The 240,594-nt window shown below is 44.6% G+C and overlaps 8 protein-coding genes across 39 annotated transcripts; 6 read left to right on the top strand and 2 right to left on the bottom strand.

Annotated features, from left to right (window-relative positions):
- The first annotated feature begins 8,710 nt into the window (after window positions 1-8,710).
- On the top strand, window positions 8,711-31,160 carry LOC124044097 (serine/threonine-protein kinase LATS2-like). Of its 5 annotated transcripts, none has more exons than XM_046363542.1 (10): window positions 8,711-8,931; window positions 13,298-13,422; window positions 13,541-13,948; window positions 24,276-24,408; window positions 25,030-26,552; window positions 26,902-27,144; window positions 27,282-27,621; window positions 27,734-27,916; window positions 28,022-28,128; window positions 28,253-31,160. In XM_046363542.1, the coding sequence occupies exons 3-10, from the start codon at window positions 13,592-13,594 to the stop codon at window positions 28,775-28,777; spliced, it is 3,411 nt and encodes a 1,136-aa protein (XP_046219498.1). In that variant the 5' UTR covers window positions 8,711-8,931; window positions 13,298-13,422; window positions 13,541-13,591; the 3' UTR covers window positions 28,778-31,160. The 5 variants fall into 5 exon arrangements, with proteins under 5 accessions (XP_046219498.1, XP_046219499.1, XP_046219497.1 ...); XM_046363543.1 differs by having other exon boundaries at window positions 13,298-13,456; window positions 13,575-13,948; XM_046363541.1 differs by having other exon boundaries at window positions 13,298-13,456.
- Window positions 31,161-36,541: 5,381 nt separating this feature from the next.
- Window positions 36,542-77,994, top strand: xpo4 (exportin 4). 2 transcript variants are annotated; one of them, XM_046363539.1, is made up of 22 exons: window positions 36,542-36,650; window positions 38,246-38,351; window positions 38,900-39,041; window positions 39,262-39,400; window positions 53,156-53,272; window positions 53,421-53,574; window positions 56,538-56,650; window positions 59,778-59,935; window positions 60,718-60,892; window positions 61,015-61,191; window positions 61,939-62,081; window positions 62,163-62,308; window positions 62,950-63,127; window positions 70,801-70,960; window positions 71,501-71,670; window positions 73,971-74,145; window positions 74,775-75,068; window positions 75,469-75,649; window positions 75,766-75,887; window positions 76,010-76,258; window positions 76,372-76,464; window positions 76,570-77,994. In XM_046363539.1, exons 1-22 carry the CDS (start codon window positions 36,585-36,587, stop codon window positions 76,765-76,767), a joined length of 3,456 nt encoding a protein of 1,151 aa, XP_046219495.1. In that variant the 5' UTR covers window positions 36,542-36,584; the 3' UTR covers window positions 76,768-77,994. The 2 variants fall into 2 exon arrangements, with proteins under 2 accessions (XP_046219495.1, XP_046219493.1); XM_046363537.1 differs by having other exon boundaries at window positions 75,754-75,887.
- A 2,000-nt stretch (window positions 77,995-79,994) lies between these two features.
- eef1akmt1 (EEF1A lysine methyltransferase 1) lies at window positions 79,995-81,859 on the top strand. 2 transcript variants are annotated; one of them, XM_046361127.1, is made up of 5 exons: window positions 79,995-80,317; window positions 80,482-80,659; window positions 80,786-80,868; window positions 80,974-81,263; window positions 81,416-81,859. In XM_046361127.1, the coding sequence occupies exons 2-5, from the start codon at window positions 80,513-80,515 to the stop codon at window positions 81,544-81,546; spliced, it is 651 nt and encodes a 216-aa protein (XP_046217083.1). In that variant the 5' UTR covers window positions 79,995-80,317; window positions 80,482-80,512; the 3' UTR covers window positions 81,547-81,859. The 2 variants fall into 2 exon arrangements, with proteins under 2 accessions (XP_046217083.1, XP_046217081.1); XM_046361125.1 differs by having other exon boundaries at window positions 79,996-80,317; window positions 80,466-80,659.
- Window positions 81,860-84,838: 2,979 nt separating this feature from the next.
- Window positions 84,839-106,526, bottom strand: ift88 (intraflagellar transport 88 homolog). Of its 15 annotated transcripts, none has more exons than XM_046363512.1 (31): window positions 106,370-106,526; window positions 105,990-106,083; window positions 105,806-105,868; window positions 105,650-105,709; window positions 105,372-105,410; window positions 105,129-105,182; window positions 104,928-104,991; window positions 101,246-101,315; window positions 101,052-101,142; window positions 100,836-100,940; window positions 100,610-100,712; window positions 100,187-100,533; window positions 99,948-100,018; window positions 99,763-99,849; window positions 99,561-99,660; window positions 99,330-99,335; window positions 99,121-99,207; window positions 98,798-98,984; window positions 98,563-98,671; window positions 98,326-98,476; window positions 94,826-94,941; window positions 94,582-94,634; window positions 92,784-92,849; window positions 92,564-92,670; window positions 92,076-92,139; window positions 91,895-91,936; window positions 91,683-91,727; window positions 90,457-90,474; window positions 90,195-90,242; window positions 89,006-89,119; window positions 84,839-85,370 (listed from the first exon to the last, which is right to left on the bottom strand). In XM_046363512.1, the coding sequence occupies exons 2-31, from the start codon at window positions 106,068-106,070 to the stop codon at window positions 85,249-85,251; spliced, it is 2,670 nt and encodes an 889-aa protein (XP_046219468.1). In that variant the 5' UTR covers window positions 106,071-106,083; window positions 106,370-106,526; the 3' UTR covers window positions 84,839-85,248. The 15 variants fall into 15 exon arrangements, with proteins under 15 accessions (XP_046219468.1, XP_046219466.1, XP_046219467.1 ...); XM_046363510.1 differs by having other exon boundaries at window positions 106,377-106,513; XM_046363511.1 differs by lacking the exon at window positions 99,330-99,335 and having other exon boundaries at window positions 99,555-99,660; window positions 106,377-106,513.
- Window positions 106,527-106,807: 281 nt separating this feature from the next.
- On the top strand, window positions 106,808-144,975 carry cryl1 (crystallin, lambda 1). The gene is made up of 8 exons (XM_046363534.1): window positions 106,808-106,965; window positions 108,214-108,321; window positions 111,977-112,103; window positions 118,855-119,016; window positions 119,946-120,140; window positions 124,239-124,347; window positions 141,693-141,799; window positions 144,482-144,975. Exons 1-8 carry the CDS (start codon window positions 106,925-106,927, stop codon window positions 144,578-144,580), a joined length of 948 nt encoding a protein of 315 aa, XP_046219490.1. The 5' UTR covers window positions 106,808-106,924; the 3' UTR covers window positions 144,581-144,975.
- A 127-nt stretch (window positions 144,976-145,102) lies between these two features.
- Window positions 145,103-149,632, top strand: LOC124044095 (gap junction beta-2 protein-like). 2 transcript variants are annotated; one of them, XM_046363536.1, is made up of 3 exons: window positions 145,103-146,204; window positions 146,562-146,649; window positions 147,172-149,632. In XM_046363536.1, exon 3 carries the CDS (start codon window positions 147,199-147,201, stop codon window positions 148,015-148,017), a length of 819 nt encoding a protein of 272 aa, XP_046219492.1. In that variant the 5' UTR covers window positions 145,103-146,204; window positions 146,562-146,649; window positions 147,172-147,198; the 3' UTR covers window positions 148,018-149,632. The 2 variants fall into 2 exon arrangements, with proteins under 2 accessions (XP_046219492.1, XP_046219491.1); XM_046363535.1 differs by lacking the exon at window positions 146,562-146,649.
- A 45-nt stretch (window positions 149,633-149,677) lies between these two features.
- Window positions 149,678-154,880, top strand: LOC124044092 (gap junction alpha-3 protein-like). 7 transcript variants are annotated; one of them, XM_046363529.1, is made up of 3 exons: window positions 149,678-149,753; window positions 151,563-151,624; window positions 153,000-154,880. In XM_046363529.1, exon 3 carries the CDS (start codon window positions 153,035-153,037, stop codon window positions 154,355-154,357), a length of 1,323 nt encoding a protein of 440 aa, XP_046219485.1. In that variant the 5' UTR covers window positions 149,678-149,753; window positions 151,563-151,624; window positions 153,000-153,034; the 3' UTR covers window positions 154,358-154,880. The 7 variants fall into 7 exon arrangements, with proteins under 7 accessions (XP_046219485.1, XP_046219484.1, XP_046219483.1 ...); XM_046363528.1 differs by lacking the exon at window positions 149,678-149,753 and adding an exon at window positions 150,076-150,417 and having other exon boundaries at window positions 153,018-154,880; XM_046363527.1 differs by lacking the exon at window positions 149,678-149,753 and adding an exon at window positions 150,076-150,417.
- A 9,323-nt stretch (window positions 154,881-164,203) lies between these two features.
- On the bottom strand, window positions 164,204-209,866 carry LOC124044090 (zinc finger MYM-type protein 2-like). 5 transcript variants are annotated; one of them, XM_046363505.1, is made up of 23 exons: window positions 209,606-209,866; window positions 191,036-191,911; window positions 190,603-190,891; window positions 190,355-190,517; window positions 187,188-187,400; window positions 184,303-184,459; window positions 183,647-183,762; window positions 182,876-183,001; window positions 182,474-182,624; window positions 177,168-177,340; window positions 176,902-177,067; window positions 176,784-176,818; window positions 176,522-176,654; window positions 176,282-176,403; window positions 175,862-176,018; window positions 175,300-175,437; window positions 173,137-173,237; window positions 172,606-172,768; window positions 172,339-172,493; window positions 167,533-167,647; window positions 166,946-167,191; window positions 166,658-166,796; window positions 164,204-166,181 (listed from the first exon to the last, which is right to left on the bottom strand). In XM_046363505.1, exons 2-23 carry the CDS (start codon window positions 191,883-191,885, stop codon window positions 165,977-165,979), a joined length of 4,113 nt encoding a protein of 1,370 aa, XP_046219461.1. In that variant the 5' UTR covers window positions 191,886-191,911; window positions 209,606-209,866; the 3' UTR covers window positions 164,204-165,976. The 5 variants fall into 5 exon arrangements, with proteins under 5 accessions (XP_046219461.1, XP_046219464.1, XP_046219462.1 ...); XM_046363508.1 differs by having other exon boundaries at window positions 175,886-176,018; window positions 209,606-209,865; XM_046363506.1 differs by lacking the exon at window positions 209,606-209,866 and adding an exon at window positions 192,922-193,782.
- Window positions 209,867-240,594: the final 30,728 nt, after the last annotated feature.

Here is a 240,594-nt window from a genome sequence, read left to right as displayed (position 1 = left end):
TCCATCTGTAGCTCTGTGTTGTTTGTGTCACACTGCTTTGCTTTATCTTGGCCAGGTCGCAGTTGTAAAGGAGAACTTGACCTCAACTAGCCTACCTGGTTAAATAAAGGTGCAAAAAAATGTAAATTAAAAAAGGGCCTTGGTCAGGAGGTGTCCAAGAACCCGATGGTCACTCTGACAGAACTTCAGAGTTCCTCTGTGGAGATGGGAGAACCTTCCAGAAGGACAACCATCTCTGCAGCACTCCACCAGTCAGGGCTTTATGGTGGAGTGGCGAGACGGAAGCCACTCCTCAGTAAAAGGCACATGATTGTTTGGAGTTTGCCAAAAGGCACCTAAAGGACTCTCAGACCATGAGAAACATGATTCTCTGGTCTGATGAAACCAAGATTGAACTATTTGGCCTGAATGCCAAGCATCACGTCTGGAAGAAACTTAGCACCATCCCCACGGTGAAGAACGGTGGTGGCAGCCTCATGCTTTTTTTCAGCGGCATGGACTGGGAGAGGATAGAGGGAAAAATAATGGAACAAAGTACAGAGAGATCCTTGATAAAAACCTGTTCCTATCAGGTATGAAGTTAAGACCCAGATGCAGACAACGTCTGCCTGGGCGCATACCTGGTTGACCGGGGTGCCTGTGGTGGAAGTTGGCGATGAGGGCTGGGTCGAGGATGTCTCTAGCGGGGACCCAGCGCATCCCCACCAGGCCATAACCCTCCCAGCCAACCAGGTACTAGAAACCCCTCGTGATCCAACACTCAGGAGGCGTTTCACCGTGCATGCTGGATGGCCATCGATGACACGTGGAGGAGGGGTGGGCCTGCAAACAGAAAACTAAGGGCTGTGAGACACAGGGAAAGTAGGGTGAATACGGAGGGTATAGGTTAACAAAAGATGAACAGCAGTGGGGCTAATGACTCTAGAGATGGGGAATGGGCTGATGAAACAGTGGGAAAGTTTACGGGACTCCACCCAGAGGGGCAAGTCCCGGGTGGCGAGCCATACCCTCTGCCCGAACCGATAGCATGGAGCAGGGTGTCCGGTGGCGATCCGCTTGTCGCTTATACCTGGAAGTGGTCGTCAACAGAGAGACCTGGGCTCTCTGCCAGGTACGGCGACAGCGGGGGATGAAAATCTGGGCAGAGGGATCGCTGACTTCCTCCTCTTGCTTGAGGAAGAGCGGAGGCTGATATCCCAAGGAACATTCAATGGGCGAGAGACCTGTGGCAGAACAAGGAAGGTTGTTGCGAGCGTACTCAACCCATACCAGTTGCTGACTCCAGGTGGTAAGGTAGCGAAGAGTCATCTCTAAGTCCTGGTTGGCTCGCTCCGGTTGGGTTGTTGGACTGGGGGTGGAATCCAGGGGGACAGGCTAGCCGACGACCCAATGAGTGTGCAGGACGCCTTCCAGAACCGGGACGAGAACTGTGGACCCCGGTTGGAGACCATATCCACTGGGAGTCTGTGGATCTGGAAGATGTGCTACACCATAAGCTGGACCGTCTCCTTGGCCGAGGGTAGTTTGGGGAGAGGAATGAAGTGGGCGGCTTTGGAAAATCAGTCGACCACAGTCAGGATGGCAGTGTTGCCCGCAGACGGGGGAAGACCCGTGACGTGATATGAGGACGGTGAGGGACAGGCAGTGGTTGGAGAAGACCAGCCCGAGACTGCAGATTCTTGTTCTGTGCGGAGACCGTGCAGGTGGTGACAAACACGGCAACATCCGGAAGCATAGTAGGACACCAAAACAGTTGTCTCACGAAGGCCAGGGTCTGACGAGAGCCCGGGTGACAGGCAAGCCTGGAGGAATGAGCCCACTCCAGGACCGCAGAGCGGACAGTGTAAGGCACAAACATCCAGTTATCTGGGTTCGGCTGGGACCTCTGCGTCTCCCGGACCAATTTCCCTTTCCCCCAGCAGAGTGCTGTTGCCAGGCACGAGGTGGGAAGGATGGTCTCGGAAGGATGGTCTCACATCCGAAGCATCGGCCTCCACCACAAACTGACGGGAAGGGGTGCGAGTAAGGGAAGCAGAAAAGTTCTCTATATGGCCCACCAGAGTACTTGCTCCTACCGGTGAGCCTGGTCTTTTACCGGGAAAGAGGACACAAAATGACCAAAAGCCCCCAATACAGACAGCTCCTTGTGTTGATCCTGTGTTACCGTTCCGCTGGCGACAGGCCAACTCTGCCTAGTTGTATAGGCTCGGGAAACAGTGCCTCTGCCGTCTTCGGTGACTCTCGAGGAAGGTCGGGAAAACTTGGGTGCTCTTGGCAACAGGACCATTTGGGACTTCTGAGATGACTCAGAGGCGAGGTGGAATCCCTGGATGTGCCAGCGAAATTTAAATTCCTCTCCATCCGTCATTCCCACAATCGCCCATTGATGCAGATGGTCAAAGCGATGAGGGAGTCAATATCCGTGGGTAACTCCTGAGCTGCAAGTTCGTCCTTAACCTTCTCCGAGACGCCGTGCAGGAAGATGTCGAACAGTGCTTCCTGGTTCCACGCACTCTCCGCTGCCAACGTGTGGTAAACCACAGCATAGTCGGCCACTCTGCGGGCATCCTGCCGGAGCTGGATTAGCTTCCTGGCAGCTTCTCTCCTGGAGAACGGGGCATCAAAAACCTTCCTCAACTCTCCCACAAACCCCTCCAAACTCACTCGCATGGCTTGTAACGCTCAATGAGTGAATGGGTGTGGAGTCAGGCGCAGAGAGCAAAGGATGCGGGAAAAAGCACGCTTTAATGTCCAGAAAAATCACAGAAACAAAATAGTATACCCAATACAGGTGTAACTAAAAAAACAAAATAGTACCCTATTGTGAAATACTAGGACAGCGAGAAAACCCAAAAACACTAACCACTCTCACAAATACAGATGAACAAGCCCGCACAAACAGAAGCGGGCTAAACAAACTTAAATAACCCCAACCTAACAACAAAACAAGGAACAGGTGAAATCAATTAGACAAACCAAACGAACACAGAACAAAGGATCGGTGGCAGCTAGTAGACCGGCGTCGACGACCGCCGAGCGCCACCCGAACAAGAAGGGGAGCCACCTTCGGTAATATTCGTGACAGTACACCCCTCCTGACGCGCAGCTCCCGCAGCGCGCCGACGCCGGCCTCAGGGACGACCCAGAGGCCGAGGCGCAGGGCGATCCGGATGGAGGCGATGGAACTCTCTCAACATAGATGGATCCAGAATATCCCCCACCAGGACCCAGCACCTCTCCTCTGGACCGTACCCCTCCCAGTCAACGAGGTACTGCAGGCCCCTCACCCGGCATCTTGAGTCCAGAATAGCTCGTATCGTGTACGCCGGGGACCCCTCGATGTCCAGAGGGGGTGGAGGGACCTCCGGAACTTCACCTTCCTGCATGGGACCAGCTACCATTGGCCTGAGGAGAGACACATGAAACGAGGGGTTAATGCGATAATACGAAGGAAGTAATAATCGATAACAAATCTCGTTTATTCTCCTCAGGACTTTAAATGGCCCTTTTATTTTATTTTATTTTACCTTTATTTAATCGCCTGGCGTAATGACTCCTGGACGGCCCTCCAGGTCTCCTTAGAGTGCTGCACCCACTCCTCCACCGCAGGAGCCTCAGTCTGGCTCTGATGCCATGGTGCCTGGACCGGCTGGTACCCCAACACACACTCATGGCCTTCACGTACAGGTCATGCTCCAGCAGTCGCCCAAGAACCTTGCGCACCAGAGACACATGCGCAGTGCGTGTAGCGGAGTAGATCAAAATATCGTCAATATACACCACTACACCCTGTCCGTGCAGGTCTCTGAGAATCTCATCAACGAAGGATTGAAAGATAGCTGGAGCATTCTTTAACCCGTACGGCATAACAAGGTACTCATAATGGCCAGATGTGGTACTAAACGCGGTTTTCCACTCATCTCCCTTCCGTATACGCACTCCTGAGATCAGTTTCGTGAGGAACTGCGCTCCGTGAAATGATTCCACTGCCGTAGAGATGAGAGGTCATGGGTAACTAAAACCCACCGTGATGGAATTGAGACCTCGATAATCAATACACGGACGCAAACCACCATCCTTTTTCTTCACAAAAAAAGAAACTAGAGGAGATGGGTAACATGGAGGGCCGAATGTACCCCTGTCCCAGAGCTTCCGTGACATATGTCTCCATAGCCAACGTCTCCTCCTGGGATAAAGGATACACATGACTCCTGGGAAGTGCAGCATTTACCTGGAGGTTTATCACGTAATCCCCCTGTCGATGGTGTGGTAATTGGGTCGCTTTCTTTTTACTGAAAGCGATAGCCAAATCGGCATACTCAGCGGGAATGCGCTCGGTGGAAACCTGGTCTGGACTCTCCACCGTTGTCGCACCGATGGAAACTCCTACACACCTGCCTGAACACTCATTAGACCACCCCTGGAGAGGTCCCTATTTCCACAAAATCGTCAGATTGTGAATAGCCAGCCAGGGAATCCCCAGCACCACCAGAAACGCAGGTGAATCGATAAGGAACAGACTAATCCGCTCCTTATGATTCCCCTGCGTAATCATCTCCAAAGGAATTGTGGCCTCCCTGACCAGCTCTGACCCTAATGGTCGACTATCTAAAGAGTGCATGGGAAAAGGGGGGGTCTACCTTAACTAACGGAATCCTCAACCTCTGAGCGAGTCCGCGATCTATAAAGTTCCCAGCTGCGCCTGAATCGACTAGCACCTTATGCTGGAGAGAGGGAAATAATTTAAGGAAACAAATTAATAAAAACATGTGACCAACAGGAAACTCTGTGAGAGTGTGGTGCTGACTCACCTGGGGTAACCGAGGAGTGTTCTGCCTGCCCTCTCGACTCCCAGATGAACTCCTCCAGCTCCGACCTGAAGTGTGCCCTCTCCGGCCACAACTGGTACAGGAGGAGCCTCCTCCTCCGATCTCCCTAGATGCAGCCCCTCCTAGCTCCATCGGGATAGGAGCGGGAGGGTCAGTAGGTGGAACTAACAGAACGTCCGCGAGCAGCTAGCAGATGGTCTAACCGGATCGACAGGTCTATCAGTTCATCCAGGCTGAGCGTAGTGTCCCGACAAGCCAGCACGCCCAATTTTTCAGTTTTTGATTTGTTAAAAAAGTTTGAAATATCCAATAAATGTCGTTCCACTTCATGATTGTGTCCCACTTGTTGTTGATTCTTCACAAAAAAATACAGTTTTATATCTTTATGTTTGAAGCCAAAAAATGTGGCAAAATGTCGCAAAGTTCAAGGGGGCCGAATACTTTCGCAAGGCACTGTATATATACAGTGTATATATACAGTGGGGAGAACAAGTATTTGATACACTGCCGATTTTGCAGGTGTTCCTACTTACAAAGCATGTAGAGGTCTGTACTTTTTTATCATAGGTACACTTCAACTGTGAGAGACGGAATCTAAAACAAAAATCCAGAAAATCACATTGTATGATTTTTAAGTAATTAATTTGCATTTTACTGCGTGAATAAGTATTTGATACATCAGAGAAGCAGAACTTAATATTTGGTACAGATACCTTTGTTTGCAATTACAGAGATCATACGTTTCCTGTAGTTCTTTACCAGGTTTGCACACACTGCAGCAGGGATTTTGGCCCACTCCTCCATACAGACCTTCTCCAGATCCTTCAGGTTTCGGGGCTGTTGCTGGGCAAAACGGACTTTCAGCTCCCTCCAAAGATTTTCTATTGGGTTCAGGTCTGGAGACTGGCTAGGCCACTCCAGGACCTTGAGATCCTTCTTACGGAGCCAATCCTTAGTTGCCCTGGCTGTGTGTTTCGAGTCGATGTCATGCTGGAAGACCCAGCCACGACCCATCTCCAATGCTCTTACTGAGGGAATGATCAGTATCTCACGATACTTGGCCCCATCCATCCTCCCCTTAATACGGTGCAGTCGTCCTGTCCCCTTTGCAGAAAAGCATTCCCAAAGAATTATGTTTCCACTTCCATGATTCACGGTTGGGATGGTGTTCTTGGGGTTGCACTCATCCTTCTTCTTCCTCCAAACACGGCGATTGGAGTTCAGACCAAAAAGCTCTATTTTTGTCTCATCAGACCACATTCTACCATTCCTTCTCTGGATCATCCAGATGGACACGGATGACGGATCACCACCTCAAGCTGAACCTCGGCAAGACGGAGCTGCTCTTCCTCCCGGGGAAGGACTGCCCGTTCCATGATCTCGCCATCACGGTTGACAACTCCATTGTGTCCTCCTCCCAAAGCGCTAAGAACCTTGGCGTGATCCTGGACAACACCCTGTCGTTCTCAACCAACATCAAGGCGGTGGCCCGTTCTGTAGGTTCATGCTCTACAACATCCGCAGAGTACGACCCTGCCTCACACAGGAAGCGGCACAGGTCCTAATCCAGGCACTTGTCATCTCCCGTCTGGATTACTGCAACTCGCTGTTGGCTGGGCTCCCTGCCTGTGCCATTAAACCCCTTCAACTCATCCAGAACGCCGCAGCCCGTCTGGTGTTCAACCTTCCCAAGTTCTCTCACGTCACCCCGCTCCTCCGTTCTCTCCACTGGCTTCCAGTTGAAGCTCGCATCCGCTACAAGACCATGGTGCTTGCCTACGGAGCTGTGAGGGGAACGGCACCTCAGTACCTCCAGGCTCTGATCAGGCCCTACACCCAAACAAGGGCACTGCGTTCATCCACCTCTGGCCTGCTCGCCTCCCTACCACTGAGGAAGTACAGCTCCGGCTCAGCCCAGTCAAAACTGTTCGCTGCTCTGGCCCCCCAATGGTGGAACAAACTCCCTCACGACGCCAGGACAGCGGAGTCAATCACCACCTTCCGGAGACACCTGAAACCCCACCTCTTTAAGGAATACCTAGGATAGGATAAGTAATCCCTCTCACCCCCCCCCTTTAAGATTTAGATGCACTATTGTAAAGTGACTGTTCCACTGGATGTCATAAGGTGAATGCACCAATTTGTAAGTCGCTCTGGATAAGAGCATCTGCTAAATGACTTAAATGTAAATGTAAAATGTCATTGGCAACCTTCAGATGGGCCTGGACATGCGCTGGCTTGAGCAGGGGGAAATTGCGTGCGCTGCAGGATTTTATTCCATGATGGCGTAGTATGTTACTAATGGTTTTCTTTGGTACTGTGGTCCCAGCTCTCTTCAGGTCATTGACCAGGTCCTGCCGTGTAGTTCTGGGCTGATCCCTCACCTTCCTCATGATCATTGATGCCCCACAAGGTGAGATCTTGCACGGAGCCCCAGACCGAGGGTGATTGACCGTCATCTTGAACTTCTTCCATTTTCTAATATTTGCGCCAACAGTTGTTGCCTTCTCACCAAGCTGCTTGCCTATTGTCCTGTAGCCCATCCCAGCCTTGTGCAGGTCTACAATTTTACCCCTGATGTCCTAACACAGCTCTCTTCTCTTGGCCATTGTGGAGAGGTTGGAGTCTGTTTGATTGAGTGTGTGGACAGGTGTCTTTTATACAGGTAACGAGTTCAAACGGGTGCAGTTAATACAGGTAATGAGTGGAGAACAGGATGGCTTCTTAAAGAAAAACTAACAGGTCTGTGAGAGCCGGAATTCTTACTGGTTGGTAGGTGATCAAATACTTATGTCATGCAATAAAATGCAAATTAATTACTTAAAAATCATACAATGTGATTTTCTGGATTTTTGTTTTAGAGTCCGTCTCTCACAGTTGAAGTGTACCTATGATAAAAACGACAGACCTCTACATGCTTTGTAAGTCGGAAAACCTGCAAAATCGGCAGTGTATCAAATACTTGTTCTCCCCACTGTATATATATATATATATATATATATATACACACATTTTTGTTGTTCGACATAAGACTATAAAATTACCAGGAGCTTAGTGATTTTAATTGAGGAAATCTGTTCCCAAGTATCTGTTCCCAAGAGGAATATGTGAACGTATCCCAATTTAATAAAGGTTTTTTCAACTACTATATCTGTTTTTTGGGGCTTCTTGCAGTCAATTTGCAGTGTAGGCCTACAAATGATTTATAATTATGTTCCGGCCTGACCATCCTCTCAAGAAACAATTGGGAACACTTGCCCTAGAGGCACAAATTCCTCCAATTTGAAAGTGCATTGAACATTCCACACATAACGTGCAAAAAAAAAAAAAAAGCAGATCTACCCAACTCCGATTGAAGGGATCTCGAGAGTTAGCCATTTCTGAGACCAGGTACCAGATCTGGTACATCTAAATTGAAACTCTGAAACAGCCTGGTCGACCTTGGGGGCAATAGCATACACAATGTTTTGTAGATAGACCAACATTGTTTATATAGACAGTAAAATGTACAGGACCTAAAAGCGACCCCTGTGGGACACCTTTCACCTCGTCCATACCGATTGCAGACAATCTTTGAATCAATAAAAAGTGATTAACAGTATTGACAGGCAAACTGTCAGCATCCTGGCCTATGATGTCAAGGGTTATTGGTTGTGTTTATTTGCATATGAAAATAAAATATATATATTGAATAGTTTTGAGTGTTCGGATTCTGCTTAAAAATGTACACATTTTGTTTTACAGTGGTTTTGCCATAGACATTAAAACCAGGGTTTTTTCTGGATGCAAGAATCAATGCCAAGTTTTATTAGGAAGCCCCGCCTAGAATATGTGCGGTGCTGACGTGCATTGGTCCCTCACGTGACTCCAGGAATGTTAACAATGCAGTAAGTGTCCAACTTTGTACTGCATTCTAATTCTGCCTGTAGTTGGGAGAAAATGGAGTCTCTTCTCAGGATATTTACCCGGGCCTACCGTTGAGAAAGTTCGATACATTATCGTATGGATTGTGCAACAAAGGATTGGATATACAGTTTTCCCGAAAAGCGTATTTGGTTGGATTCTTTCTCGGATTAAAGCCGAATGATACTTTTATCACATGGTAAGTTCAAGTCTTCATCATATTTTGTGAAAGCCTAACTATTTTGATGAAAACACAAAGATACATGTTCTTTTCAGTACTGACATTTATGTAAATTGAAGATAAAGCCTCGGATTTCTTCTAACGCGACTAGCTTTCGGCCAGAGGAAGAGACTGCTGGGACTGAAATTCTCCCTACATTGGAATGTCGGGCTGCTCCAGGCTGCAGAGTTGCTCTCTGATCGGCCGATAGATCATAAAACTTCCAGCGCAAAATTGAGAAGGCCCTACAATATTTTTCAGTCTCGAAATGTTCTAATTAATCACAACCTCGACAAGAAAACCCATGACGTGATCAATATGTTTAGGATATTGAAACAAATTTCATTTTACAATGGTTTTGTTTTCACTAAAGCCTAGGATGGGAGGGGGTCTTAAGCGTGGCAAAAATTATATTTAAATGACGTGTTAAAAGTGTTATAATGTACCTTTGAAACACGAATGTGTCTTTAAAATGTTTCTTTGAGATGAATATGGATTCTTAGGATGTTTCTGGTTGCATTAAATGTTTGGTGAATTATTTAATTCCATAATGGTCTCTCATTCTGTAAACGGGCTGCAAATAGTCAACTGTCTTTTTGTGGGATGTGCACCATTGTTCTTAAAGTCCAGATTTTTTTATGATGCTGTTTGATAAACTTTTGAATAACAGAAACTTCTCACTGATTGTTTATTAAGTTTGGACATTTTATTTCTGTAACTTAAAATAACTGCCACAATTGAACTGTTTAAGAGTAGTTTGCGAAGTGTATGCCAAATTATCAGTCTAGTACAGCAGGCTAATAGATTGGCACTGATGCAACCATGCGTTTCATTCAGGTGTGCAATAACACACGAGGTTCAAGGTATGAACCTTGTTCTAGCTCTACCTTTAAACAACATAACAGGCACACAATGTTACAAAAATGTTAATATAGGCTAGATAATAATAAATTATTATTATGCAGGTATTACAATGAATAGCCCATTTGTTTAATTGTGACTGTAGCATACATTTTAAAAGTCATATTCTAACCGGATCAGATGTTCTCTATTGATATAAGCCTGTGAGTATTGATTGTATTGATAAGACTGGCTTATTGCATTACAGTATGTGTCACTGTCTGGGAATCTGACTTCAATAGAATTCATGTGTAACATTCATTGCAAACCTACATCTCGCATTAGGAGATCAGATATTAGCCGACTGTATTTGTTTACATGATTGACTTCTTGATTTAAAATAACTTGAATCAAAGTAATCTCATCAAAATAAATATACTTTCATTCCAACCTAAATCTAGGTTGGATCTACAGCAACAGCTTCAATGTGATGAATGGTAGCATTCAAGTGAACTTGTTTATATTTTACATGTTTGAAAGGATCTCTGTACTTTTCTGTTACCGTTGTGTGACTTGTGTCTCCACATGTAATCAAATATTGGATCCCAACCACAACCACTCAGACATCATTATCAGGCATTGCAGACTGAGGACCTCATTGGTAAAGACAGGCCAGGGCATTTCCATCTAAAAGGACCTGTGAGCACCATGTTCATAGGAGCATGTCCAATTGGGTGTCAAATGTATATTTTTGATTAATTAAATTATATTTACATTTTTCCACCATGTTCCATCCCAAACATTAGGAAAAGAAAAAGGCTTTGATTTCTGGTAAAACAGATGTAAAGGGGGTCTTCGACAACATCTACCAGAAATAGTCTTAAAAGGTATCATACATACATCAACACACAATAATGTTGAAGTAAAGACCCCTGTCAACGAATATCAACTCTTATATCTAGTTTTGGAGAAATGATTTGCCTTCTGTAAGTTTAAGAAACATTGCTTTGTGCATTGTAATTTTGTCACAAACACCCGCATCTTTAAGATAGTTTCTAATTTCTCTCCCACATGAGGAGGTAGGATAATGACATTTTACAGAAGTAACAATTAAAGGTAGGCCTACCAATTTGTTAGTGTTTTATTTACAGTACCAGTAAAAAGTTTGTACACACCCTACTCATTCAAGGGTTTTTCTTAATTTTTTTACTATTTTCTACATTGTAGGAAAATAGTGAAGACATCAAAACTATGAAATAACACATATGGAATCATGTAGTAACCAATTTTAAAAAATCAAAATATATTTTATATTTGAGATTCTTCAAAGTAGCCACCCTTTGCCTTGATGACCGCTTTGCACGCTCTTGGCATTCTCTCAACCAGCTTCATGAGGAATGCTTTTGCAACAGTCTTGAAGGAGTTTCCACATATGCTGAGCACATGTTGGCTGCTTTTTGGGTTGAGGTCCGGTGATTGTGGGGGCCAGGTCATCTGATTGATGCAGCACTCCATCACTCTCCTTGGTCAAATAGCCCTTACACAGCCTGGAGGTGTGTTGGGTCATTGTCCTGTTTAAAAACAAATGATAGTCCCACTCAGCGCAAACCAGATGGGATGGCTTATCGCTACAGAATGCTGTGGTAGCCATGCTGGTTAAGTGTGCCTTGAATTCTAAATAAATCACTGACAGTGTCACCAACAAAGCACCATCACACACCTCCTTGTCCATGTTTCACGGTGGGAACTACACATACAGAGATCATCCGTTCATCTACTCTGCATCTCACAAAGACATGGCGGTTGGAACCAAGAATATCAAATTTGGACTCATTAGACCAAAGGAGAGATTTCCACTGGTCTATTGTCCATTGCTCGTGTTTCTTGGGCCAATCAAGTCTCTTATTCTTATTGGTGTCCTTTTAGTAGTGGTTTCTTTCCAGAAATTTGACCATAAAGGCCTGATTCACACCGTCTCCTCTGAACAGTTGAAGTTGAGATGTGTCTTTTTCTACAAATGGACTATCCGGACTATCCAAATAAAGTGTTACTGAGTACTGTATAATGTACTGTACTGATCATATCTACTTTCTGCAAATATATTTGAATCCTAGTCAGTGGTCAGAGTCAGTCTCTGTCCAGACGGTTCTGAAACAGAACCCAAACCTTGAGAAATTGGTGGTCCTAAAAACGTATTTTCCAAGTTAATGGTGTTAATAATTTCTGCTAGCCATCTACTGAAGCAAGGGGAGGTGGGTGACTTCCATTCTGTGAGGATCATGCTTTTTGCAGCCACCATTCCAAACATCAGAGCCAGTTGTTTCTCATAGGAGATCCTGTGTGATTAACAGTACAGGTGTCTCTAATCAGTCAGATAAAATAAAAAATTCATTTTATTATCCTTGCAAGCAAATTTAGTTTGTGGCACTGTGCATACATAAAAACACATCATCAAGCATAGAGGATGACATATGCAGGTAGAGAAGTGCAGTTCATGAGTGATCAATGATTCATCTGTACACTATATTCACTGTACACATCAGTACTATGTCAACTACCATTCCAACTGCTGGCCAGAAGTTGCTCCTACTAGTGTTTTTTTAAACATTCAGGAGACAGTGTCTCTACCCTCCTCTGTCTGTTGTTCTTTAGGGGAAATCCATGTTTCTGTTGTTTATTTTGGTCCTCTCTGCCCCGTGATGGAATGATATGAGCTTTCTTGTCGTTACTTGTGGAATGGAATGCTCATCACAAGAATGGGAACTGAGGCTAAAGATTCTGGAGATTGGGCAACTTGTTGTGGAGCTTGGCACTACCGTCCCAAATATGTGTTTGTTTTTCAGATAACTAGACTCACAGTGAGTGCTGTGATTGTATCAGAAAACGCCTCAAACATCCAAACCCCAAAAATGCCTTTTTCAACCCATGATGAGAGAGTGTGTGTGTGTGTGTGTGTGTGTGTGTGTGTGTGTGTGTGTGTGTGTGTGTGTGTGTGTGTGTGTGTGTGAGAGAGAGTAGTGTCCTGATTTTAGATGGATCAAGAGGATGCCACTGTTCAATGCTATCCCAGGCCTCAAGGCCTACCAAGCATACTGGTCTGGTGGCCTCTCAGTCCAAGCTAAACAACTGTGTTTTAGTCATTGTCATAATTGAAAATGTGTAATACGGTGTTTTGCACCACAAAAGCTGTTACACGATTACACAGTGATAATACATTGTTGTTGCCGCTTATTCTACATGAGTGTGCACAGAGACATACTTCATTCATACCTCCTATATTCTGCCACGGAGATTAGCACTGCCACGATAGAATGTTGACAATGTTTTGAAGATAAAACCGTAAAGGGGTGTTAATACTGGATCACACAGGAGCATTTCACACACAGTGGATGAGACATGTGTAACTAATATGACCCTATGCCACCATGACCACAACCCGACCACACACACCGTACCCTTACAGTGACCGTTCAGTAACATTTTCTGTTCTGATCTTGCTCCACAGGCGCAGATGGGAGCCAGAACGGTTTGGGGCAGGGGTACCCTTGTCACCCCTTACATGACTTGGAATAAGGAGGAGTGTGACCCCTAAAACACAAACACCATGGCACGCCAGTGGGATTTCTATCAGTAGGAGCCAGCCACACAGAGACAAACAAAAACAGTAATACAGAGCGAGAAAGACAAATCTCAATCTCACATATTTTTGCAGAGCTTAGGAGTGTGTGTGTGTGTGTGTGTGTGTCAGTTTTTGGGTGAGAATTTGAGTGTGTGTTCCTTAGACTTAAACGGGAGTGTCATGAGGCCCAAGACGTTCCCCGCTGCTCCGTACATGGGCAACACGCGCCAGCGCCTCCAGGAGATCAAGGAGGGGCTAAAGCAGCCGGCCAAGCTGATGAGCCAGGCCCTCCACGGGGGCAGCTCCCGGGGCGAGGGGGGCCGCGGGGCCGAAAGCAAGAGCAAAGACCCCGGCAGTCGCCAGCAGCAGCACCGGCCCCCTCAGAAGTTCAACAATTACCAGAATGCTCTGAGGGAGATTCGCAAGTCCCTCAGGCCGTTTGAATACAAGTCTGGACCCTCTTCTGGCTCTGCCCACCCCGCTGGAGACGTCAACCGACAGATGCTGCAGGAGCTGGTCAATACTGGCTGTGACCAGGTGAGTACTGGGGAGTGTGTGTGTGTGCGCTTGCTCTCAAGTGGAAGAAACTGCTCTGGTCTGTATTAATGTCTCTGCTTGAATGCTGGTTCTATAGTCACGTATGTTAGTGGTTAACATACTAATGTGGCGGTAGAAAGCCCCATTCACTGTCATAATAATTCAATGATACACGACAACCTTTCTCTTCCAAGAGTACAGTACAATGGTTACATAATAGAGGTCTACCGATTAATCGGAATGGCCGATTAATTAGGGCCGATTTCGAGTTTTCATAACAATCGGTAATCTGCATTTTTTGGACACCGATCATTGCACTCCACGAGGAGACTGTGTGGCAGGCTGACTACCTGTTATGCGAGTGCAGCAAGGAGCCAAGGTAAGGTGCTAGCTAGCATTAAACGTATCTTATAAAAAATAATCAATCTTAACATAATCACTAGTTAACTACACATGGTTGATGATATTACTAGTTTATCTAGCTTGTCCTGCGTTGCATATAATCGATGTGGTGCCCATTAATTTATCATTGAATCATAGCCTACTTCGCCAAATGGGTGATTTAGCAAGCGCATTTGCAAAAAAAGCACTCATTGCACCAATGTGTACCTAACCATAAACATCAATTCCTTCCTTAAAATCAATACACAAGTGTATATTTTTAAACCTGCATATTTAGTTAAAAGAAATTCATGCATACAGAGTCAGGGTATATGCAACAGTTTGGGCCACCTGACTTGTTGAAAACTAATTTCCCAGAATTTTATGTAATTATGACACAACATTGAAGGTTGTGCAATGTAACAGGAATATTTTGACTTATGGATGCCACCCGTTAGATAAAATACGGAACGGTTCCATATTTCACTGAAAGAATAAACGTTTTATTTTCGAAATGATAGTTTCCGGATTTGACCACATTAAGGACCTAAGGCTCGTATTTCTGTAATAATTAAGTCTATGATTTTTTATTTGATAGAGCAGTTTGACTGAGTGGTGGTAGGCAGCAGCAGGCTCGTAAGCATTCATTGAAACAGAACTTTAGTGCGTTTGCCAGCAGCTCTTCATTGTGCTTCAAGCATTGCGCCGTTTATGACTTCAAGGCTATCAACTCCTGAGATTAGGCTGGTGTAACCGATGTGAAATTGTTAGCGGGGTGCGCGCTAATAGCGTTTCAAACGTCACTCGCTCTGAGACTTGGAGTAGTTGTTCCGTAGTTGTTCCCCTTGCTCCGCAAGGGCCACGTCTTTTGTGGCGCGATGGGGAACGATGCTTCGAGGGTGGCTGTTGTGTGTTCCTGGTTTGAGCCCAGGTAGGGGCGAGGAGAGGGACGGAAGCTATACTGTTACACTGGCAATACTAAAGTGCCTATAAGAACATCCAATAGTCAAAGGTATATGAAATACAAATGGTATAGAGAGAAATATTCCTATAATTCTTATAATGACCTCAACCTAAAACTTCTTACCTGGGAATATTGAAGACCCATGTTAAAAGGAACCACCAGCTTTCATATGTTCTCATGTTCTGAGCAAGGAGCTTAAACCATAGCTTTTTACTTTCTTCTCCAACACTTTGTTTTTGCATTATTTAAACCAAATTGAACATGTTTAATTATTTATTTGAGGCTAAATTTACATTTACATTTACATTTAAGTCATTTAGCAGACGCTCTTATCCAGAGCGACTTACATTTATTTGATTGATGTATTATATTAAGTTAAAATAAAATTGTTCATTTAGTATTGTTGTAATTGTCATTATTACTAATAAATCCTGCAATAATCGGTATCAGCGTAGAAAAAAATCATAGTCGGTCGACCTCTATTACATAATTCGGAGAGCAGATATACAGTGGGGCAAAAAAAGTATTTAGTCAGCCACCAATTGTGCAAGTTCTCCCACTTAAAAAGATGAGAGAGGCCTGTAATTTTCATCATAGGTACACCTCAACTATGACAGACAAAATGTGAAAAAGAATCCAGTAAATCACATTGTAGGATTTTTAATGAATTTATTTGCAGATTATTGTGGAAAATAAGTATTTGGTCAATAACAAAAGTTTATCTCAATACTTTGTTATATACAAATCAAATGTATTTATATAGCCCTTCGTACATCAGCTGATATCTCAAAGTGCTGTACAGAAACCCAGCCTAAATCCCCAAACAGCAAGCAATGCAGGTGTAGAAGCACGGTGGCTAAGAAAAACTCCCTAGAAAGGCCAGGTGGACTGGGGACAGCAAGGAGTCATCATGTCAGGTAGTCATGAGGCATGGTCCTAGGGCTCAGGTCCTCCGAGAGAGAGAGAGAGAGAGAGAGAGAGAAAGAGAGAATTAGAGAGGGCATACTAAAATTCACACAGGACACCAGATAGGACAGGAGGAGTACTCCAGACATAACAAACTGACCCTAGCCCCCGACACATAAACTACTGCAGCATAAATACTGGAGGCTGAGACAGGAGGGGTCAGGAGACACTGTGGCCCCATCCGATGACACCCCCGGACAGTGCCAAACAGGAAGAATATAACCCCTTGTTGGCAATGACAGAGGTCAAAAGTTGCTGGTATTTTGGCCCATTCCTCCATGCAGATCTCCTCTAGAGCAGTGATGTTTGGGGGCTGTTGCTGGGCAACACGGACTTTCAACTCCCTTCAAAGATGTTCCATGGGGTTGAGATCTGGAGACTGGCTAGGCCACTCCAGGACCTTGAAATGCTTCTTACGAAGCCACTCCTTCGTTGCCCGGGCGGTGTGTTTGGGATCATTGTCATGCTGAAAGACCCAGCCACGTTTCATCTTCAATGCCCTTGCTGATGGAAGGAGGTTTTCACTCAAAATCTCACGATACATGGACCCATTCATTCTTTCCTTTACACGGATCAGTCGTCCTGGTCCCTTTGCAGAAAAACAGCCCCAAAGCATGATGTTTCCACCCCCATGCTTCACAATAGGTATGGTGTTCTTTGGGTGCAACTCAGCATTCTTTGTCCTCCAAACACGACAAGTTGAGTTTTTACCAAAATAGTTCTATTTTGGTTTCATCTGACCATATGACATTCTCCCAATCTTCTTCTGGATCATCCAAATGCTCTCTAGCAAACTTCAGACGGGCCTGGACATGTACTGGCTTAAGCAGGGGGACACGTCTGGCACTGCAGGATTTGAGTCCCTGGCGGCGTAGTGTGTTACTGATGGTAGGCATTGTTACTTTGGTCCCAGCTCTCTGCAGGTCATTCGCTAGGTCCCCCCGTGTGGTTCTGGGATTTTTGCTCACCGTTCTTGTGATCATTTTGACCCCACGGGGAGAGATCTTGCGTGGAGCCCCAGATTGCGGGAGATTATCAGTGGTCTTGTATGTCTTCCATTCCCTAATAATTGCTCCCACAGTTGATTTCTTCAAACCAAGCTGCTTACTTATTGCAGATTCAGTCTTCCCAGCCTGGTGCAGGTCTACAATTTTGTTTCTGGTGTCCTTTGACAGCTCTTTGGTCTTGGCCATAGTGGAGTTTGGAGTGTGACTGTTTGAGGTTGTGGACAGGTGTCTTTTATACTGATAACAAGTTCAAACAGGTGCCATTAATACAGGTAACGAGTGGAGGACAGAGGAGCCTCTTAAGGAAGAAGTTATAGGTCTGTGAGAGCCAGAAATCTTGCTTGTTTGTAGGTGACCAAATACTTATTTTCCACCATAATTTGCAAATAAATTCATTAAAAATCCTACAATGTGATTTTCTGGATTTTTTTTCTCTAATTTTGTCTGTCATAGTTGAAGTGTACCTATGATGAAAAGTATAGGCCTCTCATCTTTTTAAGTGGGAGAACTTGCACAATTGGTGGCTGACTAATTACTTTTTTGCCCCACTGTATCAGGTCGAATTCAACAATCTGCTTGGCGCTGGTTTCTTTATCCTCTTTCGGAACGAGCGTGTGAACATCTTCACACCTGAGAGAGAATAGGAGAGGAAAAAAAGAGAGCGGGAGAGGTTAGGAAATGGAAGAAGAGGACAGGTAGTGTTTCCGCAGGAAATTGTCAGCTCATACATGCTCACTTTTCACCTAAAGAAATAAAGCCTTTACTATACTACTATAGTTCAGATATGGGAAGCCTTATTACAGGAAAATAAGCATATTCTATCATTGATCAGAGTATTTCTGAATAATACGGATCAGACTGTGCAACATAGTTAATTTGCTCTTTAAACACTCATAACTGGCCTAAGATGAGGTCATTTTTAAATGGCTCAGCTTTGACTCTGTGTTTTAAAGCTCTTGGATTGGCCAGAGACAGGTCACTACAACCAGATTCAGTACTATGCCTTTGTGGTTGAAGGCTTTAGGACAGGCCTGAGTACAGGCCCTGGGATTGCAGCACTCGGCATCTAAAGAATGCTTATCTCAAGCGCGTGCACCAAACTACTGAGAAACCCTCCTCAGACACCAGCACAGTGGAATTATGAGCTGTTACTTCAGAGAAAGAGGGAGAGCGAGAGAGATGCAAGCCACATCAATACACATATTGATTTGAGTTATCAGAAAGCTGTTGTGTGCTTGCAGGTGTTCTTTGCTACGGCTTGATCTTGTTCTTGTTATTACACACACAGATTTTTACTGCTCCTGTAGGACTAGGAATGTGTAGTTAGTTTGTGTATAGTTAGTGTGTAGTTAGCATCTTGTAATAGCGTAGTTAGTGTGTAGTTACAGTGTAGTAAGTGTGGTTTGGCCTCTAGTTCCTCTGAATGGCTCAGACCGGAGAGAGAGTGGGAGCACTATCAATACAAACAGGAAGTGGCGATTCAATGGTAGCAGGGTGGAACAGTTCCATCTGCTCCCATCGTGTCGCCACAGACAATCTGGCCACGTTCTCTCGCTATCTCTCTGTCGGTGTGTCTCTGTCTTTCACTTTTTCTTTCGCTACCCCTCTTATCTCTCTGTCTATTTCTCTTTCTGTATTCTATATTCCGTTTATTCACCTCTCATTAGCTTTACATATTTATTTGTGTTTATAGACACAAGCAGAAGGATAAACTGACAATGAAAATAATTGTACACATTTATATTTTACAGGCAAAACATTTCTCTCTTTTCCTGCCTATTGATTTTGAAACAGATGGATTATATGTAATGGTGTCTCAATGAGCGATGTGGCAGTCACCTGTCACTGTGAGAATGTGTTTGTCCTAGGGATGTGTCCACTGAGCGTGGGCCCTTGTTTTCCCAACATTCCACAGCCGTAATGGCCGCCGTAGTGAGTGGCCCATTTGGTCTCAACCCACCTCCACCCCCACGAGCCCTCTGGCCTGATTCTTTCCAGACGTGCCACCTCCTCTCCTCCTCCAGCATGTTTAGGTGGGGAAGCGAGGGGGGACTGCCGGAGTGTGGAGGAGCTCTTTCCTTTCCTCTGCCACCTTCCTTCCTTCATGTGTCCGCAGCTCCAGTATTACTGTAGTATGGGCCGGCTGGGCCGGAGCGTAATGGAATGGAGACGGAATCTTATGCACGCTAAACGTATTAAACCGCCGACATATAAAACGACGTGGCCGCCGCGTTTATTTAACGATGAGGTTAACAGGACGTGTGTGTGTGTGTGTGTGTGTGTGTGTGTGTGTGTGTGTGTGTGTGTGTGTGTGTGTGTGTGTGTGTGTGTGTGTGTGTGTGTGTGTGTGTGTGTGTGTGTGTGTGTGTGTGCGTGTGCGCGCGTGTGTGTGTGTGTGCGTGCGCGTGCGTGTGTGTGTGTGTGTGTGTGAGAAATTAATAGAAGGAGAAGATGGCGGAGCGCAATCTGTTGTTCCACAGGCCTATTGATGTCACTCTCTCTCGGCCTGTCCATCCAGACTCCGCTCTCTAAAGGTCTCCCATATGGGTTTCATTTCCCATAGTGGAATGTGTTGCAGAATTAGGTCAAAGTGAAAACGAATATAAAAAACAGCCTTCCTCTCAGAGTAAGAGTTGAGTGTGTGTGCATACTGTCAGTATCGTCTGAGATGTTTGGGCATGTGATTGTGTTTGGGATAACTCCTTGGCTTGTGGCTGTAACCATTATGACAAGGGTGCAAATGTGGCGGAGGATATTGTAAGCTGGAAGCCACATAAGAGTCAAGAATAGCCTCTTCTGATGCTTAGAATTCCATTTGGTCTAAATGGCACCAAAAAATGTATCCCTTTTTATTTTACCACTACAATCTGTAATAACACCGTGTAGAAAGTAAACATCCGCACCTCAATGGTGCCAAGTGTGCTTATGTCTGCATAACGAGGAAGTATGGACAAAAATTCTGGTCTAGTGATCAATGACAATGGAGTACGCTGCCGAGCCTTACATAATTAGAAAGAGGAGATTCTCACGATTAAAATGGTGTCCAATTTAAAAAAAATCTAAATATACACATTGCGAAATATAAAGTGGGGCAAAAAAGTATTTAGTCAGCCACCAATTGTGCAAGTTCTCCCACTTAAAAATATGAGAAGCTTGTAATTTTCATCATAGGTACACTTCAAATATGATATCCAGAAAATCACATTGTAGGATTTTTAATGACTTTATTTGCAAATTATGGTGAAAAATAAGTATTTGGTCACCTACAAACAAGCAAGATTTCTGCGTCTCACAGACCTGTAACTTCTTCTTTAAGAGGCTCCTCTCTCCTCCACTCGTTACCTGTATTAATGGCACCTGTTTGAACTTGTTATCAGTATAAAAGACACCTTTCCACAACCTCAAACAGTCACACTCCAAACTCCATTATGGCCAAGACCAAAGAGCGGTCAAAGGACACCAGAAACAAAATTGTAGACCTGCATCAGGCTGGGAAGACTGAATCTGCAATAGGTAAGCAGCTTGGTTTGAAGAAATCAACTGTGGGAGCAATTATTAGGAAATGGAAGACATACAAGACCACTGATAATCTCCCTCGATCTGGGGCTCCACGCAAGATCTCACCCCGTGGGGTCAAAATGATCACAAGAACGGTGAGCAAAAATCCCAGAACCACACGGGGGGGGACCTAGCGAATGACCTGCAGAGAGCTGGGACCAAAGTAACAAAGCCTACCATCAGTAACACACTACGCCGCCAGGGACTCAAATCCTGCAGTGCCAGACGTGTCCCCCTGCTTAAGCCAGTACATGTCCAGGCCCGTCTGAAGTTTGCTAGAGAGCATTTGGATGATCCAGAAGAAGATTGGGAGAATGTCATATGGTCAGATGAAACCAAAATAGAACTATTTTGGTAAAAACTCAACTTGTCGTGTTTGGAGGACAAAGAATGCTGAGTTGCACCCAAAGAACACCATACCTATTGTGAAGCATGGGGGTGAAAACATCATGCTTTGGGGCTGTTTTTCTGCAAAGGGACCAGGATGACTGATCCGTGTAAAGGAAAGAATGAATGGGGCCATGTATCGTGAGATTTTGAGTGAAAACCTCCTTCCATCAGCAAGGGCATTGAAGATGAAAAGTGGCTGGGTTTTTCAGCATGACAATGATCCCAAACACACCGCCCGGGCAACGAAGGAGTGGCTTCGTAAGAAGCATTTCAAGGTCCTGGAGTGGCCTAGCCAGTCTCCAGATCTCAACCCCATAGAAAATCTTTGGAGGGGGTTGAAAGTCCGTGTTGTCCAGCAACAGACCCAAAACATCACTGCTCTAGAGGAGATCTGCATGGAGGAATGAGCCAAAATACCAGCAACAGTGTGTGAAAACCTTGTGAAGACTTACAGAAAACATTTGACCTCTGTCATTGCCAACAAAGGGTATATAACAAAGTATTGAGATAAACTTTTGTTATTGACCAAATACTTATTTTCCACCATAATTTGCAAATAAATTCATAAAAAATCCTACAATGTGATTTTCTTTGTCATCGTTGAAGTGGACTATGCTGAAAATTACAGGCCTCTCTCATCTTTTTAACTTGCACAATTGTTGGCTGACTCAATACTTTTTTGCCCGACTGTACCTATATTTCCCTATAGGAAACAATGGGAAGATCTCAGAGTTCCAGGAGTCATTTTTTGTTGTTGTTTACATTTTAACTACCAGCAACTTGGGCAGGTCTCATTGCCAACAATAACAAGCAGGCATTGCGACGTAGAACAATAAGCTGGGAATAGAACGTTCGGAAGGTGAGTTGGTGCCACGGTGCTCAATAGAACTAATAGTAGCTGGCAGGGTGAAAAATGCCCTAAAATGAGGCGTGTTTTTCATGATTACTTCAAAACTACGGCTAGCAGCTGGGACATATGGTAATATTATATTACACATTTTTATCAGAAAAAAGCATTGTTGAAAATGTAATGTGTCCAGCCTAGAAATGGAAAGTCAGACACCGAAAAGTACAGATTTCCAAATATCTGGAATTCTTTGCTTCCTGGCTTGTGGAATGTTGGGAACATCTGTCACCATGACATTGGAGGTCAGAGTTGGAACGCAACGGACCACCAGGCTGTCCACAGCAGCCAGCCTCCACCCAGTTTCAGTCTCGGCACAGAGCAGAGAGGGAGGGGAGGGGGGAGAAAAGCAATAGACAGAGAGGAAGGGCGAGAGAGTGAGCAAGAGAGAAATTAACTTAGGAACGGATAAGGGGGAGCGAAAAGAGTGATTGAGGTTTCTGAGGGACTGAAGTCTCCACATTAGCATGGAAACCAGGCAGCTAGTCAGCACTCTCCTTTAGCTATGGTGGAATCCAACACACAGGCCCAGGCCAGTCACCATAGAGTGACCATAAACATACATGAATGTTTATATTTGGTTTAGTTTGTGTGTGTGTGTGCGTGTGCGCAGTGCTAATAGGGGTGTGCAAATGTGTGTCTTATGAGTGAGGGAGAGGGAGGGAGGGAAAGAGTGTATTTTGGTTCAGTCGTATGGCAGGTCCACTCTCAGATGCACACACACACACACACACACACACACACACACACACACACACACACACACACACACACACACACACACACACACACACACACACACACACACACACACACACACACACACACACACACACACACACACACACACACACACACACACACACACACACACACAGAATGTGTAGAATATCTGTGGCTCCGGCGTTTCCTGGCTCTGAGAGCTGAATGTGCCCACTGTTGCTATGCAGCCCTGTTTTTAAACACATTTATGTTTGACTAAGTTTCCTCCCTGCAAATGAAAGCACCCGGTCGGTCACAAAATCTGTGGACACGGAATGGCTGCATTACACCGTTTAAACTAGTATAAAGTCCACTTCAGTCCACTTTTGAAAATGGCCTTCGCCTTAGTTTATTTCCTTGATTAATGTATATGTTTTAAACAACAACCATAAGGAGCCATTTCAGATGAGCTGAAGTATTTGGTTGGAGTTCTCTAACTGACCAGTGGAGGCGGTGTGGGCTGAATGCCTGTCTTGACTGAGGGTCATTTCGAGTGACGTCTTATGCTATTCAGGGATATTTCCTCATGTAGGTGTCTGTCGCCTAGTTAAAGAACGGTCACAGCTTGTGTCATGTTTATTTTCACATCTCACTCACTGATGTTGAATGGCTGTTGTTGTTTGTACTCTGCCTATCAGTCAGTGTGAAAATATCAGGATAACCTGCTTGACCGTTATACAAAAACTAAAATAAGTACTGGAGTATGGTGCTGAACTATCACTGTAGAGGTCGTTGTCATAAAAATAGCCTACTATTGGAATGTTGAAAGAATGTTATAGGTTGTATGTTCTCAGCTCTCTGTGTTCTTTGTTGTTGTGTGTGTGTGTGAGGCAGGCTCAGGAAGTGGCTGGTGCATGACCCCAGGAGAAGAGGATGCAGGTGCAAGGCCTGCTGGGGGGCTGTTTTTATCGTCACCTGATGTGTGCGTGGGTTACAGTAGAAGAGACAATGACAATAGAAGACACTATACACTGTTTAGCTCTAAAATAATAGAGACAATGCAATCTGTTCCCCAAAATGAGATGGACGAGCTTCATCAGTCACATTGATTTACTTAATTAAGCAATAAGGCCCGAGGGGGTGTGGTATATGGCCAATATACCACAACTAAGGGCTGTATCTGAAGAACAGCCCTTAGCCATGGTATATTGGCCAAAGGACTGTTCTTCAGATACAGCCCTTAGTTGTGGTATATTGGCCATATACCACAAATCCCTGAGGTGCCTTATTGCTATTATAAACTGGTTACCAACGTAATTAGTAAAAATACATATTTTGTCATAACCGTGGTATACCCGTGATATACCACGTCTGTCAGCCAATCAGCATTCAGGGCTCGAACCACGTAGTTTATAATGTCTGTTAGACACCATTTATTTGTTGTTTTACCACCAGGAAATGGCGGTGCGGGCTCTGAAGCAGACGGGCAGCAGAAACATCGAGGCTGCTCTGGAGTACATCAGTAAGATGGGATACCTGGACCCACGCAATGAACTCATCGTCCGGATTATCAAGCAGACCTCGCCAGGTAACACAACCCATGCACATATATTCTAAATATATGCACAGAGAGTTTAAATTGCAATAAGTATATGAACTCAAATCAAATTGTATTGGTCACATACACATGGTTAGCAGATATTATTGTGAGTGTAGCGAAATGCTTCTGCTTCTAGATCCGACAGTGCAGCAGTATCTAACAGGTAATATCTAACAATTCCACAACAAAACCTAATACACACAATCTAGTAAAGGAATGGGACGAGAATATATAAGTATAAAATATATGGATGAGCAGTGACAGAGTGGCTAAGATGCAATAGATAGTAAAGAATAGATAGTTCCATTTATTAAAGTGGCCAACGATTTCAAGCCTGTAGGTAGGCAGCTGTTTAACAATCTGATGGCCGCATTGGGAAAGTGGTATTCCTGGTCGTAGTGCTGGTTAGTTGACGTCTCTCTGATATCCAATAGTTCTTCCCGGCTGTATGTAATAACAAGGAGTACCCACCAAGGTTTATCTGGGCTAACAATGTAAGAAATAATACATTTTAAAAAACAGTTTCATAAGGACTTCAAGCGAAGCTGCCATCTCTATCGGCGCCATCTTGCCAGACAACCCCCTCACCACTATAATTTCTGTCCACAGGCAAAGGGGGCATGCCAAACTCAATTGACCACAGACCACCATTGGAGGGAACAAGTGAGGGTGCCATGCCTCCCTACCACCAGATGGGGGCATCGATGTATGAGGGTGCTGGCTATGGGCCAGAGGGGCCCTACATGGGTGCCCCTCCTGTCATGAACTACATGATCCCCCCCTCGGGCACAGCACAGGGCCCTGCCATGGTTAACCCCATGGGACGCCCGCCCAGTATTGGAGCCTACCCTCCATCCATGGTCGCCCAGAACAATCCAGGGAACCCCATGTACCCCCCAGGTGCCCCGCAAAAGGCCTACCCAGGCAGCATGGAGCAGGCCATGATTGGCTACAGCGTCCCTGGCCAGCCCCTGCAGCCCCAGGCACCAGGAGGCCCCATCCCCGTACCCCACTACGACTACGGCCACGGCCGGCCTCACATGATGGAGCCCTCGGGCTACGGCATCAAGAGGAGCGCATCCTTCCAGAACAAGATGCCACCGCTGGCGCCCGACAACTACGTCAACATGCAGGTTAAAGGGGCCATGGGCCAGAATGGGGGAGGGTACCCCCCTAACCTGTACCTACCGCCCCACTCACACCCCCGGCAGTCCAGCCCCACCTCACACCAGGTCCACATGATGTCCCGCTCGCCCGGTGGAGCTGCCGCCGCCATGGGGCCAGATTTCTCTGACCTCCCCCAGGGCCTGCTCACGCCCTCCAGAGCCAGTCTCAACCTGGACCTGTATGAGCAGCACCAACACCACTGGGCCGGGCCCCAGGGGCCTGAGGGGGCCCCACCAGCCAGGCAACCCCAGCCTCAGGGGCCCTTCCGGGGAGAGGTGCGAGTCCCCAGCAGGACCAACTCCTTTAACAACCGATCAGCGCCCCCCAACAACGTCCGGCCCACTTTGGTACCTCCAGCTCCCGGCAAGCAGGACCCGTCCCTGGGTCCACCCAACACCATCACGGCGGTGACGTCGCCCCCCATCCAGCAGCCGGTGAAGAGCATCCGGGTGATGAGGCCCGAGCCGAAGACCGCTGTGGGGCCATGTCACCCTGGCTGGTTGGCTGCTCAGGAAGCATCTGAGCCCCTCACCTACATGCCTGAAGAGGCCTACACTCTGGAGCCTGCCCAGGAGCCCCGTTGTCCACCACCTCCCTACCCCAAAACCCTGCTCATATCTGGGGCTTCTTCAGAGGCAGGGCCCCTGGAGGCCTCAGACCTCAACACACCTGCTAGGCCACACGGTAGCAGTGGAGGAGGAGGGGGAAAGGCAGAAGAGAGCCAGGTGAGAGAGAAGACCAAGTCTGGAAAAGGAGAGAAGGCAGTGAAGGACAAGAAGCAGATCCAGACATCGCCGGTGCCGGTGAGGAAGAACGGGCGTGATCAGGAGAAGAGGGAATCGCGCATTAAAAGCTACTCACCCTTCGCCTTCAAGTTCTACATGGAGCAGCATGTGGAGAATGTGATGAAGACCCACCAGGAAAAACTGAACCGCAGGCTCCAGCTGGAGCAGGAGATGTCCAAGGTGAGACAGGGAGAGACCTAAAGATAATGAATATAAAGGATTATCCCTGAGGACCTGTGTTGTAGACAACAGCTAGTTTGCCCTAAATACCTAGAACAGCTTGTCCAAAACATTTAGAAAAACATTTACTCAGGGTTTAGTCCTTTTGACCCCCTTTTGAGACTGTTATTTTATTAGTGAGGTAATATATTAGTTACATGTTATCTTATATTAACAGTTGATGGAGACATTCATAACATAAAACACTTCAAGATATATAAAATATAATATCACTGTAATAAGGCACATATACAGGATATAACCAGGGCGACGTGTCCTCTTTATTTCTACATTCTTCCCCTTCCTCCAGGCTGGCCTATCAGAGGCCGAGCAGGAGCAGATGAGGAAGATGCTGAACCAGAAGGAGTCCAACTACAACCGTCTGCGCCGTGCCAAAATGGACAAGGCCATGTTTGTCAAGATCAAGACACTGGGCATCGGGGCCTTCGGCGAGGTGTGCCTGACACGCAAGGTGGACACGGGAGCCCTGTACGCCATGAAGACGCTGCGCAAGAAGGACGTGCTCAACCGCAACCAGGTGGCCCATGTCAAGGTAAAGATGAATCCAAATGATGATGCTGAGGAGATGCTACTGATGATGTTTCCATGTTATTTCAATGTTATTGTTACACCAAAGGCACATGTCTACATGTTGTGTGGACTGGACAGTAAAGTGTTTCTACCCCTAAGGCTGAGCGTGACATCCTGGCGGAGGCAGACAACGAGTGGGTGGTGCGTCTGTACTACTCGTTCCAGGACCGTGACAGCCTCTACTTCGTCATGGACTACATCCCCGGAGGAGACATGATGAGCCTGCTGATCCGCATGGGCGTCTTCCCCGAGCCGCTGGCATGCTTCTACGTGGCTGAGCTGACACTGGCCATCGAGAGTGTCCACAAGATGGGCTTCATCCACCGCGACATCAAGCCGGACAACATCCTCATCGACCTGGACGGACACATCAAGTTGACCGACTTTGGCCTCTGCACTGGCTTCCGCTGGACGCACAACTCCAAGTACTATCAGAAAGGTGAGCGGGGGAAAGACAAAGGACATGTTTTTGCACTTTGTATATGCTGTTTTATAGACTGCTTTTACTTGATATGATACGATCGATATGTAATGTCCTCTCCTTTCTCCAGGGAGCCACATCAGGCAGGACAGCATGGAGCCCAGTGACTTCTGGGACGACGTGTCCAACTGTCGTTGTGGCGACCGGCTGCAGACCCTGGAGCAGCGGGCAACACGGCAACACCAGCGCTGCCTGGCACACTCCCTGGTGGGCACTCCCAACTACATCGCCCCTGAGGTGCTGCTGCGCAAAGGTGAGGGCAATACTGGACATGAAGGAATGGAGTGGTCATATATTTGATAAATAAAGAAGCACATTGTGGTCTTATTGGTGAGTGGCTGTGGTCTTGTCCCTGCAGGGTACACCCAGCTGTGTGACTGGTGGAGTGTGGGAGTGATCCTCTTTGAGATGCTGGTGGGACATCCACCCTTCCTGGCCCCGACACCCACCGAGACACAGATAAAGGTTAGTAATCTGTCGACTCACGGCTCAGCTAAACTACAGAGTGTGGAAATGCGATATAACTAATCAATTGTAGCTCTGAAACATACTGTTTCCTCACAGTCTCCCCCTTCCCTTTCTTCTTCAGGTGATAAACTGGGAGAGCACACTACAGGTGCCCCCGCAGGTTAAGCTCAGCCCAGAGGCTGTCGACATCATCGGCCGTCTCTGCTGCTCCCCTGAGGAGCGTCTTGGGAGCAATGGCGCCTGCGAGATCAAGACTCACCCCTTCTTCGACCAGATGGACTTCTCCAGCAACCTGCGCACCCAGCCCGCCCCCTACCGGCCCAAGATAGCCCACCCCATGGACACATCCAACTTCGACCCGGTGGAGGAGGAGGGGGGTCCCGGGGCGTGGAGTGACAGCGGGGACAGCACACGGGCCTGGGAGACTCTCTGCACACCACACGGGAAACACCCGGAGCACGCTTTCTACGAGTTCACCTTTCGCAGGTTTTTTGACGACAACGGCTGCCCCTTCCGCTACCCCAAGCCCCCTGAGATCAGCCACAGCCAGGGGCCTCCCAGCAGTAGCAGAGCCAGCAGCATGGGCCCTGAGGAGGAAGAGGAAGAGGAGGAGGAGGAAGAGCAGGGGGAGCCTGTGTATGTGTAGAAGAGCTCAGACTGTTGGCTTTCTAAACTATGACCCCCCCCCCCCCTTCTCTCTCTCTCCAACAATCAACACTTAGCACCTGGGGCCCTGGCTGCCAACTTTCTATCTACCGCTGTTCTTCTCAGAGGGTGTGTGCGTGTGCGTGTGCGTGTGCGTGCGTGCGTCTTTATTTGTGTGTGTTTGAGAGACTGAACAGGATGACCTGACATCTGTTTAACAATTCAGACACTACTGTGTGGAATCTCCAGCGTGAGCAAAGACTACAATAAGAATCCCTGATCTGGGACCAAGAACAACTAACTGTACAAGGGCTAGGGATAGGATAATGAAGCCAGAGGACTGTTCTGAAAGCAAATGAATCAGAACAGGAACAGATCTTCTATGGAAATGAAAGTATCCGCTGCGCTGTGGAAGTTTACAAAAGTGTTCAGATAAGAGTTTGACACTAGGACCGTTACTATGGGTGGTCCTTGTGCTCTATCCCATTCCTTCGCCTTGGGTCTTAGAGATCTCTTCTTCCAGGTTAGCCTTACCCCAGGAAGTTAACACAAACACTTCCTGGACGTCAGGTTGGTCTGGACTGAATTAGCTGGTGGTAGTGGGGAAGAATGCAACACTTCTTACACAGCTGTGACAAAATAAGTTACCAAAATACAAATTCACATGCGCACATGAACACTTTAAAGGATGGTTGAACTACACAATTTAGCAGGAAGCAATGGGGTTGTCCTCTGCAGCTAACCCACCTAAAGCCTTGAGCATACCGATTGTGTAAAACTGTATGCGTTCCGACAGAAGTCCATTAATTTCAGTGGAAGGCAATTCTCACCTCTGGGACTCATCTGCCAGACTCGGTTGCGATGCTTGTCGCTGCGTGTAGTGTGTTGCATGCATGTGTTGGATTTTTCCAACTTGTGCTGTTGCTTTGTCATGCGGTATCAGGAACAGAAGTAGATAATCAACCGAAGAAGTTGCTAATATGTAGCTAATGTGTAGCATGATTATTTTTATTATGATGCGGTGCATGGATTGCGAAGACTACGTCAAATTTACCGTACGGCAATGTAATAATGCAACCTGTGTGCACACGGCGTAAGTCGCGGCATTTTTCAAAGTTAGAGTCTGACATGTAAGTCTAGGCATTCCCCAGCTGTGACTTCTACCTTTAGCTTCACACTAACTTTTTTTCCAAATAGGAGATGTGGGATAAAGCCCACTTGTGTTGTTCCCACTCACCTCTAAATATCTTCAGGATTCTGTTTTGAGTATCAGACCTAGGGGAATGGTTGTGACGGGTAAGTACTCGTAGCAGCAACAACAAATTCCTTTGTTTTATTGAGCTCATTTTGCAGAGTTCTGAGGAAGGTGGACTGCAAGCGTGTAATCATTGCTTTGTTACAGATCTGGATCTCATGATTACATACATATTTGCTAAGCAGTCACGGCTATCCATATCTCCACACAACACATACATTACACCTGCTCTAAGACTGTCATGAACAGTAACATTACTGGCGCCAAGAGCAGTGCATTTTAGCCTCCTTGACAAAAGCCCTACCTGCTAATCCACCACTTACAAACACACGCTCAGTATTATACAGTTAACACATTGGAATGTCCACACAGTCTCCTCAGTCCATATGGAGACAGATGTGAAAACTCAATGTCAGAAACACATGTAATAGTATGACTATGTGCAATACAGAAAATACGATATATAGTTTTCTAAACACTTACAAATACCATTTTGACCTTGTAATACTGAAACACGCTATGTACAAATATACATTATATTGGTTTATATATTTTCCTTATAGTTACATGACCCAATGCTGCTTATTATTGTGATTTAATATTATTATTATTTACATTATTTCATTTATACGTACTTCTTTCCTTTTATGCAAGTGTGGGTTTGATTGCCAGTGTGTTTGGTTTGGAAAGTGACGAACTGTGTGCCTTCTAGAGGAATGTTGGTACATATCTATCCACCGCAAGATGATGATGATGATGATGAGGATGGTGATGATCAGTGTTTGTGCAGAATAACGACAGCAGCTTTCCTACTCTGCTACCAGGCTGGCCCTGTGTGTAGGAGAGTAGGGCGGAAGAGACAGACATAGTGATAGAGAAAGAAAGATGCGTTTCAGAGACAAAACAAAAGCAAGGCAGGATTGGCTATAAAATGAAAAATATATGAATGAATAGCTTTCTCTATGTTACAAGAACAGGTGGCAAATGACCAAAACGTACACTATCAGTCAAAAGTTTGGACACACCTACTCATTCAAGGGTTTTTCTTTATTTGACTATTTTCTATATTGTAGAATAATAGTGAATATATCAAAACTATTAAATAACTACTTTGAAGAACCATCTAGTAACCAAAAAAGTCCAAATATATTTCAGATTTTCAAAGTAGCCACCTTTTGCCTTGATGACAGCTTTGCACATGCTTGGCATTCTCTCAACCAGCTTTACCTGGAATGCTTTTCCAACAGTCATGAATGAGTGCCCTCATATGCTGAGCCCTTGTTGGCTGCTTATCCTTCACTCTGCGGTCCAACTCATCTCAAACCATCTCAATTGGGTTGAGGTCAGGGGATTGTGGAGGCCAGGTCATGTGATGCAGCACTCCATCACTCTCCTTATTGGTCAAATAGCTCTTACACAGCCTGGAGGTGTGTCCCACTAAGCGCAAACCAGATGGGATGGCGTATCACTGCAGAATGTTTAAGTGAATTCTAAACACATCACTGACAGTGTCAACAGCAAGCACCATCACACCTCCTCCTCCATGCTTCAGGGTGGGAACCACATATTCGGAGATCATCCGTTCACCTACTCTGCATCTCACAAAGACATGGCGGTTGGAACCAAAAATCTCAAATTTGGACTCATCAGACCAAAGGACCGATTTCCACCGGTCTAATGTCCATTGCTGGTGTTTCTTGGCCTAAGCAAGTCTCTTCTTATTATTTGTGCCCTTTAGTAGTGGTTTATTTGCAGTAATTCGACCATGCCTAGTTAAATAAAGGTTAAGTTAAATGAATGAAGGCCTGATTCACAAAGTCTCCGCTGAACAGTTGATGTGTCTGTTACTTGAACTCGGTGAATAATTTATTTGGGCTGCAATTCCTGAGGATGTTAACTTCAATTAACTCATCCTCTGCAGCAGAGATAACTGGGTCTTCCTTTCCTGTTGCGGTCCTCTTGAGAGCCAGTTTCATCATAGCGCTTGATGGTTTTTGCGACTGCACTTGAAGAAACTTTCAAAGTTCTTGAAATGTTCCGTATTGACTGACCTTCGTGTCTTAAAGTAATAATGAACTGTCATTTCACTTTGCTTGTTTGAGCTGTTCTTGCCGTAATATGGACTTGGTCTTTTACCAAATAGGGCTATCTTCTGTATACCACCCCTACCATGTCACAACCTAACTGATTGGCTCAAATGAATTAAGAAGGAAAGAAATTCCACAAATGAACTTTTAACAAGGCACACCTGTTATTTGAAATGCATTCCAGGTGACTACCTCATGAAGCTGGTTGAGAGAATGCCAAGAGTGTGCAAAGCTGTCATCAAGGCAAGGGTGGCTACTTTGAAGAATCTCAAATATAAAATATATTTACATTTGTTTAACACTTTTTTTGGTTACTACATGATTCCATATGTGTCATTTCATAGTTTTGATGTCTGCACTATCATTATAAATGTAGAAAATAGTACAAATAAAGAAAAACCCTTGATTGAAAGGTGTGTCCAAACTTTTGACTGGTACTGTATGTATTATTGGTACATTTTAATGCCTCCTAATGACCACGTGTTCATTTGACCATTTGATATTATGCTTGTGTTACTTAATTGTGTTGTGTTATGCAGTGGAGCACTGCGCAATGCAGGAAATGCTTTATTTTCTCCAATATCTCTAAACTATATGCTTTTTGACAATCAGCTATTGATGCAGTTTTGTGTGTCCAACTGAATAACTGTACAACAGTATTCCATATTTGATTGTTGTACTGACTAGGAAGGATTAGGAAGTTGCAAGTTCTGCCTTATGTCAATTCCTATACACGGAGTGCACTCATATCTCAGATCAAATTTGTGACAAAATGTAAGTGAGGGGAATATTTTAAACAATTACAATTGTTGTTTAAATGTTTCAATAGTTTTTTTGCTCACCTGCATGACAAAATTAATTGAAATTGACATTTTTAGAACGTGCCTCATGTCTTTAGGATTGGGCTGCAAATTCCCTTCATTTGATCATCGTTGTCAGCGCAAGTAGGATTGCCAATCCACGTTCACCGGGATGGACTACTCAGTGAAATAGCTTTATAGAGACTGTGCTCACCAAGTCAGTTTTCTAGTGTTTGTGAGTGTTTGTGTGTGAGGTGTGCCCTGGATGACGTGTGTTTTCCCTGTATCTAAGTTTTGAAAGTGATGACTGACAATCTTTGACTGATTTGAGATCTAATGTGGTGACTCATGATGTAACTTACTTGTACCTTTTTGTATTTTTACCCTTGGGAGTTTCTCATGTCTTCGATCCTCCTTAATGTATAATACAAATCTGTTACTCTTGAATATATATATTTATACAGATATACATACTTTAAAAAATCTTTATTCTTTTGAATTTCCTCTGAGCTAATGTTCAAACATCCTTGTCTGCAGTATTATAGACAGTATAATTTGGACAACATATATATCTCCTTTTTTACATATGTATGAATTGAGAATTTGTAAAAATGCTTTCACTGTCCTCACGTGTAAAATATATGTATAAATTAAATTAACCAGTTTCTACTTGTGTTGTAATTTCTAAGCCACCCAACAATGTTATGTCTAAATGAATAATACGATTGATTCTTGTTGGCTTTGCATATTAGGCTTAAACCATTTTTTCAGAAAATGTAGATGTGGTTATTACACTGTGTACAGAACATCAGGAACACCTGCTCTTTTCATGACATAGACTGACCAGGTGAATCCAGGTGAAAGCAATGATTTCTTATTGATGTCACCTGTTAAATCCACTTCAATCAGTGTATATGAATGGGAGGAGACAGGTTAAAGGTTAAAGACAGGTTATTTTTAAGCCTTGAGACAATTGAGACATGGATTGTGTATGTGTGCACTCAAAAGGGTGAATGGGCAAGAAAAAAGGACATCCAGCCAACTTGACAAACTGTGGGACGCATTGGAGTCAAAATGGTCCAGCATCCATGTGGAATGCTTTTGACACCTTTTAGAGTCCATGCCCTGACAAATTGAAGCTCTTCTGAGGATGTTTCTAATGTTTTGTACGCTCAGTGTATGTCTGTGTTGATTTTAGAAAAGTGAAACACTGATCAGTTCATTTTTTTTTTACTTTTACAGGAATTTGTCTTTTATTCAGGAGCACTGAGACTAAACAACATCTATATACACAAACAAGCTGTGGGTTTACAGTAGTTAAAGCACATACAGTACATGATAAATACTGTGCAAAGTCACAATGTCCACATGACTCTTCTTTCAGTCCCAGGCTACTTTAAAGTGCCGATTGCATGTTATGCAGTTTACTGCTCCTATGGATAAAAGGGCTCAGAGTCGTTTGTCCTAGCCATGGGGAAACGGACACTAGGACTAGTTCTTCATTGGCTCTGCAGTTCTGCATTGGGGTCTACGTGAGCGGGGAGTGTGTGTGGAGTGTGACAGGGTAGAGTTCAGAAAATAGAACAATATTCAGGGTAGAGTTTAGTGTTGTTTTGGGTAGTTTGGGGTTCTTTTGGGTTTTGTAGAAGCTTGGTTGCTTGAAAAAGCACAGCCCCCTTCATTATCGACCCTTTGTGCCTACAACATCAAGGAGCCTTTCCAGACTCTGAAGTCAGGAAACTGAGTTTGGTGTCAGCCAGACTAGTCTTGTAGGGTTGTTTGATGTAGCTGTTTTGGGTAGTTGTGCATTTTGGGGTATTTGGGTGGTAATTATGTGTTGTTTTGGGTAGTTATTGTTGTTTTGGAAGGTAATATTGTTTTTTGGAGGAGCATTGTGGGTAGTTGTGGGTTGTTTTGGTAGTTTGTGTTGTTTTGGATCATTAGAATGACCCCTGAGCGTTTGAATTGGGACAGGAACATGTATACAGGGAGCTATACAAATACTGTATTAATATTCTCTCTGTCCAATATTATTTATTATTATTTTTCATATGTTGAATGAATTGGAATTGGTGCCAAACATTAATATCCACAGAGAACAATGAGTTGATAGGGTGTATTTTTCAACTCTACTGATCATACTGTTCATTTCCAGCAGATAGAGACATAGACTGTGACATGCATTTTTTTCTCACCATAATATTTATTTAGAAAATACAAATGATACATTGACGAGGGGGTTCAAATATAGACCTGAGCATTATTTTATTCAGTATCAAATTATAATGAAATGCAACAAGATATGTTCACACAGAGAACACTGTGAAAATGGTTTGATATCAGTTGTAATTTTGTAATTCCAATTCCGGCTACCTCTCTGAAGGTGTTATAAAGGTTGGGCAATATTTTTTGATGAAACATGGTTTCCATTTAATCAACGATAAGATGAGCATTACAGTCGAATATTCAAATGGGTGTTAATTACAACTTAAATCTATGCAGGTTATTCATCTTGGTTGAAAAAGGTTTATGTCAGTTGGATAAAAATTCAGATAAATGTAATTGCAACTTTTTACCAGCAGAGGAAGTCCAGCACACAGCCTGTTCTACGCCACACAGGCATTATATTCAGGGAGAACTAGTTATCACCAACAATAATTATGTAAGAATTTATGACAATGTCAAAAATAAATATATTTAGCCTACTATGAGGTATCAAATACTTATTTTACAGAAGGAAACAATGAGATAGAACAATCAGAAGTCATACAACAGATAACAGGCTGAAATCAAATGACAACAGATGATGTTGTGTGCTCAGATTAGGACATGCACACTCCATTTTGGACATGGGTTTATAACTGTCACACAGTTTAATAAATATGTTTTATTTGGACATAAGCCTATTGCTGTCACATGGTTGTAAAAAACGTGGCCACATATTTTCTAATAACTTACATATCTCATTGAAATAATTTACATCATAATTTGAAGCTATAAAATCACATGTAACACAATAGATTTTCTATGATAGGCTAGTGGGGCAAGGAATGACATTTCCATAAGGGCAACATTACTTGTTTTCCATGAGCATATCGTTTGTGTCCTATGCTATGACAAACATAACATAAACAACAGATCAGGTCCTCTGGGTTTATGATCAAACATCCAATAATTGATCATAGACCCAGAGGACCAATAATTTATGATAAGGTAAATGTATTAACATAGATCTCTGGTAAGTAATTTATACATTCTTAATAAATATACCTAATTATATATAGTTTAGTAGTTAAAGTTACCACCTTTATCAATATTGTACAAATAATTTTCAAGTCAAAAGTTGACTAAAAAGCTTTCAATCAGACATTTTGAGATGAGGGTTCAGATGATTTGTGTTACGTTTTTTGGTGAAATCTATGGTGGTAGGAATAGTCACTAAAAATGTAGGTATTACATCATATCACGTTTGCAAGCGTCTTTGGCTTGTAAAAACGAAGACCCTTACGCTCAATTTTTATGGCTATCTATTTCGATTACATAACCTCCAAATAGGCACGCACCATCCTAAAACACCCTGACAAGAGAGTCTGTCCATGAACTCATTGGCTCCGAGTACCGCTTAATCCCACAATGCAGCGCATGGCGCGTCATTGAAGAGGGACCATGATGGCGGCGGTCGGTTCACCAGAAGTGATTTCACAGCTGGAAAGCGCTGCCAAAGTTTTAATGGTGAGAAATATAATCTCATTTTTGTGTGTTTTTTTTGGTATATGCTTTGTTCGGGGTTTTACTGAGAGTTATGAGACGGCGAGAGATTTAGCGGGCACAGTTATTTCTCTGAGAAAGGATCGCGATGCGTGGCGCAGTGATGTCTCCATCCCGCAAAAAATATAGGATAGCCATCATCCCCCAAAAGCCACAAGCGATGTGTGACATTGTCTTGTGACGATTTTTTTCTTAAAAACGTAACTAGTAGAACACACATGTTTACAGGGACCCACCCACTTGTTTAGTTAGTTTGATACAATATGTAGTTGTATTTCTTCCACAATTGACAGTTCGGTGAGCATTCCCATTGCACGGCGTCGTTAGACACTGTTGATTCACCATGTTCCATAGCCAGTAGTTACTGACTTTACCCTCGATTTGTGGCCAACGTGATGCATCAGTCAATTAGGGCGCTGTTTCAACTCCCTGAATAAATAATAAAGCCCAGTTTTAGTAAAATATAAGTAATATATATTGGAAACAATTAGCTAACCATGTGTTTGGCTAAAAGTTATTGGATCACACACTTGGTCAAGTACCATGCTTGGGGGTGGGTATAATTTGTGGAACGTTCCAACAGAAATCTGTTCTAAAAACGTAAATAACAAGGGTGCCAACAAACAACGCATACAACTTTGTATAGCGGCCGAATAAGATACTGGATAGGGAGTGGGCTTTTTCATTAAGTTTTCACTTCACCGCGTTTATTCGGAAAAAAATCTCTGGTAGCCTATGGACAAATATTAAGAATAAGCAACGTGGTGAGTTGAAGCCTATTCGGCAGCTAGTTAGCTAACGTTAGGTGAATTGATCGTGCTACTTTGTATGCGTTGTTTGTTGGCAACATTGTACTTTACGAAGTTTTTGGAACATATTCCTGATGGAACGTTCCACAAATAATACCCAAGCTTGGTGACTGAAGTGCTCTGGGGAGCTCGTGCCGGTTACTTTGATTCCCTCTCATTGGAAGAAATCATAACTATTTGGCCAAGTTAATTATATTCGATACGTATTTATTTATTACTACTATTATAATCAGGTCTCACTAATAATGTTTTGTTATGTTTCTGCTCTCTGGAAATAGGCTGATGTTTATTAGACATGAGTTAATGACAAAGTACATTGAAACTCCAGTCTTTTACCCTTATGCACCTTTAAGGTGAGCTCAACTATTCCCTTATTACACCTTCCAGGTTATAATGGATTAAAATTGAGTTTCTAAACAAATGTCAGCGCTAGTGTGTGTGTGGTAGGGGGAAGGGTTGGGCATGGGAAGGAGGGTTGGGGGAAGGAAGGCCCTGTCGTGCTTGTGGTCAGGACAGATGAAGGGTCTTTTTCTCCTGCTGGCTGCCGAGTCAGAGCTGCTTTTATTGCAATTAGGCTTTACCTGGAATGTGAATTTCCTGCAGAGCTGAATTTTAGCCACACTCATTGGCTGACTGCTTGTGTATGCTTAGCAGTCCATCTGTGGAAATAATTGAATGTGGTGTGTGTGAGACTTACTGTACGTGGTGTAATAATTGACTGTACACTAATGGTGTGTGTGTGTGTTTTAGGCACCGCCGTCCATGGTCAATGCAGAACAGAGGCAGCATGCAGAGCACATATTCCTCTCCTTCAGGAAGTCTAAATCACCCTTCGCTGTCTGCAAGCACATCTTAGGTAAGAATCACTATACAAATGCTTCAAAACACTCAATGTTTGTTTGTGTGTTACTTAATGTTTGTTATCTGCTGTATCTCCCGAGATTCAGTTTTTTGTTTTGTAAACTCATTAACTTATGTTTGAGTGTGCTGTGTTTTCCCACAGATACATGTGATACTGTGTGTGTGCTATGTGCATGTGTGTCCAGAGACCTGTAATTCTGTCTCTGTGATTCATTTCTCTCCCTCCACAGAGACCTGTAATTCTGTCTCTGTGATTCATTTCTCTCCCTCCACAGAGACCTGTCATTCTGTCTCTGTGATTCATTTCTCTCCCTCCACAAAGACCTGTAATTCTGTCTCTGATTAATTTCTCTCCCTCCACAGAGACCTGTAATTCTGTCTCTGATTCATTTCTCTCCCTCCGCAGAGACCTGTAATTCTGTCTCTGATTCATTTCTCTCCCTCTGCAGAGACCTGTAATTCTGTATCTCTCTGTGATTAATCTTTCCCTTCACAGAGACCAGTCATTCTGTCTGTCTCTGATTCATTTCTCTCCCTCCACAGAGACCAGTAAGGTAGACTATGTGCTGTTCCAGGCGGCCACAGCCGTCATGGAGGCGGTGGTACGGGAGTGGATCCTGCTGGAGAAGGCCAGCATCGAGTCGCTCCGAACATTCCTCCTCACCTACGTCTTACAGAGACCCAAGTAGGCCTGTGTGTGTGTGTGTGTGTGTGTGTGTGTGTGTGTGTGTGTGTGTGTGTGTGTGTGTGTGGGGGTGTGTGTGTGTGTGTGTGTGTGTGTGTGTGTGTGTGTGTGTGTGTGTGTGTAAGGGGGGTGTATGAGTCAGTGTAACGGCAGCATTAATTCGATTCTCAAGTATGACGCAATCTCACCTCATGCAGTCTCTCCTCTCTCCATCCCCCAGTCTGCAGAAGTATGTCCGGGAGCAGATCCTGCTGGCTGTAGCCGTCATAGTAAAGAGAGGTTCTCTGGACAAGTCGATCAACTGTAAAGGCATCTTCCACGAAGTCAGCCAACTCATCAGCAGCGGCAACCCCACAGTGGTAAGAAACACAGGCCTGATTCGTAAACTCATTCCGACACAAGCGAGACATGTATTCTTGACTCCACTATGATTATCAAAGTCCTATCACGTAATATGTCAAACATAGAAAATATAATTTCCGGTATGGTGATGTTAAGTTAGTCAGTTGAAGGTGATCTGTTTGGCATTCCATTTCTTTAATAAAATATGCCTCTTAAATAGGAAAGAACTCAACTCTTAAGAAAATATCTGATGTGAAAAAAATCGAAACTGTTATGACTGGACTGGGCAAACACGGAGGAGACAGGATTTGTATTTATTTATTTATTTCATTTGCAGTGGATGAATGTGCAAAGTAGAGATAGAAATAATGGGGTGCAATAATGGGGTGCAAATGAGCTAAATAAATAAATATATATCAGTTTAACCCTGGAGAAAATCGCACAAGAAAACCTCCAGAAAACCATGGATGAACAAAAATACATCATTACGAGGCTTACTGAAAGATTAAACGGGATGGAGGACTTCAGTCGCCGTTCAAACCTTAGTTTTGTAAATTTCCCAGAAAGCTGTGGAACAACCGGAATGGAAAAATTCCTGGAAAAGGTAAAACCACAACTACTGGGCCAGGAGAACTTCACATTGGCTCCCACAATCAAACAAGCACATCGAACAGGCGGGCCGAGAGGGGACATGAGCAGTAAACAAAGGGCCGTCAGTTCCTTAAATATAGGAACAAAGAAAGTTCTACGACTGCCCTTCCATGCCAAAACGTCAGGAGTCGGACCTTTGATGTATGAGGGCTATCGGATCAACGTCGACATGAGCGGAGACCTCTACATGAAATGCAGAGAATTCAACCTTTTAAAGAAAAGCCATGAGAAAAAGTAATCACTTTCTTTCTGGTGTACCCCACACATCTATGGGTCAAATGGAAGAAAAGAAACATCACACGGAAATTAGCAAAAGAAGCTACCCGATTCCTGGACAAGGAGAACGGTGGAAATGTCAATGAATTAACTCAAATCAAATTGTATTTTTCACATGCGCCGAGTACAACCTTACCATGAAATGCTTACTCACAAGCCCTGAACCAACACTGCAGTTCAAGAAATAGTAAAAAAAACAACTCAAGTAAATAATTCAAAAAGTAACAAGAAAATGACAACAAAAACGTGACTATATACAGGGGATACCGAGTCAATGTGCGAGGGTACAGGTTAGTCGAGGGAATGTATAAAGTGACTGCATAGATAATAAACAGCGAATGCGATGTAAATAGTCCGGATGGTCATTTGATTAGTTGTTCAGCAGTCCTATGGCTTGGGGGTAGAAGCTGTTAAGGAGCCTTTTTGTCCTAAACTTGGTGCTCTGGTACCGCTTTTCGTGTAGTAGCAGAGAGAACAGTCTATGACTAGGGTGACTGGAGTCTTTGGCAATCTTCCTCTGCCACCGCCTATTATATAGGTCCTGGATGTCAGGAAGTTTGGCCCCAGTGATTTGCTGGGCCGTACACATTACCCTCTGTAGCGCCTTGCAGTCAGATGCGGAGCAGTTGCCATACCTGGCGGTGATGCAACCGGTCAGGATGCTCTCAATGGTGCAGCTGTAGAACTTTCTGGGGACCCACGCCAAATCTTAAAATCAAATTTTATTGGTCACATACACATGGTTAACAGATGTTAATGCGAGTGTAGCGAAATGCTTGTGAGTGTAGAGAAATCTTTTCAGTCTCCTGAGGGGGAAAGGGTGATGTCGTGCCCTCTTTACAACTGTCTTGGTGTGTTTGGACCATGGTAGTTCGTTAGTGATGTGGTGACCAAGGAACTTGAAACTCTCGACCCGCTCTACTTCAACCCCGTTGTTGTTAATGGGGGCCTGTTCGGCCCGCCTTTGCCTGTAGTCCACGATCTGCTCCTTTGTCTTTCCAACATTGAGAGAGAGGTTGTTGTCCTGGCACCACACTGCCAGTCTCTGACCTGCTCCCTATATGCTGTCTCATCGTTGTCTGTGGTCAGGCCTAAGATCAGTTGTCGTCAGCAAACATAATGATAGTGCTGGAGTCGTGCTTGGCCACAGCAGTCGTGGGCGAACAGGGAGTTACGGAGGGGACTAAGCACGCAACCCTGAGAGGCCCCAGTGTTGAGGATCAGTGTGGCAGATGTGTTGTTGCCTACCCTTACCACTGTATAGACTACAGGACAGCTTCCCAACAGACAATGCATGACAGATAGGGCACTGGACTATTGCCTAATGCCTTCACTCACACACCTATTGAAAAGACAATCGCAACACTAGTCAAGCGATCTGTCTAAATGAATAACACTTTAATGACTGTTGGCTATTGAGTCTAAATGACAACCCATTAATTGGTAGGCTATAGCCACAATCTATTTGTTTAAGTAATGAACTAACAAGTGAACAAGACTACATAATGATTTCTATGATCTGGACAATTCTTTTTTTAATTGCTCCCCAGCTAATAGGCTACAAAGACCTGAGTGGGTGGGAAGAATTTAAATGGCCCACATGTTAAAATAGGCGCTGAAATTGTAAACACACAAATAAAAGTACTTTGTTGCTCTCTCTCCCTTTTTTAAAATGGATTTGACTTTTGCCCTAATTAACGCATTATAACGCATGTATATATTAATTGAAAAATGTGTTATTAATGTGGGCAACATGATATCTTGTTGATTATATTTTTATTCTCCCATAGAAAGTACAATGAATAATGGTAATGAATTAGTTCAAGTGAACTGACAGCGTTTTTAACTACTTTGCAGATATGAAACAGACAATCATAATATCAGTAAAAAATATAAAAAAATACCACTTTATGCTACAAAAACAACTTTATAAGAGGTTTTAAAAATAGGTTCAATGTGACTCAACATTCCATGACGTACACTAAGGCATTGTTGGCAGAATAGATGGATGCAGTTCAATGCATGACTAATACAATTCACCATTACATTTCTTAGCAGTCCAAAATAATATTGATTTCAGGTTGTAAACCACACCTGGTCGTTTACATTGTTAACTGCCTCCACCCATTCGAGATGCAATGTTTCAGTTACAATGACTGAATATTTTGAACAAAAACGGACGACTGTAACTAAGGCTGGGAATGTAAATACAATCAAACTAGCAAGGGCAATGATCACAAGTCAGTCATAACGAGGCTAATGTGCGCTATCCTATGTGTCAAGGCCCGTTGGCCCGAATAGGACACACAAGCGAGTATAAATGAGTCAACAGTTGAGTCATCTACTTTATGAAATTACAGCCTGTGCTCGCATCGGTGAATTCAACTTCAATTGCGTTACTTTTGTGTGTCCTGTTTACAGCGAGCAGCGGAGGGAACGTGTACAGACACATTCCACATTCCTAGCTAGGCTACTAAAATGTTGCAGTCTAGCTTCGGTTTACAAAGCTTGACAATTACTAACAGCATATTATGCACATATGCAAGCATAGCAGCAAAGACTGGACAAGGATTATTTCTGTTTTAATGTTAAAATGTTATACAGCATTTACTAGTGGACATTTATAAAGGGACATATTTTTTCTAATAAAACAATGGCCAGTTTGGGTCCCAGTTATGCTTTTTTTAAATGTATAAACAAATAGGCTATATCTGGCCCGCACATTTGTTGTGTTTTTTCAATATGGCCCATGCGCTGATTGTTTGACACCTCTGGGCTAGCGTATCTATCTATATATGTAGCTAGCTATTTATTTAGCAAGCTAAAAACACGGAGCCTAACTTTAGCTAGCTAGCAGCCGGGAGGATGTCATGTCATTGGAGTGGGTGAGTGGCCAGCCTGGTCTCATAGACTTGATGTAAATGTATATCCGGGACACTCAAATTAGTATAATATGTTACGTTTGGTAAGGTTACATATGACAGATGGTTACCTAACGCGAACGTTTAGCAACCAAAGGTTGCGAGTTTGAATCTCATCACAGACTTGAACACTTTAGCTAATTATCAACTTTTAATTGACTACTTTTTTAGCTAGTTTGCAACTACTTAGCATGTTAGCTAACTCTTCCCTTAACCCAAACCGCTAACCCATGCTAAGGTTAGCAAATTCGTGACATATTGAACGCTTTGCAAATTCCAAACCTATAACATTTACATTACATTTAAGTCATTTAGCAGACTCTCTTATCCAGAGCGACTTACGAATTGTAATTCGTAACATCATACGAAATGGGTGATGGACATCCACAAATGAATACATTTAACATAATGTAACGACCCTGGGTTTATTGTTTCATTACAATAACATATCATACTAAATGTAGTGTCCTGGATTTATGTACAGTGCCTTGCGAAAGTATTCGGCCCCCTTGAACTTTGCGACCTTTTGCCACATTTCAGGCTTCAAACATAAAGATATAAAACTGTATTTTTTGTGAAGAATCAACAACAAGTGGGACACAATCATGAAGTGGAACGACATTTATTGGATATTTCAAACTTTTTTAACCTTATTGCAAACAGGATGTTGTGGAACATTTTTATTCTATACATACTTCCTTTTTTTCACTCTGTCATTTAGGTTAGTATTGTGGAGTAAGTACAATGTTGATCCATCCTCAGTTTTCTCCTATCACAGTCATTAAACTCTGTAACTGTTTAAAAGTCACAATTGGCCTTGTGAAATCCCTGAGTGGTTTCCTTCCTCTCCGGCAACTGAGTTAAGGAAGATGCCTTTTTTTGTAGTGATTGTGTTTATTGATACACCAGCCAAAGTGTAATTAATAACTTGCTCAAAGGAATATTCAATGCCTCCTTTTTGTATTTTTACCCATCTACCAATAGCTGTCCTTTGCGGTTGAATCTGTGTTTGGAATTCACTGCTCGATTGAGGGACCTTACAATTATATGTATGTGAAGGGTACAGAGATGAGGTAGTCATTCAAAAATCATGTTAAACACTATTACTGCACACTGAGTGAGTCCATGCAACTTATTATGTGACTTGTTAAGCACATTTTTACTCCTGAACTTAATTAGATTTCCCATAACAATAGGTTTGAATACTTACTGACTCAATACATTTCAGCTTTTCATTTTTAATTGATATGTTAACTTTTTGAAAAACATAATTCTACTTTGACATTATGGGATCTGTATGTGTGGGGTACAGAGAAGAGGTAGTCATAAAAAACACTTATTGCACACAGTGAGTCCATGCAACTTATTTGGACTTGTTAAGCACATTTTTACACCTGAATGTACTTATTCTTGCCATAACAAAGGGGTTGACTCAAGACAGTTCAGCTTTACATTTTTTATTAATTTGTAAAATTTTGAAATACATCATTCTACTTTGACGTGTGTGTGTGTGTGTGTGTGTGTGTGTGTGTGTGTGTGTGTGTGTGTGTGTGTGTGTGTGTGTGTGTGTGTGTGTGTGTGTGTGTGTGTGTGTGTGTGTGTGTGTGTGTGTGTGTGTGTGTGTGTGTGTGTGTGTGTGTGTGTGTGTGTGTGTGTGCGTGTATTGCATAGGGACATTAGCCAATGACCAGTAACCTGCATGAAAGGGAATGACCACTACAGAGGCACCGATAAGGTCATTCTCTCACTTGTGCACATCAAAGGGGAGGTGAAAGAGGTACATGAGAGATTTATTGTTTTGTTTTAGTTTTTTATGTCTTGTTAATACATGCCCACTAAGAGGCATGAGGTTTGGCCAATACTATTTTTATTGTAGCCGTTTATGTATAGTGCCCTCCACTAATATTGGCACCCTTGGTAAATATGAGCAAAACGGGCTGTGAAAAAATGTCTTTGCTGTTTATACTCTAGGTCTTTCATTCAAAATATCAACAAAAATCTAACCTTTATTTGAAGTGAAATTATTGAAAAAAATACATGTGAAATAAATATTTTTCTCCGAAACATGTGCCACAATTATTGGCACCCCTATAAATTCTTATGAGTAAAATCTAACTGAAATATATTCCCAATATGAGCAAAACAGGCAGTGATTTAAAAAAATATATTTATCCTCTTGGTCTTTTCATTCAAAATATTCACAAAAATCCAACCTTTTAATTCAAGTAAAATAGTTGAAAGAAAAAATACATTCTCATCATAAAACAAACATTTTTTTCATGTGTGCCACAATTATTGGCACCCCTTCATTCAATACTTTGTGCAACCTCCCTTTGCCAAGATAACAGCTATGAGTCTTCTCTTATAATGCATAATGAGGTTGGCGAACACATGGCAAGGGATCTGAGACCATTCCTCCATACAAAATCTCTCTAGATCCTTCTGAGGTCCACACTTGTGGATTCTTATTTTCAGCTCATCCTACATTTTTTCTATGGGGTTTAGGTCAGGTGACTGACGGCCATTGCAAAACAATGATTCTGTAGTCAGTGAACCATTTTTGTGTTGATTTTGAGGTGTGCTTTAGAGCATTGTCCTGCTGGAAGATCCAACCATGGTCCAGTTTAAGCTTCCTAGCAGAGGCAGTCAGGTTTTGATTTAATATCTGCTGGTAGTTGATGGAGCCCATGATGCCACATGTCCTAACAGCCCCACAACATCAAAGATCCACCACCATACTTCACAGTGGGGGATGAGGTACGTTTCTTTATGGCTATATTTCGGTCTATGCCAAACCCACCTCTGGTGTTTTTTTCTCTCCAAAAAGCTCTATTTTGGTCTCATCTGACCATAGAACCCGGTCCTATTGAAAGTTCCAGTAACGTTTGGCAAACTGTAGGCGCTTGAGTTTGTCTTTTGATGACAGCAAAGGCTTTTTTATGGCAACCCTCCCACACAACTTGGGGTTATGTAGGTGGCATCTGATCAGAGTTTTGGAGACTTTCTGACCCCAAGACCCAACAAACGTCAACAATTCTCCAGCTGTGATCCTTGGAGATTTTTTTGCCACTCTAGCCATCTTCCTCACGGTGCGTGGGGTCAATATAGACAGACGTCCTCTTTGTCGCACATCACCACTGTGTTCTTGGGTCTTTCCCATAGTCATCCATGACATCCTGTGTGTCACCTCATATTTATACCCCAGTGAAACAGGAAGTCATGGCTTAACACTCAAGTGTTCCTAATCACTCAGGTGACCTTAACTTAAAATATGAATGGGAATATACTTCAGTTAGATTTTACTCAATAATTTTATATGGGTGCCAATAAATGTGGCACATGTTTCGGAGAAATATATTTATTTCAGTAATTTTACTTCAAATAAAGGTTTGATTTTCAGTTAATATTTTGAATGAAAGACCTAGAGAATAAACAGCAAAGACATTTTATCCACAGCCTGTTTTGCTCATGTTTACCAAAGGTGCCAATATTAGAGGAGGGCACTAAACAATTTATTTTAAAGATCCATCTCAATTTTACGTGTTGTGTGTAATACTTAAGAAATGAATACATTAAATGGATACTTAGGGATTTTGGCAATGCTAGCAGATGCCCATAGATTTTCAGTCATTGCGTTAACGCTAGTTAGCATTGGCTCTCTAAAATTCATATGTGACACAGAGACATAAAAGTGGTATCCGCGAGTTCGTCTGACTCTGGGGAAGTAGATAAAGGGCCACATTGGCATCCAAATAAAAAATAATACTCCTATTACTCATGTCCACAACTCATTTTCAAGAATGTACTTTTGTATTGTAACATTTTATTTTAATTGACCGTGTTTCTGCATGTAAATGCCTATCTAGAATAATTACGGACGACAGCCTATTGTACATTTAAGCTTTAAGCTCAAACTTCCTTTGACAATAACAAAGACATGGCGATTCAACACAATGTTACTTGGGACACTGGAACTGTAAGCGAAGAACACTGACTGAACACCTCCCTCTGCAGCTGAGTCCAGGAGACTTCCTGACTGGCTGCCCCCAAGTGGTGAGAGTAGGCAACAAGAAATCCACATCGCTGACCCTAAACACGGGGGCCCCTCGGGGGTGCGTGCTTAGTCCCCTCCTGTACTCCCTGTTCACCCACGACTGTGTGGTAGCACACAACTCCATCACAATTTTTTATATTTTTTATAAACCTTTATTTAACTAGGCAAGTCAGTTAAGAACAAATTCTTATTTTCAATGACGGCCTAGGAACAGTGGGTTTAACTGCCTGTTCAGGGGCAAAATGACAGATTTGTACCTTGTACCTTGTCAGCTCGGGGATTTGAACTTGCAACCTTCCAACGCTCTAACCACTAGGCTACCCTGCCGTCCCATTAAGTTTTTCAAAGACATAACGGTGGTAGGCCTGATCACAGACGAAGATGAGACCGTCTATAGGGAGCAGGTTAGAGACCTGGCAGTGTGGTGCCAGGACAACAACCTCTCCCTAAACATCAGCCAGACAAAGTTGCTGAACGTGGACTACAGGAAATGGCGGGCCGAGCATGCCCTCATTCACATCAACGGGGCAGGAGATGAGAGGGTTGAGAGCTTCAAGTTCCTCTGTGTCCACATCACCGAGGACCTATCATGTTCCAAACATATCAGCACAGTCGTGAAGGGGGCACAACAATGCCTCATCCCCCTCAGGAGGCTGAAAAGATTTGGTATGGGCCCACAGATCCTCAAAAAGTGATACAGCTACATCATTGAGAGCATCTTGACTGGCTGCATCACCGCATGCTATGGTAACTGCTTGGAATCCGACCGGAAGGCATTACAGAAGATAAGGCATACAGGTCGGGCTCCCTACCGTCCAGGACCTCTATACCAGGCAACATCAGCGGAAGGCCCTAAAGATTGTCAAAGACTCCAGCCATCAAAATCTCAGGCTGAACAGCTTCCACACCCAAGCCATAAGACTGCTGAACAGTTAATCAATTGGCAGCCCTGACTATTTGTATTGACACGCTGTTTATTTGCAATGGCTCTATGCACACTCACCGGACTCTACCTACAGTTGAAGTTGGAAGTTTACATACACCTTAGCCAAATACATTTTAAACTCAGTTTTCACTATTCCTGACATTTAATCCTAGTAAAAATTCCTTGTTTTGGGTCAGTTATGATCACCACTTTATTTTAAGAATGTGAAATGTCAGAATAATGGTGGGGAGTGATTTATTTCAACTTTTATTTTTTTTCATCAAATTCCCAGTGGGTAAGAAGTTTACATATACACTCAATGAGTATTTGGTAGCTTTGCCTTTAAATTGTTTAACTAGGGTCAAATGTTTCTGGTAGCCTTCCACAAGCTTCCCACAATAAGTTGGGTGAATGTTGGCCCATTCCTCCTGACAGAGCTGGTGTAACTGAGTCAGGTTTGTAGGCCTCCTTGCTCGCACACACTTTTTCAGTTCTGCCCACAATTCGTTTTTATAGGATTGAGGTCAGGGCTTTTTGATGGCCACTCCAATAGCTTGACTTTGTTGTCCTTAAGCCATTTTGCCACAACTTTTGGGGTCATTGTCCATTTGGAAGACCCATTTGGTCCAAGCTTTCACTTCTTGACTGATGTCTTGATGTTGCTTCAATATATCCATATAATTTTACTCCTCATGATGCCATCTATTTTGTGAAGTGCACCAGTCCCTCCTGCAGCAAAGCACCCCCACCACATGATGCTGCCACCCCATGCTTCACGGTTGGGATGGTGTTCTTCGGCTTGCAAGCATCCCCCTTTTCCTCCAAACATAACAATGGTCATTATGGCCAAAGAGTTCTATGTTTGTTTCATCAGACCAAAGGACATTTCTCCAAAAGGTACGATCTTTGTCCCCATGTGCAGTTGCAAACCATAGTCTGGCTTTTTTTATGGCGATTTTGGAGCAGTGGCTTCTTCCTTGCTGAGCGGCCTTTCAGGTTTTGTCGATATAGGACTCGATTTACTGTGGATATAGATACTTTTGTACCGGTTTCCTCCAGCATCTTCACAAGGTCCTTCACTGTTGTTCTGGGATTGATTTGCACTTTTCACAACAAAGAACGCATTTCATTCCTGAGCGTTATGACGGCTACCTGGTCCCATGATGTTTATATTTGCGTACTATTGTTTGCACAGATGAACGTGGTCGATTTTTGTTTTTCTCCCATGATGTCAAGCAAAGAGGCACTGAGTTTGAAGGTAGGCCTTGAAATACATCCACAGAAATACATCCACAGGTACACCTCCAATTGACTCAAATGATGTCAATTAGCCTATCAGAAGCTTCTAAAGCAATGACATCATTTTCTGGAATTTCCCAAGCTGCTTAAAGGCAGTCAATTTAGTGTATGTTAACTTCTGACCCACTGGAATTGATACAGTGAATTATAAGTGAAATAATCTGTCTGTAAAATATTACTTACACAAAGTATATGTCCTAACCGACTTGCCAAAACAATATGTTTGTTCACAAGACATTTGTGGAGTGGTTTAATGACTCCCATCTAAGTGTATGTAAACTTCTGACTTCAAATGTACATACTCGCACACTACACTGACACTCTAATGCACAGACGACATTCACACACACACACACATAGACACACTCTTTCAAACTCTTCACATCCGCTGCTACTACGCTGTTTATTTTCTATCCTGATTGCCTAGTCACTTTTACTTCTACCTACATGTACCTCAACTACATTGTCACCCTGCACATTGACTCAGTACCGGTACTCCTTGCAAATAGTCTCGTTATTGTTTTTTTGGTTGATCTTTTTCTTAATTTTGTAACTCTGCATTGCAAAAGGGCTCACAAGTAAGCATTTCAGTGAATTCTATACCTGTTTTATTCGGCGCATGTGCCAACATTTGATTTGAGATGAGGAGTTTACCTCATATCTCAATACACAGAGACATGTTTTGGAAATACATACAATACAAGATAATCAAGATAATAAAGTATGCACAACTGTTGTCTGGGAAGCTCTTAAAGCATATTTGAAAGGATGTATTATGTCTTACTCTTCATATAAGATAAAGAACCAATAAAAAATGTGAAATACAAGAACAGAAAATCAACGCCGTAGATAGAAAACACAGCGTAGACATGTTGACACCTATCAACAGTTGAACACTTGAAGCTTGAATATAATTTAATCAACACCTGCTCTGCAGACTGCTGCCCTGAAATCCAAACAATATGTTGATAAGGTGAAAGTGCAGGGAAAAAGCATGGAACATTTTCATATTTGATCCTACGACCTTAGAAATAAATGATTGCAACTGAAGGTAATCCATAGTATTTACTACATTCCTGACAGAATGCATGTAATGCACCCAGCAATGTCATATCTCTGTTGGAGATTTTTTTAAACCAAAAGGAACCCTATTACATATGCTGTGGACCTGTGACAAACTGACGCCATTTAGGGTCATCTGTGCTATCACATCATTGTGTTTAGGAATGTATATCCATCCATCTCCACGACTATGTCTGTTGGGAAAGGTAAATATTGGTGACCAATAACAAATAAAGTTTTGTAACCTCGGTCTAATTGCTGCCCCCAAAAATTATAGCTACAGTGCATTCAGAAAGTATTCAGACCCCCTTCCCCTTTTCCACATTTTGTTTCATTACAGCCTTATTCTAAAATGTATGAAGTGTTTAATTGAATCCATATGCACAATACCACATAATGACAAAGCAAAAACAGGTTTGGACGTTTTTGCAAATGTACAAAAAAACCTGATGGCTTATTTACTTAAGTATTCAGACCCTTTTGCTATGAGATTCGAATTGAGCTCCGGTGCATCCTGTTTCCATCGATCATCCTTCAGATGTTTCTACAACTTGATTAGAGTCCACCTGTGGTAAATTCAATTGATTTGACACACCTGTCTCAATAAGGTCCCATAGTTGACAGTGCATGTCAGAGCAAAAACCAAGCCAAGAGGTCAAAGTAATTATCCGTAGAGCTCCGAGACAGGATTGTGTCGAAGGCACAGATCTGAGGAAGGGTACCAAAAAATGTCTGCAGCATTGAAAGTCCCCAAGAACACAGTGGACCCCAAGATCTTTCCTAGAGCTGGCCGCACGGCCGAACTGAGCAATCGGGGGAGAAGCGCCTTGGTCAGAGAGGTGACCAAGAACCCGATGGTCACTCTGACACAGCTCCAGAGTTCCTCTGTGGAGATGGGAAAACCATTCCAGATGGACAATCATCTCTGCAGCATTCCACCAATCAGGCCTTTATGGTAGAGTGGCGAGACGGAAGCCACTCCTCAGTAAAAGGCACATGACAGCCTGCTTGGGGTTTGCCAAAAGGAACATAAAGGACTCTCAGACGATGAGAAGCTAGATTCTTTGGTCCTATGAAACCAAGATTGAACTCTTTGGCCTGAATGCCAAGCATCACGTCTTGAGGAAACCTGGCATCATCCCTTCGGGGTAAGCATGGTGGTGGCAATCATGCTTTGTGGATGTTTTTCAGCGGCAGGGACTGGGAGACTAGTAAGGATCGAGGGAAAGCTGAATGGAGCAAAGTGCAGAGATCCTTAATGAAAACCTGCTTTAGAGCACTCAGGACCTCAGACTGGGGCAAATGTTCACCTTCCAACAGGACAATGACCCTAAGCACACAGTCAAGACAATGCAGGAGTGGCTTTGGGAGAAGTCTCTGAATGACCTTGAGTGGCCCAGCCAGAGCCCGGACTTGAGCCCGATGGAACATCTCTGGAGAGACCTGAAAATAGCCAACCTGACAGAACTTGAGAGGATCTGCAGAGCAGAATGGGAGAAACTCTCCAAATACAGGTGTCCCAAGCTTGTAACAATATGTTAAAGTCAAGGGGTCTGAATACTTTCTGTGTGTGTGTGGTGGTGAACAAGTCCACTCCCTCAAATCCAATAGTAATAGTAGATTTTCACTGTGCTTCTGGCTTTAAAGAGCAACTGCCCCTAAAATCCATAGACCATTTTCTAAATGAGAATATGAGTCAAACATTTATTCTGTCAAAATTGACTTCAAAGTGTAAATAGGATCATTTTGATCATAAAGTCAGTCTTGTCCAAAACAAAGTTTTGTGAGACTGCATCAAAATGTAAATGAAGGTTGGGTTAGTTTCAATCCTGTCCACATGCTGGTAGCACTTAAGTAATCATGAATTTGGAGTGCAGCTAGTGCAACCCAATCGTAATACCCATGGTCAATTCGGATGGGCTTTGGATATCCCTATGGGGCAAGGTTGGGGACCATCAGTAAAATTACATAATGTACATGACAATATGTTAAAATTCTAATAGCTCCAAATTTCAATGAGTTAAAATCCTCAAACCAACTATAAATTTAAGAAATTCATATACAAATATTGAAAGCATTTAATGAGAACTAAAAGGTGTGCAACAAGGAAAGTGTCATTTTACATTTTTATTTATTGACAGTCCCTAACCAGCCCCGGAGATATGCTATCCAAAGTAAAAATCAACTTTGCCACGATTGCAGAAGCTTATTGGCAAAATAATTTGACAAACTTTCCCCATCTGTGTGCACACAAGACAGCCACATAAAAAACGAGGCCAAATCAGGAAGTGCGGTTGCCCTTTAAAGATCCATGCTGTTTCCCACTTTTCCTTTGTGATTTCTGGTCTCACCAACCTGATATGAACTCTCCCAGTAGTAGAGCTCTCCTGTCTCCACTAGATGGCAGTCTGTGTCTTCAGGAGGCCAGGTAGGGTTTCAGGAGGCCAGGGAGGGGTTCAAAGCCTGGCTCTCTTTTAGATCAGGCCTCTGTAGTAAGCTGGCTGCTATTCTGTCAGCTACCCTCATTGTGAAATATGATCAGACGGTGTGTGTGACCTGTGTGTGTATGTTTGTGCACCTGCAGCAGACGCTGGCCTGCTCCATCCTGACGGCCCTCATTAGTGAGTTCTCCAGCTCCAGTAAGACCAGTAACATCGGCCTCAACATGGAGTTCCATGGCAGCTGCAAACGCATTTTTCAGGTCAGGCCTCTTCTCTTCCTCCTGCTCCTTCTCCTCTATCCTCTGTTCCTTTCTAAGTGAACACTATGTTATCTCTGACTTGGTAGGAGTGTGTTTGTTTGCTTGCAATGACAGTTTTGTGTATTTTTGTCCTAATGTGTGTGTTCAGGAGGATGACCTTCATCAGATCTTCATGTTGACCATGGAGGTGCTGCAGGAGTTCAGTCGCAGAGAGAACCTCAACGCTCAGATGTCCTCAGTGTTCCAGAGATACCTGGCCCTGGCCAATCAGGTCCTCAGCTGGAACTTCTTGCCGCCCAATCATATCCTTTATCTAGTCTGCAGTGTTTCCCATTGGTGGGTTAGGACCTGTGTTAACCCAGAACGGAAGTCTTACATAATTGGTCAGCTACTCAATTCAGTTCTGGGTCCATATGAGTTAAGAGAGAACAAGGAACGAAACCGGCACTAGGAGCGGAATCGTCTCTTTGCAAGTTATGCCGAATGTCCCACCGGAGGGTAGTAGTTTGGACAGAAATGCTGGTTTTGTTTGTTTTTGTCATAGGACCATTCGGGGGTCTTGGGTTCAGTGCAAAAGGTTTGGGGTGTGATATATGGTCATACCATTGTTTTCATTTGTTGCTCTCATATTTGGCTGTGTTTGTGTTGGTGTGTTCTAAGTCTTGTGTGTGCATGTGGGCGCATATGTGTGTCATTGGCGTGTTAATCCTACTCAGACTGGCAGCCTCTCTCTCTCCTGCCTCTCTCAGTATTTAAATGGATCTGAGGTGGTGACGCTGCCAACCAGGGTTATGTATCACTTTCAAAGAGGCCTTGTGTGTCTGTGTCTGCCCGTACCAGATAGCAGCCCAATAACCAGGCCTCTTTAAGGGGGGGCTGGCAAGGGGGTCAAGGGCCGCCAGCCTCTTTAAACCCCACTGCTTGTTGAGTGTCCGTCTGGAATACCAGACACCCTCGTGTGTCTCTTTGTGTGTGTTTCAAGTGGCAGTTAGTCAGTGTGGATGCTGTCTGAATGATTGTTGGAACAGAGAACAGATTTATGAAGACTCCTGGGAAGGTAAAGTGGTGTGGCTTTCTGTCCATGTGAATCAGACATGTCTCTGTGTTTTGAATGTGAGTGTGCGTGTGTGTCAAGGGGCTGCTCCTTAATTGCATGCTTGACAGCCGTAGCCTGGCTCAATCCTTCACAAACCAACCCGCGGCATGTGTGGCATCTGTCCGCGCCGCACTCCCCCTCTGGGCCATGGCGTGTGTCACCTCAGAGCCGCGCTCCCTGTGCATTAGTACGACAGCGCGTCTCCACACTGACATTAACCCTGAGGTCAGGTTGGGGTCTTGCTCAGGCTTCAGGCCTGCCCCTCGCCTTGACCCACTGGAAACCTTGACACACACACACCCAAAAACAGTGAGTTATGCTGTCTTGGGGGCGACTGTCCTAACTCGGGCAGGAGAGGGGGAATTATGGAGAGCAGAGTGGAGGGAGGGGGTGGGGCATTCCTCCAGTGTTATTTCACATGACAGGGCTGCAGGCGAGACTTAGTGGAGGATGTATCACTTAAACCCCCCCCAACTCCTTAACATAGCTTTGTACTCTTAACACGTCCACTGCCAATGTACTGTATCTACAATGGTCAAAAAGTAATCTGGACAGAAAATACCTAGATGAGTTAAATATAGACTTAGAGGAGTATTTCTGTAGGGCCCATGCTCAGTCATGTGAAATCCATAAATTAGGGCCTTATGAATTTTTAAATGTACTGATTTCCTTATGAACTAACTCTCAGCAAAATCTTTGAAATTGTTGCATGTTTTATTTATATTTTTGTTCGGTATAGAATTATATAACAAAGTCAAACATTTAGCTGTTAGCGACTCAAGTTACTGTATTTTCTTTAGGTTAAAAACTAAGTCGTTTTATGGTTGGAATTGAGATATGCATTTAGTTTGAGAAATTTGACATAAGCTAGGAACTTGACAGATTGGTTTCGTCTGGACAAACTGTTGCTAGTAACCAAATGAATACCAATGTGTTCTGTGGAGGACAAAAAGTGAGAGTTCCAGTATTTGCATGACCTTTTTTTATTTTTTAAATTTTTACCCCCTTTTTTCTCCCCAATTTCGTGGTATCCAATTGTTTTTTAGTAGCTACTATCTTGTCTCATCGCTACAATTCCCGTACGGGCTTGGGAGAGACAAAGGTTGAAAGTCCATTTGCATAACCTTTTGATTTGATTATAGCTTGAAGGGTTATTGAATCTGGATCAAAAACCCCTTGATCAAAAACCTCTTCTACTCAAGCTGATTAATGAATGTTCATATTTGAAGATTGATGGCCAGGCTGTTTAGAGTGACATGGAGTGGTAAGAAGTTGCATGATAGCTAAACATACTGGTACCCAGACTAAAATCTGCTTCAGTATATACCCCAAAATCTTTGTTTTGTTTTTGGTACATGCATGGTTGTCAGTAAGGTAAATCTCTCACACATATGAACTCCAGTGGTTGGTCCCCGGAGTTAATACCCTGTCTCCAACACTTCCCAAGAGGCTTTTCACACTCTTTTTCTCTCCCTCTACCTCTCTCTTCAGGTTCACTCAGAGTTCTGGTGGACCAGGGCTTTTTATAGAAGGTCATAAAGCCAAGGCTGCTGGAGGGAGTGCGGAGAGTGACACACACTCAAGCACAAAGCTGGCACCTGTCGTGTGTGTGTGTGTGTGTGTGTGTGTGTGTGTGTGTGTGTGTGTGTGTGTGTGTGTGTGTGTGTGTGTGTGTGTGTGTGTGTGTGTGTGTGTGTGTGTGTGTGTGTGTGTGTGTGTGTGTGTGTGTGTGTGTGTGTGGGGCTGTGGGGCTGTGGGGCTGTGGGGCTGTGGGGCTGTGGGTCCGGCCCAGTGGAATGCTTGGCCTGTGATGGGGACTGGCTTTGATCTGGCATTCCTGTGGGAGTTTCTTCACTGGGCCTCAGCATAGAGCGAGGGAGAGAAAAAGACACAGTGAAGGAAAGAGAGAGCCTTGAGTGTGAGAGAGAGGGCAACCGAGTCAGGGAGGAGAATGGCAGACTTGATGAGAGAGAGCTAGTGGGTGAGTAACCACAAGTTTCCACGCCACTCAGACCGCAGAGAGGGAGAGCATGGCAGGCAGAGAGAGAGGGAGGGAGACAGACCAGATTCCATTGTGACTGACAGACAGGGCTCTAGTGACAGGGGCTTTTGTGTGTGTGTGAGCCAGAGAGTCAGCATTCCCCATGTTGGCCTTAACTTGGGGGTCACTGGGGCGCCACTACATTGCCATGTTTGAGTCCACCCAGAACGTGATGCTGAAGCCCACAGAGACCTGGAGAGAAGCCCTGCTCGACACCTGTGTCATGGACCTCTTCTTCACCGTGAGTATTCCTCTCATCTCTCTATGTAGCTAGAACATCCTTCTGTCCTGCTGACTGATCCTTGACCATTGTCTACCCTTGTGGTTCTTACTACGGAGAGGGAGGGTTTGAACCGTATTTTATAATGAGGCATGGGAAACGTGACATTTTATGGTGAAGCATTTATTACAAATAATCATGATATTGCAATGTAGTATTTTTCTTAGGTGACGTTTAGATATGGCAGTGAAACGTGTGTGTGTGTGTGTGTGTGAGAAGCTGCCGTTCTGGCTTAGTATTGTGAGTGAGATTAAGTGTGGAAGAAATCCGTCAGTTCTCCCTCAACATCCAGGCTCTCTGTGTGCCTCTGCCGAATACTGCTCCACTCTACTCTCACCTGTGTGTTTTCAAGTCCCAGTCTTCTGCCATATACTGCTCCCTTCTCCAGGTCACATCACATCACTGGAGACTTCTCTCTATTCTGCATCGCTCAGTTTCTACAACTGGCATGAGATATCATTTTGGATGAGTAAGGTTGAGAAGCCCATAGATGTTTTGAGCTGTTTGGAACCTTAATATATATTTTGTATTGTAGAATTTTTCATTTTGGATGTGTGTAAACCCCTCTCCTTGCATTGAGTGGTTTGGGACCAGAAAATCTCTCTTGTATTGTGTCTGACCACTGAGCAGCCTAACAAGAGTTGTGGTGTTTCTTACCTCAACAATGTGGTATTTATGGTGAGTGAGATGTTTGTTAATGTAAGAGTGTGGTCTGTCTGTGTGTGCAACAGTTAGTTTTGTCCGTCCGTCTGTGTGTGTGTCTGTGTGTGCAACAGTTTGTTTTGTCTGTCTGTGTGTGTGTGCTGTTTTGGGGTGCTCAGCTGCTGCTTCTCAATCCTCAGCTGTGAGGGTGACGGCCCAGGGAGGGGGATGTCCAGGCACGCGCTGTCAGGGTCAGAGTTCAAAGAGAGCGATGGCAGGATTACACCCTAACCCTGGGATTAGGGGGCCCCGTTAACAGTACCCCCCCCCCACACACACACACACACCCTCTTAAGGACCCTAAGGGGGTCCATCTCCCTCCTTTGTGGGTGTCAGTCTTCCTTTAAACAACTTCACTCTGGAGGCTAAGTGGTCTAAGGAATGTTGAAGGTCAGAAGTCTCCCTCCAAGTACATACATCCACTCCTTTACATTATGAAGTTGAAGCTTCCAGTTAAGTGACTGAAGGAAACAGAAACAGATCTGAAAGAAATCAATGTTGGAGGTAGACTGTGAGAGCGTTCTCAGTTACACTCTGAGACAGTGGTCTAGGCCAGGGAGGATAACTTGGCTATGTGCAGAAGATCAGGGAAATATGCCACTCTGTTCTTTTGACACCTAGTGAAATGAGTGATAAGATAACATTTTCCCTACCAGCTGTAATTTTGCCTTCTGCTGTTTTTGTTTGTGGTTTGCTTTGGTTTTGGCTTGTATTGTGTTTGGACTGATGAGAGGGTGGCTTTAATTTGTGATTCTGTTAGTGTGTCTGTGTGCACTGCTTCTCTTGCCCAGGGTTGCGTCTGCTTTAAGTCAGAACGTCTCAGCGTGTAGTACACTAGAGCTCTGTTTGCCCAGTAAACACAATCAGGGCTGCGTCTGGAGCGCTGGACCTATGATGTTTTGACGATGGCTGATTCCACCCTGGGCGGCAGTAACTGGATCTGAATGAACGAGAGAGCGAGAAGGAGAGAGACAATCCGACGGAAGCGCTCAGTTGATGGAAAAAAAAACAGAAAGGCCTCCAATCCCCTGAGGAAACAGACACCAGGCTTTGTCTCCTGCTATAAATAGGAGACTCATTCTCTCTCCCTCATTCTCTCTGCGCAGAGGAGTGCCCAGTCTTGTTTTGATTTACCCTCTACCCCCTGCCTGTCTCTAACTATAGTCTGACTCAAGGCGATTGGCATAGCTAGCGTTGTGCGGATGTTCGTTGGTGCAGCTGTTTTTAGAGCGCGTGCGGCACACAATCTTTGGCCTTGCACTCGCTTTCTCTCCTTCTCCTCCCTCACTCTCTCCTCCCCTTCACTTCTCTCCTCCAGAGAATGACTTCACACTTTGGAGAGGGAAGCAGCAGCACTACCCAGCAGCAGTGAGGTGTTTCGGCTGCGCTTCGCTACGTTAGCATCAGAGCCCTCGGATCACCGTGGCTGACGACCAGCCACTACAGCTGGAGAAGAGAGGGAGAGCGAGAACAAAAGGGAGGTTGAGAGAGGGTCTCTCAGAGGAAGAAGGGAGAGTGGTGGGGAGAGTTCTGGAGCTGTTGGGTGGCATGCAAACGGCTGTGTTGGACTTGTGGGGCTAGCAGGGACAATAACAGTAAAAGAAACCAAGAAAAAGCAGACTGAGAGAATAGCCAGTTCTGAGCGTTCAGAGCCAAGCGTCCACATTGCGCTGCTTGTCAGTGAAAACACATGTTGCTCCACAGTAGAGCTGAAGCCTGCTCACCGCTCGGTGTCTACGCAGCCAATTCACCATGCAACCTCTGTGACAGAGAATAACAAGTCTACTCTGACTACCAATCCGTTTCTGAGAAGATCCACTCTGGGTTTGGTTGAGACTGCCTCGGAGAGATTCAGACGGGCTCTGTTATCGATTGGGATTGTTTGTGGTGACATCCAGGGTTACTGTGTCTGGGTTCGGGGACCAGCGCTTTGAGCATTGATTCTCTGTTCTTATCGCTTCAAAAGACTGTGAGTCTGTCACTTCAATTGGTCTTAAAATTCTGTCTATTGTTCTGGTCATCAGTGGCAGTCCTCAGACCCCGTGTGATTTGACTCCCAAGTAGCTGGGAAAAGTGTCAGGGTTAACGTGAACTGAATGGAAACCGAGAGCTGTGACTGTCCTTTGTGTTCTGGTCAGGTGTTATGGGGCATGATTGGCACTGGTCAGGTTTGTGTGTTGCTTTGTCGGAGATGCACAATACATTATTTCAATATTTCAACCCAGTTTCTGCTCATTTTACCTTCATGGTCTCACAACCACCATCATTATTGTCATCATCATTAGGAAAAACTCTTCTGAGGAGATAGCTGTATGTCATCACTTGCTTAAAAACAACTATTTAACACAACCCTCTCCTCTTCTCCCCTCTCTACTTGTCTCCTCAGGTGCACAGAAAGATCCGTGAGGACTCGGACATGGCCCAGGACTCCCTGCAGTGCCTGGCTCAGCTGGCCTCCATGCATGGCCCCATCTTCCCTGATGAGACCGCTCAGGTCTCCTACCTGGCCCACCTGGTGGAGGGGCTTCTCAGCATGATCAATGGGTGAGTCTGTCAGGACCTTAGACTAATTGGTTGGTTTCAATAGACCCAATCCAGGGCTAGAAACACTGCTGCCCTCTGTGTGTTCAAGATGCTCTAAAATAGTTTTGAACTTGGGCAGTTGTTTTAAGATGACATGTAGATTCATCTGTACTGCATGTTGATCATTATGGGCTGTGTTTGATTGTAAGTGATTATTTGGACTGGAGGCTGGTAGAGTAATGAGTAATGTGATTTTGTGTGTAATCGACTCGTCTGTCCGTTAAAGTATTTCTTATCTGAATCAAGAGGACTCGGCTCTAATGTATAAATAAAACACACATACACACTTGTGTGCTCGGAACTCGTGACTCGCTAGGCGGAGTGAGTAAGGGTCTCTCTCTCACTCTCTCCTTTCTCCGTAATCACCTATTCCTGGAGCTTTTTTCCAGTTGCATCATCGGAAAACCATGTGGGCAGGATGGCCAATCTGCAGTGATTGAACAGCTCTGCTTGCAATTTAAATCCATCTGATGGGGGTTAGCGAGCCGCACGGTGCTAGGCAATAGGCTAGCTACAGCAGGCAGGCCTCCAGACAGTGCTCTAACTGGGGCTGTGGAAACATGGCCCTAATCCCAAGGCAACAGGTACTGCTCAGTGCTCACACACTGGGCAGCAGAGCACAGTGTCTGGTTTAGTACCATACCTGGTTCAAAAACATTTGTGAAATACTTTCGCAAACTATGTCTCATTTGGAATCAAATTGGCCAACATTCCTCTAAGGTTGTGTTTTGTTTGTGTCCCAGGATAGAGATCGAGGACTCTGAGGCAGTAGGTATCTCTAACATAATCTCCAACCTGATCAGCACGTTCCCCCGTGTCATCCTGACCGCCCTGCCCAGCGAGCTCTTCACCTCCTTCATCAACTGTCTCACCCTCCTCACCTGCTCCTTCGGACGCAGCGCCGCCCTGGAGGAAGTGGTCAGCATTACACCTTGAACATTACTGCAAGGAACATAGTTGATCCATGGAGAAAATGTTTCACGTATTGTTGCATTGGAAAGGCCTATGCAATGAGTCTCTGTCTCTCTCCCCCTGCCCAGCTGGATAAGGATGACATGGTATACATGGAGGCGTATGACAAGCTGTTAGAGTCATGGCTGACCCTGGTTCAGGATGATGAACATTTCCCCCGCGGTTGCTTCGTCCAACCCGCCGTTCAGGTCTTCAACTCCTACATCCAGTGTCACCTGGCCGCCCCCGACGGCACCCGCAATCTGGTGAGAGACACACACACCTGTCAACCTACCCTACATTACTCATCTCATATATACTGTACTCTATACCATCTACTGCATCTTGACTATGCTCCACGGCCATCACTCATCCATATATTTATATGTACATATTCTTATTCACTCCTTTACACTTGTGTGTGTATAAGGTAGTTGTTGTGAAATTGTTTGATTACTTGTTAGATATTACTGCATGGTCGGAACTAGAAGCACAAACATTTCCCTACACTCGCATTAACATCTGCTAACCATGTGTATGTGACAAATAAAATTTGATTTGACCTAGACTCGTATATAATCAGTCAGTCAATTGTTATGGTTAATTGATATGTTAATGTTTGTAAACAGTCGATCCACTATGATCCATGTTCTCAAATCAAATGTATTTATATAGCCCTTTGTACATCAGCTGATATCTCAAAGTGCTGTACAGAAACCCAGCCTAAAACCCCAAACAGCAAGCAATGCAGGTGTAGAAGCACGGTGGCTAGGAAAAACTCCCTAGAAAGGCCAAAACCTAGGAAGAAACCTAGAGAGGAACCAGGCTATGTGGGGTGGCCAGTCCTCTTCTAGCTGTGCCGGGTAGAGATTATAACAGAACATGGCCAAGATGTTCAAATGTTCATAAATGATGAGCATGGTCCAATAATAATAAGACGTTCTCTCACTCCTTTGTCGCATATTCCTTCACGCTCTCTTTTTCTGCTTTTCTTTTTCTCCTGTCCTCTCTAGACAGCAAACGGTGTGGCATCTCATGAGGAGGATGAGATTAACGAGTTACAGGAGGACGACAGAGAGCTGTTCTCAGACCAGCTGGCCAGCATTGGCATGTTAGGACGCATCGCAGCCAACCACTGTATCCCCCTTCTGACCAGGTACATACACACACCTCTTGCTTTTAGATGATCCCCTAGCTCTGTAAGTGACTTTCATGATTCTGACGTGTGTGTGGTCAGTCTGTTGGAGGAGCGGGTGACGCGGCTCCACGGCCAGCTCCAGAGGACCCAGCAGCACCTCATGAACTCCTCTAACCCCGGATCAGTGGACCGCAAGGTCCTGGATGACCTCTACGAAGACATCCACTGGCTCATACTGGTCTCAGGTCAGTGGATAACTATAAGGGATGATTGGCAATCGCCCCATGTTGGATACACGGCTCAATTCCATCAGTGGTCCCTTGTTATTGTAGGTATGGTTTTATTATGTAACAATTATTTTAGCATTCAGTCAATTATATTCTGTTAGCATAAAATGAAACCTCTAACTGCACTCTGGGGGGCGTAGACTTTGTCCTTAGATCTCCTTAGTTGTTTTTAGGGACTAAATTTAGGCTGGGAGGCAGGCTGCGCTGGTGTATTGGTGCATGGCAGGAATGTTGTTTCGGGAAGGGCCAGGCCACCAGTTGTACAACTGCTGCTGTTTAGTACATTTTAGCATTCTCAGTGGCCACAGAATTCCCCTTTGGTGCCTATCTTCATTTGGAGTCATACACCCTTAGATGGTTCTCTCCGTGTGCTTTGAGTTTTTCTATGGGATCCTAGCAGTGCTTTGCGTAACACTGGTGAAGAATGACATTGGCTGTAATGTATCAGTGGAAAGCTCCACTGTAGGAGTTTTGCTGTGATGGAAAATGTTGTCTTCCAAAAGTACCTCCTTAATGGATTGTTTCTGGCTAGTCCCAGTCCTAGTTGTCAGAGTGTAGTTGTGAATGCTAAATATTGAATGTGTGTGGGGTGGTTCCAGGCTACGTCCTGACAGATGACCCTCAGGGTGAGACTCCTCTGATCCCAGCAGAGGTGATGGAGTATTCTATCAACCACTCTACTGAGGTGGACATCAACACCACCCTGCAGATACTGGGCTCCCCCGGGGAGAAGGCCTCCTCTATCCCAGGGTGCAACAGGACAGACTCTGTCATCAGGTAAGGGAGGGACTATGATTGGTCAAAAGTCTGTGTACAGTACAGGCTGAATGTCTGCTGATTTGCTGTTTGGCACTTAATTGCAAACACCTGGATCCCCACATCTAAATGAGATGTATGGTTTGAAATAAATAACTCAAACCAACCGATACTCTGGCTTCTGTCAGTGGACCAGAGTTGTCCGTCGCTGCTATAAATCCCTCAACAAATGGGTCTGAAATTAGTGCTGCGCGATTAGTGCTTTTTGAGGTCGGTTCGATTATTAAAAATAATCATGGTTTCGGTTTTATTTAAAAAAGGAAATGCCCTCGCTATGCATTGTGGGATGAATGCTGTAAAAACGCAAAATAAAACAATGAATAAAAGTCCCATGATGGTAGTCTGATTATCCCGTATTAAACACATACTTTTTACATTACTTTAATAAAATATTTCAGTTTGTTTTATTTGATGACTTTATTATTTCATTCCAAGTCATGTCTATAGAGCTGCTGCCTATGCTGTCTGACATAATCACTATTTTAGTAGTTCTTCAACATAAACAAGGCATATTTTTATGACTGCTGAATTCCAACTATCAATCACTTAGATCATGTATTTTCAGGTAGAGATAGCTTGCGATGCAACTGCTCTCTATCCCTCTCGATCACACATTCTTCTCTCTTACGTAGCAGGCGTAAAAGAAACACCGACCGGACAAGCAGGCGCGCAATGAATTATGATCATTGTATTTAATCACCACGTTTTCTGCGCTAACCTATGTAGACTATTGGCCTGTTGGAAACTACAACTCCCTACGACATAAATCAGATCAAGCCCGAACTGTGCTATATCTAGAGAAGCTGAACATTGTGCGCATTGAGCCCACAGAAGAAGGAAAAAACTAAAACAATTGAACCAACGTCGGTCAATTAGTTGTTTCAAAACCAAAAAATAACAGACATTTCGATCAATCTCTTAGCACTATCTGAAATGCACTCTCAGTCACTGATCTAATGGACAGTCTACCCTCACTGTCTGCCTCTGATCTAATGGACAGTCTACCCTCACTGTCTGCCTCTGATCTAATGGACAGTCTACCCTCACTGTCTGCCTCTGATCTAATGGACAGCTTGGACAGTCTCTCCACACTGTCTACAGCAGCTGAGCTTTAAGCTGTGGACTTGTTCACTAAGCCCTGGTTGTAGAGCTCTGTCACGTTCACACCAGTGCTCTGTCTGTCTGGAGTGTGTCTCATAAAACCCTCTGCCCCGTGGCATGGCATGGCGGCAGCCTTTCCCTTGGATTATTTTCCAGGCAGGGCACAACGGCCCACATAACACTACACAGGCCATCTGGCATGGAAACTGTCCATAGAAACCAATTGAAGCCAAACTTTTTTTAGATCTAGGTAGGGGGTCCTCCCCCCTACATTACAGTACAATGTTAGGGGAAATATTACGTACAGTGCGAGGCCAAAGATCCACCCGTGTGTGTTTGATCACTCTGGTCCCCAGCGATGCGGGTGTGGCTCCCTGGGGGTGTGGTGCCAGTGCCGCAGAGGGGGAATGCCCTGGCACAGACCCAGCCATGCCAGCTGCTAACACACACAGGCCGTGGGAGACACACACACACACAAACACAGAGGCCGTGGGAGACATGATGGCGTAGTGACCTAGCCAGCCTTAGAGCAGACCCCGGCGCCAGCCCTCCCATCCCCGGACCAGACCACCACTCCCTAACATGTTATTCAATTAGGGCAGGGCCAGGTGCTGCTAAGACTAGGAGGGGGCTGGGGTCATATGTGTGGGGTTGGGGGGTACATGCAATCATATAGGCAATTTTGGAGGTGGTTGGGGTTGTGGAAAGGGCCTCTGGATTATTCTCTGTGGGGGTGAGGAGGCACAGGGACAGAGGATTGTTCTGCGAGGGGGCACGGGGACAGAGGATTGTTCTGCGAGGGGGCACGGGGACAGAGGATTGTTCTGCGAGGGGGCACGGGGACAGAGGATTGTTCTGCGAGGGGGCACGGGGACAGAGGATTGTTCTGCGAGGGGGCACGGGGACAGAGGATTGTTCTGCGAGGGGGCACGGGGACAGAGGATTGTTCTGTGAGGGGGCACGGGGACAGAGGATTGTTCTGTGAGGGGGCACGGGGACAGAGGATTGTTCTGCGAGGGGGCACGGGGACAGAGGATTGTTCTGCGAGGGGGCACGGGGACAGAGGATTGTTCTGCGAGGGGGCACGGGGACAGAGGATTGTTTTGCGAGGGGGCACGGGGACAGAGGATTGTTTTCTGTGGGGGTGAAGGAGAATGGACAGAGGATTGGAAAAACAAGAGGCAGCATCAGGTTTCCTAATAACACTGTGCGACCCCGACGCTGTTAATGTCAATGGGCTTTTGTTTTTGCAAACAATGTGAAACAGTGCACTGTGGTGCTGCGTGGGCATGTACTGAGGCCCATCTCACATACAGAACACTAAGATGCACTAAGCCGTATGTCTCTCTGGCCTTTAGCAGAGGTGCGTGTGTCAACGTGGTCATTTGTTCTCTGAGTGACTGATTTAAACAGACACTGAATTCCCACCTTTCTTTTGTTCTTCCCCTCATCCTGGCCATGACTTCTTATCACTTCCCTTGTTATCGCTCTCTCTTCTTCCTCTTTTTATTCTCGATCTCCCTCTGTCCATCTTCCTCTTTCCATTTTTTTTCTTTTACCTTTCACTTCTCTCTCCCTCCTTCCCTCCCAACCTCCTTCCCACCCACCCTCTCTCCCCCTCCCACCCTCTCTCTCTCTCTCTCCCACCCTCTCTCTCTCTCCCACCCTCTCTCTCTCTCCCACCCTCTCTCTCTCTCCCACCCTCTCTCTCTCTCCCACCCTCTCTCTCCCTCCCACCCTCTCTCTCTCTCCCACCCTCTCTCTCCCACCCTCTCTCTCCCTCCCACCCCTCTCCCTCCCACCCTCTCCCTCCCACCCTCTCTCTCTCTCCCACCCTCTCTCTCCCACCCTCTCTCTCTCCCACCCTCTCTCTCTCCCCACCCTCTCCCTCCCACCCTCTCTCTCCCTCCCACCCTCTCTCTCTCTCCCCTCCCACCCTCTCTCTCTCTCGCTCCCACCCTCTCTCTCTCTCCCCACCCTCTCTCTCTCTCCCTCCCACCCTCTCTCTCTCTCGCTCCCCACCCTCTCTCTCTCTCTCGCTCCCACCCTCTCTCTCTCTCGCTCCCAACCTCTCTCTCTCTCGCTCCCAACCTCTCTCTCTCTCGCTCCCAACCTCTCTCTCTCTCGCTCCCAACCTCTCTCTCTCTCGCTCCCAACCTCTCTCTCTCTCGCTCCCAACCTCTCTCTCTCTCCTCCCACCCTCTCTCTCTCTCTCCCAACCTCTCTCTCTCTCGCTCCCACCCTCTCTCTCTCTCGCTCCCACCCTCTCTCTCTCTCCCACCCTCTCTCTCTCTCTCTCTCCCTCTCTCTCTCTCTCTCTCTCTCTCTCTCCTCTCTCTCTCTCTCTCTCTCTCTCTCTCTCTCTCTCTCTCTCTCTCTCTCTCTCTCTCTCTCTCTCTCTCTCTCTCTCTCCCTCTCTCTCTCTCTCTCCCTCCCACCTTCTCTCTCTCCCCCACCCACCTTCTCTCTCTCTCCTCCCACCTTCTCTCTCTCTCCCTCCCACCTTCTCTCTCTCTCCCTCCCACCCTCTCTCTCCCTCCCTCCCTCTCACCCTCTCTCTCCCTCCCACCCTCTCTCTCTCTCCCTCCCACCCTCTCTCGCTCTCTCCCTCCCACCCTCTCTCTCTCTCTCCCTCCCACCCTCTCTCTCTCCCACCCTCTCTCTCTCTCTCTCTCTCTCTCTCTCTCTCTCTCCCTCCCACCCTCTCTCTCTCCCTCCCACCTTTTCTCTCTCCTCCCACCTTCTCTCTCTCTCCCTCCCACCTTCTCTCTCCCACCCTCTCTCTCTCTCTCTCTCCCTCCCACCCTCTCTCTCGCTCCAACCCTCTCTCTCTCTCGCTCCAACCCTCTCTCTCTCTCGCTCCCACCCTCTCTCTCTCTCTCTCTCGCTCCCACCCTCTCTCTCTCTCTCTCTCGCTCCCACCCTCTCTCTCTCTCTCTCGCTCCCACCCTCTCTCTCTCTCTCTCTCGCTCCCACCCTCTCTCTCTCTCTCTCTCTCTCTCGCTCCCACCCTCTCTCTCTCTCTCTCGCTCCCACCCTCTCTCTCTCTCTCGCTCCCACCCTCTCTCTCTCTCTCTCTCTCCCACCCTCTCTCTCTCTCTCTCTCTCGCTCCCACCCTCTCTCTCTCTCTCTCTCTCTCGCTCCCACCCTCTCTCTCTCTCTCTCTCTCTCTCCCACCCTCTCTCTCTCTCTCTCTCGCTCCCACCCTCTCTCTCTCTCTCTCTCTCTCGCTCCCACCCTCTCTCTCTCTCTCTCTCTCGCTCCCACCCTCTCTCTCTCTCTCTCTCGCTCCCACCCTCTCTCTCTCTCTCTCTCTCGCTCCCACCCTCTCTCTCTCTCTCTCTCGCTCCCACCCTCTCTCTCTCTCTCTCTCTCGCCTCCCACCCTCTCTCTCTCTCTCTCTCCTCCCACCCTCTCTCTCTCTCTCTCTCCCACCCTCTCTCTCTCTCTCTCTCGCTCCCACCCTCTCTCTCTCTCTCTCTCTCCCACCCTCTCTCTCTCTCTCCTCCCACCCTCTCTCTCTCTCTCCTCCCACCCTCTCTCTCTCTCTCGCTCCCACCCTCTCTCTCTCTCTCGCTCCCACCCTCTCTCTCTCTCGCTCCCACCCTCTCTCTCTCTCTCTCCCACCCTCTCTCTCTCTCTCCTCCCACCCTCTCTCTCTCTCTCTCGCTCCCACCCTCTCTCTCTCTCTCCCTCCCACCCTCTCTCTCTCTCTCGCTCCCACCCTCTCTCTCTCTCTCGCTCCCACCCTCTCTCTCTCTCTCGCTCCCACCCTCTCTCTCTCTCTCTCTCTCCTCCCACCCTCTCTCTCTCTCTCTCTCTCGCTCCCACCCTCTCTCTCTCTCTCTCTCTCCCCACCCTCTCTCTCTCTCTCTCTCTCCCACCCCCACCCTCTCGCTCTCTCACTCCCACCCTCTCTCTCTCTCCTCCCACCCCCCTCTCTCTCTCGCTCCCACCCCCCCCTCTCTCGCTCCCACCCCCCCCCTCTCTCTCTCTCTCTCTCTCTTTCCCACCCTCTCTCTCTCTCGCTCCCACCCTCTCTCTCTCTCCTCCCACCCTCTCTCTCTCTCGCTCCCACCCTCTCTCTCTCTCGCTCCCACCCTCTCTCTCTCTCGCTCCCACCCTCTCTCTCTCTCGCTCCCACCCTCTCTCTCTCTCGCTCCCACCCTCTCTCTCTCTCGCTCCCACCCTCTCTCTCTCTCGCTCCCACCCTCTCTCTCTCTCTCGCTCCCACCCTCTCTCTCTCTCTCCTCCCACCCTCTCTCTCTCTCGCTCCCACCCTCTCTCTCTCTCTCGCTCCCACCCTCTCTCTCTCTCGCTCCCACCCCTCTCTCTCTCGCTCCCACCCCCTCTCTCTCGCTCCCACCCCCTCTCTCTCTCTCTCTCTCTCTTTCCCACCCTCTCTCTCTCTCGCTCCCACCCTCTCTCTCTCTCCTCCCACCCTCTCTCTCTCTCGCTCCCACCCTCTCTCTCTCTCGCTCCCACCCTCTCTCTCGCTCCCACCCTCTCTCTCTCTCGCTCCCACCCTCTCTCTCTCTCGCTCCCACCCTCTCTCTCTCTCTCGCTCCCACCCTCTCTCTCTCTCGCTCCCACCTCTCTCTCTCTCGCTCCCCCCTCTCTCTCTCTCGCTCCCACCCTCTCTCTCTCTCTCCTCCCACCCTCTCTCTCTCTCGCTCCCACCCTCTCTCTCTCTCCTCCCACCCTCTCTCTCTCTCGCTCCCACCCTCTCTCTCTCTCGCTCCCACCCTCTCTCTCTCTCGCTCCCACCCTCTCTCTCTCGCTCCCACCCTCTCTCTCTCTCGCTCCCACCCTCTCTCTCTCTCCTCCCACCCTCTCTCTCTCTCGCTCCCACCCTCTCTCTCTCTCTCTCTCTCTCTCTCTCTCTCTCTCTCTCCTCCCACCCCCTCTCTCTCTCTCCCTCCCACCCCCCTCTCTCTCTCTCCCTCCCACCCCCCTCTCTCTCTCCCTCCCACCCCCCTCTCTCTATCCCTCCCACCTTCTCTCTATCCCTCCCACCCTCTCTCTCTCCCCTCCCACCTTCTCTCTCTCCCTCCCACCTTCTCTCTCTCCCTCCCACCTTCTCTCTCTCTCCCCTCCCACCCTCTCTCTCTCTCCCTCCCACCCCTCTCTCTCTCTCTCCCTCCCACCCTCTCTCTCTCTCTCTCCCTCCCACCCCCTCTCTCTCTCTCCTCCCACCCCCTCTCTCTCTCTCCCTCCCACCTTCTCTCTCTCTCCCTCCCACCCTCTCTCTCTCTCCCCTCCCACCCTCTCTCTCTCTCTCCCACCCTCTCTCTCTCTCCCTCCCACCTCCTCTCTCTCTCCCTCCCACCTCCTCTCTCTCTCCCTCCCACCTCCTCTCTCTCCCTCCCACCTCCTCTCTCTCTCCCACCTCTCTCCCTCCCACTCTCCCTCCCACCCTCTCTCTCTCTCCTCCCACCCTCTCTCTCTCTCCCTCCCACCTCCTCTCTCTCCCTCCCACCTTCTCTCTCTCCCTCCCACCCTCCTCTCTCTCTCTCCCTCCCTCCCCCTCTCTCTCTCTCTCCCTCCCACCCTCTCTCTCTCTCTCCCCTCCCACCCTCTCTCTCTCTCTCTCCCTCCCACCCTCTCTCTCTCTCTCCCTCCCACCCTCTCTCTCTCTCCCTCCCACCCTCTCTCTCTCTCTCCCTCCCACCCTCTCTCTCTCTCTCCCTCCCACCCCCTCTCTCCCTCCCACCCTCTCTCTCTCCCTCCCACCCTCTCTCTCTCTCCCCTCCCACCCTCTCTCTCCCTCCCACCCTCTCTCTCTCTCCCTCCCACCTCCTCTCTCTCTCCCTCCCACCTCCTCTCTCTCTCCCTCCCACCTTCTCTCTCTCTCCCTCCCACCTTCTCTCTCTCTCCCTCCCACCTTCTCTCTCCCCTCCCACCCTCTCTCTCTCTCTCTCTCCCTCCCACCCTCTCTCTCTCTCTCTCCCTCCCACCCTCTCTCTCTCCCACTCTCTCCCTCCCACCCTCTCTCTCCCTCCCTCCCTCCCACCCTCTCTCTCCCTCCCACACTCTCTCTCTCTATCTCCCTCCCACCCTCTCTCTCTCCCTCCCACCCTCTCTCTCTCTCTCCCACCCTCTCTCTCTCCCTCCCACCCTCTCTCTCTCTCCCCCTCCCACCCTCTCTCTCTCCCTCCCTCCCACCCTCTCTCTCTCCCTCCCACCCTCTCTCTCTCTCTCCCTCCCACCCCTCTCTCTCTCTCCCCCCCTCCCACCCTCTCTCTCTCTCTCTCCTCCCACCCTCTCTCTCTCTCTCCCTCCCACCCTCTCTCTCTCTCTCTCTCCCACCCACCTCTCTCTCTCTCGCTCCCACCCTCTCTCTCTCGCTCCCACCCTCTCTCTCTCCCTCCCACCCTCTCTCTCTCCCTCCCACCCTCCCTCCCACCCTCTCTCTCTCTCCCCTCCCTCCCTCCCCCACCCTCTCTCTCTCTCCCTCCTTCCCTCTCTCTCTTCTCTCTCCCTCCCCCTCTCTCTCCCTCCCTCCTTCCCTCCCTCCCACCCTCTCTGTCAGGTTGTTGTCAGCGGTGTTGAGGACATCAGAGGTGGAGTCCAGGGCTACGAGGGCCAGTCTGACAGAACTGCTCAGCCCTCAGATGGGGAAGGACATTGTGTGGTTCCTCAAACGCTGGGCCAAGACTTACCTACTGGTGGACGAGAAACTCTACGAACAGGTACAACTAACACCAGACACCACTGTCTGATTTGTCTTAAAATGGCCGTCCATAATACAAAACTTCTCACTACAACCCCCTCTAAGTTCCTAAGGCCCACAGAACACTGGCATGGTAATGTCTCGGGCATGGATTTGACAGATGACTTCATAAATAGTCTTTGTGATAGTCACTGAACCCTACTGTACACTGTACGAGGTGGCGGCTACTGTACACTTGAGGTGACGAAGAGGTGGCTACTGGACACTTGAGGTGGTGAAAATGCTAGGGATGGTCTTCCAACACTTTCATGTTTACACCACCAGTTCGGTCATGTTTACACCACCCGTGCTCTGTCACCTTGACAACAGTGTACTCTCTGGAAGTGTGTTGTAGAAGCTGGTTCCCTGTGGATTATGGCATTGTGAGGAGGAGTGCAGTATATCACTGGACTGGACAATGGCTATTTATGACATCTGATCTTTTAAAGTGTTGCAGTGTTTTTCATCTATCCCTCCACCATTTCACACCACTTTCTCACTATTTTCATCCCTCCTTTAGATCAGTATCCCCCTGAGCATGGCATTCGGGGCGGACACAGAGGGGGCCCAGTGGATTGTGGGATACCTGCTAGAGAAGGTGATCAACAACCTGTCTGTGTGGAGCTCTGAACCTGAACTGGCCAACGACACGGTGGAGCTACTGGTCTGTCTGGTGGAGAAGAGGGAGAGGTGAGACACTGACTGACTGGCTGAGCGACTGGTCAGGTGGAGCTACTGGTCTGTCTGGTGGAGAAGAGGGAGAGGTGAGAGACTGACTGACTGGCTGAGCGACTGGTCAGGTGGAGCTACTGGTCTGTCTGGTGGAGAAGAGGGAGAGGTGAGACACTGACTGACTGGCTGAGCGACTGGTCAGGTGGAGCTACTGGTCTGTCTGGTGGAGAAGAGGGAGAGGTGAGACACTGACTGACTGGCTGAGCGACTGGTCAGGTGGAGCTACTGGTCTGTCTGGTGGAGAAGAGGGAGAGGTGAGAGACTGACTGACTGGCTGAGCGACTGGTCAGGTGGAGCTACTGGTCTGTCTGGTGGAGAAGAGGGAGAGGTGAGACACTGACTGACTGGCTGAGCGACTGGTCAGGTGGAGCTACTGGTCTGTCTGGTGGAGAAGAGGGAGAGGTGAGAGACTGACTGACTGGTCAGGTGGAACTACTAGTCTGTATGGTGGAGAAGAGGGAGAGGTGAGACACTGACTGACTGGCTGAGCGACTGGTCAGGTGGAGATACTAGTCTGTATGGTGGAGAAGAGGGAGAGGTGAGACACTGACTGACTGGCTGAGCGACTGGTCAGGTGGAGCTACTGGTCTGTCTGGTGGAGAAGAGGGAGAGGTGAGAGACTGAGTGACTGGTCAGGTGGCGATACTAGTCTGTATGGTGGAGAAGAGGGAGAGGTGAGACACTGACTGACTGGCTGAGCGACTGGTCAGGTGGAGCTACTGGTCTGTCTGGTGGAGAAGAGGGAGAGGTGAGAGACTGACTGACTGGCTGAGTGACTGGTCAGGTGGAGCTACTGGTCTGTCTGGTGGAGAAGAGGGAGAGGTGAGACACTGACTGAGTGGCTGAGCGACTGGTCAGGTGGAGCTACTGGTCTGTCTGGTGGAGAAGAGGGAGAGGTGAGAGACTGACTGACTGGTCAGGTGGAGCTACTAGTCTGTATGGTGGAGAAGAGGGAGAGGTGAGACACTGACTGACTGGCTGAGTGACTGGTCAGGTGGAGATACTAGTCTGTATGGTGGAGAAGAGGGAGAGGTGAGACACTGACTGACTGGCTGAGCGACTGGTCAGGTGGAGATAATAGTCTGTATGGTGGAGAAGAGGGAGAGGTGAGACACTGACTGACTGGCTGAGCGACTGGTCAGGTGGAGCTACTGGTCTGTCTGGTGGAGAAGAGGGAGAGGTGAGAGACTGACTGACTGGCTGAGCGACTGGTCAGGTGGAGCTACTGGTCTGTCTGGTGGAGAAGAGGGAGAGGTGAGACACTGACTGACTGGCTGAGTGACTGGTCAGGTGGAGCTACTGGTCTGTCTGGTGGAGAAGAGGGAGAGGTGAGAGACTGACTGACTGGTCAGGTGGAGCTACTAGTCTGTATGGTGGAGAAGAGGGAGAGGTGAGACACTGACTGACTGGCTGAGTGACTGGTCAGGTGGAGATACTAGTCTGTATGGTGGAGAAGAGGGAGAGGTGAGACACTGACTGACTGGCTGAGCGACTGGTCAGGTGGAGATAATAGTCTGTATGGTGGAGAAGAGGGAGAGGTGAGACACTGACTGACTGGCTGAGCGACTGGTCAGGTGGAGCTACTGGTCTGTCAGGTGGAGAAGAGGGAGAGGTGAGACACTGGATGACTGACTGACTTGCTGACTGATCAGGTGGAGCTACTGGTCTATCTGGTGGAGAAGAGGGAGAGGTGAGACACTGACTGACTGGCTGAGCGACTGGTCAGGTGGAGCTACTGGTCTGTCAGGTGGAGAAGAGGGAGAGGTGAGACACTGACTGACTGGCTGAGCGACTGGTCAGGTGGAGCTACTGGTCTGTCAGGTGGAGAAGAGGGAGAGGTGAGACACTGGATGACTGACTGACTTGCTGACTGATCAGGTGGAGCTACTGGTCTATCTGGTGGAGAAGAGGGAGAGGTGAGACACTGACTGACTGGCTGAGCGACTGGTCAGGTGGAGCTACTGGTCTGTCAGGTGGAGAAGAGGGAGAGGTGAGACACTGGATGACTGACTGACTTGCTGACTGATCAGGTGGAGCTACTGGTCTGTCTGGTGGAGAAGAGGGAGAGGTGAGACACTGACTCAATTCTGTATCCTGACTTGAAATATGCACACACAAAAATATAGATAGGATATGAGCCTAAGCGTTGGTGCTTGAAACAACGCCCCCTTGTGGTGGAATGATGGTTTTTTAGTTTTTCATTATCTCGCCAATGATATCAAATGCCAACAAACATTTCTCCATCCCTCCTTTCTCAGGGCCAACATTGTGGTACAGTGTGAGAACTGGTGGAACTTAGCAAAGCAGTTTGCCAGCCGCAGCCCTCCCCTAGACCTGCTGTCCAGCTCAGTACAGAGGTCCCTGATGAAGGCCCTGGTTCTGGGGGGCTTTGCACACATGGACTCAGACACCAAACAGCAGTACTGGACAGAGGTGGGGAACCCTATAGAAGCCAGAGACAACACACACACTGAATCCCCCACTGAATCCCTGAATGGAACTAACTCACACACGTCCCTCAAAGGACAATACCTGACTGCTCTCAAGTGTCATCTCCCTTCAGATTTCCTTTATATAGGCTCTCATTCCAAATGGACTTCAGCTGGTAGCACATTGAGATCTCAATAGTTTTTTTCCCTGTAACTTCCCTACTGTGGTGATTCTGTTTAACCACTATCCACATAGACTTCAGTAGTAACAAACGGTGAAGCCAAATTATTTAACCAAAACCATTAGATTTCCCGAGTCTATCGTGTGATAATGATCCTCATAATGATCTTGAAGGCCTTTGTATAGTAATGCAAGATGACTCCAAAGCCATTGGGAGAGATTTAAGAATGAGATGGCAGCTGGCTTGACTTCCAGTTGCTCTGACTGTAGAGTGGGTACAGTACAGTAGACCATTGGAGAAGAGTTGGGAATGAAAATAGCCCGATCTTTCTCTCTTCATCCCTTCTCTCCTTTGGGGGTTGGAGCCACGTTACTGTGAAGTACTTTGTGACAAATGTTGTTGATTGATTGGATATGATTGATTGATCACCTCTCTGATCCTCTCCCTCCAGGTGCTGCACCCCCTCCAGCAGCGCTTCCTCAACCTGATCAACCAGGAGAACTTTCCTCAGATCTGTCAGGAGGAGAGTGTGAAGCGGGAGATCGTTGCCACCCTGGAGGCCCTGTGTGGCATCGCCGAGGCAACACAGATCGACAACGTGGCGTCTCTCTTCAGCTTCCTCATGGACTTCCTGTCCAGCTGCATCGGCCTGATGGAGGTGTACCGCAACACACCAGAGACGGTGAATCTCATCATCGAGGTGTTCGTGGAGGTCGCCCACAAACAGATCTGCTACCTGGGAGAGGTGAGGATCACTTTAATAAGAATCACACACTTGATTACAAATCCTTCTACTTGTATTCTGCGTAAAGCAATTTAATCGGATAGGTTTCAAGTTTTATTAGTCGTATGTACAGGATACACATGGTGTATTCTAGACAATAAGGAATAATAAAAGATAAGAATATGAATAAAGTAAGTAGCTCAGTAGAATATAATAAACATTTTATCATAAGTATAATATAGGAAGGCACAGTTTATAGTCCAATATTTACACTTGAATAAGAGAAAGGGGGAATTGGGGGACAAGTGTTTAAATTGTGCAGTATTCGCCATTGTAAATAAGAGTCTGGTAGCTGTGTGTGTGGGAGATTTCACTGGGAAGACGAGTCAACAGCTACCTCTTCTCCCTCTCCGCCCCCCAGTCGAAGTCTATGAAGCTGTACGAGGTGTGCCTGACTCTGCTGCAGGTCTACTCTAAGAACAACCTGGGTAGGAAGAGGGCTGATGTGGCAGCTGAGGAGGACCAGTACCAGGACCTGCTGCTCATCATGGAGCTGCTCACCAACCTGCTCTCTAAGGAGTTCATTGACTTCTCAGACACAGGTGTGTGTCTTCATCTCCAAAATCAGCCAATGTTTATGTATAATATTTTAGGTTCCTAGTTAATTGTCGATACTTACCAAGTCCTCTCTTGTGTTTGCGTGTTGATGTTGGAATAGATGATGTGTTCCGGGGGCAGGAGCAGGGTTCGGGAGCGGCAGGTCGGTCGGTGTCGGCTGCAGACGTAGTTCTGTTTGGGGTCAACATCATTCTGCCTCTCATGTCTCAGGACCTGCTCAAGGTAAGACCCAGGGCCAATTCATGTACAATGCTCCCTTCCTTGAAGTAGTTTTGAAGTAGTGATCTACATAGTCACTGTACTACAAACGGTTGTATAACTGGTTTGTCGCTGTGTGCTTCCAGTTCCCGTCTCTGTGTAACCAGTACTACAAGCTCATCACGTTCATCTGTGAGATTTTTCCTGAGAAGATCCCCCAGCTACCAGAGGAGCTGTTCAAGAGTCTCATGTACTCCCTAGAGCTGGGCATGACATCCATGAGTTCAGAGGTCAGCCAGCTGTGTCTGGAGGCTCTGTCCCCCCTGGCTGAGCAGTGTGCCAAGACCCAGGAGAAAGACACGCCCCTCTTCATCGCTACACGCCACTTCCTCAAGGTGAGGCACCCCCCTCCGGGGATTTTCTCCTAACTGCAGGGTCTGCCTCATTTAATTGTGCTCAAAAAGAGGAAATGTTTTGTAATGGAAAATCTTTCTCTCTCCCTCTCTAGTTGGTGTTTGACATGCTGGTACTGCAGAAACACAACACAGAGATCACAGTGGCAGCGGGAGAAGCTCTCTATACACTAGTGTGTCTGCATCAAGTGAGTATACTTCCCACGCACATGAGTCTTGATTGGCTAGGGTGATCCAAGATAATGTGGACGTTGTGCCTCATATGATGACGTAATTCCCTATCCTCTCTCCAGGCGGAGTACAAGGAGCTGGTGGAGTCTCTGCTCGCCACCCAGCGAGACGCCGTCATCTACCAGCGACTGGCTGACGCCTTTAACAAGCTGACAGCCAGCAGCACGCCCCCGAGCATGGACCGCAAGCAGAAGGTAGACTTCCTCAAGAGCCTAGAGGAGTTTGTGTCCAACGTAGGTGGGCTGCTCTGTGTCAAATAACCACTAGCCCCCAAACTCCCCTCCTCCCTAGCACCTATTTCTATGTCCAACCCGCTCACCGACGATCTACCCATCTACCTTGACCAGGCCAAACCATGAAACAGAGACCGACAGAGCTGAGGAGCTGCACTGTTAGACTGTGACATAAAGGGGGAAGGTTGAGACACTGAAGGGAGCAGGGGTGTGGACTGGACTATAGTGTCGTTTGGGCAGGTTTCCACGCCTGCTCCTCCCCCATCCTCTCCTTTTTCATCAGAGGCCCCCACGCACACATACAGTGGGGGAGGGGGGGATCAGAGAGGGATGGACTTGTCCCCTCACCCAATAATTTTTTGAGTTTGCCAGTGGGAGGGTTGGGATGAACACAACAGGAGTAGGTGCCAATCTGTTCTGAGAACGCTATGCCTCTCCCTCTCTCCCTGCCTCTACACCCTCACCCCCCCCCCCAGAGTGCCTTTGATTTCTTGTTTGTGTCGTGTGTCGACTCCTGTGTGTCCATGTGGCCAAGCTGAGACGTGTCTTACGTACAGCAACGACTGTGCCTGTCACATACCAAGAACACGGTGGAAGCACACACACACAGATCTCCATGACAACGAGAGGCTCGATCCCGCCACCTTCGGGCTGCTGAATCTGTTAAATGGGAGGGCCGATGACAAAAAAAAAAACAAATCACTTCATGTTCATCAAGGGTGTATATATGTTTTTTTTTTAAAGTGGAAAAAATATATGTTTAAAACAATGACTGAAAAGTTTTATAAGATAGATGGCAGAGAAGCTGAATTTGTATGGTTATGATGAGTTCACTTTAAGAAAGAGGGCGAATTTGAAAACGTTTTATTAGATTTCTTTATCATTCTGGATTGTAGTTCTATTCTCTGCCACCCTCTGTCTCCCTAGAACCATTTCAGTCCTGACTGCCCACAGCCAAGACACAGACAATTATTGGAAGCCTTAGGCCCGTAGGAAGGTTGGGCCCCTGAAGTTTAGCAGACTCTCTCTAGTTATATTTTTCTATGTCACAGCCACTCTTTCCACTTCAAAACACACTGGATGGAAGTTAAAGTCCCTATAACTGAAGCAATAATGAACCAAAAAAGGAACATACAGTGCCTTCAGAAAGTTTTCAGACCCCTTGACTTTTTCCACGTTTTGTTACGTTACAGCCTTATTTTAAAATGGATAAAATAAAACAATTTCCTCAGCAATCGACACACAATACCTCATAATGACAAAGCGAAAACAGAAAAAAAGTTTGCTAATTTATTAAAATCTGTAAACAGAAATACCTTGTTTACATAGGTATTCAGACACTTTGCTATGAGACTCGAAATGGAGCTCAGGTGCATCCTGTTTCCATTGATCATCCTTGATGTTTACAACTTGATTAGAGTCCACCTGTGGTGAATTCAATTGATTGGAAATGATTTGGAAAGGAAACACACCTGTCTGTATAAGGTCCCACAGTTGACAGTGCATGTCAGAGCAGGCCGAGCAATCGGGGATGAAGGGCATTGGTCAGGGAGGTGAACAAGAACCCAATGGTCACTGACAGAGCTCTAGAGTTCCTCTGTGGAGATGGGAGAACCTTCCACTTGGAGTTTGCCAAAAGGCACCTAAAGACTCTGACCATGAGAAACCAGATTCTCTGGTCTGATGAAACCAAGATTGAACTATTTGGCCTGAATGCCAAGCGTACATCTGGAGGAAACCTGGCACCTTCCCAAGGTTGAAGCATAGTGGTGGCAGCATCATGCTGTGGGGATGTTTTTCAGCGGCGGAGACTGTTCATGCTCGAGGCAAAGATGAACAGAAAAAATTGAGTGATCCTTGATGAAAACCTTCTCCAGAGTGCTCAGGACCTCAGACTGGGGCGATGGTCGACCCTAAGCACACAGCCAAGACAACCCCGGAGTGTCTTCGGGACAAGTCTCTGAATGTCATTGAGTGGCCCAGCCAGAGCCTGGACTTGAACCCGATCAAACATCTCTTGAGAGACCTGAAAATAGCTGTGCAGCAATGCTCCCTATCCAACCTGACAGAGCTTGAGAAGATCTGCAGAGAAGAATGGGAGATACTCCCCAAATGCAGGTGTGCCAAGCTTGTAGCGTCATACCGAAGAAGACTTGAAGCTGTAATCGCTGCCAAAGATGCTTCAACAAAGTACTTTATTAAGGGTCTGAAACTAATGTAAATGTGATATTAACTTTTTTTTGTAAATGAGAGAAAAAAATCTATTAACCAAGTTTTTGCTTTGTCATTATGGGGTATTGTGTGTCAATTTACGGGGGGGGGGGGACAATTTAATCCATTTTAGAATAAGGCTGTAATTTAACAAAATGTGGAAAAAGTCAAGGGGTCTGAATACTTTCCGAATACACTGTAACCACTTGTTTTAACCATGCATTTGAGACTGACTCACTGCCCTTCCTCTGTTTAGAGCACAACCCTGGTTATTTGGAATGCCTGAATGAATTGTATTGAAATGTAAAAGTGTACATAAACTTATTATGTAAAATACTTCGTTTTTCCTTTTCTGTTTACATTGTTTTCATTTTTGTCCGTCTCAATTTCCTGTTATACAGAATATGGAAAAAGTTCCATGTCCCGTTTTGATCGTGGTTGTTGAAAACAAAATCCCAAATAAAAATGGTTGAAGTTAATGTAGAAATGATTTTAATGTATTTAATTAAACAAATAATTTTGACTGTCATTCATGCACAGTAGTGATGGGAAGTGAGGCTTTTTTTAATGAATCTTTCATTTCGTTAATCGGCGAACGATGAACTGAACTCGAAAGAGCCATGATTCTATGGGAGCTTTCATTTTTCACAGACGTGTAAACGTGTGCTTTAAACTATGTAACGTTACATTTGTTGATTGCTAGGCATACACGTATTATTTGATACATTTCAAACGAGGTCTAGTGGCTGCAACCAGACCAGATTGAACGACTCTTAACGGAATACATTGCTTGACTCCCATGAGGGTGAAGATCAGTCGTTCGTGAAGTACAGCCCACAAACGATTCGTTCTAGGTGTGGAGTTTGTTGAGCTGTGTCCATCTCATAACATTCAATAATCAATTACTTGCAGTCATTCTTGTAGCATGCGATCAATTATCAGTTATAAACATGTATTTTTATTCTCTATGCTCATTATCTATTTTTCTATGAGCATAGTCGGAGCACGTCTCTGGAGCAGCTGATCCGGAGGAACGTGTATTAATCCTACTGTAGTATTGATTATATTATATTTCGGTGTGTATGACACATTACAGCTAGCACTATCAGGTCAAACGAACGATTACAATGAACGAGTTACTCAGAAAATTGAATCACGAATCTCGAGTCAGTAAAAAGAACGAATCGGTCGCTAACAGCATGTCAATAGTGCGCAGCCTGACAAAATCGCTAATGTAGAATACCATATGTCCTTCCTCGGACACCGTAACTGCAGTGTGTGTTATTATTTCTTGACACGTGTTGTAAGCGATTAATCAGCGACAGTTAATATTTATTTTCAGAAACCAGCAACACACCACGCAAAGGTATTACACTATTTTACAGTAGGCAAATATTTATGTCTTGCACGTTCTGGCTAACTGGCTAGCATTGCTGTTTTCAGTAGTAACTTGTTAGCGCGTAAAACTCTGACGCTAACTAGCCACGGTAGCAGTTCACTAGCTAGCTTTCCAGTTTGTGTTACGTGTAGGTGGTTGTCATCTTCCAGCAAGTTTGAAGCCATGAGTGACAGCGACGACGATATCCCTCAGCTGTCCGCGGCCACCCTTGCTGCCCTGCAGGAGTTTTACAGAGAGGAGAGAGACGGGCTTGTGCAGAGCACAGCGCCGGTGGACAAGTACTCGGTGGGGGCGGTGGAAGAGGACTGGGTATGTTGACCGTGATGCTAGATAATGCTGCTAAACTTATCAGCTGGTCTACTGGCTATTCTCGCTCCACTTCCCTCTATTGCTACATTATGGCTGTATTTACATTGCTTGATATCTGTCCACCAGCGTATGAGCCAATTCTGGTACAGCGATGAGACAGCAACACGGCTAGTTGAAGAGGTTATTCAGGAAGCTGGGAAAGGTGGCAGGTGAGAGGGATATGTACTATGCATCTACACAGTCGGGTGTCTGCCATGGCTGGGGTGTAATTCACTACAGACTGCCCTTCTAAAGCTTGTGATGTTACGTTCCAGGATAGCCTGTCTGAGCGCACCCAGTGTGTACCAGAAGCTGAAGCAGGGGGTGGTGGAGGGCTCTGACGGTGTGTCGGCTGTGGTTCTAGAGTATGACCGCCGTTTCGCCACCTACGGCCAAGAGTTCATTTTCTATGACTACAACGAGCCTCTTGCTCTCCCAGAGGATGTGGCCCCACAGAGTTTCGACGTTGTCCTAGCTGACCCCCCCTACCTGTCTGAGGAGTGCCTCAATAAGGTTGCCCAGACTGTGAAGTACCTGGCCAAGGGCAAGGTGCTGCTCTGCACAGGTGAGCCTCACATTGCTGTCTGTCCTCGGGCTTGTGTCCTTCTCCATACCGCACACAACACTGAATACGGGCATTCTTACACATACCAGAATAACATGCCCACTCTTTGTAGCTTTTTCAAATCTAATAACATTTATCTACCACTCCATCAGGAGCCATCATGGAGGAGCATGCAGAGAAGTTGATGGGTCTGAAGATATGCAGCTTCCTGCCCAAACACAACAAAAACCTGGCCAACGAGTTCCGCTGTTTCACTAACTACCCCTCAAACCTCATGTCCTGAGGCAATCCAACCCTTCATGTATGGCTTTATTGACTTTTGATCTCCGACGTCCATCAATGCCTCAGTTCTGACTTGACCGATGTCTGTGATAGTCGCAAGGAAGGCTCATCTTGTTGGGCAATTTCCATTGCCTGTCCTTTTAGACAAGGTATCATTTTGGGGACTAATGGTATCAGACTCTGGAGATTGTTTTTAAAATGATTTCTTATCCCATAACATAATTATGAAGTGAATAATGGTATTCATATGACTTCAGTGTAAATAATATTTCATATACACAGCAAATAAATATGTCTATACTGTTGTAAAAATCTGTCAAGATTTCATTTGTAGGGCTTGGGAACATGCTTAGAGTATCATGCAATACCAGCAGTCGGCTGTGTCAATTATGTATATTACTGTGTTGAAATCCTCCTGGGTTCAAAACTACTGCTGCTTACACAGCCAACCATGCATTTTCATACATATCACACAGCCCTTTTCTATTGCCTTGCTGCCCGTGGATCGTTTGTTCTTGTCATTGGAGCGGAGACTGCTTTCTTCAAACTCAAGGATGCGCAGAGCAGCAACCAGTCTTTCTCCAGCAGAGGAACATGGGTGGACCCCATGGCTACAGATGCATAGCTCTATGCATGAGTAGTATGTTTATGACAAGAATTCATCCACCTGCGCTCAGGCAAACCCCTCTTCTGTTTCAAGTGAAGATCTGTGTTATAATGCATCTAAAGGAATTCACGCTGCTTGCTTAGCAAGCACCACTTCTCGATTTGAACCATATCTGGTGCAAACTCGGGACCTCTGCCTTGCTAGCACACCTGACCACCCTCCTGAAGCAGCTTAACTGTTGGTGCCACACAAATCTAGCTATTTGCTGGCGGAAGTGGGGACAACTCAGGCTGATAAGTAAGTTTCACATCCCCATGTGCTACATTGATCCCTCAAACTCACTCAACAGCAACCCCAGCGTGAGCTGAGTGCGACTGTAGATCCGAGTCATGACACCACTGTAAAGGACCTCAAGCTGCTTTGTTGAGGACAGAGCGTCCCACTGACAGGCAGGTGAGATTCTGCCACTCCTAGGGTGCATGCTGCAGAGTGATGCTTGCTAAGCAGTACCACTTCCCATAGCCACGGGAAGTAGTTTGGGGGTGCAGCGATTCTTTATTTTTGTTGCCCAATTTGTTTTCTTGATGGTACTGAAGACAATACTGTATACTGAACAAAAATGTAAAGTGTTGGTCCCATGTTTCATGAGCTGAAATAAGATCCCAGACATGTTCCACATGCACATTAGGCTTATTTTAAATGTGCACTCATTTGTTTACATGTCTGTTAGTGAGTATTTCTCCTTTGCCAAGATAATCCATCCACCTGACAGGTGTGGTATATTAAAGAGCATGATCATTACACTAATGCACCTTGTGCTGGGGACAAGAAAAGACCACTCTAAAATGTGGTTGTCACAACACAGTGCCACAGATGTCTCAAGTTGAGGGAGTGTGCAATTGGCAAGCTGACAGCAGGAATGTCCACCATAGCTGTTGCCAGTAAATTGGATGTTAATTTCTCTACCATAAGCCTCCGACCTCAACCAAATTGAGATGGTTCGGGTTAAGTCGGGCCGCAGAGTGAAGGGAAAGCCACCAACAAGTGCTCATCATATGTGGGGACTCTTAAGACTGTTGGAAAAGCATTCCAGGTCCTCGGAGTGTGGTGTCAGTGTGGTGTCAGGAAAATAACCTCTCACTCAACGTCAAAAAAACTAAGGAGATGATTGTGTACTTCAGGAAACAGCAGAGGGAACACCCCCCTATCCACATCGATGGAACAGTAGTGGAGAGGGTAGTAAGTTATGTTCCTCGGTGTACACATCAAACTGAATTGGTCCACCCACACAGACAGCATCGTGAAGAAGGCGCAGCAGCGCCTCTTCAACCTCAGGAGGCTGAAGAAATTCAGCTGGTCACCAAAAGCACTCACAAACTTCTACAGATGCACAATCGAGAGCATCCTGTCGGGCTGTATCACCGCCTGGTACGGCACCTGCTCCGCCCACAACCGTAAGGCTCTCCAGAGGGTAGTGAGGTCTGCACAACGCATCACCGGGGGCAAACTACCTGCCCTCCAGGACACCTACACCACCCGATGTCACAGGAAGGCCATAAAGATCATCAAGGACAACAACCACCCGAGCCACTGCCTGTTCACCCCGCTATCATCCAGAAGGCGAGGTCAGTACAGGTGCATCAAAGCTGGGACCGAGAGACTGAAAAACAGCTTCTATCTCAAGGCCATCAGACTGTTAAACAGCCACCACTAACATTGAGTGGCTGCTGCCAACACACTGACTCAACTCCAGCCACTTTAATAATGGGAATTGATGGGAAATTATGTAAAATATATCACTAGCCACTTTAAACAATGCTACCTAATATAATGTTACATACCCTACATTATTCATCTCATATGTATATACTGTACTCTATCATCTACTGCATCTTTATGTAATACATGTATCACTAGCCACTTTAACTATGCCACTTTGTTTACATACTCATCTCATATGTATATACAGCACTCAATACCATCTACTGTATCTTGCCCATGCCGCTCTGTACCATCACTCATTCATATATCTTTATGTACATATTCTTTATCCCCTTACACTGGTGTCTATAAGGTAGTAGTTTTGGAATTGTTAGCTAGATTACTTGTTGGTTATTACTGCATAGTCAGAACTAGAAGCACAAGCATTTCGCTACACTTGCATTAACATCTGCTAACCATGTGTATGTGACAAATTAAATTTGATTTGAGGTAAAGCTGGTTGAGAGAATGCCAAGTGTGCAAAGCCTTCACCCAAGGCAAAAGGTGGCTATTTGAAGAATCTAAAATATATTTTGATTTAACACTTTTGGTTACTACATGATTCCATGTGTTATTTCATAGTTTGTCTTCACTATTATTATACAATGTAGAAAATAGTACAAATAAAGAAAAACCCTTGAAAGAATAAGTTTAATTTTTTCAGGGGGTGTTGAAGCAACCTTACTTCCCGTAGCTATGCCACTTCCTCATTATTGGGCCCATACCTGGTGTGAACTTGGGATCTCTGCCTTGCTAGCACACGTGACCACACTCCTGAAGTGTCTTGCCAAGTGGGGACACCAGGCTGAGGAGTAAGTTTCACACATTCCTATGTGCTACACAGCCACAATTAACAAGGGTAAAATGTATGGTGAAAAAACATTTTCTAATTTTCAAGTAATTTGAAAATAGTTCACAAGACAAATCAGAGAGATACATGTGCTTTTTACCTCAATCAGAACACATAATTTGCCTGTAGCAAATTACAATAAATATTACATTGCAAAAAAATAAACATCTGTAGCCTTTAAAGTATTAATTTAAATGAAGAGCCTCTAAATTGTGTTAAAACTGTGTTACTATCCTGAAGGTAGCATAGAGTTAATGACAATGGAATTTCCACAAAGTTTCAAGTTGATAAACGCATCCAGACACGCATATGGGAAAATAATCTTAGTTTGAGCCATAGGTTTGTCTGAATGTATAAGGGAGGCTCAAGTCACACTCAAATAGTTTCCATTTGTAAATATATATATATATATTTTTTGTTAGGAATACCCGACTCATTTAATCTTCAAGGAAGAGGGGAGGAGAAAAGCAGGGATCTGCAGCTGGCTACTCCGGTAGTAGGTCATCTCCCAGCTCTTCATCAGCAAACTCGTCCTCTTCATTGCGCTTCTTAGCTGCAGTCTTTGGTCTCTCCATCGGAGCCCCCAGTGGATCCACGTAGGAGGCATCTACACACAGGGACATATGTGGTTACTATTCATTATTATATTGCACACATGGGACGAAGGTGTACTACACTCCCTGCAAACTCCCCACATTGACTCCCACACTAGAACACCACAGTAAGTGAAAAGTACATGCTGTCATAGCAGCACACTCAAAATATTGAAAGGGGAACACAACACTAATCCCCTGATGAGTAACGTTAGGAAAGAGGGTGAGTGACTTCATGACAAGTGTAGGTCCAAAAGGCTCCAGCTTCTAACCCCAAGCCTTAAGACAGCTGAACAGTTCATCAAATGGCTACCCTGATTATGCATTAACAATGCTGCTACTCGCTGTTTATTATCTATGCATAGTCACTTCACTCTTACCTACATGTACAAATTACCTTGACTAACCTGTACTCCAGCACATTGACTCGGTACCGGTACCCCCTGTATATAACCTTGTTATTGTTACTTTAGTTTATTTAGTAAATAATTGATTTGCTTATTTTCGTAAAACTGAATTGTTGGTTAAGGGCATGTAAGTAAGCATTTCACGCTAAGGTCTACACCTATTTTATTCGGCACATTTGATTTGAGCTGTGTTAGTGCTGATGAAGAGGTAGAGATGGTGGTCTATGGTCCACTGCCTATAGACAGTGGATGGTATACTGCTTCTCTCTATGGTCTGTTTAGTCCGGGCCTCTGTCATGCATCATTCCACTAGAGGGAGTCCTTTAGACACCTCAGAACAGATTGGAGAGAATGATGCACTGACTGAATCACATACTTAATTTTCATTTCAACCACTTGATTTACTAAGTGCTTCGCTAAAGAGGATTTAAAAAAAACATCAATAAGTGTTGATTCACTTGATCCCTTTTTACTGCAGCGCTCTGCCCCACTTATTGCAGAACCATTGACCTACATTTATTTTTACTTTACAATTGTTTCTGCAGTTATCCCTAAGATCTTGAAAGGAGATCTTTCCGACAGATATTTACCATCCAATTTCCAAATTATTTTGCCTTTCCAAAGTTTTAGAATCCCTGGCCAACTCTCAGCTTTTAAAAACTTTTCACTCTATTCTTAATTGCTAGTAAAGCCCCACCTTATCTCAGCTTACTGGTCACCATAGCAGCACCCACCCGTAGCACAGGCTCCAGCAGGTATATTTCACTGGTCACCCCCAAAGCCACCTTTCCTTCCAGTTCTCTGCTGCCAATGACTGGAATGAATTGCAAAAATCACTGAAGCTGGAGACTCATATCTCCATCACTGACTTTAAGCACCAGCTGTTAGAGCAGCTCACAGATCACTGCACCAGTACATAGCCCATCTGTAATTAGCCCATCCAACTACCCCATCCCCGTACTGTTATTTTTTGCTCTTTTAAACCCCAGTATCTCTACTTGCACATTCATCTTCTGCACATCTATCACTCCAGTGTTTGATTGCTAAATTGTAATTATTTCACCACTGTGGCCAATAACCTCCCTTATCTTAGCTCATTTGTACACACAGTTATTGACTGTATGTTTGTTTATTCCATGTGTAACTTTGTTGTTGTTTGTCTCGCACTGCTTTGCTTTATCTTGGCCAGGTCATAGTTGTAAATTAGAACTTGTTCTCAACTGGCCTACCTGGTTAAATAAAGGTGAAAGAAATCAAATCTAAAACAGTCTGGTTTTAGACCTGCAAACAGCACAGTTTTATATGTGTTAAAATTGTTTTGATCATGAAAATGATATGTTAAAATGTGTAATATTCATCTGTATGCAGACGATACTGTTATGTATGACATTGGCCCAATTGTATACCAGGCATTGTTAGAGATGCAATCTGACTTTGCTGCCTTACAGAAAGCCCCGGTTGGTTAAAAACTTGTACTTAATGTGGGCAAGACTAAATATATGTTGTTCTCTCATATTCGCAAAACATTTTCAGATGGAATACATATATATTTGTTGAATGGTCCTCCCATCGATCGGGTTCCCGCCTACAAATATCTAGGCATTTGGATTGACAAGGATGTAACATTTAAAAAGCATACTGATGAGCTAGTTAAAAAGCATACTGATGAGCTAGTTAAAAAGCATACTGATGAGCTAGTTAAAAAGCATACTGATGAGCTAGTTAAAAAGCATACTGATGAGCTAGTTAAAAAGCATACTGATGAGCTAGTTAAAAAGCATACTGATGAGCTAGTTAAAAAGCATACTGATGAGCTAGTTAAAAAGCATACTGATGAGCTAGTTAAAAAACATACTGATGAGCTAGTTAAAAAACAAAGACTTATTAAAATAAAATAAAAAAGATCTTGCCTCTCCCTAAACAGCAAGAAGCAGATTGTACAGTCAACTTCCCTGACAATTGTTGACTATGGTGATACCATTTACCAGATTGCAGCAGCAACTACTCTTAAAGAACGACAGAATACACCGATTGTCATGTGTGTTTTTCTGTTGCTCATTAAAAAAAAAAGAGATTTCAGTCTTTGAGGTGTTTCCTGGCCGATTCCGCATTTAGTTAATGATGTTTGCACCCAATGAGACACTGTAGACACAGAAGCCTATTTCACTTCCTCAAAATAGCCAGAATGAATCTTAGAACTCAAGAAATCTATAATTTTTACGTTTTTGCCATGGATGTTTTAGTTGCACAATATTACATTTAACTAAAAAAGGGGTTTGGTGCAGTATTTCGTAAGTTAAAAACATGTGCAACATGCTGTCGTCTTATGTAAACAAAGTCGGGGCTGCTGGGCCGGTCTGTCTCATTGTCTATACTATTGGATAGAGCGCAATCACCGCAGCTGTTCATCCCATATCAGTGGGTAAATTGACAATGTCAAATCAAAACTCAACCTTCATTTAACCATTGTGATGCATAGATGTTCCAAACTCAGTTTTAAACGAGACGGACTTCATGACCAAATTGATGCTATTCAACGTTATAGTACATTTTCACACTACAATAACTGTTTGACTCCTATTGATACCACATAGGCCATTTTCAAAGGGATGAATTGCTTTTTAAAGTCAGTTGCTCTTTAAACCTTTGTATGCCATCTACCATCGTGCTATAGCACAGTTGACAGTTTTAATACGCTTCACTGCATCCTGTATCAAAAGGTTGGCTGGTCCTCATTAAAGTCCCGTAGATCACTTCACTATTTCCTGTTTTGTTTACAAAGCTCAACAACACAAGCTTCCGACTTACCTAACTTCACTGTTGAAGTATGAAAACATGAGTTACTAAACTCGTTCACAGGGTTGGTTAACTCGAGGTTCCTCGGGTCTCCACCAAATTAGGTAAATCTGCCTTCAGTTTTAATGGCCCAGTTTTAACTCCCTGCGTCTTGATTCCCTGGTGCCGCTATGGTAATTTAGGAGTTCAATGTTGAATTTGTTACATTTTTTTTTATGGGATGTTCGTGTAGATTTTTCTTCCTAAGGGCACCATTGAAAATGAGACCCTGGTGTCAATGGGCTCCCCTGATGAAATAAAAGTGTAATAAAACAGGATTTTCTCCACAAGGTGTTAAGATGGATCAGGGGCCTGAGATAGAGTTGTACAATTGAAGACAAAAAACCTACACTGAAAGTCTAAGCTGTTGAAAGTGGAGGGAGGGAGTATGTGTGTGTGTGTCTCACCTATGTCTCGCTGGCTGCTTGCCTCGTACGGTTCGTTGGAGCCAGGCAGTGCCCTCATCTTGGCGCTCAGCCTCTCCCCCTTGGCGCTGGTGCCATGGCTGCTGTGTCCACTGTCTGAGAACAGACACAGGATTAACCTGCTTGTTTACTGTTGGGACCAGCCCCTTCATTGCCCTGTATGTGCATGGTTCACATTTAGCAGTGATTGTTTATCCCTCTCTAACAGAGGGTAACAACGAGAGGCTGGTTAATACCAAACACACTCTTCTGTGTGTGTTTGAGAGAAAGAAGGAGAGAGATAGGCAGAATGTGTGTGTGACAGCTCTAGGCTCAGATGTCAGGTCCGCATAGCAGTCCAGAAAAGTGGGGAACAGGCAAGAAACAACCACACTCCACACACAACCACACTCCACCATGAACCACACTCCACCATGAACCAACCATGAAAACAGGAAGAGGCCCAATTCTGTTGTTCCTCAAATCCCAGCCTTCCCCAGGGCCAACTCCCTCAAAAATGCAGTGAGATTTCCAGTGGAAAAGCAATCCCTTTTTTTGCCTCAAAACCGAAGAATAAAATGTATTGCACATACCATGAGTGTCTAGCTATACGTTTCCCTGTCAAAGAGTCAGCTCTCGCCTTTTGGGCCGATCTGACCTCCCTGTACAAGAAGAGGGCAGCTTACACTCTAGATCAAAGAGTGTAAGCATGGATTTGGAAGTATCTGTGAAATGCTTTTCAACCATACTGGATCCTCAGTGAGAGTAGTCATAAGTAGATGATGACTTTGCTGAAGTAACAACAACTCCAGTTTTTAAATAACAACCACTATGTAAACATTTTTCTGTAGTCAACAGGGTCAAAAGAGGGACAACTCATATGTGTATTCAAGAAGGGAGGTTTTCACTCTTTGCATTGTGTTTAGTGCAACCATTCTCTGGAGGGGGTGAATTGCAGGAAGGAGTCATTCCTGGCCATACACTGCTAACAGAAGATTTCTGGGACACAGTGATTTATAAAGCTAGACTGTAGAGACTTTAGTCATTTGACAATAGTATATTTAAATGGTGGCGTTTCTTTTTTCTAACAATGTAAAACCTCTCAAACAAACGTAATGTCACCCTTCAATGACAAATTACTGTGACAAATATGATTGATAGACAGCGTTCAATTCTGTAGTACCGTACATACCTCTCCCCTGGGCCAGCAGAGGACTGTGTTTAGGCTCAGGGTGAGAGACTGATCCAGAAGAAAGACGTGGAAAGAGAAAAAGGAAAGCATGCAATAAAAGAGAGTGACCAGAGAGGACAGCGATAGTTGAGGATCAAGTTAGAACAGCATAGTTAAAGAAAAAGACATGTAAAATGGCAAGAGGAGAGTAAAGAGTTGTCTGTGTTAAAAGCACACGTCTGTGTGATCTGCCTCAAACACAATGTAACACTGTCCTGCTCACCTGCTTTGATATCCACCTCTGAAGTGCCATAAGAGAATAAAGAGTAAATTCATTGTAAGACAAAGTGTGTGCAGACATTTGTACAGAAAATCAGTGGTTCCTAGGAACTCTCAGGAGTGTCGTGAAACGTTTCCTAATCTTCATAATTTTCAGAGCACTCGCTTATAAACGTGATCTGTGGAATGTTGTTACATTTGTATAATTTGAGGGGCCACATCACTGGATGCTGTTATTAAAGGGCTACATACAAATTAACCACCATGAGTAAGGATCTATGAAAACTATTAAAATATTTCAAAGAAACCCTATTTAAATCTATAAAAAACATTTGTCACCGAAAATAGATGATTTACAGTATGCTTCCCACAGTTGTGTCAAGTTGGCTGGATGTCATTTGGGTGGTGGACCATTCTTGATACACATAGGAAACTGGTGAGGTTGAAAACCCAGCAGCATTGCAGTTCTTTACACAAACTGGTGTGCCTGACACCTACTACCATAACCCATTCAAAGGCACTTCAATCTTTTGTCTTACCCATTCACCATCTGAATGGCACACAAACACAATCCATGTCTCAATTGTCTTGAGGCTTAAAAATCCTTTAACCTTTCTCCTCCCCTTCATCTACACTGATTGAAGTGGATTTAACAACTTACATTAATAAGGGATCACCTGATCAGTCTTTGTCATGGAAAGAGCAGGTGTTCATAATGTTTTGTACACTCAGTGTATGTGTGCATCAGAATTGTATAACCCATCAAGGTATGCCACGGTTCAAAAAAGGTTGGGAAACACTACACTACCAAATGCTGATGGATGATTGCTGTGGCTATAGGTGGAGTTGTTTGAAGCAGCTGTACTATGGTACATAATTATTTAACCAAAAATGTCAGCATGTATACTGGTCTGGATACTGTATAACTACGCCATTACTGTTATAACATTAGCTGACAGAGCATATCAAGTCTAAGAAACTACATAATAGCCTGGGCATGGACTTCAGATATTCTTTGGGAGGAATAGTTTGCAGTCCTCTCTTACCACATAATCCAAATAATTGTACTTGAAGGCAAACACCTAACTCTTAATGTGCTGATGACTACAACGGATATGATGCAATAATAGTTTTCCAATGGCCAAGGCATAATCTTGTAGCAATGGAACAACTACTGGAATAAAAGTATTGGAATGGGACCCAGCTCTATTCTACAGAGAAGGCTCGTACCGCTGTCCTTCTTTGGCAGGTGGCGAACAGAGTCTGGAGTGCAGACTGTCGAGACACACATGGATAGCAGGGGAGGACAGAGAGATTATATAGGTTAACTGAATTTCAAAAGTTAGAAAGGGTTAGTATGAGAATAAAGGAACTCGGGGTCAGAGATCTAATGGTGATGTACAGAGCTAGGAGGTTGCTATCTAGCTTCTACAGGCTCGTACCGATGGCCTTAGGCGGGGTGCGGACAAGGTTTGGGGTGCCCACTGTCGAGACACACCCATGGACAGCCGTTAGGAGTAAAGATATGATAATGGTGAACTTTATTTCTATTACCATCTAAATAGAAGAGGTCAGAGACAGAGTGTGTTTAGGTGTATAGAGGTGTTCAGGGTCATCACTCACCACTGCTGGCGCTGCCCTCTCTCCGGGTGCCTCGAGCGCTGCCCTCCCTGGCCGACTTCACCCTCTAGAGAGAGAGAGAAATGATGTCGGTTAAAATCCAATATCCACAAAAACAACAATACAGAGTACCGCACAGACAAAGTGATTTATCTAACTAGGTTGGTTTCTATGGTGTAAACTAAGACACTTGCAGGGAGCAAAACCAGCCAGAGACACTGGAGTTGATCTGTAATGATGATGTCAGCAAAGCCTGGGCCAGTTAACAACAGAGTAGGAATTAGAGTCACTCCTTAGAAAGATGGTTCTGATCCAAGAACATCTCAGCACTGATTTAGGAGCAGATGTTTCTGATTCACAGAGAAGTCAGAGAATACAGTCTGTTTTCCATAGGAAAGACACAATGAAGCCAACGCCTCCAGTGGCCTCGGATCGGTGCTGTTGTCACTGTCAGTAGCCTTAAACAAGAGAGTAGTGAGTAAATAGAGTACCTGTTCTCTGATCTCTTTCATCTTCTCCACCTTCTTCAGTTTGGTGGCGTAGTCCTGGACCTCTTTCATCCCCATGTCTGTGCACAGCCTCACCAGGAAACGCAGGCCTGGGAGAAAAAAAATACCACCCAAAGAGTCAGTATCAGTATATATATTTTTAAATAAACCATTACATGAGAGCAGTAATGCTGAGAGGACAAGAAGGGATCGGGTGGATTACATTCAACGTTTTCCGGGAATTTCCGATGGATGTCTTTGTAAGTCTCTAGGGCTTTCTGGTAGTTTCCTGAGGATGAAGGAACAAAGAGCAGTAATGTTCAGGTCATTGCACATGGAATAATTCATATCTCTTGTCATGACTCTCCTGTGAGGATCCAAAGAACAGGTTTACAATGGAACTGCTTTCCACCAGACCCCTCTCACCTACAGAGGGAAGGAGGGATTGGTGTGGGGGGTTTGATGACACCTCACACCAATAGTAAATTGTATGCAGCAGACTCTTTTTGGTCCTCAGTAGTGGTGATTGGAATCGATCTTTGCTCCAGAGACATTTTGCTGCGCAAAAATTCTAACGTCCAAAAGTGAACACGGACAATATTTCTAACATTCAGATGTGGGGAATGATGAGAGATGGAATATGGGAAATGAATGTCTATTTTGTGATGTCACAATTTTTTTTTTTTAAAGTGATAATGAAAATATTGTGACTTGAAGAGCTTTCACACTGTATGTCTGGTTTACATCCTTGACATTGTGTAGGAAATATCACGGATGAAAGAGAATATTTTTGGTAAGATAGGAATGTGATTTTATTTTTCTAACGAGATCATAGTTTTTGATAATACTTTGCCAGGTAAGTAGCCATGCCCGAGGGAGCTCAGAGAGTGTGTCCCTTTGTGCGAGAGTGTAAATGATGAGTTAAGAATTAACATACCAGAAGGACTCAAGATGCAGCTTAGGTTTCGACCCTGAAAATCAACACGTGGTGAAGACGACAAAGTAGCCTCTCTCACAATCAATGTTACGGCTGAATAGCTATTCTAAGTACTGTATCTAAGAAAGTTAATTTAAGTAGAACCATCCTGTTACTCTCTTCAAAACATCAGAGTACACTGCTCCCGTCACCCTACTGGGGATCATTGACATGGCAGATTAGCGGTCTTCAGAGGACCACTCTTCCAGGACGGGAGAAGGATCCTGTTAGTTCTGCCTAAGACTATAGGACAAGGCATTGAAGCCAGGGACAACTAAGAAGAAGGACCTCTTGTGGATAATTAGAGCCTTAAACTTGAGCTCGGGAGAAGGCCCAACGGAACCCTTTTCACAAAGGCCTGGGTTCAACAGAGATACACGATGAAGGAAGACATTAAACACGTAAATACATTCATTATTGCTTACCCAAACGGGCAGTGGTTCGGGGCAAAGTATTAGGATTACTATGAGCATAGTTACAAGTGTATAAGTGTTGTCTCCCTTTCTTCTCTTTCCTCTTTTGATAAACAAGCAGTCATGTTGTCATTAGTCCACTAGGGACCTGTTTTCATCGCATTAAGTTTCTAATCAATAACCTATACTGTGTGTGTGTGTCCTGTGTTATCATTTAGTTAGTTAGTAAATAAACAATTAAATCAATTTGTGCGGTATTGAATTATCAGTAAAGCTGGTTTGTGCAGATGCAAGGAGTATGCAACGTTCAGAATTATGAGACTGATATGAGGTAATGATTAAGAAATGACTGTTATCAATAGATATCTTATATATCATCTAGAGTTTAATTTTGGGAGATGGTATCTCATTAAACAACTTCTTCCGTGGTGCCCCAAAATATTAATGAGTAAATTGTTACATGATTAATTGAATCGAGTAACAATTAAACATAGTTAGTTGAATCGATGCATAACAGTCATTAGATTAATATAAATCATGTCACGACACTATAAAAGGTGAGGACCAAATCATTTGGACAATAAAATCAATCAGTCATCATTAGTCAAAATTGAGGTGGATGATAAACTCACCACTTCTTCTGTAGCAGCTGGCCACCATAAGCTGCCATTTCACCTGAGTTGGCCTGAAACCACATGACAAGTTATCAATACTGCAGGGGCATGATACAACATAACCGTGTCCCTAGGCTATTGGGTGGAAGTGACGGAATAGAGGCTCAAAGAACAAAGGATATTACTTGTTACACACATTATGATGTAAAACTCAAGACTCATACATATTGATATTAATGTGAGATGAGGACTAGAGACTTACTGGATTAGTGTGGCTCTCTCAAAGTACTGGATGGCCTTCTCACAGAACTGAGTGTCAATGTAGTAGGCCCCCAGCCACTCAATAACGTCAATGTTGGAGGGGAAATATCTGAAGGACTGAACAAGGGACCACATTGAGAATGTTCAGATTTAGCACAAAGTCAACTTCTTTTTGGGACACAATGGCGCTGGCATGTATAGCGTCCATTTGACAAGCCCCTGCCCAATTATGCTTTTCGTATGTTCTTGCGCTCAAAACGTTTTTGGTACATAATGATTCAGCCATAGTTTCCAAAGACCAAAAAGAGCTTCTGGACATCAGAACAGCGATCACTAACCTCGACTTGGATTAAGCGTTTTACTTCAATGACTCGACCGCATAGGACATACTACTCACCCGGGACCAGGCCCTAATCCCGATCCTCGGAAGAGGAAAAGACTACGATATAGAGTTACGTCAGGGCACCCTGATGAAACTATGGTGGTGAGTGAATAAACCGCCTCTTCTCTCTGTTCTGTTGGCGAATGTACAACCACTGGAGAATAAACTAGACAAGCTCCATTCGAGACTATCCTATCAACGGGACCTGAAGAACTGAATCATAAAACACGGGATGAGATGTTAAAAACTGTCCATTGTGTCAACAGATGGAATGCACTCACATGAGATTTGCCGTGATGTTGACAGAGTGGCATGGGAGGTTTATTTCTTAGACTGGGGTATGATGTCAATTTTGGGACCCATCCTCAGTAGTGTGCCTTCGAATCAGTGGGTGTTTGGGCCTTTAATCACTAAACACCCTCAAAGGTGGCCAGCTAAAGGGTAATCAAGCCTTAGCTTGTGTCCCATGCCCAATTAAGATGTCCCACGGGACTATGCAAGGCAGGGGCGTCCTCTTCCCTGAGCCAGCCATACAGCTGACCGCATAACTCATATGTAATATCATGTTTCACTGAGTCGTGGCTTAACGAGGACATGGTTAATATAAATGTAGCTGTTTTTCTATGAATCGGCAGGACAGAACCACAGTGTCTCGTAAAATCAGGGGCAGGGGTGTGTGTCTCTTTGTTAACAACATGTGGTGCCGGTCTCTAATGTTAAGGAAGTCTCGAGGTTCTGCTCGCCTGAGTTAGAATACCTCATAATAAACTGTAGACCATATTCTGTAACAAAATAGTTTTCATCTGGATTTTTCACAGCTGTCTACTTACCACAACAAACCGATGCTGGCACTAAAACTGCATGCAACGAGCTATATAGGGCGATAAGCCATCAAGAACATGCTAATCCAGAGGCAGCGCTAGCGGCCTGTGATTTTCACGCAGATTAAAGTGAAATCCGTTTTGCCTCATTTCTACCAGCATGTCACCTGTGCAACTAGAGGACGGGGACAGACAAATAAGAATAAACACTCTAGATCACCTTTATTCCACACACAGAGATGCATACAATGCTCTCCCTCACCCTCCATTTGGCTAATCTGACCATAACTCTGTCCTCCTGATTTCTGTTTACAAGCAAAACCTCAAATAGGAAGTACCAGTTACACGCTCATTTCGGAAGTGGTCCGATGAAGCGGATGCTAAACTACAGGACTGTTTTGCAAGCACAGACTGGAATATGTTCTGGGACTCCAATGGCATTGAGGAGTCCCCACAGTGACATATGTATATATCCCAACCAGAAGCCATGGATTACAGGCAACATCCACAAGGAGCGGGACACTAATCCGGAGGCTTACAAGAAATCCCGCTACACCCCCCCGAAGAACCATCAAGCAGGCAAAGCGTCAATACCAGGGACCGGTTCAGCGAACAGACCTGTAAAATAAATGCATTTTTTTTTTCAAGGAACAGAAGCAAAATCTGGAACAAAAGTGATCCATATGGTTCCGAAACAGATCTTATTTTAAAAGCATGGAAACCGGTTAATAAAGCGTTACATTCCAGGCATTTTTTCTAGTCCCACAAAAAAAAAAACGCCTATGCAAAGCTCGCACTCTGTCACTCAAACATATTCCAGTGCCTGCCTGCAAGATGAAAATCTTTGCCAGTGTGTGTGTGCGTTTAGGCTACCTGTCCCTCCCCAATCCAGAGCATAGGCTACTGTACTGACGTTACAATCGTGATTCAGAAAATGGGAAGAGAGATTTTTTTATTAGGTAGAGAAGAATGAATTAACTTTTTCAATGCTAGTTAAGGATACTAGATTATATGTCTAGTTATCACGTTTCAAGTTTAATTTATTAACACCCTTGAGTCGACTGAAGCACCAGTGCGTCAACCTAAGTAACATAAGAAAATCCATCAAAATCTGTCAGTTTAAGCTAGAGGTATGTTTTTTGTTGTTGCATTGGACACGTCTCAATCTACCGCATCCGCCAATATTGCACTTCCGCATCTGCGGTGAAAGATGGCAGAGCTAGAGCGGTGTTTGTCAGACCATGAGACATCCCATCTGCGGTGAAAGGTGGCAGAGCTAGAGCGGTGTTTGTCAGAGCCCGAACGGTTTGACCAACAAACTATTATGTTTGGCCCCAGTTTGGCCTGCCATCCAAGATGTCTATACGGCCACGCAGTCGTGGGTGAACAGGGAGTACAGGAGAGGGCTCAGAACGCACCCTTGTGGGGCCCCAATGTTGAGGATCAGTGGGGTGGAGATGTTGTTACCTACCCTCACCACCTGGGGGCGGTGTCTGTGTTCTTTTGCCCATCTTAATCTTTTATTTTTATTCGCCAGTCTGAGATGTGGCTTTTTCTCTGCAACTCTGCCTAGAAGGCCAGCATTCCAGAGTCACCTCTTCACTGTTGACATTGAGACTGGTGTTTTGCGGGTACTATTTAATGAAGCTGCCAGTTGAGGACTTGTGAGGCGTCTATTTCTCAAAGTAGACACTCTTGCGCTGTTCTGTGAAGGGAGTAGTACATAGCGTTGCTGATAATGGGCCTATGTAGATATTCCATTTAAATAAAACAAAATCAGCCATTTCCAGCTACAATAGTCATTTGTTTTCTATCTATTTTTGATCAATTTGATGTTATTTTAAAATGGACAAAGGTGTGCATTTCATTCAAAAACAAGAACATTTCTAAGTGATCCCAAACTTTTGAACGGTAGTTTATATGTACAGTACATAGCTACCTCAATTACCTTGTACTCCTGCACATTGACTCGGTACTGGCACTCCCTGTATATAGCCATGTAATTTTTACACTGTGTATTTATTCCCTGTGTCACTATTTATGCATCTTATTTTTAACTGCATTGTTGGAAATGGACCCATAAGTAAGCATTTCACTAATAGTCTACATCTGTTGCATATCAAGCACATAACAAATAAGACTTGATTTGCACTCTAACTTTGATTCAATACCATCTACTACTCACATCTATAAGTGTTTGAATCCATACAGTTAGATACATTAACACAACTGACAGAAACATAATGACACTAGGATTCTCTTGATAGATAGATTGGTGGTGTGTTGGGAAGGACTGACCTCTTGGTAGTACTGGAATGCCTGAGACTTGTCTCCCTCACTGTCGTAGAGCTCTCCCAGTTTGGCCAACACCTGGGGGTCTGTGGGCGTCACAGTGATCAGTTGCATCAACCACTCTATGGCCTGGTGAGGATCCTCCAACATCTCAAAGCTGAGCTTCAGTCAAGGAACACACTTTCTAAGTTGTAGACAAAGTTTTTAGGCAAAGATTAATGACCCAGTATTCTGTGAGGATACAGGTTGGCTAGCTGCCACATGACCTGGGCGCTGTTCCTCAGGATGGCGTGGAGCTTCAGGAAACAGTCCAGAGACTCCTCCAGACGCCCCAGACGCTTATAGGTAAGACCTAAGGAAAAAGGACATACTGTGAGAATAGGAAGACTACTGTACATGATTAATAACAGCAGAGTAGACAGATCCCTGAACTCCCAACAATGATCTTCCTGAATTAAGCTCTGACGGTTAAGTTTACCTAAGTTATATAGGGCCTCAGTGCAGGACGAGTCGTTCCGGAGAGCCTCCTTGTAGAACTCTGCAGCCTTCTCATAGTCCTTCTTCACAAACACTGTGTTTCCTTTGTTGATGAGCGCCGCTGGGTTGTAGCGGTCGGCTGTCATGGCCAGGTCGGCATAGCGGTCAGCCTGGTCATAGTCTTTCTCCTGATGGCGTCACAGGTCATCGCACCAAGAGAGATACGCCATACAGTTCAAGGAAGTATGCTAATGTGATTGAACAAAGGAAGATCTCCCTAATATGACTATATAATATTGTTAAATCAGAAAGAGAGAGTCTTACCAGGAAGTAGAGGAAGGAGAGGTTAGTGGCTGCAGCACTCTTCACTCTGCTGTCTTTCTTCTCAAACGTCTTTAGAGTCTCAACAGCCTGTTGAAGGAACCCCATCACTTAGCATCATTATAACATGACACGCTCAAATAGTACACACACACACACACACACACCTGACAAGGACATTACACATACAAACGAAAGAGCAGACCACATACCTCGAGCTTAAGAGCCATGCAGATGGAGAAAAGGAAAACAAACAAAATGGAGGGAGTGAAGAAGAGAAAAGCTGTGGTGAAAGTAAACCGCTGAATGGAGAATCTGATACATAGGCAGACAATATAGCAGAGATGTACACACATAATGGAGTGAAAAGGAAAAAAATACATACTTTCCCTCATGTGGTACAGGTGAAGACTGTTTAGACTCGGTGACACACTCACACCAACCTGGTTGAAGTCCCTCTGTCTCAGGTAGGTGATGGCTTTGTTGATTTCTAGGTCGTTGGCCAGTTCTACGTACTGGGAACTCTTCACCATGTCCACACACCTACAGAAACAACCACACAGTATTACCATTACTTGCCTTGGGGGACTCCAGCCCACATTTACCCTGTATCGCCCTCTGGTGTTCAAGTTTGGAAAAACACACCAGTCAAATCCGGCGGCGAACGTCACCTCGATGGCTGGGGCGATGAGTTTGGCTGATGTCATGATGAATTTCTCAGCCAGGGCTTTACTGCAGTCAAGAGAACAGGTTCCAGCGGGCACAAACATGTACAGATGTGAAAATGCTGAACAGTGATGTTTTATATAATGTACAGATAAGACAGTTACCGTTCTCTCTCCATCTGGTGAAGTTTGTCGTTCTTGATGGCTTCAATAACCAGGTTGGCATGGGTGTCATCCTGAAAACAAAACTAATGTGGGTGACTTGTGAAGCATAACATGCAGTAAGTGCTACTACAATAAAGCCTACAACTTTCCATGTTCTGAAGAGTGCACACTGTAGTGCTCTGCTAAGGACTTCACTGTGCTGACTATGTTAAGTTTGAGAACAGAATAGAGGTGCTCACGTTGGGTGGGATGTACTTGTCCTCCTCGTCGATCCCCAGAGGAACACAGATGAGCTTCTGAAAGGCCTTCTTCATCCTCTCTCGGTCTCCGATGGCGTAGTAACACAGGATCAGGTTAAAGCCTGTCTTAATATTGGGGCACTCGCTCATGATGTGTTCAAAGGAGGTGATTGCGTCAGAGTACTGGCCCATGCGGATGAAGACCACACCGATGTTCTGCATGATCTTGATCCTCATCTCCTTGTGGGAGTTGGAAATCTGGTCCAGGGCCATGCGGTACAACTTGATGGCCTTGGGGTAGTTTTTCTGCTTGAAGTGGATGTTGGCCATGTTCACTTTTAACCTTCCTGGAAAGAAAGTAAAACATCGTTTTACTGTCATTTCAGTGGCTAATCTAAAATATGACATCCTTCTCCCACCCACCTGCATTACTGAACATCTTGTTCTTTACGATGACCTGGTAAGTGTTCAGAGCCTCCGCGTACATGTCATTGTTGGCGTACTGAGTTGCCAAGTTAAACAAGACCTGGAAAAGAAAAACATAAACTGACCAACATTGACCTCAAAAGATAATGTCTGTCACAAGTAGGTGAGGTCCAAGTGATGTGGACAGAAGAGTATTTCTATTGACAGTTGTTATTGTTCTCACAGAGTATGTGAGGTCCAGGTTGATGTGGTCTGCATTGCCCGACTGCTCCCTCTGTCTCACCAGCGCTCTCTCCTTCCGCCCTGCCTCTTTGGCTCTATCAAGGGACTGTAATAACAATGGTAGAAAACACACAGTCAGAGGTAAAGCATCACACATCCCTAAGTGTGCGATGTCTGTAAGTTATTCAGTACAGATAAGAGGCAGGGAGAGACTGACCAACTGTAGGTCTCCAAGGCCATGTGCCAGGCAGCTCTCTTCTATCAGGTCGTTCACCTTCTTCTCCAGGATCTTCACCTTCTCATCCGGCCTGAAAACAAATCGTCCTAACCTTCATTATCCTACAGAATCATAGGAGAAAACCTGAGAATTGCATATTGAAATGAGGATAAGCAGCAGAAACAAACTCTTACGTATCTTCACTTTTGCCCTCCAATGGAGGAGCCGGTCCTTTGGACTGACCCAGTGGGTCAAATGTAGACCCTGGGAATATCAGAAACATTTTTTGTAGCAACCTGCGAATGAAAAGTTCTGTACTTGCTGTCTCATTTTAACAAGCAGCTTTTTTTCTGGATCAAAAAAGGGGCTTAGGTTGTGGGCATAGGAATGAGCACGGCTGGCAGTCAACGAGGCTACATTTTAGAGGCCCTCATCTTGGCGCTGTGGAGACATTTTAGTATTTTCAAGACAATTTCTTACGGTTCTACAAATTTCTCCATTGAGCTGAGCATTTTTTGGGGAGTTTTAAAGCTTATTTCCTGCGATTCTACATATTCTGCTATGCAGCAGAGAGAAAATGTTGCAGTTTAAAAGCTAGTTTTCTGCAAATCTATGCAGGAAATCTATGCATTTTGCCATGGATAATGCTGTGTTATTTTACTTAAACATAACAAAATTAATACTGCTAAATTAATTGTTTTTGTAACTTTACATTCTCCCCAACTGTCTAGCTTTTATTTTGTCGATTCTTAGTTCTCAAAGATGTCAAGGCAAACGTGGCTACTTTGAAGAATCTAAAATATATTTAGATTTGTTTAACACTTTTTTTGGTTACTACATGATTCCATGTGTCATTTCACAGTTTTGATATCTTCACTATTATTCTACAATGTAGAAAATAGTACAAATAAAGAAAAACCTTTGAAAGAGTAGGTGTGTTCAAACTTGACTGGTACTGTATATACAGTTGAAGTCGGAAGTTTACATAAACTGAGTTTAAATGTATTTGGCTAAGGTGTATCACAATTCCTGACATTTTATCCTCGTAAAAAGCTAGGATCACCACTTTATTTTAAGAATGTGAAATATCAGAATAATAGAGAGTGGTTTATTTCAGCTTTTATTTCTTTCATCACATTCCCAGTGAGTCAGAAGTTTACATACACTCAAATAGTATTTGGTAGCACTGCCTTTATATTGTTTAACTTGGGTCAAATGTTTAGGGTAGTCTTCCACAAGCTTCCCACAATAAGTTGGGGGAATTTTGGCCCATTCCTCCTAACAGAGCTGATGTAAGTGAGTCAGGTTTGTAGGCCTTCTTGCTCGCACACACCTTTTCAGTTCTGCCCACAAATCTTCTCTAGGATTGAGGTCAGGGCTTTGTGATGGCCACTCCAATACCTTTACTTTCTTGTCCTTAAGCCATTTTGCCACAACATTGAAAGTATGCTTGTGGTCATTGTCCATTTGGAAGACCCAATCGCAATCAAGCATTAACTTCCTGATTGATGTTTTGATATGTTGCTTCAATATATCCACATAATTTCCCTCCTCATGATGCCATCTATTTTAGGAGGTGCACCAGTCCCTCCTGCAGCAAAGCACCCCCACAACATGAGGCTGCCACCCCCGTGCTTCATAACAATGGTCATTATGGCCAAACAGTTCTATTTTTGTTTCATCAGACCAGAGGACATTTCTCCAAAAAAGTATGACCTTTGTCCCCATGTGCAGATGCAAAACCGTAGGCTGGCTTTTTTATGGCGGTTTTGGAGCAGTGGCTTCCTCCTTCCTGAGCGGCCTTTCAGATTATGTCGATATAGGACGTGTTTTACTGTGAATATACAGTAGGGCAAAAAATTATTTAGTCAGCCACCAATTTTGCAAGTTCTCCCACTTAAAAAGATGAGAGAGGCCTGTAATTTGCATCATAGGTACACTTCAACTATGACAGACAAAATGAGAAAAAAAATCCAGAAAATCACATTGTAGGATTTTTTATGAATTTATTTGCAAATTATGGTAGAAAATAGGTATTTGATCAATAAACAAAAGTTTATCTCAATACTTTGTTATATACCCTTTGTTGGCAATGACAGAGGTCAAACGTTTTCTGTAAGTCTTCACAAGGTTTTCACACACTGTTGCTGGTATTTTGGCCCATTCCTCCATGCAGATCTCCTCTAGAGCAGTGATGTTTTGGGGCTGTTGCTGGGCAACACGGACTTTGAACTCCCTTCAAAGATGTTCTATGGGGTTGAGATCTGGAGACTGGCTAGGCCACTCCAGGACATTGAACTGCTTCTTACGAAGCCACTCCTTTCATTGCCCGGGCGGTGTGTTTGGGATCATTGTCCTGCTGAAAGACCCAGCCACGTTTCATCTTCAATGCCCTTGCTGATGGTAGGCTTTGTTACTTTTGTCCCAGCTCTCTGCAGGTCATTCACTAGGTCCCCCTAGATCTTGCGTGGAGCCCCAGATCGAGGGAGATTATCAGTGGTCTTGTATGTCTTCCATTTCCTAATAATTGCTCCCATAGTTGATTTCTTCAAACCAAGCTGCTTACCTATTGCAGATTCAGTCTTCCCAGCCTGGTGCAGGTCTACAATTTTGTTTCTGGTGTCCTTTGACAGCTCTTTGGTCTTGGCCATAGTGGAGTTTGGAGTGTGACTGTTTGAGGTTGTGGACAGGTGTCTTTTATACTGATAACAAGTTCAAACAGGTGCCATTAATACAGGAAACGAGTGGAGAACAGAGGAGCCTCTTAATGAAGAAGTTACAGGTCTGTGAGCGCCAGAAATCTTGCTTGTTTGTAGGTGACCAAATACTTATTTTCCACCATAATTTGCAAATAAATTCATTAAAAAAAATCCTACAATGTGATTTTCTGGATTTCTTTTCTCTCATTTTGTCTGTCATAGTTGAAGTGTACCTATGATGAAAATTACAGGCCTCTCACCTTTTTAAGTGGGAGAACTTGCACAATTGGTGGCTTACCTAAATACTTTTTTGCCCTACTGTAGATACTTGTGTACCAGTTTCCTCCAGCATCTTCACAAGGTCCTTTGCTGCTGTTCTGGGATTGATTTGCACTTTTCGCACCAAAGTACGTTCATCTCTAGGAGACAGAACACGTCTCCTTCCTGAGCGTTCTGACAGCTGCGTGGTCCCATGGTGTTTATACTTGCGTACTATTGTTTGTACAGATGAACATGGTACCTTCAGGCATGTGGAAATTGCTCCTAAGGATGAACCAGACTTGTGAAGGTCTACAATTATTTTTTCTGAGGTATTGACTGATTTCTATTGATTTTCCCATGATGTCAAGAAAAGAGGCACTGAGTTTGAAGGTAGGCCTTGAAATTAATCCGCAGGTACACCTCCAACTAACTCAAATGATGTCAATTAGCCTATCAGAAGCTTCTAAAGCCTTGACATCATTTTCTGGAATTTTCCAAGCTGTTTAGAGGCACAGTCAACTTAAGTGTATGTAAACCTCTGACCCACTGGAATTGGAATTGTGATACAATAAGTTAAATAATCTGTCTGTAAACAATTGTTGGAAAAATTACTTGTGTCATGCACACAGTAGATGTCATAACCGACTTGCCAAAACTATAGTTTGTTAACAAGAAATTTGTGGTTGAAAAACAAGTTACTGACTCCAACCTAAGTGTATGTAAACTTCTGACTTCAACTGTATAAAAACATTTACAATGTTTAGACTTAGTAGACTGAAAGAAATGTTTAGGCAGCTCGCCCAAGGATTACAATGACAGAAAAATCCCTGACAATCTCTGCATACTTCAGTCTATTGAGAGTGTATGAGACCACCACAACCCTCTCCCTCCCTCCTGCCCTCCCCAGTAAGCTCACCTCTGGTCATGGCTGAAGAGTAGCCTGCTGCTCTGACTGCAGTCATAGGCCTAGCTGCTCCATCCTGTCACAACAAATGACACCCACAGTTCAGCACATACATCCGATATCCATGTTATTGAGCATAATCTTTCGCCACATAGTACTGGGTAAGAATCCAATAGAACAACTAGAGAAACTGATCAGTATTGATGCTCTCACCTGTACAGCTCCAGTCATGGGTCTGCCCATAGAGGAGGCCATGGGCATCCTAGACTGCAAGTCACAGCATTTTAATTCACACATTTTTTAAAACATCAATGAGGTCTTGAACAGATAAAACACAATCAACTGATTCAGTCAATACTATATTATCATATAGATTTTTTAGACAAGGGTTCTATTCTCCTCTCTTGAAAATGATCACATAACTTGCTACCAAGTATGCCATGGCTGCTTTCTCACCTTCAGAAGCCTGCTCTCACAGCCAAAACTGCTCTCTACCTGAGTGTCAAATATCAAACATGCTCAAATGCAATACTCTAAGCTATATCTTCTGAATTATCATTGGCTATATGCCTCCTCTTCACTCTGAACAACTTGTTTGCATCTCATACTTAACAACAGTAACACTTACAGCAGTTCCTTCTCAACCCTACTTTATAGCCTACACATCATTGAAACATTGATTTACGATCAACATGTAACAAGTAAACCAAATCTTACACAATCCATAGACTTACTCCAAAAGAGGTCCCCAAAGCCCGTCCTCCAATAGCAGTGCCAGGAAACTTGGCAGTCATCTTAGAAAATTAACACAAAGAATGTATAACTCGATTCAGTTGTCATTAGCACATTGCTTTAATTATGCCAGATCTTGACTAACTTATAACACTTACGGGGGGCCTTCTCCCATGGCTTGTCCTGACTGCTTGCTGAAAACCAGCGTCATTGTCAAGCTCCTGTTAAACACAAGACATTAATTCAACAATACTATAAATAATCACAAATTCAATATGAAACAAAAGTGAAGATGAGGTAGTACTCTAATTAAAAAGAAAACACTAGGCTTGCTATAGCTACCTCTGAATCAAATGTTGGATTGTAGTCGTTGTAGCCAGAGTACAGGTCATCTTCCTCAGCAGCAAGATGTAGATGTTCCATCTCCTCTGCGATTCTGTTAGACCCAGGAGGACAACAACACAGGTTTTTAGATTTGATGAATTGCATCAAGGCACACCTTGAGTGTCTTGCTACTGCTATAGTACGCATGAGCATAGACAGAGAGACATTAGCTACAAAGAATCCGAATGTCATTGACTCACAAAGCAAACTAGCTAGCTTTGCTAGCTACATGTTGGGCAGTTCATTAGCATTACATTAGCTAATATACCTCGCTAAGCTGCTAGCTCATTAACACTAACGTTAGCTACAAAAAAGTAAAATTACGAATGGATACTGACTACTTACGGCCAACACTTCTATGGAATGGAGTAGATGCGGTCTTCTCTAACTAGATAATATATTGATAATATATTGCTCGGACAGTAGTCATTTTTGAGTGTTCCGATCCCACAATGCAAAGCTATATGGGCGGTATTGAATTGGTTCTGAAGCCTCGATTGGTTTGAATGTACGTCAATCATAGAAGGGTTTGGTTTTGCGCAATACAATTGGATAAGAGCGCCCAATTCCGTTGCTAGGATACAGTACGTGAGGAAGCTGCGACACCCGTTTCATACAACAACAAAAAATAAAATGTTCTCAGCATTAGAATGTAAAAAGTAACGTTATAGCTAAACAAGACCATCACCACATGATTAATAAAATAATGCAAATCGGTGAATGTACATTTTCATATGATTAATTTTCTTCGCTCGTTTTATTTGTAACATTTTGGGGCACCGTACAATCATGTGACTAGTAGGGGCGTTGCAGGATTTGCAGGCAGAATATTCTTGGAAAAACAGTTACTGTTTTCAATGTTGCAATAACTTACTTCTAATCAAAACTGCAAAATGAGTTTCTCTGATGGGAAGACCATTACCGTTATTGGCAGGTGAGCAGAAGCCTCACATTTCACGAGCTTTTCTGTCTAAAAACATCTTGCTCCAACAACTAACGTTAGCTAGCTAACGTTGTGTGCTTATGCATGTGAACTTCGAGCTGAGTAGGGTCAGCTGATCATTAACTAAACTTCTCTAAGTAAAGACATTTGTTGTTACATATTGTATTCATATTTGTTGTGCATGTGTCAAGACGAGAGAATAGCCTCTGTGTTTTCTAGGCTATAACGTAACTTAACTGAATGTGTCATATCAGGTCAGGATGTTGTGCTCGTAGCTATAGGCAAATCATGTGATGTTATCTGAATTAAAATGTATTTTTGTCTAGATGAAAATGTAGAATCTAGTACAAATAGTTTTTCCAAACGTATATGGTCATCATATGGCTATTTTGATGGTGGCGACGGTTTTTTTCAAGAACAGGCATCACTTTTATTTGCCTTTGCTTTCTTATTCCTGCCTCCTCTAGACACTGTTTCTGGACAATCCTGAAGGATGTTGAGGGCACAAAAAATGTCTGCTCTGTCATTGTTGAACCTTACCACCCTTTATGGGGGAATTTAAGCTAAATCGACGATCACTCCTATTATATGATTGTAATGAAACATCAGGGAGCAGGTCTCGAACCCTCGACCTTCGAGCCCGAGGTCGGGCGCGCTAATCGACTGTGCAGCAGAGTCGATTTCCGCGCTTATAAACCCAGGGTCGTTACACTACTCCCTCCTTTCAAAGAGCGGGTCCTCGCGCTAGTTTGCGACTCTACGTCCTACAGGAACGCGCTCACCGGCCAAGCACATGCACTGTTGTGGATGCAAGGTCAGATCACTTCTGACACCAATGTAATGCAACAGCAGGGAGCAGGTCTCGAACCTTCGAGCCCGAGGTCCGGCGCGCTGTCGACTGTGCCGCAAAGCATGCTCGTGCTGCAAGAGTCGATTTCAGCGCTTATAAACCCAGGGTGTTACAATATATATATGTCATACATTTACAATTTAGCAGGTGCTTTTATCCAAAGCAATTTACATAGTGCAATGGGTGGTCCCATAGGGAATCAAACCCACCACCCTGGTGTTGCAAGCACCATGCTCTGATAACTGAGCCATACTGGTCTATTTGGTCATTAGGGATTCCATTTCTCATAAAAAGCATGCAGCCATTCTGGGGCAATCCAAATTTCACTCTGGGGACAGAAAAGATTGATTAATTGATAAATGTTGGCTCTGTTGTTCTGTGTATTTCAGTGGGCTGATTGGGCGCTCCTGGGCCATGGTGTTTATAAGTGGGGGCTACAGAGTGAAGATCTATGACAACCAGCCAGGCCATGCTGCCAGGGCCATCCAGGAGGTCAGGTGAGTCCTGGAAAAAAAGGCAAAATATTACCAAAAATATCTCCCGACTCATACATAATATGCATGACCAAAATACCCCTCAGTCTTCTTTTGCACTCACACCGAAGACACACCAAAACAGCATGATCAGTGAATCCTTTTAACTTTACAAACCCATCAACAACCATAGAGTGTACATTGTTGACAAATTATGATTAGTTGAACATTAGGAGGTGACACACCGCTTTAGGTGAACATGGTCCTCTCCCCTGTGGTGTTTCTATTATATGTAAAGAATTTGACTTTAACCCAGTGTATTTTGAACTCAAGGCTCTGGAAGATGTGAAAAGGTTCTTAGTGACATTTGTAATAATAATGATTCATGGATTGGATAATATTATTTCTACCAACTGAGGTACTCAAAGCGCTTTACATAGGGGAAAGGGGGAAACACACTTCATCCACCACCAATACAGCAACCATTTTTCTGCCAGAATGCGCACTGCACATCAGCTATTAGGTGTAGAGGTGAGGAGTGATATATGCCAATTAGGAATGAGGGGCATGATTAAGTGGCCATGATGGAATGGGGCCAGGTTGGGAATTTAGCCATGACATTGGGGTTAACACCCCATTTTGTAGGGAGAGGACTACTAGCCTAGTCCAGATATCTCCTGTTATGATTCATTTAGAAGGGTTTCACATCCAGCATCATACAGACACTTTGAGGTTGGCCTCTAAAAATATCCCAAACAACCTGCTAGTTGAATAAATAGCTATTTGCTACCGTATAGCCTAACTGGGCCATTGTATGTCTTATTTGCTTCAAGCTTATTGGACTGTAGGGGGCATTCTTGATCTTTTATTTTTTACAGGTAACTGCCAAAATGAAGGAAACACCAGTATTAAAGCCTTGTTCACATTTGCAGTTTGAAGTGACTCAAATCCTACTTATTTACGTATCGGGCAGCCATCATTCACTTTCAACTGGACTGAGTGTTTACAGGCAGTAACAACAGTGCAACTTTAGATCATTAGAACGCATTCGCCAAAAGTCACAAAATGCACCTGAATGGATTTCTGCAAATATGTAAACACCACGGGAGTCCTCTTACATTTGGGAACAGTCATATTGATCAAACAACCACGAACAGGTAGGCTCTCTCTCCCTCAGTTATGCACATAAACAACAAGATCAATAACTAATGCTAACTAGAGCGATATTAGTTCAAATCTAACGAGGGAACATTAGATAAACCCTCTAAAACTTTTTCAGCTAGTTGGCTGTCAAAATTGCACGTATAAACGATGGAGAATAGTGGCCTCCTCGTCCTTCTACAGCTTGCCTGCCAATGCATGCTTATCCCAACCAAGCACCCAAGCTAACTAGCTAAAATTGGCTAGCTACTTCCAGACACAAATGAGAGAACACCTCACTCTGACCATTTTACTGTGTAGCAAAGATTTTTATAACTAACCCAAGATAGACCACAGCCTGTCGTTTCCAATGGGAACAAATTAGTCATAGTTGGCAGAACTAGCAAGGAAGTGGGCAGAGCCATGCTCAAGCTAGCAAGATCCTATTTCTAGCAAACATTTGCATATTTCCGCCAGGGAATGCCTACTCTGTGAATTGTACATGTGCAATAACTCAGTTCACCTTTGCACTCCTTCTAAACAATGCAATTTAATTTGGCAAAGGGTAAAGTCTACAAAACTTTGTCGACTCTGTTCGTAACAGATTCTAGTTTTGGTTACAGAAAACTGTATTGAGATCAAATGTTTCATCACTGAAAAAATGTGTAGAATTTCGGCCAAAATCCATCTCGTTTCATCTTCTTCCACTGCCGGCACTGGGCTTTCTCTCACTAACATATTTGGTAGTGATTGGAAACGCCAAGCGGATGCTTCACATTTATACACCTGGATCGAATATCTCTCATTGCTCTATCTGTGTAGCCACCGAAAAACTATATGCGGGGGATTCAGTCACTCACCCACTCCTCCAATGACATGACATCCTCCTACCAGCTATCTAGTTAACGCTAGGCTCAATGTTTTTAGATTGCTACATAAATAGATACGCTAGCCTATTAGCCACGTGACTTGTGATCATTGCCCTTGCTAGTTTGATTGTATTGACATTTCCAGCCTTAGTTATATTTGTCAGTTTTTGTCCCAAATATTGAAACAGTGCATCTCAAATGCAGGCAGCAAACAATGTACCAGGCCAGCTGTAATTTACAACCTGATAGCAAAATATTTTTGGCCTACCAAGAAGTGTATTGGCAAATTATGTGAATCATGCATTGAACTGCATCCATCTATTCTGCCAACAATGCCTTAATGTATGTCATGGAATGTTGAGTCAAGTAAAACCTATTTTTAAAACCTCCTTTAAAGTTGTTATTGTAGCATAAAGTGGGAATTTGATATGTTTGATTGATATTATGATTGTCTGTTTGTTTCATACCTGAAAAGTAGTTAAAATGATGTCATCATGATGTTCTACTTTAAATATCTTAATAGGGTTTTGGGCCACCACAAGCCACCAGAACAGCTTCAATGTGCCTTGGCATAGATTCTACAAGTGTCTGGAACTCTATTGGAGGGATGCAACACCATTCTTCAACAAGAAATTCCATGATTTGGTGTTTTGTTAATGGTCTCAGACACTACTCCAGAATCTCCCATAAGTCTTCAATTGGGTTAAGACTTGGTGACTGAGACACAGAGACACACACACCCTTTAAACCCCATATGCTCCTTTGAGACCTCTATTTCTAGATATACAAAATATAATGACATAATTAAAACGTTTGTTGGTAAACTTTCCAAATGTCCACAAAACAAAACATGCTAGACAAGGTGGGATCTTTTTGTCTCAGTAAAATATATTATGCGACAAATGTTGGTGGAAGCGCTTTATGAGCAAATATTAATATAATAACCATTATATCGAAGTAAACTTGGAGTCATGCAATGACATGTTGTGTGGTCCTGCAGTTTACATGTAAATCTTTCGCCAACTGGATGGAAACCTAGCTACTGAGATCTCTTCTTCTAGTCATGGTAGCCAAAATAATGGGCAACTGGCCATTTTATACATGAACCTATGCATGATGGGATGTTAATTGTTTAATTAACTCAGAAACCACACCTGTGTGTAAGCACCTGCTAACAATATATTTTGTGTCCTTCATTTATTCAAGTGTTTTCTTTATTTTGAAGGTTACCTGTGTCTTGCTTTCTGGTTACCTTTTAAACAAGCTTTCACACACCACTGAAACAACACACATTTAGTTCCTCATACTACAGGCCTCACCATAGAGCTACCGGGAAGATATATTATTTACATAAAAAGGTATTCATTTAATTCACTTTGAAAAACAGATGCCTGTTCATTGAGTAATTTGATCACTATTCAAAGCCCGAGAAACCATAGCATAGGAAATGCACCATTGCATTTGGTATTGGCTGGAAAACCAAGCTGTCAACATTCAGTCTCACAGTATATTCATTATGTACTAAGGTGGCACTTCATATTCCACAGGTCACTGAGTTTTCTGTGTAGTTATGGGTTATTGAAAAAGCTTTTGGGATTTATGTGTGTATGTGTGCACACTTGCTTGCGTGTATGTTTGTTAACCCCTTCTCCCTCTCTCTGCTGGCCTAGGAAACAGCTTGAAGATCTGCAGGAAGAGTGCATGCTGAGGGGGGATCGAAGTGCCTCAGAGCAGCTAGCCCTACTGAGCAGCCACAATGACCTCTGCCAGGCACTAGAGGGAGCCTTCTTCGTCCAGGTACATTAGAATGACTGGTATGAGTATCATCTATGAGAAAAATAGCAATAACACTTACCTAGGGTGCACAGGGCCGTAGTCAGGGATTATTTTGGGGTGGGGAGTTTAAGAAAGTAACATCTCATTTACTGCATTTCTATTAAATTTAAAAACTCTAAAATGCCATTTGGAGAACAGCAAAAACAAGCAAAAATGACCCTAGCCATTATCACATTTGCTACAGCATTTTGCTGTAGCTTCATTCACCTCAGTCGATCTACAAACACATAGCCTCACAAACACACCACGCGAGCCAGGAAGTGTGGTCTTTTAGCCAAATACAGGAGTCACATTCCATCTGACACACCAGTATAGACAACACTGTCTCTCTTTGAGGGGAAGCTAGGCCTGCTCAGTGGGCACATGGGAGATAGGTATGTGGTATTACACAGGTTTAATCATTACAGTGTATCGATTAAAATCATCATGTAATACTGTGGTGGAGAACAAAAGAAGGTGTTTTAGAGAGTTACAGGGAAATGCTGCTGGGAAATATTCAAAGTATCTTTTCCTGGTTCAGATACGTTTCCTTACTGACTGCAGTTCACTCAGTGTTTCCCTATTTTTTTGTTTGTTTTGTTTTTGGAAACACTGTCAAATCAAATGTATTTGTCACATGCTTCGTAAAGAACAGGTGTAGTTAAATAATGAAATGCTTACTTACGGGCCCTTCCCAATAATGCAGAGAGAAAAAAAATGGAAAAAATAAAAAGACAAGAAATAAATACACAGTGAGGAATAAATACACACTGAGTAATGATAACTTGGCTATATACACGGGGTACCAGTACTGAGTTGATGTGCAGGGGTATGAAGTAATTCAGGTAGATATGTACATATAGGTAGGGAGGAAGTGACTAGGCAAGAGAACAGATAATAAACAGTACCAGGTCAAAAGAGTTGGTGTAAAAAGGGTCAATCCAGATAGTCCGGGTAGCTATTGCTTTACTATTTAACTAACTATTTATCCGTTTTTATGGCTTGGGGATAGAAGCTGTTCGGGGTTCTGTTGATTCCAGACTTGGTACACCGGTACCGCTTGCTGTTCGGTGGCAGACAGAACACTCTATGACTTGAGTCTTCGACTATTTTTAGAGCTTTCCTCTGACACTGCCTGGTATAGAGGTCCTGGATGGCAAAGAGCTTGACCCCAGGGATGCACTCGGCCGTACACACTACCCTCTGTAACGCCTTGCCGTCGGATGCCAAGCAGTTGCCATACCAAGCGGTGATGCAGCCAGTCAAGATGCTCTTAAAGGTGCAGCTGTAGAACTTTTTGAGGATCAGAGGGGCCCATTCCGAATCTTTTCAGTCTCCTGAGGGGGAAGAAGTGTTGTCGTGCCTACTTCACAATTGTGTTGGTGTGTATGGACCATGATAATTCCTTAGAGATAAGGAACTAGAAGCTCTCGACCTGCTCCTCTACAGCACCGTCAATGTGGATCGGGCCATGCTTGACTCCATGTCCTGTAATCTACAACCAGCTCCTTTGTCTTGTTGAGGGAGTGGTTGTTGCCATGGTACCACACTGCCAGTTCACTGACCACCTCCCTATCTCGCTACACCTCCCTCCCCACAGTCTCATTGTCATCGGTGATCAGGCCAACCTCTGTCGTGTTGTCAGCAAACTTAATGATGGTATTGGAGCCGTGCTTGGCCATGCAGTCATGGTTGAACAAGGAGTACAGGAGGGGACTAAGCACGCACCCCTGAGAGGCCCCTGTCTTAAGGGTCAGCGTCACGGATGTGGTGTTGCCTACCCTCAGCACAAGTCCAGGATCCAATTCCAGAGGGAGGTAGTTCCAGGGTCGTAGGGTACTGAGCTTAGTGATGAGCTTGAAGGACACAATGGTGTTGAATGCTGAGCTATAGTCTATGAACAGCTTTCTCACGTAGGTGTTCCTCTTGCTCAGGTGGGAGAGGGCAGTGAGGAGTGCAATATCAATTGCGTCATCTGTGGATCTGTTGGAGTGGGTCCAGGGTATCTGTGATGATGGTGTTGATGTGAGCTATGACCAGCCTTTCGAGGCTGGATTGGATAGTCTTTTTTTATGTACATTTTTTATTTTACCTTTATTTAACCAGGTAAGCTAGTTGAGAACAAGTTCTCATTTACATCTGCGACCTGGCCAAGATAAAGCAAAGCAGTGCGACACAAACAACAACAGAGTTACACATGGAATAAACAAGTGTACAGTCAACACAATAGAAGAAAAGAGTCTATACAGTGTGCAAATGGCGTGAGGAGGTAAGGCAATAAATAGGCCATAGTAGCAAATTAACACTGGAGTTATAGATGAGCAGATGATGTGCAAGTAGAAATACTGGTGTGCAAAAGAGCAGAAAAGTAAATAAAAACAATATGGGGATGAGGTAGATAGATTGAGTGGGCTATTTACAGATGGGTTATGTACAGCTGCAGCGATCGGTTAGCTGCTCAGATAGCTTATGTTTAAATTTAGTGAGGGAAATATAATTTTCCAGCTTCAGCGATTTTTGCAATTCGTTCCAGTCATTGGCAGCAGAGAACTGGAAGGAAAGGCGGCCAAAGGAAGTTTTGGCTTTGGGGATGACCAGTGAGATACACCTGCTGGAGCGCGTGCTACGGATGGGGTGTTGTTATTGTGATCAGTGAGCTGAGATAAGGCGGAGCTTTACCTAGCAAAGACTTATAGATGACCTGGAGCCAGTGGGTCTGGCGATCAATATGTAGCGAGGGCCAGCCGACTAGAGCATACAGGTCGCAGTGGTGGGTGGTATTGGACTTTGCTGACAAAACGGATGGCCCTGTGATAGACTGCATCCAGTTTGCTGAGTAGAGTATTGGAAGCTATTTTGTAAATGACATCGCCAAAGTCACAGATTGTTAGGATAGTCCGTTTTACGAGGGTATGTTTGGCGGCGTGTGTGAAGGAGGCTTTGTTGCAAAATTTTGGATTGGAGATGTTTAATATGAGTCTGGAAGGAGAGTTTACAGTCTAGCCAGACACCTAGGTATTTGTAGTTGTCCACATATTCTAAGTCAGAACTGTCCAGAGTAGTGATGGTAGCCGGGTGCGGGCTGCGAACAGTTGAAAAGCATTCATTTGGTTTTACTAGAGTTTAAGAGCAGTTGAAGGCCACGGAAGGAGTGTTGTATGGCATTGAAGCTCATTTGGAGGTTAGTTGACACAGTGTCCAAAGAAGGGCCAGAAGTATACAGAATGGTGTCGTCTGAGGTGGATCAGGGAATCACCAGCAGCAAGAGCGACATCATTGATATATACAGAGAAAAGAGTCGACCCAAGAATTGAACCATGTGGCACCCCCATAGAGACTGCCAGAGGTCCGGACAACAGGCCCTCCGATTTGACACACTGATCTCTCTGATGTCTGAGAAGTAGTTGGTGAACCAGGCGAGGCAATCATTTGAGAAACCAAGGCTGTTGAGTCTGCTGATAAGAATACGGTGATTGACAGAGTCAAAAGCCTTTGGCCAGGTCGATGATGACGACTGCACAGTGCTGTCTTTTATCAATGGCGGTTATTATATCGGGGCGGCAGGGTAGCCTAGTGGTTAGAGCGTTGGACTAGTAACCGACAGGTTGCAAGTTCGAATCCCTGAGCTGACAAGGTACAAATCTGTCGTTCTGCCCCTGAACAGGCAGTTAACCCACTGTTCCTAGGCCGTCATTGAAAATAAGAATTTGTTCTTAACTGACTTGCCTAGTAAAAATAAAGGTAAAAAAATATATATATATATCGTTTAGTACCTTGAGCATGGCTGAGGTGCGCCCGTGTCCAGCTCGGAAAACGGATTGCACAGCGGAGAAGGTACGGTGGGATTGGAAATGGTCAGTGATCTGTTTATTAACTTGGCTTTCAAAAACTTTAGAAAGGCAGGGCAGGATGCATATAGGACTATAACAGTTTGGGTCTAGAGTGTCACCCCCTTTGAAGAGGGGGATGACCGCAGCAGCTTTCCAATCTTTAGGGATCTCGGATGATACGAAAGAGAGGTTGAACAGACTGGTAATAGGAGTTGCAACAATGGCGGCCGATAATTTTAGAAAGAGAGGGTCCAGATTGTCTAGCCCATCTGATTTGTACGGGTCCAGGTTTTGCAGCTCTTTCAGAACATCTGCTTTCTGGATTTGGGTGAAGGGGAAGCTGGGGAGGCTTGGGCAAGTAGCTGCGGGGGGTGTGGAGCTGTTGGCCCGGAGTTGGGGTAGCCAGGTAGAAAGCATGGCCAGCTGTAGAAATTCTCAATTATCGTGGATTTATCGGTGGAAAAGCATGCATTTAGACAGGTTACCTTTTCGTTCTTGGGCACAGGGACTATGGTGGTCTGCTTGAAATGTCAGTGAAGAGTACGCGTCCTGTTAATCCGTCACGGCCTTGTGAATGTTAACCTGTATAAAGGTCTTACTCACATCGGTTATGGAGAGTGAGATCACACTGTCGTCCGGAACAGTTGATGCTCTCATGCGTCACTGTTTTTCATTTATGCTAAACTCATTCTGAATCAATAGGCTTTATAATTGTTTTTCCACATAAGACTTATGATTTATGTCCAGAATATCTTCTCCTTTTAGGCAAAATGTGTCCCACCTCAGTTGGTAATTGTTGATTTTTGTCTCTTTATGTGAGCGAGCGTCACAAGTTTAATCTGGTGACGTGCAACTTTGTCATGAAGTTAATATTTATTCTACTGTTAGATATAGTAACTGTTGCAAGGGTGACTGACAGACACACCTTACTGCCACCTTACATTATTGACCCACAACACATCCCTGCATCCAATGTCCCCTCAAATATTTTTCGGCAATGAGCAAATTTCAGGTCTGCAGAGCACAAACTTGAATGTTGTGAAAATAAATTCTGTGCAACTTCCAGCATGCGTTTACTGTGAACACTGAGGCTGTAGCTGCTTTAAGTTAGTTTCAGACAGTGGTCAAGTAGGCTACTGTGACTATTTGATCATCATGTAGACCTACCAGAGTGGCCTATCATAAAAAAACAATGGAGAAAATACATCCCATTACATTTTGAACATGGAAATAGCTGTTCTATCATTCAGTCTACAGTAGCAGCCATGTGTGGTGTTCAGTGTAGGCCTACATTCCATGAGACTTAAAAAAAAAAATGTTGGCTTGACATGAACCTGTTTATGAACTTGTCCTTCAGACAAGGAAAAGGTTGTGTTGTTGTATACAAGAAACCACTTTCCAAAATAAAATGCATTATTATTCCCATATCATTTTTACAGAGACTCAGATAAATTACTCCCCTCTGCCTATTGCCAACTTAGCTTATTCCAAATACAGCAATAAAAAGCTCTTACCCAACTATCTTTCAAAGATGTGTAGAAATGTACACGTTTTGTGCTCTTGTAGGAAGCATTGCACTCCTCAATTGCTAACTACAAATGATCTATAACTGGGCTAATAACTCACTAACTAGCAAAGGTTATGAACAAATGTGCTCACATGGCGTCATGCAGCTCTCACTTTGATCTCAAAACAAGCGCATCTACTCACTACCGCTCATGCTGTTAACACAGTCCAGTTCAAAGTAAATGGCACAGATCTATTTATGACTATGGTCTATTTACATATAGGCCTACTGCAGCTCTGATTGGTAATGCCACACCGGTTTGTGTGGAGTATGGGCTGAGTCGTGTGTGTCAATGCATAGAATCCTACTCTGATCCGTTCTGCCTAGAACAAAATCTCTTGCATATTAGTTTGGAATACTAAGTCTTGAATAGTTTGTTTTGTTTTGGTATGTTGCATTGAAAGCGGATAATATTGCGTTGATTCGATCACAGTTCCCACAGTAAAGGGAAACAAACGTTGATAGTGTCAACAAAGGGGGAAAACTATAGAAAGTTTAATCTCGTGCTTCTCTGCGCGGGCTGATATTTTTCTGCATGGCAGTCCTGGGGGAGTTGAGGGAACATTACCTGCAGCCATTATGTAGTTAATCTAACCTGGTTAGTTTAGTTAGGTGAAAGAGCATCGTGGGGAGGGAGCATCATGGCCTTCAATACGCTTGTCTGTGCATATTGGTGATGAATTAAACAGGATAAAGCAAAAGCAGTGTTCTGTATTCATTTATAAGAAGCAATGATATTATCATGTCAAATATGTTTGTTTCAGTGTGGTTTCTATGGTTATAATGTTTGTATTGAAACACTTGTCAGCAATACACAACCTTCTTGTGACCGGGGATCATGAGAGTACTGAGGGAGGTATTTCTTAAACCACCATTCCTTCCATCATTGGAGTTGTGACATTTCCCCTTACTGTTAAAATAAAGGGGAAATGTCATTTAAAGACACGACCCCATGTTTGAAGGTTTTCAAGGGAAAACAATATTTGCTTTCAGTCTTAACAAATAACTTAACTATGTGTTCAAGACATGAAATCTCATATCATGTGCCATAGTGTAGTTAACGACAGAGCTGGGAAAGAATTTGTTTTCCCCTTTTAATTTACCCAAATAAAAATGGTGTGAAATAGAACAATGCAATTTTCCCAGCAGAAAATGTTTCATTTGAAAGTACACCATGTTTGTTCTCATCAGTCTTTACATTGTATTTCTGTATGTCCTAATATTTGTTCACAATTTTGCACTGAATGTCCCTGTTCCCACTGCGATGACCTTAAATCTGTTAAATGTATTAACTTTCCTGTCACATTTTCTCTGCTTAACAAACATGTGTGTACAGGAGTGTGTGTTTGAGGAGATCGAGGCCAAGCGGAGTGTCTTCCAGGTGGTGGAGAGTCATGTGGGAGAGGGGGTGATCCTCAGTAGCTCCACCTCCTGCCTGTTGCCTAGCAACATCTTCTCCCAGGTCCAGAACCGGAAGCGCTGCATTATATCTCACCCGGTCAGTACTACGCTACCACAAACACCAAGGCTGTGTCCAATATGGCACCCTATACAGGGCACTACTTTTGGCCAAAACCCTGCACAGCATAGGGAACAGGATGCCATTTAAGATTTGCACAAGCTCTCTTTCTCCCTAACTTTATGTTTGCACAAGAGAATGACCCATCCATTCCAGTTGTGGCATTTGTAACCTTCACGTTCTAACCATTCTGTTACAACACTACATTTTATTGCACTCCAGTCCTTGTCTAGTCTTCCCCCAGTCTCCAAACAACTGGCTAACCACAGAAATTCCACCCCGTCCTTCTATGGCCGGAGAGAGACGAGTTCACCTTTACCTGGGAAAGTGAGCGTACGTGCATGTGTAGCCTAATCCCCCAATGGTTTTACCTCAGTGCCACTCCTATCAGAGAGGCCTTCACAGAGGACAATGTGTGAGATAATCCCTGCTCATCGATAGCCCCTGTGTGTTTAATGGCTTACAGAGTAATGCGGTCCAACATATTAGTTTCCTTCCCCTTGTCTCCTCTCCCTCATCTGCACTGATGTGAGGGAGCTGTACTAGTCTATGTCCACTGTATTTTTTATACATTTTTAATCATCTGGATTTATTTGCCCCCCCCCCAGAAAATCAGCTCCAAGTGATTTTAATTTAAGAAATCTGCTCCCAAGTATTCCCACGCATAATAAAGAGACGTGATTGTTTACACATGTAAGCAAGGTTTGAAATGATTATATTTTAGTCAAATCTGTTTGGGCATCTTGCAGTCAATTTGCAGTCTACAAATTATTTGTAATAATTATGTTTCGGCCCGCAGCTGAATCTAGTTGATGATCCCTGGAATAGAGGAAATGACGAGATGGTCTATTGATATGGAGATGTTCTCTCTGTTGTTGTTTTGAGCTGACGGGTTTCGCCCCCTACAGGTGAACCCGCCCTACTACGTGCGTCTGGTGGAGCTGGTGCCACACCCAGAGACATTGGCGGGGGTGATGGACACTACCCACGCCCTGATGACTGCCGTAGGCCAGGCTCCCGTTAGGCTGAAGAAAGAGATTGACGGCTTCGCCCTAAACCGTGTGCAGTACGCCATCATCGCCGAGTCCTGGAGGCTGGTCAAGGTGGGAGGCAGACTGAATACTGTGCAACATACCCTCCTCTCTTATCACTGTATTGGTCTCTTCGGTAGTTTAGAACCAAGGGATTATGTATCATGAGTGGAGGTGGATTTGGCTGATGTTGACACTGGCCCTCAGACCTAGCAGCTTTGAACTTTGGATCCTTAATACCGGTAGTTCTGCTGATGGTCGTGTTTAAATAGGAGTGGAGGGGAAAGTGTCTGTCAGCTGCCTTCAGGTCTCAATTGCTGTCTATCTAAAACTGTAACAATGGGGCTAAATGGACCTCCAACTCTATATACCACCACACGGATGGAGGATGTGAAGGGATGAATCCTTCCTGGAGACACAGGCACTCAACTTAATTGATTGATTGATTTCATTGGGAGATGTGTTTGAGTTACATGTGCACATCTCATGTCGAGATTCGTCCCGATGTGTTTTATATCCTAGTGCTTGTTTAAAGAGCTGAACTCCTAGGGCTGGTTTTCAGATCTGAGATTAAGCCTAGTCCTGGACTAAAAACAAGCTCAATGGAGAATATCTATTGAAAGTGCTTTTTAGTCCAGGAATACTTAATCACTCTGGTTTAACAGGCCTACTGTATGGAGAGCCAGCAATGTCCCTTTGATTTTCTATTTACAATCCCACCCCTATAGACTATTGAACAGGTCATATCACTGTACCACCCTGATACTGAGGCTAATGCCTTGAATGGTACACCACTGTATTCTGCAGCAGGGAGGATAATGTGTAAGAAATCCCATCACTCATCCCAGTGTTGACAGAGAAAGGGGCTAATGGCAGCAATCTAGAGCTTACGTCAATCAGAGAGCTCTATTATCTCAGATAGAAGATCAACCACAGTCCCTCTGTCTTTGTCCGCACACAAATATAATGGAGCATTTACAATCCCCTGATTACAAAATGTTTTTTTTCTGTCTTTTTTTGGGGGGGGGTAGATTTACAATGGACTCCCCACATTCAGCTGCCTGACACAGTACGCTTTGTCTCTGCAGTACAGTTACAGTACACCTGTATCAGATGCTCCCGGACCGGTCTGAACTGGTCTCCCAGACCCATCCAGCCCTCACGGCTCGGGTACTGCTATCATGTCAAAAGAACAGTAGCTCTCCAGGACAAGAGAACCACTTATAGCAGGAGCTGCTTTTGCCACAAGAGCAGGCTAGGAATCAGCCAAAATATACATTTTTACAAAAACCACAGCTGTTTGTATGTAACCTTTACACTCAGTACAGTTAACGAGGTGTCATGGATTATGTTTATGTCTTGGTATGCAATAGCCTACCAACCTCCTCTCATTTTCACTCAAATGGACTGTGTGGGTAGAGTGAGCCAAGATTGAGAAAGCTGTGGAAACTGTCTTAATAGGGGGGTGTGGAGACAGTAAGGGGAAGATGTGTCCTTGTGAAAAGCCTGGCCATTGACGGGACAGAACTAGAGACCGTTTCAAGGTGACCAGTCAGTCAGTCAGTCACCCTGCTTGCCTTAATCTCTACTCTGTCAACACAGGCACTGACACCATGACTGTTTTTCCACTGGCTGGCCTGGGCAGATGATAAGAAAATGAGAGAGCAGAGTGGTTGTGTGTGTGTATGAGGATGTGACGGGTGCCTAGTTTTGGTAAGGCTGTGGTTGAGTTGAGAGTTGCACAGATTGAAGATGAAGCCTTTAAGGGCAGCAATGTCTGCAGGCTTCAGCCATCACCTGGTTCAACAAACTTTCTCCATTACAGTAGCGTCTTTGTAAAGTGAAGTATTTATTGATGTGAACCCTGGACTGTATGATGTGAACAGTGAATTGTAAGATTTTTCATGAGGTGACAGTGTCACTTCCCTATCCTGGTCATCCATATCAGCAGAAAGAGACCTAAGGTTTCCCAATAATATCATTTCCACATTCTTAAGGGAAGTGAAAGCACAAATCCTTGCAGATGTATGTTGCAAAGATCGGAATCACATGGTAAAGAGTGCTGAAGTCACTTTGTCAGGTCACTGTCACTCATTTGGCGACTCCAATTAGCATTGATTTTCGTGACCGTTAAGAGTCAATGGACCCCTACCCCAGAGGAGAATTCTTCTACTTCCATGGTCTTCCTTGACCTGAAGCATACAACAACAGGGTTTACATCCCAGTTGAATGCACACAGACCATCAGAACAGGCCGACATACTCCATTCAGTTTGTATGTGCATTAGTGTGTAACACTGAAGTTTCTTTAAAGAGTTACCCAGATGGGTTAAGTGAGCCTTCAGAGTGAAAAATCACAGCTCTCGTGAGCTCAGTCAGTCCACTCAACAAAGCGGTGTGGTCACGCTCCAATGGAAATCCAATGGAGTCTGTTACTGAGAATGCCGGTGTTGTTTTTAGTTCAGAGAAACAGTGCAGAGAACTGAGCGTCTTCACCTTGCATCCATTCCCCACGCCCTATACATCCTATCTATGTGTAGATATTTACGTCTTTACACTGCCCTGTAGAAATTCAGACGCATGTCTTGATGACATTCATATATATGTATATATATATAATATATATGCCATTTAGCAGACGCTTTTATCCAAAGCGACTTACAGTCATGTGTGCATACATTCTACGTATGGGTGGTCCCAGGGATCGAACCCACTACCCTGGCATTACAAGCGCCATGCTCTACCAACTGAGCTACACAGGACCTAAACAGCGCAGGCAGTGATTTGTACTTCCTTCTGGTTAAGGCTGGCCATTCATAAGGTGAATGCACCAATTTGTAAGTCGCTCTGGATAAGAGCGTCTGCTAAATGACTTAAATGTTAAATGTAAATGTAGGTGTACCAGATTACCTACTCTGCATTAGGCCGAAGATCATGTCCTCTAGCTAGTGATTTATATGGGGTAATGTTTAGTATCCCAGTATTGACTGAACATGACTGGCAGTTAAAGAAGTTGTATGGAACCTTTGTGGAGGAATAGTGCTATACTTAAGCAATACGCCCTGACGAGGTGTGGTATATGTCCAATATACCATGGCTAAAGGGCTGTTCTTAAGCATGATGCAACGCAGAGTAAAGCCAGCATCAACTCAGCCTTTACCTAGATACACACATCTCATGCATGACAATGTAAGCTCACTGAGTGCGTCTCACTCTGATGTCACAGTTTAGGAATCTGGTCTATTCTGCATGGTTTGTCCTCTCATTTCATCATAAGCACTCAGACAGAGGAAGTTGGAAACTTGTTATACTGTACTGTTAACACCAAGGGGTTGGGCTACCTGGTAACTAATAGGAAATGATATGGCATCTATAGAAATGTACTAGTCACATAGCCTACATAGAATAATTCTACTTAGGTGGTAACTACCTGGTATCTAGAGGTGCCCTCCCCAAAGAAAAATTCTTAATATGTTATCATTTTATCTTGTAAGTAGATAGGCCTACCTGGTCATTGCTGTAAAATGTTCAGAAAGCTGAGTGTTATGGTCTTATGTAGGCTTAATAATGGAGAGTTCAAGTGAAGTGTCACTAATATTACATAGACAGACACACAGAACATGGCCTTTGAGTCCAAGCCAGCGTGGGAAAGCGGAGTGGCTGAGAAGACAGCCGGTAGCTCCCGGTGATTACAGCAGAGGAAAGCCCCCCCCGCCTGGACGCCGTCTCGCGATGCCAAGATAACGGGCCCGTTGTTGGCCCGCAGGAAGCGAACAAAGACAACCCTGTCCCCGTTTCCCTCTACTCTCTAGATCTGTGTGCAAGCTTTGATTTCGCCCTGGTTAGCCAACAGGTATCTGTTGAGCAGTAATCTGAATGGAGAACAGCAGGCCCTGTCCCAGGCCTGGCACTGCCCTCACAGCCTCCTCTGTACCCTCCCATTATCCTGGGACACCGAATGGTCTGATTGGGGAAACCCAATCTGGTGGGAGTAGCCTTAATGCTGCTCTACTCTGGTGAGATGAAATAAGAAGGGTATTCTAGTCTACTGCTCCCTCAGCGCTCATGACAGACTGACAAGTCGTTGGTGGGCAGGTAGAGCACTTCAGTGGGGGAAGGGGGGTCTTGAGTCTTTTGTTGAATCTGAGTTCATTGCTTCCTCTCGTTTCAGGACGGTGTCATTTCAGTCAAGGACATTGACCTGGTGATGTCAGAGGGGCTGGGAATGCGTTATGCTTTTATTGGTCCCATGGAAACCATGCACCTCAACGCACCTGAAGGTCAGTTCCTCCTTTTGACTTACACAAAGAGAGAACGCCCCAAAGAATAAATATTTATATACTGTCCTCTTTGTCCTGTGTGATTGTGACAAATTAACAATGTACGATGGTCAGATGGTTGTGTGAAGGGCAGAGTTTATGACCAGACCATGATATTAGGATTGAGGTTGCTCTGCCAGACCCTGAAAGCTGATAAAAGGAGGGGGAACTGTGGCTACCATCACATGTCTCAGTACCCTTATACCATATAATTTCACCACCAATCCAAGATGGCGTAGCAGTCAGGCATCTTTGTCTTCGTCTTGTCCCTTGTATATCTTTTTTCTTTGCATAGATTAAAAAAAAAAAATTTTCTCAACTTCAACATACTCTCCTGCAACCCGCCTCACCCAATGTGGTATGGATCTGCTATTTTCTTTACTTTAGAACCGGAACCCTCAACAGAAGCTAGCCAGCTAACTAACTACTAGCTAGCCACTGCTAGCGGTCATCAGCTAACCTTTATCCCGGGCAACTACTGCCAGTCTGCACAGTGCGATTCAACCCAGAGCATATCGGACTTCTTCTTCTCCATATCTCCAGATTCCTACCGCAAGCTCTGAACCTTTTCACCTGGATCATCGCAGCTAGCCAGCTGCTATCTGAGTGTTTACTCCTGGCTAACGTTTCTGTCCCGAAGCAAGCACCAATTAGCCTGGAGCTAGCCTATGCTATGCCCATTTCCCGGCTAGCTGAAGAGGTCCATCAGCCAATTTCTTGGTCTACTATACCTATTTTGCCAATTGGCCTGGACCCTTTTACTACACAGAGCCCTTCTGATCCATCACAACTGGTCTGCCGACGTAACCGTGCCTCCAGCTCGCCTAGCTACTCACTAGACCCTATGATCACTTGGCTACACATGCCTCTCCCTAATGTCAATATGCCCTGCCCATTGCTGTTATGGTTAGTGATTATTGTTTTATTTCACTGTTGAGCCTCCAGCCCTGCTCAATATGCCTTAGCTAAGCCATTTGTTCCACCTCCCACACATGCGGTGACCTCACCTGGTTTACATGGTGTCTCTAGAGACAATACCGCTCTCATTGCCACTCAATGCCTAGGTGTACCTCCACTGTATTCACATCCTACCGTACCTTTTGTCTGTACATTATGCCTTGAATCAATTCTATCGTGCCCAGAAACCTGCTCCTTTTACTCTCTGTTCCAAATGTACTAGACGACCAATTCTTATAGCCGTTGGCCGTACCCTTATCCTACTGTTCCTCTGGTGATGTAGTGGTTAATCCAAGCCTTGGTTTCATGCACGTTAACACTAGGAACCTCCTCCCTAAGTTTGTTTTATTCACTGCTTTAGCACACTCTGCCAACCCAGATATCCGAGCCGTGTCTGAATCCTGGCCTAGGAAGGCCAACAAAAAACCTTACATTTCCATCCCTTACTAACATTTTCCGACAAGATAGAACTGCCAAAGGGGGCGGAGTTGCAATCTACTATAGAGATAGCCTGCAGAGTTCTGTCTTACTATCCAGGTCTGTGCCCAAACAATTTGAGCTTCTACTTTTTTTACCTTTCCAGAAACAAGTATCTCACTGTTGCCGCTTGCTATAGACCACCTTCTGCCCCCAGCTGTGCCTTGGACACCATATGTGAATTGATTGTCCCCCATCTATCTTCAGAGCTCATGCTGTTAGGTGACCGAAACTGGGACATGCTTAACACCCCAGCCATGCTACAATCTAAGCTTGATGCCCTCAATCTCACACAAGTTATCAATGAACCTACCAGTTACAACCCCAAATCCGTAAACACGGGCACCCTCATAGATATTATCCTAACCAACCTGCCCTCCAAATACACCTCTGCTGTCTTCAACCAGGATCTCAGCGACCCATCCGTAATGGGTCTGCGGACAAACGACCACCCCTCATCACTGTCAAACGCTCCCTAAAACACTTCAGCAAGCAGGCCTTTATAATCGACCTGGCCTGGGTATCCTGGAAGGATATTGACCTCACTCCGTCAATAGAGGATGCCTGGTTATTCTTTAAAAGTGCTTTCCTCACCATCTTAAATAAGGTCACTCCAGACCTGACTGCCCTGGACCAGCACAAAAACATCCTGTGGTGTACTGCATAAGCATCGAATAGCCCCTGCGATATGCAACTTTTCAGGGAAGTTAGGAACCAATGTACACAGGCAGTTAGGAAAGCAAAGGCTAACTTTTCAAACAGAAATGTGCATCCTGTAGCACAAACTCCAAAAAGTTCTGGGACACTGTAAAGTCCATGGAGAATAAGAGCACCTCCTCCCAGCTGCCCACTGCACTGAGGCTAGGAAACACTGTCACCATCGATAAATCGACGCTATGCAATCTGGTTTCCGAGCTGGTCATGGGTGCACCTCAGCCACGCTCAAGGTCCTAAACTATATCATAACCGCCATCGATAGACAATATTGTGCAGCTGTATTCATCGACCTGGCCAAAGGCTTTCGACTCTGTCAATCACCACATTCTTAATGGCAGACTCAACAGCCTTGGTTTCTCAAATGACTGCCTTGCCTGGTTCACCAACTACTTCTCAGACAGAGCTCAGTGTGTCAAATCGGAGGGCCTGTTGTCAGGACCTCTGGCAGTCTCTATGGGGGTGCCACAGGGTTCAATTCTCGGGCCGACTCTTTTCTCTGTATACATCAATGATGTCGCTCTTGCAGCTGGCGATTCTCTGATCCACCTCTACGCAGATGACACCATTCTGTATACTTCTGGCCCTTCTTTGGACACTGTGTTAACTAACCTCCAGACAAGCTTCAATGCCATACAACTCTCCTTCCGTGGCTTCCAACTGCTCTTAAATGAAAGTAAAAGTAAATGCATGCTCTTCAACCGATCGCTGCCCGCACCTGCCTGCCCGTCCAGCATCGTTACTCTGGACGGTTCTGACTTAGAATATGTGGACAACTACAAATACCTAGTTGTCTGGTGAGACTGTAAACTCTCGTTCCAGTCTCACATTAAGCATCTCCAATCTACAATCTAGAATCGGCTTCCTATTTCGCAACAAAGCATCCATCACTCATGATGCCAAACACACCCTCGTAAAACTGACTATCCTGCCGATCCTTGACTTTGACGATGTCATTTACAAACTAGCCTCCAACACTCTACTCAACAAATTGGATGCAGTCTATCACAGTGCCATCAATTTTGTCGCCAAAGCCCCATATACTACCCACCACTGCGACCTGTATGCTCTCGTTGTCTGGCCCTCGCTTCATACTCATCCAAACCCTACTGGCTCCAGGTCATCTAAGTCTTTTCAAGGTAAAGCCCAGCCTAATCTCAGCTCACTGGTCACCATAGCAGCACCCACCCGTATCACACGCTCCAGTATGTATTTTTCACTGGTCACCCCCAAAGCCAATTCCTTCTTTGGCTGCCTTTCCTTCCAGTTCTCTGCTGCCAATGACTGGAACGAATTGCAAAAATCACTAAAGCTGGAGACTCATATCTCCCTCACTAGCTTTAAGCACCAGCTGTCAGAGCAGCTCACAGATCATTGCACCTGTACATACCCCATCTGTAAATAGCCCAAACAACTACCTCATCCCCATACTGTTCTTTAAAAAAAAATGTTTTTCTCCATTGCAGTATCTCTACTTGTACATTCATCTTCTGCACATCTATCACTCATGTTTAACTGCTATATTGTAATTATTTGCCTTATACCTCCCTTATCTTACCTCATTTGCACACACTGCATATAGACTTTTTCTATTGTGTTATTGACTGTATGTTTGTTTATTCCATGTGTAACTGTGTTGTTTGTGTCGCACTTTGATTTATCTTGGCCAGGTCGCAGTTGTAAATGAGAACTTGTTCTCAACTAGGCTACCTGGTTAAATAAAGGTGAAATAAAAATGAATAAATAAAAATATATTGGTGGATGACGTGGGTGTGTGTTTTAGAGAGAGAGTGGGTGGTTGCGTGTGTGTGTGTGCGTGCGCCCACGAGTGATTCTCTGAGAGTCTGAAACATCAAGTAGATGGAGAATATGAAAGGGCATTGTGAACACTAGAAGTTGGCCCTGCTCTAGCAGCACCACCGTGATCAGAGAGAGAGAACACTTTGACAGAACAGAGAGCACGCGTTTGACAGGAGAGAGAGCACGCGTTTGACAGGAGAGAGAGCACGCGTTTGACAGGAGAGAGAGCACGCGTTTGACAGGAGAGAGAGCACGCGTTTGACAGGAGAGAGAGCACGCGTTTGACAGGAGAGAGAGCACGCGTTTGACAGGAGAGAGAGCACGCGTTTGACAGGAGAGAGAGCACGCGTTTGACAGGAGAGAGAGCACGCGTTTGACAGGAGAGAGAGCACGCGTTGACAGAAGAGAGAGAGAGAACGCGTTGACAGAAGAGTGAGAATGCGTTTGACAGAAGAGTGAGAACGCGTTGACAGAAGAGAGAGAGAGAGAACGCGTTGACAGAAGAGAGAGCGAGACAGAAAAGCGTTGACAGAAGAGAGAGAGAGAGAGAACGCGTTGACAGAAGAGAGAGAGAGAGAACGCGTTGACAGAAGAGAGAGAGAGAGAGAGAGAACGCGTTGACAGAAGAGAGAGAGAGAGAACGCGTTGACAGAAGAGAGAGAGAGAGAACGCGTTGACAGAAGAGAGAGAGAGAGAACGCGTTGACAGAAGAGAGAGAGAGAGAACGCGTTGACAGAAGAGAGAGAGAAACGCGTTGAGAAGAGAGAGAGAGAGACGCGTTGACAGAAGAGAGAGAGAGAGAACGAGAGAGAGAGAGAACGCGTTGACAGGAGAGAGAGAGAGAGAGAACGCGTTGACAGAAGAGAGAGAGAGAGAGAGAACGCGTTGACAGAAGAGAGAGAGAGAACGCGTTGACAGAAGAGAGAGAGAGAACGCGTTGACAGAAGAGAGAACGCGTTGACAGAAGAGAGAGAGAGAACGCGTTGACAGAAGAGAGAGAGAGAAGAGAGAGAGAGAACGTTGACAGAAGAGAGAGAGAGAAGACAGAAGAGAGAGAGAGAGACGTTGACAGAAGAGAGAGAGAGAACGCGTTGACAGAAAAGAGAGAGAGAGAGAACGCGTTGACAGAAGAGAGAGAGAGAACGCGTTGACAGAAGAGAGAGAGAGAACGCGTTGACAGAAGAGAGAGAGAGAACGCGTTGACAGAAGAGAGAGAGAGAACGCGTTGACAGAAGAGAGAGAGAACGCGTTGACAGAAGAGAGAGAGAGAGAGAGAACGCGTTGACAGAAGAGAGAGAGAGAGAGAGAGAACGCGTTGACAGAAGAGAGAGAGAGAGAGAGAGAGAGAACGTTGACAGAAGAGAGAGAGAGAGAGAACACGTTGACAGAAGAGAGAGAGAGAGAGAAACGCGTTGACAGAAGAGAGAGAGAGAGAACGCGTTGACAGAAGAGAGAGAGAGAGAGAACGCGTTGACAGAAGAGAGAGAGAGAGAGAAGAGAGAGAGAGAGAACGCGTTGACAGAAGAGAGAGAGAGAGAGAACGCGTTGACAGAAGAGAGAGAGAGAGAGAGAACGCGTTGACAGAAGAGAGAGAGAGAGAGAGAACGCGTTGACAGAAGAGAGAGAGAGAGAACGCGTTGACAGAAGAGAGAGAGAGAGAACGCGTTGACAGAAGAGAGAGAGAGAACGCGTTGACAGAAGAGAGAGAGAGAGAGAACGCGTTGACAGAAGAGAGAGAGAGAGAACGCGTTGACAGAAGAGAGAGAGAGAGAGAGAGAACGCGTTGACAGAAGAGAGAGAGAGAGAGAGAACGCGTTGACAGAAGAGAGAGAGAGAGAGAACGCGTTGACAGAAGAGAGAGAGAGAACGAGAGAGAGAGAGACAGAAGAGAGAGAGAAGAACGCGTTGACAGAAGAGAGAGAGAGAACGCGTTGACAGAAGAGAGAGAGAGAGACAGAAGAGAGAGAGAGAGAGAGAGAGAGAACACGCGTTGACAGAAGAGAGAGAGAGAGAGAGCGTTGACAGAGAGAGAGAGAGAGAGAGAGAGAGAGAGAGACAGAAGAGAGAGAGAGACAGAGAGAGAGAGAGAGAACGCGTTGACAGAAGAGAGAGAGAGAGAGAACGCGTTGACAGAAGAGAGAGAGAGAGAGAGAACGAGAACGCGTTGACAGAGAAGAGAGAGAGAGAGAACGCGTTGACAGAAGAGAGAGAGAGAAGAGAGAGAGAGAGAAGAACGCGTTGACAGAAGAGAGAGAGAGAACGCGTTGACAGAAGAGAGAGAGAGAGAACGTTGACAGAGAGAGAGAGAGAGAGAGAGAGAACGCGTTGAGAGAAGAGAGAGAGAGAGAGAGAGAGAAGAGAGAGAGAGAGAGAGAGAGAACGCGTTGACAGAAGAGAGAGAGAGAGAGAACGCGTTGACAGAAGAGAGAGAGAGAGAGAACGCGTTGACAGAAGAGAGAGAGAGAACGCGTTGACAGAAGAGAGAGAGAGAGAGAACGCGTTGACAGAAGAGAGAGAGAGAGAGAACGCGTTGACAGAAGAGAGAGAGAAACGTTGACAGAAGAGAGAGAGAGAGAACGCGTTGACAGAAGAGAGAGAGAGAGAGAACGACAGAAGAGAGAGAGAGAACGCGTTGACAGAAGAGAGAGAGAGAGAGAGACGCGTTGACAGAAGAGAGAGAGAGAACGAACGCGTTGACAGAAGAGAGAGAGAGAGAACGCGTTGACAGAAGAGAGAGAGAACGCGTTGACAGAAGAGAGACGCGTTGACAGAAGAGAGAGAGAGAGAGAACGCGTTGACAGAAGAGAGAGAGAGAGAGTTGACAGAAGAGAGAGAAGAGAGAACGACAGAAGAGAGAGAGAGAGAACGCGTTGACAGAAGAGAGAGAGAGAGAACGCAGAAGAGAGTTGACAGAAGAGAGAGAGAGAGAGAGAGAGAGACAGAGAGAGAGAGAGAGAGAACGCGTTGACAGAAGAGAGAGAGAGAGAGAACGCGTTGACAGAAGAGAGAGAGAGAGAGTTGACAGAGAGAGAGAGAGAGAGAGAAGAGAGAGAGAGAGAACGCGTTGACAGAAGAGAGAGAGAGAACGCGTTGACAGAGAGAGAGAGGAGAAAGAACGCGTTGACAGAAGAGAGAGAGAGCGTTGACAGAAGAGAGAGAGAGAGAACGCGTTGACAGAAGAGAGAGAGAGAGAGAGAAACGCGTTGACAGAGAGAGAGAGAGAGAGAGAGAACGCGTTGACAGAAGAGAGAGAGAAGCGTTGACAGAAGAGAGAGAGAGAGAGAGAGAACGAGTTGACAGAAGAGAGAGAGAGAGACGAACGTTGACAGAAGAGAGAGAGAGAGAGAGAACGCGTTGACAGAAGAGAGAGAGAGAGAACGACAGAAGAGAGAGAGAGAGAGAAACGCGTTGACAGAGAGAGAGAGAGAGAGAGAGAGAGAACGCGCGTTGACAGAAGAGAGAGAGAGAGAGAGAGAGAGAGAGAGAGAGAGAGAGAGAGAGAACGCGTTGACAGAAGAGAGAGAGAGAGAGAGAGAGAGAGAGAAACGCGTTGACAGAAGAGAGAGAGAGAGAGAGAACGCGTTGACAGAAGAGAGAGAGAGAGAGAGAACGCGTTGACAGAAGAGAGAGAGAGAGAGAACGTTGACAGAAGAGAGAGAGAGAGAGAGAGAGAGAACACAGAAGAGAGAGAGAGAGAGAACGCGTTGACAGAAGAGAGAGAGAGAGAACGTTGACAGAAGAGAGAGAGAGAGAGAACGCGTTGACAGAAGAGAGAGAGAGAGAGAACGCGTTGACAGAAGAGAGAGAGAGAGAGAACGCGTTGACAGAAGAGAGAGAGAGAGAACGCGTTGACAGAAGAGAGAGAGAGAACGCGTTGACAGAAGAGAGAGAGAGAACGAGAACGCGTTGACAGAAGAGAGAGAGAGAGAGACAGAAGAGAGAGAGAGAGAGAAACGTTGACAGAAGAGAGAGAGAGAGAGAACGCGTTGACAGAAGAGAGAGAGAGAGAGAACGCGTTGACAGAAGAGAGAGAGAGAGAGAAGAACGACAGAAGAGAGAGAGAGAGACGAGAGAGTTGAAGAGAGAGAGAGAGAGAGAGAGAGAGAGAACGCGTTGACAGAAGAGAGAGAGAGAGAGAGAACGCGCGTTGACAGAAGAGAGAGAGAGAGAGAACGCGTTGACAGAAGAGAGAGAGAGAGAGAACGCGTTGACAGAAGAGAGAGAGAGAGAGAACGCGTTGACAGAAGAGAGAGAGAGAGAGAACGCGTTGACAGAAGAGAGAGAGAGAGAGAGAGAGAAGAACGCGTTGACAGAAGAGAGAGAGAGAGAGAACGCGTTGACAGAAGAGAGAGAGAGAGAGAACGCGTTGACAGAGAGAGAGAGAGAGAGAGAGAACGCGTTGACAGAAGAGAGAGAGAGAGAGAGAGAGAGAGAGAACGCGTTGACAGAAGAGAGAGAGAGAGAGAACGCGTTGACAGAAGAGAGAGAGAGAGAGAACGCGTTGACAGAAGAGAGAGAGAGAGAGAACGTTGACAGAAGAGAGAGAGAGAGAGAGAACGTTGACAGAAGAGAGAGAGAGAGAAGCGTTGACAGAAGAGAGAGAGAGAGAGAGAGAGCGTTGACAGAAGAGAGAGAGAGAGAGAACGCGTTGACAGAAGAGAGAGAGAGAGAACGAGAGAACGCGTTGACAGAAGAGAGAGAGAGAGAGAACGCGTTGACAGAAGAGAGAGAGAGAGAGAACGCGTTGACAGAAGAGAGAGAGAGAGAGAACGAGACAGAAGAGAGAGAGAGAGAGAGAACGAGAAGTTGACAGAGAGAGAGAGAGAGAGAGAGAACGCGTTGACAGAAGAGAGAGAGAGAGAGAACGCGTTGACAGAAGAGAGAGAGAGAGAGAGACAGAAGAGAGAGAGAGAGAGAGAGAGAGAGAGAACGTTGACAGAAGAGAGAGAGAGAGAGAGAGAACGCGTTGACAGAAGAGAGAGAGAGAGAGAGAACGCGTTGACAGAAGAGAGAGAGAGAGAGAACGCGTTGACAGAAGAGAGAGAGAGAGAGAACGCGTTGACAGAAGAGAGAGAGAGAGAGAACGCGTTGACAGAAGAGAGAGAGAGAACGCGTTGACAGAAGAGAGAGAGAGAGAGAGACGAACGTTGACAGAAGAGAGAGAGAGACAGAAGAGCGTTGACAGAAGAGAGAGAGAACGAGAGAGAGAGAGAGAGAGAGAACGTTGACAGAAGAGAGAGAGAGAGAGAGAACGCGTTGACAGAAGACAGAGAGAGAGAGAACGAGACAGAAGAGAGAGAGAGAGAGAGAAGAACGTTGACAGAAGAGAGAGAGAGAGAGAGAACGCGTTGACAGAGAGAGAGAGAGAGAGAGAGAACGTTGACAGAAGAGAGAGAGAGAGACGCGTTGACAGAAGAGAGAGAGAGAGAGAACGCGTTGACAGAAGAGAGAGAGAGAGAGAACGTTGACAGAAGAGAGAGAGAGAGAAGAGAGACAGAAGAGAGAGAGAACGCGTTGACAGAAGAGAGAGAGAGAGAGAGAACGCGTTGACAGAGAGAGAGAGAGAGAACGCGTTGACAGAAGAGAGAGAGAGAGAGAACGCGTTGACAGAAGAGAGAGAGAGAGAGAACGCGTTGACAGAAGAAGAGAGAAGAGAGAGAGAGAGAGAGAGAAGAACGCGTTGACAGAAGAGAGAGAGAGAACGCGTTGACAGAAGAGAGAGAGAGAGAACGCGTTGACAGAAGAGAGAGAGAGAGAGAGAACGCGTTGACAGAAGAGAGAGAGAGAAGAACGCGTTGACAGAAGAGAGAGAGAGAGAGAGAGAGAACGTTGACAGAAGAGAGAGAGAGAGAGAGAACGCGTTGACAGAAGAGAGAGAGAGAGAGAACGCGTTGACAGAAGAGAGAGAGAGAGAGAACGCGTTGACAGAAGAGAGAGAGAGAGAGAGAGAGAGTTGACAGAGAGAGAGAGAGAGAGAGAGAGAGAGAGAGAGAGAACGCGTTGACAGAAGAGAGAGAGAGAGAGAGACGCGTTGACAGAAGAGAGAGAGAGAGAGAACGCGTTGACAGAAGAGAGAGAGAGAGACAGAGAGAGAGAGAGAGAGAGAGAACGCGTTGACAGAAGAGAGAGAGAGAACGCGTTGACAGAAGAGAGAGAGAGAGAGAGAGAGAGAGAGAGAGAGAGAGAGAGAGAGAGAGAGAGAGAGAACGCGTTGACAGAAGAGAGAGAGAGAGAACGCGTTGACAGAAGAGAGAGAGAGAGAGAGAACGCGTTGACAGGAGAGAGAGAGAGAGAACGCGTTGACAGAAGAGAGAGAGAGAGAGAGACGCGTTGACAGAAGAGAGAGAGAGAGAGAACGCGTTGACAGAAGAGAGAGAGAGAGAGAGAACGCGTTGACAGAGAGAGAGAGAGAGAGAGAGAGAGAGAGAGAGAGAGAGAGAGAGAGAGAGAGAGAGAGAACGACAGAAGAGAGAGAGAGAGAACGCGTTGACAGAAGAGAGAGAGAGAGAGAACGCGTTGACAGAAGAGAGAGAGAGAGAGAGAGAAACGCGTTGACAGAAGAGAGAGAGAGAGAGAGAACGCGTTGACAGAAGAGAGAGAGAAGAGAACGCGTTGACAGAAGAGAGAGAGAGAGAGAACGAGTTGACAGAAGAGAGAGAGAGAGAGAGAGAGAACGCGAGAAGAGAGAGAACGCGTTGACAGAAGAGAGAGAGAAGAGAACGTTGACAGAGAGAGAGAGAGACGCGTTGACAGAAGAGAGAGAGAGAGAGAGAGAGAGAGAGAACGCGTTGACAGAAGAGAGAGAGAGAGAGAACGACAGAAGAGAGAGAGAGAGAACGTTGACAGAAGAGAGAGAGAGAGAGAACGCGTTGACAGAAGAGAGAGAGAGAGAGAACGCGTTGACAGAAGAGAGAGAGAGAGAGAAACGCGTTGACAGAAGAGAGAGAGAGAGAGAACGCGTTGACAGAAGAGAGAGAGAGAGAGAACGCGTTGACAGAAGAGAGAGAGAGAGACGCGTTGACAGAAGAGAGAGAGAGAGAGAGAGAACGCGTTGACAGAAGAGAGAGAGAGAGAGAGAGACAGAAGAGAGAGAGAGAAGAGAACGTGTTGACAGAAGAGAGAGAGAGAGAGAGAGAACGCGTTGACAGAAGAGAGAGAGAGAGAGAGAACGCGTTGACAGAAGAGAGAGAGAACGCGTTGACAGAAGAGAGAGAGAGAGAGAACGCGTTGACAGAAGAGAGAGAGAACGCGTTGACAGAAGAGAGAGAGAGAGAACGCGTTGACAGAAGAGAGAGAGAGAGAGAGAACGCGTTGACAGAAGAGAGAGAGAGAGAACGCGTTGACAGAAGAGAGAGAGAGAGAGAACGCGTTGACAGAAGAGAGAGAGAGAGAGAACGCGTTGACAGAAGAGAGAGAGAGAACAGAAGAGAGAGAACGTTGACAGAAGAGAGAGAGAGAGAGAACGCGTTGACAGAAGAGAGAGAGAGAGAGAACGCGTTGACAGAAGAGAGAGAGAGAGAGAACGCGTTGACAGAAGAGAGAGAGAGAGAGAGAACGCGTTGACAGAAGAGAGAGAGAGAACGCGTTGACAGAAGAGAGAGAGAGAGAGAGAGAGAGAGAACGCGTTGACAGAAGAGAGAGAGAGAGAGAGAGAACGCGTTGACAGAAGAGAGAGAGAGAGAGAGAACGCGTTGACAGGAGAGAGAGAGAGAGAGAGAGAACGCGTTGACAGGAGAGAGAGAGAGAGAAGAGAGAGAGAGAGAACGTTGACAGAAGAGAGAGAGAGAGAGAGAACAGAAGAGAGAGAGAGAGACGTTGACAGAAGAGAGAGAGAGAGAGAACGCGTTGACAGAAGAGAGAGAGAGAGAGAGAACGCGTTGACAGAAGAGAGAGAGAGAGAGAACGCGTTGACAGAAGAGAGAGAGAGAGAGAACGCGTTGACAGAAGAGAGAGAGAGAGAGAGAGAGAGAGAAGAGAGAGAACGCGTTGACAGAAGAGAGAGAGAGAGAGAGAGAGAGAGAGACACGTTGACAGGAGAGAGAGAGAGAGAGAGAGAGAGAGAGAACGCGTTGACAGAAGAGAGAGAGAGAGAGAGAGAACGCGTTGACAGAAGAGAGAGAGAAGAGAACACGTTGACAGAAGAGAGAGAGAGAGAGAGAGACAGAAGAGAGAGAGAGACGCGTTGACAGAGAGAGAGAGAGAACGCGTTGACAGAAGAGAGAGAGAGAGAGAGAACGCGTTGACAGAAGAGAGAGAGAGAGAGAGAGAGAGAGAACGCGTTGACAGAAGAGAGAGAGAGAGAGAAAGCGTTGACAGAAGAGAGAGAGAGAGAGAACGCGTTGACAGAAGAGAGAGAGAGAGAGAACGCGTTGACAGAAGAGAGAGAGAGAGAGAACGCGTTGACAGAAGAGAGAGAGAGAGAACGCGTTGACAGAAGAGAGAGAGAGAGAGAACGCGTTGACAGAAGAGAGAGAGTTGACAGAAGAGAGAGAGAGAGAGAACACGTTGACAGAAGAGAGAGAGAGAGAGACGCGTTGACAGAAGAGAGAGAGAGAGAGAGAACGCGTTGACAGAAGAGAGAGAGAGAGAACGCGTTGACAGAAGAGAGAGAGAGAGAGAGAGAACGCGTTGACAGAAGAGAGAGAGAGAGAGAGAGAGAACGCGTTGACAGAAGAGAGAGAGAGAGAACGCGTTGACAGAAGAGAGAGAGAGAGAGAGAGAAGAGAGAGAGAGAGAGAGAACGCGTTGACAGAAGAGAGAGAGAGAGAGAACGCGTTGACAGAAGAGAGAGAGAGAGAGAACGCGTTGACAGAAGAGAGAGAGAGAGAACGCGTTGACAGAAGAGAGAGAGAGAGAGAGAGAGAGAGAGAGAGAGAGAAAGAACGCGTTGACAGAAGAGAGAGAGAGAGAGAACACGTTGACAGAAGAGAGAGAGAGAGAGAACGTTGACAGAAGAGAGAGAGAGAGAGAGAGAACGCGTTGACAGAAGAGAGAGAGAGAGAGAACGCGTTGACAGAAGAGAGAGAGAGAACGCGTTGACAGAAGAGAGAGAGAGAGAGACGCGTTGACAGAAGAGAGAGAGAGAGAACGCGTTGACAGGAGAGAGAGAGAGAGAACGCGTTGACAGAAGAGAGAGAGAGAGAGAGAACGCGTTGACAGAAGAGAGAGAGAGAGAACGCGTTGACAGAAGAGAGAGAGAGAGAGAGAACGCGTTGACAGAGAGAGAGAGAGAGAGAAGAGTTGACAGAAGAGAGAGAGAGAGAGAGAACGCGTTGACAGAAGAGAGAGAGAGAGAGACAGAACGCGTTGACAGAAGAGAGAGAGAGAGAGAGAGAACGAGACAGAGAGAGAGAGAGAGAGAGAGAGAACGACAGAGAGAGAGAGAGAGACGACAGAAGAGAGAGAGAGAGAACGCGTTGACAGAAGAGAGAGAGAGAGAACGTTGACAGAAGAGAGAGAGAGAGAGAACGCGTTGACAGAAGAGAGAGAGAGAGAACGCGTTGACAGAAGAGAGAGAGAGAGAACGCGTTGACAGAAGAGAAGAGAGAAGAGAGAGAACGCGTTGACAGAAGAGAGAGAGAGAGAGCGAGAACGCGTTGACAGAAGAGAGAGAGAGAACGCGTTGACAGAAGAGAGAGAGCGCGTTGACAAGAGAGAGAACTCGTTGACAAAAAGAGAGCGTGTTGACAGAAGAGCGAGAGCGGGTTGACAGAAGAGCGAGAGCGCTGACAGAAGGGAGAGAGTGCGCTGACAGAAGGGAGAGAATGCGCTGACAGAAGGGAGAGAATGCGCTGACAGAAGGGAGAGAATGCGCTGACAGAAGGGAGAGAATGCGCTGACAGAAGGGAGAGAATGCGCTGACAGAAGGGAGAGAATGCGCTGACAGAAGGGAGAGAATGCGCTGACAGAAGGGAGAGAATGCGCTGACAGAAGGGAGAGAATGCGCTGACAGAAGGGAGAGAATGCGCTGACAGAAGGGAGAGAATGCGCTGACAGAAGAGAGAGAATGCGCTGACAGAAGAGAGAGAATGCGCTGACAGAAGAGAGAGAATGCGTTTACAGAAGAGAGAATGCGTTGACAGAAGAGAGAGAATGCGTTGACAGAAGAGAGAGAGCGCGTTGACAGAAGAGCGAGAGAGAGCGTGTTGACAGAACTAAGCTGTCTTTTGATCAACACAAATGAAGGAACTGCCACACACCAGTCATCTAAAACCACTGTCACCAGGGGAGAATACATGTTGTACAGTACTCACACATTCTACTTTACCTGTTTTGATCTCTTAATAATCTTTTTATACCAGTCCTCTGGTGTTAGTTCATGGTCATATTCCCAAGTGGCAAAATAACAGAGGCCTTTTTTAGCCACATTCTAACAGTGGTACTTCAGTGAAGCATGTCATTTCTAGGTGAATTGTGTGTTTTCATGTCTCCCTTTGCTTGCAATAAACATTCAATAATAAACAACAGTGGCATGTGTTACATTATGTTGCTCAGGTCCTCCAAAGGTTACGCAGGTCCACTCCTGTTATCACTGTAGGTCACCTAGTCCAACCAGTCCAATCAGATAGTAAAACACACAGGTCCACTCCTGTTATCACTGTAGGTCCTCTAGTCCAGTGGTTCCAAACCAGGTATACTAGGACCCCTGGGAGTACTTGAGAACACTCATGAGACAATAGGTCATATGAGGGGGTACTTCAGGAGTACTCTGGGCAGAGCAAAATTCAGCTGTTGGTACAGTAACCCAAAATGGTTGGGAACCTCTGGTCTAGTCAATCAGATAGTAAAACACTCAACACTTCACTCTCTGCTCTGCTCTGGCTGATTGACTATAATTTCCAAACAGGGCACAGAAGAGCCCTTACACCCAGAAAGCTGAGTCATGTTATCAGACAGAAGGAGCCTTACACTTATTTTGTTCAGACTATTGAAGCAGACAGTGGTGGAAAAAGTACCCAATTGTCATACTTGAGTAAATGTATAGATACCTTAATAGAAAGTTACTGAAATAAAAGTCAGCAATTAAAATAGTAAAATATCAAAAGTAAATTGAATTGCTAAAATATACTTACGTATCAAAGTAAAAGTATAAATAATTTCAAGTTCCTTATATTAAGCAAACCAGACGGAACCATTTTCTTGTTTTAAAATGTATGGATTGCCAGGGTCACACTCCAACACTGATATTATTTACAAAAGATGCATTTGTGTTTAGTGAGACCGTCAGAACATAGGCAGTAGGGATGACCACGTGTTCTCTTGATAAGTGCATGAATTTCACAGTTTTCCTGTTCTGTTAAGCATTAAAAATGTATGGTGTAAAAAGTACAATATTTTCTTTAGGAGTGTAGTGAAGTAAAAGTTGTCAAAAATATGACTAATAAAGTACAGATACTACTTAAGTAGTACTTTAACGTATTTTTTACTTAAGTACATTACACTAGTGGAAGTAGAGGAGAGAAAGAATCTTTGAAAACAGCCTGTCAGGTGAGGTCTCTCCAGCCAAAAACAAAACTCTGAGAGAGCTTAGTTGGACGTAGCTGCCAGTTATCACACTGAAGTGTTAGCTTTAGTCTGTCCCTGTAATGTTTAAGTACACATTCAGTGTTCAACTTGGAAGTAAGAAACAAATTAACAAGCTTTTTACACCTAAGAAAGAAGTTGACTAGATTTAATGCTTAAACCCACTTACTAAATTCATTCAAATACACTGAACAAAAATATAAATGCAACATGTAAAGTGTTGGTCCCATGTTTCATGACCTGAAATAAAAGATCCCAGAATTGTTCCATACTCTCAAAAAGCGTATCTCTCATTGTGTGTACAAATTTGTTCACATCCCTGTGCATTTCTCCTTTGCCAAGATAATCCATCCATCTGACAGGTGTGGCACATCAAGAAACTGATTAAACAGTATGATCATTACACAGGGGCACCTTGTGCTAGGGACAATAAGGCCACACTAAAATGTGCAGTTTTGTCACACATCACAATGCCACAGATGTCTCAAGTTTCTAGGGAGCGCGCAGTAGGCATGCTGACTGCAGCAATGTCCAACAGAGCTGTTGCCAAATAATTTAATGTTCATTTCTCTACCATAAGTCTCCTTCCAGCATCATTTTAGAGAATTTGGCAGTACGTCCAACCGGCCTCACAACCGCATACCACATATAATCATGCCAGCCCAGGACCCCACATCAGTCTTCTTCACCTGAGGGATCGTCTGAGACCAGTCACCCGGACAGTTAATGAAACTGGGTTTGCACACCCAAAGAATTTCTGCACAACTTGTCAGAAACCATTTAAGGGAAGCTCATCTGCGTGCTTGTCGTCCTCACCAGGGTATTGACCTGACTGCAGTTCAGCGTCGTAACCAACTTCAGTGGGCAAATGCTCACCTTTGATGGCCGCTGGCACACTGGAGAAGTGTGCTCTTCATGGATGAATCCTGGTTTCAACTGTACCGGGCAAATGGCAGACAGCGTATATGGATGGCATTGTGTGGGCTATCGGTTTCAACGTTGTGAACATAGTGCCCCATGGTGGCGGAGGGGTTATAGTATGGGCAGGCATTAGCTACAGACAACGAACACGATTGCATTTCATCAATGGCAATTTTAATGCACAGAGATACCGTGATGAGATCCTGAGGCCCATTGTCGTGCCATTCATCCGCCGCCATCACCTCATGTTTCAGCATGATAATGCACGGCCCCATGTCGCAAGGATCTGTACATAATTCATGGAAGCTGAAAATGTCCCAGTTCTTCCATGGCCTGCAGACTTACCAGACATGTCACCCATTGAGCATGTTTGGGATGCTCTGGATTGATATGTACGACAGCTTGTTCCAGTTCTCGCCAATGTCTAACAACTTCGCACAGCCATTGAAGAGGAGTGGGACAACATTACACAGGCCACAATCAACAGCCTGATCAACTCCATGCAAAGGAGATGTGTCGAGCTGCATGAGGCAAATGGTGGTCACACCAAATACTGACTGGTTTTCTGATCCAACCTCCTACCTTTTTTGTTTTGTTATCTGTGACCAACAGATGCACATTTGTATTCCCAGTCATGTGAAATCCATATATTACAGTCTAATTAATGAATTTAAATTGACTGATTTCCTTATGAACTGTAACTCAGTAACATCTTTGAAATTTTTGCATGTTGCGTTTTTATATTTTTGTTCAGTGTAGAATACAACTAGGCCTAAATGACTGAGCACTTTCGTTCTTGGTCATTGTGAGATGATACAAATCTGTTTTGTTACTCTATACTGAACCAAATACAGTAAGATCTGCCCTTTGCCTTAAAGTCTACCCATTCCTCTCTATCCGGTCCACTCCGCCAGGTCTGGAGGACTATCTCCAGCGCTACAGAGAGGGCATGAAGAGGGTTCTGAACACCTTTGGACCTGTTCCCGAATTCTCTGGGGAGGCAGCCGAGCGCATCAACAAAGTAAGCTTGTGTTTATGTGTTGTACTGTTTGTACCAACGCCTCTATATTCTAGGACTAGGTGTCTTCAGATTTTGCTCATCAAGTACAAGAAGGTATGAAACTGGGTTAGTTCAATGAGGGCAATGAAATATTAAGTCCGGCGAGCATTCAAAAGTTTTCCCCTTCTAGTACCATACCCTGTTAACTAGACGTTACTCAATCATATGCAGTTAGGCTGTTCAAACATCATTCTCCACACTCCAATGGAAGCCGTCATGTGAGAACACCCTGGGCCCTAAAAGCGTAAACTATTTCACAAGCATAAAATATTTCATATTGGATCGATTTTTAAATGCATAGTGTAACCAAGGAAATATTTCACTAGGATAACACCAAAATGAAATCCTAGCAGTTAAAACTATACTGAACAAAAATATAAACGCAACATTTAAGTGTTGGTCCCATTTTTCATGAGCTGAAATAACAGATCCCAGAAACATTCCATAAGCACGAAAAGCTTATTTCTCTCAAATGTTGTGCACAAATGTTTTACACCCCAGTTAGTAAGCATTTCTTCTTTTCCAAGATGTATTTATTTATTTATGTTTATTTCACCTTTATTTAACCAGGTAGGCTAGTTGAGAACAAGTTCTCATTTGCAACTGCGACCTGGCCAAGATAAAGCAAAGCAGTTCGACACATACAACAACACAGAGTTACACATGGAATAAACAAACATACAATCAATAATACAGTAGAAAAATATATATACAGCATGTGCAAATGAGGTAGGAGAAGAGAGGTAAAGGCAATAAATAGGCCATGGTGACGAAGTAATTACAATATAGCAATTAAACACTGGAATGGTAGGATGTGCAGAAGATGAATGTGCAACTAGAGATACTGGGGTGCAAAGGAGCAATATAAATAAATTAATACAGTATGGGGATGAGGTAGATTGGATGGGCTAATTTACAGATGCAGTGATCTGTGAGCTGCTCTGCCAGCTGGTGCTTAAAGCTAGTGAGGGAGGTAAGAGTCTCCAGCTTTAATGATTTTTGCAGTTCATTCCAGTTATTGGCAGCAGAGAACTGGAAGGAAAGGCGGCAAAGGAAGAATTGGCTTTGGGGGTGACCAGTGAGATATACGTGCTGCTATGGTGACCAGTGAGCTGAGATAAGGCAGGGATTTACCTAGCAGAGACTTGTAGATGACCTGGAGCCAGTGGGTTTGGCGACGAGTATGAAGCGAGGGCCAGCCAATGAGAGTGTACAGGTTGCAGTGGTGGGTAGTATATGGGGCTTTGATGACAAAACAGATGGCACTGTGATAGACTGCATCCAATTGGTTGAGTAGAGTGTTGGAGGCTACTTTGTAAATTACATCGCTGAAGTCGAGGATTGGTAGGATGGTCAGTTTTATGAGGGTATGTTTGGCAGCATGAGTGAAGGATGCGTTGTTGCGAAATAGGAAGCCAATTCCAGATTTAACTTTGGATTGGAGATGTTTGATGTGAGTCTGGAAGGAGAGTTTACAGTCTAACCAGACACCAAGGTATTTGTAGTTGCCCACATATTCTAAGTCAGAGCCGTCCAGAGAAGTGATGCTGGATGGGTGGGCAGGTCCGGGCAGCGATCGGTTGAATAGCATGCATTTAGTTTTACTTGCATTTAAGAGCAGTTGGAGGCCACGGAAGGAGAGTTGTATGGCATTGAAGCTCATCTGGAGGTTAGTTAACACAGTGTCCAAAGAAGGGCCAGAGGTATACAGAATGGTGTCGTCTGCGTAGAGGTGGATCAGAGAATCACCAGCAGCAAGAGCGACATCATTGATGTATACAGACAGAGAAGAGAGTCGGCCCGAGAATTTAACCCTGTGGCACCCCCATAGAGACTACCAGAGGTCCGGACAACAGGCCCTCCGATTTGATGAGATAATCCAACCACCTGAATGGTGTGGCATATCAAGAAAGTGATTAAACAGCATGATCATTACACAGGTGCACCTTGTCCTGGGGACAAAAGGCCAATCTAAAATGTGCAGTTTTGTCACACAACACAATGCCATAGATATCAAGTTGAGGGAGTGTGCAATTGGCATGATGACTGCAGAGCTATTGCCAGGCAATTGAATGTTAATTTCTCTACCATAAGCCATCTCCAACATCACTTTAGAGAATTTGGCAGTACCTCCAACCGGCCTCACAAGCGCAGACCATGTGTAACCACGCCAACCCAGGACTTCCACATCGGTCTTCTTCACCTGTGGGATCGTCTGAGACCATCCACCCAGACAGCTGATGAAACTGTGGGTTTGCACTGAAGAATTTCTGCACAAACTGTCAGAAACCGTCTCAGGGAAGCTCATCTGCGTGTTCGCCACCCTTATCAGATGTGTCGCGATGCATGAGACAAATGGTGGTCACACCAGATACTGACTGGTTTTCTGATCCACGCCCCTACCTTTTTTAAAGGTATCTGTGACCAACAGATGCAGATCTGTATTCCCAGTCATGTGAAATCCATAGATTAGGGCCTAATAAATTTATTTCAATTGACTGATTTCTTTGTAACTCAGTAAAACCTTTTTAAATTGTTGCATTTTATTTTTGATCGGTATACAATTCAGAGAAGAAACAATGCATTCTCTCTACTCATCTTATTTCCCTCTCCCTCCCTTCTTCCTCTGATGTGTCCCTCCAGGAGATGTGTGAGCTGATCCCAGCTGACCAGCAGCCCCTGTCTGCCAGGAGAGAGAGAAGGGACCAGCTTCTCATGGGCCTGGCCAAGCTCAAGAAGTGACTCCAGGACTATCACCACCACTGATGAACAGGGTGGGCTGAGGTCTGGGACTCTGCTGTCCATCACTCAGCCAAAGAGCATGGTGATGAGGATGATCTGATCTCTCAGTAGTACCTACACTGGGGATGTTACTGAATACTGTAGCCCTGAGTCCTCACACACAATCAACCATTCTGGGATGATACTGTAGCCCTCATACACAATAAAGCAATCTAGGGATTGATTCCCATGCCATCTCAGAAATCTAACCACCACATGTTTTATGCAATCAACACATTGATCAGACAAGGGAATTATTGGTTTGGTCATACCACACTGGCTTCTTGAATTATGAATATGAAATGTTAATGTCAAAACCTTATGGGAGATTTCTTTATTAAAATGTTGAATTTCAAGATATTGTAATTTTTTCAAAAAACAGTATTATGTACTATATCTGGTATTTTCCTATGGTCTCCCAAAATAGCATCATCACTAGATCGATCTTAAGTCAGCATGAGGTCATGCCTACTTTGTGGTAATCTTTGATTTCACAGAGGAAGTATCCATCATCACTTGACTGTACTGACTGTCTCATGACGACTTAGGCCTTGACCATGACTCTCAGTTCAGTAACATTACACAAGAGTATTGGAGGAAGGCCTCTTCTGTAGAGGGGAGTTTTGTTAAGATTCGCAACGCTCAGTCTGAACATTAACACGAGTCCCTTTCTGTATTGGAAGCATTAGGACATTTCATATCGTAAATAATAATAAAACAAAGTTATATTGATACACACCTTTTTATAGGGTTAGGGTTCCCACACGGACATATTTCATGTTTACAGCCCTAGTTTACGGGAGACGCTGGACTGTGCTAATAGCTATCTGCGTCTCTGAACACCTGTGTGTAAATGGAAGACCGGCGCCACACACGTCACTGAAACGAGCTGCAACTATGCTAAACCCGGTTAACACAGTGTACACTAAGTGTGTATTTTGCATTTGTGAAATTATTTTGATGTGATATGAAAGTAAAGGGATTTATGTTTCTAGAGCCATACTGCAATTGAGAATCTAGTCACGTGTATATGGAGTATTTAGCTGTTATCTTCCAGGGCCAATTCGCCCTTTAAACAACATGTAAGGTCCTTGGACTACGGAGTAACGTTAGGCTCTTTTAGTCTAATATTGGGCTAATGATGACTGCGTGCTTTATAGCTCGTACCGTAAATGAAGACCGAATTCAAGTGTATCTCTCTGAATTGTCTATAAACAGTCAATGTGAAAAGGATGTGATTGTGTTTGATTCAAATAATCAAATCAGTGTATTTCAGTGAAATCAGGTAAAACTACACGGCTGACACTAATCTAAAAGTTACACACTCCTGAACTGATGAGCCAATGGGGTTGATGAGCGCTCTTTTTCTTCGTCCGCCCCCTAGCAGGTAGATTGTCCTCGAGTGAAGATCGTAAAAACTCAGGTACATCTCATCAGAGCGCAGACGGACCTACTTCCAAACAACTAAATATTCCCCTCGGCTTCGTTTGGAGTTGCTCTCTCCGGTTTTGGTGTTTCTTTAAACGACGGAATTAAAGTGCACCGAAAAGTAAAATTAATGGCCGTTTGCTGAAATTCCGAGGAGGTGAGTGCTGTGATTTGTGAATCCGATATTTTGTGGATCATACTCACCTGTCTTATTCGTCTTTATGTAATGATAACAGCCACTGGTGATTTTTTTTGTTGTTGTTGTTGCTGATGTTTAGGATTTTATTAAAGAAATTGTTGCTTATTTTTCCCCCAATATACATGTTACAATTAACAGATTAGAAACTCGATTCATTGGCAAATTGTCATGGACAGTTTACATTTTGAATTTGAATAAAATGCAGGGAAACTCATCACTACTAATGCAGTCTTAGTAACTAGCAGCAGCCAAGTTTAGTAAGTGTATGTATAAGCAACCACGTACGAGGTGTAATATATGGCCAATATACCACAGGTAATGACTTCTACACACGACTCAACGCAGAGTGACTGGATACAGCCTTTGCCGTGGTAAATTGGAGATATACCAACAAAAAACCGAGGTGCCTTATTGCGATTATAAACGGGTTGCCAACGTAATTAGAAAATTACTAAATGTTTTTATATGTTCTGATATACCACGGCTGTCAGCCAATCAGCATTCAGGGCTCGAACCACTCAGTTTATAATGTATAATAAACAAATGCTAATTTATTGATTTGTCTTAACTTTCTTGTGTACTGTTTGATTATTCATTGTTTACTACACTATTTTATGCATCAGTATAGCCTCCATTGATAGCCAGTGTTGTGTAAAAGTAATTACTTGAATGAAAACACTTAATATTATTATATAGTTTGATTAAATTGTATTGGAAAGAAACACCACCTAGTGTTCAATTGAATACTTCATGTTTGGACATTTTTGGTTAGGTTTTTCAAATGTCTAATTGTGAGACAAAAGGAAACAGTGATGTAGGTCTACTGGTCTCCTTCCCAGTGTGCTGTTTCTGAAAATGAAACTTTTTTTCAAGTTCACTAAGAACTGACATTAATTTGTACCGTTTCCATTATTGTGTTCTTCAGGTGGTCTAAGCCAAAGCTGCTGTAGAGATGAGTTGGGGGGTTCTGTACGCCCAGCTGGGCGGGGTGAACAAACACTCCACCAGCCTGGGGAAGATCTGGCTGTCTGTCCTATTCATTTTCCGTATCACCATCCTGGTACTGGCGGCCGAGAGCGTGTGGGGAGACGAGCAGTCTGACTTCATCTGCAACACCCAGCAGCCTGGCTGTAAGAACGTCTGCTATGACCACTTCTTCCCTGTGTCGCACATCCGTCTCTGGTGCCTGCAGCTGATCTTCGTGTCTACACCGGCCCTGCTGGTGGCCATGCACGTGACTTACAGGAAGCGTGGGGACAAGAAGCACATCATCGCGACGGCCTTGCACAGTGGTGGTGATGACAAGACCAGGCAGGTGGACCTAGAGGCCCTGAAGAGTCGTCGTCTGCCCATCACGGGGCCTCTGTGGTGGACGTACACCTGCAGCCTGTTCTTCCGCCTGATTTTTGAGGCTGGCTTTATGTACGCCCTCTACTTTGTTTACGATGGCTTTGCGATGCCTCGTCTTGTGAAGTGTGAGCAGTGGCCCTGCCCAAACAAGGTGGACTGCTTCATCTCACGACCCACAGAGAAGACCATCTTCACCATCTTCATGGTGGCTTCGTCTGCCATCTGCATGGTTCTCAACGTGACCGAGCTGGCCTACCTCATCGTCAAGGCCCTGATGAGGTGCTCCACCAGGATGTCCAAGAAGAGCCGTGCCTACGCTCACCCCGATCACATAACCACGAACAAGTCCCTACTACAGAATAAAAAGAACGAGATGCTGCTGTCCTCTCTTACAGATTCCTCCAGCACCAAGACTGTGTGAGCCCAGCATAGTGTCCATGTTCTTCCCCATTTAGACTACAGAGAACTAGGGAGTAGAAACCTATCAGTGTTTTGTTACCATGAGAAGTGAACATGCGTGAGGACATACCTGTAGCAGCTGAGAGGACTGGCCTAACCCTGAGTCTGCTTTTCTGGAGCAGATTCCCAATTCCAGTCCTCCAGTACCACCAACAGCAGATGTTTTTGTTGTAGTCCTGGATGAACATGCCTGATTCAACTCATTGAGCGATTGCTAATTAGTTGACAAGTTGAATCAGATGTGCTTGTCCAATGTGTATTGTTGGGGGTACTCGAGGACTGGCGTTGGGGAACACTGTCGTAGAGGATATTTATCGTTCTGTGCCTTCCACTATGACTGACTTATGGGGTAATGTTTTAGCATTTTTTAAATGTATTTTTATTTTACTTATCTTGGTGTTTGAGTTACATGTCTGTTTGGGAGGTTGAACAGCAGTGACAAATGGGTCTAGATCGCCACCTTCTGGTTTACAATGAGCTTGCAGGAGTTTGTTTTATTGTGGAGCGCAACCAGAATTGGTTCATGTTACTACTTCAGCTTTGTGGGAAACTTTTACCAAAGCAGAAACTCACAAGTGTGCAGTATAGCTCCAAGTTATATTTGAGGCTCATACCCGCGAAGGAAATGTATTGAGTACCAAAGCAATTTTAGCGGTGTCAAATAGTATGATGTAGATGCTGTATATTGAGCATTTACATTTAAGTCACTTAGCAGATGCTCTTATCCAGAGAAACGTACAGTAGTGAATGCATACCTTTTCACATTTGTTCATACCGGTCCCCCGTGGGAATTGAACCCACAAGCCTGACTCTGTAAGTACCACGCTCTACCAACTGAGCACAATGTTTTTAGGTAGCATGGTTGATAACACTCGAACATTCTGGACAGATTTCCTGGCCCCAATTGAAGCCTATTCCTGTACTTAAAAAGCATGCTTTTTTCCCCATTGGAAGTGCTTCTTGGTCCAGGAGTAGGCTTAAGCTGGGTACTGGAAACGGACCCTCTGAGCATTATGTCAACTGAGTCCGACACATAGCCTATTGTTGTCAAGACTGATTGTAAACGTGGCTACAGAACGTGGCTATCATCTTTCAGCTTGTTCCTTATTTTAGGCACTGAACATATCACTGCACCTCTTTCAATGTGAGTTAGCGGGCTGATCTACAGGCAAAACTGGCCTAATGTGCTTTGTCCAAAAATGCATGTAGAAGTTTGACCATAACTTGTATCACTGTAGTGACAATTTGACTGTTACCTGTGAAAATGTAAGGACAGTTTTAGCAATTTGTGAAAGCACTTTGTGGGCTTACTTTCTCTCTCAATCTTTACAGTTGTATGGGGGCTTTTTGTATGTTTTTTTTACATTGACTGTTTGGAGAAAATGCTAAATTCAGTAGTACAAATCGTTCGGGAACATTTTTGAAAGCCTCAACATTGTCACTTGCTTCTTTACAGCAGCTAGAGCCTAGCTATTAATGTACAGATTTCTAAACTGCATGTTTTTGATGATGTTTGTATTTATTAGATCTGCACTCTGACCCTGAGTCTTGACTTTTAATTAAAAAAACAAATGATACTGTCTGTTTACTTATTGTTTTCACAGTATATGTTGTAATACCAATGGTATCAACCTCCAGCCACTGGGATGCGCTTCTCTGGACAACCAAGAGAGGGCGGGAGGTTACGTGGGTTTTGCGGTGGGTGACTGGATTTGCAGTGTAACTTTTGATAGCCATGTATCACAAGTAAATTGTATTCTAGTGAGGTGTAGGAATTTTAGATTCTAACTCACAATTGTATCTGTCAGGCCTATGTTCTCTTCAGCATTCCAAATTAACTATTTCTCACAGATGGGCTGACTTCCGTCACTAAAGACCAAAGGTCAGATGTAAAACTATGAAAGCAGAACTGATTTTTCCCGGATGGTAACATGCACCCCCAGACTGCATAGCATATTTGAAGCTTGATGTTTTATAGGGGCGTGGCGTGCATCGGTCCAGGGTGATGACTTACTGAATTCACTCATGCATGGTCACACAATGTGACAGTCGCGATGGCTGGGAATGGGAGTGAGCTGCGCTTCGCGGAAACCCATCTTCAAGTTCAATTCGTCTCGAAAAACTAACTTTTTTTTTGCTCAAATTGGCGGCGAATCCAGGTGTGAAGTTTGTGAATGAATAACTTGGCCTGGCTTTGTTTAAAAGAGTTTGGTAAACTGGCAAGAGGTGCCAGGATTTGGTGAAGAGGGGAGGGTACCAGCTTCCCTGGGAGGTCTGTAGGCTATCCGACGCACTCAAAATATGGCACCAATGGCAGATGGATATTGCTTTCCATATTTAAATTGGGCATCTCCTGTCTAAGGTACGATTGAAATGAGGTGCGAGTATCTTTCCTGGCACTCGTACTGATGTGATGCTGGTTACTGGTAACTCGTATCAATGGACATTTTATTTAATGAACATTTAAATGTTGAGTATTTAATTATTAGAAATTACAGTAGTGACCTATTATAATCGGTCAAACAATACGATAACAAAGGTATATGGGAGCTAAAAAAATAAAGCCAGTGGACACAAAGCCTATCTGGCACCCTCTGTATTGTCGATTTGTGAGGCAGCACACTTTTTAGGTCACTGTTGGCTACCTGAACTTGATCGAGTTAATTATTATGACTTATTTAATGGTCTTCAAAACCTTCATAAATCATCTGATATTCAACGTATTCGATTTGTATAATATGATGGGATATTTTCTGGACTGATACACGTGATTAAACAAAACAAATGTTGAGACAAAGAACATGCAACATTCCAACCTTATCAGATATTATCAGGCCTTATCAGGCTATTCTAATACTGTAGTCCTTATAATAGCAGTAATAATGATAATACAAATAATATAAATAAATAAATATTAAACCAATAACTTTTAAAGCATTTCGAGCTTTGTATGTGTATTTTTGACTGCTTCATACGGTCATGTATTTATCCAGTCTTTAGGTGCGCGTTTCTTTTCGATCAAAGTATTTATCTTGATTAGCATTTCAAATTCTGATGAGACAAACATTCATTTGGGGTATGTCACGTTTAGTATGTTTATAATGTTAACACGTTTAATATATATTTCATATGTATTTGCCGTGAAGGGAAAAAAAGAATCCCACATTATTTTCCTCAGGATTCAAACTATGGGGTGGGATGTTGATTATGGAGAAATAGGTTGAAACATCTCTCAACTCTCGAAATTAACATTTCTTTGCCTATCAATTCTGTGTCAAAATGCCTTGTTTATCCAATCTAATTAATATCTTAATTTATGACGCCAATTAATATTTATGAATCGGGGTATGGTCATTTTCACTTCAATAAGAGTTTTAAAAAATAACAGTAAACCAAAAAAATACCTTTCACGTGTGTCAGTCTGCTTAAAGATAAGGGAATAAACTTTTGATGTAAATAAACCAATTAACATATTCATCCATTCATTTATCTTTTTTTTCTTTCCAGGTGTCATATTTATTCTGAACCCTAGTCGATGGATTTATTACCCTCAATACAAGAACATTTGAGTAAGTTCCAACCATTTTATGTTTCTGCTTATGTTTTGCTTTTGGTGTGAATAGTAGATTGATAGGCCTCTACTGGCAAGTTCATTTGCACAAAGCTAACCAAGCACTATACATAGATAACACATGCGCGGAATACAACAGGTGTAGTCGACCTTACAGTGAAATGCTTACTTACAAGCTCTTAACCAACAATACAGTTTTAAGAAAATACCTACAAAAAAAAGTCAGATTATTTGTCTTCATTCTCCTGTATTCAACAGTGTTTTTTGTGACTAGGGCTGGCAAATGTTGAGCAATGTCTTAGTTTCAAACGTATATTCAGAGGTTAGTTAAAATCATTCTCATAGCTTGTTTTTGAGGATCACATATGGGGAAAGTGTAATCTGGTTATTCCGTTTGGTTTTAACTTATGCAGTATGACAGTATACATTGTTAAATAGTTAATAGCTTAGTCACTATATGTAATTATGAATATGGTGTCTTTGCATTTATTGGCTGCAATTTCTTATATAATTGACCATTAAATTGGCAATAAAATAGCACACGTTTTTTTTACAACTGTGTTACAGATGTATTAGATTTAGCTAATGAATTATTAGCATGTTAAAAGAGGCCTATAGCTGTCCCTGTTCTCAATGAAAATGTAATTCTGTACATCACAGGATATAAAGGCCTATTAGATGTTGAAGATTGTATGTTATATCGTTGGACTTGACACCTAAGGATCTGTAACAGTGGGAGTCGTGTGTGTCAGGGCCAACACACCGCAGTCCAACCTCTGCCTACTGCTGTTTTTGACCATTATAATGTTGATCTCAGCAAATGCCTGCTGGGTAGTGGAGCGAGCAGGTGAGAGACAGAGAAAGAGAGAGGGAGTGCGTGTGTGTATGTGTGACAGTGACCGAGAGAAAGCTTTAGAGAGAGAACAGGAGAGTGAAAGAGTGTTAGCATAAATGTCAGGTTCATAGTTAATGCTAAATAGAGAAATAGGGGGCTTCACAAAATTCTGTGGCATTACAGAACATTTCTATACCGTTCACTTGCTTTGACCGATTGTTCGATTAAAATAATTGATTTAGCAGTTAACGCCAATGACTTCTTCAAGGCCATTTTATGGAATTAATTTTAATAAGCGCTTAATGTGTTGTGCCGATGTGAAGTGTGATTAACCCTTTGTATGTTTGTGGGTGACGCGACCATTGCTTGCTCTCTCTAGGTTTGTAGTGTTTCTCTGTCCTTTATCCCCCTGCAGTTTATTCTGGATTATTCATGCTTTATGTTACATGGTATCACTTTAACAGGTAACTGACAATCTCTTTCCCCCTCTCTGTCTTTTCATCCCGTCATCCTTCTCTCCTCCCTCTGTTCACTCCAGACTGTACTTTCTCCCTAGGGTATAAATCTTGAAGCATGGGTGACTGGAGCTTTCTGGGGCGTCTGTTGGAGAATGCACAGGAACACTCAACAGTAATCGGCAAGGTCTGGCTGACTGTCCTCTTCATCTTTAGGATCCTGGTGCTGGGAGCGGCAGCCGAGGACGTGTGGGGCGACGAGCAGTCTGACTTCACCTGCAACACACAGCAGCCTGGGTGTGAGAACGTCTGCTATGATGAGGCTTTCCCCATCTCGCACATCCGCTTCTGGGTGCTGCAGATCATCTTTGTGTCCACGCCCACCCTCATCTACCTGGGTCACGTACTGCACATCGTCCGCATGGAGGAGAAGCGGAAAGAGAAGGAGGAGGAGCTGCGAAAGGCCAACAGACTCCAGGAGGAAAAGGAACTCCTTTACAATGAAGGAGGGGATGCAGGGGGAGGGGGAGGTGGTAAAAAAGAGAAGCCACCTATCAGGGATGAGCATGGCAAGATCCGCATTAGGGGTGCCCTGTTGCGCACCTATGTGTTCAACATCATTTTCAAGACCCTTTTTGAAGTGGGGTTCATTTTAGGTCAATATTTACTTTATGGCTTCCAGCTGAGGCCGCTATACAAGTGTGCACGGTGGCCTTGCCCCAACACTGTGGACTGCTTCATATCTAGGCCCACTGAAAAGACGATTTTCATCATATTTATGCTTGTGGTGGCTTGCGTGTCTCTTTTGCTGAATTTGTTAGAGATCTATCACCTTGGGTGGAAGAAAGTTAAACAGGGAATGGCCACCCCTGATCATGTGTTGTTGCCCCGCTCTGATGGTGTGGGGCCGGAGTCCATAACTTCTGCCCCCAGAACTGCCCTTCCCAACCTCAGCTACCCACCGACGTACACGGACGTGACAGCTGGGAGTGGTGCGTTCCTGCGGCCCAAGGTAGAGGCCTCCCCGGCAGAGTTCACGATGGACCCCCTGCAGGAGGGGCCCTCGTCCTCCTACTACATGAGCAGCAACAACAACCAAAGGCTGACCACGCAGCAGAACTGGGCCAACCTGGCCACCGAGCAGCAGACTCGGGAGATGAAGGCCACATCCCCCTCCTCCTCCCCTTCCTCTGCCCCTTCCTCTGCCCCCTCCTCTGATAGTAAGCAGCAGCCTTGTAATGCTGCTCCCCCCACCACCAGCCCCAGCTCCAGCTCCAGTGGGGGCAGTTTGAGTGAGGGGAATGTTGATCAGGAGGAAGGCCATGTCACCACCACAGTGGAAATGCATGAGCCCCCCGTCATGGTCACAGACCCTCGCCGGCTCAGCAGGGCCAGCAAGAGCAGCAGCATCAGAGCCAGGCCCAACGACTTGGCAGTATAGTCAGTCCCCCTACACCTCCAACCTTCCAAAGCCCTCCCAACCACCCCAATGATTTTCTATAAAGAAAATGATTAAAATAAATAAATAATAATAATTGGAGGCAATGTGAGGCAAGGGTCTGGAGTTGCCAAATATATATATTAACAGCAGTTAATATAAGTGCAATTGGTGAGTTGTAGCATATGCATTATGATACAAAAAAATGTGCCGTGTGATTGTGCAATGTGCGTTAAAATGGTCTCACAGGCCAAAGGCTTCAATATACTGGACATCATGGGGCTTTAGGGTTCTCATTCCACTTTAAAATGGCCAAGTAACTTTTTTGTTTGAATTCGGTTTCAATGGCCTAGTATGTGTCAATGTGCTCTTGTCAACAGTGGTTGTTGTTGTTGTGTTTATTTGATGAACATAAAAGCCTATTTATTCCAATTAGGAATGATACTGTACATTCATCAAGTCGTTGAGTTCGATTGGCAAATTGCTGAGAACCAATTTCGAATAAAACTGTAATGTGGAACAAGTACAGGGTGTTTTGAGACTAGTTGTTTGTTTAGTATATTTTCTCTTTTGCTGTTATACAAGTTGAACCTTTCTTAAAGATCCAAGGCAGCCGTTTTTAACTCAATATCAAATTATTTCTGGATAACAACCTGTGATTTTTTTTTATTAAAATGGTGGGAAAAAAAGAAGAGCTTCTTAGCAAAGAGCAAATCCTCCAAGCAAGAATGTTCTTAGGACTGTCTGGGAGTGGTCTGAGTGGGGAGGGGAAAACTGAAAACGAGCTGTTATTGGCAGAGAGATTTGCAACGCTCTATCTTATTGGTCTATTAACTATATCACCAGGCAGGTAAAAAGTCCATCCCACCAAAACAGGCAGAAACTTCAGGCAGTCTTTTCAAACAGCTCAACACTAAAGGGCACTTCACTGTATTATTCCAACCTCATAGTGTGGAAATAGAAAACACAGGAAAATCACATTTTTAATAGCACTAGGCTTTTTTTTTTTTTTTTAACAATTGTTTTGTGTATCATAGAAAGTCCATTGCAAGACAAACTAAATCAGCAGCATGTATGCTCTCATCCTTTCTTTAGGGTTAAGTATGCTGTACAATGTCAGCAATGACACAGATATGGGGATAATAACATTTGCTTGTTCATTATAGAACTTTTATCTTGTACTTTATGACACTGCCTGAATTTCCCAGTCTAAATTACTTTTAGAATATTCAGGAAATAGCTTAGCTATCAGTGTTTGGAAATACATTTTTTGTATTATGTGTTTGAAGAGTAATGGTGGAATCTGTAAATGCAAAACTACAACTCACTGATTCACTAACAGGTCTACAGGTGCATTTCTTTGTCTTAGTTTTACCCAGGATCCACTTACTGAACACATAAGTTACACAAAAACTATAAGAAAATGATGGGTCAAAACTAGGAGTTGAATGTATTCTTGTAGTCCACAGCTGTTATTACTGTAAGTTCCATAGTTCCAGACCCTGCTCCACCCTGCTCCACCCTGCTACTACATTTGATTCTCGAATGCAGAAATTAAGCAAATTAACGTACATTTTTTTTTGCCTGAAATTAGAAAGCATACTGACATATGCACAATGAAAAGTTGACATCCAATTTTCAAGAGGTTGAAAACAAAATAAACCCAAATGCTTTGAATTAAGAGGGTAAATAAACCAATTATAGGATATTTAAGTATCACACATCTTGCAAATGTGAAGAAACTAGATTAACAACACCATCTAAAAAGCTGACATGTTGAACATTTCCAAATAGTTTTTCCAGATGTTTAGTTCAATCAAAAGTAACAAAGCTTTTTGATTTGACTGGAAAGATGTGTTTATATAAACAGTACCAGTCAAAAGTTTGGACACACCTACTCATTCCAGGGTTTTTCTTTATTTGTACTATTTTCTACATTATAGAATAACAGTGATGACATCAAAACTATGAAATGACACATATGTAATCATGTAGGAACCAAAAAAGTGTTATACAAATCAAAATATATTTTATATTTGAGATTCTTCAAAGTAGCCACCCTTTCCCTTGATGACAGCTTTGCACACTCTTGGCATTCTCTCAACCTGCTTCAATTTTCAGGTCACCTTGTTAAAAAGTTAATTTGTGGAATTTCTTTCCTTCTTAAAGCGTTTGAGCCAATCAGTTGTGTTGTGACAAGGTAGGGTTGGTTTACAGAATATAGCCCTATTTGGTAAAAGACCAAATCCTTATTATGGCAAGAACAGCTAAATTAACTGCACCTCAGATTGCAGCCCAAATAAATGCTTCACAGAGTTCAAGTAACAGACACATCTCAACATCAACTGTTCAGAGACTTTGTGAATCAGGCCTTCATGGACAAATTGCTGCAAAGAAACCAATACTAAAGGACACCAATAATAAGAAGAGACTTGCTTGGGCCAAGAAACATGAGCAATGGACATTAGACCGGTGGAAATCTGTCCTTTGGTCTGATGAGTCCAAAGTAGAGATTTTTGGTTCCAACTGCCGTGTCTTTGTGAGACGCAGAGTAAGTGAACCGATGATCTCCGCATCTGTGGTTCCCCCCGTGAAGCATGGAGGAGGATGAGGTGTGATGGTGTGGGGGTACTTTGCTGGTGACACTGTCATTGATTTATTTAGAATTCAAGGCACATTTAAGCGATACGCCATGCCATCTGGTTTGTGCTTAGTGGGACTATCATTTATTTTTCAACAGGACAATGACCCCAAACACACCTCCAGGCTGTGTCAGGTCTAATTGACCAAGAAGGAGAGTGATGGAGTGCTGCATCAGATGAGCTGACCTCCACAATGACCAGCTCTCAACCCAATTGAGATGGTTTGGGATGAGTTGGACTGCAGAGTGAAGGAAAAGCAGCCAACAAGAGCTTCAAGACGGTTGGAAAAGCAAGAGTGTACAAAGCTGTCATCAAGGGAAAGGGTGGCTACTTTGAAAAATATAAAATATATTTTGATTTGTTTAACACTTTTTTGGTTACATGATTTCATATGTGTTATTTCATAGTTTTGATGTCTTCACTATTATTCTACAATGTAGAAAATAGTAAAATAAAGAAAAACCCTTGAATGAGTAGGTGTGTCCAAACTTTTGACTGGTACTGTGTGTGTGTGTATATATATATATATATATATATATATATATACACACACAATATCACGTTTTAATCATTGCATCTTCATGTTGAGGGTAATTCACTCTCATACATCACGTGATACTTTATTGTTTTTTCTTAAAAGGGTTGTTCTTTTTTAACATAATTTAATTATAATGGAATCTAATTTCTTAACTGTAGTCAGTTTGTGACAACCAAAACAGCTATTTGGTACAAAACACACAAAGGCAATGATGTTGCAAGTGTCATAATGCCAGGATGAAAAGTGAATTCCCATTCAATGTTTTTGTGTTTCAGTTAACATCTTGATAGAACCTCAACCATTTCTACAACACCTGTTGTAAGCAATGGCATGAACAGTCTTCCGTCTAGTTAGTATAAAGGTAATATTTCACTCTGTAGATTACCTGAACCATCTTGAATAACTGAAAACCTATGCAAGTCAATGCACGACATGAACACTCACTTAAAATAGGCCTTTTCTTAAATGACTTAAATGCTACCTGTGAAACATGATTGGTATGGTACAACACCTGTACCAAAATATGTATTTTTTACATATTTCTTATACCTTCAAATGACCATATGTTTATAGTTAGAGAAGGATCTGAAATAAACACAATAACAAACAATGCATAGTAAAAAGCATAATTACAACTGTAGTGAGACTACCAGAGGAGACTATGTAATGTTTTGCTTATAACAGTGTTTTACTCTTATTGGAACAATCCATTTTCTCCCCCAATGTATGTTACCTTTTCATTGAAACTATTTCAATGTACCAAACCACAAACAAATCAGTGTTATTGCATTTTGGTTCTTAAAGTTTACATTTTAGTAAAAAGATCAAAGATTTGCACATTAAGACAAAACATGCTGTTCTATGAATCATATATCTATCTATAGGAGAGAGAAGTAAAGACACCGGACTGCCAATGTTTAGAATCCTTAAAGGAAAATGTCTTAACCGTTAAAAACAGCGGCTCTTTGCGTTAAAGACATTATTTCAAAAATGACATCAAATGTGAATATAGGATACATCTATAAGTTAACTCATGGTCTGAGATGATTGCAGAAAGTTTGGGTTTTCAAATATAGAAAAAAAGTGGGCTGTGAGTATTTTCTGTGTGCTCACTCAGTGCTTTCACTGTGTTTTCTTCTCACAACATTCATGTGGCTCTGTAGTTAGCTTGTAATACAATGTCACACTAACGTTGAGAGAATGTCAGCTGGGTAGCTGGCCCTTCCTCTCTTCTACACACAGCAATGTGTGTATTGTTTTGAGTTGCCTGCAAGCCCCTCATCCAATAGGATAACATATAGTAGTTTTCTTCAAACTCTTGATGTGTGTCATGCAGAGCGTGATTTCTCTGGCCAGTCAGGGAGTAGGAACCATCTACTGTTTGCTCAGAACAGCAGCCTGTTTCAATTCTGTCTTAAGAGAAGTGCCTTGTGTATGACATTTTGTAAGAACAAGTTGATGTAAATGTTAATTTACCTCAAACGTTTACAAAACTGTTATTAAATAAACTTTTTGTACCATATTTCTGTATGTGTATGTGGTGATCAATAAAATTGAGCCAGTATGTGGACCTTCTGTACTTGAGTATACATTTGCAACACACACACACACACACACACACACACACACACACACACACACACACACACACACACACACACACACACACACACACACACACACACACACACACACACACACACACACACACACACACACACACACACATGGATAACTGCTCATCAAACATCTCATTCCAAAATCATGGGCATTAATATGGAGTTGGTCCCCACTTTGGTGCTATAACAGCCTCCACTGTGCGGACTTACTTCCATTCAGCCACAAGAGCATTAGTGAGGTTGGCCACTGATGTTGGGCGATTAGGCTGGCTCGCAGTCGGCGTTCCAATTCATCCCAAAGGTGTTCAGTGAAGTTCTTCCACACCGATCTTGACAAACCATTTCAGTATGGACCTTGCTTTGTGCACAGGGGCATTGTCATTCTGAAACAAGAACTTCCCAAAACTGTTGCCACAAAGTTGGAAGTACAAAATCATCTAGAATGTATGCTGTAGCCTAGCCTGAACCATGAAAAACAGCCCCAGACTGTTATTCCTCATCCACCAAACTTTACAGCTGGCATTATGCATTCGGGCAGGTAGCGTTCTCCTGGCGTCTGCCAATCCCAGATTCGTCCGTCGGACTCCCAGATGGTGAAGCGTGATTCATCACTCCAGAGAACACATTTCCAATGCTTCAGAGTCCAATGGTGGTGAGCTTTACACCACTCCAGCCAACACTTGGCATTGCGCATGGTGATCATAGGCATGTGTGCGGCTGCTCGGCCATGGAAACCCATTTCGTGAAACTCCCAACTAACTGTTCTTGTGCTGACGTTGCTTCCAGAGGCCCTAGACGTTTCCACTTCACAATAACAGCACTTACAGTTGACCGAGGAAGCTCTATTCAAGCAGGACAAAAAAGGACTTTTGTATATATCATATCTTGGGGATGCTGGGGTGGATTTTGTACAAGAGCTCACGTTCATTGACCTACACAACCCTTAAACTTATCGCTCCCTCTCTTCACATTCCAAGAGGGGATGTGAGAATGTGATAGTGACCTGGAAGGGAGGAGTGACACATCCCTCCCCACAGTGCTGACTACCCTGCGTACACACATCCACGCGTATAACTAAAGTTAGACCAGCGTGTCAGTCTCACACGTTGGAGACAAACATTTATCACAAACCCATTTAGCACTGTCACACAGACCCAGCAACAATTTACAACACCCTGCTGTACAAGATGCCAGTGAGCCAACTTCCAAACATTAAACATCCAGTAAAGTTAATATGAGTTTGGCATAGATGTGGCATATAACAAGCAGGATAAAATCTGAGTCAACAGTATTATAGTAAACTGCAACCTAAGAAAACTGAGGGAAATTGAGACACTTTCTCAGGGTCTACGTCAAGGTAGCCAGCTAGCTTATGAATAAGAATACAAACATCCATGTGGGAACCCCATAAGTGTCAAAAATATCTATATTGGGCACTCACAGGAGTCAGTGTGTGATTTGTAATCTTCCTAAAAGAACAATGACCAGGCTGAGGGGTATAGTGTACTAGAAGGGCTTAGAGTAGCACCTGGATCAGGAGCACCGGACGCATGAGAATGAGGAAGGAATGACTCTTCACGCTGTTCCTGGAACTCAGGGGTACAAATTACATGGACACCTGTTTTGTACTTGTGGACATGTTTGAGAGTTGAGAAGAGCAGTGGCTAGCAGCAGATGGGAAATTTAGGGAGATTGACAATGGAAAAATAAATGTGAGTAGGTCCCGTAGGAGGAGAGTGATGGGGAATATTGAGTGCATAGATCAGGGCCGACCAAACAGGCAGAGAGATAGGAGATAGGTGCAGGGTTACAGGGCCCAGTGGCAAGGATTGTTGGAAGATTGCTGGTGGGTTGGCAGGGGGATGCAGTGTGAAGGCTGCTCTGCATACAGCCAGGCAGGGCCGGATTACTGGACAGGGATGCAGGGCCCCCCTGGAGGTCGGGGGCCCCCCAATTAGCAGATGAACATGTCATAAGCAGTGGCAAAATGTGTAGAATTCCAGGAAATTAGCTTTAAAAGTGCAACATTTTCCTTTATCCTCTTAGCATAATGTGAAGAATATCATGAGATGAGCTCTATTTTAAGGGGGACCTGGAGGTATTTGCCCCGGGGTCCCAACTGCAGTTGTTCAGCCCTGCGGCCAGGGCCAAGGGCCTAAAACAGACAGCAGTTATTTATAGCCTTTAATCACCTAACAAATTCACACTGGCCCCAGAGTCCGAATACCTCAGTAAGCCAGTCAGTCAGTACACCCGTTGTTTATTTCACTAGTGCCCTGAATGTTTTTATTGGATCTAGTATAGCCTTCACAGACATCATCTTCTAATACAAGGCCTCACAATTCAGTGACAGGGGGAGCGTGGGTATGCATGTGTGCATGTGTGAGAATGAGTGATATAGTAATGTTAATTAAACCTAGAAAAGACATTGAAACATTTGGAACAGTGTGGCGGCTGTGGCCGAATAGTACATTCCATGTTTTATTCTGTCAAATCAGCAAGCTAATTGAAATTTGATTAAAGAATCATATCCACATTGAAATAGAGTGAATTGAAAATGGAATTGACCCTAACCCTGGTATTGAGTACTTCATGTCCTGTGATTTTCCTACAGTGTGGCTAAACAGTGCATCCAATAGGGAGCCTGTGTTTTGACTGTCCATGAGAAGGAGGAGCTTGTCATGAGAAAGTGAGTTATGGGTCACGTTCCCCTGCTCAGACGTTGCATGCATCAACCAATGGTTGCGTGCCACGTCATTGACTGTGACATCGACTGACAGATTGCTATAACATATGATGTGGTTAGTTTATGTTAAATACTTATCTAGGCATTGTAAGATCTGCCAGGTGTCAGCAACGCCTGGGCAGAGGAACACGCCCAAAGCTGACAGCACATCCCAGCAACAGGAATGTGGGGACACTGGGTTGAAAAGAGGGAGGCAAAGCCAGGGCCCAGTTTTTCAAAAATTATCTATCTGGATTTTGCCTATCGGATAGGATTAAATGCATATAAATATAATGAATAGAACAGACAAATCAGTGAATGGGGACTTCCGTTCTCTTCAATCGATTACTATGGATTTAATCCTACCCAATAAGCGAAATCCGGATAGATAACTTTAGAAACACTCCCTGTTAGAGCGAGAGAGCTGTGTGTGTGTTTGTCAGAGGGTTACACCCACTGCTTCCAGAAGTCCCCCAAATAAAGATAGGTCATTCTAAATGTAACTTAATCCACCCCCAACAACCCTTTGTTGAGAGCCAGCCTTTAATGGCAGCTTCTCAAGGTTACAGGACTTTGTGATGAAGGTGGACACTGTCCTGTGCATCAAAGATAATGAGAAGGACAAACTAAACCCTCCATAATTTACACAGGGAGCAAAAAAGGCTGAGAAATCAGCTACTGTCAGATACACCATTATTGAGTATTGACAATGAGAACCAAAAGCTCAACAAGATATCATGTGTTTAAATGTAATACTTATCTTTCTCCCTGGGCTTTTAAAAATATTTATTCACTGGGGTCTGAGCCATGTGTTGGTAGCACAAAACATTAGAAAAGCAGTTGTCATCCACCCCCCCCCATGGTCTGGTGCAGGTGTACGCTCTGCACCCCCCTCCCACTCTGTTGTTTTATAATTAAATGGCGACATTAGTTCATATCATGTGATTCGAAAAGAATTCATCACACATTAGAGGCCCTAATCACCACCTATAGTCCGCCCGTCGCCTGGGGCGCAGGGTTCACCACATGACCCTGCTGAGCGCAGCTCTTCCTTTGTGCCCCCTGAAAGAACCGGGGATTGAGCCCAAACAAAAAAAAAACACTAGGGTGAAAAATGTTTTTACACCTGATCCGCTCTCTCTCAGGGCTGGCTGTGAGCGTGCAGGGCCGTTTCAGCTTTAGATCAATGGGACAAGTTATTGGAGTCTGGCCAACTCTAACCGATAGAAAATAAAGAAAAAAGCTGACACTTCCCAACAACAACAAAAAAGACAAAAAAAGACTAAACAAAAAATAAATGAGGAAATAAATGCTCATGATGAAATTGTCTGTCTTTTTAAAACACCTTAAGTTTTATGTTTGACCTTTTAAAAGATATCTAGATACATTTTACACTGATAATGCTTAGGCCTACACTCTGGTGGGGTTACAGCGGTCTATAACATACTAGTGGGATGGCTTTTAAGGTCTTACATCAGTCACACACACACACAGGGAAAACACTGCAGCATCTTTCAGACACCCTGTCGTGGGGCTCAGCATAGCAGTGCTCAGGTGTGGAATGATGGGTATTATTTTAACACAGCCTTTTGCTGGGATGTTAATAAATCAAGAGTTTAGGCACCATACGGGCCTCTATGCATGGGTCAATGGCACATGTGTGCGCTCATGGCAATAGCGCCCCCCATTGGGAACATATATTCAATACCATTGTTCAGAATACTTTTCAAAACAATATGAACACTGAACAGGAATAAGAACATGTTTTAGATATCAATGGACAATTCTGAGTCGACCCCAATCACTTTACATCTAACAATGGATCATTTACTAGAATGTCATCCTCAAGATGATACTGTATGGCAAGACGTTAACATTTCAATCCAGTGAGAAAATAGGAATGGAACACCAAGCTTTTCATGGAAAGTCCTTACTGAACTTGAAACTTTTCATAACTTTACATCATCGTTTCCTGTCATGTGATCCCCCCGCCTCTTCTCCTGAGCAAGTCTCAAAAGTCTAACATGGCTTCCATTAACTGGCTCCTCCTCAGGTGTTGCTTTTAGACTATTGAGATACACCCCCAGAGTTGTCGACATGCAACACCCCTTTATGACTTCTGTCTTCCACCTAACAGAAATGGGCCTTCGTCAGTAGCCTGTGTTTGCCTGTCACCTTGGTACCCAGGAAACGAGTTGCCCCCACTACAGGTGAGGGCCCCTGTGTTAACGCCACAGACAGAGCCAGTGAGGTCTCACTCACATGGACACATCACACAGCTTCACAACCGTGCACGTAAGAGATATATAAGCAATGTAAAACATCTAAGAAATTAAATTATTTATTTTTATCAATTTGGCAGATCAGCCCACACACTGAATGAACCTGGCATGAAGTTACACACACTTTCAGTACACACAGGCACATTCACATTAGGCTTTGGAGCCAGCCGGCTAGTCACAGAACCAATTGTGACTCCTTTCCTTGACAGGCTCCATCCAGACATTCTCCAGCCTTGAAGCGTAGTCCACAGACAGTACATGGAAGGCAAGGTAGGTGCCATTCAAAGAAAAAAACAAAATCCTATTCAGAAGTCAACGTAAAAACGAGGTATTCGCTTGTAATTTATTGATAGAAAATAATACAAATAAAATGTAAAAGGGTAACAGTAATAAAAAACATAAATAAGTTAAGGAGATGCAGAGCTTTCTAGTGTAATTTGGATGCCTGGAGATGGGAGTAAATTTGGAAAACGTCACCAGGCATGTCTATAATGTGCTAATCCTGAAAGAGATCTGTCCACCCTAGTTACATCACAAACAGTTGCCATGTTAACAGAATATAACTCATTAGCTGGGAGTAATACAACACCCATTATCAAGTGCTACGTTTACAACTAAATAATCAACATCAAATAGCTTCAATGAGACAAAACAAAATACACTGGGATTAAAACAGACAAAATATGTAGTCTTTAGGCAGTATACCATCTCCTTCATACTTGTACCGGCAACTTTGTCATGTAGATGGGATACAGCTTTTGTCAAATTTGCTAACCCTAACCATTTTCATAACCTTAACCTAATTCTCCTAACCTGCTACGTTGATTCTCCTAACCGGCGGCATAATTTCCCTTAAACCTGCTACAAAAAGTAAATTTGATAAAAGCTGTCTCCCCTCTGGACAAAACCCTGCAGATCTTCTGAAGCCCCAGACAATACCCCCGCAGCCACCTCTACCTCCACCCTCAGAACAAAGAAACGGGAAAGACAGAGACACAGGAGAGCTCCAGGCTGCAGCAGGTTTAATTAATCAACTAATTAATACTCTTAACGGAGGAGAGAAAAATGGCACACGCATCACAATGGAACACGCATCCCATCCCGGCGTACAAAGAACAAACATACAATAGAACCAAGACCAATCAATCAACCACAATAAATAAATGTCTTATCTTTAAAAGGCTTCTGGGGCTCAAAGCTGAGGAGGATTCAGTGGGATGGATTCTGGTGGATGTCTATCTGTCTCTTCCCATCCCCTACTTAACTTTCAGAAATATTTACACAGCATAGCAGCCCAATCTGGGCTTAGTAAGTAATGCTACATCACGTGAATGGACTTCCCCTACGGAAGGAAGAGCAGCAGTTCATGGGGAATTTGCTTTTCACACGACACACTCCCAATATCACCCCTAGCTACTTGCAGACCGAGTCCCCTTCCTTGGCCCTTCAGGGAAACGCTTTCCTCCGATCAGCTCTGGGCATGTGCAGCATAGAAATAGAATGAATAGAACGGGATTGAAATCTCTAACCCTAACAATTTGACTGGTTAACACCACCAGCCCACCAATTAAGCCATTATTAACTTAAATGGGTACACCCGTTCTATACATTCTATTTCTATGATGTGTAGTTCCTTCTCACCTGACATCCACTGTACACTCACAGCTGGCCTGAGATCAGTGAGTAATGGTGGAGTAATGGTGTAAAAGATAGAGAATGCAGCAACCCAGTTGTAATGTTGTTGAGGATGGGACTGGATGGAAGAAAAGAAGACCCTAATCCTCCTCTTCTCTGAGATGGAGAGGAAGAGTGGACTCTATTCCCCACCTCCCTCCTCCTCTTCTAGATGGCGCTCTCTGTAGATGTCTTTGACCAGGAGGAGAGGGGTGAGGATGCTCTCCAGGACACTGCGGTCCAGAGGAGTAGAGGAGAACCACAGGGAGCTGTCACTGTCACTGCTGCAGCCCGATGCCTCTGGCTGCACATAGAACACATCCATTCGCTGCCTCAACAACCCCGGGCTGCAGAGAGAGGAATGACCACATTAACCACAAATGAAATTATAGCTACGGAGCTACATTTGGGCCAATACATTTGTTGCAGATTGACGTTGATTGGGATGAAGCTTGTCCAAGAGGCAGAACTGAGCGATTTCCACTAGATGGGCCAGCTGCAAACTCAAAATTGGCTACATTGTAAAAATTCATATAAACAAAAATTAGCTTTTTGGTCTTAATTTAAGTCTAAGTTAATTTAAGGTTAGGATTAGCAGTGTGGTTAAGGTTAGGTTTAAATTCAGATTTTATGACTTTGTGGCTGTACCAGTTAGTGACCACTCTGCAGACCTGCCTCCAGAACAAGATTCCTGACGAAAAACACTAACCTGCATATTTGCTGTGCAGTGGTCCCTGACATTCAACACATAAATGACCACAATGTAATAAGGTAAATTGACCACTTCAGAAAGTCGAGGTCATAGAAAAGAAAAGGGACACACCACTTGGAACGGTAGAGCTCGTAGAGTCTGCCCTCGTGCTTCTTGACTGGACAGTGGCTGGAGCTTCCTGAGCCGTCATCTGGCTCGTAGGCCGGGTCACTGTCCTCTTTACGTTTCCTCTTCCTGGACCCTGTTTGTACTACTCACAGACACAAACAGACAGGGAGGATTAACAACATGACAGGAGCCCTGGCACAAAAATAGGCACATCTAAAGAAATGCTGATAAAAAGATGCACTTGACCACAACAGTGTGTGTGTGTAAGTGTGTCTTAGTGGTCAGACTCACAGGGGTGGTCCTGTGAGGAGATGGAGGGGACTCGGATGCAGACAGTGGTTTCCTGTGTGGCTGGGTCTGTGTGGTCTGGCCCGTAGACGTTACTAAAGGAAAGGCACAGATGCTGCTCCACGGTGCGCAGGCCAAAGTACTTGGTGTTGAGATAGACCAGGGAGCGCAGCAATGCTGCAGGACTCTGCTCCCCCAGCAGCTTACAGCTCCACAGGCACTGCTCCTCCACACAGCCCCACCGAGCGCCTGGGGGTATAGACAGAACGATAACTGTTAACAACACTGATCATAATACAGTCCCTCTGGACATAACATTAACACAAACACTGATCCACACAAAAACTGTTACAAATTAATGTGGTTTTAGACAGATCATGTCTACAGTGTCCTCATATCATAAATATAGTGCAATCACTATTGTTTCAGAATGTGAACAGCAAAAATAGTTCTAATCATTGGACACTGCGGGTAGGTCTACTACGGAGTTGCAGTTAAAAACAAACACTTCCAGGTCTAAAACCTTACCGTAAAGAGCATAGATAGAGTGTGTGCTTGAGCAGTGATAAAGTGTAAGTGTATTTATTTACCATCTGGCATCACGCTGGGCTGCCAGTCTTTGAGGACCTTGTTGAGCTCCTCTCCAAACGGCTCGAAACACGGGTCACTGAACAGTTCATCTTTCCTGCCTTTGGCCTGCAGATGCTACAGACAAACAGAGAATAACTGGACTAAGGGAAAATCTTGTGGAAAGCCAAACTTAGACCTGGTTATGAGATTGTGAAGAATATAGATGGTGTCCTCATATTATAAATAGTCAACACCATGTTTCAGGATGTGAACAGCAAAATTTCTAATCATTGGACACGTCTTAAAAAATATGAAAGGAGAGTAGTGAGAAATAGAGGTGTCAATTCCAAAATAACGCTTGTCTGATGAGAATGAGAACCCGCATGCCACATCGCCATGGTTACACTGTAAATGCATCATTCAGAACCATGACCTCTTCCATCAATCATAACTGCAGCCCTATGAAACTATGACATCATCAGCCAGCCTGACTGACTCCCAGTCCCAACCCTGCATCTCGTCACAAACACCTTGCGCTGCCTGTGGCTACAACAGCCCTCTCCTTTCATGACTGCAGAGAGAGAGAGAGATATAGGGGGGCCTGGAGCCATTCTGATCCCTTGCAACTATTCAGTCAATGAATATGAATTAAGAGACAATATCTCTTTCATCATCACTCAATGCCTAGGTTTACCTCCACTGTATTCACATCCAACCATACCTTTGTCTGTACACTACAACTAGAATCTATTTTATCGCCCCCAGAAACCTGCTCCTTTTACTCTTTGTTCCGGACGTCCTAGACATCCAATTCTCATAGCTTTTAGCCGTACTCTGGCGATGTAGTGGGGAGTCCAGGCTCTGCAGTGCCTAGCTCCACTCCTATTCCCCAGGCGCTCTCTTTTGATGACTTCTGTAACCGTAAAAGCCTTGGTTTCATGCATGTTAACATTAGAAGCCTCCTCCCTAAGTTCGTTTTATTCACTGATTTAGCACACTCTGCCAACCCGGATGTCTTAGCCGTGTCTGAATCCTGGCTTGGGAAGACCACCAAAAACTCTGAAATCTCCATCCCTAACTACAACACTTTCAGACAAGATAGAACGGCCAAAGGGGGCGGTGTTGCAATCTACTGCAGAGATAGCCTGCAGAGTTCTGTCCTTCTATCCAGGTCTATACCCAAACAATTTGAACTTCTACTTTTAAAAATACACATCTCTAAAAACAAGTCTCTCACCATTGCCACCTGCTATAGACCACCCTCTGCCCCCAGCTGTGCTCTGGATACCATATGTGAACTGATTTCCCCCCCATCTATCTTCAGAGCTCGTGCTGCTAGGTGACCTAAACTGTGACATGCTTAACACCCCGGCCATCCTACAATCTAAGCTTGATGCCCTCAATCTCACACAAATTATCAATGAACCTACCAGGTACAACCCCGAAGCCGTAAACACAGGCACCCTCATCCTAACCAACTTGCCCTCTAAATACAACACTGATGTTTTAAACTAAGATCTCAGTGATCACTGCCTCATTGCCTGCATCCGTAATGGGTCAGCGGTCAAACGATCTCCACTCATCACAATCAAACGCTCCTTGAAACACTTCAGCGAGCAGGCTTTTCTAATCTAATATCGACCTCATCCCGTCAGTATGCCTGGTTATTTTTTTTATTTAAATGCCTTCCTTGCGGGCCTCCCGGGTGGTGCAGTGGTGAAGGGCGCTGTAATGCAGCGCTAGCTGTGCCACCAGAGACTCTGGGATCACGCCCAGGCTCTGTCGTAACCGGCCGCGACCGGGAGGTCCGTGGGGCGACGCAGAATTGGCCTAGCGTCATCCGGGTTAGGGAGGGTTTGGCCGGTAGGGATATCTTTGTTTCATCGCGCACCAGTGACTCCTGTGGCGGGCCGGGCACAGTGTGCGCTAACCAAGGTTGCCAGGTGCACGGTCCTTCTGTAGCTCAGTTGGTAGAGCATGGCGCTTGTAACGCCAGGGTAGTGGGTTCGATTCCCGGGACCACCCATACGTAGAATGTATGCACACATGACTGTAAGTCGCTTTGGATAAAAGCGTCTGCTAAATGGCATATATTATTATTATATTATTATATTATATATCACGGTGTTTCCTCCGACACATTGGTGCGGCTGGCTTCCGGGTTGGATGCGCGCTGTGTTAAGAAGCAGTGCGGCTTGGTTGGGTTATGTATCGGAAGATGCAAGACTTTCAACCTTCGTCTCTCCCGAGCCCGTACGGGTGTTGTAGCGTTGAGACAAGATAGTAGCTACTAAAAAACAATTGGATACCACGAAATTGGGGAGAAAATGGGGGGTAAAAAAAAAAAAAAATAAAAAAGCCTCCCTCACCATCTTAAATAAGCATGCCCCATTCAAGAAATGTAGAACCAGGAACAGATATAGCCCTTGGTTCTCTCCAGACCTGACTGCCCTTAACCAACACAAAAACATCCTGTGGCGTTCTGCATTAGCATCGAACAGCCCCCATGAAATGCAACTTTTTAGGGAAGTTAGAAACCAATATACACAGGCAGTTAGAAAAGCCAAGGCTAGCTTTTCAAGCAGAAATTTGCTTCCTGCAACACAAACTCAAAAAAGTTCTGGGACATTGTAAAGTCCATGGAGAATAAGTCCATGGAGCTACCCACTGCACTGAGGATAGGAAACTGTCACCACCGATAAATCCACTATAATTGAGAATTTCAATAATTTTTCTACGGCTGGCCACTTTCCACTTGGCCACCCCTACCCCGGTCAACAGCACTGCACCCCCCACAGCAACTCGCCCAAGCCTTCCCCATTTCTCCTTCTCCCAAATCCAGTTAGCTGATGTTCTGAAAGAGCTGCAAAATCTGGACCCCCACAAATCAGCCAGGTTAGACAATCTGGACCCTTTCTTTCTAAAAATTATCTATTGTTGCAACCCCTATTACTAGCCTGTTCAACCTCTCTTTCGTGTTGTCTGAGATTCCCAAAGATTGGAAAGCAGCTGCGGTCATCCCCCTCTTCAAAGGGGGGGCCACTCTTGACCCAAACTGCTACAGACATATATATATCCTACCCTGCCTTTCTAAGGTCTTCAAAAGCCAAATTAACAAACAGATCACCGACCATTTCGAATCCCACCGTACCTTCTCTGCTTTGCAATCTGGTTTCAGAGCTGGTCATGGGTGCACCTCAGCCACGCTCAAGGTTCTAAACGATATCTTAACCGCCATCGATAAGAATCAATACTGTGCAGCCATATTCATTGACCTGGCCAAGGCATTCGACTCTGTCAATCACTACATCCTCATCGGCAGACTCAACAGCCTTGGTTTCTCAAATGATTGCCTCGCCTGGTTCACCAACTACTTATCAGTCAGAGCTCAGTGTGTCTGATGGGGATGCCACAGGGTTCAATTCTTGGGCCGACTCTCTTCTCTGTATGTATCAATGATGTCGCTCTTGCTGCTGGTGAGTCTCTGATCCACCTCTACGCAGACGACACCATTCTGTATACTTCTGACCCTTCTTTGGACACTTAACAACCCTCCAGACGAGCTTCAATGCCATTCAACTCTCCTTCCGTGGCCTCCAACTGCTCTTAAATACAAGTAAAACTAAATGCATGCTCATCAACCGATCACTGCCTGCACCTGCCCGCCCGTCCAGCATCACTACTCTGGACGGTTCTGGTTAGACTGTAAACTCTCCTTCCAGACTCACATAAAACAACTCCAATCCAAAGTTAAATCTAGAATTGGCTTCCTATTTCGCAATCAAGCATCCTTCACTCATGCTGCCAAACATACCCTCGTAAAACTGACCATCTTACCGATCCTCGACTTTGGCGATGTCATTTACAAAATAGCCTCCAACACCCTACTCAACAAATTGGATGCAGTCTATCACAGTGCCATCCGTTTTGTCACCAAAGCCCTATATACTACCCACCACTGCGACCTGTACGCTCTCGTTGGCTGGCCCTCGCTTCATACTCGCCGCCAAACCCACTGGCTCCAGGTCATCTACAAGACCCTGCTAGCTAAAGTCCCGCCTTATCTCTGCTCGCTGGTCACCATAGCAGCACCCACCCGTAGCACGCGTTCCAGCAGGTATATCTCACTTGTCACCCCCAAAGCCAATTCGTCCTTTGGTCGCCTCTCCTTACAGTTCTCTGCCAATGACTGGAACGAACTACAAAAATTTCTGAAACTGGAAACACTTATCTCCCTCACTAGCTTTAAGCACCAGCTGTCAGAGCAGCTCACAGATCACTGCACCTGTACATAGCCCATCTATAAATAGCCCAAACAACTACCTCTTCCCCTACTGTATTTATTTATTTTCCTCCTTTGCACCCCAGTATTTCTACTTTGCACACTCATCTACTGTCAAATCTACCATTCCAGTGTTTTAATTGCTATATTGTATTTACTTCGCCACCATGGCCTATTTATTGCCTCTACCTCCCTTATCTCACCTCATTTGCTCACATTGTACATAGACTTATTTTTCTACTGTATTATTGACTGTATGTTTGTTTTACTCCAAGTGTAACTCTGTTGTTATACGTGTCGAACTGCTTTGCTTTATCTTGGCCAGGTCGCAGTTGTAAATGAGAACTTGTTCTCAACTTGCCTAGCTGGTTAAATAAAGGTGGAGAAGAAAAAATAAATAAAATGTATAGTAGTATCTGTGAGTAATATCTGTCAGATCTTTGAACACTGTCTGATGGGGGAGGAGCAAAGGGCTGAAAACTGAAATGGAACCAGGCTACAGAAGGTGACCGAGTAGAGGAAACTAAACAGGGAGGTGACTGACCTGCTGGATGCCCAGGCAGAGGTAGAGGATGCTGTCAGGGGCGTAGCGCTCTCCGTTGGGCCGCCGTACATCGCGGACGAATCGGGACAAGGCCAGGCTGAGCTCTGACGCTTTTAGAGAGAGCAGGTTACTCTTCGACCGGGCCGGTGGAGATTCTGAGGACAAACAATTATAATCTCTTACCAATTTAATTATATAGCACCTTTCATACAGAATGTCCAGTGGTTCCAAGTGCTATACGATAATAGTTTCTGTGGGCTTACTCACCCTGCTTGAGGCTGTCTTTCCCTTTAGCGTCACCTGATTGGTCAGTCGAGGTCAGCGCCCACCGTTTCCAGGCGTTGACGCCGTAGTGAGACCTCAGGGGTAGTGAGCGCCTCTCTGTCATAGGGGGAGAGGGGTCTTCCTCTACAGCTCGCCTCTTATGTCCCTGAAACAAGCCCACAGCCCTATGAATGAGACTAATAATGTCTCGGTGGAAGCCTTCGTGTGGGAGATCTTATCCACTCCAACATTTGATATGTTTATCTTCATAAGAACATCATTCATGGTTTATTATTTCATGTTCTCATGTGAAAAATAACAATCACAGAGTTTATTTTTACAAGGACAGTGGACATGAATCAACATTTCAGTAAAAGTGCCGGTTTTAGCCAGCCGGCTCATTTTCAACTGCAGTCCCTGGGCAGGTTGTGAACAGCAATAGAGTTCTAATCGTTGGGCACACTTCTGCTTCCAACTGGAGCGAAATGAAAGGTTAGGTAGATGAAAGGGGTCAGGGTGGTTAGAGTAGTGTACCTGTCTCCTGGCTCTGGATACCTCATCCTTCTCCTCAGCCAGGAGAGGGGGCAGGGTGAACCCCATATCCACGTCCAGGCTCTCGAGTGTAGGAAAAGGGTCTGGGGATAAAACAGGACAGACAGACAGGACAAACGGACACAGGTAAGGGATGAGCCAATTCAAAGCCCACCAGACTGGAGTTCGACAGAGGTAGGCAGAGCTAAAGTGAGCCGGACTGAGCTGAACCAATCTGGACTGAACTGTGCTGTGCCAAAGCAAGCCAGACAGATGGAGAGGGAGGTGAATGAGTGAATTAGCAATGGCCTTTAACAGAAGGGGTGCGGGTGAATTTAATCATCAAACAGCTGTTGCTACATAACTACCTTCTCTCTAATGAACACGTAGTCCAGAGCTGCTGGTCACGGGCTCAGTTAGCCAGGTTCTTAGTTGTATTATTATTGTATTCCTATATTACGTAGTTTTTTTTATTGTATTCCTGTATTAGCTAGGTACTCTATTGCATTATTATTGTCTTCCTGTATTAGCTAGGGTCTTTATTGTATTATTGTATTCCTGTATCAGCTAGGTTCTTTATTGTATTCCTGTATTATTATTGTATTCCTGTATTAGCTATATTATTATTATTGTATTCCTGTTTTTTTTTATTGTATTCCTGTATTAGCTAGCTTCTCTATTGTATTATTATTGTATTCCTGTATTAGCTAGGTTCTTTATTGTATTCCTGTATTAGCTAGGTTCTCTATTGTATTATTATTGTATTCCTGTATTAGCTAGGTTCTTTATTGTATTCCTGTATTAGCTAGGTTCCTTATTGTATTATTGTAGTCCTGTATTAGCTGGATTATTTATTGTATTATTGTAGTCCTGTATTGTATTCCTGTATTAGCTAGGTTCTTTATTGTATTCCTGTATTTGCTAGGTTCCTTATTGTATTATTGTATTCCTGTATTTGCTAGGTTATTCCTGTATTAGCTAGGTTCTTATTGTATTCCTGTATTGTATTCCTGTATTAGTAGGTTCCTTGTATTCCTGTATTAGCTAGGTTATTGTATTGTATTCCTGTATTAGCTAGGTTCTTCATTGTATTCCTGTATTATTCTTCATTGTATTCCTGTATTAGCTAGGTTCTTCATTATTCCTGTATTGTATTCTTCATTGTATTCCTGTATTAGCTAGGTTCTTCATTGTATTCCTGTATTAGCTATTCTTCATTGTATTCCTGTATTAGCTAGGTTCTTCATTGTATTCCTGTATTAGCTAGGTTCTTCATTGTATTCCTGTATTAGCTAGGTTCTTCATTGTATTCCTGTATTAGCTAGGTTCTTCATTGTATTCCTGTATTAGCTAGGTTCTTCATTGTATTCCTGTATTAGCTAGGTTCTTCATTGTATTCCTGTATTAGCTAGGTTCTTCATTGTATTCCTGTATTTATTCTTCATTGTATTCCTGTATTAGCTATTCTTCATTGTATTCCTGTATTAGCTAGGTTCTTCTTGTATTCCTGTATTATTTCTAGTCCTTGTAGTCCTGTATTAGCTAGATTATTTATTGTATTCCTGTATTAGCTAGATTATTTCTTGTATTATTATTGTATTCCTGTATTAGCTAGGTTCGTTATTGTATTCCTGTATTAGCTCGGTTCTTTATTGTATTCCTGTATTAGCTAGGTTTCTTATTGTATTATTGTTGTCCTGTATTAGCTAGGTTCTTTATTGTATTCCTGTATTAGCTAGGTTATTCATTCTAGTCCTGTATTAGCTAGGTTATTTATTCTAGTCCTGTATTAGCTAGGTTCTTTATTGTATTCCTGTATTGTATTATTATTGTACTCCTGTATTAGCTAGATTATTCATTGTATTCATGTATTAGCAAGGTTGTTTATTATATTATTATTGTATTATCTAGGTATTTTAATGTAATTCTACACCTGGCCTTCTGAATGCACTTCTGATTATAAATACACCTAAATAAATCCCTTCGTCTGATATGCCATAATATTTTTTTTTTAAACACCCATGTCACATGGTGATATTGTTTAGCACCTCTCCACTGTACTGAGAGACAGAGAGCAGTCAAATAATATCATTTTCCACAATAGAGGATAGGACTAGAAAGTGTCTCATAGTGTCAGGGTGGTCAAATGCTGCTCAGTAGTCGTACCTTGAGGAAAGTCGTTCTCCAGGTCCAGATCTGGTTCATACTTCTCCTCCTCAGCCTCCGATTCAGAGCTGCTCTTACTGGAGCTGCTGCTGCTGGACCTGGCCTCTCCTTCTCCTCGCTCCCTCTTCACCTTCACATCTGAAACAGTCACACAACACAACAATCAACATTTCATCTGTGGCAGCTTGCAGTGATGAGGCAGAGAAGTGCATCCCAGTCAGCTAGACAAAGATGCATACCGGTAGCCATGGATAAAGAAGCGCCATGGTTTGTTTCATGTCCTCATATAACAAAATACCAATCACAGAGTTTCAGGATGTGAACAGCAATAGAGTTCTAATCATTGGACACGCTTAAAAGTATTTGAGTCACGCTTGATTTAGTTTTGAGTTTGCACTTTTGGAACTGTGGATGTGAAGTCCTTTGTAGCTCAGTTGGTAGAGCATAGTGCTTGTAACGCCAGGGTAGTTGATTTGATTCCTGGGACCACCCATAAGCAAAATGTGTTCACGCATTATTCTAAGTCGCAGAGTTTGCTAAATGGAATATATTAAGTCGGTACCTGGCTTTCTTTCTGTGTGTGTACCTGGCTTCTGGTCCTCTGCAATCATCTCAGCCATATGGGGGTCAGTGGGGACTTTGGCCTTCAGCTTGTTGATGGTCTGGACAATCTGCTCTGTGCCCTGCAGTGTGGTGGGCAGGAACACTGGCACTGGAACCTGGGGTAGGAGGGAGAGACAGGGACCACTGGCTGGTTAGAGACTGTTTTGTGTTAAATACTGGAAAGACTCATTCGAGAGTAAATATCCACTCCACCTTATCCATGGTTGTCCTCATATTCACAAAATACCAAATCACAGAGTTTCAAGATGTGAACAGCAATAGAGTTCTAATCATCGGACACACTTCTGTGTAAAATTATTCCGGATTTGTACTTTTGGGACTATTCCATTGGTTCCATGGAGCCCAGGGTGTTTCTTACCGGGACAGGTAGTGTGATGGGAATGGGTGTGATCTGGGCGTAGAGGTTCATGGGGACTGGGATGAACACAGGTACAGGGATGGGCACAGGAATGTACTCCCTCTTCACCCAGTCATCCTCATCTGGAGACAGACACACAGATTAAAAAGGTCAAACCATGGACATACTACTTCGTGAGAGACATAATGTGCCGCACAGTTTGACCTTCAATTTCCCAAACAGTAATATTGAGGTGTCTACCTGTCTGTAGGAGCTTGCTCTGCATATGTGGTTTGCAGTAGGTGGCCTTGGTCATAGTGAGAGGCTTGCAGAGTACAGCTTTATTCTTCACATCCTTTAGGATCCCTCCACCGGCGTACGGCTGACTCAACATCTAGGAGATAACAGATGATACAAGGATAACAGATGATACTTGTTAAAGAAGGACAATGATATTCCTTACCTCACAGTCAGCTGTGCTGTAACGATTATAGGGTTGTAACATTAAGTACTTTTTCCTCACCGCAATGTTGGTTGCCTCAGTTTGTATTCCAAATCCTGTCAATAGAAAACATGGTTCAGTAAGTCAACCACACAGATGCACTTGTTTTCAAAAAGTCTAAATGCACACAAATTAGTACCAAGTCTGGTGTTCTCTGGGCCCTTCTGCGTTGCCAGGTTTGGTTCGTTCTGCTGGCAGTAAAAGCGGAGGAGACACTGCTGGTCACAGAAGTGCTTCATCTCTGCTCTCCACTGCACCGACTCAGTCAGGTTCCCTTGTACCTTACAGCAGTCACAGCGCGCCGCCTGGTGGACATAACAGGAAACACACAAATCACATCCTGGATGCACAATTTTGAGAAATATGATTTTTCATAGTGAGACCGATTTAGGTACGCGCTCTGACCTTGTAGTACCACTCGTGGAACTTCTTGGCGCAGGTTTCACTGCAGAAGTCCCTGGACACCCCAGCCAACTGCCTGGTCACTCCTCTCTTACACAGCTGACTGCAGTAGTTACAGGTCACACACTTCAGACCCAGCCGCTTGGCAAAGTCCTGCTTGAACAGCAGCTTACAACCTGAGAGGAAATAGGGACAACAACGTTTACAGGTTATACGATGTCAATGATCAAGGGACAAACATATTGTATACACTCATGTGTTGTCTGGGTAAAGTAGGGCTGGGCAATATGGCCTAAAAATAACTTCTCTTTGATTTTTTTCTAACTTCTGGAAAATTCACGATATATATATATATATATATATACACACACACACATATAAAAGAAAAAGATTCTCTAAATAAGCTTTGTTGTACAATTAAAGGTCAAATCCACTGCATTAAAAACAGTCAGCAATAATCTAATGAATTCAGGTCTTGTGAAGTTATATCTAGGCTGAATATAAGTCTTCCACAACCATAAGACCCACTCATTTTTTATTTAACTAGGCAAGTCAGTTAAGAACAAATTCTTATTTTCAATGACGGCCTAGGAACAGTGGGTTAACTGCCTGCAGAACGACAGATTTTTACTAATAATGTAATTATTTTATCAAAATAGATCAACCTGCTTTTTTGCAATAATCACTGATCTGGCTTTCAAGTCTGTCCATTAAAATACCATTTTTATTACAAATTTAACCAGAACCATGCATAATGCACATTCACTTCTGGCAGGCATTAAGCTATAGAAAATTAACCCAGATCTCAAACAATCTCTCAAGCACAAGTTCGCATGCTAGTGAGTAGCCATCTAATCTTTATATTTCAAGTTTAGCCAACTTGGATATGTTTGCTAGCTAACAGGGTAGTACAGTTGAAAGGTTATGAACACACCCTTCTGTTCGTCTCCAACTGTAAGCATGTCCACTTTGTTCAGATGTTGAAATCAAGTGGCCTGCCTTATTTCTCAGAATGAGAATGAGTGACAATTCTACATATGATTGTGCTTTATGCTTATTGCAAATTTGTGAAACACAGACTAGACAGCTAGTATAACAGTCTTCGGCTAAAATGCTACTAGCAGTACTTGGTACCACAATGCCATGCGCGACAACCTTAACATTCCTTTTCCAGAGTCAATGTTCATTGATACTCCCGTTTTAGTAGTGTCTGCTCTGCGCTCAATTTGAATCATTAGAAAGGTTAACTTCTCCTCTATTACAGTAAAATAATGTCTCAATGTGTTTCAGTCTCCATATGACCGATTCTGTTGGACCAAAAACTCAAATAGCGAGTTGAAACCGTTTGTCAGAGAGGAAGAAGTGATCGCTCATCTTTGTTGATGTGAGTGGCAGGGGGAAGGGCTTGGTGTGTTTGTGTAAACTAAAGGAAGAGGCAAAGCGAGATGTTTCACTCTCGCTAAAATCTTTCCAAAATAAGCCCAATGAGTTTCTATGCTCTAATTTTGGACCTAATCTTGTCGCTTGCCTTCCCGCCTTTGGGACGACTGCCATTGTTAGGACAGAATCAAATCAAATTTTATTTGTCACATACACATGGTTAGCAGATGTTAATGCGAGTGTAGCGAAATGCTTGTGCTTCTAGTTCCGACAATGCAGTGATAACCAACAAGTAATCTAACTAACAATTCCAAAACTACTGTCTTATACACAGTGTAAGGGGATAAAGAATATGTACATAAGGATATATGAATGAGTGATGGTACAGAGCAGCATACAGTAGATGGTATCGAGTACAGTATATACATATGAGATGAGTATGTAGACAAGTAAACAAAGTGGCATAGTTAAAGTGGCTAGTGATACATGTATTACATAAGGATGCAGTCGATGATGTAGAGTACAGTATATACGTATGCATATGAGATGAATAATGTAGGGTAAGTACATTATATAAGGTAGCATTGTTTAAAGTGGCTAGTGATATATTTACATAATTTCCCATCAATTCCCATCATAAAGTGGCTGGAGTTGGGTCAGTGTCAATGACAGTGTGTTGGCAGCAGCCACTCAATGTTAGTGGTGGCTGTTTAACAGTCTGATGGCCTTGAGATAGAAGCTGTTTTTCAGTCTCTCGGTCCCAGCTTTGATGCACCTGTACTGACCTCGCCTTCTGGATGATAGCGGGGTGAACAGGCAGTGGTTCGGGTGGTTGATGTCCTTGATGATCTTTATGGCCTTCCTGTAACATCGGGTGGTGTAGGTGTCCTGGAGGGCAGGTAGTTTGCCCCCGGTGATGCGTTGTGCAGACCTTACTACCCTCTGGAGAGCCTTACGGTTGAGGGCGGAGCAGTTGCCGTACCAGGCGGTGATACAGCCCGCCAGGATGCTCTCGATTGTGCATCTGTAGAAGTTTGTGAGTGCTTTTAGTGACAAGCCGAATTTCTTCAGCCTCCTGAGGTTGAAGAGGCGCTGCTGCGCCTTCTTCACGACGCTGTCAGTGTGAGTGGACCAATTCAGTTTGTCTGGGATGTGTATACCGAGGAACTTAAAACTTGCTACCCTCTCCACTACTGTTCCATCGATGTGGATAGGGGGGTGTTCCCTCTGCTGTTTCCTGAAGTCCACAATCATCTCCTTAGTTTTGTTGACGTTGAGCGTGAGGTTATTTTCCTGACACCACACTCCGAGGACCCTCACCTCCTCCCTGTAGGCCGTCTCGTCGTTGTTGGTAATCAAGCCTACCACTGTTGTGTCGTCCGCAAACTTGATGATTGAGTTGGAGGCGTGCATGGCCACGCAGTCGTGGGTGAACAGGGAGTACTTGAGAGGGCTCAGAACGCACCCTTGTGGGGCCCCCGTGTTGAGGATCAGCGGGGAGGAGATGTTGTTGCCTACCCTCACCACCTGGGGGCGGCCCGTCAGGAAGTCCAGTACCCAGTTGCACAGGACGGGGTCGAGACCCAGGGTCTCGAGCTTGATGACGAGCTTGGAGGGTACTATGGTGTTGAATGCCGAGCTGTAGTCGATGAACAGCATTCTCACATACGTATTCCTCTTGTCCAGGTGGGTTAGAGCAGTGTGCAGTGTGGTTGAGATTGCATCGTCTGTGGACCTATTTGGGCGGTAAGCAAATTGGAGTGGGTCTAGGGTGTCAGGTAGGGTGGAGGTGATATGGTCCTTGACTAGTCTCTCAAAGCACTTCATGATGACGGAAGTGAGTGCTTGAAGCATGTGGGAACAGCAGACTGGTATAGGGATTGATTGAATATGTCCATAAACACACCGGCCAGCTGGTCTGCGCATGCTCTGAGGGCGCGGCTGGGGATGCCGTCTGGGCCTGCAGCCTTGCGAGGGTTAACACATTTAAATGTCTTACTCACCTCGGCTGCAGTGAAGGAGAGACCGCATGTTTTCGTTGCAGGCCGTGTCAGTGGCACTGTATTGTCCTCGAAGCGGGCAAAAAAGTTATTTAGTCTGCCTGGGAGCAAGACATCCTGGTCCGTGACTGGGCTGGGTTTCATCTTGTAGTCCGTGATTGACTGTAGACCCTGCCACATGCCTCTTGTGTCTGAGCCGTTGAATTGAGATTCCACTTTGTCTCTGTACTGACGCTTAGTTTGTTTAATAGCCTTGCGGAGGGAATAGCTGCACTGTTTGTATTCAGTCATGTTGCCAGACACCTTGCCCTGATTAAAAGCAGTGGTTCGCGCTTTCAGTTTCACGCGAATGCTGCCATCCATCCACGGTTTCTGGTTAGGGAATGTTTTTATCGTTGCTATGAGAACGACATCTTCGACGCACGTTCTAATGAACTCGCACACCGAATCAGCGTATTCGTCAATGTTGTTGTCTGACGCAATACGAAACATATTCCAGTCCACGTGCTGGAAGCAGTCTTGGAGTGTGGAGTCAGCTTGGTCTGACCAGCGTTGGACAGACCTCAGCGTGGGAGCCTCTTGTTTTAATTTCTGCCTGTAGGCAGGGATCAACAAAATGGAGTCGTGGTCAGCTTTTCCGAAAGGGGGGCGGGGCAGGGCCTTATATGCGTCGCGGAAGTTAGAGTAACAATGATCCAGGGTTTTACCACCCCTGGTTGCGCAATCGATATGCTGATAAAATTTAGGGAGTCTTGTTTTCAGATTAGCTTTGTTAAAATCCCCAGCTACAATGAATGCAGCCTCCGGATAAATGGTTTCCAGTTTGCAAAGAGTTAAATAAATTTTGTTCAGAGCCATCGATGTGTCTGCTTGGGGGGGGGATATATACGGCTGTGATTATAATCGAAGAGAATTCTCTTGGAAGATAATGCGGTCTACATTTGATTGTGAGGAATTCTAAATCAGGTGAACAGAAGGATTTGAGTTCCTGTATGTTTCCTTCATCACACCATGTCTCATTAGTCATAAGGCATACGCCCCCGCCACTCTTCTTACCAGAAAGATGATTGTTCCTGTCGGCGCGGTGCGTGGAGAAACCCGTTGGCTGCACCGCATCGGATAGCGTCTTCCCAGTGAGCCATGTTTCCGTGAAGCAGAGAACGTTGCAGTCTCTGATGTCCCTCTGGAATGCTACCCTTGCTCGGATTTCGTCAATCTTGTTGTCAAGAGACTGGACATTGGCAAGAAGAATGCTGGGGAGTGGTGCGCGATGTGCCCTTGTTCTGAGTCTGACCAGAAGACCGCTACGTTTCCCTCTTTTTCGGAGTCGTTTTCTTGGGTCGCTGCATGCGATCCATTCCGTTGTCCTGTTTGTAAGGCAGAACACAGGATCCGCGTTGCGGAAAACATATTCTTGGTCGTACTGATGGTGAGTTGACGCTGATCTTATATTCAGTAGTTCTTCTCGACTGTATGTAATGAAACCTAAGATGACCTGGGGTACTAATGTAAGAAATAACACGTAAAAAAACAAAAAACGCGAGGCGGCCATCTCTGTCGGCGCCGGAAGTCAATGATGTGCATCTCATCATTATATACAGATCTATGGTGTAAATGGGAAGGTGCGTGCAGCACAGAAGGAGAGAAGGAGACAAGCGGACATAAAACAAAAAATACAACAAAACTTGATTCTTGTAATATAGGCATTTGGGACATCACGCAAAAAAACATAAATGAGAATGATTTGAATTCCTTTGACCTATTGCCCAGCATTAGGCTAAAGTGCCCAGGCTAGTGGCAGAACATGTCAGGGACATGGAGAAATATGGGATGAGGACAAGTATTATTCACTCTGGGTTCTCTCTCTCCCCCAATCAAAACAGACTAGCTGACAAGGACACAGATTTGGGAGTGAGGGCATTGTCAGACCTTCGCTGCAGAAGGGCCTCTTGACCCCAGAAAACTTGACTGTCTCGTGGAGCGTCTTCTCCTCTTGGCAGTACTCGCAGAAGGTGACGATGCAGTGCAGCTTCTTGTAGTCCTCACAACATATCTTACTGCAGAACTGGTACACTTTATCCTGGGGGGAAAAATACATACCCACACAATGTTAAATGCTCCCTCATATTTAATTGAGGCTTGACCACTTGATATATATCCTGGACACAGAAGGAGAGGTTGAGCATGTACACTCACAGACTTCAACAGAAAAGGTGTACAATTAACTTTAATGCTCAATTAAAAAAATAAAAAATAAAATCAAAAATCAAACTAAAAATATAATATAATTGTGTTATATAAACCAAGTTCATGACCACAAATTGAATGTACCTCCCACTCCAGGGTTTCAGGCTTCAGGCTGAATGCTCCTCGACAGTAATTACATTTGAGCTGGATGTTGTGGTTCGTTGTAGACAGGGGAGTCTGTCCATTGGTTACTGTTTGAATGTTTGCATTCTGAAGAGAGAGAAAGAAACATTTCCTTGAGCTGCAGGAAACTAGATAAGGTAACCAGAAACTGAGGGACTTCTTAATTGTTTAGTTGCACTGCACAAGACATGTTCTTTCTTATTTTTATTTACTCCTTTTTCTCCCCAATTTCGTGGTATCCAACTGGTAGTCTTGTCCTATTGCTGCAACTATCGTATTGTACGGACTTGGGAGAGGCGAAGTTCGAGAGCCGTGCATCCCCCGAAACACAACCCCGCCAAGCTGCACTGGTTGACACAATGCCTGCTTAACCCGGAAGCCATCCACACCAATGTGTCAGAGGAAACAGCATTACACCTGGAGAACCTGTCAGCGTGCATTGCGCCCGGCCCGAAACAGTAGTCACTAGTGCGCGATGGGACAAGAACATCCCTCCCAGCCAAACCCTCCCCTAACCCAGACGGCACTGGGCCAATATGGACTCCAACCAGGATCTCTGTGGCACAGCTTGCACTGCAATGAAGTGCCTTAGACCACTGCGCCCCTCGGGAGGCTAGACATGTTCTTTCGAACGTGAAACCTAACTGTCAGTAGGCTTTTATAATTCTTATTCAAATGTTTTGTCCTGGTTAACAAGGTGAGATTTAAAAAAAGAAAGGAGTCAGTACATACCTGAAACTTGGTGACACACGTTGAGCTGCAGAAGTTTAGGACATTCCCCTCAAGCAGCGTGGCCTGGTACTGAGGTAACGATGTCTTCTTACAGGAGTGGCATGTGGGCTCCGAGTCTGCAAAGGAACAAAAACACCCCTTGACACATAACCTTCCTACACACGGTATGATCAAATGTAGGTACTGTAAGTACCAGCACCATTATAATTGTACTTGCTATACTGCACCCACACGCCAACGCATATGTACACAGAAGAAAATGATACAACTTCAACTACCAAACTCCACACATCAAAGAAACCACACCAACAGTCAGTGTGAATGACGTAAGATGTGGGCTCACTGGAGAGTGAGAGTGGCAGTGCACTAATATGTGGCAGGTAGCCTAGCGGTTAAGAGCGTTGGGCCAGCAACTGAAAAGTTGCTGGTTCAAATCCCTGAGCAGACTAGGTGAAAAATCAGTCAATGTTCCTTTGAGCAAGGCACTTAACCCTAATTGCTCCTGTAAGTCGCTCTGGATAAGAGTGTTTGCTAAATGACTAAAATGTAAATGTGTGAGACAGGGTTAAATTCAGAAAGTTGAACTATAATCTAAGTAAAAACGTGAAAATTGAGGACAGTGATGCACTGATGGTGAGGTATAAACAAATACTAACCGAGGACAGTGGTAGCGGTGCTGGCGATCTTGGTCTTGTTCATGCAGGCTGTGGAGCAGTATGGTTCCATGGTGCCGCTGGCCCCGATGCAGTGAGTGACTTCACTAGACCGGACCATGGCACTACAGCCAGTACACATTGTCATCTTAGAGTGGGGCTAGAGGAATAAGGGAATACAAATACATTGCCATCAGAAAGTATTCATACCCCTCAAATTTTTCCAGTTTTTGCTGTGCTCAAGCCTGAATTTTAAATGGATTAAATTGAGATGATGTCACGACGCCAGGACAGCGGAGTCAATCACCACCTTCCGGAGACACCTGAAACCCCACCTCTTTAAGGAATACCTAGGATAGGATAAGTAATCCCTCTCACCCCCCCCCTTTAAGATTTAGATGCACTATTGTAAAGTGACTGTTCCACTCGATGTCACAAGGTGAATGCACCAATTTGTAAGTCGCTCTGGATAAGAGCGTCTGCTAAATGACTTAAATGTAAATGTTGTGGTCACTGGCCTATATAAAATACCCCATAATGTCAAAGTGTAATATTTTTGGGGGAAATGTTCAGAAATGAATAAAAAATGAAAAGCGGAAATGTCTTGAGTCAATAAGTATTCAACCCTTTTGTTATGGCCTAAATACATTCAGAAGTACTAATTAACTTAACAAGCCACATAATAAATTGCATCGACTCAAATAATAGTGTTAAACATGATTTTTGACATACAATTATCTGTAAGGTCCCTCAGTCGAGCAGTGAATTTCAAACACAGATTCAACCACAAAGACCAGGGAGATTTTCCAATGTCTTGCAAAAAAGGGCACCTATTGGTAGATGGGTTTGAGCATGGTGAAGTTATTCATTACACTTTGGATGATGCATCAATACACCCAGTCACTAAAAAGTGGCAGGTGTCCTTCCTAACTTAGTTGCTGGATAAGAAGGAAACCGCTCAGGGAATTCACCATGAGGCCAATTGTGACTTTAAAACAGTTACAGAGTTTAATGGCTGTGATAGGAGAAAACTGAGGATGGACCAACATCGTAGTTACGCCACGAAACTGACCTAATTGACAGAATGAATGAAGGAAGCCTGCACAGAATAAAAAATATTCCAAAACATACATCCTGTTTGCAACAAGGCACTAAAGTAATACTGAAAAGAAATGTGGCAAAGCAATGAACTTTTTGTCCTGAATAAAAAGCGTTATGTTTGGGGCAAATCCAATACAACACATTACTGAGTACCACTCTCCATATTTCCAAGCATAGTGGTGACTGCATCATCTTATGGGTATGCTTGTCATCGTTTAGGACTGGGTAGATTTTCAGGATAAAAAAATAAAAGGAATGGAGCTCAGCACAGACAAAATCCTAGAGGAATACCTTGTTCAGTCTCCTTTCCACCAGACACTGGAAGATTAATTAACCTTTCAGCAGGACAATAAACTAAAACACAATGTCAAATCTACACTGGAGTTGCTTACCACGAAGACCGTGAATGTTCCTGAGTGGCCGAGTTAGAGTTGACTCTTAAATCTACTTTAAAATATATGTCAAAACCTGAAAATGGTTGTCGAGCAATGATCAACAACCAATTTGACAGAGCTTGAAGAATTTTGAAAAGAATAATGGGCAAATGTTGCACAATCCATGTTTTGAAAGGTTTTAAGGAACTTATCCAGAAAGACTCACAGCTTTAATCACTGCCAAAGGTGCTTCTACAAAGTATTGACTCAGGGGTGTGAATACTTATGTAAATGAGATATTTCTGTATTTCATCTGCAATACATTTGCAAAAAAATATTAAGCATGTTTTCACTCTGTCATTATGGGGTATTGTGTGTAGATGGATAACACTACTACACTACTGTTCAAAAGTTTGGAGTCACTTAGCTTTTCTTTCAAAAATAAGGACATTTCTATTTTTTTGTCCATTAAAATAACATCAAAATTGATTAGAAATACAGTGTAGACATGGTTAATGTTGTAAATGACTATTGTAACTGGAAACTGTGATTTTTTATGGAATATCTACATAGGCATACAGAGGCCCATTATCACCAACCATCACTTCTGTGTTCCATTGGCACGTTGTGTTAGCTAATCCAAGTTGATCATTTTAAAAGGCTAATTGATCATTAGAAAACCCTTTTGCAATTATGTTAGCACAGCTGAAAACTGTTGTCCTGGTAAAAGAAGCAATATAACTGGCCATCTTTAGGCTATTTGAGTATCTGGATCATCAGCATTTCTAAAGTTCTGACTCTCTGTTATGTGCTTGTAGTCCCTGACATATTCTATCTATTACCTGCTTGTAATCCCTGATACAGTTATGACTGGCTTTTACCTGCTTTTAATCCCTGATACAGTTCTGACTGTTACCTGCTTGTAATCCCTGATACACTTCTGACTGTCTGTTACCTGCTTGTAATCCCTGATACACATCTGACTGTATGTTACCTGCTTGTAATCCCTGATACACATCTGACTGTATGTTACCTGCTTGTAATCACTGATACACTTCTGACTGTATGTTACCTGCTTGTAATCCCTGATACACTTCTGACTGTATGTTACCTGCTTGTAATCCCTGATACACATGTGACTGTATGTTACCTGCTTGTAATCACTGATACACTTCTGACTGTCTGTTATGTGCTTCTAATCCCTGATACATTCTAGTGGTTACCTGTTTGTAATCCAGCATACAGTTCTGACTGGCTGTTACCCGTTTGTAATCCTGCATACACTCCTGACTGTCTGTTACCGGTTTGTAATCCCTGATATACTTCTGACTGTCTGTTATGTGCTTGTAATCCCTGATACATTCTAGCTGTTACCTGCTTGTAATCCCTGATACAGTTCTGACTAGCTTTTACCTGCTTGTAATCCTGCATACAGTTCTGGCAGCAGAAGCGTTTCTGCTTGCCGTCAATGATGAGAAAGTGGTTAGCAGTGGCGCGGCTGGGCAGGTATTCACCACACTGCTCACAGCAGTTCACGATGAGCCCGTTGGCCATGCGGTAACGGTTGAAACAGGCATCGCTGCATATTTTATGGGTGACCGTCTTGAAGCTCACCTCATGGCGGATCTGATATGAGGAAAAGGAATAGAAAGAATGATTTATAATAACGTGTGAAAATTCAATCATATTGAATGAATACACAGGCAATGGGTGAGATCGGTGTGAGATTCTAGCTGGTGGCTGGTTGATATTGTTGTGGTTGTTTATAAACTGTTCCATGGTCAGATGGGAAACACCCTCCATTTTGATGCCAACTGTTTTCCGTGCAGTAACCATGGACACCAGGCTCAAGGCTTGGACATACACAGTGGATGAGAAACTGTGCCGTCGGCAGCCATGTTGGAGGGAGAGTGAGTGGAATATACTCTGTCCAAATCGACCCCTACCCACTTCTTTTGATCTAAGTCATTGATGGGCCCCCTTTTCTAGGCCTATGGATCAATTTCCACCCCTACAAAAAAATGTGTATTTTTTATTTTTAGGAACTCAGTCATTGTCTCAACTTACTGTTGAGAGTTAGAGACTACACAAGGTGCAATTTCAACATTTGATTCTGAATCAATAGTTTTTCTTAAGGGTGTGCCATTTGGCCTTCAAGAGGTGCCTAATCTGCCAGCCTACCAAGGCCATCTGCTAGGGCACCAACGCCATCTGCTAGGGCACCAAGGCATCTGCCAGGGCGCCAGGGCCGTCTGCTAGGGCGCCAAGGCCATCTGCTACGGCGCCAAGGCCATCTGCTAAGGCGCCAAGGCCATCTGCTAAGGCACCAAGGCCATCTGCTAAGGCACCAAGGCCATCTGCTAAGGCACCAAGGCCATCTGCTAAGGCACCAAGGCCATCTGCTAAGGCACCAAGGCCATCTGCTAAGGCACCAAGGCCATTAACCAAAATAGCCAATTCAATTGATTTGAAAACCACAAGCTGTTTAGAAAAACAAAAAAGTGCATGTAAATGTACATAAATAATTTGCCTACATGTCAAAGTCTAGGTGATAGCCTATGTGTATTGGCTACAGTTTGTAATGTCCAGACCGGTGCTGACAGGAGGGAGGTGCCAGACTTTAATGCAAATTTTAATTACATATACACTGAACAAAAATATAAACTCAACATGGACTACAGGAAAAGGAGGACCAAGCACATCCCCATTCTCATCAACGGGGCTGTAGTGGAGTAGGTTGAGAGCTTTAAGTTCCTTGGTGTCCACATCACCATAAAACTATCATGGTCCAAACACACCAAGACAGTTGTGAAGAGGGCACGACAATGCCTATTCCCCCTTAGGAGATGGAAAAGATTTGGCATGGGTCCTCAGATCCTCAAAAAGTTCTACAGCTGAACCATTCTGACTGGTTGCATCACCGCCTGGTATGGCAACTGCTCGGACTCAGACCGCAAGGCACTACAGGGGGTCGTGCATACAGCCCAGTACATCACTGGGGCCAAGTTTCCTGACATCCAGGACCTCTATACCAGGCGGTGTCAGAGGAAGGCCCTAAAAATGGTCAAAGACTCCAGCTACCCTAGTCATAGATTGTTCTCTCTGTTACCGCACGGCAAGCGGTACCGGAGTGCCAATTCTAGGTCCAAAAGGTTTCTTAAAAGCTTCTACCCCCAAGCCATAAGAGTCCTGAACAGCTAATCAAATGGCTACCTGGACTATTAGCATTGTCCCGCCCCATTTTTTCACTGCTGCTACTCTGTTTATTATCCATGCATAGTCACTTTACCACTACAACTTATCATAATTACCTCAACTAACCTGTGCACATTGACTCTGTAACGGTACCCCTGTATATAGCCTCACTACTGTTATTTTATTGTTGCTCCTTAATTATTAGTTATTTTTCTTGTTTTTTATTTAGTTACTTTTTTACTTCAGTTTATTTTAGTCAATACTTTATTAGCACTTTAAAAAAAACTGCATTGTTGGTTTAGGGCTTGTAAATAAGCATATAACTGTAAGGTTGTATTCGGCGCAAGTGACAAATAAAATGTGTTTTGATTTGAAGTGTTGGTCCCATGTTTCATGAGTTGAAATAAAAGATCCCACAAATGTTCCATGCATTTTAAAAGCTTTTTTTTCTTAAATGCGGTGTACAAATTTGTTTACATCCCTGTTAGTGAGCATTTCTCCTTTGCCAATATAATCCTTCCAGCTGACAGGTGTAGCATATCAAGAAGCTGATTAAACAGAATGCTCATTACACAGGTGCACCTTGTGCAGGGGACAATAAAAGGCCAGTCTAAAATGTGCAGTTTTGTCACACAACACAATGCCACAATGCCACAGATGTCTGACTGCAGTACGGCATCGTAACCGACTCAGTGGGCAAATGCTCACCTTCGATGGCCACTGGCACACTGTGTCAAAAGGGCACTAAACATGCAATCCGTTAGAACATTTTAAAGAGGGGAGATCTAATATGCAACAACTAGCATTGGTTGCTAATATGACTAGGATTGTGCCTTCAGCTACAGGACAATGAAAGAAAGTTTGTATAAAAGAATTGCCTCCTCGGATATGGTCTGATTTTGGCTGGGCTACTTTGAAGCAAGGTAAGACATACCTTATAATAACATTTCAGATTTCAAACAATTAAGTGTATGTTTTCTAAATGTTTTATATGTTATATGTTATATTTATTATGTTTTATTCTTCTCCCAGAGAAGAAGGCCAGCTATTACCGGCCAACGAAAATCGTGCTGCGAGCCACTGCGGCCCCTAATGAGTTCAGTTTTTTTGTGGCCCCCGCCCCCATCAAATTTGACCATCCCTAATCCAAGTAATCATGGTCAAATTCCCAGCCCGGGGACCCCATTCATTTTGTTAGACAGTCTCACTCAGATATTATATTAACTCTAAAATATTAACTCTAAAACATAAAAATGTTCTCTCCGCTGTCAAGAGAGGGGCTGCTAAAATGTTTTGCTCGCAATGTGGTGGGGGGGTACGCAGATTTTCTGTGGCCCCCACTCCCATCAAAGTTGCCCATCCCTGGTGTAGTGTGTTGCACTGACCTCAGTGAGCTTTCCGCACACAGTGCACTTGGTTTTGAGAGAGGACTTGGGTGGGTTCTGCTTGTTCTCGTAGGCTCCCAGACAGCCTGTACTGCAGAACTCCTGGAACGACTCACTGGAGTCCACCTGTGCCACTATCGTGCCCTTCATTGTAGTGATGTCCCTGGAAGACACACGTTAACACACACACACTAGAAATAAAGTAGAACATTTGATATATCAACACACACAGCGACTCCTCTTCTTACTTTTTGCACATGGTGCAGCTCTTCTTGGGGGTGGGTTTGTGTGAGAAGGCAGAGAGGCAGGTGGTGGAACAGAACAGGTGAGTGGATCCTTTCCGCTGGTAGGCCGTCTGGCCTTTCTTCAGCGGCTTCTTACAATTGGCGCAGGTCACCTTGACAGTGCGAGGGGGGTTCTGGGAGCCTGAGGGGGAGGGGCCGGGCGGTTTGGGCAGAGAGGCGGTTGGCGACGGAGAGTCCACCCCCGTCTGTTTCTGGTTCCGTGGGAACGAGGCCGACTGGGATATCCACGAATCTGTGGAGAGAAAAAACACAAACAAACAAAGTTTAGCAGACCTGAAGAAACAACATAACAGGTGCAATGTGAAAAGAAGCTGTAAAACAGCATAGAATGGTTCAGCACAATAGTGTTAAAACCATATGCCTTTGTGTTTACTACCAGGCCTCTGGTGGGTTCCTGTGTCTCCGTTCTGTACAGGCTGACTAGTGGTGGAGGTGTTGCTGACCCTGCCAGGGTTGAAAGTGGCCGGGAGCCTGGTAGTGCTGATGGAGCTCCGGGCCTCAGGGTTCAAACTGAAGGTGCTGCTAATCTGCAAGCCCTTCTCCGCTACACCCGACCCCCCTACCCCCACCCCGCCTTGCAGGGACGTCACACTGGTGATCATCAGATTCATGTCCCTCTCAGGCTCTGCCACTGGATCGGCTGCTGTAGCAGAGGCAGAGGGCCCCAGCGTTGTGACGTTGCCAATCTTAATCTCAGAGTCCGGCTCCGTGCTGCTCAGGATACCGCCGCTGTACGAAGAGGGGCCTCCGGCTGTGGCCAGTAAAGAGCCTCTGTGCCCGGGATCCTCCTCATCGTCAATGACGATGGGCTCTGTGGATGGTGCTGATGAGGTGGCAGGTGGACTGTTTTTTTTGAAGGGGGCTGCTGCTGCTGTGGTGGTTGTCATGTTTACCGTTGCCGTGGTTTCGGTTTCTGAGGGGCGGGGCTCAGTGCAGTCTGCAGGGGTGCCAGCATGGGAAGGGGGAGTAGCAGAGGGGGTGGGGGGCTGTTTCACTGAGGGAGATGGGGCCTCTTCCACCAGCACCACATCATCATCATTGTCATTGTTCTCCGGAACCCTGGAGGGTTCCCCTGTTACCGTGGTGACGGGAGCCTGGGATCCAGTGGGGGGTGTGGTTTTCTCTGAGGAGCGAGTGGTGTCTGTGTCCATGGGTTCCTCTTCTGGGGCTTGGGTTGTGCTCCCCTCCACTACCCCAGGCTTGGGCTCCAATTCCCCATCCATCATTTAGGCTGCTACCACCTGTCCTGCACCTACACAAACACAGCACACGTTATTAGGACTAACCTACCATATGCCTAGTCCATGATAAACATGTTGAGTGCAGGTATCCCAGGTACAAGCTGTATGTATGTGAAGAAATAGGAACAATGCCAACCTCTGTTTAGGCTACCTGGTTGATTACAAAATAATCATTAAGAGCTCAGGTAAAACACAGGTAATATTTGTGTGCATATTTGTGTTTTCGTTTATTGTCCTACTGAAAGGTGAATTTGTCTCCCAGTGTCTGGTGCAAAGCAGACGGGACCATGTTTTCCTCTAGGATTTTGCCTGTGCTTAGCTCTATTCTCCCTAGTCCTTGCCGATGACAAGCATACCCATATCACGATGCAGCCACCATGCCTGAAAATATCTACAGTAGTCTGATGGGTTGTGTTGGATTTGCTCCAAACATAACGCTTTGTATTCAGGACATAAAGGACATTTTTCTCGGTTTTACTTCAGTGACTTTAAAAATATCCATTTTTATTCTGTACAGGCTTCCTTCTTTTCACTCTGTCAATTAGGTTAGTATTGTGGAGTAACTACAATGTTGTTGATTCATCCTCAGTTTTCTCCTATCACAGCCATTAAACTCTGTAACTATTTAAAAATCACCATTGGCCTCAATGTGAAATCCCTGAGCGGTTTTCTTCCTCTCCGGCAACTGAGTTAGGAAGGACGCCTGCATCTTTGTAGTGACTGGGTGTATTGATACACCATCCAAAGTGTAATTAATAACTTCACCATGCTCAAAGGTATATTCAATGTTTGTTTTTTCCCCATCTACCAATAGATGCCCTTCTTTGCAAGGCATTGCAAAACCTCCCTGGTCTTTGTGGTTGAATCTGTGCTTGAAATTCACTGCTCGACTGAGGGACCTTAATTGTATGTGTGGGATACAGAAATTAGGCAGTCATTAAAAAATCAAGTTAAGGGGGCCTCCCGAGTGGGGCAGCGGTCTAAGGCACTGCATTGCAGTGCTAGAAGTGTCACTACAGACCCGGGTTCGATCCTGGGCTGTATCACAACTGGCTGTGATCGGGAGTCCCATAGGGTGGAGCACAATTGGCTGGCTTCCGGGTTAAGCAGGCAGGTGTTAAGAAGCGCGGTTCGGAGGGTCATGTTTCAGGGGGCACATGACTCGACCTTCGCCTCCCAAACCCGTTGGGGAGATGCAGCGATGAGACGAGATCAAATTGGGGAGAAGAAGAGGGTAAAACACAAAAAAAGATATATATAATTGTTAAACATTATTATTGCACACAGAGTGAATCCATGCAACTTATTACGTGACTTTAGCAAATGTTTACTCCTGAATTTATTTAGGCTTGCCAAAACAAAGGTGTTGAATATTTATCGACCCCCCACAAAGTAAAATATTGCACTGACATTTCAGCTTTTCATTAATTTGTAAACATGTCTAAAAACATAATTCCACTGACATTATGGGGTATTGTATGTAGGCCAGTGAGAAGAAAAAAATCACATTTTATATTCTGGCTATAACACAACAAAATGTGGAAAAACTCAAGGGGTGTGAATACTTTCTGAAGGCACCGAGTAAATCACTGCTTTACCAGTACTAAAGTGACTACACCGTTTTCATGTTACAAAACACAAAGCTCTCTCTAAAACTGCAAGTTGTCTCCAGAGTAATAAACATAGCTATCAAAGGGAATGTGTGCTTGCTGGCCAATGTGACACAAAATACTGCAAAGTAATATAAAAAGTAATATAAAAACGGCAGCGTAGCCTAGTGGTTAGAGCGTTGGACTAGCAACCGGAAGGTTGCGAGTTCAAACCCCCGAGCTGACAAGGTCTGTCGTTCTGCCCCTGAACAGGCAGTTAACCCACTGTTCCCAGGCCGTCATTGAAAATAAGAATATGTTCTTAACTGACTTGCCTGGTTAAATAAAGGTAAAAAAAAATATTTAAAAAAAACTACAGTTCAGGTAAAGTTGTAAGGACAAAACATAATTGTTTTATCGAATATGAGAGATTGGGGGTATATTAGAGGTCGGCCGATTAATTAGGGCCGATTTGGAGTGTTCATAATCGGAAATCTGTATTTTTGGGCGCCATTTTTTTAACACCTTTATTTAATCTTTATTTAACTAGGCAAGTCAGTTAAGAACACATTCTTATTTTCAATGACAGCCTAGGAATGGTAGGTTAACTGCCTCGTTCAGGGGCAGAAAGACAGATTTTCACATTGTCAGCTCGGGGGATACAATCTTGCAACCTTACAGTTAACTAGTCCATCGCAATAACGACCTGCCTCTCTCTCGTTGCACTCCACAAGGAGCCAGGGTAAGTTGCTAGCTAGCATTAAACTTATCTTATAAAAAACAATCAATCATAATCACTAGTTAACTACACATGGTTGATGATATTACCTAGTGTGTCCTGTGTTGCATATAATCTGACTGAGCATACAAGTATCTAAGTATCTGACTGAGCGGTGGTAGGCAGAAGCAGGCGCGTAAACATGAATTCAAACAGAGCTTTCGTGCGTTTTGCCAGCAGCTCTTCGTTGTGCGTCAAGCATTGCGCTGTTTATCGACTCCCGAGATGAGGCTTGTGTGACCGAAGTGAAATGGCTGGCTAGTTAGCGCGCGCTAATAGCGTTTCAAACTTCACTCCCTCTGAGCCTTGGGTGGTTGTTTCCCTTGCTCTGCATGGGTAATGCTGCTTCGATGTGGTGGCTGTTGTCATTGGGTTGCTGGTTCGAGCCCAGGGAGGAGCGAGGAGAGGGACGGAAGCTATACTGTTACACTGGCAATACCAAAGTGCCTATAAGAACATCCAATAGTCAAAGGTTAATGAAATACAAATGGTATAGAGGGAAATAGTCCTATAATAACTACAACCTAAAACTTCTTATCTGGAATATTGAAGACTCATGTTAAAAGGAACCACCAGCTTTCATATGTTCTCATGTTCTGAGCAAGGAACTGAAACGTTATTGCACATATTGCACTTTTACGTTCTTCTCCAACACTTTGTTTTTGCATTATGTAAACCAAGTTGAACATGTTTCATTATCTACTTGAGGCTAAATTGATTTTATTGATGTATTATATTAAGTTAAAATAAGTGTTAATTCAGTATTGTTGTAATTGTCATTATTTCAAATACAACTTTTTTATATACAGTGCCTTGCGAAAGTATTCAGCCCCCTTGAACTTTGCGACCTTTTGCCACATGTTCACAAATGCTCTCCATCCAACCTCACTGAGCTCGAGCTGTTTTGCAAGGAGGAATGGGAAAAAAATTCAGTCTCTCGATGTACAAAACTGATAGAGACATACCCCAAGCGACTTACAGCTGTAATCGCAGCAAAAGGTGGCACTACAAAGTATTAACTTAAGGGGGCTGAATAATTTTGCACGCCCAATTTTTCAGTTTTTGATTTGTTAAAAAAGTTTGAAATATCCAATAAATGTCGTTCCACTTCATGATTGTGTCCCACTTGTTGTTGATTCTTCACAAAAAAACATACAGTTTTATATCTTTATGTTTGAAGCCTGAAATGTGGCAAAAGGTTGCAAAGTTCAAGGGGGCCGAATACTTTCGCAAGGCACTGTATATATATCTATATTTTTTTCTTAAAATCGGCCGATTAACCGGTATCAGGTTTTTGTCCTCCAATAATCGGTATCGGCGTTGAAAAATCATAATCGGTCGACCTCTAGTGTATATAGCTGGTGAAATGAGTTAATCCCGCAATGTTGCACTTCTGTGTTTAGAAGAATAACATTCCAACAGCCACCAAAATGTGAGAACTAATATAGTTGCTGCTTATGTGCCATTTTATCTTAGGCTACCCATCCCCAACCCCCCTCTGCTATGCATGGCCACAGAAGTGAATCCATGGGGCGGCAAGTAGCCTAGTGGTTAGAGTGTTGGGCCAGTAACCGAAAGGTGGCTAAATTGAATCCCTGAGCTGACAAGGTAAAAGTCTGTTGTTCTGCCCCTGAACAAGGCAGTTAACCCACTGTTCTTAGGCAGTCATTGTAAATAACAATTTGTTCTTAACTGACTTGCCTAGTTAAATAAAGTTAAAATGGCCAGACACCTTCCTCTCCACAAAGAATGCTTGAGTATGTCATTGTCAAGCTCATAGAACTTAGGCTATACATTGATCCATGACTGACAGACTGTGACTTTTCACTAACTCCACCTTTGTGTCTGTGTTTCAGGAGTCAACAGCCTCACTGAAGTTTGCCCAGAGTGCAGGCCTGCCACTGAAAATAACATCATAGCTCACACACGCCCAGAAGAGAGGATTCTCTCTCCCAAAAAATGCAAATCAGGTCATTGTGCATGATTGCCCAACCCTGCTAAAATCCATACACCACCAAGGTCAAGTAAAGTAGAGTCAGGACAACAACAAGACTGGACAATCATGGGTGGCTTGACCAAGGTGTTTATGTGCACAGTGGGTAATGTATGGACCAGACTATGTGTATCATGTGTCTTACAGGACTGAGTCCTCCCGGGCTGTGTGATGCAGACCTAGGACAGGGGCTGAGCAAGCAGCAATATTGTAATACTGACCAAGTGAGGATGTGGATTAAATTGTTTTTGAAAAATATCACTGAATGGTACCACGTTTTGTTCTGTTTATCATTCAATGCCTGTTCTAATGAGGTTTACATAACCAACTAAAATCATGCAAGCTAACAGGCGGGCCACAAACATACAAAATAATGGCACAGTATAACAGTGGTGCGCTGAACAGCATCACGGAACACACAACTCGTCGATCCTTGTCAAGTATGGGCTATTGCAGCAGACGACCATACCGGGTTCCACTCCTATCAGCTAAAAACAAGGAGAAGCGGCTTCACCAACACTGGACAATAGACGAGTGGAAAAACATTGCCTGAGCCGACGAATCCCGGTTCCTGTTGCGTCATGCTGACAGCAGAGTCAGGATTTGGCGTAAGCAGCATGAGCCCATGGACCCATCCTGCCTGGTGTCAACAGTACAGGCTGGTGGTGGTGGTGTACTGGTGTGGGGAATGTTTACCTGGCACGTTAGGTCCCTTGATACCAATTAAGCAATGAATGAACGCCATAGCGTATCTGCACATTGTTGCTGACCAAACCCAATAGAGCATCTTTGGGATGAGATGGAACGGGCTGTTCTCAGCATGATGCCATCGCAACTTTGTGATGCCATCGCATCAGCATGGACCAACATCCCTGTGGAACATTTCCAACACCTTATAGAATCCATGTCCAAAGAATTCAGGCTGTTCCGGGGGTAAAGGGGGTTCCAACCAGGTATTAGATGGGTGTACCTAATAAACTATATATATTTTTCGAACGCCTTAATGCAAGGGGCGCTGCTGCTTTGTAACCAATTATCCACAGTTGCTAATAGTTACCGGTAGTTAGCTAGCTTTTTTAGTCCAGGGAGTAGCTAGGTTAGCTAACCTCTAGCTTTGCTGGTAAAACTCCAGTATTACTGCTAAACTCTGTATTCATCCTTGATCATTAAATTCCGTTGCAGACGAGGGAGGAGGAGAGTGGATTGTCATTCACCATGTCGTAGCTAACGTTACCATTAACAGTTTAACAGTGCTGTGCTCCATAGCTAAGCTTCCCTGAGCCTGCCTGTTGGGTTTGTTTACAAATCACGGAGTGCGGGCTGTCAGAGACCGCATGTGCTGTGCACATGTTGCAAGGTGGAGATGTGTACGCCCGATTAATCAATATTTATAAGGAGCCATATGTCTGTCTGTGTTCCGAGGGTGGAACTAAATGAGCATTTCTGCACTAGGAAAGGAATTAGGTCGAAATAGTCGCAGCAACTTCCTCTGAAGGGGGGGGGGGCCTTTAAAAAAAGGTTGGTTTTTCATTCCACCTCTAAAAAAAACATATATCGGTAGATACATCGTAACTTAAGCCTCCCTTAAAATCAGTATGGGTCCCAAAAATCTCATATCGGTCGCACTTCAGTCTCAACTGTCTCACTCCTCGCCCCTTGTCCACCTTTACCAACTCTGTTGCCAAGAGATGCAGCACCTTTGGTTACTGACCCGTAATGATCAGGAGAATACCATGGAGGTTGGTTTTACTCTGTAGACATCAGGGTCACGTTCAGTACGAGGCACTAGGTGCCAAACCCGGAGGAGAAATGTAGCACAACCTGGCTACACTCATTCTCCAGTTTGGGTCCATGTACAGAGTATACCAAATATTAGGAAAAACCTTCCTAATATTGAGTTTCACACGGCCCTTTTGCCCTCACAACAGCCTCCATTCGTTGGGGCATGGACTCCACAAGGTGTCAAATGTTCCATTGGGATCCTGGCTCATGTTGACTCCAATGCTTCCCACAGTTGTTTCAAGTTGGCTGGAAGTCTTTTGGGTGGTGGACCAGTCTTGATACACATGGGAAATTGTTGCAGTTCTTGACAAAAAACGGTATGCCTGGCGGCCTCCCGGGTGGCGCAGTTGTTAAGGGCGCAGTACTGCAGCGCCAGCTGTGCCACCAGAGACCCTGGGTTCGCACCCAGGCTCTGTCGTAACCGGCCACGACCGGGAGGTCCGTGGGGCGACGCACAATTGGCCTAGCGTCGTCCGGGTTAGGGAGGGTTTGGCCGGAAGGGAAATTCTTGTCTCATCGCGCACCAGCGACTCCTGTGGCGGGCCGGGCGCAGTTGCACGGTGTTTCCTCCGACACATTGGTGCAGCTGGCTTTCGGGTTGGATGGTACTGTGTTAAGAAGCAGTGTGGCTTGGTTGGGTTGTGTATTGGAGGACGCATGACTTTCAACCTTCGTCTATCCCGAGCCCGTACGGGAGTTGTAGCGATGAGACAAGATAGTAGCTACTAAAAACAATTGGATACCACGAAATTGGGGAGAAAAAGGGGTAAAAAAAAAACGGTGTGCCTGGCCACCATTCCCCCTTCAAAGGCATGTTTTGTATCTGAATGGGTGAATGGGCAAGACATAATCCATCTCTCAATTGTCTCATTGCTTAAAAATCCTTCTTCAACTCGTCTCCTCCCCTTCATCTACACTGATTGAAGTGGATTTAACAAGTGACATCAATAAGGAATCATAGCGTTCACCTGGATTCCTCTGGTCAGTCTATGTCATGGAAAAAGCAGGCTTTCTTAATGTTTTGTATACGCAGTGCATAATCCAGTCCACTAAAAAAATCTTTTTTTTAAACTAGGCAAGTCAGTTAAGAACACATTCTTATTTACAATGCCGGCCTAGGAACGGTGGGTTAACTGCCTTGTTCAGGGGAAGAACGACAGATTTTTACCTTGTCAGCTCCGGGATTCAATCTTGCAACCTTACAGTTAACTAGTCCAACGCTCTAACCACCTGCCTCTCATTGCACTCCACGAGGAGCCTGCCTGTTACGCGAATGCAGTAAGAAGCCAAGGTAAGATACTAGCTAGCATTAGACTTATCTTATAAAAAACAATCAATCATAATCACTAGTTATAACTACACATGGTTGATGATATTAGTTTATCTAGCGTGTCCTGCGTTGCATATAATCGATGCAGTGCGAAAAAGGACTGTCGTTGCTCCAATGTGTACCTAACCATAAACACCAATGCCGTTCTTAAAATCAATACACAGAAGTATATATTTTTAAACCTGCCGATTTAGCTAACAGAAATCCAGGTTAGCAGGCAATATTAACCAGGTGAAATAGTGTCACTTCTCTTGCGTTCATTGCACGCAGAGTCAGGGTATATGCAACAGGTTGGGCCGCCTGGATCATTGCGAACTAATTTGCCAGAATTTTACGTAATTATGACATAACATTGAAGGTTGTGCAATGTAACAGGAATATTTAGACTGATGGATGCCACCCGTTAGATAAAATACGGAACGGTTCCGTATTTCACTGAAATAATAAAAGTCTTGTTTTTCGAGATGAGTTTCCAGATTCGACCTTATTAATGACCTAAGGCTCACATTTCTGTGTGTTATGTTATAATTAAGTCTATGATTTGATAGAGCAGTCTGACTGAGCGATGGTAGGAACCAGCAGGCTCATAAGCATTCATTCAAACGGCACTTTCATGCATTTTGCCAGCAGCTCTGCTGTTTATGACTTCAAGCCTATCAACTCCCGAGATTAGGCTGGTATAACTATGTGATGTGAAATGGCTAGCCAGTTAGCGGGGTGCACGCTAATAGAGTTTCAAACGTCACTCTCTCTGAGACTTGGAGTAGTTGTTCCCCTTGCTCTGCATGGGTAACGCTGCTTCGAGGATGGCTGTTGCCGTTGTGTTCCTGGTTCGAGCCCAGGTAGGAAATACAAATGGTATAGAGAGAAATAGTCCTATAATAACTACAACCTAAAACTTCTTACCTGGGAATATTGAAGACTCATGTTAAAAGGAACCACCAGCTTTCATATGTTCTCATGTTCTGAGCAAGGAACTTAAACATTTGCTTTCTTACATGGCACATATTGCACTTTTACTTTCTTCTCCAACACTTTGTTTTTGCATTATTTAAACCAAACATGTTTGATTATTTATTTGAGGCTAAATTGATTTTATTTATGTAGTATATTAAGTTAAAATAAGTGTTCATTCAGTATTGTTGTGATTGTCATTATTACAAATAAATGTTAAAAATCGCCCGATTAATCGGCATCTGTTTTTTTTTGTCCTCCAATAAATCGGTATCGGCAGAGAAAAATCATAACCGGTCGACCTCTAGTTTGATGTCCTAAAATATCTTTCGACCGCACTCCTGTATAACTGCAAATGGACAACACGCAGTTGATGAAACCAATACTGGATACTAGTCCGGTTGTAAAACAGTCTGGCAAGTGCTCAAAATTGGCTAGGATTCTCCTCTCTTCAATACTGGCCATGTATTTCTGACAAAGTTTTTTTTAAATACACTACTCAAAAAAATAAAGGGAACACTAAAATAACACATCCTAGATCTGAATGAATTAAATATTTCTATTAAATACTTTTTTCTTTACATAGTTGAATGTGCTGACAACAAAATCACACAAAAATTATCAATGGAAATCAAATGTATCAACTCATGGAGGTCTGGATTTGGAGTCACACTCAAAATTAAAGTGGAAAACCACACTACAGGCTGATCCAACTTTGATGTAATGTCCTTAACCTCTTGGTCCTACCTGGCACGCAGGCGTCCCATCTAGAGCTCTGGAAATGCAAATGCGCTACGCTAAATGCTAATAGTATTAGTTAAAACTCAAACGTTCATTAAAATACACATGCAGGGTATTGAATTAAAGCTACACTCGTTGTGAATCCAGGCAACAAGTCAGATTTTTAAAATGCTTTTCGGCGAAAGCATGAGAAGCAATTATCTGATAGCATGTAACACCCCAAAAGACCTGCAGGGGACGTAAAAAAATAATTAGCATAGTCGTCGCTACACAAACCGCACAAATAAAATATAAAACATTCATTACCTTTGACCATCTTCTTTGTTGGCACTCCTAGATGTCCCATAATCACTATTGGGTCTTTTTTTTCTCTATTAAATCGGTCCATATATAGCCTAGATATCGATCTATGAAGACTGTGTGATAAACGGAAAAAAAAATAGCGTTTCATAACGTAACGTCATTTTTTTAAATTCAAAAAGTCGACGATAAACTTTCACAAAACACTTCGAAATACTTTTGTAATGCAACTTTAGGTATTAGCACACGTTAATAAGCGATAAAATTCATCAGGAGGCGATGTCAATTCTATAGGTGTCTGTTACGAAAAAATGTCTTGGAGAGCTGGACCAAAACATCCAGGCGGAGACCGGAGAGAATCGATTCCCTTGATTCGGTTAGACCAAGAATCAATTGCGAATCAAATGACAAGACTCTAGACAACGTGTGGAAGCTGTAGGCACTGCAACCTCAGCCTCATTTAATTCGATTCACTGAACAATTCCTTGAAGTAGCGGATGGATATTTATTTCCATTTTCAGTGATCAGATATTCCTGCACTTTTCGATGAAACGCACGTTCTGTTATAGTCACAGCCGTGATTTAACCAGTTTTATAAACATCTGAGTGTTTTCTATCCACACATACTAATCATATGCATATACTATATTCCTGGCCTGAGTAGCAGGGCGCTGAAATGTTGCGCGATTTTTAACAGAATGTTCAAAAAAGTAGAGGGTCGACTTAACAGGTTAAAACAAGTCAAAATGAGGCTCAGTGGTGTGGCCTCCACGTGCCTGTATGACCTCCCTACAACGCCTGGGCATGCTCCTGATGAGGTGGCGGATGGTCTCCTGAGGGATCTCCTCCCAGACATGGACTAAAGCATCCGACAACTCCTGGACAGTCTGTGGTGCAACGTGGCATTGGTGGATGGAGCGAGACATGATGTTCCAGATGTGCTCAATTGGATTCAGGTCTGGGGAACGGACAGGCCAGTCCATAGCATCAATCCCTTCCTCTTGCAGGAACTGCTGACACACTCCAGCCACATGAGGTATAGCATTGTCTTGCATTAGGAGGAACCCAGGGCCAACCGCATCAGCATATGGTCTCACAAGGGGTCTGAGGATCTCATCTCGGTACCTAATGGCAGTCAGGCTACCTCTGGCGAGCACATGGAGGGCTGTGCGGCCCCCCAAATAAATGCCACCCCACACCATGACTGACAACCGCCAAACCGGTCATGCTGGAGGATGTTGCAGGCAGCAGAACGTTCTCCACGGTGTCTCCAGACTGTCACATGTGCTCAGTGTGAACCTGCTTTCATCTGTGAAGAGCACAGGGCACCAGTGGCGAATTTGCCAATCTTGGTGTTCTCTGGCAAATGCCAAACGTCCTGCACGGTGTTGGGCTGTAAGCACAACCCCCACCTGTGGACGTCGGGCCCTCTTACCACCCTCATGGAGTCTGTTTCTGACCGTTTGAGCAGACACATGCACATTTGTGGCCTGCTGGAGGTCATTTTGCAGGGCTCTGGCAGTGCTCCTCCTTGCACAAAGGTGGAGGTAGCGGTCCTGCTGCTGGGTTGTTGCCCTCCTACACATCTCCTGATGTACTGGCCTGTCTCCTGGTAGCGCCTCCATGCTCTGGACACTACGCTGACAGACACAGCAAACCTTCTTGCCACAGCTCGCATTGATGTTCCATCCTGGATGAGCTGCACTACCTGAGCCACATGTGTGGGTTGTAGACTCAGTCTCATGCTACCACTAGAGTGAAAGCACCACCAGCATTCAAAAGTGACCAAAACATCAGCCAGGAAGCATAGGAACTGAGAAGTGGTCTGTGGTCCCACCTGCAGAACAACTCCTTTATTGGGGGTGTCTTGCTAAATGCCTATAATTTCCACCTGATGTCTATTCCATTTGCACAACAGCATGTGAAATGTATTGTCAATCAGTGTTGCTTCCTAAGTGGACAGTTTGATTTCACAGAAGTGTGATTGACTTGGAGTTACATTGTGTGGTTTAAGTGTTCCCTTTATTTTTTTGAGCAGTGTATTATTTGAATAGCCTCATTGACAAGTAACTCCTATGCTGTCAAGATCTCCCCTGAACATGGAATATTTTCACTTTACAAATAGATAAACATCTTAATCAGCTACCATGCCCACCTTATTCATTTGATCCCTGGTTCATTGAATGAGGGAATTGTTTAATAAAAACATTTAAATATTTGGTTGTAATTGTAATGTTGCAGGGTGGTCAACACTCCTAGAGAGTCCAGGAGAGCTAATGGGTTTGCAGGCTTTTTCTCCAGCCCTGCTCGAACACACCACATTGTAAAAAAAAAAGTTTTTTAAATCAGCTGCTCAACAGGACCTTGATAAGCTGACTGATGTGTTTGAGCAGGGATGGATCAAAAGCCTGCACACCCAGTAGCTCTCCAGATGGAGGGTTGACGGACCACGTGTGTTTTGTCCAGTAGCCTATCAGTGCAATATTTTACTTTGTGGGGGGTTAAGTACCTTGCTCAAGGCCATAACGGCAGGAGAAATAATACATTGGATCAGAGACCAGTAGCCTTTCATTGTGTCAATAACAGTGATAATAATGAAGGTTATTTTCTGAAGTGGTTCCTTGCATCATACACACAATTTTCAGTCAATGTTTTGGCCCATGGTGTTACAGACAATTTTTTTTGTTGGAGATGTGAGTTGAGCTTTTGGCCAAGTAAAAACATCAATCCTACTTACCCGAGGAACAAGTGGCTAAAAAAGTTAAAGTCAAGCCATGAATGGTCAATGTTATACAGCCTTTTATGATTGTGATTGACACCCCCAAAGACCAAAGCTGAACACAACTGAATGGCCATTATGTTATGACAACATAAACTCGGCAAAAAAAAAAAATCCTCTCACTGTCAACAGCTTTTATTTTCAGCAAACTTAACATGTATCAATATTTGTATGAACATAACAAGATTCAACAACTGAGACATGAACTGAACAAGTTCCACAGAGAAGTGACTAACAGAAATTGAATAATTTGTCCCTGAACAAAAGGGGGATCAAAATAAAAAGTAACAGTGAGTATCTGGTGTGGCCACCAGCTGCATTAAGTACTGCAGAGAATTTCCTCTTCATGGACTGCACCAGATTTGCCAGTTCTTGCTGTGAGATGTTACCCCACTCTTCTACCAAGACACCTGCAAGTTCCCGGACATTTCTGGGGGGGGGGGGAATGGCCCTAGCCCTCACCCTCCGATCCAACAGGTCCCATACGTGCTCAATGGGATTGAGATTCGGGCTCTTCGCTGGCCACTGACATTCCTGTCTTGCAGGAAATCAGACAGAACAAGCAGTATGGCTGGTGGCATTGTCATGCTGGAGGGTCATGTCAGAATGAGCCTGCAGGAAGGGTACCACATGAGGGAGGAGGATGTCTTCCCTGTAGCACAGCGTAAAGATTGCCTGCAATGACAACAAGCTTAGTCCGATGATGCTGTGACATACCGCCCAAGACCATGACGGACCCTCAGCCTCCAAATCGATCCCGTTCCAGAGTACAGGCCTCGGTGTAACGCTCATTCCTTTGACAACAAACGCGAATCCCTGTCCCACCCCTAGTGAGACAAAACCGTGACTCGTCAGTGAAGAGCACTTTTTGCCAGTCCTGTCTGGTCCAGCGACGGTGGGTTTGTGCCCATAGGTGACGTTGTTGCCGGTGATGTCTGGTGAGGACCTGCCTTACAACAGGCCTACAAGCCCTCAGTCCAGCCTCTCTCAGCCTATTGCGGACAGTTGTTCCTGGTGTAACTCGGGCAGTTGTTGTTGCCATCATGTACCTGTCCCGCAGGTGTGATGCTCGGATGTGCCGATCCTGTCTGCCACTGCGAGGACGATCAGCTACGGACATTACAATTTATTGCCCTGGCCACATCTGCAGTTCTCATGCCTCCTTGCAGCATGCCTGAGGCACGTTCACGCAGCTGAGCAGGAAACCCTGTGCTTCTTTCTTTTGGTGTTTTTCAGAGTCAGTAGAAAGGCCTCTTTAGTGTTCTAAGTTTTCATAACTGTGACCTTAATTGCCTACCGTCTGTAAGCTGTTAGTGTCTTAACGACCGTTCCACAGGTACATGTTCATTAATTGTTTATGGTTCATTGAACAAGCAAGGGAAACAGTGTTTAAACCCTTTATAATGAAGATCTGTGAAGCTATTTGGATTTTTACAAATTATCTTTGAAAGACGGGGTCCTGAAAAAGGGCTGTTTCTTTTTTAGTAAACATCCGTGTTTTCGCTGCAGTCATTTAGCTGTGGTACTGCACCACCCCAAAGAAAATATAGAATATGATAAAATATTTATACCGTGGCGCACTTTGAAGATGCTGGAACAGTCTACATTTACTTTTCCTCTGCAAACAAAATGTGTAATAAATCGAAAAATCATACAACCCCATAGTAGGATAGTTGATCTATTTGCCTAGTCGGCTTGTTGTCTGTTCTATGCGAGATAAATTTTCCTCTCGAGATTACGAGAATCAAATATAGGCTTCAAAAATAGGCTACATTTATTTAGTAGGCCACTCAAACTTTTACCAGCAGTAGCGGTTTTACACTTTATATGGCCTGCGTTTGGTCTAATGAACGAAAGCCTGAATTAATGTAATAAATAACTGATAATTAACTGAATTATCAAAAGCTTTGTGCAGGGTGTGTATTTATCTACCCCGTTAATGTCCTTCCAAATGGGGGATTTTACTCACGCAGCATGTTTCAACGATGGTATTCCCTATTCATAAACTATTTTTATTTCTCCAGGTTAGGCCTATGTTAGCCATTTTTGTTTGAGCTAGGCAATCCAGGGAAAGTGAACTTGGCAATGTGTCGTATTCTCATGTGGGGAGAGGGAACATAAGCTCTGCGAATGGACAAATTAGAAACGTTTTAGCACCACACAAAATAGGGGACAGTTGCCGGCTCCACATCTCAATGCGTACATGGCTGGTAGCCTGCTGACCAAACCGTACGCAAGTTGATTTTGTTCACCCACACCAGAAGCAATCAGGACATGCAGGTTGAAATATCAAAACAAACTCTGAACCAATTATATTAATTTGGGGACAGATCAAAAAGCATTAAACATTTATGGCAATTTAGCTAGCTAGATTGCTGTTGCTAGCTAATTTGTCCTGGGTATAGTAAGGTGAATGCACCAATTTGTAAGTCGCTCTGGATAAGAGCGTCTGCTAAATGACTTAAATGTAAATGTATAAACATTGGGTTGTTATTTGACCTGAAATGCACAATGTCCTGTATTCCAACAATTAATCCGCAGATGAGAAAGGAATTTGGTTTACCGTTTCGTCATCTCTCCTCCTTCCTCAGGCTTCTTTTTTACTTCTTTGGACTTTATATGGTGGTTGGCAACCAACTTTACAGTGCATTACTACAACGACTGGAGTGTGGAGGTCAGTTCATCTTTCAATCACTTATGTGGGTATATGCTGCTAAACACTAATGAGGAGATGGCACGTGGGTATATGCTCTTAGAAACCAATGAGGAGATGGGAGAGGCCGGACTTTCAGTGCATTGAGGATCACAAATAGAACCGATTTCTATTGTAGCGCCTGGCCACACAGACGATCGCAGAGGCGCGCAAGCAGTGTGGGTGCAATGATTGAATAACACGTATGTGTACATTTATTTGGCAACACTCACACACGCAAAGAATGTTTTAATTCCACCCGCCAGCTGATTTTTTTGTGGCTCACCCATGGGTATCTGACCCAATGCAGGACTCTACAAATGATTAGCCAAACAGGGTAAATGCAGATAGGCAATCCCATGCTTCAGCCTATTTATTTATAGCCATTATGCTGATTCAGTTGGGTTACAGGTTATCATGCTTATTGCTAATAGCATACCTGATAATATGGACCACGTCCTTTTAAAAAGTTACCAATTGGGGGCTAAATCAAGTAGCCTAGTTGAATCTGATGTGACACATTGACAAAATCCCATTTAATTCCACTCAGGAAATAAGAACTGTAATAAGTTGTTTCCTTTCCATTTGATAAATTCAATTCCAAGATTTTTTGTTTGCGTGCTTGATGAAATCAGAAGTTCTGACCAATCTCTCTGTTGTAATTCTTCTTCTCACACTTATGTGACAGAAAATGCAACAGGGAAATGAAGTGGGGTGGTGTTCAAGATCCCTAATCGGTTTATTCATGTTTTGAAAAAAGGCTTCTACAAAAGCCATTTGGACTGTGGGGGCTCTACTCCACATCCTTATAAAGCCAATCTGCCAGCTATGCTCAATACTTTTGCAATAGTGGTTGAAGGGGGGGTGGACAGGTGTTAAATAGTATCCATATGGTTGTTGTGGGTTCTATACATTAAAAGTAACAACATGCATTATTCATGTCAAAATGGCAAAAATAAATAGCAAAACAACCCATATGTTGATATGTGCTAGAACCAAGTCACTGATACAGCAAGGAGCAAATAGACTCCAGACTGCAGTGCAGCACTGTGAATGTGGTCTTCATTCATGTGTCTACTTCCTGCAAAGAGCTTGGACAGGCAACGTTCCGCCAACAAGACTTATCAGATGATGCCTCTACCCTCATAATAGAGGTGTGGTTAGAGACATTCGGGATTCGAACTGAACACTGAAGCACTGCATTAGACAGACTGTTCACAGGCCACAGTGTCATACATTACCTGCAAACTGGCAACACAGCATACAGCTAAAACGGCAAAATTTAAATCATGGGGAGTGACTTAGGCATGATGTAATTACGACAAGCACATGCCCATGCCATCATCATACCCCAGGTGGTCCCTGGTACTCTTATCATTTTGTCATATTATATAAGCTCAAGCCACTGTTAATGACTGATGCATGATGTACAGTGAAGCAGCTACCAGACACCTGAATATGCCATATTACAAACTATTATATTCCTGCTGCTAGACTGCGAATGCAACTCAAATCATTTATATAATTTATTCCCATCAAGACCCATGTTTGGGCTACTAATAGCTGATGCTCCCTCGTACATGAAAAAGCCTACCACATTTGGCCCAAAGCTCTCCCTCTCTCCCCATCAGGCCGTGCCCTTGACTACACAAGCCGGGTAAAACCTCTGTTCAATCGCGAGGACCACAGCTCCTCCGGCTCCACTCAAGACAACCGGATAACGATGTCAACCCGCCATGCTATCATTTTTATTCAGATAACTTAGAGCAAATGTTCCAAAACTTTAGGTGGACAATAGACCGATGACAAATAATTCATTGATACCCGATAAGCTGCTCTGACGAACAGAGGAGCGGGGGAGATGGAGTCTGTGGGCTAACTTGAGGACCACAAAACGTGGTTCAGTTCCGTTCCCACCCCTGCTGCCCCGGCCTTCCACGGAATGGATTAGCGGCGAACTTGGTGTCGAGCCAAAGAGACTGCGCCATTATTATTACAGAAAAAAATATCACAAGTTATTCGCGATCCATGTGATGTTTAGTCGTATAAGCAAAGTATTATTCACGTTTCTACAGTACCACTCAACCCTGCTTCAAATGTCAATGTGATGATAGGCTAACTAGCTAGCTAGAAGAAGAAAAACCCACCGTGCTCAGACGCTAACACACATTACTATTCAGTGGACATGACTTGTTTGCACAACAGTCTGAAAACCAAAACAAATGTATTGTTTTCGTGATACCTGTGTAACAAAGGTTTAATTGGAAAGTTGCCCCTGAGACTATCCAGGGCAATCACAGAAAATACACGTTCAGTTGCCACCCGAAAGGGGGCGCTATACTGTTACATATCTAGAAACTGCCCTGTTTGTGTCAATATAATAGTTGACAGACCTAAAAACATATGTACTCTCAGTATGGACCTTTTTATAACACTGATACAAACCTGAGGGGGTAACTAAACATTTTCAACAAGGCAAGGGCAAAAATGTGCCCCCCTTCCGTCAGCAAGCAGCACTGCCTCACGTCCGCCATTAGAGAGCGAGCGAAACAATACGAGAGAGCGGAGGCAATATAACTAGTACCCTGCCACGGCAGAGAGGGGGAGGAAATCTCAAGCGGGGTAACAAATGTACTGCTAAATCGTCACAAATGCCGACTTTATAGCATAGCAGGAGACCCAAGGGAGCCCGTGGACATATAGCTAGTTGCTGAAACTTTGACTAACTAACCGTAACATTTGAATAAAAAGTATCTGAAATTCTTACCCGAGTAGAGCTTGAAACGATAAAGCGCCACTTTTGTGCCTTGACATAAATCGGGGAACGCATGCGCCTCAATGTAAAGACCAAAGATGGTGGATAAATGAAGATATCCCATAAAGGCCGTTTACAATTGAGAAAAATTGCCACAGTTCCGGTCTACTTAAGGGGTGGCTCTCCTATAGGCACCAATGCAATAGCAGCTGGGTCTGGTCTACTTAGGTAATTGACTGTATATGAACCAGAAAAAAGGAACCTATGAAATGTCTCGATTTCTCTTCCGTCTCTGGTAAAGACGTTCTAGTCAGCGCGTGGGAGGATACTGCCAACGGGATCCTTCTCGCTTCTCATCGTCGCGCAAGCGCACAATGTTCAATCAGAAGTGGTGCGGTTAACAATTAAATTGGTCTAGAATAATGAATCTACCTGAAACTCATATACAAATACCTGCACATTACCATAAATCACCCGGATATTGAATGTGGCAATGATTACGAATTTTACTTTGCCAGCTGGCTTGTTTACGTTTGGACCGCAATCGAGGTCGCATTGACCGCATTAGTGAGATCCAATCAGCATTCAGTCCGGTCACGGTTGCGTTCAGGTCTAACACAAGTCTACCTACCGGTGGTTCAATGCATTACATCATACTTTTCCAATAGGAGAATACGATGTGTGACATTTCATTTATTTAACCTTTATTCAATTAGGCAAGTCAGTTTAGAACAAATTCTCATTTACAATGACGGCCTATTAATAAAATACATGTTTAAACGGTTGAAAATAACGTGAAACACCACCCTTGAAATGTAATAATAATATATATAATATGCCATTAAGCAGACGCTTTTATCCAAAGCGACTTACAGTCATGTGTACATACATTCTATGTATGGGTGGTCCCGGGAATCGAACCCACTACCCTGGCATTACAAGCGCCATGCTCTACCAACTGAGCTACAGAAGGACCACAAATTTTACATCATATGGGGAGATATGAAAAATCGAGTCATATGCTCTTGAACATCTGGTTGCTAAAACATTTGTTCAAAACACATTGGTCAGTGTGTCTGTGCTCACTGAGCTGTACGGTAGACAAAACAATGTTCTCTACAACAAATTCAGAACCGCCTTTTGTTAGGCCATCATTGTAAATAAGAATTTGGTCTTAACTGACTTGCCTAGTAGAATAAAGGTTAAATAAAATTAAAATAAAAACCGTCTTGCAACGCAGTTGGACCATCCTCACATGCTGAGAGAGAGAGCACGGGCACCTTTCATAAAAAAGTACACAGGACTAGAGGGCGTCTAAAAATGTTGAATCAGGTGCGTTTACTTTAGTTAAAATGTGGTCCTGAGTCAAGTATGGGCTAATAAAAAACACTAACCTACATCTGCAAACTTACCGAATTAAGACAACTCAAGGACACTGCATTCATGTTGATTATGCTATAACGGTGATATCTGCTCATGTGCTGAAAAAACCTTATTAATAACATGAACAAAAAAAACTGTTCCTAGACTTGTACTGTGTGATATTTGATCCACATCCCTTTATTGGTCTAACTCCGCCTATCGGTGAATTTAGGCTATTACAGTGATCGTGCGTGCGTGTGTATGTGCACTGACATATTAGGCTATACATTATTCTTCAAGTCAGGACTGTTGATGCTTCTAGTATATATATGTGTGTGTGTGTGTGTGTGTTTGTGTGTGTGTTTGTGAATCACATGTGCATGGGTAACCTTCCTGTGATCTGGCAACTTGTATGAGGATTGGCAATGCCTAGCCTTTAGCTCAGCAGGGAAACCCGACCTTTTAGCACTGACCTGATTTGACCCCAGTTGGTCACACAAACGTATCCTAAATGAGTGCTTATTATACAATTATGACACTTTATAGTCAATATGCCATTAATATACATACATTATCAATAGGGATTTGATAGACCTATTAAAAAATACCAGCTATGCCACGTTCTGACCTTAAGTCCTTGTTTTGTCTTTGTTTTAGTATGGTCAGGGCGTGAGTTGGGGTGGGCAGTCTATGTTTGTTTTTCTATGTTGGTTTTTGAGTTTGGCCTGGTATGGTTCTCAATCAGAGGCAGGTGTCGTTAGTTGTCTCTGATTGAGAATCATACTTCGGTAGCCTTTTTCCACCTGTGTTTCGTGGGTGTTTATTTTCTGTTTTGTGGTTCATCACTAGACAGGACTGTTTTGTTTGTTCGTTCTTCCTAATTGTTATTTTGTTTTGTGTTCAGTTTTGATTATATTAAAAATCATGAACACTTACCACGCTGCACCTTGGTCCTCACTTTATTCCACCGACGACGGCTGTTACACTCTATAGATGTACATGGGAGTATGGTGTATATCGAATGCATTTCTTCAGTTCTTTACTCTTCTCTTTACTCTTCATGGATTTAAAAGCATTGGACTGGTGTAAGAATGAGCCAAAGGGAGTTTCCACCATAATTCTTAGTCCATTTCTTTTTTATCCATGAGGGGGAGTGAACAAGTGCACAAGAAGGGGAGAGATTGGACCAGTGCACTCTGGGTCTTACAATTGTCACTCAATTCACTCCAGCCATTTTGTTCTTCCCCAATGCACATGATGTTAACTTAAGGATCGCTCCTCCTTATCAATTTTAGCCAAAAATGACATACCCAAATCTAACTGCTGTAGCTCAGGGCCTGAAGCAAGGATATGCATATTCTTGGTACCATTTGAAATGAAACATTTTGAAGTTTGTGGAAATCTGAAAGGAATGAAGGAGGATGTAACACAATAGATCTGGTAAAATATAATACAAAGAAAAAATACAACCGTTCTTTTGTATTTTTTGTACCATCATCTTTGAAATGCAAGAGAAAGACCATAATGTATTAGTCCAGCCCAGGTGCAATTTAGATTTTGGCCACTAGATGGCAGCAGTGTATGTGCAATGATCTTTCGACTGATCCAATGAAACATTGCATTTCTGTTCAAAATTTTGTATCATGACCGTCCAAATGTGCCTAATTTGTTTATTAATAACTTTTCATGTTCAAAATTGGGCACTCTCGAAAACAATAGCATGGTATTCTTTCACCGTAATAGCACTTGTAAATTGGATAGGGCAATTAGATGCAAATCGCATTAGCCTACGTTAGCTCAACCGTCCCATGGAAGGGACACCTATCCCGAAGAAGTGATGTTAATATAAAGGATCGTCCAGGGGCCTGTACACGACATTGAACCGGTACAAGACAATCAGATAGAAATATATTGTGTAGGAAAGATGATTTTGTGTCATTAGAATAGGATATAGAATCCTGTGTCAACTCTATACATTACGTTTCTATCAGCAACAATATGATTGAACGTGCCACCTTTGTGAATAGTACCCTGCTCAGCATTCAGATGACACTTGATTTGACAGGATGGATTTAACATTATTAGGGGGTACATTGATAAACTAGTCACCAATATACAACAAGTGCATGGCTTCCTATGGCATTACTCTTATCTGCTTTCATGCCTACCATACAGTACGGCGTTGGGTGAGATTTCATCCAGATATACCAACTGTGTGAATAATGGTATAAGCTTTCCTTTGTGTGAGGGAAACAGAAACTAGTCTTCTCATGTTTAGGGACTTTCTATTGGTGACTTGACATTCAGGATATAAAGGAAAACATTCTTATCAAATCAAATCAAATCAAATCAAATTTATTTATATAGCCCTTCGTACATCAGCTGATATCTCAAAGTGCTGTACAGAAACCCAGCCTAAAACCCCAAACAGCAAACAATGCAGGTGTAAAAGCACGGTGGCTAGGAAAAACTCCCTAGAAAGGCCAAAACCTAGGAAGAAACCTAGAGAGGAACCGGGCTATGTGGGGTGGCCAGTCCTCTTCTGGCTGTGCCGGGTAGAGATTATAACAGAACATGACCAAGATGTTCAAATGTTCATAAATGACCAGCATGGTCAAATAATAATAAGGCAGAACAGTTGAAACTGGAGCAGCAGCACAGTCAGATGGACTGGGGACAGCAAGGAGCCATCATGTCAGGTAGTCCTGGGGCACGGTCCTAGGGCTCAGGTCCTCCGAGAGAGAGAAAGAAAGAGAGAATTAGAGAGAGCATATGTGGGGTGGCCAGTCCTCTTCTGGCTGTGCCAGGTGGAGATTATAACAGAACGTGGCCAAGATGTTCAAATGTTCATAAATGACCAGCATGGTTGAATAATAGTAAGGCAGAACAGTTGAAACTGGAGTACATTGATAAACTAGTCTTATCCTGTTTGTCTGACAGTTTGACTATACCTTTTATATCTTCAAAACACCTTCAATCCCCATTGCATTTAATCATTTAACAATAATACAAAAATTAAATGATTTTATATGGAAACATATGTACACTTTATTTATCATAGGCACAGACATAGCCTCAAGGTGTCCGGTGTATCAGACTGCAGCAGGGTCAGGAGAGGAACACACACACACACACACACACACACACACACACACACACACACACACACACACACACACACACACACACACACACACACACACACACACACACACACACACACACACACACACACACACACACACACACACACACACACACACACACACACACACACACACACACACACACACAAGAGTGAAAATAATTATCAATGAACCGGCAGATATCATAGACATAAATAAAACCTGAGTATTTTCTTGAACTAGGCATACAGTGTTCAGTATTATGCATGGGTTACAAATGTCATATGCACATGCTTGTAAAAAGGCACGGTTTGAAATGAAACTTAACTGAATTTATCGACATTAGACAGAGACGATGTTTGGAAAATGTTGACAGGCCAGTAATGTAATCAACTTACATAAGGACATATCTTCAGAATAAACTACAGACATGGGTAGGTATCCTTGGTGAATTTCCCCGTTTCAATTCAATGCCACAATTTCAACAGCAGTTGACAAAAATGGGGAAATGAATTAAATAATGTGGCTAAGGTAGAAGGAATCCTCACAAATTCATTCCCACATCTTATAAAACAAGGATGGTAATTCCTTCATATTACAGTAGATTATCATTAATAAATGTTTATCCCATTTCTGTTGTATGTCAACAATGGCATGTTGTTGCCAGGATGTGTTCTGCATTATAATCATCGTAACAAGTGATCTGGATGTCTATTTTGACCAGGTAGTTAAGTCATGCATTCTTGAAAGCTCTCATGTAATTAAAGAAGTTTAGGTTATAGAATCTGGTGTGGCAAATGTGTCTAAAACAACAACCATTATTCAAACTTATGACACCTCACATGTCTACGTACAGAGTACAGCCCATAAAATATAGACAACTCCAGAAAGGCAAAATGCAAAAAACTCTAAATGGTATATATGTTTTGTAATTGTATAATTGGGCAAAGCATTAGTTTGGTCCAAAGAATCCGACACTAACTCAATCTAATTTTATTCTTCACATGCTTCGTAAACAACAGGTGTGGAAAATAGAGAAATAATAGAAAAGTAAAACATGTAATAACAAAAGTAATACAATACACAAATAAGTAACGATAACTTGGCTAAATATACACACAAGGGCTACCAGTACCGAGTTGATGTGCAGGGGTACGAGGTAATTGAGGTAGATAAAGAACATTTGGGTAGTATTCAAACCCCTTCACCTTTTCCACATTTTGTTGTTACAGGCTTATTCTAAAAGGGATTTGAAAAATGAAAAGTCCTCCTGAATCTACACACAATCCACCTTAATGACAAAGTGAAAACAGGTTTTTCAAAATTTGTGCAAATTTATCAAAAATGAAAACAGAAATACCATATTTACACAAGTATTCAGACCCTTTGCTATGAGACTCGAAATTGAGCTCAGGTGCATCCTGTTTCCATTGATCAACCTTGAGATGTTTATACATCTGATGATCGGCTATGAAAAGCCAACTGACATTTACTCCTGCGGTGCTGACTTGCTGCACCCTCAACGACTACTGTGATCATTTTTATTTGACCATGCTGGTTATTTATGAACATCTTGGCCATGTTCTGTTATAATCTCCACACCGCACAGCCAGAAGAGGACTGGCCACCCCTCATAGCCTGGTTCCTCTCTAGGTTTCTTCCTAGGTTTTGGCCTTTCTAGGGAGTTTTTCCTAGCCACCGTGCTTCTACACCTGCATTGCTTGTTGTTTGGGGTTTTAGGCTGGGTTTCTGTACCGCACTGAGATATCTGCTGATGTAAGAAGGGCTATATAAATACATTTGATTTGATTTGATATACAACTTCATTGGAGTCCACCTGTGGTAAATTCAATTGATTGGACATGATTTGCAAAAGGCACATACCTGTCTATATAAGGTCCCAGGGTTGACAGTGCAAAAACAAAGTCATGAGGTCGAAGGAATTGTCCGTAGAGCTCCGAGACAGGATTGTGTCAAGGTACAGATCTGGGGAAGGGTACCAAAACATTTCTGCAGCTTTGAAGGTCCCCAAGAACACAGTGGCCTCCATCATTCTTAAATAGAAGACGTTTGGAATCACCAAGACTCATTCTAGAGCTGGCTGCCTGGCCAAACTGAGCAATCAGGGGAGAAGGGCCTTGGTCAGACCAAGAACCTGATGGTCACTCTTGACAGTTTCAGAGTTCCTCTGTGGAAATGGGAGAACCTTCCAGGAGGACAACTGTCTCTGCAGCACTCAGGCCTTTATGGTAGAGATGGAAGACACATGACAGCCCACTTGGTGTTTGCCAAAAGGTACCTAAAGGACTCTCAGACCAAGAAACAAGAATCTCTGGTTTATTGAAACCAAGATTGAACTCTTTGGCCTGAATGCCAAGTGTCACGTCTGGAGGAAACCAGGCACCGCTCATCACCTGGTCCCTACGGTGAAGCATGGTGGTGGCAGCATCACGCTGTGGGGATGTTTTTCAGCGGCAGGGACTGTGAGAATAGTCAAGATGGCACTTATTGTAACAGTAGGGGTATTAACCCCGGTGTCCTGGCTAAATTTCCAATCCATCATACCATCACGGTTACCTAATCATCCCCAGTTTACAATTGCCCCCCCCCCTCCTTTCCCCTGTAACTGTTGATGTAAAGTTGTTCCAAGATGGTGTAGCAGTAAGTTGTCCTATCATATCGTCTCTCTGTAAATATTGTCTCTTTTTCGTTTTCAATATTTTTAGATATTTTTTTCTTCGCATATCTTTAAAAACATTTTGCTAAACATAAGCTTCCAAATACTCTTCTGCAACCCGCCAATGTAGCTACTTTTCCTAAAGTAGTTATATTTACCTCGGAACCGGACCCCCTCAACTGAAGCTAGCCAGCTAACTACCAGTTATGCTAGCGGTCTTCAGCTAACCGGTCATCAACTAACCTTTAGCTCGGAAAGCTCTCGCCAGTTCGAACAACGCGGCGCTAACCAGAGCATAACGGACCTATTTAAAAAAATTTACCCCCGGATTCCCACCACAAACGTAACATTCTTCAGCTGGATCTTCGCAACTAGCTATCGAGCTAAACAGCAACCCTGGTTGATTACTCCTGGCTAGCGTTTCCACCCACGTAGCTTGAAGCGAGCCCGGCCAGAGCTCCTAGCATACTCCTGGGCTATAATACCTTGACTACGACCGGTCTATCGATATCACTGCATGAAGAGGAATAAACAGACTCACCCCATCGCGACGTCCTCCAAAGGCTAACTCTCTAGCCCCCGCTATCTCCTTGCTTGCTAGTTCGGCATGCTAACTGCTAGCTTGTTTAGCCCAGGTCCGCTAACTACTACCTTGTTTACCCCGGCCTGCTAATCTGTTAGCTTGTTAGCACAGGCCTGCTAACCGTCTGCATCGCCGGGTCCCAAAAAACGCAGTGGCCCATATGTACTCTATCTCTTCCCGATTTTTAAAAATTTGTTTATACCTTCCGGAAACCTGCCTCACCCAATGTGATACGGAATCACTATTATCTTTATTTTTAGAACACACTCAAGAACCTCCAGAAGCTAACCAGCTAGCTAGCTACAAGCTATTTAGTCATTGTTAGTTTTCTTAACCTGGATAACACTCGCCAGCCCAGCCCCCCCTGCCCCATCCACCGCTGCCCCCTGGACTCTGATCACTTGGCTACATAGCTGATGCACGCTGGACTGTCCATTAATCACGGTACTCAATTCTGCTTGTTTGTTTTATCTGTCGGCCGAGTTGCCTAGTCAATGCCATCTCACCTGCTGTTGTTATGCTAGCTGATTAGCTGTTGTCTTCACCCACTGTTTTAGCTAGCTTTCCCAATTCAACACCTGCGTTTACTGTATGCCTCGCTGTATGTCTCTCTCAAATGTCAATATGCCTTGTATACTGTTGCTCAGGTTAGTTATCATTGTTTTAGTTCACAATGGAGCCCCTAGTCCTATTCCTCATACCCCTGATACCTCCTTTGTCCCACCTCCCACATATGCAGTGACCTCACCCATTACAACCAGCATGTCCAGAGATAAAACCTTTCTCATCATCACCCAGTGCCTGGGCTTACCTCCGCCGTACCCGCACCCCACCATACCCCTGTCTGTGCATTATGCCCTGAATATATTCTACCATGCCCAGAAACCTGCTCCTCTTATTCTCTGTCCCCAACGCTCTAGGCGACCAGTTTTGATAGCCCTTAGCCGCACCCTCATACTACTCCTTCTCTGTTCCGCGGGTGATGTGGAGGTAAACCCAGGCCCTGCATGTCCCCAGGCACCCTCATTTGTTGACTTCTGTGATTGAAAAAGCCTTGGTTTCATGCATGTCAACATTAGAAGCCTCCTCCCTAAGTTTGTTTTACTCACTGCTTTAGCACACTCTGCTAACCCTGATGTCCTTGCCGTGTCTGAATCCTGGCTCAGGAAGGCCACCAAAAATTCAGAGATTTCCATACCCAACTATAACATCTTCCGTCAAGATAGAACTGCCAAAGGGGGAGGAGTCGCAGTCTACTGCAGAGATTGCCTGCAAAGTAATGTCATACTTTCCAGGTCCATACCCAAACAGTTCGAACTACAAATTCTGAAAATGACTCTCTCCAGAAATAAGTCTCTCACTGTTGCCGCCTGCTACCGACCCCCCTCAGCTCCCAGCTGTGCCCTGGACACCATTTGTGAATTGATTGCCCCCCATCTAGCTTCTGAGTTTGTTCTGTTAGGTGACCTAAACTGGGATATGCTTAACACCCCGGCAGTCCTACAATCTAAGCTAGATGCCCTCAATCTCACACAAATCATCAAGGAACCCACCAGGTACAACCCTAACTCTGTAAGCAAGGGCACCCTCATAGACGTCATCCTGACCAACTGGCCCTCCAAATACACCTCCGCTGTCTTCAACCAGGATCTCAGCGACCACTGCCTCATTGCCTGTATCCGCTACGGTGCCGCAGTCAAACAACCACTCCTCATCACTGTCAAACGCTCCCTAAAACAGTTCTGTGAGCAGGCCTTTCTAATCGACCTGGCCCGGGTATCCTGGAAGGACATTGACCTCATCCCGTCAGTTGAGGATGCCTGGTCATTCTTTAAGAGTAACTTCCTCACCATATTAGATAAGCATGCTCCGTTCAAAAAATGCAGAACTAAGAACAGATACAGCCCTTGGTTCACTCCAGACCTGACTGCCCTCGACCAGCACAAAAACATCCTGTGGCGGACTGCAATAGCATCGAACTGTCCCCGCGATATGCAACTGTTCAGGGAAGTCAGGAACCAATACACGCAGTCAGTCAGGAAAGCTAAGGCCAGCTTCTTCAGGCAGAAGTTTGCATCCTGTAGCTCCAACTCCAAAAAGTTCTGGGACACTGTGAAGTCCATGGAGAACAAGAGCACCACCTCCCAGCTGCCCACTGCACTGAGGCTAGGGAACACGGTCACCACCGACAAATCCATGATTATCGAAAACTTCAACAAGCATTTCTCAACGGCTGGCCATGCCTTCCGCCTGGCTACTCCTACCTCGGCCAACAGCTCCGGCCCCCCGCAGCTCCTCGCCCAAGCCTCTCCAGGTTCTCCTTTACCCAAATCCAGATAGCAGATGTTCTGAAAGAGCTGCAAAACCTGGACCCGTATAAATCAGCTGGGCTTGACAATCTGGACCCTCTATTTCTGAAACTATCCACCGCCATTGTCGCAACCCCTATTACCAGCCTGTTCAACCTCTCTTTCATATCGTCTGAGATCCCCAAGGATTGGAAAGCTGCCGCAGTCATCCCCCTCTTCAAAGGGGGAGACACCCTGGACCCAAACTGTTACAGACCTATATCCATTCTGCCCTGCCTATCTAAGGTCTTCGAAAGCCAAGTCAACAAACAGGTCACTGACCATCTCGAATCCCACCGTACCTTCTCCGCTATGCAATCTGGTTTCCGAGCCGGTCACAGGTGCACCTCAGCCACACTCAAGGTACTAAAGGACATCATAACCGCCATCGATAAAAGACAGTACTGTGCAGCCGTCTTCATCGACCTTGCCAAGGCTTTCGACTCTGTCAATCACCATATTCTTATCGGCAGACTCAGTAGCCTCGGTTTTTCGGATGACTGCCTTGCCTGGTTCACCAATTACTTTGCAGACAGAGTTCAGTGTGTCAAATCGGATGGCATGTTGTCCGGTCCTCTGGCAGTCTCTATGGGGGTGCCACAGGGTTCAATTCTCGGGCCGACTCTTTTCTCTGTGTATATCAATGATGTTGCTCTTGCTGTGGGCGATTCCCTGATCCACCTCTACGCAGACGACACCATTCTATACACTTTTGGCCCGTCATTGGACACTGTGCTATCTAACCTCCAATCGAGCTTCAATGCCATACAACACTCCTTCCGTGGCCTCCAACTGCTCTTAAACGCTAGTAAAACCAAATGCATGCTTTTCAACCGATCGCTGCCGATCGCTGCCTGCACCCGCCTGCACTAGCATCACCACACTGGATGGTTCCGACCTTGAATATGTGGACACCTATAAGTACCTAGGTGTCTGGCTAGACTGCAAACTCTCCTTCCAGACCCATATCAAACATCTCCAATCGAAAATCAAATCAAGAGTCGGCTTTCTATTCCGCAACAAAGCCTCCTTCACTCATGCTGCCAAGCTTACCCTAGTAAAACTGACTATCCTACCGATCCTCGACTTCGGCGATGTCATCTACAAAATTGCTTCCAACACTCTTCTCAGCAAACTGGATGCAGTTTATCACAGTGCCATCCGTTTTGTCACTAAAGCACCTTATACTACCCACCACTGCGACTTGTATGCTCTAGTCGGCTGGCCCTCGCTACATATTCGTCGCCAGACCCACTGGCTCCTGGTCATCTACAAGGCCATGCTAGGCAAAGCTCCGCCTTATCTCAGCTCACTGGTCACGATGGCAACACCCATCCGTAGCACGCGCTCCAGCAGGTGTATCTCATTGATCATCCCTAAAGCCAACACCTCATTCGGCCTCCTTTCGTTCCAGTACTCTGCTGCCTGTGACTGGAACGAATTGCAAAAATCGCTGAAGTTGGAGACTTTTATCTCCCTCACCAACTTCAAACATCAGCTATCTGAGCAGCTAACCGATCGCTGCAGCTGTACATAATCTATTGGTATATAGCCCACCCATTTTCACCTACCTCATCCCCACAGTTTTTATTTATTTACTTTTCTGCTCTTTTGCACACCAATATCTCTACCTGTACATGATCATCTGATCATTTATCACTCCAGTGTTAATCTGCAATATTGTAATTATTCGCCTACCTCCTCATGCCTTTTGCACACATTGTATATAGACTCCCCTTTTTTTCTCTACTGTGTTATTGACTTGTTAATTGTTTACTCCATGTGTAACTCTGTGTTGTCTGTTCACACTGCTATGCTTTATCTTGGCCAGGTCGCAGTTGCAAATGAGAACCTGTTCTCAACTAGCCTATCTGGTTAAATAAAGGTGAAATAAAATAAAAAAAATAAAAATAAAAACTATTACCCAGGCTGTGGCTGTGTTCTCAGTCAATTTACCTGGTAAAATAAGGGTAAAATACAATTTTTAAAATCAATAAAAGATTGAGCAACAACCCTAAACACACAGCCAAGGCAACATAGGAGTGGCTTCGGGACATGTCCCTGAATGTCCTTGAGTGGCACAGCCAGAACCCGGACTTGAACATCTCTGGAGAGACCTAAAATGGCAGTGCAGCGAGGCTCCCATCCAACCTGACAGAGCTTGAAAGGATCTGCAGAAAAGAATGGGAGAAACCACCCAAATACAGGTGTGCCAAGCTTAAAGCTTCATACGCTGTAATCGCTACCAAAGGTGCTTCAACAAGTAAAGGGTCTGAATAGTTATGTAAATGTCATATTTCAGCATTTGACATACACCGCTAGAGTACCCACCCATACATTTGCTAACATTTCTAAAATCCTATTTTTGCTTTGTCATTATGGGGTATTGTCACGTTCGTTATAAGGATCAGACCAAGGCGCAGCGTGAATAGAGTTCCACATGTTTTAAATAAAACCGAAAATCAGCAAAACAAAACAAACAAGCACAAACGAAATGTGAAGCTACTAGTGTGCATACAAGCACCTAACTGTAGACAAGATCTCACAACAGAAAGTGGGAAACAGGGCTGCCTAAATATGATCCCCAATCAGAGACAACAATAAACAGCTGTTTCTGATTGGGAACCATATCAGGCCAAAAAATAAATACAAAACCCCTAGACCTACAACAACCCTAGACATACAAAACCATAGACATACACCACTAGATTACCCACCCTAGTCACACCCTGACCTAACCAAAATATATAGAAAACAGAGATATCTAAGGTCAGGGCGTGACAGGTATTGTGTGTAGATTGATGATTGAAAAACATATTTAATCCATTTTGAATAAGGCTGTAATATAACAAAATGTGGAAAAAGTAAAGGGGTCTGAATACTTTCCGAATGCACTGTATGTACAGTACCAGTCAATTTCAGTGTTTTTCTATATTTTTACTATTTTATACATTATAGAATAATAGTGAAGACATCAAAACTGTGAAATAACACATATGGAATCATGTAGTAACCAAAAAAGTGTTAAAGAAATCCAAATATATTTTATATTTGAGATTCTTCAAAGTAGCCACCCTTATGTTTTGATGACAACTTTGCACACTCTTGGCATTCTCTCAACCAGATTAATGAGGTAGTCACCTGGAATGCATTTCAATTAACATGTGTGCCTTGTTAATTTGTGGAATTTCTTTCTTTCTTGTGTTTGAGCCAATCGGTTCTGCTGTGACAAGGTAGGGGTGGTATACAGAAGATTGCCCTATTTGGTAAAAGACCAAGTCCTTACTATGGCAAGGACAGTTCAAATGAGTAAAGAGAAACATCAGTTCATCATTACTTTAAGACATGAAGGTCAGTCAATACGGAAAAGTTCAAGAACTTTGAAAGTTTCTTTAAGTGCAGTCGCAAAAACCATCCAGCGCTATGATGAAACTGGTTCTCATGAGGTCCGCCACAGGAAAGGAAGACCCAGAGATACCTCTGCTACAGAGAATAAGTTCATTGGAGTAACCATCCTCAGAAATTGCAGCTCAAATAAATGCTTCATAGCGTTCAAGTAACAAACACATCTCAACATCAACTGTTCAGGAGAGACTGCATGAATCAGGCCTTCATGGTCGAATTTGTCATGTTTTGTCTTATATTGTCTTGTCATTATGCTTTCCCTTCTGTTCGTTTCCCCCTGCTGGTCTTATTAGGTTCGTTCCCTTTTTCTATCCCTCTCTCTCTCCCTCCCTCTCTCTCCTCTCTCTATCGTTCCGTTCCTGCTCCCAGCTGTTCCTCATTCTCCTACTCACTCATTTAGTCTTTCCACACCTGTTCCCTATCTTGTCCTCTGATTAGAGTCCCTATTTCTCCCCTTGTTTTCCGTTTCTGTCCTGTCGGATCCTTGTATATTGTTCGCCGTGCTGTGTCTTTGTCTCGCCCTGTCGTGTCTTGTTTCCCTCAGATGCTGCGTGTGAGCAGGTGTCTGAGTCTGCTACGGTCGGTGCCTTCCCGAGGCAACCTACAGTTTATGGTCGAGTCTCCAGTCTGTCCTCGTCACTACGAGTGGAATTAGTTTTTTATGTTTTGTTTTCTGCTCCGATTTGTCTAGGAGTATTGCCTATTTTCCTTTACTGGAATAAAGACTCTGTTTTCGCCAAGTCGCCTTTGGGTCCTCATTCACCTGCATAACAGAAGGATCCGACCAAAGAATGGACCCAGCGACTACAGATGCTCGTAACACTGCCGTCGAGATCCAAGGAGCCATGCTCGGCAGACACGAGCAGGAATTGTCTGCTGCTCGTCATGCCGTGGAGAACCTGGCCGCTCAGGTTTCCGACCTCTCTGGACAGTTCCAGAGTCTTCGTCTCGTGCCACCTGTTACTTCCTGGTCTGCCGAGCCTCCGGAACCTAGGGTTAATAACCCACCTTGTTACTCCGGGCAGCCCACGGAGTGCCGCTCCTTTCTCACCCAGTGTGATATTGTGTTCTCTCTCCAACCCAACACATACTCTAGAGAGAGAGCTCGGGTTGCTTACGTCATATCACTCCTTACTGGCCGGGCTCGAGAGTGGGGCACAGCTATCTGGGAGGCAAGGGCTGATTGTTCTAACAATTTCCAGAACTTTAAAGAAGAGATGATTCGGGTTTTTGATCGTTCAGTTTTTGGTAGGGAGGCTTCTAGGGCCCTGGCTTCCCTATGTCAAGGTGATCGATCCATAACGGATTACTCTATAGAGTTTCGCACTCTTGCTGCCTCTAGTGACTGGAACGAGCCGGCGCTGCTCGCTCGTTTTCTGGAGGGACTCCACGCAGAGGTTAAAGATGAGATTCTCTCCCGGGAGGTTCCTTCCAGTGTGGACTCTTTGATGGCTCTCGCCATCCGCATAGAACGACGGGTAGATCTTCGTCACCAAGCTCGTGGAAGAGAGCTCGCGTTAACGGTGTTTCCCCGCTCCGCATCGCAACCATCTCCCTCCTCTGGCTCAGAGACTGAGCCCATGCAGCTGGGAGGTATTCGCATCTCGACTAAGGAGAGGGAACGGAGGATCACCAACCGCCTGTGCCTCTATTGCGGACTTGCTGGACATTTTGTCAATTCATGTCCAGTAAAAGCCAGAGCTCATCAGTAAGCGGAGGGCTACTGGTGAGCGCTACTACTCAGGTCTCTCCATCAAGATCCTGTACTACTATGTCGGTCCATCTACGCTGGACCGGTTCGGGTGCTACATGCAGTGCCTTGATAGACTCTGGGGCTGAGGGTTGTTTTATGGACGAAGTATGGGCTCGGAAACATGACATTCCTTTCAGACAGTTAGAGAAGCCTACGCCCATGTTCGCCTTAGATGGTAGTCATCTCCCCAGTATCAGATATGAGACACTACCTTTAACCCTCACAGTATCTGGTAACCACAGTGAGACTATTTCCTTTTTGATTTTTCGTTCACCTTTTACACCTGTTGTTTTGGGTCATCCCTGGCTAGTATGTCATAATCCTTCTATTAATTGGTCTAGTAATTCTATCCTATCCTGGAACGTTTCTTGTAATGTGAAGTGTTTAATGTCTGCTATCCCTCCCGTTTCTTCTGTCCCCACTTCTCAGGAGGAACCTGGCGATTTGACAGGAGTGCCGGAGGAATATCATGATCTGCGCACGGTCTTCAGTCGGTCCAGAGCCAACTCCCTTCCTCCTCACCGGTCGTATGATTGTAGTATTGATCTCCTTCCGGGGACCACTCCTCCTCGGGGTAGACTATACTCTCTGTCGGCTCCCGAACGTAAGGCTCTCGAGGATTATTTGTCTGTGTCTCTTGACGCCGGCACCGTAGTGCCTTCTTCCTCCCCTGCCGGGGCGGGGTTTTTTTTTTTGTTAAGAAGAAGGACGGTACTCTGCGCCCCTGCGTGGATTATCGAGGGCTGAATGACATAACGGTTAAGAATCGTTATCCGCTTCCCCTTATGTCATCAGCCTTCGAGATTCTGCAGGGAGCCAGGTTCTTTACTAAGTTGGACCTTCGTAACGCTTACCATCTCGTGCGCATCAGAGAGGGGGACGAGTGGAAAACGGCGTTTAACACTCCGTTAGGGCATTTTGAGTACCGGGTTCTGCCGTTTGGTCTCGCCAATGCGCCAGCTGTTTTTCAGGCATTAGTTAATGATGTTCTGAGAGACATGCTGAACATCTTTGTTTTTGTCTACCTTGACGATATCCTGATTTTTTCACCGTCACTCGAGATTCATGTTCAGCACGTTCGACGTGTACTCCAGCGCCTTTTAGAGAATTGTCTCTACGTGAAGGCTGAGAAGTGCTCTTTTCATGTCTCCTCCGTCACTTTTCTCGGTTCTGTTATTTCCGCTGAAGGCATTCAGATGGATCCCGCTAAGGTCCAAGCTGTCAGTGAGTGGCCCGTTCCAAGGTCACGTGTCGAGTTGCAGCGCTTTCTAGGTTTCGCTAATTTCTATCGGCGTTTCATTCGTAATTTCGGTCAAGTTGCTGCCCCTCTCACAGCTCTTACTTCTGTCAAGACGTGTTTTAAGTGGTCCGGTTCCGCCCAGGGAGCTTTTGATCTTCTCAAAGAACGTTTTACGTCCGCTCCTATCCTCGTTACTCCTGACGTCACTAAACAATTCATTGTCGAGGTTGACGCTTCAGAGGTAGGCGTGGGAGCCATTCTATCCCAGCGCTTCCAGTCTGATGATAAGGTTCATCCTTGCGCTTATTTTTCTCATCGCCTGTCGCCATCGGAACGCAACTATGATGTGGGTAACCACGAACTGCTCGCCATCCGCTTAGCCCTAGGCGAATGGCGACAGTGGTTGGAGGGGGCGACCGTTCCTTTTGTCGTTTGGACAGACCATAAGAACCTTGAGTACATCCGTTCTGCCAAACGACTTAATGCACGTCAAGCTCGTTGGGCGTTGTTTTTCGCTCGTTTCGAGTTTGTGATTTCTTACCGTCCGGGTAGTAAGAACACCAAGCCTGATGCCTTATCCCGTCTCTTTAGTTCTTCTGTGGCTTCTACTGATCCCGAGGGGATTCTTCCTTATGGGCGTGTTGTCGGGTTGACAGTCTGGGGAATTGAAAGACAGGTTAAGCAAGCACTCACGCACATTGCGTCGCCGCGCGCTTGTCCTAGTAACCTTCTTTTCGTTCCTGTTTCTACTCGTCTGGCTGTTCTTCAGTGGGCTCACTCTGCCAAGTTAGCTGGTCATCCCGGCGTTCGAGGTACTCTTGCTTCTATTCGCCAGCGCTTTTGGTGGCCTACTCAGGAGCGTGACACGCGCCGTTTCGTGGCTGCTTGTTCGGACTGCGCGCAGACTAAGTCAGGTAACTCTCCTCCTGCCGGTCGTCTCAGACCGCTTCCCATTCCTTCTCGACCATGGTCTCACATCGCCCTAGACTTCATTACCGGTCTGCCTTTGTCTGCGGGGAAGACTGTGATTCTTACGGTTGTCGATAGGTTCTCGAAGGCGGCACATTTCATTCCCCTCGCTAAGCTTCCTTCCGCTAAGGAGACGGCACAAATCATCATCGAGAATGTGTTCAGAATTCATGGCCTTCCGTTAGACGCCGTTTCAGACAGAGGTCCGCAATTCACGTCACAGTTTTGGAGGGAGTTCTGTCGTTTGATTGGTGCGTCCGTCAGTCTCTCTTCCGGGTTTCATCCCCAGTCTAACGGTCAAGCAGAAAGGGCCAATCAGACGATTGGTCGCATACTACGCAACCTTTCTTTTAGAAACCCTGCGTCTTGGGCAGAACAGCTCCCCTGGGCAGAATACGCTCACAACTCGCTTCCTTCGTCTGCTACCGGGTTATCTCCGTTTCAGAGTAGTCTGGGTTACCAGCCTCCTCTGTTCTCATCCCAGCTTGCCGAGTCCAGCGTTCCCTCCGCTCAAGCGTTTGTCCAACGTTGTGAGCGCACCTGGAGGAGGGTGAGGTCTGCACTTTGCCGTTACAGGGCACAGACTGTGAGAGCCGCCAATAAACGTAGGATTAAGAGTCCTAGGTATTGTTGCGGCCAGAGAGTGTGGCTTTCCACTCGTAACCTTCCCCTTACGACAGCTTCTCGTAAGTTGACTCCGCGGTTCATTGGTCCGTTCCGTGTCTCCCAGGTCGTCAATCCTGTCGCTGTGCGACTGCTTCTTCCGCGACATCTTCGTCGCGTCCATCCTGTCTTCCATGTCTCCTGTGTCAAGCCCTTTCTTCGCACCCCCGTTCGTCTTCCCTCCCCCCCCGTCCTTGTCGAGAGCGCACCTATTTACAAGGTACGTAGGATCATGGACATGCGTTCTCGGGGACGGGGTCACCAATACTTAGTGGATTGGGAGGGTTACGGTCCTGAGGAGAGGAGTTGGGTTCCGTCTCGGGACGTGCTGGACCGTTCGCTGATTGATGATTTCCTCCGTTGCCGCCAGGATTCCTCCTCGAGTGCGCCAGGAGGCGCTCGGTGAGTGGGGGGGTACTGTCATGTTTTGTCTTATATTGTCTTGTCATTATGCTTTCCCTTCTGTTCGTTTCCCCCTGCTGGTCTTATTAGGTTCATTCCCTTTTTCTATCCCTCTCTCTCTCCCTCCCTCTCTCTCCTCTCTCTATCGTTCCGTTCCTGCTCCCAGCTGTTCCTCATTCTCCTACTCACTCATTTAGTCTTTCCACACCTGTTCCCTATCTTGTCCTCTGATTAGAGTCCCTATTTCTCCCCTTGTTTTCCGTTTCTGTCCTGTCGGATCCTTGTATATTGTTCGCCGTGCTGTGTCTTTGTCTCGCCCTGTCGTGTCTTGTTTCCCTCAGATGCTGCGTGTGAGAAGGTGTCTGAGTCTGCTACGGTCGGTGCCTTCCCGAGGCAACCTACAGTTTATGGTCGAGTCTCCAGTCTGTCCTCGTTACTACGAGTGGAATTAGTTTTTTATGTTTTGTTTTCTGCTCCGATTTATCTAGGAGTATTGCCTATTTTCCTTTACTGGAATAAAGACTCTGTTTTCGCCAAGTCGCCTTTGGGTCCTCATTCACCTGCATAACAGAATTGCTGCAAAGAAACCACTACTAAAGGACACCAATAAGAAGAAGAGAGACTTGCTTGGGCCAACAAACACGAGCAATGGACATTAGAGCGTCTGCTAAATGACTTAAATGTAATGTAAATGTAGACCGGTGGAAATCTGTCCTTTGGTCTGATGAGTCCAAATTTGAGATTTTTGGTTTCAACCGCATTGTCCTTGTGAGACAGAGTAGGTGAGCAGATTATCTCTGCATGTGTGGTTCCCATCATGAAGCATGGAGGAGGTGTGATGGTGTGGGGGTGCTTTGCTGGTGACACTGTCAGTGATTTATTTAGAATAAGGCACACTTAACCAGCATGGCTACCACAGCATTTTGCAGCAAAATGCCATTCCCATCTGATTTGTGCTTAGTGGGACCATCATTTGTTTTTCAACAGGACAATGACCCAATGGACAATGACTACCAGGCTGTGTAAGGGCTATTTGACCAAGAAGGAGAGTGATGGAGTGATCCATCAGATGAACTGGCCTCCACAATCATTCGACCTCGACCCAATTGAGATGGTTTGGGATGAGTTGGACCCGCAGAGTGAAGGAAAAGCAGCAAACAAGTGCTCAACATATTTTGTATTTTTTTATTCAACCTTTATTTATCTAGGCAAGTCAATTAAGAACAAATCTTATTTACAATGAGGGCCTACACAGTGTCACACTCTGACCATTATTTGCGTTGTTTGTTTCTATGTTTTGTTTGGTCAGGGTGTGATATGAGTGGGAATTCTATGTTGTATGTCTAGTTTGTCTATTTCTATGTGTTTTGGCCTGATATGGTTCTCAATCAGTGGCAGTTGTTTGTCTTTGTCTCTGATTTAGAACCATATTTAGGTAGCCTGTTTTCTATTGTGGTTCGTGGGTTATTGTCTATGTGATGTTGCATGTTAGCACTCTGTTTCTATAGCGGTCACGTTTGTCTGGTTAGTTAGTTAGTTAGTTTGTTTTAGTGCATTTAGTGTTTTTTCCCCATCTTCATTAAATCATGCATTCACATCACGCTGCGCTTTGGTCCGCTCCTTACGACAATCGTGACAGAATAACCCACCAACAATGGACCAAGCAGCGTGGTAACGGCCAGCAGCAGCAGCGGCAAAGAACGCAGGACTCCTGGACATGGAAGGAGATTCTAGACGGCGAAGGTTCCTGGGCACAGCCAAGGGAATATCGCCGCCCCAAAGCAGAGGCGCCGGTATGAGGAGGCAGCACGGCAGCGCGGCTGGAAGCCCGAGAGGCAGCCCCAAAAATGTATTGGAGGGAGCACAGGGAGAGTGTGGCAGAGTCAGGTGTCAGACCTGAGCCAACTCCCCCTGCTTACCGTAAGGAGAAAAGGAAGGAACCAGAGCCGGTCAGGGCGGTATTGGAGGAGAGGAGAGCAGAGACAGTGAAGGAGTTAATGGGGAGATTGGAGGAGAGAGTTATGAGGGAGGTGCTGTGTTGGTGCCTGAGGCACGACATCCGCCCGACGGAGCATGTCGGGGATTTGATGTCACCTGGGCCAGCTCTCCATACTCGTCCTGAGGTGCGTGCTAGCCGTCTGTTGAAGACTGTGCCAGCCCCACGCACCAGGCCTCCTGTGCGCCTCCCTAGCCCTGTGCCAGCTCAGCGTTACAGTTCTCCGAGCTGTGCTTACCGTGGTGGGCGTTGTACTGGTCAGGCACCGTGTTACGCGGTGGAGCGCACGCTGTCCCCAGTACGCGTGCTTAGCCCGGTGCGCTACATCCCAGCATCTGCCGGGCTAGGGTGAGGATCCAGCCAGGGCGGATGGTGCCAGCCCTGTTCTCAAGATCTCCAGTGCGCCTTCACGGTCCGGTCTATCCGGTGCCACCTCCACGCACCAGCCCTCCGGTGGCAGCCCCCTGCACCAGGCTGTCTCTCTATCTCATCCCTACAGGTGCTCCTGCCTGTCCAGCGCCGCCAGAGCCTTCCTCCTGTCCAGCGCCGCCAGAGTCTCCCGTCTGTCCTGAGCCGCCAGAGTCTCCCATCTGTCCTGAGCCGCCAGAGTCTCCCATCTGTCCTGAGCCGCCAGAGTCTCCTGTCTGTCCTGAGCCGCCAGGTTCTCCCGTCTGTCCTGAGCTGCCAGAGCCGCCCGTCTGTCCTGAGCCGCCAGAGCCTCCCGTCTGTCCTGAGCCGCCAGAGCCGCCCGTCTGTCCTGAGCCGCCAGAGCCTCCCGTCTGTCCTGAGGCGCCAGAGCCGCCCGTCTGTCCTGAGCCGCCAGAGCCTCCCGTCTGTCCTGAGCCGTCAGAGCCGCAAGTCTGTCCTGAGCCGTCAGTCTGTCCTGAGCCGTCAGAGCCGCCAGTCTGTCCTGAGCCGTCAGTCAGCCAGGAGCTGCCAGAGCCGTCAGTTAGCCAGGAGCTGCCAGAGCTGTCAGTCAGCCAGGAGCTGCCAGAGCCGTCAGTCAGCCAGGACCTGCCAGAGACGCCAGCCAGCCAGGACCTGCCAGAGATGTCAGCCAGCCAGGACCTGCCAGAGACGTCAGCCAGCCAGGACCTGCCAGAGCCGTCAGCCAGCCAGGAGCTGCCAGAGCCGTCAGCCAGCCAGGACCTGCCAGAGCCGTCAATCAGTCCGGAGCTGACCCTCAGTCCAGAGGCGCTCCTCAGTCCAGTGGGGCCTTTAATTGGGGTCTTAGACTCTAGGTCGGAGGTGAGGGTCGTCACTCTAAAGAGGCCCTTGAAGAGGGCAATGACTATGGTGGAGTGGGGTCCACGTCCTGCGCCAGAGCCGCCACCTCGGCCAGATACCCACCCAGACCCTCCCTATAGGTTTAGGTTTTGCGGCCGGAGTCCACACCTTAGGGGGGTCACACTCTGACCATTATTTGCGTTGTTTGTTTCTATGTTTTGTTTGGGCAGAGTGTGATATGAGTGGGCATTCTGTTGTATGTCTAGTTTGTCTATTTCTATGTGTTTTGCCCTGTTATGGTTCTCAATCAGTGGCAGGTGTTTGTCTTTGTCTCTGATTGGGAACCATATTTAGGTAGCCTGTTTTGTATTGTGGTTTGTGGATTATTGTCTATTTGATGTTGCATGTTAGCACTGTTTCTATAGCGGTCACGTTCGTCTGGTTAGTTTGTTTGTTTGTTTTAGTGTTTTTTCCCCGTCTTCATTAAATCATGCATTCACACCACGCTGCGCTTTGGTCCGCTTCTTGCGACGATCGTGACACACAGGCCAAACCTGCCGATGCTGAGCCTATTGTGCACCGCCCTATGGGACTCCCAATCATGGCCAGGTGTGATACAGTCTGTAATCAAACCAGGGTGTCTGCAGTGATGCCTCAAGCACTGAGATGCAGTGCCTTAGACCGCTGCACCACTAGGAAGCCCCACGAGTGGGAACTCCTTATGTGGGAACTCTTTCAAGACTGTTGGAAAAGCATTCCACATGAAGCTGGTTGAGAGAATGCCAACAGTGAGCAAAGCTGTCATCAACGTAAAGGGTGGCTACTTCGAAGAACCTCATATATTTTTGGTTACTACATGATTCCATATGCGTTGTCATATTTTTGATGTCTTCACTATTATTCTACAATGTAGAAAATAGGCCAAATAAAGAAAAACACTTGAATGAGTAGGTGTGTCCAAGCTTTTGACTGGTACTGTATATATAACTAGGAATAAAGAGAAAGTTAGTAAATAGTAGCAGCAGCGTATGTGATGAATCAAAAAACTGAGTGCAAAAAGGTCAATGCAGATAGTTAAATAGTTAACCAAATAGCTACCCGGACTAACTATTTAGCAGTATTATGGCTTAGGGGTATGAGCTGTTCAGGGTCCTGTTGCTTCCAGACTTGATGCATTGGTATTACTTTCCATGCAGTAGCAGAGAGAACAGTCTATGACTTTGGTGGCTGGAGTCTTTGGCAATTTTTAGGGCCTTCCTCAGACACCGCCTGGTATAGAGGTACTGGCTTTGCGGAAGAATGTCAAGCAGTTGCCATACCAAGCGATGATGCAGCCAGTCAAGATGCTCTAAATGGTGCAGCTGTGGAACCTTCTGGAGGATCTGAGAACCATGCCAAATATTTTCAGCCTCCTGAGGGGGAAGAGCCACTGTCGTGCCCTCTTCACAACTGTGTTGGTGTTTTTGGACGACGATAGAGCCTTAGTGGTGTGGAAACAGAAGAACTTGAAACTCGCAACCCGCTCCACTACAGCCCCGTCAATGTGAATGGAGGCGTGTTCGGCCCTCTGTTTCCTGTAGTTCACGATCAGCTCCTTTGTCTTGCTGATGTTGAGGGAAAGGTTGTTGTCCTTGCACTCTGACCTCCCTATAGGCGCTCTCATTGTCGTCGGTGATCAGCCCTACCACTGTCGTGTCATTGGCAAACTTAATGATGGTTTTGGAGTAGTGCACGGTCACACAGTTGTGGGTGAACAGAGAGTAAAGTAGGGGCCTAAGCACGTACCCTTGAGGGGCACCCCGTGTTGAGGATGAGCGTGGCAGATGTTTTGTTGCCTCCCACCTGGAGGCGTCCCATCAGGAAGTCCAGGATCCAGTTGTAGAGGGAGCTGTTCAGTCCCATGGTCATTAGCTTAGTGATGAACTTTGAGGGCACTATGATGTTGAACGCTGAGCTGTCGTCAATGAACAGCATTCTCACGTAGAGTTGAAGTCGGAAGTTTACATACACTTAGGTTGGAGTCATTAAAACTTGTTTTTCAACCATTCCACAAATTTCTTGTTAACAAACTATAGTTTGCATGACACAAGTAATATTCCCAACAATTGTTTACATACAGATTCATTCACTGTATCACAATTCCAGTGGGTCAGAAGTTTACATACACTAAGTTGACTGTGCCTTTAAACTGCTTGGATAATTCCAGAAAATTATGTCATGGCTTTAGAAGCTTCTGATAGGCTAATTGACATCATTTGAGTCAATTGGAGGTGTACCTGTGGATTTATTGCAAGGCCTACCTTCAAACTCAGTGACTCATTGCTTGACATCATGGGAAAATCAAAAGAAATCAGCCAAGAACTCAGAAAAAAAATTGTAGACCATCACAAGTCTGGTTCATCCTTGGGAGCAATTTCCAAACGGCTGAAGGTACCACGTTCATCTGTACAAACAATAGTACGCATGTATAAACACCATATAGAACCACGTAGCCGGCATACCGCCTGTCACATTTGCTCCTGCTTCGCCCTCTGATGTTCACCTGGTGTCTTCTTCACCTGCAGTTACTCCCCCTGTACACTCTCTCTCTCTCCCTCTCTGTGTGATTGTGTAGTTGGAGACAGGTGTGCTGGAGTCAGAGCAGATCCCTACTAGCTGCAATTCGTTCCATAATCAAGACCTCTACAAATACTCAGTCCTGCCACTTCCACTCTGCCAGATCGTAATCTCTGCTCAGGCAGTTTATGATTCTAGCCATTTATGATTATACAAGATCCTGTTTCTCTGCCTGACACCGTTTATCCTCACATTGCAGTTACTGCGCTGTCTCTGGCTCCTGTCTCCACCACTACCTTGGATTCCCCTCAGGACTTGTTCACCCTGTTCTACTCAGCTAACTCCAGTCTATTCCAGAACCCCCAGACCTGTCTTCTGTTCCTCCAGCATATCACTTTCTACCTCCTGCATTCAGTAAGCACCACACCCCATCTCTGCCGCCTCATTGGCCGTATGACTGTGCTATCGAGCTTCAGCCTGGAGCTCCTCTCCCTAGTAGCAGGTTGTATAACCTCTCTCGCCCCGAGCAAGAAGCCATGGAAGAATACGCCCAGGACTACCTGGCTGTCGGACATATCAGGCATTCTTTCTCTCTGGTGGCAGCTGGGTTTTTCTTTGTCAAGAAGAAGGATGGGTCACTGAGGCCATGCATAGACTTCCGTGGGTTGATTAGTATCACTGTCAGGAACAAGCATCCCTTGCCACGTATCAGTGCCGCTTTTGCCCCCCTCCATGGTTCCACAGTGTTTACTAAACTTGACCTCCGGAATGACTACCACCTTGTCGGCATCAGAGAAGGGGACGAGTGGAAAACGGCGTTTAACATACCACTTGGACATTAAGTATTTGGTTATGCCTTTTGGTCTAACACCCCTGCTGTTTTTCAGAGCCTGGTTAATGATGTCCTGAGGGATGTCATTGGGCGTTTTGTCTATGTGGATGACATTCTTATTTTTTCGAAGAACTTGAGGCTCACAAGCAACACGTTCTCCAAAGACTATTGGAGAATAACCTATTTGTTAAGGCTGAGAAATTTGAGTTTCATGTTTCCTCTGTGTCCTTCTTGGGTTACATTATTCCTCAAGGACAGCTACGAACGGACCCTGCCAAGGTTAGGGCAGTCACAGAGTGGCCTGTGCCCGCATATATGAAGCAGTTACAGCGTTTCCCGGGGTTTGACAGTTAAAAAAAAAAGATTAATCCGTGACTACAGTCGTTTGGCAGCTCCTCTCACCACTCACCTCCACTCCATTCCACTGGTCCCCTGAGGCAGAGGCAGCATTCTGGGAACTCAAGCTCCACTTCACTTCTGCTCCACCCTTACCCAGCCAGACCCAGAACTCCAGTTTGTCCTCGGGGTGGATGCTTCCGGCACCGGGGTAGGTGCGGTCCTGTCTCAACGTTCTCCCTCGGATCAGAAGCTCCATCCTTGTGCCTTCTTGTCCCGCAAGCTCTCGCCTGCAGAGAGAAATTTTGACATAGGTAACCGGGAACTCCTGGCTGTTAAGCTGGCTCTTGAAGAGTGGCGTCACTGGTTACAGGATTCGGTCCTTCCCTTCATTGCGGGGACAGATCACAAAAATCTAGCCTACATCCAGACCCCCAAAAGTCTGAACTCTCGGCAGGCCAGGTGAGCATTGTTTTTTGGAAGATTCAAATTCACACTCCCTTATCTCCCTGGATCTAAGAATACCAAGCCTGATGCCCTCTCCCGTCAGTTCACCGCAGACAACACAAGTTCCAAGCTAGAAACAATTATGCCATCCTCCTGCATCGTTGCTGCTCTTACCTGGGAAATTGAGTCCTGTGTTTGTCAGGCTCTTCTGAACCAGCCTGATCCTAGAAACGGTCCTTGTAAAGCTCTGTTTGTGCCAGATTCAGTTTGTTCTGATGTTATTCAATGGGGCCATTCTACTCACCTCAACTGTCACCCTGGCGTTCCTGCGTCAGCGATTTTGTGGCCCACCATGTAGAAAGACGCTCGGGAATTAATCTCAGCCTGCTCGGTCTGTGCTCAGAACATAACCTACATCTAGTCAGCTTCGTCCTCTTCCGATACCCAGTCGCCCCTGGTCACACATAGCTTTGGACTTCGTCCCCGGCCTTCCCCCATCGAATGGTAACTCAGTCATCCTCACCTTTATTATTGACCGATTTTCCAAAGCTCACTTCATTCCCCTCCAAGCTTCCTTCCTCCCGGGAGACTGCAGACCTGCTGGAATCCCATGTTTGGCGGCTGCATGGCATCCCCAGTGACATTGTTTCTGACAGAGGACCCCAGTTTACATCCCAGGTATGGAGAGCCTTCTTCACAGCTCTGGGCATTATTGTCAGCCTTTCGTTTGGATATCACCCTCAGACCAACGGCCAGACTGAGTGGGCCAACCAGGAATTGGAAACTGCAATACACTGTGTGACTTCTGCTATTCCTTCCTCCTGGAGTGCTCAGCTACCCTGGGTGGAATATACCCACAACACCCTCATCAATGCCTCATCAGGAATGTCTCCCTTTGAGTGTGCTCTCGGTTACCAACCTCGCTTGTTCCCTGCCCAAGAGGTCGAAGTAGCGGTGCCCTCCGTCGGTTGCTTCAGCCCCAGTCTACACTCCAGGCCAAAAGGTATGGCTTACATCTAAGGACTTGCCCCTGAAAGTGGTTACCACTTATCCTCTCATTGCAGTTACCGCTCTGTCTCTGGCTCCTGTCTCCTGTTCCACATCTCACCACCCATCCTGTCTCCTGTTCCACATCTCCTTGCTCAGCAAGGAAGAAGCCACTGCTCCAAAACAACCATAAAACAGCCAGACTACACAGTTTGCAACTGCACATGGGGACAAAGATTGTACTTTTTTTGAGAAATGTCCCCTGGTCTGATAAAACAAAAATAGAACTGTTTGGCCATAATGACCATCGTTATATTAGGAGGAAAAAGGGTGATGCTTGCAAGACGAAGAACGCCATCCCAACAGTGAAGCACGGGGGTGGCAGCATCATGTTGTAGGGGTGCTTTGCTGCAGGAGGGACTGGTGCACTTCATGCAATAGATGGCATCTGTCAGGATTTGGCCAGGGTTGTTCCGGTTTTTGGTCACTAGATGCCCCCATTGTGCCTTTTGACCTTTTGTTTTCCCTTGATCCCCATTATTATTTGCACCTGTGCCTCGTTTCCCCTGATTGTATTTAAACCCTTTGTTTTCCTCTGTTCTTTGCTCTGTGTCTGTATGTTAGCACTCAGCCCTAGTACTCTGAGAACTCTTGTTGATCCCGGTGGACTCTCTTGTGGAATTCTGTTTTTTGTTCTTGTTTGTTTGTTTTTTGAGTATCTTTTGAGGCTTTTTGTGCTTTACCTTCCACCTTGTGGATTTACCTTTTTTTGTCTTGGAGGATTACCTTTGTTCTTGTAGGATTCCTTTTGAGGTTGTGGAGTTACATGTTTTCCTGAAGAACTTCACTTTTTACTTCATTAAATACACCGTCTCAAGTACTGCTGTGTCTGCCTCATCTTCTGGGTTCTGCCGACTATTCGTGGCTCAGTTGGTTAAGTGACTGTTTCTCACTCCGGAGACCCGGGTTCGTAACCGGGTCCTCACAGCATCATGAGGAAAATTATGTGGATATTTTGAAACAACATCTCAAGACATCAGTCAGGAAGTTAAAGCTTGGTCACAAATGGGTCTTCCAAATGGACAATGACTCCAAGAATACTTCCAAAGTTGTGGCAAAATGGCTTAAGGACAACAAAGTCAAGGTATTGGAGGGGCCATCACAAAGCCCTGAACTCAATCCTATAGACAATTTGTGTGCAGAACTGAAAAGGTGTGTGTGAGCAAGGAGGCCTACAAACCTGACTCAGTTTAACCAGCTCTGTTGATCCAAGTTAAACCAAATACTAATTGAGTGTATGTAAACTTCTGACCCATTGGGAATGTAATGAAATAAACAAAAGCTGAAATAAATCACTCCAATATTATTCTGACATTTCACATTCTTAAAATAAAGTGGTGATCCTAACTGACCTAAGACAGGGAGTTTTTACTAGGATTTAATGTCAGAAATTGTGAAAAACTGAGTTTAAATGTATTTGGCTAAGGTGTATGTAAACTTCCGACTTCAACTGTAGGTGTTCCTTTTGTCCAAGTGGGAAAGGGCAGTGTGGAGTACGATATAGACTGTGTCATCTGTGGATCTGTTGGTGCAGTATGTGAATCGAAGTGGGTCCTGGGTGTGGGATGATGGTGTTGATGTGAGCCATGACCAGCCTTTCAAAGCATTTCATGGCTACAGTTGTTAGTACTACGGGGCGATAGTAATTTAGAGTAGTTACCTGGGCGGTCTAGGGCACAGGTAGTATGGTGGTCTGCTTGAAACATGTAGGTATTACAGACTGGGTCAGGGAGAGGTTGAAAATGTCAGTGACTTGCCAGTTGGTCAGCGCATGCTCAGAGTACACGTCCTGGTAATCGGTCTGGCCCTGCAACCTGTTTCAAGGTCTTACTCACATCGGCTACAGAGTGATCACAGAGTCGTACGGAATAGCTGGTGTTTTCACACATGGTTCAGTGTTGCTTGCCTCGAAGCGAGCGTAGACGGCATTTAGCTCATCTGGTAGGCTTGCATTACTAGGCATTACTAGGCAGCTCACAGCTGGGTTTCCCTTTGTTTTCTGGGTTTCCCTTTGTTTCCTTTGTTTTCTGTAATGCGGTGACCTCACCCATTACAACCAGCATTTCCAGAGATACAACCTCTCTCATCATCACCCAGTGCCTGGGCTTACCTCCGCTGTACCCGCACCCCACCATACCCCTGTCTGCGCATTATGCCCTGAATATATTCTACCATGCCCAGAAACCTGCTCCTCTTATCCTCTGCCCCCAACGCTCTAGGCGACCAGTTTTGATAGCCTTTAGCCGTACCCTCATACTACTCCTTCTCTGTTCCGCGGGTGATGTGGAGGTAAACCCAGGCCCCGCATGTCCCCAGGTACCCTCATTTGCTGACTTCTGTGATCGAAAAAGTCTTGGTTTTATGCATGTCAACATCAGAAGCCTCCTCCCTAAGTTTGTTTTACTCACTGCTTTAGCACACTCTGCTAACCCTGATGTCCTTTCCGTGTCTGAATCCTGGCTCAGGAAGGCCACCAAAAATTCAGAGATTTCCATACCCAACTATAACATCTTCCGTCAAGATAGAACTGCTAAAGGGGGAGGAGTTGCAGTCTACTGCAGAGATAGCCTGCAAAGTAATGTCATACTTTCCAGGTCCATACCCAAACAGTTTGAACTACTAATTTTGAAAATGACTCTCTCCAGAAACAAGTCTCTCACTGTTGCCGCCTGCTACCGACCCCCCTCAGCTCCCAGCTGTGCCCTGGACACCATTTGTGAATTGATCGCCCCCATCTAGCTTCAGAGTTCGTTCTGTTAGGTGACCTAAACTGGGATATGCTTAACACCCCGGCAGTCCTACAATCTAAGCTAGATGCCCTCAATCTCACTCAAATCATCAAGGAACCCACCAGGTACAACCCTAACTCTGTAAACAAGGGCACCCTCATAGACGTCATCCTGACCAACTGGCCCTCCAAATATACCTCTGCTGTCTTCAACCAGGATCTCAGCGATCACTGCCTCATCGCCTGTATCCGCCACGGAGCCGCAGTCAAACGACCACCCCTCATCACTGTCAAACGCTCCCTAAAACACTTCTGTGAGCAGGCCTTTCTAATCGACATGGCCCGGGTATCCTGGAAGGACATTGACCTCATCCCGTCAGTTGAGGATGCATGGTCATTCTTTAAAAGTAACTTCCTCACCATTTTAGATAAGCATGCTCCGTTCAAAAATGCAGAACCAAGAACAGATACAGCCCTTGGTTCACTCCAGACCTGACTGCCCTCGACCAGCACAAAAACATCCTGTGGCGGACTGCAATAGCATCGAATAGCCCCCGTGATATGCAACTGTTCAGGGAAGTCAGGAACCAATACACGCAGTCAATCAGGAAAGCTAAGGCCAGCTTCTTCAGGCAGAAGTTTGCATCCTGTAGGTCCAACTCCAAAAAGTTCTGGGACACTGTGAAGTCCATGGAGAACAAGAGCACCTCCTCCCAGCTGCCCACTGCTCTGAGGCTAGGAAACACGGTCTCCACCGATAAATCCATGATTATCGAAAACTTCAATAAACACTTCTCAACGGCTGGCCATGCCTTCCGCCTGGCTACTCCAACCTCGGCCAACAGCTCCGCCCCCCCCGTAGCTCCTCACCCAAGCCTCTCCAGGTTCTCCTTTACCCAAATCCAGATAGCAGATGTTCTGAAAGAGCTGCAAAACCTGGACCCGTACAAATCAGCTGGGCTTGACAATCTGGACCCGCTATTTCTGAAACTATCTGCCGCCATTGTCGCAACCCCTATTACCAGCCTGTTCAACCTCTCTTTCATATCGTCTGAGATCCCCAAGGATTGGAAAGCTGCTGCAGTCATCCCCCTCTTCAAAGGGGGAGACACCCTGGACCCAAACTGTTACAGACCTATATCCATTCTGCCCTGCCTATCTAAGGTCTTCGAAAGCCAAGTCAACAAACAGGTCACTGACCATCTCGAATCCCACCGTACCTTCTCCGCTATGCAATCTGGTTTCCGAGCCGGTCACGGGTGCACCTCAGCCACACTCAAGGTACTAAACGATATCATAACCGCC

Source organism: Oncorhynchus gorbuscha, linkage group LG09 (assembly GCF_021184085.1).
Source record: "Oncorhynchus gorbuscha isolate QuinsamMale2020 ecotype Even-year linkage group LG09, OgorEven_v1.0, whole genome shotgun sequence".
Lineage (NCBI taxonomy): Eukaryota > Metazoa > Chordata > Actinopteri > Salmoniformes > Salmonidae > Oncorhynchus > Oncorhynchus gorbuscha.
This window is presented reverse-complemented; position numbering and strand designations above follow the sequence as displayed.

Bases quoted from the DNA above. Each gene is read 5' to 3' on its own strand.
- eef1akmt1 (XM_046361127.1), top strand. From the start codon at position 80,513: ATGAGTGACAGCGACGACGATATCCCTCAGCTGTCCGCGGCCACCCTT. The intron at 80,869-80,973 runs GTGAGAGGGATA...GTTACGTTCCAG, and splicing joins GAAGCTGGGAAAGGTGGCAG to GATAGCCTGTCTGAGCGCAC. The intron at 81,264-81,415 runs GTGAGCCTCACA...CCACTCCATCAG, and splicing joins CAAGGTGCTGCTCTGCACAG to GAGCCATCATGGAGGAGCAT.
- LOC124044090 (XM_046363505.1), bottom strand. From the start codon at position 191,885: ATGATGGATGGGGAATTGGAGCCCAAGCCTGGGGTAGTGGAGGGGAGC. The intron at 183,763-184,302 runs GTTAGTATTTGT...GTTCCTTTGCAG, and splicing joins CACCGCTACCACTGTCCTCG to ACTCGGAGCCCACATGCCAC. The intron at 172,494-172,605 runs GTGAGTAAGCCC...GTTTGTCCTCAG, and splicing joins GAAAGACAGCCTCAAGCAGG to AATCTCCACCGGCCCGGTCG.
- LOC124044092 (XM_046363529.1), top strand. From the start codon at position 153,035: ATGGGTGACTGGAGCTTTCTGGGGCGTCTGTTGGAGAATGCACAGGAA.
- xpo4 (XM_046363537.1), top strand. From the start codon at position 36,585: ATGATGGCGGCGGTCGGTTCACCAGAAGTGATTTCACAGCTGGAAAGC. The intron at 38,352-38,899 runs GTAAGAATCACT...CTCCCTCCACAG, and splicing joins TGTCTGCAAGCACATCTTAG to AGACCAGTAAGGTAGACTAT. The intron at 39,401-53,155 runs GTAAGAAACACA...GTGCACCTGCAG, and splicing joins GCAGCGGCAACCCCACAGTG to CAGACGCTGGCCTGCTCCAT.
- LOC124044097 (XM_046363542.1), top strand. From the start codon at position 13,592: ATGAGGCCCAAGACGTTCCCCGCTGCTCCGTACATGGGCAACACGCGC. The intron at 27,917-28,021 runs GTGAGGGCAATA...TTGTCCCTGCAG, and splicing joins TGAGGTGCTGCTGCGCAAAG to GGTACACCCAGCTGTGTGAC. The intron at 28,129-28,252 runs GTTAGTAATCTG...TTTCTTCTTCAG, and splicing joins CCACCGAGACACAGATAAAG to GTGATAAACTGGGAGAGCAC.
- LOC124044095 (XM_046363535.1), top strand. From the start codon at position 147,199: ATGAGTTGGGGGGTTCTGTACGCCCAGCTGGGCGGGGTGAACAAACAC.
- ift88 (XM_046363512.1), bottom strand. From the start codon at position 106,070: ATGGAACATCTACATCTTGCTGCTGAGGAAGATGACCTGTACTCTGGC. The intron at 104,992-105,128 runs GTGAGAGCATCA...TTGTTGTGACAG, and splicing joins CCATGACTGGAGCTGTACAG to GATGGAGCAGCTAGGCCTAT. The intron at 89,120-90,194 runs GTATGTACGGTA...GTCTGTTCTCAG, and splicing joins TCTGCTGGCCCAGGGGAGAG to ACAGTGGACACAGCAGCCAT.
- cryl1 (XM_046363534.1), top strand. From the start codon at position 106,925: ATGAGTTTCTCTGATGGGAAGACCATTACCGTTATTGGCAG. The intron at 112,104-118,854 runs GTACATTAGAAT...ATGTGTGTACAG, and splicing joins AGGGAGCCTTCTTCGTCCAG to GAGTGTGTGTTTGAGGAGAT. The intron at 120,141-124,238 runs GTGGGAGGCAGA...CTCTCGTTTCAG, and splicing joins AGTCCTGGAGGCTGGTCAAG to GACGGTGTCATTTCAGTCAA.